At 33.9% G+C, this 270,031-nt stretch overlaps 13 protein-coding genes, 3 long non-coding RNA genes and 2 pseudogenes across 69 annotated transcripts; 7 read left to right on the top strand and 11 right to left on the bottom strand.

Annotated features, from left to right (window-relative positions):
• Positions 1 to 404: 404 nt before the first annotated feature.
• On the bottom strand, positions 405 to 10,096 carry LOC147382326 (uncharacterized). Of its 6 annotated transcripts, none has more exons than XR_015173745.1 (5): positions 8,327 to 10,096; positions 4,029 to 4,160; positions 3,637 to 3,881; positions 3,426 to 3,484; positions 405 to 3,323 (listed from the first exon to the last, which is right to left on the bottom strand). It is a non-coding gene; the product is annotated as an uncharacterized LOC147382326 (long non-coding RNA). The 6 variants fall into 6 exon arrangements; XR_015173741.1 differs by having other exon boundaries at positions 4,328 to 10,096; XR_015173742.1 differs by having other exon boundaries at positions 406 to 3,323; positions 4,029 to 8,390; positions 8,653 to 10,096.
• Positions 10,097 to 23,461: 13,365 nt separating this feature from the next.
• LOC147382327 (protein SEMI-ROLLED LEAF 2-like) lies at positions 23,462 to 54,735 on the top strand. The gene is made up of 19 exons (XM_086429414.1): positions 23,462 to 24,140; positions 26,620 to 26,694; positions 27,306 to 27,421; positions 33,199 to 33,313; positions 34,237 to 34,365; positions 34,815 to 34,862; positions 35,120 to 35,274; positions 35,392 to 35,588; positions 36,104 to 36,396; positions 37,416 to 37,565; positions 37,691 to 38,068; positions 38,782 to 38,931; positions 47,153 to 47,225; positions 49,609 to 49,736; positions 49,845 to 50,045; positions 51,639 to 51,779; positions 51,889 to 52,017; positions 52,960 to 53,166; positions 54,411 to 54,735. Exons 1-19 carry the CDS (start codon positions 24,006 to 24,008, stop codon positions 54,561 to 54,563), a joined length of 2,973 nt encoding a protein of 990 aa, XP_086285540.1. The 5' UTR covers positions 23,462 to 24,005; the 3' UTR covers positions 54,564 to 54,735.
• A 3,689-nt stretch (positions 54,736 to 58,424) lies between these two features.
• LOC147382328 (Polynucleotidyl transferase, ribonuclease H-like superfamily protein) lies at positions 58,425 to 74,074 on the top strand. The gene is made up of 8 exons (XM_086427438.1): positions 58,425 to 58,714; positions 62,967 to 63,101; positions 64,360 to 64,436; positions 68,597 to 68,678; positions 68,819 to 68,874; positions 70,240 to 70,326; positions 71,563 to 71,653; positions 73,665 to 74,074. Exons 1-8 carry the CDS (start codon positions 58,600 to 58,602, stop codon positions 73,781 to 73,783), a joined length of 762 nt encoding a protein of 253 aa, XP_086283564.1. The 5' UTR covers positions 58,425 to 58,599; the 3' UTR covers positions 73,784 to 74,074.
• A 4,610-nt stretch (positions 74,075 to 78,684) lies between these two features.
• On the top strand, positions 78,685 to 102,167 carry LOC147382329 (cell division cycle protein 48-related / CDC48-like protein). The gene is made up of 11 exons (XM_086427376.1): positions 78,685 to 78,843; positions 79,177 to 79,404; positions 88,147 to 88,251; positions 88,391 to 90,229; positions 90,493 to 90,681; positions 90,782 to 90,924; positions 93,543 to 93,788; positions 97,059 to 97,245; positions 98,859 to 98,924; positions 99,019 to 99,268; positions 101,364 to 102,167. The coding sequence occupies exons 2-11, from the start codon at positions 79,189 to 79,191 to the stop codon at positions 101,795 to 101,797; spliced, it is 3,675 nt and encodes a 1,224-aa protein (XP_086283502.1). The 5' UTR covers positions 78,685 to 78,843; positions 79,177 to 79,188; the 3' UTR covers positions 101,798 to 102,167.
• Positions 102,168 to 103,917: 1,750 nt separating this feature from the next.
• Positions 103,918 to 110,462, bottom strand: FTA (farnesyltransferase A). Its single transcript, XM_086427724.1, has 5 exons — positions 109,866 to 110,462; positions 108,547 to 108,656; positions 107,102 to 107,222; positions 105,414 to 105,509; positions 103,918 to 104,594 (listed from the first exon to the last, which is right to left on the bottom strand). Exons 1-5 carry the CDS (start codon positions 110,094 to 110,096, stop codon positions 104,163 to 104,165), a joined length of 990 nt encoding a protein of 329 aa, XP_086283850.1. The 5' UTR covers positions 110,097 to 110,462; the 3' UTR covers positions 103,918 to 104,162.
• A 165-nt stretch (positions 110,463 to 110,627) lies between these two features.
• Positions 110,628 to 117,063, top strand: LOC147382331 (uncharacterized). Its single transcript, XR_015173391.1, has 5 exons — positions 110,628 to 110,839; positions 112,293 to 112,344; positions 112,464 to 115,613; positions 115,838 to 116,203; positions 116,383 to 117,063. It is a non-coding gene; the product is annotated as an uncharacterized LOC147382331 (long non-coding RNA).
• Positions 117,064 to 128,400: 11,337 nt separating this feature from the next.
• Positions 128,401 to 130,883, bottom strand: LOC147382332 (uncharacterized). The gene is made up of 2 exons (XM_086426983.1): positions 128,786 to 130,883; positions 128,401 to 128,617 (listed from the first exon to the last, which is right to left on the bottom strand). The coding sequence occupies exons 1-2, from the start codon at positions 130,866 to 130,868 to the stop codon at positions 128,481 to 128,483; spliced, it is 2,220 nt and encodes a 739-aa protein (XP_086283109.1). The 5' UTR covers positions 130,869 to 130,883; the 3' UTR covers positions 128,401 to 128,480.
• Positions 130,884 to 137,411: 6,528 nt separating this feature from the next.
• LOC147382333 (dolichol-phosphate mannosyltransferase subunit 1-like) lies at positions 137,412 to 150,004 on the bottom strand. Of its 48 annotated transcripts, XR_015173348.1 has the most exons (18): positions 149,743 to 149,989; positions 148,392 to 148,443; positions 148,215 to 148,281; positions 147,970 to 148,021; positions 147,765 to 147,850; positions 143,469 to 143,560; positions 142,145 to 142,250; positions 141,710 to 141,809; positions 141,603 to 141,636; positions 141,443 to 141,519; positions 140,930 to 141,048; positions 139,140 to 139,347; positions 138,848 to 138,978; positions 138,616 to 138,706; positions 138,285 to 138,348; positions 137,996 to 138,172; positions 137,685 to 137,887; positions 137,412 to 137,608 (listed from the first exon to the last, which is right to left on the bottom strand). XR_015173348.1 is itself a non-coding variant. In XM_086427687.1 (10 exons), the coding sequence occupies exons 6-10, from the start codon at positions 142,992 to 142,994 to the stop codon at positions 140,030 to 140,032; spliced, it is 399 nt and encodes a 132-aa protein (XP_086283813.1). In that variant the 5' UTR covers positions 142,995 to 143,008; positions 143,469 to 143,560; positions 147,765 to 147,850; positions 147,970 to 148,021; positions 148,392 to 148,443; positions 149,743 to 150,004; the 3' UTR covers positions 139,355 to 140,029. The 48 variants fall into 48 exon arrangements, 6 of the variants coding, with proteins under 6 accessions (XP_086283813.1, XP_086283816.1, XP_086283817.1 ...); XR_015173370.1 differs by lacking the exons at positions 142,145 to 142,250; positions 148,215 to 148,281 and adding an exon at positions 142,915 to 143,008 and having other exon boundaries at positions 140,930 to 141,044; positions 149,743 to 150,000; XR_015173358.1 differs by lacking the exon at positions 148,215 to 148,281 and having other exon boundaries at positions 138,630 to 138,681; positions 149,743 to 149,999.
• Positions 150,005 to 164,910: 14,906 nt separating this feature from the next.
• On the top strand, positions 164,911 to 171,555 carry LOC147382334 (S-adenosyl-L-methionine-dependent methyltransferases superfamily protein). The gene is made up of 8 exons (XM_086427421.1): positions 164,911 to 165,192; positions 166,158 to 166,296; positions 166,439 to 166,501; positions 167,152 to 167,218; positions 167,314 to 167,414; positions 167,979 to 168,023; positions 168,343 to 168,819; positions 171,077 to 171,555. Exons 2-8 carry the CDS (start codon positions 166,165 to 166,167, stop codon positions 171,248 to 171,250), a joined length of 1,059 nt encoding a protein of 352 aa, XP_086283547.1. The 5' UTR covers positions 164,911 to 165,192; positions 166,158 to 166,164; the 3' UTR covers positions 171,251 to 171,555.
• A 1,808-nt stretch (positions 171,556 to 173,363) lies between these two features.
• Positions 173,364 to 181,461, bottom strand: LOC147382335 (gamma-secretase subunit APH1-like protein). 2 transcript variants are annotated; one of them, XM_086427422.1, is made up of 7 exons: positions 181,259 to 181,460; positions 180,177 to 180,332; positions 178,671 to 178,756; positions 176,899 to 177,024; positions 175,156 to 175,283; positions 173,783 to 173,925; positions 173,364 to 173,612 (listed from the first exon to the last, which is right to left on the bottom strand). In XM_086427422.1, the coding sequence occupies exons 1-6, from the start codon at positions 181,369 to 181,371 to the stop codon at positions 173,785 to 173,787; spliced, it is 750 nt and encodes a 249-aa protein (XP_086283548.1). In that variant the 5' UTR covers positions 181,372 to 181,460; the 3' UTR covers positions 173,364 to 173,612; positions 173,783 to 173,784. The 2 variants fall into 2 exon arrangements, with proteins under 2 accessions (XP_086283548.1, XP_086283550.1); XM_086427424.1 differs by lacking the exon at positions 176,899 to 177,024 and having other exon boundaries at positions 181,259 to 181,461.
• Positions 181,462 to 195,719: 14,258 nt separating this feature from the next.
• On the top strand, positions 195,720 to 199,683 carry LOC147382336 (pentatricopeptide repeat-containing protein At5g56310-like; annotated as a pseudogene).
• A 1,293-nt stretch (positions 199,684 to 200,976) lies between these two features.
• Positions 200,977 to 202,337, bottom strand: LOC147382337 (uncharacterized). Its single transcript, XM_086428842.1, has 2 exons — positions 201,248 to 202,337; positions 200,977 to 201,144 (listed from the first exon to the last, which is right to left on the bottom strand). Exon 1 carries the CDS (start codon positions 202,325 to 202,327, stop codon positions 201,260 to 201,262), a length of 1,068 nt encoding a protein of 355 aa, XP_086284968.1. The 5' UTR covers positions 202,328 to 202,337; the 3' UTR covers positions 200,977 to 201,144; positions 201,248 to 201,259.
• Positions 202,338 to 202,406: 69 nt separating this feature from the next.
• On the bottom strand, positions 202,407 to 203,416 carry LOC147382338 (uncharacterized). The gene is made up of 2 exons (XM_086428507.1): positions 202,582 to 203,416; positions 202,407 to 202,480 (listed from the first exon to the last, which is right to left on the bottom strand). Exons 1-2 carry the CDS (start codon positions 203,414 to 203,416, stop codon positions 202,407 to 202,409), a joined length of 909 nt encoding a protein of 302 aa, XP_086284633.1.
• Positions 203,417 to 222,798: 19,382 nt separating this feature from the next.
• Positions 222,799 to 224,221, bottom strand: LOC147382339 (uncharacterized). Its single transcript, XM_086428652.1, has 2 exons — positions 223,177 to 224,221; positions 222,799 to 223,074 (listed from the first exon to the last, which is right to left on the bottom strand). Exon 1 carries the CDS (start codon positions 224,212 to 224,214, stop codon positions 223,189 to 223,191), a length of 1,026 nt encoding a protein of 341 aa, XP_086284778.1. The 5' UTR covers positions 224,215 to 224,221; the 3' UTR covers positions 222,799 to 223,074; positions 223,177 to 223,188.
• A 171-nt stretch (positions 224,222 to 224,392) lies between these two features.
• On the bottom strand, positions 224,393 to 225,304 carry LOC147382340 (uncharacterized). The gene has a single exon (XM_086428509.1). The coding sequence runs from the start codon at positions 225,302 to 225,304 to the stop codon at positions 224,393 to 224,395; it is 912 nt and encodes a 303-aa protein (XP_086284635.1).
• Positions 225,305 to 244,351: 19,047 nt separating this feature from the next.
• Positions 244,352 to 245,485, top strand: LOC147382341 (pentatricopeptide repeat-containing protein At4g25270, chloroplastic-like; annotated as a pseudogene).
• Positions 245,486 to 248,134: 2,649 nt separating this feature from the next.
• On the bottom strand, positions 248,135 to 250,709 carry LOC147382342 (uncharacterized). Its single transcript, XM_086428514.1, has 2 exons — positions 248,544 to 250,709; positions 248,135 to 248,442 (listed from the first exon to the last, which is right to left on the bottom strand). The coding sequence occupies exon 1, from the start codon at positions 250,707 to 250,709 to the stop codon at positions 248,556 to 248,558; it is 2,154 nt and encodes a 717-aa protein (XP_086284640.1). The 3' UTR covers positions 248,135 to 248,442; positions 248,544 to 248,555.
• Positions 250,710 to 256,257: 5,548 nt separating this feature from the next.
• LOC147382343 (uncharacterized) lies at positions 256,258 to 257,715 on the bottom strand. The gene is made up of 2 exons (XR_015173689.1): positions 256,488 to 257,715; positions 256,258 to 256,388 (listed from the first exon to the last, which is right to left on the bottom strand). It is a non-coding gene; the product is annotated as an uncharacterized LOC147382343 (long non-coding RNA).
• Between the last annotated feature and the right edge of the window lie 12,316 nt (positions 257,716 to 270,031).

Below are 270,031 nucleotides of genomic sequence, written 5' to 3' on the forward strand. Positions count from 1 at the left end.
TTTCTCTACCAGCAAAAATATTCTAGAGATTTATTGAAGAAGTTCGGAATGCTCGAAAGCAAACCAATCTCAACACCAATGGAACCAAATGCTAAGCTGTGTGCACATGAAGGAAAAGACTTGAAAGATGCAACGATGTATCGACAACTGGTAGGTAGTCTTATCTACTTGACTTTGACTCGACCTGACATTTCTTATGCAGTTGGTGTGATGAGTCGGTACATGCAAAATCCAAAGAAGCCACATTTGGAAGCAGTCTGACGAATACTAAGATACGTGAAGGGTACAATTGACTATGGTCTTTTGTACAAGAAAGGCGAAGATTGCAAGCTAGTGGGCTACTGTGATGCTGACTATGCAGGAGATCACGACACTCGCCGATCAACTACTGGGTATATGTTCACTCTTGGATCGGGAGTGATTTCTTGGTGTAGCAAGAGACAACCGACTGTGTCTTTATCAACAACAGAAGCAGAATATCGAGCAGCAGCAACAGCAGCTCAAGAGAGTATGTGGCTGATACAGCTGATGAACGATCTACATCAATCAATAAATTATGTTGTTCCATTATACTGTGATAACCAGTCAGCAATCCGTTTGGCAGAGAATCCAATTTTTCATGCAAGAACTAAACATGTGGAAGTGCATTATCATTTTGTTAGAGAAAAGGTTCTTCAAGAAGATATAGAAATGAGACAAATCAAAACAGATGATCAAGTTGCAGACTTGCTCACAAAAGGATTGAGTACTGGCAAGTTTGAGAACTTTCGTCGTCAACTCAACATGGTGCAAAGAGTAAGAGCTGGTGTTGAGGGGGAGTGTTAAAATTCAACACCAGCCCAAATTGGGAAAAGCCCACATTTATTGTCCAAGCCCAATAGTTATTTATAGCCCAATTTCTAGAATCTTCCTAGAGAAATCTCTAGATGTCTTTAGATAAGAGAAAAATAGAAGATTCTAGAATTATAGATATTTTGGTAGAAAACTCTAGACTAATAGATATTTTTAGAAAGTTCTAGATGACAAAATTGTAACCACTAGATTAAGAATGTGTTGGCACAATCCTAACCATTAGTTAAGGAGGTGCCACTAGTATAAATAGGGGTGAGTCCTCTCATTTTGTAATCAAGTAGTAAGAAACAAGTTGTGAGTAAGAAGTCTTGAGAGGTTGTAAAAAGTGTGAGTGTTTGTAAAAGTGTGTTTTTCTTAATAGAGTGTTATTTTTTTTTTTCAAGTTGTGAGTGATATCTTTATTGAGGGTATAGTACAAGTAAATCGTTTACTTGTTTATATCCAACATTTGAGTATTTAGAGTCGAGTACTCTAGATTTTTCCTCAACATGGCCTTCCCTGAAAAAATAGAACCAGAAGGATTAATGATCAAACAGGACCAATTTTATAAATGTGATGGCTAGAAGGATTAGTAATTTCCATCGGTACATAGGATCAAACTCTACATGTCAATTTGGTAGCATACCTGATATACATTGGTCCAGTCTTGAACTATTGGTTTCAATTAAACCTTCTTGCTTTTTTTTCTCGTCTAGTTCAATTACGGCTTCATTGGGTGGAACATTATTCATCTTCTTGCATCTCATCATAAGATACCTCCAACAGATTCTCATCCGCAAGTGAAATTGCATTATTACTGTGTTGTCTATGTTGTTCGATTTTGAAAAAATCTCTACGTATAGACACGTTACATCCAACCAAAACTAACACTACAGTAAAATAGGGCTATAACGACGGTCTTGACCGTCGCTATAGGAACAAATACCGTCGCAAAACACATGTAGCGACAGCCAGGGAAGCCGTCGGTACTCGTCGTTAATAATCCATAGGACTGATAGCGACAGCCAATATTGGCCGTCGTTATAGGATATCGTTTTTAAAAAAAATAAATTACTCTTTAGCTACGCTTTTGGCTGTCGCTGTAAAGGTTTTTGAAGAAAAAAAATTTTTATTTTACACCAGTCCCCTCATGTATTGCAAAATATTGGAGATACCCCTATGTTTTGAAATTGATGACCATGACCCAATTACCAATATGAAAATACCAAAATGCTCCACTCTACTAGAGTTCATTATGTTACTATTATCCGATTATGATACAAAATGAGCTACTAATTTTACTTTTACATTACAAAAATTAATGGACATGGAGTAATTATAACTAATTAGTTGCCTTTGCTGAGGTCTTGATAGGATATGAAGCATCCATGGCTATATCACATATTCCCTCTTCATCGGTTATGCCGCACTGCATTCTTATGTAATCTTTCTCACCCTATTTTGGTCCCCATGAGTTCTTCACTATCCAATACATGGTCCCATCTAGAGTTGCTCCATAGCCCACGATCGCCACCCCATGATCTAGTTCTTTGCCTCAATCTCTCGTGAATACGCCTTGTGATCATAGTCAAGTCGATTCATACATATAAATTAAAGTCAAGGAATTTTATGTATTTAGAATATAAGAACTGCAAACTAACCTAAAAGTATATCTATATATATACTAATTGAGGGCCACTACCATTATTTGTTATCACCATCATATGTTGAATACTATGTCAAGATTGGATGAACAAGAGGAATACTCACCTCCGGATTGAAGGATGGTAGAATTCATCCTCCATACTTCAAGGGAGTTGGAAGAAACTTTCTCGATGTCCAAAATAAGTCAAATGAGAAACATTTGGTAGTCCTAGTGTTACTATATGTATAATGTTACACAGTAAGTTTCAAGAGTCTACCTTGGCATAAAACAAAATATTTAAACCCAAATTCAACTATGGATTATCAAGAATCTAATTTAAAGCTTGTCAGAGATAAAACTAAGTGCAATATTTACTTAAAGGTATCTAATTTCCACTTTGAAAACCCAACTTCATAAGAAAATTTAATGAGAAATTAAGCTCACAACTAAGAAAAAACAAAGGTTAGCATCTTCAGTTCCATGGAACAAAACAATCACCAAATTAATTGATTTTTCTCAAATTACACCAAACCCAACAACTACATTTCAACAACTTTTGCTAACACCAACCTAAATATGTGTTGGTCTTTAGTGATTTACACATGAATTGGGGTGGTGTTAGCAAAAGTTGTTGTTGTAATAGAATCTTTTTACTCAAATTCTTAAGCGAAATACCTCGAAGTAAAATTTGAAGTGAGAACCATCAGCGTCAATGGCAATAGATACGAGCTGATTAGCAACAGCTTTCGTCAAGGCATTCTTGTTGTTGGCAGGTACATTCTCATGTCCATCAATTGATACCGCACAAGAATTTATTGTCCAATATCCTCAAACTCTCCAATATAACCTAAAATGGGATACTATTGAACCTCAAAAGCTAATCGTATTAGATCCATAATTAATAAAGAAATGCAGCTCCATGATTTTCTAGTGATTGGCATATACTCACTTGGGTGGTTGTGATGAATCAAGCTGCATCGTGACAGGACCATCGTTAACCAAATTAACCTTCCATAATCACAAGAAGAAAAAGGCAGACTACCCTTCAATTTATAGCAATATTTATATGGATGATTCCAATTCTATGAAAGATTGTAATTAGTAGTGATATATCAAATAAACAAGCAACTCAAGAAGGAGCCCAAAGAAGATGGCAATACCTCGGCTAGATCTTCTACAAGGCATTGGAGCTGGCCTGTCTTTGGAGAGTTGGAATATCGAGTTTTGCCTGTTTCAGTTCCATGGCGTGGAGGCCATGGGAGATGGTGATGTGGGTGCCATTGCCTTTGAGGGGAAAGCAATTGGAGCATGAGATGGTGGTGTGATCATCCTCACTAAAAACCAGCCACTTGACCCATCTTCTTACAAGCCCAATGACCACGTGTGGCATCAACTTCCAAGACGTCTATGGATCCCAACCAAGCCATATGATTAGATCAGTAGTATTGTCTATGGATCCCAACAAGCCACATGACTAGGTGAGTTATATTTCAAGCAAATAGAGACAAAAAAAAGGTGGACATGAAAGTGTCCAAACCACTCTGATACATACCATATCCAAGCGTTCATCTTTGGGTTCAACTCTAGTTCTATCATTGTCACATTTTTGCGGATTTATCACCCCTTGTTCCCCGAGCTTCTTTATCGATTCCTAATATTCCATTTGGTATTGAAGTCTCTCATTCTACAGTAAAGTAAAATAGGAAGATAACAAAAAGTCAGACACTATCAAGAAAATTAAATTAAACACTACATGGAGCATGACAAGCATGAATATCTAACAAAATCCATGTCAACAACAAAATACACCAATATGAATGAGTAAGCAACATTATAATTAATTTAACCAACCTCCACTGTCTCTTCACAATTTCTTTCTGCCTCAGCAATACGATTTTGAGCTTCTATGTTTATTCTTTCAACCTCATCCTGGAAAGCTTTCTGCTGCCTTTTATGTTCTACAATGAGTTTGTCTAATTGTACGTCAAGCCGTCTTGACAAACTTTTGTAATCAAATTCTTCCTTTAGTTTCACTATATTCTCCACCTTCATAGCCTATTAGAAACAAAAATTTCAGTAACCTTGCGAAGATGAATGTCATCATTCATACATAAAAACTAATAGCTTTGTCCTTCTACCTACCTTTTATTGCTTTCTGCCATACTAAGATGGAAGCCTCTTACTCATCCACACCCAACCCTTTCCCACCACCAGCACCTTTCATATCTAAGAGTAAGCCTCTTATTCTTGGGGGTCCAATGCATGTTGTGTGCCAAAGTTCAGAGTGTTCTCATTGGTTGAGAAGCTATGGGTCAACTATGCTCCAATTGCCGTGTTGGTCAGGGGGCTCACTGTTTGATAATAGGAAGCATTCAATGTGTCGCCTTTAACTCCTTCGTATTCTCGTAATTGATCAAGCACATCCTCTCCACTCAACGGTTTTGGTGTATATTCCAACTCTTTTTTTCCATTAAACGAATTTTTATTTTTTCGGAATCTATGATCAAGTGGTAAAAATAAACGATGTCCCAAGTAACATTCTTTATTTCCTTTCTGCAATTTGACTAAACAAGTGTCTTTGTAGCAAAAGAGGCAAGCAAGTTTTCTTTTAGTACTCCATCCTGATAACTTCTCATATGCAGGAAAGTTGTTGATAGTCCATAAAACGGTTGTAAGCATCTTCAAATTTTATTTTCTTGAGTCATCGTATGTCTCAACTCCATCTGTCCACAATTCATTCAATTCGTCTATCAATGGTTGCAAATACACATCGATGTCATTCCCAGGAGCCTTAGGACCTAGAATGAGTAACAACAACATAAAAGAAGTTGGTTTCATACACATCCATGGAGGTAAGTTATACGGAATCAAAACAACGGGCCATGTGCTGTGAGGAGTACTCATGTAACTGAAAAGAGTAAAACCACCGCTTGCCAATCCAAGTCTAACATTCCAAGGTTCAAAACCAAATGACGGATACTCTTTGTCTAAAGTTTACCACGCCATAGAGTCAGCTGCATGCCTCAACACGCCATCTTTTATACAACTATCGGAATGTCATCTCATGTTCTCAGCTGTTTTGAAGACATAAACAACAGCTTAAGCTTCAATTTTAACGCAAAATGACGCAAAATCTTTGTAGCTATTTTCTTATCTTTTGTAGACGAAAGAGAAGGTTCCTCAGTTGATTGGCATTTAATTGATCTCCATTTAGACTCACCACACACTACGCATTCATTTGCATTCTCATGCTCCTTCCAATATAGCATGCAATCATTCGGGCACGAATGTATCCTCTTGTAATGTAAGCCAAGTTCCCGCAAGATTTTCTTCGATTCGTAATAATTCTTTGGCAACTTTTCACCAGTAGGAAATGCATCTTTTAACAATTCGAGTAACATATCAAATGATTTATTACTTCATCCATTAACACATTTCAAATGTAACAACTCTACAATGAAATATAGTTTCGAAAATTTAGTACAACCCGGATATAACTCAGTCTCAGTAGCTTTCAACATTTCATAAAACTTGTTTGCATCCTCATTTGGCTCATCTGGACTATCATCATTTGACTCATTAACATCTTTACAATCAGAGTTTGGGATTTCAAATGCATCTTGTAACATTCCTTACATATCATCACCCTCTTTTGACTCATCAATTATATATTCATCTTCGAATGTCTCACCATGACGTGTCCAATGTATATATCCCTTATCTATCCCATACCATAATAAATCATCATGCACGTTTTCTCTATTCTTTACCACCACGTTGAGACATTTGACATAAGGACATTGGATCGCATTATCGAACCTTGAATGAAAAAATGCAAGATCCAAAAACTTAATAACTCATGTTTTACACTCAGGGGTATCTCTAAGCAACTGAATCCAACTTTTATCTATCGGTATATCCACTTCACAGCAATATCACCTTTAAACCAAAAGCACATAGTCATATACAACTAAAACTAAGGAAACAACTAGTCAACTATTGACAAAATATTTTACTCAAATGAAACGATCCATCTATAGACCATATTTGACCTAATATTATCTATGAATTAACCCAATTTATCCAACCCAGCCCATTAAAGTGAAAAATAAACTAGGCAATCTTCCATGAACGATTATCAAATATGTATTATTAGTAATACATAACAAATCAACATACCCATTATTTAACAACTTATCAAATATGTATTATTAATAATATGAATTGCAATTAATATAATATGGTGTTATCTACAAAGCTCTTATCCCTTACTAATGAAAATAGATAGAAGAGTCTATAAAAGAATAAAAGTCAAAGAGATTAAAAAAAGAAGAAAGAATTATTGATAAGGGTTGACATTGGATAGGAAACAAAGCCACAAGAATGATGTTAAAATATAACATACAAAGTACCATAAACTATAAATGCAACAGTGGTATAACTAAATCCAGGCACACAATTAGACTCGCACAACCTATGGTTTCAATTAGATTATATATGTTATACTAGAACTATAGCCCAACATTGCAAAATAGTTTCCTTTGATACAAGGGAGACAATATTAATCCACCATTGCTTCTATTGCAAAAGTATAGATTCCCTTATCCTTTCCTAATTTTCTTCCCAGCTATTATCATTGGTAGTTATATACATAATTCTAAATTATTAGCTAGTAGAGTAGGAGAAATCCTACCTCTATTAATCTTGAAAAAACATGGAGCTTTTGTATAAGTGTGAAAAATATAGGAAAGTATTATCCTTTCCCATGAGGTGATGAAGAGTAAGGGTAGTTTTTTTTATAAGGATATTTTTGAAATTTAAGGGAGAAAAGAAGTTTGTGATTCCATTCCAAATCATGAGGATTCTTCACAGTCTCCTCCTTTGAGGAGATCAACTTTGAGATTTGGTTCTATGTTAGCAATAATGGATCAAACAAAGGTTACTCCAATTCCCTTATTGATCCAACCCGTCTTCTCCAATCAACATCAACCGATGCAGGTGGAGTAGTCAATGTTGGTTCATGTTGTGGATCATAGTCTCATGGTTTCATATCTTTATCTCAATACCGAGATCATTTTTAAGTCCAATTCGGATTTGTGAATCAGAAAGAAGAGAAAGATCTTACTACTGGAGAATAATAAGTTAAATCCTGATCTTGGCATCTTGCATCATTCACAAATGATACTAAGATGATTAGGGAGAGTCATCTCTATTTCCAACGAATTTTAATAACCATGTATCATGCATGCAAGTAAATTCTCAAATAGCTTATGCGTTCTACAAATAAAATATCGCAACTTGATAAACTTTAACGAATGATTCGCATATGAAATGAATGAAAGAAATAATAATTCACAAAAATCACAGCCTTGCAATGTTTATCATTCATCATTGGTTTATTACTTAGTCGGTCATAAATTTCCAATGGTCAAGTTATTGTAAGCGGATAGTTTAACAACCCGTCTTCTCCAATCAACCCATGGAATCTAATTATATTTGTTTTTGTTCCCATGCATTTTTCTATTACAACAACGGAAACTACAACAATAATTTTAACCAAAGCTCAAACAACTCAACATCAACCAATTTAATAATTCATCAAAAATAAATAAACCACAATTCAGTTAGGAATAAAAAAATTCAAAAGACTACGGAAGCCAAGGAGTACATATATAATCATAGCAAACTATTACATTACTTATTTAAATTTATTTTTCCTACAAAATTAGCACAAAAATCTTTTACAAAATGAAACTTACTTCAAACTTATTCCCTCCACCCATTACATACAAGCTTAGTTAATTTGAACTTAAAGCAAATAAAAAAATTAATACAGATCTGAGAGTAAACTTGATAATCTTAGTGAGTTCTCAGATTTGATAAGCAGAATCGGAGAGTGATGGTCTCCTGAAATCTGATTTTGTCCAATTGAATATTAGTTAGCTATAAAAATGAGAAATTAGGGTCTTGGTTTGAAATTGAACCAAAAATTGAATTAAAATCATAAAAATTGGGATTTTGGTTTGAAATCAAACCAAAATTTGAATCAATGCTATAGAAATTAGGATTAAACAGAAAAATCAACAAAATATGCAGGAAAACAAAATATGCAGAAAAATCTAGGGTTTAGGGATCGATTGAAGAGAAAAATTAACAAAATATGTATGGAAACATACCTAAATTTTCGAGGTCGAAATCAGATCGAATCTGTTTAGTTGAACCCTCACGCATTTGAGAGATCAAGAGAGAGAGAGATCAATAGAGAGGCAGAGAGAGATCGACAGAGATAGAGGCTTCATTTTTTTATTTGCAGACGAGAGAGAGTGAGTGAGGCTTCGTTTTCGACTGTCGATTCCTTCTCTACAAAGCAATCAACGGAGATGAGAGAGAGAGAGAGAGAATGACATTCGAGTTTCACACGAGAGAGAGTGACTGGTTTCGTTTGAGACGAGAGACAGCGAGGATGAAGGAATCGAAAACGAGAATTTCAAACAAAGTCAGACAAATTTTCAGCTAGAGTGAGTGAGTGAGTTAAGAGCTAGAGTTAGTGATTTGGATGAAATAAACATTATATAGCGACGGTCAAACTTTGACAGTCACTAAAAGTGGTTGTGATAGCTAATTTTTCTTGTAGTGTAAGTCTGGTTGCTCCTTTCCTTCCTTCTTAGTTGAGACTTCATTCATTCTCGCATCTTGTGAATTAGGAACTACAGTAAGACCATTTATCCTTTCAGAATATTCATTCCTAGAAGAAGAATGAAGTTCTTTGGACGGAGTGGAAAATTCACAGTATTCATCAGAAACACCGGATTGCCTTCAATGGTAAAGACATGATTCTTTGGCAACGAATGTACATTGAGCTCACTTGACCTATCTGCAATGCATGCAGAGGAAATTTTGATGTCCTTCACAGGGGTGAGAAGTGACACATTATCATTCGGTAAAACAAGATTCCATACACAAGTGGATACACAATCTTGGGATGGCGTAACATGCAGTTTTATAAGTCTGTTTGAACTCCTAGATTCTTCATAGCTGGTGATTGGGATCTAAAATTCCTTGGCATGAGCAAAAATTGTCGGAATATCATGTCGTAACACTGAACCCAGAAGACTTTGAGAACCACACATATGGTGATTTAAAGTACTAGCTAATGACGTCCGATCTCCCAAAGGAAATACCTCAACCTCGTTTGATTGTTTGAGAACTTTATTTTTGTAAGATGACCCAGTAAGTTCTTTGGTCATAGATAAAAAAAGATGACGTATCATTTGTTGGTCACAACCAATCCTTCAATCGCAAACTATTTGACTCTTCTGCAACTGATGCAAAATCAATCGCTTTTGAAGATTTTGGTAATTTATTGGAGGCCAAGAAAAACTTCACAATATCATGGAACACCAAATCTCCTTCACCACAGGAAATTTTATCCCACCTGGCACGCCAATTACAAAACCAAAGCTTATTCGAGTCCATTTTTTCAGCAGATGAAATTCTTTCTACTTTGATGGCCTCATTGTAGAATTGTTTTTTCCTCATAGCACTAGCCATTAGCACTAGCCATTAGAGACTTTCAACATCAAAATGGACTGGTAAGAATCACATATTACCGAATACACCGTCAACCTCAATATCTTAAAATAGAAGTAGCCAATATTATAGAGAGCTGCTATTGGCAACTCAACTTTTACTTCTTACGCCCAATTAAAGATTAAAACACACTTTTTAAACATTAGAAAGGTTTGGCTCAACACTCAAATTTAGACAATTTCAGTAGTTGTTTAGAATTATGGTTAGGCTCATAAAATCCTAAACCCAAAAATAGGAATCGAGAAAAAAAAATGAGAGTTTCTATTGGCACCCCAATTTTTACTTATTCTCAATCATTTACTTATTATTTTATTTTTAATTAGGGTGAAATAAGTAAAAGCTGGGGTGCCACTCGCAGCTCTCATAAATATAAAGGTTGACTGACATATAATTCTTGGAAATAACAACTTTAACGCATTCCATAGAGAGTCCAAGCAAAGATGACAAATTGGCAACGTCATAGGACCCTCTTATTTCATTTATTGAAGTGGCAGCACTTGAGAAAATGAGATTTTTCCCTCATGTCCAATCCACCAGCAACTACAAATTCAAGTAATACGCTTAGATTACAAACTTGATGCTTGGTTGAAATGGCTATAAATACTTAATATGCACAAATATTACTACTTCTACTGTGTTTTTGGAGCATAAAAAATGAATAACTAAATTTTAACTCAATTCCACTAGGCTTGGGAAAACCTCTGATAATAGTAACCTAAAAAAACCTAGAAGCATCCACATTCAGTTATGATCTTCAGCAACAATTCTTTAAAAATTTAAAAAAAATCCAAATTTTGTTTTGTTCAATTATCAAACAAGTGGGCTCTTGGAGCACTTTAATTCCCAAAAGCATTTAATTTTTATAGAGCATTCCACTACTTTATCTTGCTCTAGATTCTAGTCAGATCTTGATCAACTATTCATATTTTAGAAGCATAATGGCAATATTCTGGCATAGATTATGGAAATAGCTTCACACATGACACTTGTAAGGCTCAAAGAGCATATTTTAGAAGAAAAAGGTTAACCAAGGCAATTAGGGATGATCTTGATGAAAATTATTGTTATAGATGTCTAATTGATGATAACTAAGACATGAAAAAATAAAATAAAATCGCCACATCCGAATAGACGATTATAGGAGAAAATAAGAATTCGATAATGAAGAATTATTGAATCAAATTTGTTACGTAAGAGAATGAAAAACATGGTTATTGCTTTTCCTAATCGTTAAAAGAACATGAAATAAGATGAGGAAGGGATCAATGGTTCAAAATAGTTCATTATGGGTGACTAAAGATGAAATAATGAGCTTCAATTAGAAAACCAAGCCAAACCGATCTCGCTTGGCTCTTGATATTGAGATTCAAAAGGTTCAAAAGCACCACATCAATGCTAAAGTGGACGATTTGGCTTTCAAGAAAATTCATTAGCACAAAGGAGACACTAAGAGATTCATTGTTTGTAAACTATGATTGATGATTTTCACTTCAACATGGAGAGCACCACCATCTGAATAAATCATTGAGGTCATCAATTGTTTAAAGATTCCCCCAATTTTCTCTATATTTTGAGATTAAGTTATCAATTTTGTTCAATTTTACAGCAAAAAAATTCTCATCTTGGCATTTGTAACCATTTGCCTCCTTGCTTGAACATCAGGAATAAGATGAGAGTACATGATCTCAAAATATACTCCGCACTGCATATAGACACCAGAGCAAGAACATCACTTCAAATAATTGATCCTAATTTACATATCTATAAGACATTATCCAATAAACTATCATAATCAGGCGAATTCAAGAAGAAACCTCAATCGCAGCTTTGACCATCGGAAGCTTCAATCGAAAAGGTTACTTTTCGGAGAAATCTATTGCAATTATATCTACCAACACCAATACAAGTATACAAGTATAATCATTCAAAGGCTCACATTATCATTGATTTTTATTTGTTGAGAAATTTAATTTTCTTAAACATTTAAGCCAACATATTTTTTCAACCTCCGTACATTTCTATATAACACATATGATTTACAGAATATGAGTACAGATCATCAGTCGGACTAAACATGAGTCAAAACTAACCTCTCCAACTTAGTAAGATTTTAAGTCCTACTATGAGTCGTGAGCACATATTGTGGTATATCAAAAGAGATGATCTGGTCACGGATAGAGGAGACAATTTTAAGAACTTTGAAACTGTTTTTTTTTTTCAAGAATAGTTCTTTTTCATCATGGTATTTACTTTTAAATTTGTGAATTCATTAGCCATCCATTTTCAACACCTTGAATGATGTTAAAAAGCAATATTTCTTTTTATTTTGTTTTTTTAAACCTGAGACTATAGTGTTGGATTGATAATGTGGTGATTCATGTGACCCAACAACCCATAGTAAGATTTGTATTGCATTTTAATTAATTGATGTCTTATTTGGAGAAAAAAACACTTTCTTTACAAACTTAGAAAGACCCGAATCTTACTAGGTTTTAAAATGGATGGCTACCAAATTTAAAATTAAAACTAACTGGAAAAAAAAATTTAAGTATTTTTTTTATTTATAAATTTCATAGAATTTTGTCCTCTAATTAAATTCATGTAGGGTCACCGGGTCTTGTTTTGGATGCCAAAAGGTGAGTTCAATGACCCTTAGTGAGATTTAAAAACTTACTAAACTAGTAAGACTAGTCATACTCTATTCAGTTCCAACCTCTAGCTTTGATTAGAAATTTATTTTATTTTATTTTTACTACTTTTTCTTTTAGGATTTGACTATATTATTACTTTAATTGATCATGCGTTTCTTCATTTATAGATCCTTTGTTATTGGAAATATTTGTTGCTATGTAATTGCTAATTTATTGCAAGTGATTCATATTATTTTTATTATTATTATTATTAGTTACTTATTTAGAAAAAATAGAGAAAAGTGGAGTCATTTTCAAAAATCATGACGATGAAATATTTCTTATTTTTAATTAGAATATAAGTTCTTATTTTACAATTTTTATTTTGTGATGATTATTTTTGGATTACAATTTATTATTAAAATTGAATTTGAAATATTTACATCAATAGACTTGCATCTTAGTTAAACAAACAATATGCAGACTAAACTCAAATCAAATCAATGTTAGACAAATGCCATACAAACTAAACTTAGTAAGGGTTTTCATCATAGGATCAAGGAAAATCCTATTCAAGATATGTAAAATAATTTTTGTTGCGACCAAACAAATCCAGAGGGCCTGTTTGACTGCAATAAAATTTGTTTTACATATCTTGAATTAGATTTTCCTTGATCTTGTGGTGGAAACCCTTAGCCAAATTTAACTTCCATTCTGTTTGTCTAACATTTATCCAAAAATAGGATTAGTCTACAAGTTTTTTAATAGACTAATGAAAAATGACACCATGGCATGTGTTAAAACCATAGATCTTTACTCCTCGGGATACCAAATTGCATATATTTATGGGGATGTGTATATGTATGTCCCGCGACACAAAATCTATGATTCTAGCACATGCCACATCAAGAGAGTATTTTGAGTTTGCCACGTGGGGGAGTCAAATTATCATGACTTTTAAAAGAAATATACTCGTCTATGATAAAACAACGTACCAACAGAAAATGAAATTGAAGAGCTATGTACGATAAAGTTATGCATGCAAGGATGTGTATGATTATCTAAACCTTAACATGTACACTAAATGTAAACCGATCCCATACTTGCTACCTTGTATTGATTAGGGTTTAAAATAGGTCAGGTTCCTATCCGAACCATTTTGCTTTCATTAAATCCATATCAATATCCAGATCTAATCTAATCGAATTAATTAATTCAAGTCAGATAATATCAAACCATTTGACAAAATGGTGACTTTGAACTCAAGACCTCGCCTTTTTTAAGGGAGGTCTTGACCAATATACCCAACCATTGTTGATTGATGTAGTATAGCTTGAAAAATTAAAAAATACGACTTGCAAAGTAATATATCATTCGGATCTTGGTAGATAAAGGGATGGATCTGTATCCAACCCGGATCCAGTTTGGGTCAAGGGACATCAACTCATATCCAATCCATATTTTAATTTATATATACTTGTATAGATAGCTCATTTTTGCACTTGCCAAATTAATCAATTTGTCAATCCGATTGCAACAATTCCCAATGATAGATGAATATTATTAAAAAAAAATTGTTACTAGATTTATTTCCAAAGATCGGAGGAGATATTTTAGAAATCACACTATGCTAATAAAATATGACCCAAAAATATAAAAATCATTATTTTCAGACAAAAGAAGCTTTACGAGAAAAATCACTAAAAATTGATTGAATTACCAAAACATCCCTAACATCAAAACATCCATAAACCCTACATTACGCTTAGGAAAATCATTTCGAACACATAAAACAACAAACTAAAATCAAATAAATTATTTCGTCAATTTCCTCAAAATTACCAAAATGCCCCTCATAGAGTCCATGGCCATTTCACGCCAAAAACCCATAAGTGACACAAACCAATACTCTCATTAAATTTCTTATAAAAAATTAATTTCAAAATATTCTAAAATGTTGAAAATCAACATTTCAACGCAGAAACCCTCTTTGAGGATAAAACGATAATTTTTTAAATCCTAAAAAATAAAAAATAAAAATTAATAATTAAAATATTAATTAACATAAAGTGAAATCTTAATAAATCAAATTAAAATTTTTGAACAGATAAAATCAATTAATTAAGCCCACAGGCCAAATTTTAAATGGTGGTCCATTTACTTAAGTGGGGATCACATAATATTTAATAAAGAACCCTCCATCGAGAGTCCCACAAAATTAAAAATATAATTTAATAAAGAACCCTCCATTGGGAGGTTCTCCAAAAATTAAAAAATTATTATTCTACGTAAGTCAAAAAAATTTAAAATTTAAACAAAACTTATCTAAAATATTATCCTAATCAAAACAACTTAACAGATTAGTTAGAGATAGACCTTATCTCTAAAAAACCTAATCAAAACCCTTATATTATCACAAAGCTCTTTAAAAATGAGCCTCCACTACCTAATCTGTAGGTCTAGAAAAGATAAGCTAAAAACTCTCCCAAGACTTCCCAAAATCTTAAATTTAAAATCCTAAGTTCATACCTAATCTCTAAGCCTCAATTTTCGACGTAAAAACACCCAAAACTCTTTAAACATCTAGAAAAAGTCAAAAAAATATTCAGATATAGGAAAAGAAAACCTCATCTCGGAGATCGAAAGGAGATCTAGCGATAGAGACAAAAGCGAGAAGATTCATAAGAGAAACGTCCTTCGCCAAATTTTGATGGAATCTGTAGGCATCAAATTTTCAATGAGGCATTTACAAATTGTTATAAACAAATATCCCTAATTTTGTTAGTGGGCCTCAAATCAAAATTGAGTCCATTAAATGGGAATGTACCTCTTACAAGCCTGGGTTTTGGGTTTTCACAAATAAAGCCTATGATCCAACAAATCCAAGTGATCCATATTAAATATTGGGCCTTATACCCAAATAAATAAATTTGGCCCAATAATAATCCATAAAATTAGATTTGGACAAATTTAGCCTTTTAAATAAATCAGTTAAACCTTCTTAAGTTGAGGGTATAATTAGAAAGCTAAATTACCTTTAAGTCTATAAATACAAAAGCGTCTCTCATTGAGAGGGGATCTGGATCACTTTCTCTCAGAAGACAGAAGCTCTCCCTCTAGAGAAGAAGAAGCTCTCAAGCCCTCCTCTAGAGACAAAGCAAAAGTTCTGCAGAGATCTGGACTCCGACTAAAGAGAAGATCAAGCATAAAGCCCTTCTCCGGAAGTCAAGAAAACCTTTTCAACCGATAAAGCGCGAAGTCCGGAGAGAAGAAAATCTACAGAAGATCAAGCACAAAGCAAAGCCACCATCCAAAGCAATCTTCTCAGTCGATAAAGCGCGAAGCACGGAGAGAAGAAAAGCTACATACGTCATCACTATTTTTGTACTTGACTGTTAATTAGAGAAAACACTGAGATCTGTATCTACTTTTCATCAAAAATCAATAAAATCATTTGCGATTATATTTCACGAATCTCGAGGTAGATCTGTAGAAATTTACTGTCGACAAATTTCTGGCACGCCCGGTGGGACCATTTCAACCTCTCATCTTTCAATTAACTGCAAGGACATCAACTAAAGCATCAATGGCATCTCACAACGTCAACGCTATCGCATCTGCCACTACTGAGATCAAGGATGCATCGCCTTCAACTATGTTGAATATAAGTTAGGATATTTGGCTATATATATATATATATATATATATATATATATATATATATATATATATATATATATATATATATATATATATTGGTGTTTGTTTATTGATAATTGAAGTGTCGCAAGATGAAATCACGTGGCCAATATCTCTCAATTCAAGCATTCATCCGCTCACAAACAAGATCAATGATGCATCGCCTTCAACTATTTTGCCGTCAACTCATCCTTGAGGGGGCATTTGTAGGCATCAAAATTTCAAGGAGGCATTTACAAATTGTTATAAACAAATATCCCTAATTTTATTAGTGGGCCTCAAATCAAAATTGAGTCCATTAAATGGGAATGTGCCTCTTACAAGCCTGGGTTTTGGATTTTCACAAATAAAGCCCATGATCCAGCAAATCCAAGTGATCCATATTAAATATTGGGCCTTATACCCAAATAAATAAATTTGGCCCAATAATAATCCATAAAATCCATAAAATTGGATTTGGACAAATTTAGCCTTTTAAATAAATCAGTTAAACCTTCTTAAATTGAGGGTATAATTGGAAAGCTAAATTACCTTTAAGTCTATAAATACAAGAGCATCTCTCATTGAGAGGGGATCTGGATCACTTTCTTTTAGAAGATAGAAGCTCTCCCTCTAGAGAAAAAGAAGCTCTCAAGCCCTCCTCCAGAGACAAAGTAAAAGTTCTTCAGAGATCCGGACTCCGACTAAAGAGAAGATCAAGCATAAAGCCCTTCTCCGGAAGCCAAGAAAACATTCTCAACCGATAAAGCGCGAAGCCCGGAGAGAAGAAAATCTATAGAAGCCTCTACAGAAGATCAAGCACAAAGCAAAGCCAACATCAAAGCATCATTCTCAGCCGATAAAGCACGAAGTCCGGAGAGAAGAAAAGCTACATACATCGCCACTATTTTGTATTTGACTGTTAATCAGAGGAAACACTGAGATCTGTATCTACTTTTCATCAAAATCAATAAAATCATTTGCGATCTTATTTCACGAATCTCGAGGTAGATCCGTTGAAATTTATTGTCGACAGAATCAACCGTCACAATCACTCAGGTAAAAGAAGGTAATTTTTTATTTTATTTTTTATGCCGTTTTTTTGCAATGTAAATTATTTGGTAAAAGTAGAAATCGGTGTTCATCCGGCGGAATTGATGCTTAATACTTTTCAATCCCGTAATGTGATCCCCAAACCCATAGTTTTTCAAATAAAATCCATTTCATTTTAAGTCCTAGTATTGATTATGTTCAGGATTGAAGTGCATGTAAGTAAGACGATTTTATTGATTATGTTCAGGTTTAGAACTTCTACTGGGTTTTGTGTCTTTGGGTTCAAACTTAAGTTTCCTAGGTTTTTGGGTAGAGTTATAGGTCCAGATTTAGACGGGATGTGGACTTGATTTGGGTTATGAGTTATGGGTTATGGGTTTGAGGTTACGATCATTATAAGGTTTGGGTTTCAGATGAAGTTTAGGGTTTTGGTCTTAACATGGGCTACCATGCTTCCAATCTTTCTGGATTGACGTCATGTTAAGTGTCTTGAAAATGAGTTGTACACTTTTGAGGTGTCTACAATTTCGATCGATAGTTGGATATCACATTTTTACGATCAAAATTGCATGTTTGTGTGTGAGGTCTCTTTTTATAATTCGAATACACCAATTTGACCATTATAAGTAGATAAACAATTCGATTAGGAGTACATACTCGAAGATTTAAGCTCGTTTCTTCTAGTTGCCACTCCAGAAGATCGTCATATTCTTTAAAAGTGATTAGATGAAATCCCTTAATTATTACTTTTAGACCAATATATTTCTTTAGAGAATCAATAAATATTTCTACTACAAAGAACACTTATGATAAGAAACGCCCAATTTTTTTTTTCCTCTTATTACAATTAATACAAATCTTTTAAACATAATGATCATGGGCCATGACTCATTATTTCATTAAAAAACACATTGGCCCACATGATATCATAAAGTATGTTCAACCACGAGCAAGTCAAGGAGGTTTGGTCCATAATCAATAATTAGAGAACTTTTTCTTTATTTGTTTTGTAAATTTTTAAGTGTTACCACTTCCTATGACTGAGCAGCCCTTATCCGAAGTTTACTAAACTAATCTTAGCTCACATGAGAATTAGTTTTTTTTTATTATAAAACACTCAAATGTTGCTTTTAATGTTAGTAATCTTTCTTTATTTGAGATACATGTCCAAAACGGTATCCAATTAAGAGCTTGGGATGGGGCTAAAATCGATTTGGTTGATTTACCAAAACAGTCAGTCATACTTTTAAAATATTTATCAAAATGTTAAATTTGTAGTTCAACAACTATAGCATGGCTGACTCAGTAATTTCGACAAAATACATACCTATTTTTAAGTGATTTTCCCTTCCATGCTCTCTTAAAGATTCTATAAATTCCAAGTTAAATGAGTCATTTTATGATTTTTTGTAATAAAAAAAGAAAAATTCTATTGCCACTCCAACTTTTACATACCACACACCAATCCCTTTGAAATTAAACAATTGTTTACCCATGGAGTGGTATGTTATAAGCAAAGTTGGTACGGTAATAGCAGCTCTCTGACATACATCCCCATCATAGTATCATATATTATTTGTCTCGGGATATGCAAAATCATAAATCGTTTCTTGTGCATCTTGAGGCAAAAGATCTACGATTAATAAGTATCCAACATTACAAAGTTTGGCTCATATTATAATTTCAAACTATTTCAATAGTTGTTTACAATTATGATTAGACTCGTGTAAAATCTCAAACCTAAAAAATAAAAGTTCAACACAAAAAAAAGTAAATAAATAAAAAGAGATAATTTCTTTTGGCACCCTTCTTTTACTTATTCTCAAGCATTCATTTATTTTCTTTATTTTTAATTGAGGTATGATAAGTGAAAATTGGGTGCCAATAGCAGCTCTCAATCAAAATAATTGTATATCGTGTCGATCACCCTTGCATACTTATTAATCTATCTTTAATGCGAAAATAGTGAACTATAAATTCTTTCCTCGGGATATACAATGATACATCTTCATAAAATCTGTGTTGTTATGTATCCCGAGGAAAATAATCTATGATTATCCGTTTATGCCACGTCAGTAGAAATTGACCGAGTGAAGACATTTTATTCTTTCAAAAATGCATGGCTGTTTAGTCAAAAGAAAAAACAGCTGAAGAGTACTTTTGTCGTATTATATCTTTGGAAAAATTACTCAATAACCCCTATGGAAGAGAGGTCTTTCTAAATGCACCCTGAATTTGGGGCTACGTAATAAAATCTTTCATTCTTTATACCCCTACCTCACTGGTTAAGATGCTGCAGATGAGGAGGCAGAGAAAAAGAAGGAAAAGAGAGAGGGGGAGGATGAAGAGGAGGTGGAGGTGGAGGTGGAGGTGGATGGAGCACGGGATCGAGGAGAGAAATAGAGGGAGTACCTGGGCTGAGTGCTCAAGAGTTGTCAATTTTTATGCTTTTTTATGAATGTTGAAATCCTTTAAAAAATACAAATTGGAGAGTTCCAAACTCGTGTGAGTTATATTTTTCAAACATCGAAATTTTAACAATTAGCATTAGTTGCGAACTCTCATACAAACCTTCGATTTTTAAACACTCCCTAAGGTTTTTCATTCTTTTATTTTTTATTTTTTATTTTTAGATGAAAATCGATCAAGAATGATTCATTTGGGTTGAAATCATATAAACAAGTCATTATCTCGAGTTTTTAATTGATCTTTCCATGTATTTTAGTCGAAAAATTGAAAATGGGTCAGTTTTACAAGTGTCTAATTCAACAATAAATAAAAAGTGGTGAACTTGATAACATATAATGGTGAATTTAACAATTAGCATGTAAGTAAGACGACTTTTATTGATTATGTTCAGGTTTAGGACTTCTATTGGGTTTTGTGTCTTTGGGTTCAAACTTAAGTTTCTTAGGTTTTTGGGTAGAGTTATAGGTTCAGATTTAGACGGGATGTGGACTTGATTTGGGTTATGAGTTACGGGTTATGGGTTTGAGGTTACGATCATTATAAGGTTTGGGTTTTAGATGAAGTTTAGGGTTTTGGTCTTAACATGGGCTACCATGCTTCCAATCTTTCTGGATTGACGTCATGTCAAGTGTCTTGAAAATGAGTTGTACACTTTTGAGGTGTCTACAATTTCAATCGATAGTTGGATATCACATTTTTACGATCAAAATTGCATGTTTGTGTGTGAGGTCTCTTTTTATAATTCGAATACACCAATTTGACCATTATAAGTAGATAAACAATTTGATTAGGAGTACATACTCGAAGATTTAAGCTCGTTTCTTCTAGTTGCCACTCCAGAAGATCGTCATATTCTTTAAAAGTGATTAGATGAAATCCCTTAATTATTACTTTTAGACCAATATATTTCTTTAGAGAATCAATAAATATTTCTGCTACAAAGAACACTTATGATAAGAAATGCCCAATTTTTTTTTCCTCTTATTATAATTAATACAAATCTTTTAAACATAATGATCATGGGCCATGACTCCTTATTTCATAAAAAAACACATTGGGCCACATGATACCATAAAGTATGTTCAACCACGAGCAAGTCAAGGAGGTTTGGTCCATAATCAATAATTAGAGAACTTTTTCTTTATTTGTTTTGTAAATTTTTAAGTGTTACCACTTCCTATGACTGAGCAGCCCTTATCCTAAGTTTACTAAACTAATCTTAGCTCACATGAGAATTAGTTTTTTTATATTATAAAACACGCAAATGTTGCTTTTAATGTTAGTAATCTTTCTTTATTTGAGATACATGTCCAAAACGGTATCCAATTAAGAGCTTGGGATGGGCTAAAATTGATTTGGTTGATTTACCAAAACAGTCAGTCATACTTTTAAAATATTTATCAAAATGTTAAATTTGTAGTTCAACAACTATAGCATGGCTGACTCAGTAATTTCGACAAAATACATACCTATTTTTAAGTGATTTTCCCTCCCATGCTCTCTTAAAGATTCTATAAATTCCAAGTTAAATGAGTCATTTTATGATTTTTTGTAATTAAAAAAGAGAAATTCTATTGCCACTCCAACTTTTACATACCACACACCAATCCCTTTGAAATTAAACAATTGTTTACCCATGGAGTGGTATGTTATAAGCAAAGTTGGTGCGGTAATAGCAGCTCTCTGACATACATCCCCATCATAGTATCATATATCATTTGTCTCGGGATATGCAAAATCATAAATCGTTTCTTGTGCATCTTGAGGTAAATGATCTACGATTAATAAGTATCCAACATTACAAAGTTTGGCTCATATTATAATTTCAAACTATTTCAGTAGTTGTTTACAATTATGATTAGACTCGTGTAAAATCTCAAACCTAAAAAATAAAAGTTCAACACAAAAAAAAGTAAATAAATGAATAGAGATAATTTCTTCTGGCACCCTTCTTTTACTTATTCTCAAGTATTCATTTATTTTCTTTATTTTTAATTGAGGTATAATAAGTGAAAATTGGGTGCCAATAGCAGCTCTCAATCAAAATAATTGTATATCGTGTCATCACGCTTGCATACTTATTAATCTATCTTTCATGTGAAAATAGTAAACTATAAATTCTTTCCTCGGGATATACAATTGTACATTTTCATAAAATCTGTGAAGTTATGCATCCCGAGGAAAAGAATCTATGATTATGCTTCTATGCCACGTCAGTAGAAATTGACCGAGTAAAGACATTTTATTCTTTCAAAATGCATGGCTGTTTAGTCAAAAGAAAAAACAGCTGAAGAGTACTTTTGTCGTATTATATCTTTGGAAAAATTACTCAATAACCCCTATGGAAGACAGGTCTTTCTAAATGCACCCTGAATTTGGGGCTACGTAAAGAGAGAGAGAGAGAGAGAGAGAGAGAGGATGAAGAGGAGGTGGAGGTGGAGGTGGACGGAGTATGGGCTCGAGGAGAGAAATAGAGGGAGTATCTGGGCTGAGTGCTCAAGAGTTGCCAATTTTTATGCTTTTTGATGAATGTTGAAATCCTTTAAAAAATACAAGTCGGAGAGTTCCAAACTCGCGTGAGTTATATTTTTCAAACATCGAAATTTTAACAATTAGCATTAGTTGCGAACTCTCATACAAACCTTCGATTTTTAAACACTCCTTAAGGTTTTTCATTTTTTTATTTTTTATTTTTAGATGAAAATCGATCAAGAATGATTCATTTGGGTTGAAATCATATAAACAAGTCGTTATCTCGAGTTTTTAATTGATCTTTCTATGTATTTTAGTCGAAAAATTGAAAATAGGTCAATTTTACAAGTGTCTAATTCGACAATAAATAAAAAGTGGTGAACTTGACAACATTTCACATTCAACAGTAAAATTTGTGAATTCGATATTAAATAAAAAAACGTCTGAGTTCAACAACAAAAATTAAATAAGGAAAATGCCGGAATGACACAAAGGTGACAAAAATGATATGGGGGTACACACGTAATCGTAGATACTTTTTACTCGTATCTCGTAGAAAAACATCTATGGTAATTTGCACAACACCACATCATTTTGTCACATTTGCATCTTCGTTTGGGTCACCCAAGCATGACCCATAAAATAATAATGTTGAAGTGTGCCATATGAGGTTCTAGCTTGAAGTCACTCTAGCATGACTCCAAATAAAAAGTGGTGAACTCGACAGTAAATATAAAAGTGGTGAGTTCGCCAACAACGAGGGATCATTAAAAAATAAAAAATTTACTAAATGTCTTACAAAGCTATCGCACAAAACTTACTATTTAGAAATAAATTCCTTTGCTAGGGTCTTTTAAGTAATTTTATCTTTAGAAAAAAGTCACTCAGGGTTCATAAAGTAAATTTTGCTAAATCTTAAAAATAACTCCCTTAAATCCCGGGGACGAGAGCATTTTTAGCGTTAATTGAGTTTTCCCTTCCCCACCTCACAGAACCCAAGGGGAATTTATTTTCATTTATTAATATTTTATTTATTTTTTAAATACTTTAAAATTTTTAAATTTACTCCTTTTTTTTCTTGTATTAATGACCGTTAGAGAAAGACCACAAAAATAAGGAAAGAAAAAAAACGCCTGGGGGGAGATTTCTAGCCTCTACTCCCTCTCTGGCTCTACAAATTGAGGCAAATTTCTTCAAAAATTTCATGTTCGATTGAAGAAGTTCACGTTAATGATCGAGATTTCGATACAGCTTTACAATATCTGCAAAGCCCATCATTGAATTTAACTTTTTTGTTCTCTTAAGATTCGCATCTTGCGTTATTTCTCGAGCCGCTTTGTCTCCCTCTGTTTCTCACTCTTTGTCCTTTTTGGTTTGCAAGCTGTTCCAGATAGAGAAATTAAGACTTGGGTTTGATCCAAAAAAAATTTACTCTATTTTGGGTTGTTGGGTCGTTCTTTGATTCTGAGAATTTAGGTCCAATTTTTCAAAATTAGTCATGTTTTTGTCTATTTTTTAGCCATTAATAGAGAGAATTATGGCTCTTTTGGTGTTTCTATAAACATCAAAAAATCTCCTTTTTCTTGTGATTCCATTTTAAAATTCGATTTAGTTGAGGGGTTTGAATTTGTGTCGAAATGGGGGTGATGTCGAGGCGGGTAGTGCCCGTCTGCGGTAACCTCTGTTTCTTCTGTCCTTCTATGCGGGCAAGGTCGAGACAGCCCGTGAAACGGTATAAGAAGCTTCTCGCTGATATCTTCCCCCGATCTCAGGTAAATCTATTTGTTAATCTGCACTATTTTATTTGAAATTTTCATTTGATATAATGTTTCACTATTTATTTGAGTGATTTTAAACAATTGTTGCATTGCATTGCATTGCAATTGAATGTGTTAGTTCTTGAATTATTCTACTTTTTGTTTTGATGAATGTTGAACCTGTAGAATTTAGTGTTGATCAGTGAGATCAGTATAATTGAACTTTGGTTTTGGTATAATTATGAAAGGTAGACCGCTGGCATGTGAGTTGGTGGTAGACACCAATACAATGCGTTAGTATAATTGTGAAATTTATCTTTCTCGATTTTAGATATAAGATTGCGAGAAGCCTCTGGAATAAAAACCCATCGAACTACATAAGTATTTCTCCCTAATTCACCAATCCTAAATCCCTCAGTGAGCCCTGAGATGACACACTGTGGCACATAAGCCATTTTGAAGGTGAGGAACTTAATATGCTAACAACACAGTTTGGACTATAAAGGAGAATTCCATGTATATCATGATCAAAATATCGACAACAAAGGAAATCAGAGAGAAGGACCTCATATTCCCTTGCACGAAGCCAATAATCATCAAGACAATCATAGGTTCCCGTACATGTCTTTCTCCCCGTAGAGCTCTTGCAAAAATCTCCACTCCCTTACATGACCCCTCTTTACATAATCAGATAAAGAATAAAAGAAGGATCCCATCTCTTACATCATTATCCATATTTATAAAAGTCTCCCATGACCCCATTTCTCCATAGTTACAAGAAGGCTCTCTCACTCTTAAATAGTACAAAACGAACTCCCTTCTCCTTTAGACATTATAGGAGGACCCCACGATTTAAATAATATATTAAATGAATTTCAAGCTATATATAATGCACTCAAACTGCATGTCTACCCCATATTGATGGAATAATTCACTAGATTCCTATAGCACCATATTGCTAGGTAGAGGCCATCATGGCGCTAAGGTCAACCCCTTGGAAACTTATCATATATACACATTAACTCATTTTAAGAATTTAATGTATTGATGTATTTGGATAAGAAACTGCTGAAAACAAAATCCTTGAGAGCATTAAGAAAAAATGTCGTTGGTTTGTGTTTGGTACATGAGTATAGTAGCATGGTGTTCAAGATGGGTTTTTTTTCCCTCTAAAAATGAAGTGACCTTTTTTGCATTGGGTTTAGATTATAATATAAGCCCCTTTTTCATGTTGAGGGGTCAGGTGAGGTGCTCGGTTGACTAATGCCTTGAAGTGTAAGCCTTACATGCATGGAAATTTAAATTATATATATATATAGATATGGGTCCCATTCAGTAGCCAACATTAGGGAGCCAACACGTTTGTCCTATAGGGGTTGGAAGTTTCGGACTAGGCTGATTTTTTGAGGATGATCTATATGGTGAGGAGATCATCTTCACAAAAAAATCAACCCAATCTGAAACTTCTAAGCCTATCAAAAGTGATTTAGAATTGTGGACTGCCGATCTTTTACCGTTAATTTGCAAACCACTTTTGATGGGGTTAGAAGTTTCAGATTGGGCTGATTTTTTGTGATCTCCTCACAAAAATTAGCCCAATTCGAAACTTTTAACCCATATAGGACAAATTTCGGCTCCCTAATGTTGGCTTCTGAACGCTACCCTATACATATAACTAAGGTAATCACCACATATTTTCCTATCCACATAATAGAATTCCAATATTTAATCAACTAGATTAATAATAATACAAAATATTATTATTTAATATTTCAACAAGAAAGAAATATTTTATACTTGGATAATTAAACGTTTTTTCACTTTCTTTGCATACCACTAAATACAACAAAAATTAATTTATGAATTTAATCAGTTCAACAACTTTTTTACATGTATTTTTTATCCTCTATTCAAATTTCTTTCTAAATACTCTAATTATGTTGCATGCCTACAACAATAAAATGTAGAAGAAGAGGAGGACTATGGAAAATATGGTTAATATTTAGTTTAAAAATTGAAAATTTCATGTAAGGCATATGCCCTGGCCAAAAAGTGTATGTGCCAGTCACGCCTCACACTAAGGCGGACTTTTGGGCGTCTCTTGGTCAGTGACATAGCCTTGGCCGTTTTTTGTTTTTCTTCATAGTGCCTCAAGGTGGTTTTAATGAGCCTCACCCAAGGAGGTGACCCTCGAAGCATAAGTCTCACATGCCTTTTAAAAACATTGGATTATAAAACATAGGATGTTGGACTGATTCTTTTATTTACCAATTTATTTTAGACCGTGTAGAGGGAGAAGATTTGTTTTTGTTTCTAAGGTTTAGGAATGCGAAAACACTATAACTCTAAAAGAGACTGTAATATGGTTTTTAAGAACTTCCATTCCTTGACACTAACATCATTGAGGGCCTAGGGTGGTTTTCTTGTAGTATGCTTTTATTCAAAATCTCATAGAGGGTTTTTGTTTTCTTTGCTTGCCTTTGTGTTTTGGCAGGATGCTGAGCCAAACGATAGGAAAATTGGCAAGCTCTGTGAATATGCTTCAAAAAACCCCTTACGTATTCCAAAGGTAATGTCTAAGTTCTTTTCATTGAGAGGGCTTTCAGAATTTGGTGTGTCTTACCTTTTTATATATGAATTCTTTGCGTATGATACCTAATATACTCCAAAATGGATGTCATAGCATTATCCAGTACTTCCATTTTAAGCATATTGTTGTATTTGCACCGTATTACTTATGCACCTTTAATTATTTGTGTAATGACAAATGCTCATATGTCCCACATGAAGATGAATCAATGGAGAATCTTTGGTGAGGATGATCCCCTCACCATGTGATCCCCACTCTAAAGAAGGCCCTTTAGAAACTTCTAACCCTATCAAACATGATCATCAAATTAACAGTGAAATGGACGGTCCATAATCGTTCACCTAATAATCCACTTTTGTTAAGGATAGAAAAATTGGAACGGAAATCAGTCCTTGACTCAATCTCCATTTTCATGTCTCATTTTTGGACACAAATCTTGACCTACACACACACACACACACACACATATGTCAATCAATCAGAGAGGCAAGACTTACCGTGTGCTTGTTCTGCATATCTAGCTATCAACTGAGCTTTAAATGCCTATAATTTTCACTTTCATGTTGTTTTCCCCTGTTTCTCTTCTACAGATTACCGAGTCTCTAGAGCAGAAATGTTACAAGGATTTAAGGAATGAGCACTTTGGCTCCGTAAAAGCTGTGTTATGCATATATAGGAAATTGTTATCCTCATCTAAGGAGCAGATGTAAGTTTGATGTCCACTTTAACTTTGACTTGAATTTCTACCATAGGTTTAATTTTATTTTAATAAGTTGTTTGTCCATTCTAAGATACGTTTGGCTGCAAGGATAATCGCACATGATTTGCACATCCCAACCCTTTGTTCCTCTACGAGATAAACACTTTATTTTCATGTCCTTCACCTTACCCTCAATAAGGATACCCATTTCTCTCCAACCAAACACAATCTTAGATTGATGTTCCCATATTTATGTAGTTGAAAATCAAAATATCCATCTAAATCTTGTTTCGCTTTTCTGTTTCAAACATGAAATATTCATAAAGTAAAGATCCAAGATGCATGTCTCGCAGACCATGGTACAGTATATCAATGGTGTACTACATGAATATGAAAGTGAAGTAGGAGAGTATGACAAAAGCTCGGGAATTAAGAAATTAGAACTAAGATGAGCTTCTAAGGAAGCGTTTATGGGTCACTTTCTAGAGCTAAGGAGGGTTGGTTGAACTAGAGACATATAGGAATTAAGGGCTAATTGAATCATACCAGAAACATAAAAAGAAATAGAGAATGAAGAATTGGAGAGGTACAACCAACAGCCTTACCGGGCCATATAGAGTCTCACCTATGAAGGACCATAAATGGATGGAGTCTGACCACCCAAAACAGTTAGAAGTCACGCCCATACTAGCAGACAATCACATCAGCTCAAAAATAAACCTAATTCATTCAACTCCTTTGAAATTAAAGGAGTACATAGGTATTTATATAAGGATAGAGCGTAAGGACTTCTAGTTTTACGAGAACTGCTAAACTATAAAATTAACTAACTTCAAACGTTATAGAACCTTGACCCATTGACTTTCCTATTTCTAGTACGTGACTTTCCAAAGAGAATACTAATGAAACCGAATGCTATCTTTCTAGAACTAATCTATCAAAAAAAAAAAAAAATCTGTCTAGAACTAAAAATTGCAACTACTAACAATTAATCTAGAAACTTCTAGACCTAAATGTCACTTGCCAGAAACTTCTCAAAGGACCTAAAATGACTGAGAATATGAGCTGGAATCCATTTTTTTCAATTGGACATCTTCTAAGTTCTTCTAGACCTGAATGTGCTGCTTTGTGTCAAATCCTAATCTAGATTTTGTTCCCTATAGCTCATTTGTCAGCAATAGACTTGGACCCCATCCATGACTCCCATTTGGGAATCTTCTTCATGTACCCAAACAAACTTCTTTCTCATGTTGTTTTGTGGGAAAGCTGGGGTAGTATTAAGTTGGACCCTACAAGCTATATTAAAGAAGAAATTAATTACATTCAAGACCTTTACACCCTCTAGCATCATCTACAATGATCTTAAGAGGATGAGTGCAAAATATTATTTGAATCACTTGTATTTTTTTCTAACCGTCTAAGCTAGTGTAATACTACATATTGTTTTTACAATTACTTTTTGGATAAACTTGGTCTTTGAGGATGTTGTAGGTATCAGCATCATCAATGCAGCCCCCCACCCCCTGCCACAGCAACACCACATGAACTGTTAGGGCATTGGTACACTTTCCATATGACCTAATGAATGGATACCTTCAATATTATAGGTAGATGGGATTGGGTTTGCTGTATTTATGGTAATTAATCCCTGCTTGGCTTGTCATCTCGACTAGCTTTGCTCATATTTTAGTAAAAGCTTACTTATCAAAGAAAATATTGTATGAGTAAAGTCTTATATCAGTGAATCCTCAAAAATATTGAAGCATGAATAAGTAGACATTTTAATGTTGAGTTCTCAAAAACCCAAGCTTCACACGTAATTAAAATTGCCGCTACCAAAAGGCCTTTCTGGATTCAATAATGATCTTCCCTTTATCAAGAAAATGATTTTTTTTTTTTTTGGTAAGCAAAAAGGGTTATATAGTGTGGAGGTGGGGGGCGGGGGAGTTTACTTATAGTGTAGTGCAGTCAAGGCCAAAGCCAAACAACCTGACGCGCATAGGAGGGGCCTTGCTATTGGCGCACTACGGTCTTTCAGCCTACTGATATCTAGTTTAGTACTGTCAAGTTCGTCCCAAATCCGATGTTTGTTCAAATTATAAATGTGATTCTCCCAAAACCAGAATCATAAATCGGCTAGAATTAGAAATGGGGCCAGACCCATTACTGCAATTTTGAAGTCCATTTTTTGTGTTTTTTGTGCAAAAGTGATATTTTTGCACTTAGGTATACAATGTTTCATAAAAATAAGGTTTAGAAAAAGGAGATTGTGGGGACAAGGACAAGTGGGGAGGGTAGAGAAATTGAAAGGGTGGAACAAGGAAGAAGTAGGGAGGGTAGAATTGAGAAAGGGGGAGCTCCTCAAGGAAATTGATGTCCTAGATTCCAAGGAGGAAGTGGGGGAGCTAGAGATAGATGAAAGAGTGAAAAGAACTAATCTTAAGTTAGAATTCCAAAGAGTGGCTTTGATGGAGGAGATAAGTTGGCGACAAAAATCTAGGATCAAGTGGCTTAAAGAGCGTGATAATAACACTAAGTTTTTCATAAGATGACCAATTATCATAGAAAAAATAACCAAATTGCCAACTTGACGATCAATGGGATTATGGTGGAAGGGGAAGAGGGTATTAGAGAGGATGTAATGGGCTACTACAAAGAGCTTTATAGGGAAAGAGAGGATAAGAGACCTCGATTCGACAATCTTGACTTCAATACGTTAACTCATGAAGAAAGGGTGTGGTTGGAAAGGCATATTGGGGAGGATGAAGTGAGATTAGTATTGCATCCATGGATGGGAACAAAGCGCCGGGGCTAAATGGTTTTACAATGGAATTCTTCAAACATTGTTGGGAAATTATAGTCGAAGATTTCATGAAGGTGGTTTTAAGAGTTACAGGAAAAAGATTGCTTGGATTATGCCCTTAATAGTACCTTTGTGGCTTTGATTTCCAAAAGAATGGGGGCGGTTGACTTGAGTGATTTCATGCCTATTAGTTTAGTGGGATCGGTGTACAAGATAATATCCAAGGTGTTGGAAAACAGATTGAAAGAAGTTTTAAAGAAATTAATTGGTTTTGAACAAAGTGCATTCCTTAGGGGAAGACAAATCCTAGATGGTGTGTTAATGGCTAATAAATGTCTAGATTCCAGGATTGAAGATAAGAAGGTGGGGCTAATAGGAAAAATCGATATGCAAAAGGCATATGATCATGTGAGTTGGGATTTTTTGGAGTATATGTTGGGTAGGATGGGATTTGGTTCTAAGTGGATTGGGTGGGTTATGAAGTGTGTAACTTCGATTTCTTTTTCTATCTTAGTCAATGGTAGTCCGACATGGTATTTTAGGAGCTCCAGGGGATCGAGACAGGGTGATCCGTTATACCCATTTTTATTTTTTATAGTGACCGAGGCCTTGGGAAAACTGTTCAGGAGGGGGTTGAGATAGGGAGGTTATCCGATGTTAGAGTGAACATTGAGGGCCCATTGATTTCTCACTTGCAATTCGCGGATGACACCGTAGTGTTCTTAGATCCTTCTAGAGAACAAGTGAGAGCTCTTTGGGTTTTATTATGTTTCTTTAAAGCAATTTCATGTTTACATGTCAATCTACAGAAAAGCAAGTTGTTTGGGGTTGGTGAGGTGCCGAATCTTCTAGTTTTAGCAACTACTTTGGGGTGCAGTAGTGATACGCTCCCTTCTTCCTATTTAGGTTTACCTTTAGGGGCTCTGTATTGTAGTAAAAACATTTGGGAGGGAGTTATTGAGAAAATGGAAAAGAAATTGAGTACTTGGAAGGCAAAATATCTCTCCAAAGAGGGTAAAGTTACGTTGATTAAAAGTACTTTAACAAGTATTCCGATTTACTTCTTATTTCTGTTCTCGTTGCCTAAATCAATGGAAGCTAAGATTGAAAGACTCATGAAAAATGTTCTATGGAATGATAATAATGGTGTAGAAAGTATCATTTCATGAATTGGAAGATGGTTTGCACTCCAAAGAAGAATGGAGGCTTGGGGTTTAGAGGGCTAAGATTAACAAATAAAGCTCTTCTGGACAAGTGGCTTTGGAGATTCTGGGAAGAAAGAGACAACTTGTGGAGGAGGGTGGTTCAGGCTAAATATGGAGAGAAGAGGTTTGGTTGGTATAGTGATGAGGCTAGAGAAACTTACGGGTGTAGTGTGTGGAGAGGTATACTGAAAGGTGCTGATAAGTTTGATAGGGAGATTAAATTCAAAGTTGGGTTGGGAGACAAGGTTAGGTTTTGGTAGGATTTTTGGTGTGGAACTTCATCTCTATTTACTCAATTCCCATCCTTGTACGCTTGCTCTTTAAAAAAAATAACTCAGTAAGGCAGTGTTTGATTCGGGACAGGAACTCGGATTTTTGGGATCTGAGATTTAAAAGGAATTTCAATGATTTGGAATTGATGGAGATTAAATCTCTTCTAGATCTCCTTAATTCAATCCAATTCAGAGAGAACAAGCAGGACAACAGGGAATGTTTTAAGGCTAAGGATAAGAATAAGAAGTTCTCTATCAAGTTTTTCTATTATTGCTTGCTTCCGTCATGTGAGGTATCTTTCTCTCCATCTGTCATTTGGTCCGCTCTTGTTCTTTTTAAGGTGTCTTTCTTTTTATGGCTTGCCTCTTTGGGTAGAATCCTCACCTTGGATAATTTGATCTGTCGGGGGTGGATTACCCCAAATTTTTGCTATCTTTGTTCGAGGGACGGGGAGTCTATCAACCACATTTTTATTCATTGTTCTTTCTCCCGTGTTATTTGGATGTTCTTCTTATCTCGTTTCCAGGTGGATTGGGTTCTTCCTTTATCTTTTTTTGCACTTTTAGAGGGTTGGAGTTTCAATATCTTCTATTCAAGAAAGAGGCATCTTTGGGCTATCCTTCCTTTCGCCATTGCTTGGGGTCTCTAGAGAGAGCGCAACAACAGGGTGTTTCATAACAAGGAGAGCTCGTCTCACAAAGTGATTTTAGAGATTTTGGGGTTTCTTTTCTTTCAATCAAAGATGAGTAAAGACTTTGAGGGAGTGTGTTTCCAAGATTTTGTATTTAATTAGGAAACCGTTTGTGACTTGTAGCACCCTGCCGGGCGTGTATTTTTTCCTTTCTTTCTTTCTTTCCTTGTTGTTTTTTCTTGTCTTGTTGTTTGAGGGCTATCTCAGCCTCCTCTTCTCCTTTTCTTCATTAATAAAATTTATATTTATCAAAAAAAAAAAAAAAAAAGAAGGAGATTGTGATTCTGGTTTCCAAAATTCAGTTTATCCAGACAGGATTCTGGAATGTAGAAATCAATCTCCATGATCTGATTCTGACAATCCAAAATCAAATGGATCAGAATTTAACAATCCAAACTGAATGCCCCCTATTGTGTTCACTCTTACAACGTCAATATTCCACTCTTTAAGAACTTTCGACTTGCACATTCCTTCTAACTGGGGCTGTAATTGACCTTTATTGCAAATGCCCAAACCATTTCGATCGACTTTCCCTTAGTTTATCAGTTGCTAGGGCTAATCCTACATTTTCACAAATGCATTCATTTCTAGTCTAATTGACCTTCGTTGTTTCTTGATTGCTCAAATTCCAGCTCCATAATGCATACTTTGAGTTCATTTGAAATGAATGCTTTATAAATAACTTCGTGGTTATAACTTTAGTTTAGGATTGTTAAATTTTCTATCATTTCTGGTTAGATTTGATTTTTCAGAAATTGCACATATATTAATTTTGAAATAGAAATTTACTGAAGCCTTTCATTGCTTTCAGGCCGCTATTTGCTAGTAGTTTATTATGTGTTGTTCGAACTCTTCTAGAACAAACTCGGCAGGATGAGATGCGCATTCTTGGTTGCCATACTCTTGTCGACTTCATAAAAAGCCAGGTACATTCTAATGTTACAGGAGGATAATATGCGGTCTGAGTCTTATGAACCAGTTGTACATGAAGCTTATAAATGGCTTAGGCATGCTAGGGATTGTGATCAACCATCAATCTGATGTAGAAGGTCTCCTACTCCATTAATTAACCTCATAGATAATAATAGTGTGATCTACCAAAATTTTCTGGAGGTTAAAGAAAAAATTGCAAATCACTCAGAAGAACCAGCAGGTTTTTTCTTTTATTTTTTGATAGATTTAAGTGTGAATGCAGGGTTTGATCCCAGGTCTATGGAATTACCACACACAGACTTTACCAACTTCTTGTCCATTATGTTTAAATTTGACTGCTGCTATTGGCACCCCAACTTTTCCTTATTACACCCCAATCAAAAATAAAGAAAATAAGTGAATGGTTGAGAATAAGTAAAAGTTGGGGGGGCCAATAGAAGCTCTTGAATTTTTTTTGCCAAATTTCTATGTTTTGGATTTAGGATTTGATATGAGCCTAATCAGAATTGTAAACAACTACTGAAATTGTTTGAATGCGCGTTATAATGTGGAAATTATAATTTGAGCTAAACCTTTGTAATGTTTGAAGAGTGTGTTTTAATATTTACTTGGGGTGTGATAAATAATTTATGAAATTGGGGTGCCAATAGCAGCTCTCTTAAATTTTGACCTTGATGATGTTGTAGGGGGGTCTTTTGAGTATTGGGTTCTGCTTTAGCCCTAAGTGTGACATGTGTACTACTGTCAGCTGCAGACTGTAGTTTGAGAAACAAGTGTCAGTTCATGAATCATCCAATTTTGATATTAGGCTCTCAATTGTAATATAATTAAATGGCATGCAGAAGATAACACGTAATATTTCAAAATAAAACTATCCATTGTCTAAAACTGAGTTATGGGTATGGTATCAACATAGGTGGATAGCACATATATGTTCAATTTAGAAGGCCTTATACCGAAGCTCTGTCAACTGGCTCAAGAACTTGGAGAAGATGAAAGAGCTCTATGTTTACGTTCAGCTGGACTGCAAGCCCTGGCTTTCATGGTACAACTCTTTACTTTATTTACGCTTTTATCTTCTGTTATTTTTATCGATACCCATGCTTTTATGCAGATTATTACTCTTTGGAATAATAATTATTTTTATCTTTCTTTATTTTTCTGGGTCAAGTTTTTTTTACCCAATTTGTCTAATATAGTAACAGTATTTCCTGCCAGGTCATAGTGAACGGTATCGGAATTTTGGAAAATAGTTTGGAAAAATCTATTGTGCTAATCTAACATAGTAATATAAGTTATAACAATCTCTTTATTATGCCATAAACATTGATTATGGACTTTCAAAACAATTGCAAAAATGTTATTCATGGCGGAGGAAATAATTAGTAAAATTGTCACCCTTCGAAACCTCAAATAGGGGGTTGACCTAATCAATTGGATGAATCATGCATTTTCCCTTCTCATACACTGTATTATTTTTCATGTTGTGCCTAGGTATGGTTCATGGGCGAGTATTCCCACATTTCTATGGACTTCGACAATGTAAGTTGTCTTTTCTTCTTGTAACTCCCCTCTTTTACTGCTAGGCCAAAAAAAAAAAAAAAATGGACCCACCATGGGTTCTTCAACATCAGACATCATCAACATATTTTGCTCGGTCACGGTTGAAGGGATTTGATTATCCAGATGCTTCAACTGAGAATTCATATTGTGAAGCTCATTCAAATACTTATGTTAAAACTCAAATATTCTGGCAGGTTTGACGTTTGAAATATTTTATTTTATAATTCTGAATACAGATTATAGCAGTGACTTTAGAAAATTACACGGATCTCCAAACAAGTTCAGAAAATAGCGGCCAACATCCACAATATTCTCAGCCCCAGAGCCTGCAGGTTCAAGAAGTGTTCAAGACAGACCTCATAAACACCAATCCTGAAGCAGACCGTGCAATGTGAGAGTCTCATTTTACAATAAAATCTCTCTTGATATGTATTTATTCATTTCTGAGTAAATTATTTCTTCCACTTAACTCGCAAGTACCCTTTGATTCTTTTGTTTCTTTTAACAGGGATGTTTCCAGAAATCCCACATATTGGTCAAGGGGTTGCTTGCAAAATATGGCTCTACTAGCCAAGGAGGCAACTACAGTGCGGCGTGTGCTTGAACCTCTTTTTCGTAGTTTTGATGCCGGGAACCATTGGTCTCCTGAGAGAGGAATTGCTTCTTCTGTTTTATTGGATATGCAATCGCAGATGGAGAAGTCAGGTGACGATCGGTTTCAGATCTACTATTATTACCATGGGTATCACAACATGTGTAGGGCATAAAATGGGTCAGATTTTATTTGAAATCCGAGTGATCCAAATCAGAATTGAAATTTTAGCGGGTTTGGATCCTTGGAGTAGCCCCGAATAAAAAATGGGTCAAATATGAGTTGATGTCCCTTGATCCGAGTCGGATACGGATCCATCTGTATATCCGCCTAGATCTGAATGATATATTGCTTTGAAAATTATATTTTTATGTTTTTCATAATATCTTTTTTTTTACTACTTTAATATAACATGACTTCTTATTCTTATAAAATAAAAGAATTATAATAGTAAAATAGAATAATATAGCAATTAGAAAGGAAATATACCAAAAAATGTTTAACGGTACGAAATCATCTGACCTGAATCAAGTAATTTGGTCCCATTTTAAGCCCTACACATGTGGACCAATATATTCATCTAAGAACCCTGGGTTACATTAACTGACATTGGCTCCTCAACATGCAGGGCAGAATGCCCATCTGTTATTATCTCTCTTGGTCAAGCACTTGGATCACAAGAATATTGCCAAACAGCCTGGTATGAAGGTTGACATTGTTAACATTACCACACATCTAACACAACTAGCAAAGCTGCACGCCTCAGTTGCAATCATGGGAGCAATAAATGATCTGATGAAACATTTACGCAAGTGTATGCAATGTTCAGCTGAAGAATCCAGCCATGACGGTGATACAATTAAGTGGAACACTTCTCTTCATTCTGCATTAGAACAGTGCCTCACACAACTTGCAAAGAAGGTCTATAATTGCTTTCCACTCTCCTGTTTTCTTATTTTTTCTACTCTAGCGTCCAACAGGTGGCCCCCTCCATGATTTAAAATATCGGAATGTATTGGTTGATACGTGTCGGTATTGGCCAAGACCGATACGAAACATTGAATGTTTCGGGAATGTATTGGAATGTATCAGTTTGTATCGGCCAAAACCGTATCCATTTTTCATTAACTGAAACATTCAATCAATACAATATTTGAAACCATGGCCCCCTCTAACTAGATGGCTCAGATCATATTATAGGTGGACAATATGTATGGTCATATTTCCAAAGCACACCATTAAGGGTTGGAGCAAGGTGTTTGTGGTGTGATGGGTATTTCCATATTGCTACTCCTTGAAAAATGTCCTTTTGTCATATTGACCCAAAAATGCATTGTGGTATTGTGTATTGTCATAGTTGGGCCATGTATTTCCACAGCACAATATTAGGGGTTGGACTTGAACCCAAGACCTCAAAGTTGGCATTGCAATATGTCAACAAGCTATGACCATTAGAAAGATTTCCTTTGACCCTTTTTAAGTAAAATCTTATATATTCATCAAAAAAGATATTGTTGGCCCAAAAACTTAGGGGTTCTATATTATCTTTGTTACCTTACCTTTATAGTATGTTACTCTTATTTACAACTTTCTAACATATACATATTGCATTGTCAGATACAATAGATTGGGTTGGCTTTTTGTGTTGGAAGACATCTTAGGTTGGACTTTTTGGTTGGATGCTTTGTTACAGATGTATATTATGGGCCCAATGATTTTATATTGTTAGTGCTATAGGATAGGAAACCCCATCGTTCCCTGTGTTTTTCAATATTGGATAAAATCTTGAGAATGAAAGTAACTATTTTTTATTCAGATTTTAGGAAATACCTAACAGGATCAAGCTTATTATTATTATTATTATTATTTTATATTTTTAAATAAATTCCATTGTTCTGGTCTTTGAAATTACTGTATATAATAATGAGACTGAATTACAGGTTGGGGACGTGGGACCAATTCTAGATATGATGGCAGTGGTGCTGGAAAATATCCCAACTACTACCATTGTGGCTCGAACAACTATATCAGCTGTTTATCGCACCACACAGCTAATCTCATCAATCCCTAACATATCATATCACAATAAGGCATGTTCACCGAACTTTAAGTCATCAACTCTTCACATGATTAAATGTTTAAATAGATGCTAATATATGTTCAAGTCTTTTGAAATAATAACTAAGTTGGGAAGATCTTATTCCTATGTATTCAGGCCTTCCCCGAGGCTTTATTTCACCAGTTGATCCTAGCAATGGCCCACCCTGACCCTGAAACTCGAGTTGGGGCCCATCGTGTCTTCTTTGCTGTTCTTTTGCCATCACTTGATCGTCCTTTGTCAGCTCCGGGCAGAAAAGCTTCACGGGCTCTTTCAGACTTTTCTTCAGCTATTACCTCGCATAGGGTACGGAACGAAAGCTTCTCCATGCAGGGTGAGAACAAAAACAAACCAGATATCATGAACAGGGGAATGAGGGAAGAAGGAAGCCAAGATTTGGATTTGGGTGTAAAATGTTATAATGTGTTGCCAGCCCGCAGTCAACCTCACAGCTTCAAGCTTGCTCCGGTGCATCTAGTGATAGATGGAAAAGAAGTATGAACCTATGCCTTATCTTTGTTAGGTGCAACTTGTAATGGAATAGTTGAGGGTGATCAGTGTTAGCCATAGTTTCAAATAACAACAGAGAATGAGATGACTCTCCCGAGTCATCTCGGTATCGTCCATGAACGAGACGGATAGATGTGGCATCTAAACTATGTAGAATATCACGAGATAAACGTGATGACTCAGACGAGATTTTGAAATTTTCATCCAAGTCAACTGGGATTTTGTATATTTCTATTAAAATAATTATTTTTTTAGAATTTAAATGCATTTTATCAAAATAAAATATGATTTTATGTCTAAACATCTTCTAATCTACCTTATTTTATAATAAAAAATTACAATTATTTTCATATATATATATATATATATATATATAAATTATTGTAAAACGAGTTTATTGGTTTATCTCGTCCGAGACAACTCAGTCTCATTCATGAATGAGACAAGACATCAAGCCGAGTTTTGAAACCATGGTGTTAGCAAGCTCCTAAGAGGATACTTAGACTTTGTCCCTAGGCCCAGACCAGTTACGGTTCTCAGGATTTGTACCACACGAATCTTGGAGACATCCACAGTACCCTCCTAGGAAGGATACCATCATTTACCTTTGAGTTTCTCTTTGATTGTAATTTGGGACTACTTTATTTTGAATCAATTCAATCGTATTAACTGTTCTTTGCCATCTAAACATCCTTCAGGAGTCAACTTCACTTCAGTTGAGTAGTCACCAAGTGGATATTTTGCTTTCATCAATTATGGTTCAGGCAACATCCCCAGAAAACACTCCTGCAAATTTTGAGGCAATGGCCCACTCTTACAACCTTGCTTTATTATTTTCCCGATCCGAGGTGAGGTTCTCTCCTACAGTTGCTGTTACTATGTTGTGTCTACCTCTTTTCTTTTCATTGTATATGATTCTTTGTAAGCTGTAACGTATGGAGCATACTAAAATGGGAAGTTGAATTAACATTGTGTTTAATTACCCATGTGTCCAGCATACAAACTTCCAAAAACTGGATCACGTGGTCACTTCATATTATTTAGTAAAACAAATAGAATCTGATTATTTTAGGAAAAGTTATCTTTAATCTTTATCAGTATTATTTTCATTAGAAATGTTGCAGATTGTGTGAATATCATGTGATACATTGAACCCCATCCGCTAACACTAACAGGTAAAAAGAACAAGATTTATTGATGAAGGATGGATATCTTAAAATTTTGTGCTTTGAAAGTTGATTCTCTTGACTCTTTAGTTGACCTTCTTGAGTTATCTTAGAGTAATGTGGGTTATGACTTTGTGGATCTGTTTTTAAGTCAGCCACAAAGTATATCCTTAGGGTTTAGAGTTTTCACTTGTTGTGGGGGATTATTTGTGAGAAATTCAAGTACTATGAAACAATTAATCCTCTCTCAGGGTGATAAATATTCTGGTTCAAGGTCTTCCCATATTCATGGATGCTTTGGAGTAGGTCTGTAACTGATGTTGTGAGGTATGATCCCATCATGACTCGGGATAGCTTCCTTGATAGGGCAGAAAACTCTCAACTGGATGTAGTTTTAGATAAAGGGGTTCAGTCAGACACTTTACAGTGGTTGATAGGCAGTATTATGAACTTACTATTTAGGACTTTCTTAAGGTGCTCAAGAAGAGATGGCTCTGATTCTCTTTAAATCTTTTTTTTTTTTTTTTTCCTTTTTTTTGTAAGAAAAGAGCTGCATATGAAAGGGAGGATGAGTGCACTTCAGATCTAAAGTTGAAGGAAGGGTTGACAAGTATAATTCTCTTATCGACTCCCCATCCTTGTTGAATCAAATTAGAGAGGTTGATGTGTCTGGCATGCAGTTTGTTTTAGGGGGTGAGATGGAATTTCCAATTTGAAGATTCTCTAGAGTTACCTCTTTAGGGTTTATGGTTTAGTAACTTCCTCTGTCTATATTATGTAAAAATGTACTAGCTTGGTACGCTTCGGTTTAGGGTTTAGTAGCTTCCTCTGTCTATATTGTGCAAAAATGTACTAGCGTAGTACACTTGGGTTTTTACTGGTGTCTATGACCCAAAGAAAGCTGCTAAGAGCCCAATTTTGGAAGGAAATAGATGATATCCCACAGTGTATCAACAAATATTTCAATGCAATAAGTTTTCCTCATAAAGAAATGTGGTCATTGAGTCGAGAAGCATGTTATAGTTAAGTGGATACGCTCATTGTAATTTATTAATAGATATACTGCTAAGGGGTGGGTTGAACACTTAGTCTAATAATCAGGAAAACCCCATTTTATGTAAGTTGGATAGGCCTTGGTGTATTTCTCTTGGGAGGAACATTTCCTTCATCTATCTCAATCACTTATCATGAGGTAAGTCTCCGACCACACACCTGCAATCCTTGATTGTGGGGCTATATGCAACACCCCATCACTTGAGATTTGAGAACGTGGATTTTTCTTGCTCAGTTTACCGAGAAAGTTGGGGAATTGTAGAATGATTTTTAACTTTGAGGTATGTTCGATTTCATTTTTCCTGACAAGCTTAATTCCCTAAAAGAGAAAATAAAAGGTAGAATACGAAGAAATCTGACAGGATGGAGTTGAATAAATAAGTGGTGCTTAGTATTTTCTTTTTCTTTTTTGATAACTCAAAAGAGTCAAAGAGCAAATCCTTGGAATTATAAAAATAAGAGAGCGAAATCTTAAGGAAGAATTCCATAAGCTCCAAGTAAGAAGAGATTAGTTAGAGGAATAATGTAATGGTCAAATGAAGGGAATAACGATGAATTTTTTTTCCATTCTGTTGTTAATGGTTTCAAGAAAACAAACTTCATTTTGGACATTAAGGTGGTGGGGTCATAAAGGAAGGTGAGGAAGCCATCATGAAGGGGCAGTATTTTTTAGCAGTTCTATTTCTATGAACCTTTCTTAGATAGTTTGGACTTTGCTAGCATATCCTTAGATCAAGTCGGATGGCTAGAAAGACCACTCGAGGAGGAGGTTATTGGCACCATTAAAAGCTTGCATGAAAGTAAAGCATTGGGTTGGATGCTTCTTCTTTTCCTTTTTAAGGTGTTTTGGAGTACCATTGGTCCTTACTTTATGAAGGTTGTGCTTGAATTCCATTACAAATATTGCATAGCTTTCGTTCTTAACACACCTTTGTCATTCCCATCTCCAAGAGGCAACACAGAGAGAATATTTTGGGTTCTAGCTCAATTTATTTGGTCGTATATATGTGTGTGTGTGTGTATGGCTTAAATTTTGGTGTTAAGAACTCGTTGGGTATCAACTGAGCTTTTGTTAGAGGTAGACATATTTTGGATGGTGTTTTAATGAAAATTGAGTGTAATGAATATAGAATCCGATTAGGAAATTTAGGAGATTGCTCAGCTTACAAACTTGGCACAATGGAATCGTATGATCATGTTAATTGGAGGTTTTTTCGTAACTTATTAATTATAAAGGAAGATGGGCTTTGATAGGAAGTGGATAAAATGGGTTTAGAAGTGCAAATCTTATGCTCCATCTTCTAGAAATTCAAATCTTCTACTCCATTTTCCTTCAGAGTTAACGAGTCTCTTTTGGCTACTTTAGGAGTTCTTGAGGAGGATTGAGACAGGGGGTTACACTTGTTGGAAAAATGAGCATCGAAGCAAAGGAATTATAAAAGAAAGGAACACGGATGATCTCCGAGGAAAGTTGAAGTTGACATTGCCTTTAAACATCATTTGCGTCCTTTGGCTATAAATCACAATATGCAAATGGGTTGCTGGCAAACATTTTCCTTGGTTACAACTGAGCCCAGTCTTTTTATCCCCTTTTACTGCTTTTGTAGTAATAGAAAGAGATCTGAACACTAAGTTTGTATGCCCACTAAAGAAGTGAATAAGAATAATTTTCTACTTTGAAGATTTTGGAGAAATTTGATTTTTTAGTTTTTTGAAAACAGGGCCCGAATTCTGTTATATATAACTCAATGTGATTGTCCAAACAATTAACATTATTGTTTGCCTCAATAGTCACAATTTGGACGGTTTGGATTGCTTGGACGATGGTATAATGGTTTCCTTACAAGAGGGTCACGCACTTTCATTTGGATACTAACCTCCAAGAGTGAAACACACCAAGAGACACTTGTTTGACTCTGGTTAACCCTATTTGACCCATGATGAAACCCTCTGACTAGCCAATTCATGGTCAAACTCTTTGACCAACGATCATTTAATGATCAAGGTCACAACAATCAACCCAAGTAAGCACCCTTGACCATAGTCAAGCCTTGTAATCCATCAACTAACCTGATCGATCGTCCAAAGGTTAAGATCAGCGATCAATAATACATTTGGCAAATGGAGGGCTCTTCCTGGCTCATCTGATTATGCATACATGCAAAGTGCACCTCATAAGCACACTACACACGCGCACCTGAACGTGACAACTTCACCGCTGCACACACATCTAGGCCTTTCTGTTTGAATTGCAAAATAAGGATCTGAAATCATTTATAAGTTTGAGATGCTTTTTTTACTAGCCTATGTGGAACTAAACTTTTAGCTAGTAGTTGTCTCCACAAATTTTGAAAGACTTAGAAAGGATTACATTTTCTTTCAAATTTATATTTGTATTTTATAAAATCTTTTGAATTGAAACCAACTAAAGGATAATATTTTATAAAATAAACCACTTACATAATTATCCATAAATTACAATTGCCCTCAATGAAATACAAAATTATCTATTAAAAATTTCTAACATTCTTCACCTCTTGTTTGCTTGATATGGTCATCTTAGCCCTTGGCATAATGTTATTTAGAGTGTTTTGGAGGTGAGTTGGATGGTTTTGAATCTTATAAGGGTGGACTTTTCATATAATGTTTACAATTTGTAGATGGTGCATTGTTTTTTGTGGGTACATCCTCAATTGCATTTTTTGAGGGGTTTCCTTTGTTGTTCTGAGGTTGTCTTGGGTTTGAGCGTAGAGGTTGGTGAGGTCAACAATATGAATCTTTGTGAATGTACTAGCTTGTGGTAGAAGTTATTTTCCTACTTTTTTCTTGGGTTTTTCCCCTTATCGATCTAAGACTATTTGTGACTTTGTCATTGAAAGATTAGGGAATCAGCTAGCCTTATGGAAAACTCAATACCCAGCCATATGAGGGGAGATAATTTTCATTAGAAATTTTGTCTTTGATTTCTTTCATGTTTTGTGGCAAAGAAATTTGAGAAATTGATCAATGATTTTCTTTGGAACGATTGGGAAGATATGTATAAATACTATTTACTAGGTTGGAAAATCATTTTCTTCCCCATAGTAGGGAGGTCTGGACATGAAAAAAAAGTGTTTGATGAATAGTGCCCTTACGGAAAAATGGTGTTGGAGATTTGGTGTGAACCAATGACCCTCTAGAAGAAGATTGTATCAGCTAAATGTGGTAGTAGGAATTTTGAATGGGGCAGCGGCTATGTTATATCTTATGGGTGAAAGTGTATGGGGGGAGGCATTCAAAATAGTTTGCTGAAAGAATCCCCCTTTAATTTGGGAAAGGCAATAAGGTTTGTGACCTAGCGGAAGCGTGTGAATCAATAGATTCAATAGGTTGTGTTCAATTGAACACTCTAAATCAATTTGAATCAATAGATTCAATTGATAAACAAGCAATAGCTTGAAAGAAAAAAAAACATAAAACTAAAAAGTAATTAAAAGAGAAAGGATAATTAAATTGATTGATTGATCTATTATTAATTTTTGGATTTGGAGCTCCTTATATAGATAACTCCATCATAATAACTTATAATCCTACTAAAATACTAAAAATTAACATTCCTAACCTATCTATAACATAATACTAATTTTTTAATCCTATTAGAACTCAAATTGGAGACTTCTAAGCATTTCTAATTATAGTCTAAATAATAAAAACAAATTTAAAACAAATTAGAAACTAATAAGGAATTGTACTCCTAACATAACTATGAAATAGAAATCCTACTAGAAGTAGAAATTGAAATTGAAATAGAAATAGAAATCCTAATAAAACTCTAACTAGGATTGTAGATTTCCTACATCAGTTTGATCCTAGGTGGATTATTGAAAATTTTCTAAATGTAATTTTATCATTTAGCAAGAGTAATTTTGGATTTTGTAAAAGCATTTTTAAGTGGTTTCATTTATAGTAGTTACAAAATCAAAATTTTGGAGGAAAATGGAATTATTTTTGAGGTCTTTATATATGTGTGGAGACTCAACGTTTAGCTAAAAGTAAAAGTTTAGTTCCACATTGGCTAGGAAAGGACTCTTCTTAACTTAATAAATGATCTCTCTTATATCGAATTTGTTATTCTAAAAGAAAGACTTATGTGTGCTAGATGTACTCACCGTGTTTGTGCACATGCGCATGTGCATAATGAGCTTATGAGGTGTACATTGCAATTTTCTCGAACCCATCATCATGAGGAGCTCATTTCTATTTGTCAAATGTATCATCGATCTTGATCGTTGGATGATCGATTGGATTGGTTGATGGATTGGCGTGCTCAACCGTGGTTTAGAGTGTTAAATTTGGTTAACCGATGGATGATCTTTGGTCAAAGAGACTTGATCATGAAATGATTCAAAAGAGTCTGACTATTGGTCAAACAAGTGTCTATTGATATTGGGAAGGGATGGCCCCTTTTGGTTTCCAATTGGACATTGAGTCCATTTGAAAGGGTATGACCCTCTCACAGGGATCATTAGATGGTTATCTGACGTAGTGGAAGCGTGTGAATCAATAGATTCGAAAGAAATTGAGAGTTCTTGTTCAATGGAACACAAAAAATCAGTTTTGATCAATAGATTCAATTGATAAACAAGCAATAAGTTGAAGAAAATAAAGAAAAAATTCATGAAGTAACTAAGAAGAGAATTTAATTGATATGTTTGAACTCATTAAATTTTGTTTTTGAAGCTCCTTATATAGATAAACTTCATCATAACAATTTAGAAACATTCTAAAATATTAAAAAGTAACTAACCTATCGATAACATAATAGCAATTTTCTAAACCTATTATAACTCAATTTGGACACTTCTAATTATAACCTAAAGAATAAAAACAAATTTAGAACAAAATAGAAACCTAAAATCAAATTAGAGACTATACAAATTATAAACTAGACAAAATAGAAATTTCCTAAAGTTGAAATAGAAACTAACCAAACAACTTCTAAATAATTAAAAATTGGACTAAACTAAAGATATATGACTCAAATCAAATTGGGTTGGGTATGGACCCAACCTGATCAACCCAAACCAGGCTGGTCAAACTGAGTCAACTCGGTCAGATCTGGATGGGTTAATTCGGCCATGAAAATCTTCTCCTCTTAGCATTTTTTATGGTCCAATTTCTCTAGAAAATCAAGATTAATCTGTTCTACATCAGGTAGATGTCCTCCATCATCATCCAAGTGATCTAGATCTTGACTGTTGGGGCAACAATCATGGTGACTATTTGAACATACACCTTGAACTCTATAAAAACAGTTTTTTAACCACATTTCAACACACAAAAAATCAGATTTCTCTTCTATTTTCATACCAAAAAAATATATATATACACTCTAATTGTCTCCTTGATTGGGTTTACAAACTTAATGGTCAGGTATCTTTGTGTTAGTGCAAAAATAATTAGAGGTAATAGGGAGACTGGGCTTCATTGTATTCTGAGGATGTGATTGTTTGCAACCATTTTGCATTTCGAACAGGAGTAAATGACGTTTAAAGATAGTGCTGACTTCGACATGCCTCGGAGAACAATCATCTTTTCTTCTCTAATTCATTTGCTTTCATACACTTTTTTTCAACAACTTTATGCGTTACTTCCACCAATGGAAGCATTAATGTGATTGATTAAAGTCATCAATTGAGACCTAGTGAGACTAGAAAGATTCGACGGAATAAACTTCACTTGCTTGCAGGAGAATGTCGTGTTTTTTTTTCTTCTTCTAATGACACTAACTGTATCATACATTCTAGATTTGTCACCATTGGAACCAGATGAGCCACCTGTCGAACCCGAAGCACACTTGAAATGAAAAATGACGATTACATCTACAATTGACACCTTTTGAATGCACTAAAATAATCTGTATGCTCTATGTGAGAAATACCAGATCGAAGAATCTGGTAATTAAACCTTCTTAATTGAGAATTATATGGAATCTAAGATGAACAACAAGCCAATTCTCCCTCAAGTATATGAATTGCAGCTTATTGTTAATCAACTTAAATTTGCCGATAATAATCTTCAAGAGGGATTCCAAGTTAGCTCTATTATAGAAAAATTACCTTCTACTTGGCCAGTTCCAAGACGAACCTAAACAAGGCCAATAAGAAAGGCACTAGTTGCAATTATGGAAGATTTGGTCATTACGAAAGAGATTGCTGCCCTTGAAAACAACAACATCTCAAGTGAATGGAACAGAGGAATCATAGCCATGATCACTGAAGTCAATTTAGTGACGAAATATGAAGCTTGTTGACTTAATACCAATGAAATGATTTATATATACAACGATCAAAATGCATTTACATTTTGTGTACCTATGAATGAAGGATTAGTCTAACTTGGAACTTCACTCTAGCATCCAAGTGCCCACAGGTATTGGCAGAAAAAAACCAAAACAATAATTGTCCTGTTAGTAATGCTCACTGTTAGTCAGGCCTGAAATGGCTGATCGGCAACATGCCGGTACTCATTGACTCTAATGCACGAAGTTGGACACATAGTAAATGATTTCCAACTAGGGAATCTCCCAACCTTGAAAATCAGCCTGATTGGACATTGTCGCATTATCCATATTGGTCTTTATTTTTTTAAGACCTGAAATGGTATATTGATGAAGGGAATAGAGCATGTAAGTAATAAATGAGTTAGTCTATAGTCTATTCTTACTCCCTATTTGAGCTCCTGCTTTTGGGTCTACATGGATGTCATGTTGGTTAATAAATCTTACATGTTTGTGAATGACTTTGTATGAGTTGTGAATATTATTGAGTATTCATTTTGATTGCATAATGGACTATCTTGTTTGTTACAGAATTCCAGTCATGCTTTGGTTCAGTTTTTCCAGCTGGCATTCTCGCTCAGGAGCATCTCCATTGAAAAAGAAGGTAAGCCAAATTTCTTTTGTTCTCTTTTAGAAATTCTATGGCATGTTTAAAGTCTCAAACTAGAGATGAGTCTTGGTTTGGGTAGGAAACAATGATGAGACAAACTGAGATAATGCTGAGACAAATCCCCAATGTGTTGTTCAGGTTACTCCCGAGACTGATACCTCCAAGCTGAGATCCTAATGCGGATCTATACTTTGAGCTTTGATCTAAGATACCCATTGAATAGATGTTGGGGAAAGTAAACCAGGGGAACAATAGTATACACATTTGCACATATGGCAGGTGGACCAATCCTTGGAATTACCTCGTGGAAGATGTCCCAAGAACCTAACCTAATTTAATGATCCTAACCATCCAATTTCATCGTCATAATCATCCTCAAATCCCTATCCCAAAGATTTGGGGTTGGCTAAACTTGTCATTTTCCTCCATTCCACTATGTCTAGTACCATGTCTTTGGTCATGAAAATAATGAATACACTTTCACTATCTACATCCATGTTCTTTGGGTCTTCCTATCACTCATCTAGAACTTTCGGCTTGAATATTTCTTCCAACTGGGCTTGTAATCGACCTTGGTTGAACATGCCCAAATCATCCGAGTTTACTTTTTCTTAGTTTATCACTTATAGGAGCTACTCCTTTATTTTCTTGAATGTGTTCGGTTCTAATGTAATTGTTCCTAGTCTTTCCATTCATTCATCTAACATCTTCTCCTCTGCTACACTCAATTTATTAATATATGCTTCTTGACTGCCCAACATTCAGCTCCATAAAGCATAGTTGGTCTTATTGTTGTCTTTATATTTTTCTTTCAATGTGATTGGTATGAGTCTATCACATGGCACTCAAGTTAATCATTCGGCTCTGATTCTGTGTGCAGCATCTTCCTCTATCTATCCATCCTTATATATAGAGACCTGATTAAAGGATGTGATTGCTTTGGGGTATTTCTAGACCATCACATTCACGTGATATTTCTCCTCTTGAGTGTCAATACTAAATTAATACTGCAAATACTCTGTTTTGATTCTACTTATTCTAAATCCCTTGGACCACAACATCTCTCTCTATAATTCTAGTTGTGTTGACTCTCTATTCTTGTCAACTAATACTCCATCATCTGCAAATAACATACACAAAGGTTGTGCTCTTGAATATAAGTTATTACATGATTTATATGAACTCAAAGTTGATCCATGATGTAGATCAATTGTAACTGGGAACTCATTCATCTCCTCTTTATTTTCCCTCACTTCACAACCCCTGCATCTTCATTATGTCAATGTATCCATTCGGGACTCCCTTCTTTCCCAATACCCACCAAAATTAGCTTTTTAAGGTACTTTGTCTTATGCTTTCTCTAAGTCAATAAAAACCAGATGAATATTCTTTCTATTTTCTCTATGCTTCTCTATGACTATCATTTGTCTACGTATAGAAATTCCCTTGAGGGTTGATCTATTAGCATAAAACCAAATTTGTTCTCTGATATATTCGTTTTTTTTGTCTTAACCTACGTTCCAATCACTCTTTCCCATAATTTCAAAGTGTGTGTGGCTCATAAGTTTAATACATCAATAGTTGGTACAACTCTGAATGTCTCCTTTATAGTATATATAGGTACCATAATGTTTTTTCCTCCATTCATCCAACATCATTTTGTCTTTAAAATATAATTGAATAACTTAGCTAGGGATTAATCCAAAATTTTCCTCAAATTTCCATACCAACCATTCGATCAGCTGACTTTTTCTAGAATGTTTACACCCTTTTTTTTCTTGCCTGTCCAAAAGAATTAGGTATATTGGATGGTAATGATCGTCTACCTGGGTCCTTTATCTAGCCAAGCAGATCTGCAAGGTGGGCACAGCAGATGATGAGTTCTTCTTCCCCTTGAATCTGCACCGCCAGTATGCTATTTGTGGACCATATTATACCGAACTGAGTTCTTTTGTGTTGCTTTGAACAAATTATTTGTAGATAACATCTATTGGAGACCTCCTATAAATGATCGAAGGCTGACATTACGGCAATTTAGTCAAAATTAGGTTGATGTTTATTTCTGCATGGAATACCTAGAGTCTAGTTATTGTCAGCCCAAAAGATCTAAATTCTTGGGAAATTTATTTTCTTTTCCTCTCGTTTTATATCTTCTTTGACCTAAATATGGAAAGATGTTAAAACATCCTTTTCCCAACCGTTGCAATCCCACAGCTATGTTTTGCATCACTTATTCGATTTGCATTTACAAAGTAGGTTCATGCATCAGAGTTTCTTCTTTCTTTTTTCTTCTTTCTTTTTTCTTTTTTCTTTTTTCTTTTTTCATTTTTCCTTTCGTAAATTGTTTTTCTGATGGACATTTCTTTACAAATTGAAGGGTGTTTGCAACCATCTCGAAGAAGATCTCTCTTTACCTTGGCATCGTCCATGCTTATATTTTCTGCCAAGGCGGGTGATCTTCCACAACTAATTATGTATTTTAAAGCAACTCTCACAGATAAAACGGTTAATCTCTATACCTTGTCCTTGGAGATGATATCTATCAATCTTTTTCTTTTATTTACTTGTTTAGTTTCAAGTGTTAGATTTATGAAAGAGATATTCTTGTGACAGGTTGATCCTTTTCTTGAGCTGATTGACGATACCAGGCTGCAGGCAGTTTGTACCGCATCAAACAGTGTGATAACAATTTACGGATCACAAGAAGATGAAGTTGCTGCCCTAAAGTCTCTTTCAGCAATAGAAGTGGACGATCGACAATTGAAAGAAACTGTGATATCCCACTTTGTGACAAGATTTGGAAATTTATCAGAGGTAATTTTCCCTAATTTATCGGTGCATGTGTTCATTGATCCATATTTTCTTTTCTGGACTAGAGCCCAAAAATCTGATTGAAAAATATGGGCAGGCCAACAACAAGAAGAAAAATATTCTTCTTGTATGATTAATCAAGAAAAATATTTTTCTTGCATGTGTTCATAGTTTTTTTTTTTTTGACAGCCCATGTTAATATGGGCAACCCAAGAAGAAGAAGAAAAATATCCGTTGCCAGAAAATGGTCTAACACTTCTAACCAAGGTTTAAAATCTCTTCTTGAGGCAATGATTCGGTCGGGAGAAAAACCTAGACACTCTCGATGAAAACATTCAATATTTCAGGATCCATATTTCGTTATGGTCTCAGCCAAAACCAGAATGTCTTGGATGAAACATTCTGAAATAGTACGAAACTTGAAATCATTATTCTAACTACTGTTGAAAAATATGAGGTGGATTTTGTAAGATTAATCAAGACAAACTTAATTTAGTTAATAGAAATTACACGACAAGGGGTTCGATCAAGTTGTTCTAATTAACAAGAATATTAAATTGATGGATGTAGAACTCAATTGAAACTTAGGATTTTCGTAATTAATCGAATTTGAATATGAAATAAATTAGCCACATACTTTCTATTGGAGAATTGTAACACACACACACACACACAAAATTAAACAAATGATAATAATAATAGTGAAACTCAGCTTTCTTGCTAATAAGACACTAAGGCATGTGCTCAACACATTATCATTAAGGTGTTAATTGCCCCAACTTAGCCATAGCCCTTGATGCAATTAGGTGGTTGTGTACACCTGCTAAATACAACAGTAATGTCCCTTCAACGACGACAGGACCAACTGTTAGGAATGGAGCACTCGACCATGTAGAATACCCTCAAAACTAAAGAGAAGGAATACATTGAAAAGTTGAATACGGTTGGAATTTCTCTTTCAACTCTTTGAACCTCTTTGTCTTGCAAATTATGGAAGAAAAAAAATAATACAACTTGTCTTCCCTAGAGAATGGAGAAGACATTATACAAAAAATCTAAAGGCCAAGCATATTTTCTAATTAAAAAATAAATATGAAGAAAATAATAAATAACACTACACAAGATCAACGAGTTTGTATTCATGTGTATGAAGTCTCTATGAGATACTTTATCTATCTTTAAAACATATATGTATGTTCTCTAGGATGGTTCAAAATCTCTCAAAATGTTTTGGAATATTTCATTCAATACCGTTTCAATTTTCTCTGGACCAAAACATACCAACGAATGTTGGGCGCAGTGACAAAGGCATCCCTTCAAAAAGGGAGAGGTCTTGAGTTCAATCCCCCTCGTTGGCCACCCACAAGGATTTATTCCTGCTTACCTGGTATGTGTGGTTTGTGGGGTATTGCATGTACCCTATGGATTTGGGCAAGATATGGAGCTCTAAGAGGCCAGTTGCCTTGCCCCTGCTAATCGGGCCTACGGGTCCACAACCCCCGTCTTAAAAAAAGAAACACATTGCCTCGAAACAAGATTTAAACCTTAGTCTAGGTGAATAAGAATTATCTTAAACTCTTTGAAGTTATATTGCAGGATGAATTATCAGGCATAAAGAAACAGCTCCTACAAGGATTTTCACCTGATGATGCATATCCATTGGGAACTACATTGTTCATGGAGACACCACGGCCATGTTCTCCACTTGCACGAATGGTGTCTCAAGCTTTTGATGAGGTTAGAGTTGTGTTTTTAGTTCCATCTTCTCCCTCCCTCCCCCTCATTACACTATTAATGTAATATGGGTTGAAGAGTTTTGCTAACATGTTGAATGATTTTCTTTCAGATCATGCCTCCTGCTGCCTTGGCGGAAGATGAAGCATTCCCTGAAGTGAGTGAAAGTCAATCAGATCGTGGAACATCCCTATCAATGAACACTCTTGACATTCTTAGCGTTAACCAACTCTTAGAATCGGTATGTTTTTCATCTTCTTGTCTTCTTGTGGTAAGATCTCAAATAATTAGGGAGTTGGTATTGGCACCCCGACTTTTGCTTATACACCCCAATTTCTTAAATTATCTACCACACCTCAACTAAAGATTAAAACAAACTCTTCAATCGTTACAAAGGTTTGGCTCAAATTATAATCTCAACATTATAACACTCAGTTCAAACAATTTCATTAGTTGTTTACCATTATGATTAGGCTCATATAAAATCCTAAACCCAAGAAATAGAAATCAGTTTCTTCCAACTCTTGCTGAGTTTCTATTGGCACCCCAACTATTACTTATTCTCAACCATTCACTTATTTTCTTTATTTTTAATTGGGGTGTAATTAGTAAAAGTTGGTGAGCCAATAGAAGATCTCAGTAATTGTGAAGATGACTATAAGATCTTGGTGGCTAGAACATGGGGATGGTCAAATGAATTGCAGTGCTTCAATGAAGAGGTTGGACCCACCACTCAATAGGTCCCATCTAGGAAATCCCCAGTGTCATTCAAGATGGTCTATGGATGGTCTAATCATCTAATTGATCTTTGGCCTTAGAAGAACCTTCTAAATATGAACAATTAAATAATGGACCACTATCTTCTCCATGGGCCTTAGGTTATGCTTTTCCAATCTGAGGTTTTAATCTTGTGTTCTTGACCAACTTCAAGAAGTCAGTCCGGTGTTTTGGACATTATATTAACAATTCATGTTTAAGTGTCATTTAATCAGATTTGTATATTATCCACCGAGTTTTGAGTAGAGTGAATCTTTTTTCTTTTTTTCTTTTTTTAAATTATGTAGGGTGAATCTTACTGCTATGAGATAAGAATTCTTTGAATAGTTCAAACCTTGTGTGAATTTTTCCTTTTATAAGAAATGTATCCTCATTAGTGTCATATTTCTATAAATGTATTTGATAGGTTTTGGAAACGGCCCGACAAGTCGTGAGCTTCCCTGTAACTACTACACCCATACCTTACGACCAAATGAAGAGTCAATGTGAAGCCCTTGTATTGGGTAAACATCAGAAAATGTCGGTACTTCTAAGTTTCAAGAATCAAAAAGAAGCCATGGGGGTTGGCTTCTCCACAGAAAATGAAAAGAAAGTCCCTACTTTTCCGAACAAGGTGAGATTATCTAAAATCAATAGCTTCCCGATTGAATTGTCATCACTTGATGAGATATTTTGGGTTTAAGCCAAAAAAATTTTTAAAAGGGTCTTAAGACTAATATACCTAACTCAAGGAAAGGTTTATAAAAAAAGGCTAAGGTAGCCCAAACTTCACAGTTAGGTTTCGACGTCTACACAAAATAAATATAATGTGGCTTTGTGATTTTAAATTGAAACTAGACCAATAGGATGCTCAGAAATTCACATAAGTTGGAAATCTAGGGTAATTTTGAGGTTCGCCTCCCCGATCGGATAAAATTAGTGGTACCCCAGGTTTTCAAATTGAAGACATGCTCACCTTGACCTCATTCTTCCATGGGAGACTAACATAAAATGATCAAAATGCCCTTGTCTTCAACCGCTTGCCAAAAAATATTGTTCTTTCTCCAAGATCACTTGAACCTCTTCATCCTCTTGGGTAAAAAATTACCTTCATCTTCAACCTCAAGGTTTTGTCTCTTTCAACCTTCAAACATCAAGAACAAGATAGATTTTTCAAGGAGATCAAAGATGAATGGGTTTTTGGAAAGAAAAATCAAAGGTTTTTGGCAAGAGGTTGATGATGAGAGCATTTTGAGTCTCTAATGGGAGTCTGAAGTTAAGGGAGGTATGTCATTAGTTTTAGTATGTGGGGTCTCTATAATTTTCACTAAAATACCCTTTGATAGATCCATTTATGCATTTGAACTAATTTATTTATAATAGTATAACATAAAACAGTATTTTTGTCTTTTCAAATTCTCTTGGCAAATAAAATGCATGCGTAGGCAAAGGGCGCATGGTTTTGAGGAGTCTTTACTCTAACACCACATGCATACTATCCCTTCCTTGGTATTAGAGTGAGAAGCCGAATATGTCCTTCAAATGCTCAATTAAAATATTTTGCGTGTATCAATTATTTTGAGATCACAGAATGTGGAATGGAGGAACAAGATTCATTTAGCCGACCCAAAATCTTTGGGGAGGTGACAGGGTGGTCTGGACCCATAGGCCCGAAAACTTGCCTTTTAAAGCACCATATCTCACCCAAATCCCCCAGGTACATGCAATGAGGGGACTTGAGCTCAAGACCTAGATAAGTCAGGATAAATCCCTATAAGGTGGTCAACGAGGGGACTTGAACTCAAGACCTACCTCTCCATGTTTTGAGGGATGCTTGTTGTGCACCTTTTCATTGGTCACATTGTGCTTTTCTTTCAGAAAGTGGAGTTTTCAGAAGGTTATCTCAAACTGACAGAGGTTGAGCAAGTTCGAAGGCAGGGTCAACTCTCTTGCTCGAGCGAGTACGAACAGTTTTTCAGGTTACCTCCTTCAAGTCCTTATGACAAATTTTTGAAAGCCGCCGGATGCTGAAGATATCATTGATTGTGGTATATTTTTAGTATATATTTTTTTTCTTTTTTTTTTTTCTTGTTTTTTTGAGGGATTTGTGGGTGGGGGTGGGTGGAGCTTTTTCATTCTTATATTTGTAAAACCTGACCATAGCTTACACAAAATATCACATTATTTAGCAGGAAAGTTTTTATAAAAAAAAACATGATTTGCTGTGTTTATTAAGGGAATGTGAAACATTAGCTAATTAGAAATGTTTATTGAATGGACAATTTGATGAATTTACCTTTATACCCTTAAGCTTGAATGTCGATTAATAAGTAAGGGGGGCACACGTTGAAGAGCAATAAATACGCCTGAGAAATTGAATTTTGTACCGAAATTGCCCTTTAAAAAAATCTTCTTTTATCAAAATACACATAGATGCTTATTCCCAATGTGTATTTATTGCACAATAATGTGTGCCTTAGGGCACAAATTGACATGAATAGTAAGTAAATAACAAATGTAACTGTACAAGAAAAACTGTTTTGGTAATAGGAAATTGCAAAATTGGGTAGACAGCCATTTGTTGTAAATTTTATAAAAACATGGCACATTCAGTTGTTTTTAAGAAATATAACTGTTATTTTTTTGAAGGGGCATGCTATAAGCACCTACTTTTTTGCTTATCTCACCCGCGTTACTACTTTCATCTCCTTAAAAGGGGGTGAAAAGCAGTAATTTTAATTTTATTGTTTTCACCCACCATTTCCTACCAAATCTAATTCGGCAGCCGCCTCCTCCTTCTTCTTCTCCTTCTGATAAATGTGTTTTCACACCCCACCTTCTAGTTTAGATTAATTGATAAAGTTTATAAATGAGAATTTAGTAATACACCCTGTGAGAGATATTAGGTCTCAAAATACAATATTAGATTTATCCATGTCAATAGTCTTTGTTTTGTCGGCGAATTAATAGTGAAATTTTGATTTAATGATTAAAATTTAGTAAGTATTTTTAATATATATATGTATATATAAAATTGTTTTTTTGCTTAATCCCCTAAGATTTTTTATTTTTAATAGTCCAATTTGCTAAAAATGAATTAACTTACTTCTTGTGATACCTTCCATTAAATATGTTGTAATGAAAGTGAATGAAATATTAGAGTACCATTTAGAATAGATCACCAGAGTCGAAAGCTGAAAATTGTTGAGATCGTCGCAGGAGACTGATATAGAGACTTGGACCTTGAAGAGTGGCAAAAGGAAAACAATCAATTTTATGGAATACTAGAGATTGAAAGACTAAATGGGCATTTTGAAAGAAAGATTTTACCAATTGAATTGTTGAGCAATTGTCCAAAAAGTAAATGAGCATTTAGAAAGAAGTCCATTCCGTAGAGTTCATTGTGTAATTTTGAGTCGTGCTACTGGTGCCCACCATACACGCTCCCCACGCCCACTTAAGTTAAAAATAAATAAATAAATAATAATAATAAACAAAAAAAATACATTAATACCCTCGTCGAACTACTGTACACACCCGCCACCTTCTCCATCTATCTATCTATCAAATGAAAATCTCAACCATCTTTTCTATCCAGTCTCTCATTATTCTCCACCATCTACCTCTCTCTCAATTATCTTCTTCATATTCATCTCCTTTTGAGTTTTGTGAGAGGTTGAATCAACGGAGATTGGATTTTAGAAAAAAAAAATCAAAATCTTATTTATTCGTTTTTTCTTCCACTTTTTTTTACATTAAATAATCAAAGAAAAACCCACTATTAAAATCTTTAAAACAACAATTTCAAATCATACAACTTGAAGTTTTTTGAAATATATTTTTTTGGTAGGTTCAGATCGAACTGAATTTGTTTTAGCCGATTTGGTAAGTATCCTATCGAATGTTACAAAATCAATTCGGTTGGAACCTATCAAAGCAACTCATAGATTTTTTGATAGATATTATTCGGTATGTTCAGACCAAACTTCTTTTAGAAGATTTAGTAAGTACCTACCGAACGTAATTTTCTATTGAACATTAGAAATCCGATTCGGTAAGTACCGAATATTACAAAATAGATTCGGTAGACGCGATTGAAAGTGTTAAGTTTACATGAGAAATGTTTTGTTCAATAGGCGCCCATCAACTCGATTTCATAATGTTCAGTAAGATACTTATCGAATCAATCAAAACAAGTTCAATTTGAATCTACCAAACAAAATCTATTAAAAAACTTAGTTCTTCGATTTGAAATCGTCTTTTTAAGGTTTTAATAATTTCATTTTCTTTAATGATTAATTGTAAAAAAAAAATAAATAAAATAAGAATTTTGAAAGAAAAAAAAATCTTAAAACCTAATCTCCATTAATTCAATCCCTAATAAAATTCATAAGGAGATGAATTTGAAGAAAAAGAACAAGAAGATTGAGCGAGGGAGAGACAAAGAGCTAGATGATGGAAAAGAGTGAGAGAAAAACATGGTTCAGGTTTTGTGATCGATGGATGGAGAAGATGATGAGTGTACGAAGAAGGGTAAAAATGTAATTTTTCTTTTTTTCTTTTTGACTTTTAAATTTTTTGTGGAACACATAAATCAGTGTGAGTCAATCGATAGTGTGACCAGGTTGGATTTTTATTTGTGAATGTCATTTTTCTATGAAAATGATTGGAGACACTTTTTTAATTAAATAATTTAAAAAAAGTAATAAAGCATTATCTTCGAAGTTAAGTAAACCAAAGTGTGATTTAGAAATACCCCTTCTAAAAAACAAAATTTTAGACATACCCTCCATGTTCTGGTGAATATTGATATGCCCCTACCTTTTTAAACTGATGGCCTACTCCTTGACCTTAATCTTTTACCAAAAACTACTAAAATGACTTAAATGCCCACATCTTTACTTATAAGCCGAAGTCCTTATATTTTTCTCCCAAAAAATCGATTTTCTTCAAGCTTTACAACTTTTATGCAAATCAGTTCTAGCTTATTCAATTCATCTATAATATATCTTCAACTCATGTTGGTGAATCCTTAATTTTTGTATCTAGTTCACGATGTTTGAAGGTTGACGGAGATGAAATATTGAGGTCGACGATTGGGGCACAATTTTTTAGGGTTCTTTTAACATAATCTTGTTTGTTTTGATGAATAATTGAGATATCTGTCTTTGCAAAGCGATGATATCGTTCTTTGAGATATTTGTCTTTTCAAAGCGATGATATCATTCTTTTGCCATAATGGTATGGATGAGGACCAAGATGCCCTCTCTTCAACTTTCGATCAAAAACCCTTTTGATATTCTCTCAAAATTTCATCATCTCAAGCTTTAACCTTCGTGATCAATTATTTTTAATCTATTTACTGTCATTTTTGGTCCATCACGTGCGAGTGTGCAACCGTACTTGATTTCCCACTAGATAATTCTTTTCCTACCAAAATTTCATCTTTAATATCTCCAAAAGTCAAATAATATAATTAATTTTTGAAGGTTGGAGTAGATAGAATTTCAAGATTCAAAGATGAAAGTAAATTTTTTTGCCCAAGGGGCTAGAGATGGTTTGTCTTGGGAAAGAAAATCAATAATTTTTTTTTTGGACTCTGGTCAAAGATGAGGGCATTTAAATCAACTTTCATTAACCTGTCAGAGTAGGCCAAGGTCAAGGGACATACCCTCATTTGAAAACACGGGCAGCTCAAAGAATATTTACCAAACAATAGAGAAGAGGGCATTTTAAGTCATATCTCATTTGTCTCTCATAAAAGACCACGGTCAAGGATATGTCATAAGTTTGAAAATAGAGGTAGTATCTCAAATATTCACCAACCTAAAGGGGTATTTATAAATTACATTTCTTCGTCTTTTCTTTTCTTTTCTTTTTGTTTCTCGCTTGTCGACGACGTAAATTTCACACTCAAAAGTAGTACGGAGAGGTCAACACAATTAGCTACTGTTCTAAAACCCAAGTTCTTCGATTCCGAGTCCATACGATTAGATTCCTTGAAACCCTAATTTTCTTCGGAAATTAACTTTAATCTCTCTCTCTCTCTGAATTTCTCTGCATCAAAATGATGAAGAAGCTTATAAATACGTTCACCGTCCTGGATTTGGACGTCGCAGATGATAAACCACAAACAGACTCTGATTCTGCAGCAAAAGATGGAAATGTTTCTACTAAAAAAGGTTTTTTATTCCATCTTATATGATGTTCTTACACAAGTTTGATTTGTTGAATTATTGATTTAAGGGTTAAAAAGATTGAAAATATATTGTATAATTCTTTCTCTTTTGCATTTTTTCACATAGAAAATAATTTAGGGCTTGAAACAATTAGTATTTTAAGCTGGAAAATTGGAAATAATTCCTATTCGGTGTGTAATTTGTTTGTAAAAAATAATTAGATATTATGGCCGATGTGTTAATTTTATTTATCATTGGAATGTAATGGTTAAAATTTATGAGGTTTTGTTGAATAATTAATGGTTTTAATACAAAATAATATATAAATTAAAAAGTTGATTTTTTATGTTAATTTTAATTACTTTGTTTTTCAATGGATTTTTTTTTTTTTTTAAATCTTGTCATAAGTACTAAAAGTGATTTAATGTTGGTGGTGAAAGAATTTCGAGAAGAAGCATATTTCTATTATGTTTAAATAGAACATTCTTGGCTTTTACCCATATGAAACATGGAGTGGAGGATATTTACGATCTTAGATCAATTAGTCCTGTGGATGATGCTTCATATAAAATTGAATAGTCTCTAAGTACTTGCTGCATGAATTAAATAAGTCATATCGGTATCATTGCATGGAAATCTTAGATGGAAATAGTGATTGCTATCGAATGCATACTCATGAAGATTGATTAGGAAAAAATCTAAGATTATGTGATTTATGTCTTTCTAGATATACGGTCGGTACTTGGTAGAATAGGTGTTGGTAGCATTTGGAGCTTACATATGTCTCCTTGGCTTCCTTTTCTATCCTAGTGAATGAAGCTGGAGCAGGACAGTTCTTGTGGACTGAGATAGTTATCTATTTATTTTTCTCTTGATATTGTGGTGGAGGCTTTGGGGAGACTATTATCAAAGACAAAGACAATCAAGATAGGTGAAATCTAGGGATTTTTAGTAATGGAAAGGGACCTCATGGTGTTCTTGAGGGGAATTCTTTGTTGTTTTGAGGTTGTTTTTGGGCTTGCTATAAACATCTAAAAAAGTAAGGCTTTGTAGTGGTCAAGATTCCATTGAACATTTAGCAAATGTCATTGTGTGGGAAGTAGGTTCTTTCCCATCTAACTATGTAGGCCTTTTGCTAGGGTTAACTATAAGTTAAAGCCATGGAAGGCAAATACTTTGAAGTAAACAAAAGACAATATTACAATGTGGATAAGGACTTGCTCATGTAGTGAGATTATAGTGACTTTGGCTCCTTTCCAAGCGAAGCTGGTTTTAGTCATTTTAGCATCAAAATTGTGCCTTGGAGAAGTTTTAGCAAAAGGAGTGAGTGGTTCCTTTCTTTGTCCGGTCCTTGAGACATGTTTTTATATGCCAAGGTGCCAAACAGACCAAGAGACAGTTCTTGTCAACTGACTTTCCTTTTGTAGAGAAGCTTTTGGTAGGATTTGTAGCCTGATTTCCTAGTAGATCAGCAGCTCGAATTGCCTTTTCATCTGGCAATTGGTAAGTGCATCTGACATTTGACAACTCCCTTTTCCTACTTCATTAAGGCGTTCTGCGTCACCATCACATGCACCAAAAAGTTCTTATCTGTGCAGACACCCCTTGATATGTTGACACATTGATGTTCCCTAGCTAACGTGGCATGCATTCGCAAAGGCACCATCCACAATAGGCAATATGAGATCCACTACTAGAGAAAATTATCAGGAAATTGCTTCTTGGAAGGGTAGGTTTCTTTTGAAGGGAGTAAATTGGTTCTATCAAAAGCTTGTTGTTTGGAAAGATGTGTTGGGTTTGCATAATTTAAAACAAGAAGAGTTGGCCTGCCAATCTCAGGGATGGAGCGCATTGGGTTGTCCGATTTTGCTCCCTCCATCCTTGCGGCCTCAAGGTTTGGTGTGGGTGTCGTCCATTTGAGCTTTGGACCAAAACCGTAATAAAACCTATCATTCCATTATACAAATGGAGAATATTGTATCAAGCTCTCTATTGTCCAAGTTGGAAAGATTCTAGAGAAACAATCAACCCTCGCTTCAAATTTATATTTGTAGCAGTTGTTGTGGGGAGATTTTGTCTCTCATTTGGAGGGGTTCTATACTCCTGGCTTCTTATATATTTGAAGCCTAGAAATAAGGGTTTTATGTTGTAGATTGTTAAGGTGAATTAAAAAAAATGAAAGTAAATTTCATTGCTAGTAGCTCTAATGTAAAAGGATGTTGCTTTGTATTTATGTAATTATCTTGTGTGTTTGCTTCTCCATTTTGTATTTTGCTTTCTCTTGCTTCTACGCAACTCTAGATTAGAGAATGTTATATTTTTTTGTTTTGTTTTGGCTATTGTTGTAAAACTAGTAAAGTCACGTGTAGTATTGCTCTTCAAGTGTATTTCTAAAGGCTGAAGCAGACATTGGTGTCTTCGACTCTTATTACACTTATAATATGCTGACCTATCTAATAATTTATGTCGGTATTGATTCTTATGTGTAAATTATGCTTTACTTATGTCATCAAGAGGTTAGAGGTATGGGCTATGAAATAACTTGAAATAAGCTTAAGTATATTTGTTTCACTTGGAATGGAAATATTTCAATCAATGTGGAAATAAATACAATTTTCTTCAATAATTTTTTTTTTCATTTGTCACTTTTTTTTACAAGTTTCATAGAAATAATGCAAATGTTGTGGATATGATCAAAATAACGAGAAAATTTAAATTGTAGAAAAGGATAAAACATTCATGAAACAATACTCGAAAGTCATCAAACTACAATAAACAACCATATTGATTGTGAAAATGAAGATCAACATTGTTCTACTACGTGTTAGTGCTAGTATAGGAGAGCTCAACAACAAAAACAATATTTAAGCCAAAATGGAAACTATAATATCACATTAACTACACATACCTTCATGTTAAAACACTTGCTTAAATGAACCATTTAGTGCTACATTAACATGTTATTATTATTGTAAATATTCATGAATAAATTAACAATATATCCAATTAATGAGAGCATAAACGATTGAAACATGTGCTTTTGGGTATTTATCTCTCTCTCTCTCTCTCTCCTCTCTCTCTACACACACACACACTAGTAGGCACAAGCATCCTCTTTGGGGTAAAGGGGTAAAAGAGGAAAAATAATAAATTTAGAGGGTTATTATGGAAAAAGCGGGGAGGAGAGGAAAGACAATGAAGTGGGGTTGTGTGAACCCCACTAATTTATCTATTTTGTTATACCCCACAAAATTGTAGTAGAGTGGGGTCCACTGTTGTGTTTTATAATATATATACATATATGGGAACGGTTCGGCAGCCCTAAAGTTTGCCAAACATTGTGCCAAACATTTTTTGTAAATCACTTTTGATGGGGTTAGAAGTTTTGGAATATGCTGATTTTTTGCGAGGATGATCTCTACGGTGAAGAGATCATCCTCATCAAAAATCAGCTTATTTTGAAACTTCTAACCCTAGTTTACAAGTTGAAGAATCGTGGACCGTCCAATTTTTGTAAATCACTTTTGATGGGGTTAGAAGTTTTGGAATAGGCTGATTTTTGGTGAGGATGATCTCCTCATCATAGAGATCATCCTCACAAAAAATCAGCTCATTCCAAAGCTTCTAACCCATGTTTTGAAAAATGTTTGGCAAACTTTAGGGCTGCTGAACCGCCCCCTATATATATATAAAAGTTATTTCTATAGTAAGTTTTTTAATATTTTTTTTATATTAGAGTTATAAAATTTATCCATAATTATAAAGTTTCTTTTCTTTCAAAAACAACAGTTCGGTTGAATTTTAATGTTCATCAAAATATTTCCACTGATATCTTGCATTTTTATACCTGAAATTTGATTATTTCGGTCGAAATAGGAAATATCTCATGAAATGAATAGCGTTTCCACCTAACCAGGTAACATAGTTTGTAACTATGCAATCATCAACCCATCATTCAATGGGCAATAATGCCTCTTGGGAAAATGTCTGCAAAGGATGCCAAAGACAATATATATATATTTGATAAATATCGATATGAAAAGATAGATCTATCAAAAAAAAAAAAAAACACAGGGATGGTAAAAAAAAATCCTGTCATTGTCTCGGAGAAGTCATCCATCGCTTTTATTCCAAATTGTTTATGTAGGGTAATTTTCCTTGGACAATAATATTGTTAAATAGTAAGAATTTGTTAAAACAATTGGCCGAGATTGAAGGGTGATGTGTTGTTGATGAAGCTTTTTCATTGATGCAGATAAGGGTAAAAGAAAAGGTAAAGGGTCTGAAGGCACAAGAATCGTAGAAATTGACACACACGATCAGCAAAACCAGGCGACGACTTCAGATCAATATAAATTGCCACTTGTTTGGATCGACTTAGAAATGACTGGTAGCAATTTTTTCTTTTCCATATTTAATGCTGTTTGCAACAAACATTAGAGGCTAAGAGAGTTCAATGTGATTTCTTAATTTCCCTTTCGTATGAATATTTTTCCATCCTGCCATGTTGTATATGTTATGACTAATGAGGCATCTAATAATTAGACCATTATTCTTGAACTGTTTAAGTCTTGGTCAATGGAATGAAGCACTAAGATGTATAGAGAAGCAATTTCCTTCCGGGTATGTTTCCCACAGCTCAACCACATTGAAGGAATTCAGGTTTTCCTGGGGAGGCTATCTATTGGATGGTCATATTCTTCTCTTCCATCTATTCCTTCTGAGCCCCCTCTTTTTCATTGTGTGCTTCTACCATTTCAACCAATAAAATCAACCCCAACTTTGTTAAGGTCGATAATTGATTTTAAAATTTCCTGAAATCCAGTAGAATTGGTGATCGAATATGCCCAAGCACCCTCCCCCCCTTCCCCTCTTCTTGATATTTGTTCAAAATTTGAAGATCATACCTCGGTAGGTACTGTTTTTTGTTATGTTTTTTGGAAAAAAAAAAATAGTTGTTCCTATCGTACCCAGGTTTATGATCATCAGTTGAGGCCTATCCAGATCTGTTCACACCTATGTTACCTGATTCGTGGGTTCGCTCAGTTCGAACTTGGGTTCGGGGTTCATGGTTTGCCACTCGAGAATGAACCCGTAGACAGAGATGAGAGGCATTTGAAGGTTGAAGTGATGAGTAGGGTAAAAAAGAGGTTGAAGATGACAGATTTTGGAAAGAAAAAAATCAAGCTTTTTTTTTTAAATTATTTATTTATAAGTTGAAGATGGATATTTGATCATTTTTCATCTGTCTATTAAAAAAGACCAAGGTCAAACGGGCATGCTATCAGTTTAAAATTTTAGGGGGATATCTTAAATATTATCAAACTTGTGGAGGGGGAAATAAAAAAATAAGATAAAATTTACAGTTGCTTTGGTTCGCTACATTTCACGAACCAACAGTGAACCGTTCCGCAAACAGGTTCGGTTTGCAGATCGGGTCCTTTCCAACCAATTGGGTAACCTGGTTTACACAAATCCTAGGATTCTTATCTTGTTGGTGAATCTCCATATAGCCCCATTCTCGAGTCAAGTAGAAACTTTAGGTGTTTGGATGATTGTGATGTTTAGTGTAATATTGAGACTATTACTATTTTGGCTGCTGTTATAAATTTTTTGCCACAGATGTTTACTTTTGCTTTTTTATGTAGGTTTGAATATCGAAGTAGATCGAATATTGGAGATTGCTTGCATTGTTACAGATGGAAATATGACCAAATCAGTGGAGGTCACTTCATTCCATTCTTTACATAATTTTTATGTATCGTATTTTTATTTTTATTTCTCTTTTTTTGTTGTGACTGCAATTTCTTCGCAGATTTCCTATTATTCACTGGCTGTGTCAATGTTGTTTGATTTTGGTAATAAGCTATCTTTTCGAAGTTGAATATGTTTAGATGTTTCGCAAGAATGAGATGAATGCCGATTTTTGAAGTCATATGCTTTAGAACATCACATCCTTCTTTCTTATACTAAAGTCTGATTCTTTTTTTTTAAATAATTTGGAAGACTTGTTATTAGGAGAGAAAAAACTATAACAACTGCAATGAAGGCCACCCAAAACATTGAATAACTATTCAAGGGACTTGTTTAGCATATTCTAGCACAAACATTTTGTAGCATTTATGTGAGTTGTTAGCATATAATTGGCATGGACATGGCTTAGAATTCCATAACAAACTGTTGGTAAATCAAATTCATAACTGATGTAGGACAACATAGGTTTTATCGATTCTAGGCCTATTCTACTTTAGGAAGAATGGGGGAATGACTAATCAGGTGAAGTTCAAGAAGAAGAAAAATTAGAGGAAGGGTTTTATGCCCAAAAGGTTTTATTGGCTATTGTGAGAGGTTTCACTAGGTCAATTTGCAATATTTTAAAGGGTAGTTACGAAATTTTGCAATAGGGTGTTGTAATTAAGTTTGGAGGTGAAATAGGATTAAGTAAGAGGGTATATAATAGATTTGGAGAAAAGATTAATGGTATAGAGTATTTATGGTGAAAGAAACGATTAGATGGTTTCTTGATGAGGTTAAAAGGGTTCTTGATAGACTCTTGATCGTTTCTTGATGGGTTCAAAATGGAAAATAAATAAAAAAATGATTTAAAAAGAAAAACACTTTAGAATCACCCCAATGATTTCCATGCCATCACCTAGTTTAATGCCCCAACATTCAAGTCATAAACAGAAAATTATGTAAAAAAAATTATTCATTAACATCTCCCTAAAAAAACAATCTATTACATTGTTTAAATAAAAAAAAGACCAATTGCTAAAACTTGAAGGATTTCTAATTTTGCTCTACTTGTACTCCAAGTGACTTTCTTGAAATAGAAACTTTTCAAAAATGACAAATTTCTAATTAGACAAAAACTCTTCTGCTAAACTTAAAATACATAATCATAAACTTCTAAAACAAGTAGGACTCAAAATAACATAAAACAAATAAATAAAGACTCCTTTGTTCCTAAAACTCGTGAAAACCATAATAGGCTAAAAAACCTACTGAATAACAGCCCATGATTTTTTATGCCTCCATCAAAAACTTCATGAAGCTATGAAGGGATTAATGTGAAATCCGATACTCCAAATCTAGTGGGAATATTTTTTCATTAACCTACTCAATTTCTTTGATCAGTGATTAGGCAGTCACAGTTTCACACCCAAAGCAATGTCTATTAAACAAGTCTTTTTAATCATTTTCTTTGATATGCAAAAGGAAATTTCAAAGATCTTAAAGTTTGACCGGCTTACAATAATAACAAAGAGGATCATACATTCTCTCCACCAAACCTCTCTTCACAAATTGGAACCATAAACTATTGAGATCCATTGGAGAATTGGCATCCTATTGCTTCTTATGAGCAGGTTTCGAGCTTCATCTGAAGGAGCTTAATCAAGAATCTGAAGTACCTGTGCACCCAAACCTAATAATTTTCCAATTCCATTGAGAAACCAGTTCTACCTTCTAATAGCATCAATGTCATAGGTTCTTTGAAATCCAAGATGAAATCTTAAATTGAAACCAACCCCGCCGTATTGTGATAAACTAAAATCAATCAACTATCAATATCAAAGGATTTGCCATGGAAAACTCGTATTTTCTGGTGTTTGATAGCAAAATAAACTCAAAAAGGCAGGGAAAACGATTTGCCTTGAGCCTAAGATTTTCAGCTTCAAGCGGAAAACCTTTTCTCACCCCCCTTCCCCCAAAGAAAACGGTGTATAAAAATAAAAAACACATGGTTAATTAAAAAATACCCAAAAAAAGAAAGGAAACCTATTCTAATTGACCTAAAATACTTTTTTCCTTGGCATTTCATCTTCACCTGACTCCAACAAATCTGCTTTTTCTCTCTCAAGGTAGGTTCTTGATAAGCGTAGAATATATGTTTAGACTCACTGTTTTGAAGATATACGTTTGATTGATCTGGATTAGAAAGCTCTTTGTTGGACCTATTCCCATCTCAGTGTCCAATTAAAAAGGTCTAAGGTACATACTCGAAGGAAAGAAACCATTGTCAATCCATCTCTTGGTGGGTCCACACAACTCTTGGTAGGTCCAAACGAAGAAACTGCAAAACTCCTAAACGCTGGACCCACCAAGGTTCTCTAATATTCCCACATAGGTCCAAACAATTCTTGGTCTAAGTTACTGTTAACAAGGGGGCAATGTTCAAAATAGTAAGAGGATGACCACCAAAGAATATTTTAGATTCTGAGCTCCAATCTACGATCTCCTAATAAAAAGTGAGTGTGGCATGGTTCCTTATTAATTGAATTAACTTAATTCAGTAAAATAACAAACTAAAGACATTGCAAATTTCACAAGCAAAACAGTTCAAACATGAAATCACCAATAAAAAATAAGTCAAACATGAATAAGAACTCAATTTGGTATAACCAGCGTTTAGGATGTGCTTTTGAATCAATCATGATCAATGTACTCAAGTTTTTAGAATATGATACAACCAGTCAAGCTCACATTAGAGTATAAATTAATATAGAAAATGGGAGTAGAGAATACATGTCATTTACACATCCAAACACTAGTAGCATAGAAAGAAAAATGCTGAAGTGACCTCAGGCTGGAACCTCATATCGCACTTCTTGATGTGAAAGTGTATGGGAACCATAGATGCTTTTCATCGAGATACGAGTGAAAAGCATCTATGGTTCCTATCCACTTTCACGTCAAGATGCGTGATATGAGGTTCCAGCTTGAGGTCACTCCAACACGACTCGCATAGAAATTGTACCACGCAATTGCTTTAGATTTGAATAAAAGGTTTCATCCTTTAGGCATCAACCACTCAATCTTCATCAATACCCATCATTTGTTGATGTTGGAGGGCCACAAAGAAATCATTTTATGAAATACTCATGGTTGTGACAAAATACATGTAATATTGTAGCTTTAGGTACCAATGCTTCTGTGTTAAATGGATTTTTATCTCTTTTATAAAAGGAGATTCTTTCAAATTGTTCACAAATAATTTTTTATTTTTATATAGTTGCAATAAAAGTCAAATTAAAACAATATTTTTCTGTATTTTTTCGATGCCACTCAAACAACAAAAATAATTTTCTGCAAAATTGTCCATGATATGCTCAAATGGTGGAAAAGGATTTGCCTCAAAATTCATTTGCCAAGCAATATTTTCCTGCCAATCAAGCACGCCCTAAGTTTCATTTGATTTTTTCTCTCTCTCTTAAATAAGTATATCGATTTCTATAGGTTTTGATTGATCCTTTCGAACCCCAAAATGAAGTTTAAAGTCTAGTGGTGATTCTAGCAGAAGGATCAAGTCTTTTCTAGTTGAAGTGCCAACTTAGCTAAGTGGTCAGATGTGTGGAGTGTTGAACTCACGTCTTAAGTTCAAATCCCCTTGAACCCAACTTCATTTGCTAACCACCAACCCTATACCTATCCAAAAAAAAAAAGCAACTCTTTTCTAGTTTCTTAATGTAACTTGGGGGCAACTTATTGTATATTTCTTTTGGTCAACTTGGAAATGCAAATATTTTGATCAATGTGGAAATTCATACAATTTTCATGGAAATATTGGGCAGATGATGTAATCATGTAGGAGATCTATTGGTCCTATTACAATGGATCCATAGATGGTTGACCTTTTCCTTAATAGATTTGCAGATAACACGAAAATCTACAATAATTTTTTTCAAGAAATGAGATGCAATTAAGCTTTTATCTAGAGCAATAGACCAAAAGATGATCAACAATAATTTGAACTTAATTCACACATCTTAGTTTTACCCCTATCAATCGTAATTAATGTAAAATGGGGTAACAGAGCACTGTAGGATTACAATCAAGTGACCATCTTGTACACCCTTAAAAATTGAAGTATCTTTAACTTTTCAGGGTCCTGATTTGGTTATTCGTCAACCCAAGGAATGTTTAGATAATATGGGAGAGTGGTGTCAAAATCATCATGCAGCGAGTGGTAAGTTTCTCAAGTATGAACATTTGTTATGTTAATTGGACTTGTATCCTTCATTTTCATAGAGATTGCATGTAGCCACATTTTTCCTATAATATATTACTTTAACATTTGCAAATTTTAACCTTTTTGGTTTCATTTAGGGTTGACAAAAAAGGTCCTTCAAAGTACAATCAATGAAAAGGAAGCTGAAAAGCAGGTGTGTAAAACATAATTATGTGGCTCAACTTTTCGTGCATGTTAATACTTTTGGAATTGATTTTCCTCGGCATTCGTATCATTTAACTCCCATTTTTTACTTCATTGAACTACTATATGACAAAGTCTCTCACGAAGTGGTAACTTTCTCAAATAACATCCTCTTTTTTATGGCTGCATATGGTTGGCACAAAAATAACTTTCTCCATATGGCTCTCTTGATCTTGATCTTGATCTTGCTCTCTCCCTCCTTCCAGTTTGTGGGGGTGTAAAAAAAAGAACCCTGATTTTTTTTTCCTTCACCCTCAACCTGACTTGCTAAATAAATAAATGTGGATGGGTTCCAGGTCTGAGACAAGGAATTGACTAGATCCTTACCATAAATTCTAGAAATGAGGATTTGACCCTTAGATCTGACTCATTTTTGATGTGCTGTCTTCCAGTGACAATAAGGATGCTGATGTTGATGGGTATAGCATGACATGGGTTAGATCCATGTCAAGATCTAATTCCAACATTGCAGATGTTGACCAAAATTTAGATTTGTATCTGACTCGGATCTTTAACACTACCCTTTTTCAATATATTATCCCATATTACATTGCCCATATCCAATTCCCAAACTTATATACTGACTGAGACTTCTTAAATACCCTTTCTCTTTGGAGAACAGTTTTGTTTCTTCAATGAAATTTTTTTTTTTTTGGCACTAAAAGGTGAAAGTGGCACCCTTTTTATTGAAATTCAGGGTGACCCCTAATCATTCCCCTGAGAATGTCCACATCTTTGGAAGATATTGTTTATCTTGTTATAATGGTTTGAGACCCTTCCTAAGATGGCTCAATAGTAATTATTTACCAAATGACCTCTAATTACTTCTGTTGAAACTTTGAAACTAGATGATTATTATAATATCTTTTCATAGAAAATGTATTGATGCTGCAGCAAAATTTGTGTCATACCAAATCCGAGAAATGATAAAAATACCATTGAACATTTTTTTTCTTCTATACTTGCATCTTCAAAGACATTGGCAATTGTTTTGTGTTCTTAATCACTATTTGACACATGGTTATTAGTTTGAGGTAGTTCAGATTAAAGAGAACTTTGTTGATTGATGCTATTTTTGTATTCTCGGATTTCAAATTCTAATCTCTCTCATGTTCAGGGTTTTAGGGTATGATAGCATCTTTTTGTTGCATTCCTTCTTTCCGTTCGCATCATGGGTTCTTGGATGTCTTTATTCTACAGCAAATTCTCTGTTGAATACTTTTTTTGTTGCATTGTTCATTTCATTCCCTAAATCTTTGTTGCTTTGTTTCTTATTCTCCCATTGAATAATACAAAATTTTGTTTCAAGTTATAGGTTATTGAATTTGTCAAAAAGCATGTGGGCACATATACACCTATGCTTGCTGGAAATTCAATTTATGTGGACTTCCAATTTTTGAAGGTAAGTGTGGCATAATCATGTCTGTCTTCTTTTCCCCTTCTATTCAATGTTGAAGAAATAATAAATGTTCTCCATATTGTTTTAATGCAATTTATCATTTGTAGATTAGTTGTCTAATGTAAGCATGATTTCCTTAGGATTCCCCATTCAAAAAACAAAGATTAAGAAAAACAAGACAAAAGGAATATTCTTATCTTTGAAGAGCGTTCCACATGTACACCCAACTGAATAACTTTTGGTAGGTGAGGCAGCTCAAACCATGGTTTAAAGTTTCGTACCATTTCGGAATGTTTTGGCCAAGACATTCCATATCTGGCCGAGACTGGAACGAAACATTGAATATCTCAGGATTGCTTTGGTTGGTCTCAGTATGTCTCAGAATGTTCTGGTCTAGATTGACTCTGGTTTTCTCCCAACTGAAACATGCTTCGGGACGAGATTTTTTTGTTTTTTTGGAGAACTAAGAAAATTTATTGAAAAGAGAACAAGGAGTCCTCACAGAAAGAAAAATCAAGCATGGGCCAAAAGGCAACGAAAACATAAAGAAAGAAACAAACCCCCCCTAACACCTGAGAGGGCAATTACCCTCTATACACCAGATTCCACCTGAGCAAGAAATCTTCAAACAAGAACCCTCTGAACTCTTGAAATTGTTTGCACCAATAAAACAATAAGCCCACAATGCTAAAGATGATTGCCTGCAAAGATAGCTCCTTTTGCTCAAAAACTCGCCTGTTCCTTTCTTTCCATAAGCCCCAACAGTTGGCTTGGGGGATAGAATTCCACAAGATCCTCTTCCTTCCTACAAAATCAGAGGACCTCCAAGACTCAAACAACACCCTAACCAAGTGAGGGGCACACCAAGAGAAGTGGAACAAAGAAACACAATAAGACCACACATGAGATTTTAAATCATGGCTTAAACCACCTGATATCCATGGCAGCCCTTGAGACTATTAGCTTGCTTTGTCTGATTTGGTTCATCACTTGGATTTAAGCGAATTGGAAACCTACCTCTGAAATTTGATGAGCATGTTTAGTAAAGAAGGTAAATATAATATCTCAGCTATATCCTGTTATTACCCAAGCAAATTCCACTAGTTGCTTAGTAGCTACTCTGTTTTACTCTCATATTGACTAGGACGTGCTACAAGTATTTACTGCTGCTCTTGTTTCATACATTTCTTCATCATTTCAGTTGTAGTACTAACAGACCTCTACTTTTTCTTTCGACAGAAGTATATGCCTAATTTAGCAATTCTCTTCCCTCATGTACTTGTTGATGTTAGTAGCGTTAAAGCTCTGTGTGTGCGCTGGTACCCAAGAGGTAACAATTTTACTTCTTTTATTCGGTTTCAGTACCTGTTCTTTATCCCAAATCATATTATATCTTTTATCCACAAGTATTTGCTTTGGAATGTAATCTTCAATTTTTGAGCCGTGTATGGAACTTTTGGTCACTCAGAGAAACATGGTTCAATCAACATTGCATACACATGGTTGAAGAGTTACTGTTTTTTTATTTTTTTATTTGGTGATTTAGAACAACCCACCGCCCCCCGCCCCCCCAAAACCCACACCCACACCCGCCCACCCATCCACACACACGCACACACACTTTTTGGTGAATATTAGAGATACCTCCCTATGCTTTGAAACTGATGGCATGCTGCCTCCCTTGACCCCAGTCTTCATAATAGACTAATAAAAAGGACCTAAATGCCTTTGACTTCAACTTGTTGCCAAAAGTCCAGGATTTTTCTTCCTGAAACCAGTAAGCAATAATACCTAATTTTGCATTTGCATAAAAAGCAGTAATTTATCACTATCAATTTTCGGGATCTGAGATTATCAATAGTTAATATTTTGTTTAGAGATGTGGTCCACAGGAAAAAAGCTAAATCAGATGGGGTCTCAGATCCCCAAGTGATATATGCTGATAAATGGTTCATACGACTTCTTCTCATTGCCTTGTAGAAAGTTTTAACTGTGAATATACATTTTCAGTCCCAAACCTGGATGTCTTATCCAAATCAGGGAATTGGTTAGGATATAGGAAAGAGTTGTGAGGCAGATTTAGTGTCAAGTTCCTGGTCATTCGATCTTCTTTTGAAGCCAAAATTCCAAGACAAATCCTCACCATCCAAACTATGAAATCCTGGATTAAATTATCTTTCTTGTACGACAAACACGATGCACGGGGACATCTTCACTTCACCAAGTATCTCCTCAAAATTTTATCAAAATCCTGGATTCTGATTCTTCTTGCGAACTCCATGAACTTTCATGATGCCTTTTGACAAACCTTCCACAACCATACTTATCCACAATATTCGCTTCATAAAGGGATTGTTTCATCGCCAAATCTCCAAGTTTATTTTCCAAGGAGTGCCATAAGGAGTCTCAATACCATACTATCATTGTTTATTGAGCTCCATTTGGTGATGCAATGTTGTTAATATTTTACTCTACATATCACTCCATGAATCACATTAGTAGGTGCAAATTCTCATACTTGATGCTTATAAATATATATATATATATATATATATATATATATATATATATATATATATATATATCTCATACTTGATTAGCAGATGTCATTACTTTGCATTTCATGTGTAAAACTTTCTTGCCCTCCTTGAAATTATTATGTACCCATTGATTTTCAAGGTTTCATGTAATCAAACAGTATCACAAAATTCACAAAGAAATCCAAAAACCAGAAAAAAAAAAAAAAAACAATCGTCAAATAATTAATCAGGGGATTAAATAGATGAATTTTTTGTTTCCAAAATAAAAACCTTGATTTTTTCTCTAAAACACCCTCATCTTACAACCCCTAGGATAAAAATTTATTCTTCAACCTTCAAATCTCAGGAACATGGTATAGTTTTTAGGGAGATTGAAGATGATGGGTTTTAGGGTAGAAACTATAAAACATCGTTTGTATAGTCCCCGAATTTTTCCTGAAACTTTTATTGGATTTATTCAAATAAAACCAAGCTGATTTCCCCACAGATTAATTGCTGACTCAGAACTTGGTTACTATGCTCATCAATGCCTGCTATCCATCCCATCATATGGTCCTCGGAACCAGGTTCAGAATTCAGATGGTTTTAATCTTTCAATCTAAACATTTGGTTTATTTCTTCTGAAGCTTCTTGTCTTCATTGTGATAGTTGTGCTATTTCTGACCCTAATTATTGTTTTTTAAGAAATCAAGATTGAACTCAGTTTGTTCCATAAAACCCAAAGGTTATACTTCAACTAAGGGTCGTAACTTGTAAGACTAATTCATCCTTGTAATGTTTTCATCTTTTCTCTTCATGTAGATCACAAAAAAATGCCTTTAAAGGAACAGAAACATCGAGCCATGGATGACATCAAAGAAAGCATAAAGGAACTCAAATACTACAAGGAGAATATATTCAAAGGCAACTCTAAGAAGTGAGATGAACAAAACATTGAAAATCATGCATCTGAAGGTGGAGCTTCTTTTTTTCCGACACTCCAACCTACTTGGTGAAGATGGGTCTGACCCTTTCCTCTGTTAGTGTGAGGTGCACAATCTATCTTGGTTGATTCCATGTTTTGCTTTGTTTATTGCTGCACAACACTATTATGTTGATTTATTCTGAATTTGTTGTTTAGGTAGTAATGTCAGATGGTTTCTCCTATTAAAACATATTTATTGCACAATATAACACTATAATCTAATGATGTTTGGGTTTTGATTATCTTATCTGATTTTAGTTTTGGACTGAACATTTAAAAAGCCTGAATCCAAGATTCTTATGCATAAGAGCATTGGGCATATGAAAGCATGTTGCTACGCTTTCGATGGATCAGGTTCAGATTGGATTTGGGTCGGTCTGGAACCAATCCAATTAGTATTGGATTGTAACTGATCCGATACTTACTGGATCAGGTACTTATCAGATCAGATTGTTATCAGCACTGTTAGTTCACAAAATTCGTATTTTTATTTTTTGATTAAAAAAAAAAAAGTCAAAATAAGGGACCAGTCGATTAATCAATGAAAATTTTCATTTTCAAAAATAGAAGCCTTGATATTTTCCTACAAATCCATTGTCTTGGTTAAAATATGTAGCCTTCAACTTCAAGATTTTGTCTTCTTTAATCCTCAAATTGCAAGACTCAAGATAGGGGTTTTTAGGGAGATTGGAGATGTATTGGGATTTTGGGAAGGCACTCAAACATCATTTATATAGAGAGAGATTCTATTGCCACACCAACTTTTGCTAATGCCACCAAATTCATATGTAAATCACCAAAGAATCAGCCCACATCTTGGGGTGGCAATAGTAAAAGTAGGTGTGGCAATTGAAGTTTTCTTTATAGGTCCTTGGAATTTTCTTTATTTATTTATTTATTTTTTTTGAAAAAAAAAAAAACTTCCCCAGATTTATCTGAACCAAACCAAAATAATTTTTGAATCTGAACTCAGTTACTATATTTGGATCCAACTCTGAAAGGATGATAATGGGATCAGATCAAGTCAGATTCGTTAAATGAAATATAAATACGGATCACATTTCTAAACAAAATAGATAATATAATTATATATTTTCTCACATAACTTCGAATTGGGTTCCTATTGGAAATAAACTCTGAGCATTGTTAACCTAAAACCATAATGACAAGTTTTCAAATTGGGTTCTTATTGAGTTGGGTCTTATGGGTGAGCCCAAATCATTGAGGCAAAACTCAAGTTATCAGATCTGACAGGATCGGATTTTGGGTCTGGCCTGATCCATTGACAGGTTCATGGAAGAGAAGAAATGGGAGTAGAGAAGATGGTGACATGGATCCAAGGGACCAAGTAGTAGAGTCCTCTAATTGATCCACGTCATGAAGTGATGGGTCGCTTCCTAAAATTGGTCCAACTGGTTTGAACAACAACGATATGGAATCTCAAAATATTTTGAACTGTTTTAGTCGAGATTGCTCGATTTTTTTCTCATGTTTGAAAAAAGATTTTGAATATTCAGTACAAGCGATACCAATGGAAACCATTTAACCAATATCCTTTTGAATTTAGGATCCAAAATGCTAGGAGCTAAAACAATTCAAATTCAAATATAAAAAGTCCCAATTCTTGTTAGTTTGGTATCGGAAGCAAATCAAAATTATTAGGAGCCAAATGAAACAAAATAGGGAAAAAGAGTTTGAAGTTGAATTGAAAACATCTCACTTTCTTCTTTTTTTCTATTTCTCAAATTACAAATGTTTGGCGTAACATTGGCAATTCAAGGTCTCCATTGTTGTGTAAATGTCTTGTATTCTGTTGGCGGTATGTAGAGTTGAGTTGATAGCACCCCACCTGGTCAACGGGCAGGGATGAATGTTAGAAAAAGCGAAATTTTGTAATATATTCTTAAGGGTTTTTCTATTTTTTGATGATTTTTAAATTTTTAAAAGATAAAAACGTTTTAGCAGCTCTCGATTTTTAAAATAGAAAATAATGATTGTTAGACACACTATTGAACCATGTGAATCCTTGTATTTTGTGAGATATTTCTTCTTTACTATTTTATTTTTATTTTTTTTTTAACATCCATGTCATCGAAGTTTATTCTTCTATATGCTACTAGCATGTTTCGGTTACTAAACATTTTTTTTTATTTTTGCTAAGCAAAGAATATATTAAATAGAGGAAAATTACTTAATTTACAAACCGTAAAGAAGATGATCTCTCATGGATGATTTCTTAGTTTAAAGAGGAAGATCTCCCAAACTCTAAGAAAAACAAGATGAAGCTTTTAACTTCCACCCATGATTCACCAACACATACATAAGCCACAACATTTCCTTCTCATTGCAAATGTTTAAATTCTCCAATAATGTTAGAGAATAATTATGAATATGGCCAAACTATCGATCATGAGACCAAGGAATACTCACTCTTTTCATGGGTATCTTTCACAAAATCACTATCGCATTGGTGATTGGGTGGTCAGATTTTCTACCAAATAACTAATGAGATAGCGATTTTTGGAAGACACGTATGGACAACTAGAAACCAATTCCCTTTCTTTGAAAAAATTGAGAAGAAAATGAGAAGAGAACTTCTATAACCACACCAACTTTTTAATATTGCAATAATAATAATAAAAACTTTTTAATATTGCACATCCATAATTTATTCACACCAATTTGTATTTTGTTACACATACAAATAAAAACACTCACTCTCTACCTACCTTCTTTCTCTCTTCTCCTTCACATCGTCTCTCCCTTTGTGTCATCTTCTACCATTTACTCTTGACCTCCCATGATCTGTCTCCCCTCGACATTCCTATATTTTTTTACCCCTCTTTCTCTCCCAAACTCTCAAGGTATCTTTCACTTATATATATATATATATATATAGACGTTTAAATCATATTCTTAGCATGGTTTAAAGTTTCATCTCATTTCGTATGAAATATTTTGTAATTTTAGTTTGCTGAGATGAAATAATCTTTAAAACAGAAAAAATAAAACTTCAATCGTTTTCTTATGGTTTTTCTTGATTTACAAAACTACAAGAGAGATCCAACATAGTGTTATGTGCTTCTATGGGAGAAAAGTGAGTAGGGTAGTTTAGGATGCTTTTATTGTATGGGATCATAACCCTTTGTGAGTAGAAGGTTGAGAGTACGTGAGTGTGTTATGGGATAGTTCTTTGAATGAGTATGAGTGAATAGTTTAGAGTGGATAATTTAGAATGATTAGTTTAAGAGTGGAAAAATAGGTTAATGGGTAGTTTTATTTTCTCTTATATTTAAATCCATTTTGATCTTAATGAAAATATGTAGAGAAAATATATTTAATCTTTAATTGAATTAGAGATTCACCATCTCGATTTGGTGGCTTGAGAGGTCTGATCTCTCTCGAACGAGATCAATCTTAATCTTTTTCTTCTTTTTTATTATTTTTGTGATTGGATCTAAGTAGGCACACAACACAGAAAAAGAGAGAAAGAGAGAGAGAGGTACTTGACTGGATGCATTTTCAACATTGGAGGTTTCATCCCTCTTCTTCTTATTCTTCTTTCGATTTTTTGGGTTTTTTTTTTCATCTAAAAGCTTCTTGTATTCATCGAATATCATGTCCTTGACCTTGGTCTTCTCTAGAAGACTTGGTTATTTAAATAGTATCATCATATTTCGATAAATATTTGAGATACCCTTGTACTTCAAATTGATGATATACTCGTTGACAACAGTCTCATTTGAAAGATTAAAAAAAAACATTAATTCAATTCATTGAATGTTTCAAGAATATTTTGAGATTATTTCCGTATTGTTTTGATTTTTTGAAAAAACCAAAACATTGTATTGAAATGAGATTTTAAACCATGATTCTCAATAATCTCACATTGTAGTTCTCCAAAAACATGAAGAGGCAAAGGTCCAATCCCAATCCTTCATTCTCAACATCTCCAAATCCATCACGAGCCCCCTCCTCTCTTCTTATAATTCTCTTATATGGTCACCTTCTTCAAATCGTCAATATTAACTCCAATTAATATTTTGAGATATTGACACCGATGATTGGAGAATTATAAGGAATTGAAGGTAAACTATGATGGTAAAAGAGTAATTTAATTTATAAGATTTAGATAGATGGAGTTGGATTTGGGAATGAGTGAAAATTTAATATCTTTACTATTATAATAATAAGAGAAAATGGAGTAGGTGTGTTTGGACACCAAAATTCCCCGACCATTATGCCTAAGAATTAACATAAGTAATCATTTTGTTAAAAACCAATAAAATTACAATCTCATCCCTGTCATCACATTAGATTTTTAAAATTACAAAAATATCCTTTCTTTATATATTTTTTTAAAATTTTATTTTTTAAATATTTTAATTACAAAAAGAACCTTATAATACATGTGTCCTTGCACTTACTAGTCTGATTTTAGTTAAAAGAGAGGAGGAATTGAATCTCATGATGAAAATTTAGATAAAGTCATCCCCACATCATTAAATTCCTTTTAATTTTATTTAGTGAGCCATTAGAAAAAGTTGGTGTGCTAATAACAGTTCTCAATAAATAAATAAAAAAGGTTTTTCGTGCACAAATGGCACAAATTTATTTGTTATTGGATGTTTTTTTTTTATCTTAAAAATATCCTACTCTCCAACTAACGGCGGAGATGGAAAGAAATTCATTAACATTGCGAATCCCTAGAAATCAGTATTTCTCATCTATGCATTGGACACTATAAAAGCTCTATTTGTTTCATAAATGGAAAGAACTTTCTAATAACTCGTTATCCAAAAACCTTAGCCAAACACATCCCAAGACCTTCATTCACACGTACCTCGAGGCACGTGTGCCGTATGAAAGGGTCCATTCCTCCTCTTTCCTCAACAACAGAGAACAGTAAAATCAGTGAGGAGTCCCTTTGTTTACGCAGACACTCTGCTTCTCTCTCTCTTTCTTTCTCTCCGAGCTTCGAAGAACAGCACTTCTCATCTCTTATGGCGATTTAAGGTTAGTTTTCTTCTCTCCTCTGCGATTTCCCCCCTTTTTAGCTCCAAATTCCAATATCTCATGTATAAATCACTATTTTAAAATGTGAAATCGTTTAAAGTTATTGATTCTTCTTTTTGATCTGTTATTCTTTAGAATCGACAAAGTTTTCATGAATTTATGATTCTTTTAATGGTTTGATGTCATACAAATAACATCTCGCCATGTAATTGCTCTGTTGTTTTGAATTAATGAGCCAATTTAATTTTTTTTGGTTAATCTTGTAGAGATTTTGTTCATTGGTTTGATTAGGTTTTTTTTTTCTTCTTTTTTCTATGAATTATTGAGTTACAGTTTTAGATAGATATGAAACATTCTGGTGAAGGAGATGTGCCTGGGAAAAGGCCCATTCGTACTAGCGCTAGGCTCCGAAGACGGCCTAATGTATATAGTCGAACGTACTTGTATTTTACTCCAACGATTATTCGAAAGAAGAACAAGACCAAGAGGCGGACCGCTGCTTCTCAGATTGCCAAAATGTTGCAGCCTGGGAACCGGCCTGTGCGGACATCTAATACAAATGTATGTGCTTCTACTCTTAATTCGTTGTATGGGGGGGATAGATTCATGATTTTTTTGTTCCGTTCTTATTTTTACGATTATGTCAATTATTTAATTAATTCATAACAATGTGTTTGTGTGTTTGTATGATTTGCTCATTCTTTTTTGATCAGTAACGAAATTTATTGATAAAGTGGTCGAGATGACTAATTAAACAGTTACAGGGAGAAGGCTAAGGAAAATGAATACTACAAACCCAATCCCATCTAGCAACAAAATCATTGAAAAACACTCCCCTAAACTCATTAAACACTTTACACCTGAAAAAGATATACAAGAGCGTCGTCAAGATCACATCTGAGACATCCACACCCCTGTCTTCAAAACACATACTGTTCCTTTCTCTCCAAATGGTCCAACGAATTGCAAACAAAGCCAATCTCCAAAGCACTTTCTTGGCATCAAAGAAAGTACTACCCCACTCCTTCCAAGATTGGAGCAAAGACAAAACTGAAGCCGGGAAGCAACCTTCCATACCAAACCTATCAAGGAAATAACACCAAATTTTCCTTGAAAAAGTGCAATGAAGAAGCAAGTGGTCTATGGATTCCTCACTCCCTATGCACAACAAGCATACATGGGGCCCTTGTACCCCATGTCTCATCAACTGATCCATGGCCAGAGTCTTCCTCAAAGTGGCACACCAAATGAAGAAGGCCACCTTCAGAGGAATTTTCTGGCCCCCCATACCCCTTCTTTTGGAAAACTAGATTTTACACCAGCCAAATACTCATAGAAAGAACTTACTAAAAACGCCCCTGAATGGTTACCTCCCCAACACCACCCATCTCTCGTCTCGGTGAAACCCTCACACCCTACAAGCACTGTAATAGAAGTGCTACACCCTCCCAATCATTTATGTTCTTCCTGAATCTGAGATCCCAACCTATACCTCCTCCATCTTGGTTTAGAAAGGAAGACACGAGTAACCCCCTCTTCGTAGATAACAGAAATAGTTGAGGGAATCTCAACATAAGTGGCATTTCCCCACACCAAACATCTTCCCAAAAACAACCCCCCCACCCTTCCCACCCTACCACAAATCTGGTCCTCTTTTGGAATTTCGAGAGTACTTTAATTTGTTATTTAGTCTTTTCTCAATTGAATCACCTTTAGTTACTTATCAAAACAAAATATGAAAAAAACAGTCACCTTTAGTTTGTGATAATGGGTCAACTTTGTAGTAGTTTTTCTTTGTTAAGTACCGATGATTCTCGTCACATGTCAAATATAAAGAAAAAAAGGGATCAAATGTAGAGTACTATTACAATTGCTAAAACTCCTCCTCAAGTTGATGAATAGATATTGTCAATGACAATTTGAAACAATCATGTCGGCGATGCTCCTATTCAAAGGCCTATGGTTGGTCACATTGTTGGATATTTCATTAATTCATACCAATGTGTCTGTGTTGTTTACCCTTTATAAATCACCTTTAGTTTTTGATAACAGGTCAATGTTGTAGTAATATTTCTTTGTTAAGTAATAAAGACTCTTCTCACGTGTAAAATAAAGAACTAGGATCGAATTTAGAGTACTAATGCAATTTCTAACACTCCTCAAGTTGGTGGATAGATATTGTCCATGCCAACTTGAACAAATCATGTTGGCGATGCTCAGTCCTATTCAAAGGTGTATGGTAGATCACATTGTTAGGTATTTCACTAAATGATACTAATATGTGTCGTGTTGTTTACGCCATGGTTTAAAATCTCGTTTCATTTCGGTTTGTATTCACAAAAACATTTCAGTTTTTCAATATTTCAAGATGAAACCGCTAGGAATTAAAACAATCATAAAAAATTGCTTGTGTGGTTCCAAATTTCGATTTCTTTAGTGAATATGAGAGATCCAATCATCTAAGAGAGTGTGTCTTCGAGAGATGTAGGAGAGATAGAAAGAGAGACCTGTATTGTCAATGCTAAAATTCAAGCCTTCAGATCAGTTCTCAATTCCTCTCGAATCTTCTTCTTTTTTGGATACATATGTTTTTAAATTGATGCCATTCCTTTGACCACAATCTCCTCTCAAAGAATGAGAGATTTAGGGCAACCTCCATATTTTGGTAATATATGAGAAACCCATGTTTTTTTTTTTTTTTGATAAGTATAATTTTAATTGAAGAAGGAAGAATTACAAGAAACAAAAAGAGAAGGCCGAGATAGCCCCTCAGGGAAGAAAGCACAACGAACCGAATAAAAGCAATACATTAGGTGCTACAAAAGGAATTTCATCTAATAACAAAATCATCAAAAGTAATCCCCGAGAACTCCTTGTTCAATTTCGATCAAAGGTACAAGTTGCCCAAAATCTCCAAGAATGCGTCATGAGAGCTTCTCGTTTTACTTTTGAATACCCTGTTATTTCTTTTGTTCCATGACCCTCAAGCAATAGCCGAAGGGAGAATAGCCCAAAGGTGTTTTTTCTGAAGGAAAAGACGTTCTTAGCCCACCCTTCTAACAACAAGAAGCAATTAGGAGGACCGACCCATTTAATCCGAAAAAACCCAAGAAAGAGAGACCAAATGTCATGAGAAAAAGAGCAATGAATTAGTATATGAGCAACAAATTCCCCATCCCTCAAGCATAGGGAACAAAGATTAGGAGTGATCCAATTCCGGGCAATTAAGTTGTCCATCGTTAGAATCCTCCCTAAGGAAGCCAACCAAATGAAAAAAGATACTTTAGAAGGGACTAACTTTGACCAAATGATTGGTTTCGAGAAAGAACGGTCACTAAAAGGGATAAGCAACTCATGAAAAGATCGGACGGATTAAGTCCCCAAAACCTTGATGCTCTGGCCACATATTTTCGAATCTAAAGGGCGTAGGCCAGTTCCTCGATGTTCCGTCCATCAAAGAAATAAGAGCATGATCAGACGCAGGATTCTGCCATTTTTCCTAGATAATCCTTCCAAAATGCTCTTCCCAATCCAATGATACCAAAAAATGATCCAACCTGGATAGATTTGGGAACTTCTGGTTGTTGGATCATGTAAACCTTCCCCCACAAAGCGGAAGATCAATCAACCCATTCCGATCAACAAATTCCGAGAATCTTCGCATTCTTTGAGTGATTCTCGACCCCCCACTCTTGTCGAACGAAAATCGGATAACATTGAAATCACCCCCCAAAAGCCACGGTTTATTCCACCATGGCTTGATATCCTCTAATTCTTCCCAGAAATGAGTCTGCTCTCTCTCTAACGTCGGACCATAAATCCTTGAAAAGACCCAGGTAAAATCCTCTCTAACCAACCTGCATAAGATTGACACCGAAAAAGCCCCAATAGCTCATCTTCCACCACTACTGACTTCCTATTCCACATCACAATGATACCGCCCGAAGCCCCCCATGAGGGAAGGACACACCACCCAATTGACTGAATCCCCCAAATCTCTCGAATCATCCTCCCATCCACTTTATCCAGTTTAGATTCTTGCAAGACCACAATGTGAGGTTTCTGATGATGAAGAATGGTTTTGATTGTTGCTCTTTTTGTAGCCGCACTCAACCCCCTAACATTCCAAGAGAAGATTCTAACCGACATTTAGACCTACTAAGCGCCTCCCGGCTCTCTTCCCTTTCGTGGCTGTAAGCGGAAAATCCTCCACAGATCTTCTCAATGGAATAATTTCCTTCAATCTTTTGTTCCTCTCCTTGACCATTTTGTCGCAACCCAATAAATGTTTTCAAATCTTTAACCTGGAAAATTCGTACTAAAAACGATCCTTAGGCGACATCCCCACTCTCTTACAGTCTGGAGGGGCCCCTCCCGAAAGCAGCCACTGCCCTACCACCTTCTGCATGCAAAACTCCACACCCCTGTTGGTTTTCAGTGTCACATTAACGAATAATTGAGACATTTTACCTTCATTTTTGATTGACATACCCACTTTCAATCCAGATTCCAGCATATTCGCTAGGACCCGTTTTGTCAGCAATCTTAACTTAGTGTGATAATCTTTACTGCCAACCCCCAAATTATCTGGCGATATATACATTATAGATGTTCTATAGGGACTGTTATCTCCTTGCCGAAACTCGAACAAGTACCCTCCTTATCAGACTCCATTAAGTGCCCTTTTTCCAAACTCAGTCGACGATCTTACCTCATCTCCTGCTGAGAGACTATAGGTTTAATTCTCCTATCTGATAATATTCTGCTTAATGAACCCGCCATCCACTGCCACAACCCATGTGTGTCAAAGGGATCCTAATCCAAGGAGCCCACGAGTCTTCTGTGCTTGCCAAAAAATCCAAATTGAAAATCCCCTCTGTCCCGATTCCCAAACCCCACCTCCCAGCTATCGTTCTGCCCTCGAACTGGCCTACCACCTTGTCCATGCCATCCGAAGTGAAGCCTTGCGGAAAGAGAGACAGAATCTGGGTACACGACCCTCAAACCACCTTCTAACGAGGACTGTACAGGTAGCCCTCCAAACGATCATCCCCCACAGTAGAACCAGACCAGAGATCTCTCTGATCTTTCATTCCCAATGCTTCTACAACACATGAATTCTTCCCTGACTCATTCCCAAAATAACCTTGTTCCTTACCCACTGGACTTGAACTCTCTTCGACTTCAAACCCCTTCCAGACCTCAGCTTCAGTATCAATCTCTAAGGTACTATTGTTATACTGGACTTTCTCCAGCTCGTTCAAACCAGCAGAGGTCGACCGCAAGACCTCACACTCAGCGCTTCTGTTATTCGACCTTCGAATGAGTTTTTTATATCGGTTTAAAAGATCGTGGGCCTATAAAACTTTCAGCCCAGACACATTAACTAAGCTCACTGGATCCACTCCAGCATTAGCAAGCCTCCCCTTGGGCTTACTATCACTACTTGGGCCTGAATCCACGTCCATTGACCCTTACCCAACGGGCCACCGCCGCCCAACCCATCATCACACAAGTATTGGGTTTTACTACCGATAGGCCCTCCGTCTGCGTAATGGGCCTCGCTATCCAGCACGCCTTCACTCAGATAGTGGGCTTTCTTGCAAATGGACCACTCTATGCTGTATTGGGCCCCTGAACTTGTTGGTCCCAACTCTGTTACATTGTTCTTGCTGCGTTCCAAAGCCCCACTCAGACGAAGCCATTTCTTATACTCCAGGTTTCTTGTTGTTGTTGCCAACAACTGTATTATTCTAGACTGTGCCTGCGCTGAACGATCTGACTTAGGGCATTTAAAGCACCTGCATCTTAGTCCATTACAGGAAGGTAGCTTTTCCAACAAGGAAATCAGCAACTTCCGTCGCACACAAACCTCCCTTGGGTTTGATAAACACCAATCAGAAGTGTTAACGGCAGTTACCTTTGTTTGTCCCGTCATCACCTCTGATTGATATCCATCTTCCTCCACCTGCACTCCTATCTCGGCTGTTTTCTTCATTCTGCTAACTGCATCCTTCCCTAACTCCTTTGAGGAGATTTACCCCTCATCTTCTTCGTCTTCCACCTCAATCCCTAACATATATCTGAATCCCTTGACCCATAGATAAAGCCCTCGTGTCATCTTCCGTGGAAAATAACTACACTAATGATCTTCCCATAATCTTATTCTATCCCCCATGCTCACTCTATATCTAATCCCTTTATCAAATTTCTCCACCACCTTGAGAATCCCTTTCCATACACTACACCAACCTAGCCTCTTCTCCCCATACTTAGCCTAAATGACCCTCCTCCACAAGCTACCCCTCTCCTCGCCAAACCTCTAAAGCCACTTTCCCAAAAGTGCTCTATTAGCTAGCTTAAGACCTCTAATTCCCAACCCCCCATGTATTTTTAAAGTGATGACATACCTTGATTTATTTATCCTCTAAGAGGCTTATTTTTAATGTTTCGAATGTATCTAACATGTCTTAGAAATGATTCGGTATCGTTTTGGTTTTTGAGAACTAAAACTTGCTTACCGGATCAAGAAAAAAATACAACCAAAATCTTTTTTGTCAAAAAGTTTCAGAGCAAACAAAAGTGATTTTTGGTAAACCATGAAGGTACATCCATTCAAATGGTTGATGTGTCTAGTAACATCTTGGTGAATGACTCAACCATTTCTCTTTTTTGTGTCTACCTATTTTTTATTGTTTTCATGGTTCATTTGCATCAGGTAGCCAACTCTCTTGCTCATCTAAAGACCTTTCCAACCAAAAAGCTTGTCCCAAAAATAGTCAACGGAGTAACCCGTCATCCCATAGTGTGTACACTTTTGGGATCCATGGCCCCCAAATCACGACCTTCACTTCTTATATAAGCATCTCTCTACTACCGGATGATATACTAACGCATATTTGCCACCCTTATCCACACACCATGTGTAGTACCACCAAGAGTCACTCTTTGAAACCTCAAATAAACTTCATTTAGTGATGGAACTCTATGTCCTAATATCTGAGTTCTAGCAGGCTCATAGTCATAATTTAGCTTATCTAAACTCCTATTGTGCCTTCTTTGAGTTCTTATGTCAGTTGTCAAGGTTGATATATGTTTAACTCTCCCCACATTCCTCTTAACACATAGTAATATTCTCCTGGGCTCGTGTCCCCTTGCCAAAGAGAAAGATCTCCTGAAACAATATGTGAGAGATATATTCTTTTAAAATTTCATATCCCTCAAGGTCTCCCAAATTTCATTGGCAATGTTGAGGAACATGACATTGGACTAACCATAGTTTCCATGCTATTCCATAGCATTGTCATGGTTTATCCAATTTCCTGCACCCCATTTCTCACAATCACTTAGACCCTTATGTCTTTCGAATGTTAAATGCTTTAATTTTCCTTTTGCAGTAAGGAAAACTTTAGCTGACTTGGACCATTTTAGGTAATTTCTTCCATGCAGCTTCATGAAAGTCATTTTAACCCTAACAGTTCAGTTAGGTTCTCTATGCTACTATTAACATTCTTCTCATCCATGATTATATCCAAAAGAAAGAATGTAACTTTATCTTAACGAAAAACAACTTACATACATAGTCACAAGAACTCCATTTTTTTATTATAAAAAATCTTGTTTAAAACATGTTTTGTAACTCTAATGATTAAAGCAATAAGAAATTGTCTTTTAAAAACAACATTTTTATTTTTATTTTTCAAATAATTAATAAAAATCCATTTTTTTAGGCCTATGGCTATATAGCTTTATGGTTGTTTGTTATTTGGTTCATAAATGTTGTTTAATGTGGGGTTTGATGACAACTTTTTGATATTATGGTTTTTAAAATTTTTCAACAGTGTCTTATTCTGCTCAATATATACGCTGATGGTTAAACATTTTTTGGCATCATAAAATGTGTAATTAAGTGGGGAAACATGTTATCTTGCATAGATATTCAATAGTGTTTTTTTTTTTTGTTGCTAAAAAATATTTTAGAAACTTAGTATAATTTTTGTAATTTTTAATATATATTTGTTTACTTTTTATATTTATCATTTTTCCCTTTATGTTCCCATTTTTTTTTTTCGTTTTTTCCGAAGTTTTCCCCTGCCGTTTTAAATCTGTTTTCAGACTTGGTGACTATGCTTATAAAAATATGAGGGCTGTTTTAGTCATTTTTCAACAACTTAGGTTACCACACAATTACTTTTCGTCTGCCTTGATTGCCACAGGATCACCACATGAGGATGGGGGATTATATGATCACTAATAACATCAATTAAGTCTACACACTGAAATCAGGCAAAAAAAAAAAAAAAAACTCTCACCACGTTACTAATGTTTTTATACACATAAAGAGATTTCTACCATTTTATTCTCCAACAACCGAGGAACATAAAATCCCCTTTGATTTGGGGGAAAATGCACAAGAGAAACCCAAAAAGGTCAAGGTGAAGATAGCGAGACTGTTTTAGCGTTTAAAAACAAAAAAAAAAAAGAACCCTTAGAATTGAAAAAGTACTTTGATACTGTGTTTTCCTTTATTTTTCTTTTAAATAGTGTTGGATTTTTTGAGAAGATGAAAAAAAATAACAAAGTAATAGAAGATAAACAAAGACATCAGCCACAATCAACTTACCCATCATCCTTCACAACGAGATCCATCTAAATACTGTTGACAAACCGTTTACCCTAAAAGACCGATCTGATGGGGAAGGCACAACTATGAATATAAGTCACGGGTAGAACTGGGGCATGATACGTGAGCACGTGACACTTGGGAGCGGAGGCGGATAACACAGCACTCAACAAATACGTCGTCTACAAAGATAACCTTTTGCACTCCATAAGCAACTTACGTCCAGGACATAGAGACCTTAATGTTTAAAATAATATCTTGGTTTGCTTCCTCCTTTCAAGTTTTGATAATGTGAATACACTTATTCACTCTGTTATCTACTGCTCCCTAGACCTTGATCCCTTGAACACTCCAGCCTATTAGTGTATGGATGTATCATGTCCTTTTTACATGACTAAAAAGAAATTATTGTAATAAGGAAAGTGATATAGGGGATATCATTCTTTGTATGCAAAAAAAGACCTGAGTTCCATCTTTATAAATTTCAAATAGATGTGCTTAATGCTAAACTTGGTTACACAGAAACTCTTATTACCATTATACAGCATTACCAAATTTAGTTGGTTTAGACGCATGTTCTTACTTGGTTCTCTCGTTTTTTTTTTGGATAAAGATGATTTTCCTTTTTCACATGTTCCTTCTTTCAAGCTCCTCTTAATTTTCCATTCTTTTGTTTGCAGTCAGTTGGTACAGCCCTTCGCCGTTCTACCAGAAAGAGGAAGATTTCTAGAACGCTGGAAGGTTACAACACAGATAGTTCTTCCTCAGAGGATGATGACCTAATGGTGAAATTTTTATACATTCCCAAGCATTGAGTTTTTTTTTTGTGAAATTAATTATTAGCTTGATTTTAGGAGCTTGAATACTGGTAAACTAAAGTATGACATAATTTATAATTCAGACTGCTTTGTGACTTTGTTGCAGGGACCGAAGTTCCATTCTTCTAGAACCAAGATGGAAATTAGTGGTCGTCAAGGTGAGTTATCTATATCTCCAAGGCGGAAAAAGCTCCCCCAGAATAAATCTTTTCCTCGGCGTGAAGGACTACGACCTCGACGTTCAAAAGCAATGGGAAGAAAACAGTTATATCAACAATCTGATGATGAGCAAGGTACCTCTAACGAGCAGGTCGGCCAAGATGAAACAGAAAACGGGAACGATGTTGAGGGTGATGATGGCGATGGTGAAGGTGAAGGTGAAGGTGAGGAAGACGATGAGGTTGAGGGTGAGGACGAAGGTGGGGAGGAAGGAGAAGAAGATGGAGATGATGAAGTGGGTGAAGAAGAGCAGGACGGAAGGAGACGATATGATCTTCGGAATCGCTCAGAGGCTCGGAGGTTATCTCCAGAGAAAGAAGGGAAACAAAGGCAACGATCCCCTCGCAGAGTACTACATCAAGGAATGGGAACCAAAAGTGGAAGAGATGTAAGGAAGGGTGGTTCTCGAGTTCATAGACGTCACCGTTTAACAAGAGCTGAGGACTCTGATGACTCTCTTCTTGTAGATGAGCTAGATCAAGGACCCCCTATTCCTTGGGCACGAGGTGGAAGTCGAAGTGGCCCACCGTGGCTTTTGGGGGGATTAGACATGCATGGTACAACAGCTTGGGGACTCAACATTGCTGCTTCAGGTTGGGGTCATCAAAGTGATGCTTTTGCTTCTTTGACTTCTGGTGTTCAAACTGCTGGACCAAGTTCTAAGGGAGGGGCAGATATTCAACCTTTACAGATTGACGAAACCGTCAGTTTTGATGACATAGGTGGACTTTCCGAATACATTGATGCTTTGAAAGAAATGGTATTTTTCCCTTTACTTTATCCAGATTTTTTCGCAGAATACCACATCACTCCTCCCAGGGGGGTCTTGTTGTGTGGTCCCCCTGGCACTGGAAAGACACTTATTGCAAGAGCATTAGCTTGTGCTGCATCTAAGGCTGGTCAGAAGGTTAGCTTTTACATGCGTAAAGGTGCCGACGTGCTTAGTAAATGGGTTGGTGAGGCTGAAAGACAACTTAAACTACTTTTTGAAGAAGCTCAAAGGAATCAACCTTCCATTATCTTCTTTGATGAAATAGATGGTCTTGCTCCTGTTAGATCGAGCAAGCAAGAACAGATTCACAATTCTATTGTGTCAACTTTACTAGCTTTGATGGATGGTCTTGATTCTCGTGGACAAGTTGTTCTGATTGGAGCTACTAACAGGATTGACGCCATTGATGGGGCCTTGCGTCGTCCTGGTCGGTTTGATCGTGAATTCAATTTTCCTTTACCGGGTCTCGAGGCACGTGCCGAAATACTTGACATTCACACACGAAAATGGAAGAGAGCCCCTTCGAAGGAGCTAAAGATGGAACTTGCAGCTAGTTGTGTAGGGTACTGTGGAGCTGATTTAAAAGCCCTATGTACTGAAGCTGCCATTCGCGCTTTTCGTGAAAAGTACCCCCAAGTTTACACTAGCGATGACAAGTTTTTGATAGATGTCGATTCGGTAAAAGTTGAAAAATATCATTTCTTGGAAGCAATGTCAACAATTACTCCGGCTGCTCACAGAGGCTCAATTGTGCACTCGAGGCCATTGTCTGTGGTTGTTGCACCATTTTTACAAAGGCCTCTTCAGAAAGTCATGGCTCATATATCCGAAAATTTTCCTACTCTAGCAATATCTTCAGATGTGAACAAGTTTTCAATGTTTTCTTATGGTTCTGCAGTTCCTCTGGTGTACAGGCCCCGTCTTCTGATATGTGGTGATGAAAGTGTTGGCCTGGTAATTATCATGGAACTTTTTTATTAGGGTTTTGTTAACATGTGCTCAAAGGGCACACGTTAAGGTGTATTAAATACACCTTGGAAATTGAATTTCATACCAAAAATGCCCTCAAAAGATTTTATTTTACCAGAAATACCCTCAATAATGCACCTAAACGTGTACCCTTGGGGCACATGCTAACAAAACCCTTTTTAGTATTATAAATTTTTGGTCATAGTGGGAGCTGAATTCTAAATTTACTTACTGCTTTAGTGTAACAGGACCATGTAGGGCCCGCAGTTTTGCATGAACTGGAGAAATTTCCTGTCCATTGTGTAGGACTTCCATCTCTTCTTTCTGATCCTAGTGCAAAGATACCGGAGGAGGCATTGGTACATATATTTAGTGAAGCAAGGAGAACCACACCATCGATACTCTATTTACCTCAATTCCAGCTTTGGTGGGAGACTGTGAGTACAATATTAGATTTTAAATTTTTCTTTGCATTTCTTGCTATTCCTGATAGTAAGTTATATTGTGTTCTTAAATCTTCTATGATTGGAATTCTAGGCGCATGAGCAGCTTAAGGCGGTTCTTCTGACTCTATTGGAGGATTTGCCGTCTGACTTCCCCATATTATTACTTGGAACATCTACGGTTCCGTTGGCTGAACTAGACGAAGGGGCTTCTTCAGTATTTTCTCACCGTAACGTGTAAGTGTAACGAACTTTACTTTATTCATTCATTGCAAGCACCTTTTAACTATTTATAGATAGATCTAAACAGTTTTAACAGAGTGGGATTCACCCCTTGCCCTCATATTACCTTCTGAACTCTAGGTGGTGATCATATTTATATCACTCATGCATGTAGTCATTGATTTCTGAATGAAATAAACCACATCTCATTCCTTCATACCTCAGCAGCATAGCAATTTACATAAAATAAGGTGGGTATTGGGCCTAGACTACCCCTTTGACAAAAAGTCGAGGTCTTTGACTTGAAGAAAAAGACTCAAAAGACCTTTCTATTTAATTTCCTTATTCTTTTCTTTTCTTTTCCATCTCTCTCCCTTGTTTCCCACACACTATCCTCTATCATCTCTCCCCTTTGCTCCCCGTCTTCTATGCCTCTCCTCCCTCTCTTATACTATCATTTGTAAGTATTTTCAGCATGTCTACTTCAACCACTTGAGTCCATTTTTCACACAATCATGAATTCATTTTAGTGCTCCTCTTTTCCTTTTTACCACACATTCGAAAGCATGACCTCTCTCTCTCTCTCCCACACCCACACCCACCCACACACCCACACCCACACCCACACACCCACACCTACAACTTCATGGTAAAAGCTTAGCTAACTCAAACAAACAAAGGAAGTTTTGTATGCAATTTAGGAGAAATTCAAGAAAACCTGGATTGTATGGGGAAGACCTAATGTTTCAGTTCGAGTCAAATTCTAATTTTTCTTCGACTCAACACCAAAACACGAATTTTTCTCCAATAAGGGAGAGAGGAGAGAGGAAGAAAGTAAAAAAGAATGAGTATTTGGGCTCTTTTTGGGTCAAATGGCTTTAACTTTTTGTCAAGGGGGTTAACCTAATGTTTCATTTCGTGCCGTCCGAGCACCCGTTCTCGTCGAAAACTCAAAATTTTTTATGTTTTTTAAACGCCTGTATCTCATTGTCCGTTCATGTCGTGGATTCGTAGCATATACCCACTCGTCCGTATGGATGTTAGGTATGTCACCATGTTCCCGGATTTTATTAGGCTGACCGGGATCCTTTCCGAAAAACGTCATTTCCATGAAGGTATCGCTTTAACGAAGGACATCAATGCGTTCAAATGGTCATATCTCATCACCCGTTTGTTAGTTTTTATCGTAACTTATGCCCAATCATCTGTATCGAAAATACCTACGTTTCCCGAGAAGAAAGATTTTTGAGGCGGACTCATCTTCCTTGTCAAAAATGGTAAACAATGGGAAATTCCACCCGAGCATCCGTTATCTTCGAAAACTCGAAATTTTTTACGTTTTATTAAACGCCCGTATCTCATTGTCCGTTCATGTCGTGGATTCGTAGCATATACCCACTCATCTGTATGGATGTTAGCTACGTCACTATGTTCCCGAATTTTATCCAGTAGACCAGGATCCTTTTCGAAAAACGTGATTTCCGTGAAGGTATCCGTTTTCTGAGACAGGACATCGATGCTTTCAAATGGTCATATCTCATCACCCGTTTGTCGGTTTTTATCATAACCTATGCCCAATCGTCTGTATCGAAAATGCTTACGTTTCCCAAGGAGAAAATTTTCCGAGGCGAACTCATCTTCCTTGCCGAAAATGGCAAACAACGGGAAACTCTACCCGAGCACCTGTTCTCGTTAAAAACTCAAAAAATTTTACGTTTTTTTAAACACTCGTATCTCATTGTCTGTTCATGTCGTGGATTCGTAGCATATACCCACTCGTCCATACGGATGTTAGCTACGTCACCATGTTCCCGAATTTATCAGGCAGACCGGGATCCTTTCCGAAAAATGTAATTTCCGTGAAGGTATCCCTTTTTCGGGATAGGACATCGATTTGTTCAAATGGTTATACCTCATCACCCGTTTGTCGGTTTTTATCGTAACCTATGACCAATCGTCCGTATTGAAAATTCCTACGTTTCCCGAGGAGAAAGATTTCTGAGGCGGACTCATCTTCCTTGCCGAAAATTGCAAACAACCGGAAACTCTGCCCGAGAACGGGCTAAATCTAGTTTCTTGCCTTTTATAGCAGGTTAAGCCTAAACAACCCAATAAAACTCTTGCAATTGAACCAAGCTAGCATGGTGGATTTCTTGTTTTCTCTGTTTTGATCGAGATTTTAGTTGGAGCTATGGACCCCTTGATTGGGCCCTATCTACCTTTTTGGGCTTGTTGGGCTATGACCTGGTAAGTCCTAATGACGTTTCCTTTTTTGAGAAGTATAATTTTACTAAACTAAAAGCAAAAGAAGCAAGTAGGTAAAGGTGACCAACCGAGACAAATAAAAAGGAAAAAAAAATTACAAAAGCAGTCCATTCCAACTAAAATCCCATATAAAAACAAGTCATTGTAGTTCTTGAAATATTGAATTTTGGGCCATTGATATTCCAGTGCCTGCTTGATGAAAGTGAAAGTGGATGGATTCCTCTCACTAAGTTGTTCTTCATTATCCTTCGAATGTGAAATTTGTTATTTCCACCACAAATTCATGCTCTCTTTTCTGTTTATATGAGAAAACACATCTTCTTTTATACCTTGTAAGTAATAATTATTTGGCTGATTTTCTTTGACAGGTATCAAGTAGAGAAACCAACAAAAGAGGACAGATCTATGTTCTTTGAGAAGTTGGTTGAAGCTGTTTTCTCTATTCCATCTGAAGATGCTACAAGCAAATCCCAAGCCCCAAAATCCCTTCCTGAACTCCCCAAGGTACCAAAGGCCGCAAGTGGCCCTAAGGCTTCGGAGTTGAGAACCAAGGCAGAAGCTGAGCAGCATGCCCTTCGCCGACTGCGGATGTGTCTTCGTGATGTTTGCAATCGGTGAGACAGTCTTTCTTACATCTCAGTCCCTTCCCTCCACTAAGATTTGTCTGTCTTCTATATTCGGTTAATAATTTCATTTAGTAGTTTCTTCATCATGTGCAATCCACATCACTCACAGTGCGTAGTTGAGGAAAACTGGCCTAAAAAAATCATATCTATAGCTCACATTTGAAAGTCAACAAGTGGAGTCCGAGTAATGAATTCTCCAGATTTGCTTCATTTATTTTTGTTCTTGGTAGTGGAAAGATAGTCTTTCATTTTGAATATTGGAGTAGATGGGAAGCCCATGTTTATGTAGTATGGTGTGAAAATATGTTAGGGTTGAACTCCACTCAAAATATGAACAACCTATGAGATGACCTAGGTGAGAAACTATTTTGCTTTGTGACTTTGATGCAGACACTTCATTGATGTTCAAATTGGTATGATGTGTCACACCCAAACCCCTCACAAGCACATCCATATACCTTACTCATACTAATCGAAAGGCATGTGTAATGCGCACATGTTACATGTGTTGTCCATCACAGTGAGAAATGCCCCATCGACGAAACAGGTTCGTTAAAAATAGCCAGATGAGTTTGTGTCTCAAACATCTAATATCTATGTTGGATCTATCACAAGCTTAAGAATTATCTCTGATGCCCACGTCTTGTTCTAAACTCCAATCTTACGCAATTAAAAATATGAAGGTTTTGTTCTGATACCCAAAGTGATGTAGGACAATAGCTTTTGATACCAAGTAGATGTAGGACAACTAGGGTTTGATCAAGGAACTGAGAGCAATATTGATTTGAAGATATAGGTACTTGGAGTTTTACGGTTAACAAAGAATAGCAATTGATTTAGGACTATATGGGCTAATAAATAAAGTGAATTTTCTCCAAAAGACAGATGAATATAGCCTCGCAGGTCTTTAAGGTAGAAACAACACAGAAAAGAAATAAAAATAAAACTAACACTGGATGATTTTTTAGGCAAAGGCAGGTTGAGTTTAACAGTCCAAAGAGAACAAAATTGTAGACACAAAAATGGAAAACTGTAATTCCAGGCTGATTGGAGTCGCCCCCAACACAAAAGCAGCAGGAACTTGCAGCTAAAGCAACAAAATCATTATATATCATGAAATTCTGGAGATTACTTGCATGGGACAAGCCTATGTTCATGATCTTAACCAAATGAACTCGTAACACATCAAAAACCTTAATTCTACTAACTTACTAATAATGCAACTATTAAAAAGGACTCCTAACAACTCCTTGATTTGTTTACTCAATTAAAATAAAAATCTTGCTAACCAGATCTTTAACTCTAAAATTTACTAAAAATAGTAAGTTATTGTAAATATGAGAATTGATATAAATAGTAAAATGAGATTTGATATAAAAATAATAATGAATTATATAATCTAGGGGCTGTGTTGAACTGCTGCAATGCTCTAGAAACAAGATTTTGGAGGGGGAATAACATGTTGGGTAGAAGTTTCCTACCATTAGGGGTGCGTTGATAGTGCTTGGATTTTGTTTACTACAAAGTGAATCTTTAACAATTTTCCCCTTGATTCCACCTCCCTTTTCCAACATCTAATTCTTGGCCTAAAAGCTACTTATATTGTTTAATCTTTTCTTAATATTAGCAATATGATGGAAGAATTGAGTATTATTACCTCCTTCCTTCAACCATTCAACTCTAGACTTATGCTTCCAACAAATCTTCCAACCATAAAATGATATAAACCATATATAAATAATGATTGACAGTTACGTAGTCAATAAATTCAATGTTGGATTGAAAAGGTGTATTGGAATGTGCGCAACATTGAGTAGGACTCGTTGTCCGACAAAGTAATCTATTAGAAAATGGAGTGTGCTTGTTACATAGCTGCCTAGTAAAATGGCCATGACGTTGGTATGAAATTTATATGATTTGGCAAAATTTCTTCGAACTATAAATTAAGCAAGAAAGGTTTGCCTATAATATTTTTGGCAAAGTTTATTTTTCACCATTAAAACTTTAAAACAGATGACAAATGTTGAAAAAGGCATACTTAGTTCTCATTTTTCCACATTTGCTTGCTTTTGGGAGGTTGTCAATCGAAAAACAACCATTCTAGGGTTATTAAATGAAAAACAACTTTCACGGATTGAAACCAATACCAAGCACTCAAATTGTGTATTTTGAAGTTATTTTGAGGTACAATCATTTTTCTGTGATTTCATGTTTCTTTCATGCTTTTAAGCTATATTAGTATTACAAATGCGTAATACAAGAGATCTGCGTATCTATGATGCATCTTCACAATTTATTTATTATCTTTTGGAATTTAGGGTCATAGGTCAATTTGTATCTACGATGCATTTTCACAATTTATTATCTTGTGGCCTCTCTTTTGTTTTCTCTTGTTTTTTTATAAGCTTGTACTTTTGGGACTTCTTGTCCCCTTTCTAATAAAATTTTCACTTATCAAAAATTTATTTATTATCTTTTGGAATTTAGGGTCATAGGTGAATTTGGTTTTGAAAACTCAGCAATGTAATTAGATTTTATTTACTTACATGAGATTATCTTTCTAATCGGTATGTTGTGGGTGTTCTTATGGTGTACTCATTCTATCTTTCTAGTAATATTAGTGTGGCACCAAGCTTCTCTAACTTGGCAAGTCTTTAGAAAAACTTTCCATGTTGAATTAAATTCCCTCTGATTAATTCCGAATTTTAACCAAGTTTAAGAAAGTTGAAGTTAAGTATCTTGGTCCTAAAGCACCGGATCATACATCATTTACGATACTTTTTTGATTTCCTGAATTAAAGATCTACTGGTCATGATAGTTAAGAGGCTATTTAAGAACACTTTTCCATGAAAATTTGCCAATTCAGACACCACACCTCAAGAAACATCCTGTTTGGTTATTCCCAACAGTTTTGGGTTTGAAAGTTCTGTAATGTTGGGAAACCATAGATTCATGAAGGGGTTGACAAATCATTCTTGGGATCTGTGGAAAATGGGAAACCATGTCATACATAGAGAATGCTATGTGACGTATTTCTGGAAAAATATGACATCTTATAAAAACAAACATTGTGCATCCCCAGAAAATGGTTCTTTACACCATGAAATGGTTGTGCAGTCTTACCTTTCTGGAAAATCATCAACAACTGGTGCTGGACCTTTCACACTTTTTTTCTGAATAATGAAAAAGGAAAGAAAAGAATTACTTCAAAACGTTAAAGGTGATTTATTTACTTTATGTCTTTTCCTGTGGTGCAGAATTCTATATGATAAAAGATTCAGTGTGTTTCACTATCCTGTCAGTGATGAGGATGCACCAAATTATCGCTCTATTGTCCAAAACCCTATGGATGTGGCTACTCTGCTGCAACGTGTTGACTGTGGGCAGTATATTACATGTTCAGCATTCCTTCAAGATTTTGATCTCATTTTAGCCAACGCAAAGGTTTGAACATGCAATCATATGGTGATCAAGTGATGGTTTTTCACTTAAATTCTATATGTTTTCCCTGAGTAGTGGTGGTGGTGTTTTTTTTTTTTTTCCAATCATTTCGGACTAAGCTTTAAACTAGACTTTCGAGTAATGTTTTGTGTGCAGGGAATAACATCCTTTGGAGTTCCATATGTGTGTATATACAAAGATAATTTTATTAAAACCCTAGATGTTAAAAATAGGAAACCAACTAGTTGCAGATCACCCAATACCGATTGCACTCAATTACTTAAAAATTTACATTGCACCCCATTAGTAGGATTGCACTCCTGAAAAATAAAAGTTGCACTCCCTTCTTTGGAAGCTCAAATCAATCTAAAACTGGAGATTATTTTACAGAAAATTATGAGATGAATGGTAGCAATCGTAACAGAGACAATATACTAGGAACATTGAAATCTCTATGAAACATAAGAGAGTAAGGTAGCTTTAGATTAAACTCGGTACATTTAAAGGACAGAAGAGAGTAAGGAAAAAGATCCAAAAATCCCACCCAAGTTCTTGTCTACCATCTTTTGTCAAAGTCCACTACTCCACATGAGCGGAAAATTAGACAACTTTCTAGTTAAAAGCATCCCAAAAAGTTGGAAAATTAGATACTAGAACATTTATCAATTCAAGATTGGGATGTACAAGTGGTGACTGAATTCCCTCAAATGTTCACGCTTACTTCAATTCAAGATTGGGATGCACAAGTGGTGACTGAATTCCATCAAATAGTTCACGCTTACTTCATTTTATGATAGATAGTGCTTAACAAACCTTGGAGAAAAGGTGCAGTAGGGGGGTAGTATGTTAGGGTTTCTTCGTGAATAGAGAGAGCAGCCAAGGATGCAATAAGAGAATTAGGGTTATGCAGACAAGAGGAGAGACCCAGTTGCAACTGGTAAGTATTTTAAAAAGGTACAACTTGTGATCTGCAAGCAGCCAATTCCTAAAAATAAGGGACGACTAGTTGCACACTGCTCATAACTGGTTGCATACCAACCTTGAAAACACAAATTTTTTTTTTCAAATTGCATTTCATTATCGGTAATGTTAAGATTTAGGGTTATTCATCTTCTCGTGACTTCGTCTTCTCTAGTTGTGTAAATTGTAAACATGTTTGTTATACAACCAAGTATTTCTTACAAAAAATTATTGAACCAACAATAATTTATGTGCGCATGGTTGAAGAAGAACAAAAAACTAAGGAGTGTAATATCTTTATTTTAATTTTGAGTGCAATCATCCAAACGGAGTGTAAAGGGTAATTTTTAGTGATGAAGTGCAATTTGTAGTGGGTGGTGTGCAACTAGTTGGTCTAAAAAATGTCTTGAATAATTGCGTAATGTAAACTATAGGTCATATTACCACCTTGATCTTTTGGGTGTTGAATATATTTCGGGGATTATTAGCTTTCACAATAATTAGTAGTAACTCTTGAGATCTATGGTACTAACCCTGATATAATTTGTGGCAAGATCGGCATCAACTATTCTTTCTATTGTGCTAGTATTTTTTTTTCTTGTATGGTTTATTTTGCTTTGTAGTGTTTTGATGTTTGTTATTGTGCATATTTTCAGGCATATAATGGGGATGACTACAATGGATCTAGGATCGTTAGCAGAGCTTATGAACTTCGAGATGCAGTATGCAGTTTTATTAATTAGTCTTCGGTTGTCTTCCTGTACTTCTTGGCAGTATCATTTTGTAGTTATATTTGAGAAAATTATTTCCTTTCAGGTACACGGAATGTTATCGCAGATGGATCCAGCGTTGGTCACATTCTGTGACAAGATTGCAGCTCAAGGAGGGCCATTGAATTTGCCGGATGACATTGGGGGCTTTGTTTTGCCACCAACACCTGTTGTTCAAATGGCAACTGTCACTAGAACAAGTGCCCGACTCCGTCATGTTCAACCAGAAGTTAATCTTAGTCAAAGTTATGAAGCTTTGAGGCGGCCGAAGAAGAATATTGACACTGAACAAGCAGGTATTGCCTTTTCTGATGGATTCTGCTATCTTCTCTTATTCGAATCAAATAAATTAAAAAGATAGAGAGCTGATATTTGCACCCCCCAACTTTTACTTATTACACCCCAATTTATTAAATTAGTTGCGACACCTCAATTAAAGATTAAAACACACACTTCAAAAATTGCAGAGGTTTGGCTAAAATTTTAATTTCAACATTAGAAAACATTATAAGAATCGTTCAAACAATTTTAGTAATAGTTTACAATTATAATTAGGCTCATATAAAATTCTAAACCTGAAAAATAGAAATCTACCCCCAAAAAAATGAGAGAGATTCTATTGGCACCCCAACTTTTACTTATTCTCAACCATTCACTTTTGCTAGATTTCTATTTTTTGGGTTTAGGATTTTACACGGGCCTAGTCATAATTGTAAACAACTACTGAAATTGTTTGAACGAGTCTTATGATGTTGAGATAATAATTTGAGCCAAACCTTTGTAATGTTTGAATAGTGGTTGTAATCTTTAATTGGGGTGTTATAAATAATTTAAGAAATTGGGGTGTAATTAGTAAAAGTTGGGGTGCCAATAGCAGGTCTCAAAAGATAATGTGCAACTTAAAAGAAAAGTCTCAATGACTGTTTTTCCATTAGTCCTTACATTATATCACCTGCAGCTTTTCCCGATACCTCAAGTTATGTCTTCTGAAGTAGATGTTTTTCAGAAAATGTAAGAGTGAACTCTTTGTTGGAACGATATATACATTCATTGAGGTGCAGCAAACTGAATGGTGAACATTTTACTTGGATGAAAATTAGGAATTCTTCTCATGCATAAAGAACCAAAGGAAATTAGGTGTATAAAATGTAGTAACATTGATAGAATTGTACACAGCATGCCCACAATTTCCCCTCAAAGTTGGTTATGGGTGGCCTTCATTTCAGCTCACATGACTGATGAGACCTCTATTTCCAGTTGTTGTTGTTATATGACTATCGAAGCCTAGGTTTAATGTTTAATCTAATGAAACATATGGTGGTGACCTATGCAAAGTTTAATACAATTTCAATAGATGGAAATTACAAATTTTCACCAGCTGTATTGAAAAAAATAATAATAATAAATTTACTTCTCTTCAATTTAGGTTCATTTGTATCTTTTTTTTCCTGATAGGTTTAAGTGTGAAGGCAGGTTTTGATCCTAGATCTGTGGTATTACTGAACTTTACCACCTCCCAAGATAGCATTGGGTTGTCTCTCAGATATTTTTTTTTTTTTTTTTTTTTAAATAATTGTAAAGATAAATTAGAACAAAGGGAAAAGAGAACAGACCAGCAGGCCGAGACCGACCAAAGATAAAAAGAAAACAGCCAAAACTAAATCTGTCTTTGATTTGTGGGTTTGAATCGTGGTTCGCCACTCGAGTATAAATCCGGTTCGTAGGGTTAGACAGAGGTGAGGCCATTTGAAGGTTGAAGTGTAATAGGCTGAAAAAGAGATTGAAGATGGCAGATTTTGAGAAGGAAAGAAAATAAACTTTTTTTATTATTTCTTATAGGTTGAAGTGAGGGTATTTCGTCATTTATCAATCTATTAATAAAGACCAAGGTCAAAGGGACATGTTATCAATTTAAAATTTAGGGGTGTGTCTCAAATATTATCAATATGTGGAGGGGCATGTAAAACAATAAGGAAAAGGCAGATTGTTGGGTTCGCTGCATTTCACGAATCGAGAGCGAGCTGTACTGTGAACTGTTTGTGGTTCACTACCTTACCAACAAATTAGGTAATCCTGAACTAATCATCACTATTGTCATATCCTTATGTGTATTACCATCATCATACCTGTCCAAAAATGTCATCATCATCATCAACACCACTACAATACTACCATCACTATGACAAACCGTCAATGTTGAATTATGAGTTTTATTTTTCTTTCAAGAAAATAATTAGTATTTCTTACTTATTTCTGACCATGTGTGTGTGTGTGTGTGAGAGAGAGAGAGAGAGAGAGAGATGGTTGCATTACAATACATCAATCGTTATAATTTTTATTGGAAGGAATTTTACCTTGCTTCAGTTTTAATCAAAACATTTGAATTTACAGGTGCTAATTCAGGTTCAAATATAGAAGACAAGATGCAAGTAACTGAATCAGGATTGCTAAAAGCAGTGTCCACTCAACCAGTGCCGTATCAAGAACCCGAGACAGATGATGTGGTTGTGGAAATACCTGAAAATTCTCCTTCAAATGACGAGCAAATAGAAATTTCTGGAAATGCAATGGTTGATACTACAGGAATTATTACTCAAGAAGATACCGTAATGCCTGATGGAGAGATTTCCAGCCAAGTCGAGTCTCTTAAGCTGCATTTGGTGGAGCGCACCGAAGGGTATGGTGTACCGAAACTTGAAAGGCTTTACACTCGGGTGATGAAAGGTGTGTTTGAAGCCAAAGGAAAGTTGGTTGGAGGGGAAGATCACAAGGCTTCAGTTTTGAGATTTTTATCGAGTTTTGCAGAGGGTGACTGGAATTTCTGATCCAGCACCTTTGTTTTTCTTTTAATAATAATTTTAGTTAAAACTTGATCAGCTTATGTATATCCGGAATTCAATTTTCCATATGAGATTAGTTGAAAGAGAAATTAAATCGTTGGGTTTGAATTGTAAGTTTCATAAATTAGAGCCTTGTGTCCGTGGAAGTGATCGTGTATCGGTCATGTACATATTGGCGCCAATATGCACGTGTATGGGTCTAAGGAGTCCATCACTGGCACATCAGGGGCAGCTGATGTACACAGTGTCTCGGCAAGAAAGCGAAAGCAATACACAAGGAACCACCTCACAAAATCGGGATGTTCTTTTCTAAGCTTATCAAAAGAGTGATGTTACGTGCACTTCGTTTTTGTTCCATGCCCCTGATGCCCTTTTCTCTCTCCTGCCCATAGTAAAAAAAATAGAAAACCCAAATGTCCTGATTTGATCACCTTGTGACATTAAAAAACATGATCAGATGCAATGGAGTTATAGAGGACAAAATTATATGAATTTAAGAAAAAAAAGTTATTTTTCACCGTTGAATTTTATTTTTAAATTTGGGTTATCAGTGGCCGTCTATTTTTAACACCTTTGATCAAACTTGAAAAAAATATTTTCTAATTTATTTTTTTTAATATGAATATTTTCATGAAATTCAAAAGTCTGTGTTGTTGGATTGTCAATGTGATAATCAATGTGGGCCCAATGACCTTTTTACCATTTGAAATTTAAAAAAATAAATATGTGGGCAAGAGAACAAGAGAGAAATTCCCTTTATTGCTGATGTTATTGCATCACATGTCAAACGTTTGTTGGGCTGTGAGGCACCTGGGGCGTTGGCCACAAACGGCGTCCAGTTAGCACCTTTTGTTAAATCATAGTTTTAAATCAGGGTTTGACATTTTGACTTGAACATGGACGAGTCATGTCATCTCGGATGAGATAAATCATTTAACTCAGTTTACAATTATTTCTTATTAAAAGTATATGTACATATGAATAAGTATAAATTGTTTTATATATAAAAAAAGGGTAGATTATAAGTTCATTTTAAAATTAAAATAATTAAAGCTAAATTACACTTTGGACAGTAACATTTGATAATTGTACTTACCTCCCCTTTCACTGATAGGGTTAAAAATTTTTTATTTATTTTTAATAAGTTGATGGGGTTAAAATTTAGCTGTTATTTAGCTATTTTACCCTTTTGCTTTATGTTATTTTTTATTAGAAAAATCAAATTTTAAAACAATAATTAAAATGCCCCCACTTAGGCATCATTGAACTCATTTTTTCATGGGTAGATTATAAGCTCATTTTTAAATTAATAGGGTAAATTTCTAACCAAGTGGATCTTGAATTTGAAAGAAAGCATGCTCACTTATTTCAAGAAAATTATTATAATTTATCACTTATTTTTAATTGTTAAGTTGATGTTGTCAATTAGACGAAAGGGAGTAAGTGAACCCCTTAGATAAGGGAGGTAAGTAGAATTATCAAAACATTAGGAGGGTCAATGGAATTATGCCAAACTATAGGGGGTTAAAGTGTAATTTACCCTAATTAATATTTAGATCATAAAAATAATTATTTTAATAAAAAAAATATAATTACATACCATAAGGACATAATGCATGATATGATTTATGATTTATGACGGGTGGACAATGGCAATTGAACCCACATTATTGTTTCTTCTTATTTTGGGTTTTATAAACCTTTGCCGGCATAGGGGTTGTTCTATGGCATTTGAAAACTTTTATTCATATATTTCAAAGTTTGCTGGTTGGATTAGGAAAAATCTTGAAGAGGAAAAAAAAAAAAAAAAAAACCAAATTTCAGAAAATATTAGACAAAATCTTTATAATACACTATAAATAACAATTTATATTTTTTTAATAAGAAAATGTACCAATGTATAGTTGAATTATATAAGTTAAATATCATTTAAAACACACCACAGACAGTACCAATTAGTGCCAATAAGCACAGATAGGAGACTATTGGCCATATGCGGTTCAACTAATCAAACACCTATACCGATCCCTGCAGCCAACCAAGGTCTTATAAAGTCTTCTGCAATAGAGCTGCTTGAGGAAAAATAGGTGTTCGATGCGTATGGATAACCTAACACAATGAAATAGATGATAACGTCACCACCTTTACATATATTTCTTAGAAGCAAGAATATTTTCAAACCAAGAGAAACAAAAATTCTAACAAACATATAATAACAAATAGGTGGATCCTATGTTGGTCGATCATCATCACATAACCTTGATTCAGTCCTTGATCGGAATCCTCTCACTGACCAGCCAATTTAGAACCGAGAATCAAATACAGCTAAAGACCCAGTCATCTCAAATGACTAGTGTGTGAAAGATGGAAGATTACTCTTGCGCCACATCCAATAATTTGCCCTCATTGGATCGACATTTCCCAATATAGAACAAATAGTTGTTGCTAAGTTCAAGTCTGAGGGATCTGCATCTGAAGTTCTCAAAGCTTTGACAACGTTTCTTAACTCTTCGCTTGGTTGAAAACCATGGCATAGTAGTTTCAAAAGTAGGCTCAAAGCAAACACGTTACTCTTGATAATCAGAACCTTCAAACACACTGAGGAGACTTCGGGGTCATGCACTAATGATTGAGGATCATCCTTGTATAAACCTTGAAGGTATCTCCATGGGCTCTCATTCTCGGGGTTCTTTAAAATGGCTTCAACAGTGTATTTCACTTCAGATTCTCTCATGGCTTGAAGGCCCCCCAATAGCGGTGACCTTGTTACGACAAAATACCTCTGTTATAGAAAAGCAGCTAATCAATGCTCGGCAACCATATTTAGAAATGTGGAATTCTTTAATGACCCCATCTTATAAACAAGAAGACGTGAAAAAGTTTAAAAAAATGCAACAATGGAAGACATTCAGGGGTGGAGAACCATGATTTGTGGGTCCTGCTACCTGGGAAATCCATGCCAAAAAATGGATTCCATAGAATGATCATCACCATTTGGTCTACAGATTCTTTTCTTGACTGTTCATAATAGTTTGTCCTGACCATCGAAGAATGCACAAGAGAATATAGTCACAATCAGGGACTGATTTGCCCCTCCCTCTAGGTGCAATGCCAGGCTTACCACTTGTCATATGTAGAAGGTAGGGCTATCAATAGATTGGGTTCGGATTGGGTCGATTTGATACCAATCCGATCAGGATCAGATCCAAAACTGGTCCGACAAGTGTTGGTCCGGGCTCTTAATGGATCAGGTTTTATCTGGTCTCAATATTAATATCAAAACCCAATCCAACAACAATCGGGTTGGGCCCGGATCGGACCAAACCAGATTTGATGTACAAGATCTAAATAAACTTAATATATTTAAATAAATATGTAATAGAATTTTTATAATTCCTAACATTTTATCTGATCAGGACATGGTCAATCCAGATCAGATCCAATAAATATCAGATAGGATCCTCATCAGAATCTAAATCATTGATCCAGACCCAAAGTAATCGGACCAGAACGGATCAGTTTCGGGTCTGATCTGATCCATTAACAGACCTAGTAGAAAGTAAGAACATCCTACCCCACAGTTATCTGCATTTCTTCATACCTGATTCCAACCAGAATTGTTAAAAATGTCTTCTTCTAGGAGCTTTTGACAGTAATCAAGTTCTTCGTTCCATCCACCCAGCGCCTGAAGAACCCACTACACAGAGTATGCTTTCTTTCAAATTCAAGATCCACTTAAATGCAAATGGAACCAAGAGGTAAGATAAATATTATTTTATGTTGACTAGCATAAGAAATCGGAGAGCTATAAAAAAACTTTCATGTACTAAAATGGATAATGATGGGAGCAAGAGAACAAATGAAAAACTCATTTGATCTGGATATCAATCAAATCATAATATGACTTCATAAATAAACAAATCATTTTTAATAAACTAATCTAAGACATGTATGATGTATCAGTGTTTGACAGTCAAGGAAGAAGAGCTCCTCCCATCCACCTTCCTGATGCAAGTGTTGTCATCATTTATATATTTTAAGAAGGGAAATTTACAAACAAACAAACAAAAAAACTGGATTATGAAAATTAGCATACCCACAATTTTTATTTATTTATTTTTTGATAAGTGTAAAAACTATTAGTAAAGAGAAGGAAAAGAAAAGGAGATACAATAGGAGGCTAAGATAGCCCGAAGAGAAAGGAAAAGAAAATACAAAACAAACTAAAAAACCAAAACAAAAAAGTCAAAGAACACTAAGAATTGCACATAAAACCCCATCTAAAAACAAAATCATCAAAATAAGCCCCCAAAAAATCCTTGCTCAATTTCGACCAAAGGTAAAGCAGACCAAAAATCTCCAGATACACAGCATGAGACGTACTTTCCTTGCCCAGGAAGCACCGTATTGTTTCTCTCTCTCCAAAGACCCCAAACAATGGCCGAAGAAAGGATAGCCCAAAATGAACAAACAAATTAAGAAACAATATAGAAGGGGAAAAAAAGGACAACAAAACTAGAAACCACTAAGAATCGTAAGAACCCATCTAAAACATAAAATCCTCAAGGAAAGACCCCTAAATTCTTTGAACGCTTTAGACCAAAAGAAATTCACTTCTAAAATGTTTCCCATTCTTAGATTTTGCATTATCTGATTGACACAAATGACCCAGAAAGCAAGTTATTAATTTATTTTATTTTTTGAAAAAAAAAAAAAAGTCTTAAATTTGGCATCTGGGATCCAGTTTGATATTTCTTGGTGTATTAATCACAAACTTTAACGTTGATAACCAAGGAAGGGGAGAAATCAAAATTTCGTGGCATACATTACAAATTTTTAAATAAGTTGGTGCCCCAAATACCACTAAAGTCAAAATGTCACCACTTCCCAAAGAAACCTCAGAAATAAATTATATGCCTTTCATTGAAAAACCAAATACCCAAAATTTTGGGCAACAAATTAAGGCCTTTTCTTTTCTTAAAGACCCTGTCTTCCAGTAGGATATGGTCCAAAAAGAGAGGAATGTCAGACAATGACATTATTTTAAAAGTGCTGAGGGCTAGTAGTCAGAAACTATAATCCTTTTCTAGGTAGAACTCATTTTAAAGATCAAGATTTCCTTTTTCGCAGCAATTTATCTTTTAATAAATCAATTGACCATACATGTCAGGAGCAGATTATCTAATTTTTTATCCATATCTAAAATTGAAACATGAGTGATGAGTCTGCATTTCATTTGCAAGCATCAAGGGTATTAATGGGTTCAAAAAATGTAGTGCTGCAACTTACCTGCCTGTGGGACCAGGCATGATAGTTTTTAGCATCAAGGGAGAGTATCTTCTTGGTGAACTCAAGTTCCGAATTTGCAGATTCAGTTCCCAACTTCTCCGCAACCCAACGCCTATGATGCCTACATAATTCTATCATTAAAATAAAAAAAACATACATACATATAAAAAACACCAATACTTTCATATATAAAGCGCGGGAAATGTAAAGGTAGGAAGAAAGTCGAAAATGCCTTGGATAGAGATGGAAGATAAACAAAGACAAATGAAGAGATTGACTTCCCTTCCTTCCAAATGCCATTGAACCACATATAGAAGAAGATGTCCTTGCACTCTCCCACAGAAAGGAGAGGGTCAAAATATGTCAACCACATAAAACATAAATATCATCCTAGGCATAGTCAAATAAATTCCAAACTTAAGGCCTACCAGGGTTCTTATGGCCTACTACAGGTCAGCATGGGTCTTGTTTTCCCTAGTAAGCACCACACGGCTCCAAATGTCCTTAGATAGGATATAATGCAACAGAAGAATTTCCATTGATTCTCCACTAGTTTTACATATAGAACAAACATTTCCAATGATCCAATCTCTATAAATCAGATGATCCACAATTAGGAATACTATCCAATGTTGAAGTCCACACACACACAAGAGAGAGAAAAGGACCTTCGATCCCTAGATGAAAGGAGTGAGGGAAGGAATAAGTCGAAGAAGAATGAAAGGATCAATAAAAAAAACTCAATATAACATTTCATTCTAGACCCACAAACTATTATCATCATTCACGAGCATGTCTAGATTGAGACAAATAGAAATCCAACTATCAAATCAATCGCCCAATCATTCTAGTTCCTTTTCATCACCACAATCATTGGCACCATCATGACCACACTACATCAAAACCATTTTTGCCACAACCACAACCACCAAAACCATCACCAGAGTGGTCACCACTACCACCGTCACCATCTCCATGACTACCACTACTATGACCACCACTATTAACATTTTTGCCACCACCAAATCATCGCTACCACCATTTTAACCACCATCACCTCCATCAATATTACTATAACCATCGCCAAACCAAATATAATGTGGAATTTTTATAATATACAAAGATTGAATGGGTTCTGCTATTTGGGAAGAAAAAACTATTCTAAATTTTGTTTCTTTGTATTAGCTTTTTCATGTGAAACTAACAATGGATATTATTTCTCAAAGGAATTCCCTGAATGTTCCATTGACAACCAGAAAAATAGATAAAAAGATAGGAAAAAAATTTCCCGTGAAAAAAATTGTATCTGGGGAAATATTTTCTAGAATGCAAAGTTTCGGAGTAACAAAGGGATCCCAAGTCAAAGTTGTTAATTATCAAAACTAAAAAAAAAAAAAAAAAAAGGAAAAAAAAGAAGAAAAATATATACAATTAATGCCCCTTACCAAATTTGATAATTTTTGGAGTTACTTTTGGCAATCTTTTCAATGAAAACCAATTCATCGTGCAAGTCAGCTGCAAGGGTCTCAAGTATAAGACGTCTAAAATGCCACACCTACGCCCAAAAGAAAAGTTTGTATTAGACAATGACTAGGTAGACAGGAAAGTTATTCATAAACTAGCTTTATCAGAATAGAAGCTTTAAAAGACATGTCATTCTCTCTCTTTTCTTATATCGTGGGTATCCCCAACCTACGCCCAAAAGAACGTCACCGAGGACAGTATTAAACCAATGTTTGTTAAGATAATAAATACTTAAAATTATCACATTAATTAATTTTATTATAAAAAAAACTCAAAAACCCTATTGACATGGCCATTTTTTATTAACTCCACCAATTCTTCCAAACTATCAGACAAACCATATTGGATCTTGGATGAGTCAATGTAAATGACGATTCACATTGTATGTCCCACTAATTCAAGAATGATACCAAGGAAAATATTAAACCCATGTTTGTTATGATAATAAATACTTAAATAATAAAAAATTAATTATTTTTCTCAAAAAATACAAAAACCCAATTGACTCGGCCAAGTTTTATCAATTTCAATGATATTTTCAAAATATCCGATGACCCGGATTTCTTGTGGGGGTGCTTGCCGCCACATGAATTTTCAAAGTCTGTAGATTAATGAACTATTGCGACAGATATTAGCAGCGGATAAAAAAATAGTGGTCCCCACAAGAATTTTCAAAGTCTGTAGATTAATGAGCTATTACGACAGATATTAGCAGTGGATAAAAAAATCCGCCACCATTGCCCCCACAATTTTTTGTTTCTACTCTTAGTCGCCCCCACAATATTTTTTTCACTCTAAGTTGCCCTCACAAAAAAATTTCTACTATTAGTTGCCCCCACATGGGCAAAAATCCTAGCTCTGCCCCCATATTGGATCCAGGAAGACTCAATGTGAAGGACAATTCACATTGTATATCCCAGTCATTCCAAAACAATACCAAGGTCGGTATTAAACCCATGTTCGTTACGATAATAAATACTTAAATTATCATAAATTAGCTATCTTTATAAAAAAAAAATATACAGAAAAATCGATTGAATGGACAGAGTTCATCAACTCCACCGAAAATTTCAAATTTTCAGACCAGCCATATCAGATCCCGGACATACCGAACTACATGCAAACAACTCACTTGTTTCCGAGTTAACTCTACGATTTTTCAGATAAAGAAACTACATAGTAAAAGAAATTGAAATTTTCAGAAATTGGAGTCTTGAGAGAGAAAAGAACAATAAATTACAGTGTAGTTTCCAGGGTTCATGTCAATGGCTTCAGTGGTGAGATCTAACGTTCTTTGGGTCCTCTCATTAGAAAGATATACGGCTCTGAAGTAATCCATGATTTCTCTGAAATCTTCCTTGTAAGCTATGGGTACTACCGGGTTCGGACCGTCATCTTGTGGAACCGGTTTCACGTCAGACCATTCTTCTCTCTGGCTCAATGGGATCCACTCGTCTTCGTCAGATTCCATCTTAAATTCTCAATTTGATCTGATTTACAGTATTGGGATTAGGGATTTTTTAATGAAGTGTTAGGGTTTATGATGGAGTTCAATTGATAAACTTATCAGGTAGGATCAGAGCAAATCAAATTGTGTTTGATGAATTAGGTTTTTTTTATGGAATTTGATTGCGAAATGGTGTGATTTAGGGTTTTTGGTCAAGAGAAAGAAGCTCGAGATAGGGGGATTGGGGAAAGATCAAAGAAAGCGTCGCAAATGAGAGAATCCAATGTGTGAAAGATAGCAAGAAAGATGGTCTTGGATGGACCTCGAATTTTGTGGTCTGTAATCTCGAGGATAATTGGGGGTCTGGATCAGTTTTCCTCTTTTATACTGTGTTTGGATTGAGGGAAGGGAAGAGAAAATTTACGATTTTCTCTTCTTTTCTCCTGTTTGGATTGTTAAGTGAGGAGGGAAGAGAAGAAAAATGGAGGGAAGGGAAGGGAAAAATGGTAAAATTTTGTTCCCTCCAAAATCGGAGTAACGCGGAGGGAAGGGAACAGAACACATTTTCTATTTCAAAATTGTCCTCACTTTTTTGTGAAATTTTCAAAAGAAATAGATATTGACAGACCGTTTATTACTACGTACACCCCAATCAAGTTGCAGAAACCCTACCCATGCTTACGAAGGAGACGAAGGAACGAAGGCGGCGACTTCGAGTAGGAGACGAATTTGACTAAGAGACCACCTCGACTAGGAGACAACCTGAGGTATTCTCTCTCTCTTTATCTCTGTCATTCTTCTAATTTTTTTCAAAAACCAATAGTATTATTAGCAAATAGTATGATTTTTTTCTCTCCCCATTTTGATGGTCTGGGTTTGCTGCATTTGCTCTTGAAAATTTTGAAATTTAGTCATTTTATTTAGATTTGTGTGTTTCTGTACCAGTTGAGGTGATCTAGGATTTGGCTCTCATGTTTTCTTAGTTGGAAATCCTTTGCTTGCTCCAATAAAGAATTTTCTAATTTAGGAAGGATTATGTAGTAGGGAATTGGTTAGTTACAAGCTATCCTAAATTTTTAATTTAAGAAGGATTACTGGAAGTATTACAGAGGTCCTTGTACATTCAGATGGCCCTTAAGCTACTGTAGTGATTGCAAGAAATATGATTGATGCAGTGTGCAAGATTAGAGGATCTGAGTTCATTTGTAAAACAATGCAATTGGGTTCATTTGTAAAACAATGCAAGTGTTCTGTTATAAACTTAATCAAACTCATGGAAAGCTAAACTAATGTATAATAAGGATATACACACCAAAATAAAAAGGTTCAAACACAAAAAGGAAAAGGAAATTAAAGAGAGAAACTTCAATAATAATCTATCAACGTTTGGTTTCTTCATTGATCACTTGCATATAACCCTTTTTAAGTTTTAAAGCCTGAGTTACTTCTCACTTTAGAAACCTAAATTGGGGAGTTTCTTTGGAGAAGAAATGGAATGGATTGGAGTGCAATAATTAACAAAATAGAATGGTTATCCTCACCCTAGACTGTTTAATTCATTGTTTGGTATTATAAGAAAGTTGGTGGTAATATATGCTCTCAAAAGAATCCAAAGGCAAATGCTCATATAAGTACAAGAAAATTGGCAAATATACGAAAAATAGATGATCAAACACTCCTTCCAAGTCTTTTATATAAAGCAGCTATACAAAGACAATTTACTACAATGTAATATGAGCTGCTCTTGTCCCCTTCCGGGTGGGATCCCAACTCCTTTGTTTAGGGATTCTTATTTTTTTTGTAAACCTAGACTACTTATACTATATCTATATATGCATGAATGTAGACCTAGTAGTTTGATTAGTATAGTTGTTGAACCATACCACACAGTATTGTGAATCTCAAATTATTTAAGAGCCAACTTTTAATAGGAATGTGCCTCCTTCAATTGCATGAACATAGTGTGTTCCTTCTTGATGACTTGCATATGTAATCATAGAAACTGAAACAACGGCTCGAGAACCGTCAGGTATGCTAAATATCCAATGCTTCCTTCATGTGAAACATCTGAACTCTTTTTTTTTCTTCATTGTATTCTTCTGTCCCCGCAATTTTTAGGATTAATTTTTTTTGCTTCTGTTGCACGTGAAATAGATTTGTTCTCTTTATATTATTCTGTCCATCAATCATTTTTCTCTTTGGTCCTTCTGCAATATACAGATACCGAAGGTGACAATTTGAGACATGATTTACCTGAAAATTTTGAAAACAGGTGAGCAATATTGTGCGGCTCTTTCACAATTGTTGTTTTTGCTCATGCACCTTCAACATTTAATGAGAATTCCATACTCTACTATTAATTTGAGTGCTCATTTGCTTTCTTAAAAATAGGGAGGCCTTGTTAGCTGCAGTTCCAAGCTACAATGATCCATTTATCAAAGTTCCCAAAGTCTTGAACAAGAAATGATGTTGTTTACGTAACTTTTGCCGCTAGTGTGCCTCTTAATCAATGCTGTTTTTATCAAACTAGTTATTAGAACTTCATTATTGTGTCAAAGTTGTATCACCACTTACTTGATTGGATATTCTTAATTTAAGACACATGTGAGAAAGTTGGTGCATTTGAGGTTAGAAGAGAGTCAATGTGCATGCAAGGGAGCAAAAAGGGTTTTTTTTTTTTTTCAGAATGAAATTGAACTGGAGGAAGTTAATCTTTGTGCCAACTTACACATTAAACACAGTTCATTTATAAAAATAAATTGTTTGAACAATATTTATAATGTCTTGGTTTCCTTAATATTATCTATATCATGAAACTAAAAGGAAAAATTTATTGGATGGTAGTAACACCAACAAAGCTTAAGGTGCTGGGCTGTCAATAAGTGTCATGTTTAACATTGAGCTCATTAAAGATGATATTAAGATCGACGTGGTGGAAAGTTAGGAAAGATACATAGTATGTGGTGGAAAGATGATATTGTGTCTACTAACAGAAAGATTCCCATCAGAACAAGACCTATGCATCTCTATTGTTTGTGTTTTTGTCTAAAGAAGATTCCGATGGGGCACGAGACCAAATTATGTAGCTTTTTTCTATTTTAAATTGGACAGAAAATAATGTAGTGTTCTTTCTTCATTTAAATGTATATGTTTGGCAAGTACAAATCGATAACCCACAAATCTATACCTTTAATGCTTTGATTTATACGCTGAGATTGTTGTTGCTTTTGTTACAACCCAAAAATGATTTAGTCATTGTGTGTGTAGAGAGAAAGACAAGTCCCTTGTGAATTATTGACAACATCAATGGGGGTGTTTGATGAGGAGTTTTGAAGTAGTGCAGCGAAGAGCTAAAGGAGAATATGTATGAGATTTTTATTATAGATTTAAATAACAAAACAGCTTTTTGGCTTTATTTATATTGATTCGTGTGGTACCAATTAAAAAAAATCAGGCTGATGAACATGGTATTTTTAATGATTTTGAATAAATCCTTAGTCTCTAGACAAAGGGTTACGTAACAATAAAGGGTTTCGCAAAATTAGCCATTGAAACAGACAATGGAAAGATTAGACATGTGGCGTTCTAATATAGGGAGATTGAATTTTAATGACCTCATGAACAATAAGAGGAGTATCTTCATAATTGATACCATAGTTTAAATGTCAAGGGAGCACCAAAAGTAGACAGCCACTTGGTTGATATGATTATGGTTTAAAATATAGGAATGTAACGGTTGGTACATATTGGTATCATCTCAAAGTGATATGAAACATTGACCTCAAAGTACCGCATGTTTCAAGGTCATCAAGAAGGTAATTCTTTTGAAAACCCCGATCTGTTTTTCTTGAAAATCAAGAAAGTTTGATATTGGATATACTTTTCTAGATAGCTATATTTTTCTTCATTTGGATTCTCCATTAGAACAGCTGGAGTGTGTATTGTTCATGGATTTGGATTCATAAAGATGGGTCCAACATTCATTGGCATTGTGAAATTATTTGGCTAATTCAGGCTTAGACCCATAGCTAAGTTGGTTTGAGGGATTACAAACCAACTTTGAGGTTGTGGAGTTCACTCAGAACACAAGTCGGGATCTTTTCTATGCTTCGCCTTCTATGACAGATTTTCGAAGTTTCTGTCCTGTTTTTCATGTTCGGTATGAAGCATTTTGAGGTTTGGCCAAGCTGTCCTTTAGCCCATGTAAGAGAAAATCTAGTTTTTCTGTGTGTATACTAGTGTGTGATCATGTTTGGAATTTTTATTTTATTTTTGTTTGGACTTTTGGTAAGAAAGGTACATATTATTATTAAACAGAAGGACAAAGCTTACATTTTCGCATGAATCACATGGTATGACATTTTATTTTATGGCTATGTTCTAGTAAGCAATTTATCTGACATTTTTTGAATTTGCTCTTTTTCTGTTATTTTTAAATTGAAGTTTAGTTCGATCTTCCCTTTCAAATTGTTGGCCTTATGTTCCACTAAATACAGCAAATATAATGAAAGAAGCTGGACCTGTAAGCATGACTTTCACAATACCAATGTATAATGCTTCAAGGCTTCAGGTGAGATGCTCCCATGAGTTTACCATTTTTATGAATGTGCGTATACCTACATTTATGGTGACTGGAGATGGGAATACAACTTTATGAGTAAATGTCTTTATTTCATCGAAGATACAGTTTATCTCTTTTTGATTGGCCATTTGAAATTGGGGGTGGGCCATGTTATTGGGTGGCTGTTTGGTATTTGATGAGCTCCCCAAGTCATATTTTACTTGTTAAATATTTTGCTCTATTATGAAATTTGTGCAACCACTGAGTGGGATGGATACGTGTTAAATGATCCGGTGGTTTGAAGTGACCAATGTGGTGATCTGAATTCAGTTTGGGGGTCACTGTGTAGTAGATTTTATTGGTCCATGTCCAATACAATCATGAACAAAGGAATTGTAAGGTAAGAGGAGGAAGAGTAGAGGATATATGATAGTGTGAGGGAGTGAAGACCACAGCCATTCATTCATCCACAAAGTTATCCATAATCTCATCCTATCTTTTTTATTGCTTCAAACTCACTCCTGTTGCTGCTGTTCTCACATATCACCAATCAACAACATGGCTTCGGCTACTCTCTTTTTAGCCAATTCATCCCTTCAGGTCCATTTTTTTTTTTCAGTTATAATTATAATGTGTTGTTCTTAATTATTAGTTGCTCAGTTCTCTCTCTCTCTCTCTAAATATTTTTGTTTAGATTTCTATTTGTTAGGTATAAGATTTTGTATGAGCCTAATCCTAATTGTAAACAACTGTTGAAGTTGTTTGAATGTGTTGAAATGCTTTGTAATGTTGAGGTAATAACTTGAACCAAACTTTTGTTATGTTTGAACGGTGTGTTTTAATCTTTAACTAGGATTTAATAAGTAACAGTTGGGGTGCAAATAGCAGCTTCAATAAATAGAGGTTTGACACACGTGCAGGGGATCATCAACCTTCAGTGAATAATGGAGGTTTCCCGTGAGGCCTTTACTCAGGTTTAAGTAAGTTTCTCTTCTCTTTCTTTGGTTCTATTTCACAGAAGGGCCAAACAAAAGAATAGAAATGTCATGGTCTCTTATGAGAAAATAAAGAACAAAGCCAATCTCTCTTATATTCCCTCATCAACCTCTCATCCATTCTCCTGATGATGTAACACCCATTTTCACCATCCACATAATACACACACTTCTTGTATAAATGACTGCTATGCTATATCCATTGTCAGGTCAATGGGTCCATGATGTTTGTGAGGTCTTGATAATTGTACCCATATTCTTCTTCCAGAGCACTCAATCCAGTGGCAGGCAAGTATTTACAGTGCCTAACACCTCTCAAACAGTAACCTTTGACAAGAATCTGTTCTATTCAATATGGCAGACAAGTATTTACAGTGCCTAGCACCTCTCAAACAACTTTTATTTTGAGAAAAAAAGGCCGTAGTCTACTATATACTTCACTTTCTGGTTTATTCATGTTTCCTAAGTTAATGATTTCATGTGTTTTGGTGCTTTTGTAGGCTGAACCTAGTACAATTGCCGAAGCTTTGATAAGGGGTCTTCCTATAATCCTCAACAACTTCATCCCTAGCCAGGTTAGTGCTAGTGAATGTGTTGATTCTTACCATATCCTTCAATAAGTGAACTTCTACTTGATTCATCAAGTGTTTCCAAGTTTGAATTATGATCCCATTGTGCTATAAAGTTTGAATTTGGTTGCATTAGCCAGAGTAACAAATTTCAAAACAATCTAAATTTTATTGCGTCCTTGCAGGAAATTGGCAATATCCCTTATGTCGTAGACAATGGTGCGGGTGTCTTCTCTCGACGCCCAAAGGAAACAACAAGACTTGTTGCTGAATGGTTCAACTCCAAAACAGAAGAACTCAAGAAAATGTCCACAAACGCACTTAAACTATCACTAGAGGCCGTGTTCAACATTGTTAAGGACATCCATGATTTGGCAACATCGCGTATTCATTGATTACCTCATCTTTCTCGTGTCCAATCTAACTAAAAACATCTAGTACTACGGTTGTAATCATTATGGGTTTGACTAGTGTCATGTACAGCTATGCTTTAATATTGTTATTTGGATTTGTAGCATTAGATGTGACGAGTGAAATGGATTTGGAATCGTAAGTTTTACTTATTAAAAAAAATGCCTTGCATTGTTTGAGCATTATTGCTCAGTTAGGTAAATCTGATCTAGTTTTGTTAATCTTACTAATGTATTCTTCTCTCTCTATTAATAACTATTGTTAGGGACGGCATACAAAAGCTCTTCATAGCTATTGTATTCAAGGGCTTTTATGCTTTCTTAGTTCTGTTTTGTGAGTTGAGCTTGAAATGCTGCAAATGTGGGTTCTCTATACTCACTAATTTCATTAGCTTGTTAGAATAGTGAATGAACCATGAGAAATCATAATACTCTGTTAAGGCTGTAGAACTCCCACACCTGAATTGTATCTTTTACCTTGTTAAGCATTTCATATAGTAGGGGAAAAAGGAGAAAACCTTATGCATTAATAATGGCCGTTTAAGCAGAGTTCGAGGTTTATTTTAGTCAAATAAACTAGCCCATCATCAGATTTTCAGATTAAGGACCTTAATTGAATCCATCTCTAATATAAGGGATTTCTACGTGTTCCCTTAGGACACTTGTTAAAAAAATCCTTATATTAGAAAGATTCTATTGCCACACCAACTTTTGCTTAAGATGTTCTTAGTAAAAGTGGGTGTGGCAATAGAAACTCTCATTTATACGCATTCAAACGAAAGGTACCCCTCAAATTGATCTTGAACATTTGGTTGTTTATATTTTGTATCATTGTACAAGAAGAATTTTGTTTTTTAGATTATGAAGGGTATAATAGTCATTTGACAATAATAATTTCTCCTCTTTTCTTATGAATCCTAACCAAACAGGTGAAACTTGACTTTTTCTCTTCTCTTCTCTTTCAATCCAAACAGGGTGAAGAGAAACTTCCCTTCCCTTAATGAGTTTCTCTTCCCTCCCCTTCCCTCAATCCAAACACAGCCTTCATTCTGTCATACTGTTCTGTTCGTTCCTGTGAGACTAAAACATTTAGGCAGATTTATCAAAACATGCACAACTTTTTGTTTATTTACCAAAACGGTAGACTGTTCAAAATATTTTCGAAAACAGTAATTTTACCGTTTTTAGAATTAATTTTTTTTACCAAAATGGTAAAAACAGTAAAATGTATTTTTTTTATTATCGAAAATACCCTTTTTATTTTTTGACTGAAATTACGAAAATAAAATTGATTTCGGTAAAAAAAAATTGTAAATACATATGATTGTTGGATTACCGAAAGAGAGTGAATCTTTTTAATTGGATTTTCATTTTTTTAAGGTTAAAATTGTAAATACATATGTAAAACAAAAAAATGGTATTTTCGGTAAAAAAAATACATTTTACTGTTTTGGTAAAAAAAATTAATTTCAAAAATAGTAAAATTACCGTTTTTAGAAATATTTTGAACAATATACCATTTTGGTAAATAATTTCGAAAACTCTACCGTTTTGGTAAATTATTCAAATCTTGATGTTGCTAATCTAGAGAAACGGTTTTCTTTAGAGAAACGGGTTAGAGCCGTTTGCAATAAAAAACGGTTGAACACCGTTTTAAGATGTTGTTTCTATTTGCGCATTTTCTTGTAGTGAATCCTAAAGCAAAAGAATGTTAGAATAAAAAATAAAATAAAATTCAACAATCAAAGCAAATGCACTCATTAAGATTTGCATCTAAATTGAGGAGGGGGGGGGGGGGATGTTGAAAAAAAAAAGGTTGAAGAAATTTTTTCAACACATCTTTTTCTTAGGTTTTTCTCATTTACAACAATAAATATGGTAACTAGAACTGTATCTTAACCTTATGAGATACTCTTAAGTATGTTTTGATGCCGCACGCCCAACATGTTTAGTCATTAATTTTGTTATCATATTTATAGTACATTTCCAAAGTTTTCGAACTGATGACATACCCCTTGAGCTAGTCTTTTTCTGGAGAAACTATTTTAAAATGACCTAAATACCCTCATCTTTCAAGCTCTAACAAAACACTATGAATTTTCTCTCCAAAATCTGTCATCTTCAACCCAAGGGTAGAATTTTTTACCCTCGTCTTCAACCATAAGATTTTTGCACGTTCAACTTTCAATCCTCAAGAACAATTATGATTTTTGATAAAATAACAAATTATAAGATGCATTTTTTAGGTAAAAGAAACAAGGGTTTTTTACAAGGATTGAAATGATAAAATATAATTTACCACGGAGGCTAAAGAGCTTGAAGATGACCGAGTTTTCGAGAAAGAGGATAAAAGGTATATGAGTATTTATGAAAACGTGATCAACTTTTGATGAATTTACAGTTCCGGATCACTGTACATTTTAATTACCAACACATGAACAGTAATGGATTCGAAGTTTTTAAAGTGACTATTTCTCAAGTTTAATGTGATAATTTCACAGGCCTAGAGGGATTATCTCTTAGATTTCACTATTTTTAGCGAGATAGTCACTTTAAACCTGCAAATTTGTCACTTTAAAACCCTATAATTTGTTTCCGTTCACGTTTTTGTTAATTAAATTGAACAGTGAGCTGGAATCGTAAATTCATCAAATTCAACTAACAAAATGGTAATTCACCAAAATGTTTAAAAATTCATCATCATCTTTCAAGGTCTCCAGTTTGGGTTTAGTTTACTTGTGCCTCATAAATCTCTTCATGTGCTGAGGAAAAATACTAAACGATTATACTAAGTATGGATTTCGAAAAAGATGCTAACTTTGCCTAATTTAACATACAAGTAATAGGATTTTAATTCAAAAACTACACCCATAAAACTTCTATAACTATTAGGAAGGTTTAGAGGATCCCTACTTGAAACCTAGGTGAGCAACCTTGAAGAACACAGAAATCTTGAGTCAAAATCTAGAGCTTTTCTTTTTGGAGCCATCAAAAGTCCTAACTTTACATATTCCTTCGAAGCTAATGACGAGAAGGACAACTTCTTCTGCTATGACAAATCCTGTTGGGGTCTCTAGGTGTTCGAAAATTCGAGTGGAAGGTTATCAGAGACTAGGGTTTTTCTAAGGTTTTTTTAAAAGATAGAACATGTTAATAGTGGAGAAGTTCTATAAATTACTGTGGTTTTAATATTTTTAATGTTAAAAGGTTGTAATGGTCATTACCGAATTTATGTTTAAGAGCTTAATTATCTTGTGCTCTGATTTTCGCAAACTCACAATCTATTTTGATTAATTTTTCGTTGTGGGTCCAATGGTGTAATTTTTTTTTTTTTTAATCAAATTCCAATTCAAGAAATATTTTCCTATAAATTGACCAACAAATTTTCTCAAGATACGTGTTGAAAAATTAGGGTATTACAAGATACATAATAAAAAGAAAGAAGAGAAGAACCTAAGCTGAGCTAAAACAAAAGTTGTCCTTTAAAATGGTCTCTACTTAGTTAAAACTCATTCAAGTTTCTTAAAGATTGAGTCCATGGTTGGTTGTGGTAGAAAACAACAACAGATTGGTATTTCTATTCAATATCTTTCTAAAGGTTGAAAGAGATTGACACTTTTGAAGAAGATGAAGCACAAAAGGGCTAAATCCAAGATGAAAAGTTGTGGAACAATGGTCAACTGATTTCAATGGTTCAAAATTATGACCTCAAAACCTTCTATATTGAGTAAACAAAACAAAATAACATTTCTTTACGCATGAACATGCGTCAAGGTGGGAAACATTTATCATCTTCAAATCAAATATTTTTAAGAATACCTCGAAACCATTGCTGAATTTTCTTCTTCTTCAGGAAATCTAATAATTACTTGAATTGTTGGTCTTGATGGTGAGAATATATATATAGATATTCAAGAAAAAATAATAATTAATCTGATTTAGTTGGTCAATGTTTCTCAAATGAATTTCTTTTTTTTGGTAAGCAAGTGACAACTTTTTAATCTAGGTTGTGGACCAATGCTCATTTTCCCCCTTGCTTCGGTGTGGCCCATTGTGGGGCTTTGTAGAGCTTGAAACGGCCAACTATAAGCTCATGGCAGCCCAACAAATGACCCACGCTAATACGCAGTGTGATGGCCCAACAGGCGTTGCATCGCCCCTAAGAAAATCGAAGGTACATACTACCCCATGTTTGTTTGAAAAACAAAAAAGAAAAAAAAAATGTTGTTTAAGCAGATTGTGAACTCCATCATATCTACATACTACCCCTTGTCTTCTTGACCTTTTATCTCTAAATTACTCGCTAGCATTTCACACCTAGGTAATTCATTATTATGGACATGATAGCTTAAGATAAGCTAGACTTGCTATTGTTCAAATCAAATAAAATAATTAATGCTTTTTTTTTTTTTTTCATGTTCTAATTTTTATGTGTCTTATTTTAGTTGATTATTTGCTAAGGTGATCACAAACATGTCATCGTTGCAAGCAGTAACTCTAATTATTTGAGTAGAGTCTTGATCAGTGCAATTCATATCTATGAGATGACTTAGGATATACTCTATTTTTTGTTATGTAGGTCTGGATTATACTATAGATACAGAGTTTCTAATGACTTCTAGTCGAGCTCAAGACATGATTTTGTATCATATAGTATTCTTTCTTTTGATTGGTAAGATTAATTAGAGTCAACGAGAGAACTTATTTTATTAACAAATGTTACCGATTACAACATCTTATGAAAAAATTCAAATAAAAGCAGGCAGCAATGTTCATTTGAACCAAAGTTTTTTTTTTTTACTTGCTTTCTTCATCTTCCATTTGCATGGAGCCTGTGAATCCTCATCAATCTTTTGCCTTGCTTGCATATTGCCTCTTCAAAAGTCCTTCTGAGCCATCCATTTTCCATCCAAAAAATAGTATATCCGATTGCAACACCAATTACCACTCCACATCCATATCCTATCAACATAAATATTTTCCAATCAAATACAATTGAGTTCTTGAGTTCTTGGATCATTGTTGGTGGCGGCATCACATTGACACCTACGCATTTCCTCGACAATGGAAAATCACATAATCGTGGATTACCTTCATAAGAATCATTTGAAAATGTATTAAATTGTTTACCTTGTGGAATGCTTCCTTCAAGATGGTTTTGTTTAACGTTCAGCACGGCAAGGAAATTAAGAAGTAGTTGCTGAGGAATCTCCTCTGAAAGCTTATTTTGAGAGAGATCCAGTGACTCAAGATTTTTCAAGTTCCCCAGCGATGATGGAATGTGATCAATGAGGTCATTGCAAGACAAATTTAGTAGAATAAGAGATTTGAGATCTCCAATCACTTTTGGAATTTCACCTTCGAAGCGGTTGTTGGAGATATCTAGTGTCGCAAAGGTGGTCAAGATTTTCTCTAGCATCCTCTCTTGTCCTTTGTACGAGAGGGTCACTGAGATATGATAATAAGAATCATCTTCAATATACTCCAAATGCGATTTATTCCCTATCTCTAATCAAGATCATGTGATAAAAGGTGCCTTGAATATGTGTGATTCTTCCACATCATGAAATAAATTTGTGTCCTAGTGTTGTCTGTAAAAAATATTATTTTCAGATGTACCAAGACCAACAAATGATGATGGACATGTTGTAATGGTTCTTCTCAATGGGTAAAATACCTTGTCAGATTCTGAAACTATGATTTTGGTGTCTGCAGGATATTGGTTATCATTTACGAAAGAGGAGTTTCCACCATTTTTCAATTGAAATTTTCACAGCAGCAAATAAAATTTCATGTTTTTCTCATTTACAGCTAATTATAGTCATAGGTACGAATCATAAGAACTATATTACGTATTCCATTATTATCCTTACTATTATACAAAGATTATCAGCTAGATGTGTGTTGTTTAAAATACATTGGCGACCCATGAAGCCGACTTTTTAGTGTTCATCGAGTTTGACACTCCATATCCATATCCATGTTGACACTTGACACTGACATGAATACCTATGCCAATGCAACGTAGCTTGGGGGAAAAACTTGTTTACGGAGGAGTATATAGGGATAATATATAATTTGGTGTGGATCTACTGTTGTAGTTACTTTTTGTTTTTGGCTATTTAGCCCTCATTTTTGTTATTTTTAATCCCTCTCCTTTTATTCTTTCCCCCTTTAATTAAATATTTCCTTTTTTTATTGATAAAATAAACAATTTATGTTTCCTTTTTTCATGGATATTATATATCTATTTATAAAAATATATGTTATCGATGCAAGTACATTCCATAATTTTAAACCCATGGCAAACTTGTTTTAGTGAGATGCATACCATATCACTTTCAATGCGAACGCCTCCAAATTTCCTAAATCTTGCAATCACATCACGATTGATGATCTTAGACGTTTTGGGATCATCCATCGTTGCTGTTAGAAGAATGTCATTGAAATAGCATCTCGGGGAAACTGCTACTACCTGCAGCCCAAAGAAATTAATTAAACAACCAAATTATATCAAGTAAATATTTTGACAGAGTTAAGCTTCACTGTGAGGATATTATACTTACATAGTTCAGCACTAATCAACTAATTAGTGTGAAAATAGGGTACTAAAAAGATAATTTTTTTAACATTGAATTACCAATTTATTAAACCTTGTATTGTGTTATCATGTTACATGTAAGAAATCATATTACAAATTACAGATTACTGATTACGAGTTATGAACATCATATTCTCCAACTTAACATGCCTTCTTTTAGTTCTCTAGTTGTTTGTAAGGCCTTCAACCCTACTTCTGTTGGCCTCTCTGTGCCCTATTGCAGTAAACACGACAAATTAAAAATTGAAGACACTAAGATAAACTAGGATAAGCTTTGAAGGCTATCCCTATAAAATAATACTTCACTGGTAACCACATTATGCCCAACGATGATTGACTTGAGGATAGCCTCCTGGGTCATTAGCATCAATCCCAAGAAAATGTCCAATGCCATGGGGCAAGAAGATTGCAGCTAGTCTTTCATCCATCATATTGTCAGCCTCCCTGGGGGAAAAATCCATGCTATCACATACCTATACTTGAATTCTTCTGTCGAAACAAATATCGTGCATAGAATAAGATCAAATAAGATTACTTGAAAAATAATATCACTAAATATAAATGACCAGGCAACACCAAATGGTCTTAAACCCTCTTCAAATTCCTATGATTTAATAATTTATGAGTCTTATAATTGCAACAAGTCCAAAAAGGATAATAAAGATTAGAGGAGCTTTAAAATTATCCTTTAAATAGAAAGGAACTCAATTGCTAAGATGAGATCAAAATCCAGTTATTTATTTTAATCCACCAACCCATTTCCTTATACCTTTTCCAATAATAAAGACAGAGTTGCACATCAAGTTTTATACATAGGTGGGAGTCCAACCTATACTTCATTGAAACAATAAACCACTTGATCTATGGTTTAATGGATTGGTAAGATTTTCTAAGAACAATATTATAAGAAAAAGTTATCCTTTCAACTAACCAATAACCTACCCACCTAAGCAGGGTTGTAATTAAAAGGTTTTAATTAGAATGTTAGTTATACATTAAACAGGAAAAAATATTAAGAAAACGTAAAATTATAGGAATCTTTTCACCTTTAAAAACAAAACATAGTCACTCATCCCAGCTTGGTGGTATGATAGACCAACTTCCCACCTACATTCCAATGATTTAAAAAATAAAAAAAATACAATAAGAAGAACAAAGCTCTAGAGACGAAATGAAACAAAATTAATTACATATTGTTCTGTATCTAGTACTGATATCATATGATTTTTAAGGATACATAATAGCTTTTGTATGCCTTTCTAATGTTGAGCATTTGGTTCCTAGAATATTGTTTGTTGGAATGAGGTTTATATTCCATATCTTTTAATAATTGTTCCCTTTTGGTTTGTCTCTAGAGAGAAAGAATAGAGTTAAGGTCAAAGTTATTCTATAATTCTAATACATCATAGTTGAAGTAAAAAAAAAATTTGATAAGTAAAATCATTTTACTTGAAGTAATTCTGTAATTCTAATCTATCATAGTTGAAGTAAAATCATTTTCCTTTTCTTCATATTACTTGAAATATAAATTTATGGCACTTTTTTTTTTCTTGTCTCTATTCTTCTTGTGGTTTTATTCAAATGACCCACAAAGTTGTGAAAACTTTATAAATAAACATAGAAGTCTACAGGCAAAGGCATTACGAAAGAATCCAAGTTTCCATATCTGAATAAGTAAAACAAAAAATGAACAAACATAAGACTTCCACAAATGATACAATGTCTATCTTCTATGAACAGTGTGTTTTAACGTTATAGACACCCCAATTATTACCAAGAACACCCCACATCAAAACCAAATTTTTTTTCTTATATGGGAATTTTTTTTCGGAATGAGCTTATTTTTGGTGTGGATGATCTCTACACCGGGGAGATCATCCTCACCAAAAATCAGTCCAGTCCAAAACTTTCAACCCATATAAGACAAAACAAGATTGGGATGCCTTGATACCTTAGGATTTTTGCTGAAGTAAGGAATTATAGACTTTTTAAAATAAAAAAGAGATTTATCCATAAGAGGTTGACAATAAAGTTGAATAGATAAAAAAATAGTTTACCCTAAAGCTTGAAGAAAAATGGATTTTTGAGAGAAAACTCAAAAGAGTTTTTACCCATGCCAGTCATTTTTTTGTTAATCTTACAAATGAGACCATGGTCAAGGGGTATCTCAAATATTCACTATAGTATGTCAAAATCATTGTATCTTGAGGTGTCTATTACAACTTTTTTGGCCTATGTCTCTCTGGATACTCCATTTGCCCATTATATCAAGAATGGTAAAGTTCATAAAAACAACATATATCTTATTATAAAATTTAAACAATATTTTAGTTATCAAATGAAATAATGGAAATTATGTAATTTAGTTGAAAGTAAGGATTTTTTATTTTATTTATATTAATGCAATAAAGTAGCTCAAAAGACTTCAAAAGTATACAAAGTCAACATCTTCTACCATTCACAAAAAAGTCGTCATTTTCTACAAATGTCGTCGATGGTTAATGAGACAAGACTGGCGCTACCCACCAAGGATTAACTAAGATGGTAAGAATGACAGTGTTTTCTCCCCAAGTTGTACCTTCAAATCTTTATATGCCCCTTCACATAAAATGGCAACTCACTATTGTAACACTAACACGTGACAAGGTAGGATGGTTCGTGCCGCCCTCAAAGCAAAGCAAAGAAAGAGACAGGACTGGTGCTAGAAAATAATTATTATTATAATAATGAAATTAGATATGCTCGTTGAAATAAGGATTTATCTTTAATGCAATAAAGTATAGTTCTAGACACTCTAAAGACTAAAGAAAGCAAAGAAAGTGATCACCTATTATTAAGGTTGCTATTAAAGTAATGGGATGAGACCGGTGTTGGATAGCTAATAAGGCAATCACTTATTTTCTTCGATGCCTAATAAAGCTCTTCCCACTAAGATACCTTTTTTCATATCAGAATTATCAATGACTTATCCAGAGATAAATAATGACAATTGTATAATTTAATTAAAACTAAGGATTTTACAATAATGCAACAAGCTTACGGAGTTAAAGACCACAAAAGTTACAAAAAATCATATTCTTTTGGGAGGGTAAATTTTGGAATTGGGGATTGGGTTTTTGATCAAAGGTTTCTGACAACCCTCCAATTGTATTGGTATGGTCAGATTTCGTTTTCGTGAAAATAAATTTGTTCGACAGAACTTGAAAGTTGGAAAATTTTATAGAAACATGATTGATACGCGAGGAAAAATACTAAACGATTGTACTTAAGTATGGATTTTGAAAAAGATGCTAACTTTGCCTAATTTAACGTACAAGTAATAGGATTTTAATTATAAAACTACACCCATAAACTTCTATAACTATTAGGAAGGTTTAGAGGATCCCTACTTGAAACCTAGGCGAGCAACTTTGAAGAACATAGAAATCCTGAGCTTTTCTTTTCAGAGCCGTTAAAAGTCCTAACTTTACATATTCCTTCGAAGCTAACGACGAGACAGACAACTTCTTCTCCTATGATGAATCCTGTTGGGGTCTCTAGGTGTTCGAAAATTCGAGTGAAAGTTTATCGGAGGCTAGGGTTTTTCTAAGGTTTTTTTAGAAGATAGAACATGTTAATAGTGGAGAAGTTCTATAAATTATTGTGGTTTTAATATTTTTAATGTTAAAAGGTTGTAATGGTCATTACCGAATTTATGTTTAAGAGCTTAATTATCCTGTGCTCTGATTTTCGCAAACTCACAATCTATTTTGATTAATTTTTCGTTGCTGGTCCAATGGTGTAATTTTTTTTTTTTTTTAATCAAATTCCAATTCAAGAAATATTTTCCTATAAATTGACCAACAAATTTTCTCAAGATACGTGTTGAAAAATTAGGGTATTACAAGATACATAATAAAAAGAAAGAAGAGAAGAACCTAAGCCGAGCTCAAAGAAAAGTTATCCTTTAAAATGGTCTCTACTTAGTTAAAACTTATTCAAGTTTCTTAAAGGTAGAGTCTATGGTTAGTTGTGGCAGAAAACAACAACAGATTGGTATTTCTATTCAATATCTTTTTATAGGTTGAAAGAGATTGACACTTTTGAAGAAGATGAAGCACAAAAGGGCTAAACCCAAGATGAAAAGTTGTAGAACAATGGTCAACTAATTTCAATGGTTCAAAATTATGAGCTCAAAACCTTCTATATTGAGTAAACAAAGCAAAATAATATTTCTTTATGCATGAAAATGCGTCAAGGTGGGAAACATTTATCATCTTCAAATCAAATATTTTTAAGAATACCTCAAAACCATTGCTCAATTTTCTTCTTCTTCAGGAAATCTAATAATTACTTGAATTGTTAGTCTTGATGGTGAGAATATATAAAGATATTCAAGAAAAAATAATAATAAATCCGATTTAGTTGGTCAATATTTCTCAAATGAATTTTTTTTCGGGTAAGCAAGTGACAACTTTTTAATCCAGGTTGTAGAACCAATGCTCATTTTCCCCCCTTGCTTCTTTTGTGTGGCCCCGTGAGGGGCTTTGTAGAGCTCGAAACGGCCAACTATAAGCTCATGGCAGTCCAACAAATGACCCAAGCTAATGTGCAGTCTGATGGCCCAACAGGTGTTGCAGCCCCTAAGAAAATCCAAGGTACATACTACCCCATGTTTGTTTGAAAAAAAAAAATGTTGCTTAAGCAGATTGTGAATTCCATCATTTCTTACATACTACCCCTTGTCTTCTTCACCTTTTATCTCTAAATTACTCGCTAGCATTTCACACCTAAGCAATTCATTATTATGGACATGATAGCTTAAGATAAGCTAGACTTGTTATTGTTCAAATCAAACAAAATAATTAACGCTTTTTTTTTTTTCATGTTCTAATTTTTATGTGTCTTGTTTTAGTTGATTATTTGCTAAGGTGATCACAAACATTTCATCGTTGCAAGTAGTAACTCTAATTATTTGAGTAGAGTCTTGATCAGTGCAATTCATATCTATGAGATGACATAGGATATACTCTGTTTGTTGTTATGTAAGGCTGGATTATACTACAGATACAGAGTTTCTAATGACTTCTAGTCAAGCTCATGACATAATTTTCTTTCATATATTTTTCTTTTTTTTGATTGGTAAGATTAATTAGAGTCAAAAAGAGAACTTATTTTATTAACAAATGTTACCAATTATAACATCTTATGAAAAAAATTCAAATAAAAGCAGGCAGCAATGTTCATTTGAACAAAAGTGTTTTTTTACATGCTTTCTTCATCTTCCATTTGACTAGAGTCTGTGAATCCTCATCAATCTTTTGCCTTGCCTGCGTATTACCTCTTCAAAAGTCCTTGTGAGCCATCCATTTTCCATCCAAAAAATAGTATATCCGATTGCAACACCAATTACCACTCCACATCCATATCCTATCAACATAAATATTTTCCAATCAAATACACTTGAGTTCTTGAGTTCTTGGATCATTGTTGGTGGCGGCATCACATTGACACCTACGCATTTCCTCGACAATGGAAAATCACATAATCGTGGATTACCTTCATAAGAATCATTTGAAAATGTATTAAATTGTTTACCTTGTGGAATGCTTCCTTCAAGATGGTTTTGTTTTACGTTCAGCACAGCAAGGAAATTAAGAAGAAGTAGTTGCTGAGGAATCTCCCCTGAAAGCTTATTTTGAGATAGATCCAATGACTCAAGATTTTTCAAATTCCCTAGTGATGATGGAATGTGATCACTGAGGTCATTGCGAGACAAATTTAGTAGAATAAGAGATTTGAGATCTCCTATCACTTCTGGAATTTCATCTTCGAATTGGTTGTCAGAGAGATCCAAGGTGGCAAAGGTGGGCAAGATTTTGTTTAGTACCCTGTCTTGTCCTTTGTATGAGAGGGTCACTGAGATATGATAAAACTCATCATCATCTACAATATACTTCTGACCGGGCTCATTCCCTAGCACCATCATCATTGCTTTCCAGCTTTGAAAGTATTTTGCGGGCAAAGGACCTGTAAATCTATTGGAAGAAATATCTATGACATGCAACATTTGAAAACCGTAATCTGTTCGAGGATGTTCAATAGGACCATAGAATCTGTTGGATCTCAAAACAAGGACATGTAACAAAGGCAATACCTCAAGCCAAAAAGGAAATACATCTTGCAACAGATTATTTTCCAAATTTAGAACTTGTAGGCTTTTGCAATTAGCCAAACATCTTGGTAAATGTCCTTCCAAATGATTATGAGAGACTTCAAAGATTTCCATATTACTCAAATTACAAAATGATTTAGGAATTTTTCCAATTAAATCATTATGACTGAATTTCAAGAACAATAGATCTTTGCATCCACCAAGTTTGGCTGGTATCTGCCCACTTAGATTGTTTGCAGATAAATCTAAATAAGTTAGATGTGATAGGTTTCCAATCTCAACAGGTATCTTCCCTGATAATCTATTATTAAATAGGAACAAAAGAGTGAGATTATGGAAAGAGACCATGGAAATAGGCAAAGGACCATCGAGGTTGTTGAGTGACAGATCAAGTTCAATAAGGTTGGTGCAAAATCCAAGCTCATTGGGAATGCTGGAATGCAAGCTTGTATTCGAGAGAAATAGGGACTGAAGAACGCTAAGTTTACCTATGGAAGATGGTATGGGCCCACTAGTAAACGGGTTATTAGATAAATGAAGGTTTGTGAGGTTAGTTAGAAGGCCAATTTCGGGGGGTACCTTACCATTGAGCTTGTTCATTCCCAAGTAAAGGTCTTGAAGTTTGGTAAGATACTTGATTTCTGATGGAATCGGTCCTTCCAATGAATTATTAGTCAAGTTAAGGGATTGAAGTTTGGTAAGATACTTGATTTCTGATGGAATCGGTCCCTCCAATGAACTATCAGTCAAGTAAAGGGATTGAAGTTCGGTAAGATACTTGATTTCTGATGGAATCGGTCCCTCCAATGAACTATCAGTCAAGTAAAGGGAATGAAGTTCGGTAAGATACTTGATTTCTGATGGAATCGGTCCCTCCAATGAGTTATTACTCAAGTCAAGTTTTCGGAGGTTCTTAAGATTAGTAAAGAGTTGCACTGGAATACGGCCTGTTATAAGATTAGAAGACAAATCCAGATATAATAAGTTGGGGCAGTGAAAGATGAATGGGGGAACCTCATCTCCCAGTGAGTTAAGAGCGAGATCGAGTGTTGTCAATGATGCCATGCCCTTAAACTGATGAATCGGATCTGGATTCGTTAGATGGTTTCCACGAAGTTCGAGCCATTGTAACTTTTGTAAATTACTAAGCTCATGTGGGATCGCACCAGATAAGTAATTGTAACCAAGCCACAGAACTTTGAGATTGGGGAAGGCGGAAAAGTCGAATTCATCAAGTGTACCATTCAGACTCTGAAAAGAGAGGTCCATCCATTCGATGAACTCGAAGTAGTTGTCGCAACTGATTCCAGTCCAATTGCAGGGATTGGTGGCATCAGACCATGAATCCATAATAGATCCAGTCGAATTGAACAAACTTTTCTTCCATTTGAGCAAAGCTTGTGCTGATGATGATATTGTTGATGCAGAAGTAGTCTGTTGTTGTATTATAAGAAGAAAAGCAAAAGTGATCATCAGAAAGACAAATAAGAAAGTTTTGTTCTCCATATGTAATGTAATAGCCATGACTATCTGACTTGAATTGAATGACTCTCTCTCAAAAATCATATTATATTTATAATTATTATTACATGGAAGACAGAGAGAGAGAGAGAGAGAGAGAGAGCACAAAGTGTCTCTTACGTTTGACTAGGTATAGTACACGTTGTAACGTGTCTCTTACGTTTGACTAGAACACGTGTCTCATACTCGCGACTCCAAAAACTTACCTTGCTATGGGCTGTTTTCCAGCACCATACTCCTGTCCCCATCATTGTCAAGATTGGTACAGTTTATAAAAACAACATATATCTAATTAATTAATAGTATTGAATATTCTAAAAATAATAATTATTATTATTATGTAATATATTTGACAAATAAGGATTTTTTATAACGCAATAAAATAGAGCACTTGACACTCTACAAACTACAAAAGTCATCATCTTCTATCACGGACCTTATTCGAATAATGGAACGAGACTCGTGTTTGACGGGTAATAAGGACATTAATTTTTTTTCTTACTTCTATTATGGACCTTATTGGAATAATGGAACGAGACCTCTGTTTGACGGGTAATAAGAATATTAATTTTTTTTCTTACTTCTATCATGGACCCGTGTTTGACGGGTAATAAGGATATTAATTTTTTTTCTTACTTCTATCATAGACCTTATTGAAATAATGGAACGAGATCCCGTTTTTGATAGGTAATATTGATATTGCTTTTTTTCTTAATAAAGTTTTCTTTCTTCTATCATGGATCTTATTGGAGTAATGGAACAAGATCCATGTTTGACGGGTACAAAGGGTATTGCCTTTTTTTTTTTTTTTTTTCCTTAAAATCGTTGAGATCAATTATTAAAATTGTTGAGATTGATGATTTGATCTGTCGGTCTCCATGGGGAATTTCTTCCAATAGTTAGTCTCTAGATGATTGGCTCAATGCTAGCAATTGAGGAGTACCGACAATGGTCTCAAAATATGAGGAAAAACATTTATAAGAACCTAAAGAGCAAGCTATTGTTTTGAACTCTAAGAATTCAAAGGCACTTCAAGAAATTTTCCACATGACCCACAAAGTTGTGAAAACTTTATAAATAAACCTAGAAGTCTATAGACACAGAGACTGATATTTTTTTGGTGATGAGTTTCTACTTTAAAAGCATGACATAGGTAAATAAAAGGGCATTGGCAAAGTTGCCAGGCTTGCTAGACCCATAAAACCAAGTGATATAGACACCATTGAGATGTTTTGGAGCACAATTAATACGATTCTGTAATTTTTTGAGACTTATAAGAATCCAAGTTTCCATATTTGAATAAGTAAAACAAAAAATAAACAAACATAAGACTCCCATAAATAACACAATGTCTATTTTGTATAATTGTGCGGCGTATGCCATAATCACCCTATTTTCACATGTGAAAAAAGGGTAAATTTGACGCGACCGTTTTAAACTCTACATGAAAAAAATGTGACTTTAGTGACCTGGCCATCAAATTTACCCATTTTTTTATACGTAGTGATTGGGGAGTCCATTGCAACCTATTTGGCCATCATATCAAGAATGGTAAAGTTCATAAAAAAATCATATATCTAATTAAATATAATTTAATAATATTTTATTAATCAAATGAAATAATGGAAATTATGTAATTTAGATAGAAGTAAGGATTTTATTTTTATTTTTTGTTAATGCAATAAAGTAGTACAATTATCACTCTAAAGACTTTAAAAGTATAAAAAGTCATTATCTTCTATAAATGTCATTATTGGAGTAATGAGACAAGACCCATGTTGGTCAAGTCATATAATAATGACTTTTTGAAAAACTTTCCTTGCTATGGATTGTTTTGCACCATACTCCTGTCCCCATCATCCCAAGATTGGTAAGGTTTATAAAAGCAAGATATATCTAGTTAAAAAATATTTAATAATATTGAATATTCAAATAAAATAATGGTAATTATGTAATTTAATTGAAAAATAAGGATTTTTTATAACGCAATAAAGTAAAGCACTTGACACTCTACAGACTACAAAAGTCATCATCTTTTATCACGGACCTTATTGGAATAATGGAACGAGACCTGTGTTTGACGGGTAATAAGGATATTACTTTTTTTCTTAACAAAATTTTATTTCTTTTATCGTGGACCTTATTGGAATAATGGAACGAGACCCCGTGTTTGACGAGTAATATGGATATTACTTTTTTTCTTAATAAAGTTTTCTTTCTTCTATCATGTGTTGGGAAAAATACTACAAACAATATTCATGGATCTAAGATTTGATCTTGAACAAATAATAGAATAATCGAATCGAAAATACAATAATTGTAAAATACCTGGATTCGCTTGGACTAGAACAACATTACAACATGTCTCTACTCTCGCGACGCAAAAAACTTCCCTTGCTATAGGCTGTTTTCCAGCACCATACTCCTTTCCCCATCATTGTCAAGATTGGTACAGTTTATAAAAACCAAGATATATCTAATTAATTAATAGTATTGAATATTCAAAAAATAAATAAATAAATAAACAAAAAAAAATAATGGTAATTATGTAATATAGTTGAAAAATAAGGATTTTTCATAACGCAATAAAATAGAACACTTGACACTCTAAATATTACAAAAATCATCATCTATCACGGACCTTATTGGAATAATGGAAAGTGTTGACAAATAATAAGGATATTGTTTTTTTCTTAATAAAGTTTACTTTCTTCTATCATGGACCTTATTGGAGTAGTGGAATGAGACTCGTGTTTGACGGGTAATAAGGATATTGCATTTTTTCTTAATAAAATTTTGTTTCTAAAAGATTATTTAGATCAACATTGTTGAAGTCTTATCCCAAAAGTAAATAATGATAATTAATGAACAAGAGTATTTCTTAGTTCCTTTGAACATTAATATTGTTTTTCTTACAAACTAAATCTTATCTTTTAAAAATAAATAATGACAATTATACAATTTAATTAAAATTAATATATTTTACTTTAATGGAATAACGTAGAATCATGGTTTTTAAACTTGGTTTCTTGTCTTGTCTCGTTCAACTCCGATACCAAGTCATCTCGGATGAGTTTTCCGATACGTTTGAGACATCTCGTGAGACAAATAAAAAAATTGAAGGACAACTAATAAATGATATTTCTTATTTTCTACGTAGATTGATATAATTTTTCTTACTTAAAGATTTTTTTTAATGTCAAAATTATCAATACCTTATCATTAAAATAAATAATAACAGTTATGTTATATAACTAAAATTAAGGTTTTTATATTAATACAATAAAGATGAAATTGACCGTCCAAAGAATACAAAAAGTAAAAAAAGTCATCTTCATGTTTACGGTTGCTATTGAAGTATAGGGGTAACAATGGTAATTAAGTGAGGGTCTTAAATTTAGGAAAATTTACATAAAGGACCCTGACAAAGTGATTTCTTTCTAAATAATCACTAAGTTTTGTGAGGTAGTTTGATAGTCCATAACTACACCTTATTATTCTTTCAATCCCAAGACCATAACCCTTCCAAGTTTTGATGATTATTTGAGATACCGCTTCCGTGTTTTCAAATTAATGGACATACTTCTTTGATCAATGTATTTCCATAGAGGCTAGTAGAAAATTATCCAAAATGCTTTCATTTTTCATCTTTAGCAAAAAACTTTTGATTTCTTGTGCCACCGCCCTCCAAGCAAAAAAAAAAAAAAAAACTGTCATCTTAAAGTTCAAGGTTTACCCAGTAACTACGGATTTTTCTTCTTTTCTCCTCCAAATCTATCATTTGTAATCCCATGCTTATACCTAAGAAAGAGCTCAAAAAATGACAACTTTGTTGGAGAATAATCAATTGATTTTGCCTTTTTTAAGTCTTCCAAAGTAGACTAAGATCCAAGAGTACTATTTCTTAAATTTAGAAAGAAAGGGTATCTCAAATATTCACCATAATTGTGAGGCGTATGTCATAATCACCCTATCTTCACATGTGAAAAAGGGGTAAATTCGACGCGACCATTTTAAACTTTACATGTGACTTTGATGGACCTTGCTGTCAAATTTACCCATTTTTTTACACGTAGTGATTGGAGAGTCCATTGCAACCTATTTGGCCATCATATCAAGAATGATAAAGTTCATAAAAGCAACATATATCTAATCAAATATAATTAAATAATATTTTATTAATCAAATGAAATAATGGAAATTATGTAATTTAGTTAGAACTAAGGATTTTATTTTTATTTTTTGTTAATGCAATAAAGTAGTACAATTGTCACTCTAAAGACTTCAAAAGTATAAAAATTCATTATCTTCTATAAATGTCATTATTGGAGTAATGGGACAAGACCCATGTTGGCAAGTCATATAATAATATGACCCTTTGAAAAACTTTCCTTGCTATGGGCTGTTTTGCACCATACTCCTGTCCCCATCATCTCAAGATTGGTAAAGTTTATAAAAGCAAGATATATATATATATATAATAATAAAATATTTAATAGTATTGAACATTCAAATAAAATAATGGTAATTATGTAATTACTTGAAAAATAAGGATTTTTTTTAACGCATAAAATAGAGCACTTGACACTCTATAGACTACAAAAGTCATCGTCTTCTATCACGGACCTTATTGGAATAATGGAACGAGACCCGTGTTTGACGAGTAATAAGGATATTAATTTTTTTTCTTACTTCTATCATGAACCTTATTGGAATAATGGAATGAGACCCGTGTTTGACGGGTAATAAGGATATTAATTTTTTTCTTACTTTTATCATGGACTTTATTGGAATAATGGAACGAGATCCCATGTTTGACAGGTAATATTGATATTGCTTTTTTTCTTAATAAAGTTTTCTTTCTTCTATATGGATCTTATTGGAGTAATGGAATAAGATCCGTGTTTGACGGGTAAAAAGGATATTGTTTTTTTTTTTTTTTTCTTCTTAAAATCGTTGAGATCAATTATTAAAATTGTTGAGATTGATGATTTGATCTGCACGGGGAATTTCTTCTAATAGTTAGTCTCTAGATGATTGGCTTAACGCTAGCAATTGAGGAGTACTGGCAATGGTCTTGAAATATGAGGAAAAACATTTATAAGAATCTAAAGAGAAGCTATTGTTTTGAACTCTAAGAATTCAAAGGCACTTCAAGGAATTTTCCACATGACCCACAAAGTTGTGAAAACTTTATAAATAAACCTAGAAGTCTATAGACATAGAGACTGATATTTTTTTGGTGATGAGTTTCTACTTTAAAAGCTTGACACTGGTAAATAAAAGGGCATTGGCAAAGTTGCCAGGCTTGGTAGACCCATTAAACCAAGTGACGTAGACACCATTGAGTGTTTTGGTGCACAATAAATACAATTCTATAGTTTTTTGAGACTTGAAAGAATCCAAGTTTCCATATCTGGATAAGTAAAACAAAAAATGAACAAACATACACAATGTGCAAAAAGCCCAAATTTGACGGTCTTGGATCGTCAAATTTCATAAAATTCTACAGGCCAAGAGGTCGAATTGGCATTGAATTTTTTATTGTCAAATTTTTTTTGTCAATGGACCAAAACTGTCAAATTAATGGAGGATGAGAGAAATTCGATAGTTCTAAGCCATCAAATCTAGGAATATCAAGAAGACCGTCGAAATTCAATTTCGACGGTCCTAGACCGTCAAAATTCAATTTCTAAAATTCATGGGCCTTGGCCTGTTAATTTTCCAGTTTTCACATAGTGATAAGACTTCCATAAATGACAAAATGTCCATTTTCTATGTTTTAGGAACAATGTGTTTTAGCCAATGTCGGATTGATTCAACATATTTAGATATTCTAAACTTAATGAGTGTATCCTTTTTGAAATTCACATCTGTATCTTGAATATGATTGATTCAACATATTTAGAAATTCTAAACTCCAATTAGAATTCAACAATAAAGAGATTAATTGATTTAATATGATCAAAGGCTTTTTAAATGAGACTGACTTGCATTAGAAGCTAGAATCTTTGAAAAATGAAACATATCAACTCAAATTTGGACAATCTTGAGCAATTGGGAGTTAGAAGTTAACAAGCAAGCAACATGATTCAAGAAGCTATTTTGTCTTACCTAATCTTATCAAACAAATTAGAAACAATTCATTTAACAAAAAATAAATAAATAGAAACATTCATTAAGTTTCACACAATCAAGGTAAGCACTATAACAAATATGGCAATTAGGAACAGTTATAACAGTTCCTAAGCAAATACAAAACGGTTGATAAAACATCTCTAATCGAGGTGTCGCTAATGAATTTAAGTTAAAAACCGTTCCATATCTGCATTTATATAAATAAATAAATAAACCCTTAGACATCGATATAAAATGCGATGTCTATAAGATTGATGTCCTAAGTCTGAGACTTTAGACATTGGTTACAAACCGATATCTAAAGTGGTCATAAACCGATATGTAAACATTTAAAAAAAATTAATGTTTTTTGTTTTTTTTTCTATGCACCTATTACCTGCAGTCAAAATAGATCAAAATAGAAAACATTGAAGTTTTCTATCACATTAAAGATACACAAAAAGAGTTACAATGAATTATAATTTACAAAATTACCAAGTACTTCACCATCAAAATTACAAAATGTCGGCATAATATTATTACAAACAAACCGCAATTGTCCCTCATTTGGAGATCCACTACCAATAGGGCTGCCATTCCCAGCATTCCTATGTACAAAATCATCTAGAAAATTTAATATTATGAAACCTTGAGTAAAATCCAAATTATGAATCACACGTGTACCTGTTCGATGAGATATCTTCAAGCATAATAGAGAACTCGAGCTTGTTTTGTGAGAGAGGACCAATAGTAAATAAATTTTTTTCTTCATCATATGCAAAGTCCTTTCTAGCAAGTTCAGTATCATATGTTTCATGAACTCTGTCGATCACTCTTCCAATACTTTCCCCATTAATGGGTCAACCATCATCGTAAAACAAGAAAACCTACTCCAATGAAGATGAAAGAACAAAACTATCATTAGGTGAGGGAATTATCAACTTTAGCATCAAAACAATCCAGAATAGAAGACATTGAGAAAGATAGATACATACACTATAGTGGAAAAAAATTGCCATCTCCATTAGTAGTATTAACTCTAAAATGATTGGTTAGCAATGAAATTGCTTGTCCCTTACGCCCATAATCAGATCTACTCATTGGGAAACATTTGGGCTTGGAAACCTTGATCACTGGCTTAGGGATGTGGGCCGGTTCAACTAACAAGGGAACTACATTTGGTGGAAGGGAATTTGTTAAAATTTTGAAATTAACCATGAAAATTTACTTTCTTTTTTTTTCTAGATATTATTATGGAAGGGAATTTGTTAAAGAAAAGATAACCTCAATGATTTGATCCAACTCAATGTTCAAAACTTGATTGAACTGGGATTCACAGATGCCATCCCTAGACACACAACACATTATTAATTAACAAATAAGAAAGATAAATAGAATAGCTAAAGATAGAAAACTCTATTGCTGACATTAAAGATCAAACAAGTGATAAGAAAATATTATACTAAATACGAATCTCAAGAACAACTTTGACTTTATTGTCATTTCTTGTTCTCATCCTTTACAAGAGCACATTATGAACTTACTTTGAAATATTTCACAAATGCCAAACAGAAAAGTTTAAAAAATAAATAAATAAATAAACAAATAAAAGTACCAGAAAATGATAACCTGGTCAGGCTTCCTTTTCCCTCAACTAGTACAGAAGTTCACCAACAGCTCCCTGAAGTTGAAAAAACTCGTGCACCCTTACATCAATCCATATAATAAAACTAAATTGTAGAGCATGATAAAAAATAATAATTTGAAGATGAAATCAACTGATTTTAAAAAGCTTTTGTTGTTAAAATTTGAGAAAAATAAGAGAAACTTATAAGAATTGTGCCTACCGAACTATGCCTTCATCCTTTGTATCAAAAACTTTCTTAAATAAAGAATCTATCATCTCAACCTTTGGTGATTGTGTCCTCACCGATGCTCTATAACGAGAAATCAGTGGCCAATTCCTTGAGCTGACGACCTAAGAATTTTTTCACAAATTGAAAATAGTACCAAAATGTGATAATAGTCAGGCAAATTCCATGTCTATGGAAATATAAACCGAACCATGAAAAAATACACAAAATTTACGAGCAAACTCAATAACAATAAGTAGCAGATGAGCAAGCCAATGTTCATTACCGCAGCAATAGATGGAACGTCAGACTGGCCCGGCGAGCTATGAGATACATCCATTCCAACAATAATGGTCAGAATCTTGGAAATCAGAGGTACAGAAAAGGATTTTTCAATGGCCAACAAGGAATTCAGCGCATAGTTTGTGCACATCGAAGCGAGCAGAGAAGTTAACAATAGCCCAACATTCAATCTTTGCTGGCTCCACCAGTTTCTATGCAAGTGCATGAATTCATTGTCAGTACAAACAATAGGAGAAAGTCAATCACTAGTCAAGAGTTGATGCTCCAACAATTTATGTCATGCCAGTTGCAGATCATTACAAAAAGGAGTTGCTTGCAGCATTGTTACAAATCAAAAGTGAGTTGTAACTTCATCAGTGATTGATAAGTAATACCTTCACATAACTTCGACTAAGAAAGTGAGTTGAGGTAAAGGAGAATATGAAATATTCAAGGTACCTTGACTAAACATATAGACTGAGGTAAAGTAGTAAAGGATCTTTGTGCTGCTCTTCTAAGGTGATTTCTAGCTACCCTACCTCGACCAATTTCCCATTGGGTTTAATCTTCTCACAATTCTTGTTTTTTTTTTTTTTTTTTTTTAATTTTATACACTAATCTATCTCTCTAGATTCTTTATTTACAAACAAGTTAACCAGTATATCCACTGCCCTATTAGTCTCCCTACATACATGGACAAAAGAAATGAGCAAAAAACATGTGACAATTCCCTTATGTGGATGATAATTCCTTTCTATTGCCAAGGTACCTGAAATAGACCATTGATGCAATTTATCACCGTTCTGGAATCTGAGGCCACTTCGATTTTGGAGCAGCCTTGCCTTAAGGTCATGAGCAGGTCTTCCTTGATTGGCTAGAACTCATGGTAACAGACTAAGGTCTCACACAAGCAGCAATAATAACAAGCAAATACCTATTCCTATCACTGATTATAGTGCCAAATCCCCCCTCCTCTAGCAGCTCCCATTTGCATGGGTTCCTCTATTAAGGAATGCAATGTTGTAATCAGAATCTTCCACTTAGAAGCCTTTGGTTCAAAAAATTTAGGCATATATCATTAACAATATACCCGAGTGTAAGTTCCACTTGGTTATGTCTTCTCATAAACCATCTACATCATTCACACCATAAGTGATATACGAATGTACAAAAGTTAGCTTTCTTTATGCCATTAATCAGAGACTGCTCCCTTTAAATCTCTTAACAGTCCCACCTATTCTTGAGAAGAGGTATGTTAAAGAAATTGTTGTACCAAACATATAGATCATTATCTGTGTTTGCCAACATTGGTTTTGAATTAGTCGCCAAAGGACATACCATCTATATTCCAGGCATGGTTATTAAGTTTATTGTAATTCCCAACTAGCTAAAAACTGATTTGGCTACTTTTTAATCTGGGAATTGTAGAAAACTAACCACCTATGGTACTAATACTTAGCTTTCTTATCTAAATCTGGAAAATTCAATGATATTAAACGTCATAGAATAGGGGAACAACTAGCCAAAGCTTAGATGAGATTTCTTAAGCTTTTGTATGTCATTTCTGGAAATATTATTGTACCTACCAGCATTGGTAATATCTGTGAGGTTTTGGTGGGACAATTATTAGGTGGTCATCAAGCTAATGTTCTTACAAGAGAACATTAAAACAGGCACAACAGAAATTGTAAGCCAGACGTTGAGGAAATTGAAGCCTATAACATTAATGATTTTTTAAAATCAAACGAATCCTTAACAAAATAAATGTGGGGGGCCTTGGGCTGTTATGCTTGCCTGCATATCTGTAAGGTAAGAAACCTTTCTCCCACGGTGTTGTTCGTGGGAGAATAAGGGGATTTTAGACACAGCTTTACCATCTTCAGCTGATAGATTCTCCATATTCATGTACCTACCTAGCAGCAACAGCAAGCCAACAAGTCAAAGAACATGTCCAATAGGCAAGAGCCATAAACTAACATATTCTTCATACAGAAGCCTCAATACTTGTAGCTTAGTTATGCCTAAGCATTAATATTTGTAGCTTTTTGGATAACTTTTTCTCTTCTCATCAGCTCCTTGGGTAGTTTATGATATTGGATAATTAATATAATACTTTTCAGATCCATCATTTAGGCTGATCGATCTCTCTTCACAAAATTTAAAGCATCTCTGCACTACATCCTTTATCATACTTGACAAGTGTACCAGCATCAAGGTATCATAGGCTATATCTACTACTGTAAAGTTCATAGTATGCTACCAGAACAAAACCATGTAATGATCCTAAATCCTATCAAATACACTTACATGGTGGGATAGATTAGCATCCATGATAACAATAAAATTTCCAGATGCATGCTTCAGCCCATGAGAGTAAGCGGTGCCTAAAATAAATTTGGGATCGTATATTAGTCCCTAATTGTTTATGTTAAACAGAAAAAAAAAAAAAAACAGAGGATAGATATACCTAAACCGAGCTTCTTTGGTCTAGCTCTTAATAGCTACATTATTGAGAGCAAAACCATGGGTGGTCATCACAAAGCCTGAATAAACCAGCCCAAGTATAAGACTTACTATGTGATCTTCTCCATACAGTTGCTGCAACTGTTTTACAACTTCTTGAGTACCATCAGGACTCCCATCATCCACAACAATAATTTCAAAATCAATATCCCTAAACCAAGCACAGGAAGGGGTGTCTACTTCGGTTTCGGGTAGTTTTATGGACAGCAAATATTGTTTACACTAGTAAAAAAAAAATTGCATCTCTTTTAAACATGCATGCAGAACAAAAGTATGAGCTAAGGGAGAGATGCATTGAGAAAGAGCTGCTTACCTGCCAACAACTCTACATGAATACATCTGACTCATCAGACCATATTCTATAATCATTGTAAATACTACTAAGGTATACCTAAGAGTGATGTACATGGGAATGTTTACCGCACATACAAAAAGATGTGAACGACCAAATGTCTCGGTGCATAAAAAAAAGATGGATATACGTACTCTGCAAACAAATGTGTCTCTAAGCTGTTAACAACCTCTTACGGTGTGGTGCCCCAAGCTCAGAATCTAAGGTTCTTGTGTCTGATGCCCCCTCAATGTAGCTTACCTACCAAAACAAAGTGTGCATGATAAGAATCAAGTGATCCTCTGTCTATATGAGCATTAGCAGTAGTATCCAATCCAACTAAGCACATTAATGGTGGTAACGTGCCTCATAACATGATAGAACATAGAACAAGGACAAGTTGCCTTCAGTGTGAAACCTTGGGACCATATTAGTCGAGGAATGGCACAAACTCATTTTTAGATCGACACCATTCTTTCTAACCCTTCATATATCTTCCTTCAACCTCTTCAAGGACTTGTAATTATGCTTTCTATATTTTAAGTGCAAATAATGAAAATTATGATGGCCCATTCTCCACTTCAACCTCCCTTTCTCCCACTAAGCAAAATAGTCTCTAAATTCCCTATATTAGGCAATGCCAACCAACATAAATTTGTAATTCCCAGCACTCCCTCCTCTATCTCGACTTTGAAAATTCCAAAATAAAGCTAAAATAACAGGGAGGATGAAAGATTGGTAATCACAATAGCCTCAAAAGTTGTAGGTGATCAAAGTGAAAGACGAAATTAGTGATCTCAAACTTATATATTCCAAGAAAACAGCAGAATCAAGCCCAACATGATTAATGATCTCAAACTTATATATACAGAGAGCTTGAGGCATAGTTGAGATAAGTCTTGAAATTGAGATTGACGAATCTTACCACAAGATTACCATGAAATGAGCGTTTTGGGCATTTTTTGGAGTCAACAATTTACCATTTGAGGAAGTAAATTCTATCATTGAGAGATCATAGTCTTATAAAAGTGAAAGCAAACAATAAAGTAAAGACACTCGGTATGTTTATGAAGACTGATACCTATGTCTTCTAGAGACGCCATTATAGAATTCAGAAAGAAAACATTAAAACTGAGATAAGGGACAAAGTTGAGTCCTACTTCTGATTCAAATGGAATGAACCACTGCTTGAGTTTGGGAATTAAATTTGGTATCCAACTAATTTTCTTGGATTGAATATTGGTCAAAGTCCAACTTACCCATTTTTCATATAGTGATAAAAAAATAAAAACAAATAGTACTAAAACAAATAGATCATCATTTTGATTTCAAAAATAATTAAGCCATTGAGAAGTTAATCAGTGATATTAAAAGTGTGACTTGGTTTAAAAGTTCTATAAAATAGGACAGACAAGTGCTAGTGTTTTCTGCCCTTCAAGAAATAAATTATCAATGAGACTTAGATTAAACAAAAATTACCTCATAATTGGAAAAGAAACTGGGGTATAGACCAGCCCAGATGGGAGGGTGCTCAGATGTCATTATTAGGCCATGGGGGAGTTCACCACCCACTGTAGTTATTTCAATGACACAATAAGCGACCTTTTCCAATGTAACATCAACTAGCATGTGAAGGAAGAACTAAACCAAGTTAACATTCAATATACAAAAGTTACTTACTCAAAATCCACAACTTAAAAAATTGATTTTTTTTACACCTAAACTCAATATGCATTTATGACTCTTTTCAAGCATCTCAGGTGAAACTTCACCAGCAAAACATTGGGAGTATGATTGCATTCTAACTCAAAGTTAACATTCATTTGTTTTGTGATTAGATGTGATCTAACAAGTATGATTAGAAGCCAACTGCTCCATTAGTAAGGAGAATATCAACTTTATCAAATAACAATTTCAACATACATGATGATTTTTGGTGGACTGCTAGTCTTTTATATTCTAAAAATAAAAAATAATGTGAGATGTTGGATGGTTTTGATCATATAAGCAGGACGATCTAGCATAGAACTAGCTTTTGAATCAGGCTTAAGCATGTTCATAAGTAACCAAGAGCTGCTCTAAACTAAGGATGGTGGTCAACATCAAGTACCACAAAGGAAGTATTGTGCCTAAATTATTTCTACCATGTATAACCCACATGGACACACACACACACACACACACACACACACACACAAACAAACACAAACACATTCTGAAAGGAGAGGTGGCCTCAAAGCTTGGGGTGATATTCTGAACCAAGACTAGCATCTCCATGAGAAGTTGGTCCAAGGACAAAAAGTAAAAAAAAAACAAAAAACAAAAACGCATACCGAAGACAGCGGCTATTGCATTTCGTGAAGAAGGCAGCAAACCCATTTACAATGCTTTGAATAGCATGGAAAACTTGCAAACAACAAGTACAGTTAATTTGAGACTCAGAGAAAAATAACAAAGTGAATTCTTAATGATCATTGATGAGATATTCTTTGGATTGAAGACATATTTTTGAGATCAACAGGTTCACTACCTCTTTATTCAAAGACGAGTATCTTGAGCAGCATTGTTTCTTATTATACAGAGGTGACTATGAAATCAGATTTTTTTTTAAAATCCCAAATTACTTCATAAGCACAGAACAAACCATCAAAACATGATATTTTTAATTTTTTTCCTTCTTTTTTGTTCTTCCAATCGTCTTCCTGATCTATGCCTCTAATTACACATCTCACTTCAAATTAACAACCTTCCAATCGAAATCTTGGGTAATTTTTTTAGTGGTTCTTATTTCTCTGTAAGCAGGTGAAATTATCAAAAATCCATGAAAATAACTTTCAAATGGAATATCAAATCATTTAGAAAAATGGTTTTTAACAATTAAGAACACGAAATCGAATTGAAAGAAAGAGATTTTAAGGAATCAAAACTAGAGACAAAGACAAAACTTATTGGGTTTATTGGTAGAAGAAAAGGCCTGCAATTGCACCAATATAAATAGGTTTGCCTTCAAGAAAAGAACAAGAGTTGAAGAAATCTACAAACCTATCTTCGTCTTCATCAAGCTCCAACGATAAAAGACAACCTTGCACTTTAAAATCGAAGATGGGAGAAATCAGTTTAAAATCGAAGAATTGAAGATGACAGATTAATTAACAGTTGAACATTTAGGGAAATTGAAGATTAGAGATGATTTACGATCCAAGAAAAGCTCAAAACATCTGCAATGAAGATCGAGCTTCGTTAGGGTTTGAGAGATTGAGAATATTGTTAGGGTTTTAGAAATCGGAACCGAGATGAAGATGAAGCTTCGTTATAGATTTGATTTGCTAGCTAATTTGCAATCGATTTTTTAGAGAAACCCAATAGAAGTCGATTTACAAATGAATATGTGTGTTCCGTCTGTTCGTGCCTGTTGGAATGATTGACCTAAGAGGTTTCTCTCAAGATTTACGCTCTGTTTGGATTGAGATAAGGGAAGAAAAACTCATTAGAGAAGGGAAAGGAAGAGAAGAGAAGAATAATTTCTCTTCACCCTATTTGGATTGAAAGAAAAGAGAAGAGAAAGAGACAAGTTTCTCCTGTTTGGTTAGAATTCATAAGAGAAGAGAAGAGAAACTATTCTTTTCAAATGACTATTAGACCCTTCATAGTCTAAAGAACCAAATTCTACTTGTACAATGATACAAAATATAAATCATTAAACTCATCTGACCTTCTTTGTTCTAAGAAATGTCTTAAAAATTGGATCGGTTGGGTTAAATTGTTCGAATCCAAAAATGTAATATTAAGTAGATATTTTTTATTTCTTTCTAAAATAATGTAACTTCAACTTCAAAAACACGATCCAATGCCATAGGATATAATTTACAAGATTTTAATAAACTTAAAAAAAAAAAAATTCATCGTTGGATTTGGATTTGGATTTGAATTTAAGAATTTAGTGATCATCCATTTTCAAATCATGGATCAAGCCTAAAATAAAAATATTTTTTATTTTTATTTAAGTACGGTCTAACTCAAGTTAAACATGAATTTTAGAGAGTCGTAGTACTATTTTTCCAATGTGACCATCAATTTTCTTTATTAATTAAAATATTTCTAAGTGTGATTATTTTCCATTAGTTTATAAAAGAATACCTTATGCGAGGGTGTTAAGTTGTTCAATAAATAAGATGCCATGGTTTAAAATGAGTCGTGCTAGGGTGACACAAAGGGGAACACAAGAGTGACACAATGACGTGGTGGCTCGCACATAACCATAGATGTTTTTCCATGAGATACAAATAAAAAGCATCTACGGTTATGTACGCACCATCACATTATTTGTGTCACCCAGGTCCCTGTGTGTGTCACTCCATCATTAGTTACAATATTGTATCGATTGAATGTTTCCGTTAATGAAAAAACAGATTGGATACAAATTGATACATTCTACTACAAACCTAATACATTCTTGAAACATGCAATGTTTCGAGGTCAATGTTTCATATCACTTGGAGATGATACCAATACGTATCAACCGATACATTCTCATATTTTAAACCATAATTGTAACAACCAACCATGGTATCAATTATGAAGATACTCCTCTTATTGTTCATGAGGTCATTAAAATTCAATCTTCCTATATTAGAACGCCACGTGTCTAATCTTTCCATTGTCTGCTTCAATGACTAATTTTGCAAACCCCTTTATTGTTTTCAAACTAATTACGTAACCCTTTGACTAGAGACTACTGATTTATTCAAAATCATTAAAAATACCCTGTTCATCAGCCTGATTTTTTTTTAATTGGTACCACACCAATTAATATAAATAAACCCAAAAAGCTGTTATGTTATTTAAATCTATAATAAAAATCTCATACATATTCTCCTTTAGTTCTTCGCTACACTACTTGAAACTCCTCATCAAACACCCCCATTGATGTTGTCGATAATTCACAAGGGACTTGTCTTTCTCTCTACACACACAATGACTAAATCAATTTTTGATTGTAACCAAAGCAACAACAACAATCTCAGAGTATATAAATCAAAGCATTAAAGGTATTGATCTGTGGGTTATCAATTTGTACTTGCCAAACATATACATTCAAATGAAGAAAGAATATTACATGGTTTTCTGTCCAATTTAAAATAGAAAAAAGCTACATAATTTGGTCTCGTGCCCATCGGAATCTTCTTCAGACTAAAACACAAACAATAGAGATGCATAGGTCCTGTTCTGACGGGAATCTTTCTGTTAGTAGACACAATATCATCTTTCCACCACATACTATGTATCTTTCCTAACTTTCCACCATGTCGATCTTAATATCATCTTTACTGAGCTCAATTTGTTAAACATGACACTTATTGACAGCCCAGCACCTTAAGCTTTGTTGGTGTTACAACCATCCAATAAATTTTCCCTTTTAGTTTCATGATATAGATAATATTAAGGAAACCAAGACATTATAAATATTGTTCAAACAATTTATTTTTATAAATGGACTGTGTTTAATGTGTAAGTTGGCACAAAGATTGACATCCACCAGTCCAATTTCATTCTGAAAAATAAAAATAAAAATAAAAAATAACCATTTTTGTCCCTTGCATGCACATAGACTCTCTTCTAGCCTCAAATGCACCAACTTTCTCACATGTGTCTGAAATTAAGAATATCCAATCAAGTAAGTGGTGATACAAGTTTGACACAATAATTAAGTTCTAATAACAGGCTAGTTTGATAAAAACAGCGTTGATTAAGAGGCACACAAGTGGCAAAAGTTACCTAAACAACATCATTCCTTGTTCAAGACTTTGTGAACTTTGATAAATGGATCATCGCAGCTTGGAACTGCAGCTAACAAGGCCTCCCTATTTTTGAGAAAGCAAATGAGCACTCACATTAATATTAGAGTATGGAATTCTCATTAAATGTTGAAGGTGCATGAGCAAAAACAACAATTGTGAAAGAGTCGCACAATATTGCTCACCTGTTTTCAAAATTTTCTAGTAAATCATGTCGCAGATTGTCACCTTCGGTATCTGTATATTGGAGAAGGACCAAAGAGAAAAATGATTGATGGACAAAATAATATAAAGAGAACAAATCTATTTTATGTGCAACAGAAGCAAAAAAATTAATCCTAAAAATTGCATGGACAAAAGAATACAACGAAGAAAAAAAAAACAGAGTTTAGATGTTTCACATGAAGGAAGCATTGAATATTTAGCAAACCTGACGGTTCTCAAGCTATTGTTTCAGTTTCTATGATTACATATGCAAGTCATCAAGAAGGAACACACTATGTTCATGCAATTGAAGGAGGCACATTCTTATTAAAAGTTGGCCCTTAAATAATATGAGATTCACAGTTCACATGGATAATATACAACAGGGTTGCCAAACACCTACTCGAAGAGCGGGCTCAATACTCTCAAGATTGGCAGCTTGAAGTTGCCCAAACCTATCATGAACAAGCAAAATCCAAACCATTAGAACAATAATAATAGAACAAAAAAGTGAGAATTGAAACTAACAATCACAGTAACGACCGAAATAAAATTTAAATAGCTAGTATTGAAGAAAGAAATTTCCCATACCTATGTAACTCTATGATAGTGGGATAACCAAGGATTAGAAACCAAGATGATATCAACACATAATTTTAAATTTGATATACTAATCTCATAGTATATTGATATGGTCTTTTTAAAGCTTTATTGTTGCTAGGACTGCGTGGTATAGTTCAACAACTATACTAATCAAACTACTAGGTCTACATACATGCATATATAGATACAGTATGAGTAGTCTAGGTTTACAAAAAAAAATAAGAATAAGAATCCCTAAACAAAGGAGTTGGGATCCCACCCGGACGGGGACAAGAGCAGCTCATATTATAATGTAGTAAATTGTCTTTGTAGCTGCTTTAATAAAAGACTTGGAAGGAGTGTTTGATCATCTATTTTAGTATATTTGCCAATTTTCTTGTACTTATATGAGCATTTGCCTTTGGATTCTTTTGAGAGTATGTATTACCACCAACTTTCTTATAATACCAAACAATGAATTAAACAGTCTAGGGTGAGGATAACCATTCCATTTTGTTAATTATTGCACTCCATTCCATTCCATTTCTTCTCCAAAGAAACTCCCCAATTTAGGTTTCTAAAGTAAAAAGTAACTCAGGCTTTAAAACTTAAAAAGTGTTATATTCAAGTGATCAATGAAGAAACCAAACGTTGATAGATTATTATTGAAGTTTCTCTCTTTAATTTCCTTTTCCCTTTCGTGTTTGAACCTTTTTATTTTGGTGTGTATATCCTTATTATACATTAGTTTAGCTTTCCATGAGTTTGATTAGTTTATAACAGAAACACTTGCATTGTTTTACAAATGAACTCAGATCCTCTAATCCTGCACACTGCATCAATCACATTCCCTGCAATCACTACAGTAGCCTAAGGGCCATCTGAATGTACAAGGACATCTGTAATACTTCCAGTAATTCTTCTTAAATTAAATTAGAAAATTCTTTATTGGAGCAAGCAAAGGATTTCAAACTAAGAAAACATGAGAGCCAAATCCTAGATCACCTCAACTGGTACAGAAACACACAAATCTAAATAAAATGACTAAATTTCAAAACTTTCAAGAGCAAATGCAGCAAACCACACCATCAAAATGGGGAGAGAAAAAAAAATCATACTATTGGTTTTTTGAAAAAAATTAGAAGAATGACAGAGATAAAGAGAGAGAATACCTCAGGCCGTCTCCTAATCGAGGTCGTCTCCTAGTCGAAGTCGTCTGCTACTCGAGGTAGCCGCCTTCGTCCCTTCTCTCCTTCGTCTCCTTCGTAAGCATGTGTAGGGTCTGCAATTTGATTGGGTTTTATTACTTGGGTGTAAGTAATAACAGATGGCCTGCCAATATCAATTATTTTTGAAAATTTTAAAAAGATTGAGGACAAATTTGGAATGTAAAATTTGTTCTCTTCTCTTCCCTTCTCATCTCTCCACTTTTGAAGATAACAAATTTTTGGGTTTTTTCCCTTCTCTTCCCTCCATTTTTCTTCTCTTCTCTCCCCATTTAACAATCCAAACAGGATAAAAGGAAGAGAAAATTACATATTTTCTCTTTCTTTCCCTTCTCTTCTCTCAATCCAAACAGAGGGTTAGGCAATTTGCGGAGTCTGAACTCTGAAGAGTGAAGACATTTGGATCTAGAAGAGTCTTTAATTATCATGGTTTCAAAGCTCGTCTCGTTCATGGACGAGTCAACTCGTTAAACACTCAATAAGCCATTTAACTCATTTTACAATTATTTATTCATATATATATATATATATATAGGGTCCCTTTCAGCAACAAACATTTTGACAAACATTTTTCAAAACATGGGCTAGAGGTCTTGGAATGGGTTGATTTTTGGTGAGAATGATCTCTACGGTGAGGAGATCATCCTCACCAAAAATCAGCCCATTCCAAAACTTCTAGCCCCATATTTACAAGTTGAAAAATCGAGGACCGTCCATTTTTTATAAACCATTTTTGATAGGTTAGAAGTTTTGGAATGAGCTGATTTTTGGTGATGATGATCTCCTCACCGTAGAGATCATCCTCACCAAAAATCAGCCCATTCCAAAACCTCTAACCCATATTTTGAAAAATGTTTTGCCAAAATGTTTGTCAAAATGTTTGTTGCTGAACATTTCCCATATATATATATATATATATATATATATATATATATATATATATATATATGGGAGCGGTTCGGCAGCCCTAAAGTTTGCCAAGTTTGGTGCCAAACATTTTTTGTAAATCACTTTTGATGGGGTTAGAAATTTTGGAATAGGCTGATTTTTTGTGAGGATGATCTCTATGGTGAAGAGATCATCCTCACAAAAAAGCAGCTCATTTTGAACCTTCTAACCCTAGTTTACAAGTTGAAGAATCATGGACCGTCCAATTTTTGTAAATCACTTTTGATGGGGTTAAAAGTTTTGGAATATGCTAATTTTTGGTGAGGATGATCTCCTCATCATAGAGATCATCCTCACAAAAAATCAGCTCATTCAAAAGCTTCTAACCCATATTTTGAAAAATGTTTGGCACCAAACTTGGCAAACTTTAGGGCTGCTGAACCGTCCCCTATATATATATATATATGGGGACGGTTCAGCAGTCCTAAAGTTTGCCAAGTTTGGTGCCAAACATTTTTCAAAATATGGGTTAGACGCTTTGGAATGAGCTAATTTTTTGTGAGGATGATCTCTGTGATAAAGAGATCATCCTCACCAAAAATCAGCCTATTCCAAAACTTCTAACCCCATCAAAAGTGATTTACAAAAAATGTTTGGCACAAAACTTGGCAAACTTTAGGGTTGCCGAACCGCTCCATATATATATATATATATGTGGTTAATTATTAAAATCATATTTTATTTAGATAATATTTAAAATTTAAAAAAATTATTATTTTAATTAAAATATACAAAATCCTAATTGACTCGGATGAATTTTACTGATCAGACGAGATTTTCAAAATAGTGTTTGAGTCATTTTGTTTGTCTTGCAAGATTTTGCACACGATAGATGCCTTGTCTATCTGCTTCACTCATGGGTGATACCGAGATGACATCTCAGTATTGGATGAGATTTAAAACCATGGGTATTATTGAAAAGGGAATAGTAGAAGAAAGAAAATAATTATACAAGGTTGGAATGATATTTTTGAAAAAGAGTTGAAGAGGGAAAAACATTAAAGTTGGAAGTATTTTTGGAGAGTAATAGAAGAGAGAAGACAATATATTTTAAGTTGTCCTCGAGATTTGCTTTGGTATTAAATCTCAATTTGTCTTTATCTTTACAATTATAATGAGAGAAGGCGGAGTTAGGGGTGTCAATGGGTCGATTTCGGTCCAGTTCTATAGTTTTTTAGAATCGAAAACCATCATATTTTTTTAGTTTCGATTATTGTCCGTTTCGTTTTCGATTTTAAAATTAGAGCATGTTTGATTGCAGACAAACCATTTGCCTGGCAAATCATTTGCCCAACAAATGATGTAGAGGCAAATCCTTTTCTATTGTTTGAACATGCCATGAAAAATCATAAGAAAAATTAGATTAATTTTATTTGAAAAATTTTTGTAAGTATTATTTTATCATTTAACATATGAATTTTACATTTCAAAATACTAAAATAAAGTTAATCTTTATTTTTATATGATATGATATTAAATGATTTTTTAATTTAGGTTTGCCACCTAAATTAAAAAATATACTAAAAATAACATTAAAAAAGTCTAAAAATGAAATTATTTATTATTATTTTGATTAAAGTAAAAAAATAATAATAATTAAAAGATGAGTTGTGCTGGAGTAATATTGAAATTGACATCATTTGAGACATTGGTGTGCATAGGACCATAGATGTTACTCACTCGTATCTCGATGAAAAGAATCTATGGTTCTATATACACATCCACATTAGCAATTTCTCAAATGATGTCAATTTCAATGTTACTTCGACATTTTCCTTAATACCACCTTCTAGGTTATTTTGTTTATTTTTTTATTTTTTGTTAAATTAAAATGGTTTTTAAAGATTATATAATATATAGAATAAAAAAAAAGGATATTTTTTATTTTTTGAAAATTAACCTCCTTGATTATAAGGATTATAGAGTCGTGTGTTGCAATTTTATTGATTTTTATTATTATATCAAAACAATTATAATAAGCTTAAAAGCAAAAGTAGGGAGTATTTATGAGATCCAAATTTTGGTCTCACGTGACAAATCATTTTCCTAAGGGGAGGGGTGAGAAAAGATTTTTTGCTTGAAGTGACAAATCTTATGGGTGAGGCAAATCATTTTTCCTGCTTTATTAATTTATTTTGTTGTCAAACACGATAAAATAAAATTTTCTTTTGTAAATGATTTGCCACAATATTTTCCTTGCAATCAAACACATCCTACTGGAATTGAAATTGCCAAAATTGTGGGTACCCATTGGTTTCGATTCTTATTTAACTGATAAGACCAAAAAAACATATCGAGTAATAATAGTATTCTACTTTATTTATATATAATTGCTTTTATCATAAACTACCCAAAAAATAAATTGTCATTTACATGTCATAATTGCAAAAGAAAATTTAAAAAAAAAAAAAAATCATTTCAAGAATATAATACATCATCTATATAAGCATTAATAGCAAGCTTACAAATCGTTATAACAAATATGTAAGTTAATATTTTTTTTTTTTTTTCAAAAACTAAAATCCATCTTTATTACTATTGATGAACTCATAGGAAAGATACATATTTTAAATTTGAATACATAATTTATATGAAAACATGAAAAAAAAAAAATGTAATACTGATTAACATTATAAGGTATGAAAACTTTCATCCATTTATAATATGAAAAAGTTGGTAAAACAAATTGATTTTGCGTACTAATCAGTCTTGATTCCTATTCGATTCAATTCCTTTTGAACCCAACCCTAATCGGGTATTGAAGTGCTAACTTAGCTAAGTGGTAAGCCATGTGGAGTGTTGTTCCCACGTCCTGGGTTCAAATCCCCTTTAACCCAACTCATTTACTAATTACTTACCCTATGCTTATAAATAAATTAAAAAAACCCTCCAGAATTAAGGTTTTCAGTTTTGATTTTGGTTAAATGAGTACCAATGGACACCTCTAGGTGGAGTAGAAGTAGTTCGAAGCCAATTTTTGAATTCGACAAATGCCCCCACTTTTACACTTATAATTAATATAATCAATCATTTTGGGTCAAAAATCAAGAAATTGCAGCCCCCAACCCAAAAATCACGTGGGTTAATTTCCAAAATTACAATAATATCATTTCTATTATGCAATATTCAAAAACTTTTTAATCAATGTTTTAAAGTACAAATAAGTCCTTTTTGATACATATGTGTTTGCATGTCCCACCTTCTAGTAGGGGATAAAGAAAGTGGAATCCACCATTGCCTTTTATTATAAATTAGAGTTTGCCCGTACCTACAGCATGAACATCTTCTCTTAAGTTAAGGGGGTAAAAATGTAAAAAATAAAGTTGGGTTAAAGGGGTAAACGAGGATATATAAAAAAGTTATAGAGGACAAGTGTAAAGAAATAAAATGGATTTCACAAAATTATAGTTTGATGAGAGAGTTAAAAAGGTAAAAGTGAAAAAATAAAGTTGGACTGAGGAAATATAGTAAAGTTAAATGAGTAAAAGATGAAAAATAATAAAATAGATTAAAAGGGATAAAAAAGAAAATATAGTAAAATTAGAAGGAGTGAATAATAAAAGAAATAAAGTGGATCCTACAAAATATAACTTAATAGATTAAAAAAATGCTCTCACGACACTTTTCCTAAAAAATTTGAAAGGTCATGAATCTTGGGTTATTTATATATATAAATATATATGAAAATGTTTAGCACCCAACCATTTTCGTCTTACATGGGTTAGAAGTTTTGTAAATCACAAATGATTTACCAAAAATGGACGGTCCATGATTTTTCAACTTGTAAACATGGGGTTAGAAGTTTTGGAATGAGCTGATTTTTGGTGAGGATGATCTCCTCGCCATAGAGATCACCCTCACCAAAAATCAGCCCATTTCAAAACTTTTAACCCATGTAAGACAAAAATGGTTGGGCAATATATATATAGCGTTCGGAGGCCCTAAAGCAAGCCAAACATTGTGTCAAACATTTTTTCAACGTATGAGCTAAAAGTTTCAGAATGGGCTAATTTTTTGTGAGGATGATCTTTATGATGAGGAGATCACCCTCACCAAAAATCAGACCATTTCGAAACTTCTAAACCTATCAAAATTGGTTTACAAAAATCTAATGGCCTACGATTCTTCAACTTGTAAACTAGGCATAGAAGTTTTGGAATGAGCTGATTTTTGGTGAGAATGATCTCTTCACCATAGAGACTAGCCTCACCAAAAATCAACTCATTCCGAAATTTCGAACCCTACTTTACAAGTTGAAGAATTGTGGACAGTCCAAATTTTGTAAACCACTTTTGATGGGGTTAAAAGTTTCGGGATTGGTTGATTTTTGGTGAAGATGATTTCCTCATCATAGATATCATACTAAAAAAATTCAGCCCATTCCCAAACTTCTAACCCATATATTGAAAAAATGTTTGGCTCTCTTTAGGGCCTCTAAACGCCACCATGGATGTATGTAAGAACAGGTTGGTTTGGCTGAAGAGTTAACTGGCCCAACTGCCCTAATTCCTAGAGCTATGTAACTCTCAATCAAGAAGGGTAAATGAGCGTCAATCTAATCAATATCGAGAGCTCTAATGATCATGGCAATGAAGCAAACTAGGTAATCTTAAGAGGTCTGGCCTACTTCCCCCCCTAACTACTGTTTTTTAGCTTCCGTTTACTAGGTTCCTTTTACATCTCGATAAAGAGGAAAATAATCATATTGAAAATGTTCGAAAGGAACCAAAACCAAAAAATGTGATATCGACACCTAAAGGCAACTGAGGAACCATTATATATAGGGGGCGGTTCAGCAGCCCTAAAGTTTGCCAAACATTTTTCAAAACATGGGTTAGAAGCTTTTGAATGAGCTCATTTTTTGTGAGGATGATTTCTATGATGGGGAGATCATCCTCACTAAAAATCAGCCTATTCCAAAACTTTTAACCCCATCAAAATTGATTTACAAAAATTGGACGGTCCACGATTCTTCAACTTGTAAACTAGGATTAGAGGTTTCAAAATGAGCTGATTTTTGGTGAGGATAATCTCTTCACCGTATAGATAATCCTCACAAAAAATCATCCTATTTCAAAATTTCTAACCCCATAAAAAGTGATTTACAAAAAATGTTTGGCAAACTTTAAGGTTGTAGAACCGCTCCCTTATATATATATATATATATATATATATATATATATATATATATGAAGCATTTAGAAGCCCTAAAGAAAGCCAAACATTGTCTCAAACATTTTTCAAAACATGGGTTAGAGGTTTTGGAATGGGCTGATTTTTTGTGAGGATGATCTCTATGGTGAAGAGATCATCCTCACCAAAAATCAGCTCATTCCAAAACTTCTAACCCTAATTTAATAGTTGAAGAATTGTGGATCGTCCTATTTTTATAAACCATTTTTTATGGGGTTAGAAATTTTTGAATGAGCTGATTTTTGGTGAAGATGATCTCCTCATCATAGAGACCATCCTTATAAAAAATTAGCTCATTTTGAAACTTTTAACCCATACATTGAAAACCACTTTTAGTAGGGTTAGAAATTTTGGAATGGGTTGATTTTTGGTGAGGATGATCTCCTCATCATAGATATTATCCTCACAAAAAATCAGCCTATTCCAAAACTTCTAGCCCATACATTAAAAATTTGTTTGGCACAATGTTTGGCTTTCTTTTGTGAGAATAATCTTTATGATGAGGAGATCATCCTCACCATTTTGAAACTTTTAACCCAATCAAAAGTGGTTTACAAAAATTGGACGATCCACAATTCTTCAACTCGTAAACTAGGGTTAGAAGTTTTGGAATGAGTTGATTTTTGGTGAGGATGATCTTTTCACCATAAAGATAATTCTCATAAAAACTTAGCCCATTCCGAAACTTCTAACCCCTATTTTAAAAAATGTTTGACTTTCAGCTTTCTTTATATATATATATATATATATGGGAAATGTTCAACTACAAACATTTTGGCAAAACATTTTTCAAAACATGGGTTAGAGGTTTTGGAATGGGATAATTTTTGGTGAGGATGATCTCTACAGTGAGGATATCATCATCAAAAATCAGCCCATTCCAAAACTTCTAACCCCATCAAAAATGGTTTGCAAAAATTGAACGGTCAACGATTTTTCAACTTGTAAATTGGGGCTAGAAGTTTTGGAATGGGCTGATTTTTGGTGAGGATGATCTCCTCACCGTAGAGATCATCCTCACAAAAAATCAGCCCATTCCAAAACCTCTAACCCATGTTTTGAAAAGTGTTTTGCCAAAATGTTTGTTGCTGAACAAGACCCTATATATACCAAACATTTTGGCAAAACATTTTTCAAAACATGGGTTAGAAGTTTTGGAATTGGCTGATTTTTGGTGAGGATGATCTCTACGGTGAGGAGATCATCATCACCAAAAATCAGCCCATTCTAAAACTTCTAACCCCATTAAAAATGGTTTACAAAAAATGGACGGTTCACGATTTTTCAACTTGTAAACATGGGGCTAGAAGTTTTGGAATGGGCTGATTTTTGGTGAGGATGATCTCCTCACTGTAGAGATCATCCTCACCAAAAATCAGCTCATTACAAAGTTCTAACCCATGTAGGACAAAAATGTTTGGCTAAAATGTTGGCCAAAATGTTTGGTACTGAACGAGACCCTACATATATATGGGAAATGTTCAGCACCCTAAGCTTTACCCTACACTTTAACAAACGTGTTTTGTCCTACATGGGTTAGAAGTTTTGGAATGGGCTGATTTTTGGTGAGGATGATCTCTATGATTAGAAGATCATCCTCACCGAAAATCAGCAAATTCCGAAATTTTTACCCCTATGTTTACACGTTGAAAAATCGTGGACCGTCCATTTTTTGTAAACCATTTTTTATGGGGTTAGAAGTTTTGGAATGAACTAATTTTTGGTGAAGAGGATCTCCTCACCATAAAGATCATCCTCACTAAAAATCAGCCCATTCCAAAACTTTTAACACATGTAGGACAAAACACGTTTGTTAAAGTGTAGGGTAAAGCTTAGGGTGGGGAATGGGACCTATATATATATATATATATATATATATATATATATATATAAAAGGAGCTGGATTTCAAATTAGGAAGTGTAAAAGTGTAAATATGAGAGCTTCTATTTCCGCACCAAATGCCACCCCAAGATTTATGTTAATTCTTTGGTGATTCACATATGAATTGGGGTGGCGTTAGCAAAAGTTGGTGTGACAATATAATTTCTCTTAAAATGGTTATCCAACTATTCTATGCTATAGAATATGGACCATGTCCACTTTTAAGAATATTGTCTTTACAATAATCTTTTGAGGTATTACATGTTGAAATGCCTGACACACATTTTTAAAGCATCATTTAAAGTTTTCAAAAAACAAGCTCACGTAGAGCATCTCCAACAATGCTCTTTATACTAAAAAGTATATTCTGTTAAAATCTGACAAATGTTATTTTAACTGGTCCAAAATTTGTTGGGTGCTCCACCAAACTCTACAAATCTTTCATTTGTTGAAAATTGACTCAAATCTTAATAAGAGTCATGACCTCATATTTTAGAATCCAAAAACATGATTTGATGTCACATGCTTCTAGATAATAAAATTCTAATAACTTTTTAAAAAAAATTAATTTTCACCGTTGATTCATAATTTTAAGTTTTGGGAGTTTGGTACTCGACCTTTTCAACACTTTGGATCAAACTCAAAAATTAAAAAAAAACAAAAAAAAAAAATTAATTAATTTTTTGTTGTGAATATGAGTTTTTTTTATAAAATCTAAAAGGATGTTGTGATCAATTGTCAATGTGATAATCCATGTGGGCCCAATAACCCTAAGTTAGTAAAGAAGGTATTTTTTTATTATGTTTTTATATTCTATTTTTAATAATAACAAGCCAAAGCACCTCGCTACATGTAGTGGGTCTTTGTCTCAATTTCCGTGTTCGTTATTTTAAAATTTGACAATAAAGAGTCTATTTAACCATTTTTTTGGTTTGACTCTTTATAATAAAGAGGATGTCAGGTTTAAAGAACTTGTTAGAGTTGCTCTTACATGGCAAATCGTGCCTCACATTTTGATGAATTGGTATACCAATATACCTTATGTTTTATGTCATGCCCTTGACCTTAGTCTATTCTTGTAGACTAACGAAAATGATAGAAAACCTTAATTTCTCTTCTCAAAATTAGTCATCTTCATCCTCGACAATAATGAAGACCATGACAATGGTGACGACGAGGGCATTGAGGTCTTTTTCCATTAGCATATAAGAGAAAAGAAGGATGACATCAATTTGAAAACATCTAAAGGTATCTCAAATATTCAACCATATATGGGGTGGCGTGTCATTAGTTTGAAAATATAAGGAGGAGGTTGTTTCTTTAGAATTTTAGTCTTCTTAAATGCTTTTCAAACTGAAAAATGTGATATTTTTAATTTAAAAGGGTATTTTAAGTATTTCTTAAAAATGTCTACAAAGATCCTTGTAAGTACAATATTCTTAAAAAACGGTAATTATAAAAGCACCCCACGAATTAATAAGGGCAACTCACACTATAGCTGTATTATTTTATTTTATATGGGTTAAAAGTTTCGGAATGAGCTGATTTCTTATGAGAATGATCTCTATGATGAGGAGATCATCCTCAGCAAAAATAAGCATATTTTGACATTTGTAACCCTATCAAAACAAGTTTAAGAACCGTAAATCATCTATTTTTTTGTAAACCAGTTTTGTAGGGTGCTTTTATAATTACTCCTAAAACAATGATCTCAAACTCCATATTCTTTGAGATACTCAGAGCAAAAAAAATTCTGAAAAATAGAATCAATAAAATCATTTTCCCTCTCATTACCACCATAAATTGTCAATGGGTCCTCATCTTTTTTTCTCTTTTTTTTTTTTTTTTTGAAGATTACGGAGGAGCTAGGTAGACCCCCAACTAGAGAAAACGAAATTAGATCATTTCACACAGGCATGCCTATTGGCATCCGTATATAACACTAAGTCACTAGGGAGATCCAAGGGGTCCAAGCTCATGCTACCTAAGAAGGTCACATGAGAGGTTAAGAAGTTAGCAGATTGGCTGCTCTCCCTGAAGTAGAAGCTAAATTTGATCCTTTGGAAGTATGTTGCTATCTTCTTGATTGCTTTAATGAGCCTTTCTTCTTGCCAATGTACTTTGATCTTCTCGTTGATGCACTCAATTGCAACTTCGGAATTAGCTCTTACTTTCAATGAGTTTATGCTTAGGCTAGCTACCATAGACATTCCTTTCAAGATACCTTGGAGCTCATGGCATATGACAGACCTCCCTTGGGTGCATTCAGTGAAGCATCTTATGGCTTTCCCCCATGCAATCTCTAATGATGCCTCTATGTCCTCCAACATCCCCTTTAAAGGAGCTATCCGAATTCAGAACATGGAAGTCCTTTGAAGCTTTGTTCCATATGCATTTTAAAGGCATTTTCAGCTCGAACCTTGGGTTCAAGCTCCATGAGGCCATGAAGGCTTTGTTAGAGGCATTGTCCTCAGTGCTTGGGTCTATTCCTTGGATCCTAAGTTGCACATCTCAGACAATGATGCACTCAAGGAGGTTAGAAGGCAAGTAATTAGTCTCGAAAAGGCGCTTACATCTTCTAAGGAGACTCTGCCAAAGGTCATAGGAGAATTCACAACCAAGGAAGAGGTGAGCTTCATTTTCAGAAGAATTCCTACAAAAACATCAACTAGAGTGCTGAATTAGGCCCCTTGTCCCCTTCTCTTGGGTGAATCATTAAAATCCCGACGATTTGCATCTTCCTATTTTCCCCCTATTCTTTTTATCATCTCCCCCCCTTCCTATTCCATTATTGTTTTGATAATATACGAAAATAAATGTGTGTGGTGCTAAATAAAAGGAATGATTATTGAACACCAAGTATATTCCTATATTGGCATGTCGACATGTGATAAGTAAAAGTTGCCTAGGCATAAGAATCTTTTTTATATTAATTTGGGTGATCTAGACGTACCCCTTTACGTTTTCGTCAATATTGGAGATACCATTATGTTTTCAAACTGCTGACAAGCCCCCATCGAACTTGATTGTCTCTAATAGACTACTAAAAGTTTCTTTGAATTCCCTCCTCATCTTCAACTTCTAACAAAAAAACTTAAATTTTCTTTTCAAAGCCAGTCATCTTCAACCTTTTCGATAACATTTCATTTACTCTCATCTCCAATTGTAAGATACTAGTTAATGCAAACCTTCATACTACAAGGCAAGATAGGAAATTTGGTGAAGTAGAAAGCCATATAATCTTAGGTAAAAAAAGTCCGGACTTCTACCATATAATCTTGCGTTTAAAGAAAAAGGTGTCTAGATTGAATTTTGGTGAGGTTGAAAATGATGGATTAAAAATAAGGTTGAATAACTAGGAATAAATTTACCATCCAAGTTCCAGATAGAGATGTAAATCAATCTCGCGACTTGATCCTGATTTTCCAAGCCAATACTTGACCCCAACCCATGCCGACCTGAAGCCCAAAAGCCCAACTCACATTGGTCCTACCCTGGCTGCCCCCGTTTGTCTTCCCTTCTAAAATTCTTATCCACCCAATGCCAACACCTATTTCCAGGCCAATACCCTAACCTGACCCTAACCAAGTTTGTTAGCCCTACGCTCTGAAGCTCGTTTGTTCGGGCTAACCAAACTTGCGCTTAGATTCCGACACAAACCACCTTCAACCCATTTGCATTGAACTTAAAAATGATGGTTTTTTGAAAAAACGATATCAAGGGTTTTTTCTAGTTGCTGGTTGAAGATGGTATTTGGATCATTTAGCGTTAATCAATTATCACGCCTCGAACCTAGAGATCTGCGATCGAAAACCAGGGGTGAGGTGAACCTACACTCCAAAGGATCTCTCACGAGTAGATTCGTACTTCAACTTAATCAAACCGCTCCATTGATTAACTCATTTGCCTAGTTTCCACACATGGACAAACTAGCTTAGGCTACTCAAGATTTTGTATAAAATTCATTTTAAAATAAAATGGGTTAAAACAAATTTTGTATAAAAACTAATTTAAACATTTTTGAGAGAATATTTTCGAACGAGTGAACATTTCTGAGGGAAAATTAATTCCAAAAGTGGTGAACCTACACTCCAAAGAATCTCTCACGAGTAGATTCATACTTCAACTCAATCAAACCACTCCATTAATTAACTCATTCGCCTAACTTCAACACATGGACAAAACCTTAGGCTACTCAAGATTTTGTACAAAAGTCATTTTAAAATGAAATGGGTTAAAACAAATTTTGTATAAAAACTAATTTAAACCTTTCTAGTTTCAAAGGACTTCATCCTTAAGAATCCGATGCAAGAATTTTCACTCAAAGGAGCACAACATAAGAACCAAACATGGTGGTTGCAACTGATATTACAACAAAAGAAAAATTCTGCAAACCTCGATTCCTAGAATGTTGAACATGGTCAAAAACCTTGTAAAGAGGAATCAAAGGCTTGCCTTTTTTAGTTTTGACTAGAAATTGATTCCTCACCTAGGATAGGGTAAAATGGGTTTAAAGTCTGTCCAACACTCCAACTGTTGCACTTAACAAATTTTTTTGTTTTGATATTCTATGTTTGAAATAGCTTAAATAAATGTAAAAAAATTATATTCAAAGTAGATCAATTCCCATAAGAGTATATTTGGATCTAGTTTCAAAGAAAAATACAAAAAAGGCCAATGTTGTTTGAAAAGTTTAGGTGAAAATGAAGCTTAAACTTGAACTGTATAATATGTAATAACACAATTTTTTTGTAAAACATTCGACTTCAAAATTCTTTTAAAAATGCCAAACGACAATATTTTGACTTGGGGTTTTCGTGACATTTCATGAATAAGTGTATGATATCGCAGTAAAATATCTATATGAAAAAGAGACAAGAGACACCCTTTTTCCTCCAAAAGATCAGATCTGTAAAAAAAATTCTAGAATTCGCCACTAAAGCAATAATTGACACTTAGTCCACTAATATGGTCGCACTTAGCCCCCACATACTTATATAAGTCAATCAATCAACCAAACAAATAAAAATAAGAAGCTATCATTATTTTACATATGTTCAAGATCATATGGCTACATGTCAATTCATTTTTATTCCCAAACCTTTTACAACCTTAGCCATAAAATATATTAAAATTAAATAAGAAAATGTATTTGACCTCCAAAGATGATTCTAACACCCATGGTATCTCCAAGGGGTGCAACTTGGTCTGGTTCAAACCGAGAACCGAACCAAATTGATAGCTTTAGGGTGGTTTGGAACAAGTTGTGGTTCGGTTTCAGATTACAAAAATGGAGAACCAATCAATTTGGTTCGATTCTCAGATCAAGCTTGTATAGAACCGAATCAAACTAAGAACTGAACCCCTATGCAATAAATAAATATATAATAATAATAATAATAATAATTATTATTATTATAAATTATTTTAGGAGTTATGACATAGATTGGTCATCTTTTATGAATAAACTAATGATTTTTTATGGATAGATTTGTGATTTATTGTGAAAATATTGCTTATTTTATATTTGTTTTTTCAATTACTTTCAATTTATAGAATATTGGCAATCCGTAGAACTGAACAAAATCAAACCGACTTTAATTTGGTTTGGGTTGGTTTGGTTCTGGTTCTTATTTAGTGGAATCGACTTATGTCGGTTCGGTTCCAATTTGACTTCAAACTGAACCAAACCGAACCAAGTTACACCCATAACATCTCCTCATTAGATATGAAATTATTGACATAAAATATCAATGAACAATAAAACCCAATAGACAATGTAGTAAACTAAGCATCTTAATCCACTAATCCAATCAAATAGAATACAAATGTAAAACATGTTTTGACAGACAAAACTTATGGAATTATCATGTCATCGCAAATTAAAATATCATCATTTCACATATATTTTTTCTTTGCAATTTAATCATATAATTATTTAGCCATTATATCCCTGGTATGGCTAAACTGCATTATCCCATTCCGTGTATCTTTTTCGAAGGCTTTCGGGTTTTTCACCAAGGCCAATGCCCTACTTTAAATCCACTAACCCGTAAAGCCTAATAACATGATAAATCATAAAAATATAAAATTAAAAGTAGGGTATTTACATCAATTAGAGAAGAGTAAGGTCAAAGGAGGCATGCCATCTATTTGAAAAATGCATAGCTATCTCAAATATTCATTAAAATACATCAGGAGATGTATAAATTAGAATTTGCATGGGCCTATGGTATGATCATCCTCTTTGGGGTTAAAAGATAAAAGAGGGAAAGTCAATAAAGTTATAAGAGTATTTTTGGAAAAAGAGTATAAGAGTAAATGCAATAAAGTTGGAGGGATATTATTGAAAAAAAGGTACAAGATGAAATAAAATAGAGTTCAACATATATTTCTGAAAAGAGGACTAAAAAAAAAGAATAAAATTGAAATTATTTTTTAAGATGCATGCAAAATTGACAACATTGTAGAAAGGCAAACATTAGGGAAAACAAATATTATACTAGAGTTATTCGTGCCTACAACACAGACGTCTTCTTTGAGGGGTAAAAGAGGAAAAAAATAAAATTGGATGGAAATTATTAATTTGTTTTTTGAGATTAATAGGGTAAAAAACGAAAAATAGTAGTAGGTTAAAGAAGATTTATAATAAAATTAGAGAGAGTGAAGAGAAATGATAAAAAAAAGTGTGATGTAGATTGATGCGACATTTATCATACCACATGACTCTAAGCGACGTTAATCCCTCTGAATGTTGATTTTCTAACTAGAAAGTCTTCACTCGGTCAATATTCAAACATAGAATCATCGATCTTTTTCTTGTGATACACAATGTGTATCCCGAGGAAATTTTATGATTCCATGTCCATGCCACGTCGTCGGCTGAGTATTGATGGAGTGAAAATTAGAAAATCATTATTCTTATCACCCCACCTCAACAAAAGAAAAAAAAAAAGACAACTGTAGCAACCCAACTATGTCACACATTAAATAATGGTAGTAGCTTACCTAAAAACACGTGCATCCCACGTGCATTTTCCCAAAAAGAAGAAAAGGGGGCATTGTCGGAAACTAAAATAACCTTTCAAAAAGGTTGTAAGAACTAAGGTCTGAACGAGAAGCTTCCTCTCTCTCTCTCTCTCTTTGACTTGAAAGCATGAGTTGGTCTGAAAGTTTGATCTTTGGTCTCTCTCCGAGCTTTGACTTGGAAGCATTTGTTGGGATGAAAATTTGAACTTTGATCCTCCCCAATTCTAATTTGAAAGCTCTCTATTGGCGAATTGTGAAAGGGTCGTGTTGAAATCGACGAATTGCGATCGTTTCTGTGAGAACTAAGGTCGTGTTGAAATCGACGAGTTGCGATCGTTTCTGTGGTAGGTTTTTCACCTCATTTCTTCTCTTTTTCATTCTCATCTTTCACTGTTTTTAGTTTATTTTTATGGGTTTTTGTTAAAAGTTATGTTTGGTTTTTTCTTAATAAGACATGAAATGCTTTTTGTACCCTTAAATCTATATATTTTTTGTTTATTTTCAGTAATTTTTTTGGGGTTTTTTGTAGTGTTGGGTTCGACAAAAGAATGATATTGCGCCAAAGAGATCCAAACATTTCTCATTAATTTATTGTTGATTCCATTTATTCTTTTTCTTTTTCTCTTTAGGTGCTTTGAATCTGGGTTGGATGACCCATGTTGGTTTTATTTATATTTTATTAAAATTTTATTTTTCTGGGAATTTTATTTGGGACATATTGGGACCTGTTTCCCCTTTTAATTGACTTGTAGTAGTTTTCTTTTAAAAAAGAAAAAGAAAAAGAAAAAGCAGAAGGATCAATTGTAAGTTTTTCTTTTTTTCTGAGTATCTGATTGAAAGATATATATATATTGTTCTGTAATTGTTGGTGTGTATGTTGATGGGCTATTGCTAGTTCTTGTCTTTCCCTGTAAATCTATAGGTTTTTTTTTTCCCATTAAAAGGGGCTTTATTACTTGCTCTGTAAAATGGGTATTTTTTTTTTCTTATTTCGCATAAAAAAGGGCTTTATTTGCTTGTTCTGTAAAATGGGTATTTTTCTAATTAAATCATTTATGGGGTAAATTTGAATTATACCCGGAGAGATGATCTATTGCACTGTAAAGGTTGTTACTCTAATTCCTGAGGAATACTTCCTCTTTAGGAGGAGAGGGTCCACAGAATCCCAATGAAGTACTGGATCCTAAGGAGGACACCAACACAGCTGACATGTGATCTAGATGGTTGTCCTTTTGTGGGTTTTCATTTGTCTTACATATATTCTGAGTTTGAATTGGTGAACTTATCCAGATTAATCTCTCTTTTACAGATTTAAAATGCGTGCACCATCACTACTCGCTCGGTGGTTGCCTGGGCTGTTGCCTCACGACCGAGGAAGTCACAGCATCTCCACCGTTTCTGAAAAGGATTCGCATCTTGCTCCAGCCATTGAGATTCTCCCTTCAAAGGTATCTTTGACACACTACCAACACACTATTTTCTATTAAATTATGATGCAATGCTTCACAAAAAAACTGATTCATATTGTACGGTACAACTAATATATCGCATTAAATAATTTTTTTAAGAGTTTTGTTCTCTGTTGCACAGACTGCTAACCCATACAAGTATGCCGGGGAAAATGTGGATGTACAAAGTCTCAACATCTTCAAGGTATTTCAAATCATGCTCTCTTTTTTTCCCCCATTCTAGTCATAAAAATGAAATCCATTATAAGGCGTCTAGTTCTATATGGAAACACAATGTGGTTTGTGTGAAAAATGAAGCAACATAGAGAACAGACAATCGCACACAAAACACAAGGATTTACATGGTTTGATAGTGTGCCTACGTCCATAGATCAGATAAAAAATCCAATCATTATCTTCTTTTGAGTTTTACAACCCTAGAGGTCTCTAGCAAAAAAACAGGAGCAGAAAAACTGTCAAAATAGAAAACCCTTGAGAAAATATTATATAATTGCCCTTTCTGAAACCCTAAAAAATTTGGTCTCGTAGCTCAGTGTACCCCCAACAGAATACAAGACATTCACACTTCATTTTTCCCATTAACAGCTAGTGTTGGACTGTCCGAATGAAGTATCTGATTTGTGGTTTATTCACTTCTTGGGCCAGTAACAAATTTTTAAAACTCGGCTTAGAGCATAAAAGTCGCTCTTTCACTTTACAAGTTTGGCTTGACCCAGCTGATGTAAAAGACATGAATAAGTGCTCTTGGAGTATTCTATGAATTTATTTTATCTATTGATTTGTATCCATCTATTCATAAGCTTAATATGGAGATGTCTTTCGTCTATGTTGCAGGGAAGAGTTAGCGTGTCTGATATCATTGGATTCACAAGTTCAGAAATGATATCTTCAAAATCTGAAGGTATGTAAAGTGATCTCAAAATCTTAAAGTTGTTGGACTATTTTCGTCGTTCTGTTGAGTTTCAACCCTTGAAGTTTTATCTTCTGATTTTGTAGGGTCTTTAAAATCTTGGGAGAGTTCTATTGATCTTGTTAACGTCCTTAAGAATGAAATACGTGATGGGCAGCTGAGCTTTAGAGGGAAACAGGTTCTGGAGGTAATTCAACCTAAGAAAGTTATTAAAATTTTCGTGTTATGCTTTCTTTTTTATTTTGGGGACTCTATTTTATCACTCCTAATAGCATATTCAATTAGATTGCCTTTTTTTCAAAGGCTTCAACTACTAGTGACTTTGGAATTGTTAGATATCAACTTCAGACATTCATATTGTAGAATCAAGGTAAGGAGTTACCTGGATGAAGAACTTTTTTTTCATTCACTTACTATAATACGAGTGGAGCTGTCTTAGTAGCAGAAAGCTTCCTCCAAAGTGGGCTTTGCTTTTGAATTCAGTATTTCTTCTTGCATTCGTTCAATGGGTTTCATTCTATTCCTGGTTATTGTTTTCAAGTCCATGTATTTAGATCTTTATTAACATCACTTTTAATAAATTAATAGGTTTTTTTAATTAATATGAAGGCTAAATTAGTATATATTTTTCCATGTAGTTAAAGAGATCTGACACTTGGTTTCTTCCTTGAACATGTTGTTTTCATGTTTAATTCTAAAAAAACAAAAATAAAAAAAAGAGATTTAATCTTTCATTTACTATTTGTTACAGCTAGGTTGTGGCTATGGGCTCCCGGGGATTTTTGCTTGCCTAAAGGTATTTTCTGCCTCAATTTTTGGCATTGGTTTAGGAGTAGGAAATACACAATTATATATCTAACCAAAAAGTAATGGAAAGTGTTTTTTTTTTTCAAAAAAAATTCCCATTGCAAAGACCTTGGATTCAACCCCATAAAACAGTTGTGTCGCTAAAGTGAACTTGGAGGTTCAATCCCAGCTTACCCACACAAAAAGAAACAAAGGAATAACTAAGGAGAAGCAAATTTTTTTTTGAAGTGAATGTTGTTTTTAGAAACCAACGAACTTTTTTATTTTATTTTATAAATCTGATTCTTAGCTCAAAATCAATTATACAGGGAGCTTGTACAGTGCATTTTCAAGATCTGAATGCAGAAAGTGTTAGGTGCAAAACGGTACCAAATGTCCTTGCGAACCTCGAGGAGGCCCGGGATAGGCAAAGCAGACAACCTGAGAGCCCTCTGACACCATCAAGGCAAACACTGGCCCCTGAGGTCCATTTCTATGCGGGGGATTGGGAGGAACTTCACACAGTCTTGTCCGTGGTGAGGAAGGAGAATGGTTCTGAGATGACGACAGCTGGGATGCATTTGAGCTTCTCTGAGGAGGATTTCATGGATGGTTGTAGCAGTCAGGATGGCAGCATCATTGGTAATGAGTCATCGTCAAGACGATCTAGGAAACTCTCAGGAAGCCGAGCATGGGAAAGAGCTATTGAAATAGACCCGGGAGAAGGCGGGTATGATGTTATTTTGATGACTGAGATCCCATACTCAGTGACCTCCTTGAAGAAGCTGTATGCACTCATTAAAAAGGTTGGTTCATTAGTTTCTTTCTTTCTCCTTCATTCATGCTATGAGAAATAGTTGGCTTGAGAGACCCACGCCTTTGATCGCCTATGCGCCAAAGCCAAACATTGACCTGATCTAATAATACTAACCATTCCGTCTATTACATTCTTTTTGGATGATTGATGCATAGGGCAGACAATGGGTTGGGGGTGGGTTGGATGAAGCAAATATCCGAATCCTTATCCAACACTATATCCGGTTATTGTATCTGATTTTTTACCCACTTTTGCTAAGGATATTCATATCCGGCTATTTATCGAATTTTTTAAAGGATATCCGTATACGACCTTGTAACCAAATTTCAAGCAGATATCCTATATAACCTTAATTTTAGGTTATACATATATCTTATTGAGAATTTATTGTATTATACTTGGATGAACGGATATTTCGGGTTAGATGGAATGCTTATCCATTTCCGACTCTAAAAAAATTTGGATAAAATAATTACGGATAAATTTAAAGAGATTCTATTGCCACACCAACTTTGGCTAATATCTGCCCAATTCATTTGTAAATCACCAAAGAATTAGCACTCTTGGGGTGCCATTAGTAAAAGTTTTTGTGGCAATAGAAGCTCTCTAAATTTATCCAAATTCTTAGTAGGATAAAATTTCGGGTTGTGTAAGTTGGGTAAATGGATACTGTCTGACCCATTGCCAGTCCCACCGATGCAGAACATCCTGAAAAAGATATAGGCATCTGATGGTTAAGTTCATTGGATCTTGTTGGTTTTTGGAGCCAGTGATACACCGAATGGAATTTATGGACTAAAGGACATGAGTGTATATAATGCGTGTATGATTTTATATCTAGTTTCCTTTTATCAATTTACAGAATAAGTGGTTAATAGTTATACTCAACTTCTTCAGAATAGCGGTCTATCATATATGGCTTGGCATATGTTGTCTCATGGTAAGGGTTCATCCATGGATGGGCCAGCTCATGGATGTGTTGTACTCTACTGAACAAATTGATGGGACAATCCTAACCATCCAATAGATGAACTCTTTCAATGACTTGCACATTTTTATTGAATATTCAGAAGAAAAGTGATTGGATGGTTAGGATTCAGTGTGTGGCCCATCTGAGAAATTATCCTTCCATGGGGCAGTGGGGATGGTCTCAAGTGTGTGAAGCATGTGAGATCCTATCATCTATGGTGGGTTACGAGGGTTGTGCTCTTGCTTGGTTTTTCTTTTCCTGTGTTTGTAGGGAAGATCTCTTCAATGTATTGTGGATCATATGCCTAGGGTTAGGTTCAACAGTTAGGTTCAACAGTCAATGTTAGGAACCAAAATTTTTCCTATATGGGTTAAAAGTTTCGGATTGTGAGGATGATCTCTACGGTGAGGAGAAATCATCCTCACAAAAAATCAGCCCATTCTGAAATTTCTAATCCCATCAGAAGTGGTTTACAAATTAATGGTAAAAATCGACAGTCTACAATTCTTCAACTTGTAAATCACTTTTGATGGGGTTAGAAGTTTTAGAATGGGTTGATTTTTTGTGAGGATGATCTCCTCACCATAGAGATCATCCTCACAAGAGATCAGCCCAATCCGAAACTTTTAACCCTATATAAGACAAATTTTGGCTCCCACACGTTGGATGCCGAAAGAGACCTAGCCGTGTAGGGCTTGCACTTGCTACAGTTTTGAGGGGATAAACATCTCATCGAGCTACAATGTTTTTCATATTTTACCCCCCTTAATCTCAATTTTTTTTAATAATTCTTCTCCAACTTTATTTTTTTCTCGCTTTTGACCCCTTAACCCTAAAGGGGATGCCTGTGCCTGCGAACTATATATATGTAGTATTTTCCACCACATTCATTTTTCAATAATACCTTTACTTATTTTGTCTTTTAGTTAAAAAGATAAGGATATCTTAGGTTGCTACATAATAAATACATGTTACATAATCAATACTTGTTATTTACATAATAAATATTAAGGGTATTTTAGTTTTTGGATTTAAATGTTTTGTTTGTAGTAAATGCTTTGGCAATTAATGCATTTATTATATAAACAAAGATTTATTATGTGAAAGACTAATATGTTCTTATCTTTGTCACTAAAAGATAAAATGGACAAATATTATTGGAAAGTGAATGTCGTGGAAAATGCTAACGTCCCCTCGAGGTCTTGGACATTACCATTCCCATATATATTTATTCCTGTTGTTGATTTGCTAATTAGGTTATTTCTTGTCTTCTCAGTGCTTGCGGCCACCTTATGGAGTAGTGTATTTGGCTACTAAGAAGACTAATCACATTGGTTTCAATGGTGGAGCTCGGCACCTGCGAGGTCTTGTAGATGAGGAAGGGATTTTTGGTGCTCATGTGATCATGGAGACATCTGACAGAGAGACATGGAAATTCTTCCTCAAGTGAGAAAAAAAAAAATCAGAACAGGCAAATACAATCACCCCATTTCCGAGTTCTTTTCCCCATATTTGTGAAATACATATCTTTTTATTTATTTATTTAAATTTTTTTAGAGAAATTTCAATAATAGTAATAATAATAGTAAACATGGATTTGGAGAGGTTATTTGGTCAGTGAGCTTGCCATAATTTTGATGGCTACATGTGTAGAACTTATATTTTTTTTCTTTATATGATTTTATTTCATATTACAGTGTACATGTAAGGACAGTAAACTGGAGTTTGATTCTATATATATATTTTCTTCTGTAATGTCATTGTTCAGGGATTTTTGCACTTGAAGCATTTAGCCTTTGTGCGTGCGTGTGCATGTGCCCGCGTGCAAATGGACACGACTAATAGACGTGCATGTGCCCGTGGGAGTGTGGAGGTGGGCAAATTGTTTTACCTTTTGTCTTTCTCAAAACAAAATTTAGTGAAGCTGAGTTTCTTCAAACATAAAATCTAGAGCATAAATTTGCAATTTATCAAGCAATCAATGCTTTGAAACACCACGAATCAGCCTTCATTGTTCCCTCTTTTTCTGTTTCTTTTGGCTGCCCAATCTGATCATCATCATTATCCCAAATATTAATTTGATTTAATCACATTTCCATAGACATTTACCCCATTAATCCTTATTGTATATGTTCAAATTATCACAATTTACCTTATTTTATTGTTACCACTTTTCCTTATTTAACTCTCATTCTATAAAAGTGCTGTTTCTTGATTCTGTAACATTTTAGGTCTGGATGTATGGTTGCCTTGAAAATCAATGGAAAAAAAAATAAAATTTCCACACAAATCACATTCTCACTGGGAAAAAAAAATTATTTTTAGGAAAATATTCAAAATAAACTCCTGAAGTCAGATGGGAAAATCCTAATTATTACCTCATGATTGTCCTCACTCCAAAGCTAATAATCAAGCCACCTTTTGACATTTTCCTAGGTGCAACCAAATGCTGGGAAGTGATTTCTAATAAGATATATTTTCCTAGAATTTTTTTTTTAATTCAAGAAAATGTATTATCGGAAATCATATACACCCTGAATTCCAAAACCTAGCCACATGTCAGGAATGAATTTGTAAGATGACCCAGACAAAGGCAAACGTCTTCTGGGCAATTAGCTCTCAGATCATGAGGTATACTAAGGTAACTAGACCCAAATTGACCAAATAATGAGGAATATTATCACCGAATGGGTAGGTGTATTATTAGTGCCCTCAATCACTATATCTGAGCTTGTCAAACAGTTGAGATTAGAGTAGTCAATGGATTGGATCGGGTCAATCTGGGAACAAGATCCAGTAAGTATTGGATCCAACTCTTGTCAGACCATGGTTTCATCAAATCTCAATATTAGGATCCAATTTTGATCCAACAATAATTGAAATTGGATTTGATATACAAAAAACAAATATAATTAACTTCCTACATTTAAACAAACAACGAATATAATTAATATAATCACATTTTATTGGATCGGGGGCATGTTTGATCCAAAACCAATTCAACAAGATATGGTACCTAAGTCAACCAAATATTTAATCCAGGTCCAAGTTATTGGGTCGGAATGGATAGGATTTTAGGTCATTGACAGTTCTATGGTGAGTATTATATCCGGACTTTACGTTGAATAAAATTTGAAGTACAAAATTAACCCTACTATAGATTGGATTTGAACTAAATTTCATCTTTAATATATAAAATAAAATAAAATATATTTATCATTCTCTTTATAATTAACATGTGCAACATCAAGAGTTCTTTACTAATTGGTTCTATTTATTTATTTATTATGAATTTATTTGGATCTAATCATGCATACAAAAACCACCTTTGAAAATCGAACAATGATTTTCTGACTCCCCCCCCCCTCACGGAACGGTAGCTCATTTGCCTCGGGATACGCAGAACCATAAATTATTTTCTTGTGTATCCCGAAGCAAATGATCTACAGCTCTGTGATGGGGGCATCAGATTATCACAACTCTGGAAAATATGGTTTGACATTACTCCAATGCAAATGTAAAGTTGTGGGTCCAAAGTATGTAGAAGATGCAAACATGCAAAATGCAAGAAAGGAAAATCTAATCGAGGAGCAGTCTATAATAAAAAGTAGATACTGTGCACATATATATGGAATTACCAAAAGAAAAAAAAAAAAAAAAAAAACTATTATCTTCATGTAAGTCACAGTTCCTGCTTGAATCTTTGTTCTGTAAGGTTTAATACAATTGGACCGGAAAAATTACCTAGTGTTGGTTCTTTGAGTCTTAGTAAAAGGGGATCACCATTCTGATTACTGTTGTCAGAATCCACCCTAAATTTGAACAAGAACAGAGAAAAATTGATCAAAAGTAATTCTTCATGCAAGATAATCATTTCCATCTGATTTTGTAATTTTTCAGAGGTACCAACACTAATGCAATTGTGGATGACTGCAAAATAAAAGCTGGAAAAAGAAAGGCTAGTACTGAAGAATTTACTTACTGTTACAAGTCACTTGGTCTGCTTTGATTTTCTGTTAGTCTTCTCCACACCATATTTCCACAATGCAGGAGAGTCAAGATCACCATGAAATAAAGGATAGGGATTCCAACCACACAACCTCCAGATGCGAGATTAATCAGCGTCTGAGATGGAAGTTAACATCAATCAGAAGTCGGAACAGTAGAGGAAAGCTAAAGTTATAAACTGAAACCTTACATCAACATATTTGCAGGGAAAAAAATAATTATACCACTAAACTGGTAATGTAATATTAATAAGATGACGAATCATTTTATACTGTAGTACTTTTGTCACAGTTCTATTGGTTGGGTGTCACACCCGCACTAGTGCACTGTTGGCTGGACCCGTGTTTGATCTGGCACATCATGCACACGTGTGTGCAGCTGGGCTCGTGGTTGCAGGAGGAATAGCCAGGGGTGGTGAAGTTTGTCCCACATCGCCCAGGGAGCTATAGGTAGTTCAACTCTCTTACCTCGTAACAAAGAGTTTTAAAGGCGTGAGGAAAAACCCAAAGCGGACAATATTGTTAACTGGTCCAGCGTGGGGTGTTACATTAACAGTAGACAGATCAACCCCTTTCTAAAAGGATAGGGAGGGATGGACCATTGGATGTACCACTACATGCATAGTACACCACACATTTATCCAACAATAGCAACCCTTCCTTGGAGTTTGGAGGAAGTAGATGCATTCACACTTCAATGTTGCAGTTCAATGTTTAACTTGGTTGAAAGACGGCTTGAGTTAGGTCAATAAAAAAGATCATATCCTATTGGGCATTCTGTGATCATTAAATCCTCCAACCTTTCTATTTTCACAATAAAATATTATACTCACAAAATGAAAAAAATAAAATTCTTGGGAATTATAGAAATAAAACTGAGCTGCTTCAAGGATGGGATATGAGAGCTTGACTCAACACATGGCACCCATGCAGAACGGGCATATTAATGGTGAACCCAACCTTGCTATAACTGGGTCATGTATAGTACCATAGACGTAATCAAGAAAGCTTTTTTCCTTCTCCAATTCCTACTATACCACTATATCCTATGGAGTCAACAATAGATATCTATTTGAAAATTCAGGAAAGGTCAATCTCCATGTGTAATATAACTATTTCAAGTGAATTAAGACTGAAAGAGATATAAATCAAGACAGTCGTCAATGGATAGTTTTTGGTCGTTCTTTTCCCCTAATTAAAGGGTTCCTTTTGATCTCGGGTTTTATTAGTTATTATTATTTATTTAGTTAGTGCACCTTACGGATGCATGTAGGCAAAGATGAATTTTCATACTGCACTACAGATACGAAACATGGACTGAAATTATAATTGAAGAGTGGATAATTACCATCATTGCTGCAACCAAATGAATTACAGGAACAAATATTTGGTCTATTTTCTTCCCTTCCGCATAGCCGTTGAAAGCTATAACCATTGAGAAGGTATGAATTGTAACAAATCCAAGACAAATAATTGCTGCCAAGCAGAAGAAAAATCTGTCACCGAAAAAAGAAAGAAAAGAAGCAGCTGCACTAGAAGTCTAGAGCAATATTCCAACAATAATAATCAGAAGAAAACCACTTTCCTTAGTAAGATTTTAAGCCTTATTTATCAAAAATAAGAAAGATTTAAAGTCTTACAAAGAGTAGTTTTGCTCAAATGGATTACCACATTAGCAATCTAATACCAGAGCCCTCTAGATTTCATGGAAAAACTCAGAGGGCACGCTATTTACACTCACTTTTTTGCTCGCCACACCCACTCAAACATTAAATGTCAATAATATGCAAGTATGTAAATACCCTTTTGGATTTTATTATGTTTTACTGCATACATCCCTACCCAACACTCACCGAACAAACGCAACTTTTCCCTCCTAGTGATTCAAAGCATATCAAACCCTACCGAAACATCCATATAGAAAAATCCAATCAAAGTTCAATCGAATTCACATGACCAATCGATTTTTCTTCAGAGATCATCAAACGATTGTGTTTTGATCCATTTGTGGGGACAATATTCATTAAAATCTGATTTTTTTTTTAAAATACCATTACTTAATACAATTAAGCATTTTGATAGATAAAAGTGAGTTTTTATCCTTTATTTTCATCATCTTTTATTCTTGGAATTGTTTTTAATCATTTTGCAAAAGAAACCATGTTAAAAATCGATTTTATGTTTATCATTTGCATCAGTTTTATTTTTCTTCAAAATTTCCAGTACGTTCGGTAAGTCAGGACCAAACTCATCAGCCCTATTCCGGTAGGTACATACTGAATGCATTTTTCAAATGAAATCCCCATGTAAAGAACTGTTTGGTGTGTACCTACTATATGATAGCATATTTTTTAGTATGTTTCTACCGAATTTATCATTAGATCGGTAGTTACATACCAAACAATTCTTCACCAAGATCCCATGTGAAAAATGTTCGGTACGTTATTACCGAACCTTTTTGAAAATGTTCGGTATGTAATTACCGAAAATTATTGAAAGGCCTGGTAGGTTACTGCTTGTTTTCAAATAAATCGGTGGGTGAAACTAACAGAAATTTTTTTGTTGCATACACCCACAAGTACAGTGGGTTTAAGCAATAAGTGGGTGTAGCAAGCAAAAAAGTGGGTGTAGATAGCCCACGCTAAAACTCATATCCAAAAACAAAAAAAATAATCTTTTGGGCTTGATCCAAGGTTTTGAAAATTGATGGCTATTGAACTTCCACCTAACTCCCAAATTTAAAATTAAAATTCAACAGTGAAAAATAACTTTTATTGGAATTTTTTTTATTCAAAGAGCATAGAATTTTGTCCTCTACAATCCTAAAGCATCGGATCATGATTTTGGATGCCCCAAGTTGAGCCCAAGGACCCTTAGTAAGGCTAGTCAGACTCAATAATAATGGCTGTAAACAATTCACTAAAAGCATTGAAAATTAATTTTAGCAAACCCATTTCAAATTCTTACCCAAACAGATATTGAGAGAAGTTAGGCTTCAATAGATTCTGTTCTAGATATACTTTAATCAATCTCAGGGTTCATCAAATTTAGTGAAAACAAATGACGTGCTACTAAGAAAGGGATGACTAACCAGAAACAAGAAAAAATGGAATCCGTGAGCACCTATCGACATAAAATGTTGCTGGACCAAATGCAGGCGTTAAGAGGCTAAGACAGAAAAAGACAGCATGGGCCACACCATGGCCCATCCCACCAGCTGCATATCATTGAATTGACGTAAGCAAGCCAATCAGACTAATGAGGAAGCAAATTGAAACACAAGAGCATCATATTACTACCATGAAAATTCCAAAGTCACCATGTGAACGGGACACCTATACATTCAACCGCTTGACAAAATGCACGTGAAGAGAGGTTGGAAGGTAGGGTATCAACATTAAATGAGTCCCGACATATGGCTATCATGACTAAATATCAGCCCAACTGAATAATCATAATACCAAAGCATCCGAACTTTTGACATTTAGTCAGCTAATTGAGTCACATTTGGCCTCAATTAGTACGGGACCGATATGTTAAAAAAGAACCGGGGACCAATAAATTTGTATTCACTAATGAAAATCAGTGAAAGTGATTAAAAGATGGCCCAATAATATATGTAGGAAACATAGAATGAAATATCAAATACAATATAGTTCAGATACCAAAATTTTCTGAATGAAGGCCTTACTCATTGACCTTAATAAACTTGAGTATGAACTGTCAGGCATCTCTTTTGTGCAATGAGTACATAAACGTTAACTATTGCAAATCATTGTTAATGAAATTTTACTTCTTTCAATGGCAGCTAATGAATTTCAACCTCATTTTCTAACAGCAATTGAATTTTAATTAATACGAAAGAAAAAAAAGTACTTAAAAGGGTAAAATAAATAAAATGCACTTATAGGGAAAAATATCTACTGCTATCTCAGGCATTCTAGCAAGAGAATTTTAGCTAACAAGCCAGTTACTGTGTTAGCTTCCCTAAGCACATGTTTAAAACCATCATCCAACTTTTTTGTAGTTCTAAATAAACCTTTGGCTTTTCAAAGTTGAAGATCTTATGTTTCTTGAGATTGTTATTCAGGAAATTCAAAATTTGGATATTTGAACCACACACTTTTTATTTTGAGAATGTGGGAAAAGTTTAGAGTTGGATAAAATGCTAAACGGAAGTGGAAGATAAACTGCTTCTTTTCCAATAGATATAAAACATTTAGGGTTTGTTTAATAGCATGGAAAATCATTTTCCATGGAATTTGAAATTCATGGGAAAATGGTTAGGGTGGAAAAATCAAATTCTATTGTTTAAGCACATCTAGGACATCTAGGAAAATACCAGGGAAAATATATTAGAGGAGAGAGAGAGAAGAAGAAGAAGAAGAGATAAGATTTTTAATTTGGGGTGGATTCATTTTTCCCATGAGGATAGGTGGGAAAATGAAATCCACACTTTGCTTTTTTTTTTTTGTTTTTTTTCTGTTTAGTAAATCCACACTTTGTTAGATTTTTGGATAGGGTTGGAAATCCATTTTCTAAGGAATAAAACCAATCAAACACCTGGAAAAAGGGATTTCCCACCAATTTTCCACGTGCAATCAAACATACCCTTATAAAATATAGTATAGAAAGGAAAAAAAAAAAAAAGATTTTAACTATAGTTTTGGAGTCATCAAGAAGCTAAACGTTCAAGTAGTAAGCATCAAAAGCAAAAGGCACAACCAGTTGCTCAAATTCATTTAGCATCAGAGAAATCCATTGATAATAGTCAATTTAGTACACCAGGTTCTGTGTTTTACATTACCAGTAGAAGTTATTTTCACGATGGAAGAGAACCATAAAAACATCTTCAAAGCTTACCAAGGGCAATTTGCATCTTATCTGTCAGAAAAAGGCGGGGTTTCTGAACTCTATCGGCAAAATTGTCCAGGATATCTTCCAACCTCCTAAATAGAAGAAGTGTTAACAGGAAGCAAGTTATCAAATTGCAATATCAAACACATTTTCTAGCACATTACATAAAAAAGAAAGAATACTTTGGTGACATTGTTATCTGTCAACGATATACCTACATGACTGTCAAACACCGATCTCCTAACTCTATATACACATCTTGATAAACACAAGCAGTATGTTCTCGAAAAAACCAATTCTATAAGAAACTAAAGGGTGCTTTTCTCATGCCGTGAAGAATCACATCCTGAAAAAATGGAGACCCAGATAGCTTTGTGTAAGCCTATAAGATGAATTAGCTACACAAAACTAAAGGGTAACAAATAGGTATGGATTCAAGAGAGTGGGGGGGTACGATGGTTCCCAAAAAGTCTAGGACAGAGTGTAAGGAGGATTCCAAAGCAACTTGGGTGAAATACAGCTGTATTCTCAAGCATATTCTGCACAGATCGCATGCATGCTCAACAATTTGGACCATCGAAATGTTAGGCCAACATTAAAAGGGCCACAAAAAAAAAAAAAAAACAAATTAAAGAAAAGTAGGGAATGCTTCATGCAGAAAATTAACAGATTGGACAATGGTGATTGTCCTGTCCTGTAAGTGCAATGTATAGGCCAAGGTCCAGCAACATCTGGACATCAAAAATTGCCATGTAGTCATGGCTCAGATGGTATCTATTATACAAAACATCCTGTTTTATCTAGTTATCAGTAGGTTCAAAGTTTTGTCTTATTCCAGAATGTTTAGGCCTAAATATTCATGTTTTTGATATACAGGAATGAAACATAGCAATTTCAAAGGTATTGCAATGTTTTAGAATGTTTGCAAAACACTAAGATGTATTGGCACATATGGAAATTTGAATGTTTCATAGTATTTTGAACGTTTACCAACACATGTCAAATGCAATGTTTCATACTTAATCAATCACTGAAGCAAATTTCTAACTTAGAAAAAAATTATCAAACAAAAAAAAAAATTGTAACTTTGAAGATCCATCAATCAAAGGAAAAGGTTTTTTACAATATTATATGTATGCAATAAATGAAATGTTTTGAGGTGAGTGTGTTTGTTTAAGAACATTTCAAAGCATTTCCAGTAAGTATCCAGGCAATTTGATTTTTTGTGAATACCATACTGTCTTGTACAATAGGTCTTGTTCCATCAACTGACCAATACACTGAATGACACCAAGATTTTAAAACACAGGGATGAGTAAAACATCCCAAACCATGATTGAAACTCACCCCACTCATTCATTTTTCCATTTCTTTGATTGATTCTACCCCACTCAAATCGACGGATTTCATCTAAACATAGTAACATGCAAAGAACAAAAGATTCTCAAATAATAATAAAAAGTCCATAACCAAACATTCCTAATAAAATAATACAAAATCTTTATAACATACTTGTAAACCTTCCAGAAGAGAACACGGAGAGCTTCTTGAAAACCAACAGATGTGATTATAAGAATAGCATACGGCCACCAAGCCGTTGTTTTCAGGGGAAGAAAAGCCCTCCATACTCCAGACAGAACGATCAAACTTACAAGCCATAGCAGTGTACTGCATCCATTAATTACACCAAAACCCATATGTTTACCAACATAAGCACCGCATTTTTCTTTTCATTTGACAAGGAAAATAGTTCAAAAAATACAGTAATACCTTCCATTTTATCAAAATTGAAAGTTTATTTGTTTTAAAGGGCTTCCTTATTGCAACCATAAAGAAAATCTGATAGAAAATCCTAGAAATGTTTTAAAATATTACATCAAATAGCAGCAAAGCCAACTAGATTTACTACATTTCTCAGAAATAAGCTACATTGCAGTTAGAATCTAGAATTATCCATTAAATTCCGAAAAACAAAATCTAGAAAATATATGGATTATAACTAATTAAGTTAATTGTGAAAGATTTTGATCAAATTTAATCGAAAATTCACCCAAAATTTCTAACAATTATAAAGAAAAAACTGATAGAGAGAGCGAACCCGAACCCTAAAAATATTGCATAAGTAACAACAAAGCAAACCTGATTTACAACATTTCTCTTAAATAAGCTACATTGTAGTTATAACCTAATGCTACCTACTGAATCATCCATTAAATTTCGAAAAAAATCTAGAAAAGCATGGAGATTTGGACGAATTAGGTCAATCGAGCAAATTTTTTTTTATCATTGCACTGCCAGAATCCGTGTTGTATATTTGAAAAAGGTTGATTTTGAATTCAATAGAAAATTCACTCAAAATTTATTGCAAATAAAGAAGAAAAAAATCTTATAGAAAACCCTAGAAACGTCAGCCAACCTAATTTAATACATTTCTCAGAAATGAGCCAACCTAATTTGCTAAAACATCCATTAAATCTCAAAAAATGTAGAAAATACATGGATTTTGAAGAATTAGATTGATTGAGCAAGATTTTGATCAAATTAAATCGAAAATTCAGTAAAAATTTGGGAGGGGAATGGATAAGAACACGTACCTTGAGAGCACAGTGAGAATCAAGAAGGGTTTTTTGGAGATTACAGAGATGAAGAGAGAGAGGGAAGGACCTAAGGCTAGCAAGGCGTACCCTAACCCTGCGGCCGCAGTCATGCTGTCTGTGTGCTCGTCGCTCTTCGCTCACTCACCGTAAAGAGGAACACCAAACAATTTTCAATTTTGTAAGACTTTTCTTCTTCTCAACTCTCAAGATTCATGACTTAACTAACTCCTGTATCTCGTATCGTCCCAGTTGACTCGACAAGTTAAATCATTTAACTCGATTTTGAATTATCTTTAGAAGAATGATTTCCTATTTAGAAAGTCTTCACTCTGTTCCCTTGAGATACACAAATGCAAATCCCCATAAAAGATGAGCATTTGTGTATATAGAGGAAAATGATCTATGGTTCCGTGTCCGTAACATGTCAATCGAGTATTGGTCGAGTGAAGACTTTCTAGTTAGAATATCAACACTCATATCTTTACTATTACAATCGAGATAAATTAATGCCCCCTATGACCTACGCCCCCATCACAGAACTTTAGATCATTTGCTTTGGGATACACAAGAAAAAGATTTATGGTTCTATATATTCCGAGGCAAACAATCTACGGTTCTATGATGGGGGTGTGTATTAGAGAGGGGGGGGGGGTCAGAAAATCATTATACTTATCTTTACTATTAAAGTCGTGATAATTTGATGCCCTCCTTTGACATACGTCCCATCACAAAACCCTAGATAATTTGCTTTGGGATACACAAGAAAAAGATTTATGGTTTTGCGTATCTAGAGGCAAATGATCTATGATTTTGTGATGGGGCGTATATCAAAGTGGGGCATCAGAAAATCATTATTCTTATTATTATATTGAGATAATGAGCAGTAAATAAGAGTGCACATCAGATTAGGCCAAACTAGGAATCGACCTGAACCCCTGCATTTAGGGTTGGATTGGTTTGATTTTATAGACGGTCAGTTTGGTTTTGGATTGAAAATTTGAAGAACTAATTGATTTGGTTCGATTCACAATTCAGGGGTGTCTCAGAACCGAACCAAACCAAGAATTGAACCAATATTCATTATATTAAATATAATATATGTGTATTACATTTAATATGTAACACCTCTTTAATCATCATTCTCTTTTTTCTCAATAAAAGAAATGAGCTTACTTGATTGGCAAATTGAGAGTGTTGACAAATCATTTTTTGTACAAATTTAGAGTTTTTGACACATCAAATGCTGAAAAATTGTCATTTTCCACGAAATTTCAAAATTTTCCTAATTTTCCATGTTATCAAATATTCCCTTAATTTTCATTTTTATTTTGTATTGGGATGTACAAGACATTTGTTGATGGTCATATTTCTCTTTTGTGAGACATTTGTTTTTATTTTATTTTATGGTAGATTTTTATTTGAATATATTTTTGGAAGTGCAAGGTGTAACATGGCAAAATGATATTTGATATTTCATCTTGTATGAGTAACATTTCTTTTTCCCATTCACTATGAATCTGTGGGGGATTGTTAAAATTTTTATAGTTTTATCATATAATCTTTTTTTTTATGTTTTGTATGTTTTGTTGGGGACAATGTTTGAACTTAAGACCTCTTGAGTATTATTTGTAAAGTGTAGAGATTTTCTCAATTGTTGAAACATAACTTAAAAGTGATTTCCCTATTTTTTGTATAAGTTGAAAGTCAAATATTCTCTTAGTTTTCTTGTTTGTGAGAATTATAGAGACAACTCTTCTAAATTTTACTCTCACAGCGGATAAATACAAGAGTGGTGCTCACCTAATAAAGGATCTTACTCTCTCATTTGCTTGGATGCGGATGAGAAAGATAATGAGCCTCTCACTCACATGGGGGCCCAGGACATCATGATACTACAGTCCATTGTGTTTGGGGCCAACCTCACGTGGATACGTGTGAAAGACCCACTTTTGCTAAAATTTGATTGATCCATTTTACTATAAGATCCATTGCTTTATTTCATTTTATCTGTTGATTTAACTAATCGTTATTACTAATGTGTGTTGACCGTTTGGATCTTTCAACGTTTAGTAAGGGGTCATTTAAGGCCCAAACGTCTCTCTCTCTCTCTCTTTTTAATCCATTAATTCGTTAAGCTTTTTTGGACTGTTAGACTTTCCACTATATTAAAGAAGTGTGCCCTAGAGGTTAGTGCACATAAAATAACTTTCTAATATCTTACTTCTTCTCCTCTGTTCAAGTTACTTTAAATCTCTTGCTGTTCATATTAGACCAATCGAGTTAGTTGTAGACCTGCTACTTTCGAGTGCACGATTAATAGGATCATGACTGTTGAATCTTAGAAATCAACCGCCAAAGCCTTTTGCACTATAGATATCATCCTAAAAGGGCGCAAATTTGGTTTTAAGGATAATGGCTCTTCTGTGCCTCAATCACATCAAAATCGATAAGTTTTTTTCAATCTATACTTTCTACAATCTATTTTTTGGATTTAGAAAATTTATTTCAAAAACACAGAATATCTCCAACAATCTTAAAATCAAATTATCTTTATATTTTGCTTATTGAGACATGGATTTTAAACTTGAACACATGAAACCAAACCTACTAAAACTAGAACTATTTAACGAAAATTTTATCGAAGATGGAGCCAAAAAATGTTCTTCCTTGAATCCCTAAATGTTTTATTTGTTCTGAAGAAAAAAATTTGATAAAAATAGATCCCAACTTGCAAAATTGGAACAAAACTGACGGGATTTGTAAAAATTACACTTTATTTTGTCTTGTAAACACCCTGTATGACATTTACTGTATGTATGAGACATCTAGAGAATTGTGAGGAACTTTAGAGGAAAAATATGTGACTAAAAATGTAGGGGTTAAAAAATATGTAGTAAAAACATTTTTAGAGTTTGTAATTGTTGATGGAAAATTGATTATGGACCAAGTGAACGAATTTAATATTGTTCACGAATTAACCTATGAAGGCATTAAATTGCCTAAACAATTTGTAGTATCGTCATTTATTGAGAAAATTTCTCTTAAAAAGGTAAAGCAATTTTGATACTCTAATATTCAAAAAAAAAAAAAAAAAATCAAATTTTTAGTTTTAAAAATTAAATAGAAATTGATTCAAACTAGGATTCTACTCCATGAATTATTTTTAATTTAAAAACTAAAAAGAAATTAATGTCAGGAAAGACTCTATCCCACAATTTATTTATTTATTTTTTTCAATTTTAAAATAAATAAACATGATGTCCAAGTAGGATTCTATCCCACATTTTTCTTATATAAAAATATAAAAAGTACGTCACGTTTTTCTTATATAAAAATATAAAAAGTACGTCTGTATTATTATTATTATTATTATTTTTTAATTTTAAAAAACAAATAGAAGTTTACTCTATGTAGGATGCTATCCCATGTTTTTTTTTTTTTTTTCAAATTACAAAACAAATAAAATTAACAGCAAGTAGGACTATATCCCACAATTTTTTTTTCTGTTTAATTTAAAAAATAAATAGAAATTAAAGCCATGTAGGATACTATCCCACGTTTTTCTTATATTTAAAAAATAATTAAAAATACATTTTAAAAATATTTAGCCTCTACTTCTCCTAAAAAGCCAAAACATTTTTGGTATGCCAATATTTAAAATAAAGTATATATATTTTTTAATTTCAAAAAATAAATAGAAATTAGCTCCAAGGACTATTCTATTCCACCATTTTTTTTTTAATTGAATGAATAAGTAGAAATTAATTCCAGATTTCATATGTATATATTATAAAATCTTCAGCAATGTTTTTTTTTTCCTCCCTTCTATAAATCTAATGTTAGATGAAAAAAAAAATTTATTATTTCTTTCAACAATACCATAACTTATTTAGTTTTTTTTTTTTGTTGAATTTATAATTGTTTATAAATTCATATTTAGGAGATAATTATTAATAAAACTATTTTTAAACATGTTCAAAAATATTCTTTTATAGTATTTCACGTACATTCTATTAGTTTAATTTAATAATTCAATAATTATTTATTAAATAAAAATATAAGAAAAAACAATTTAAATTAAATTATTGACAAAAAAACATACTAATTAGTAAATATCAGAGAGACGTGTTATTGAGAGAGAGAGGTGTAAAGTTAGGACCTAGGAATAAAAATAATTATTTATTTATTTTTAAATTAAATAATTGATGGAGAAACTTACAAATTAATAAAAATAATATTTTATATTTAATTTAATAATTATATTTATTAAATAAGAACGTAAGAAAAATCAATTTAAATTAAGTAATTGACGGAAAAACTTACTAATTAATAAAAATAATGTTTATAGTTAATTTAATTATCAAATAGTAAAAAGGATATTTCTTATTTATTATATTTGTATTAAAAAAAACTATAAGGTGGCAAGTGCAAATGCACATGTATCTAATAGCTTATTTGTAATTTAAACTATATTAGTTAAAAGATGGTTTTGAAGATTACATAGTAAAAAGGATAATTATGTAATTTTGATAAAATGACCATTATTATATTAAATTTAAATATTAAGGTGTGAGCATTTTTGGAATCCAAACCACTTCTACACCTTCTTCTCTCATTATAATAGATTATAATAGTAAAGATATTAAAAATTGAATAAAGAAACAGACTCCAATCTTTTAGGGATAAGACTTCAGATATGATTTTAATATTAGAATTGATCCTTGTCCTCAAGGATTGAAGTTGGGGAATTGAGTCTTGAGAGCATCCATGATCCAAGATTATGCTAGAGGTGCATTTTGTAACCTTCATGTCAATGATCCAATGTGCCAAATCCCCAATTGTACTGTATTCTTTAATTTTCAAATTCATCTTTTCTCTCCTCTCTATATTGGATCGACTAAAGTTCTAGTAATTGATGGAGACCACTATATATGATTCAAAACCCTCTATTATGGGGTGCCAATTTACTTAAATTAATGGAAATCAAGGGCATAGATATCCCCTTTTAATAAGATTTTTATCTATCAAAGTTTTCTACTAAAACCTAAAGAATATTTTTAATTCTAATTACATTGGGATTTATCCTTAAATATTGACGATTTTAATATATATAGTCTTTGTGATAATAAAGTACTTAAAACGTATAGGTCAATTGGGCCACACGAAATTGGATTCTAACAGAGGATTGGCTAAGGTCGATCAGCTCTTGTTTATGTATTTTTTATAAATTGTTATTGCAGAGTTTTCTAGTCCTACTTGTTTTATTCATTATATGTGATTGGCCCATAACACAATTAACAACTTTTTTTTTTTTTTTTTTTCGATTGTAGTTTTGCTAAAGCAATATGAAATTATTTCTGTGTGAGGCTAAGGAGAGAAATAGGAAATATTTGCGTCATAGAAATTTTTAACGATAAAAAAGGGCTTAGAACTACTTGTGAGAATAATTTGTGGAATGATATTAAACATATTCCAAAAGAGAATGTTGATGATCAAATGTAGCTGTAGTTTTTTTGCTTTCAACTCCTATAAATTTTTTAAGGGAGTACTTTTATATTGTTGATCATTGCTGGAAGCTTTCAATCTATGATGGAACTTTATTTCTTAATTTACGAGTCATCCTCAGCAGTTGATGATAGGGAGTTTTGATAATAGTTTGGTCTTTTAATTTATACTCTATTTGTATCATAAATGTAGAATTTCAATAACAATACACGTCAAATGATTGTAAGGTCTTTGAAAATTTGTTACTTGGTTTTCATTGAGATATTAGTTTCACATTTTTTTTGGCAGTTTTAATAACAAGCTATTAGATTTATTTAGTGTGATCACATAAATCTATTTTCCATCTCAAAAACCAAGTAAATTGAAACATTGCTATTTTTGCTACTTTGTTGAGTCTCGGGACGAGGTCTGTTGTCTCTTAAATTCATTGTTACTTCCAAATTTTATTCCTCATTGTCTTTTGATTTGTGGAGGTCAATTGTATTTATCTCTGTATGCAATTTATCAGTAATTCTTTACATAAGAGATGATCTATAAGTCTTAGCTTCAAGATGTGCTTTATGCAAAAATGATGAAGAAACCTTCAAGTGTAGCTTCTCTAAGGAGCTGTGGGAAGTTTTTATTATTATTTTACTTGAGAGATCCACCTTCCTTATCAATTCATACTCTATTCGGCGACTCCTTGGTTGATTTTATTAGATCAACTTTTTGGTTATTTTTTATTGAGGCACAAACAATTTTGATGAATATAGTTCCGTGGTCTCAGCCCTTGAAGTGATGAATCGTTGTGGCAGGAATTTTATTATTGAATTTGAATCAAAGCTGATTGTGGAGGGTCTAAAGGGTAAGAACATTCCTTGGTCGCTTGATTCATAGTTTTGCTGTATTTGAAGAGCTCTCTTGGATATTGTTTGGGAAGTGAAACATATGCGTAGAGAAGGTAATGTGGTGTCTGATGCATTGGCGAATTACTGAGTGAAGTCCAAAACTTGTCTTTCTTTTCCAAATTTTGGATAACACTTTCTTCTAGCAAAGAATGCTTTTATGGGAAATCAGTTGCTTTGCCTTCTTTTTGACTTGTAAATTAAGGGCTTTCTCTTTGTAATTTTTATCAATTGAATATGAAGTGATTTATTGTTGATCGAGTGAGAATCCCCTTTCTTTCTTCATATTGTTTTGTTGCTAAGCACGCAAATAGTTATATTGATAATATACAATTTTAAAGTTACGAGGGGCATACCCCTAATAGAGTACAAAAGAAAATTTCGCAAAATACTTAAAGGAGGAATTAAACACTTCTAAAATTTCTTAACAAACAGAATAACCATTTAAATTCTTCAAACTTCAAGTCGATGAGATATCAAAATGCCTCTAATATTTTCTTGAAGCTCCCCTTGACTTCATGCTTATTGGAGGACCTAAATCAGAGTAAGACCTTCCCCTTCTTCTGATTCTCCTAATTAGAAAATAAATTATTCAAAACAATGGTTCTAAAGACAAAGTAAAAAAGAAATCATCTAACTAAGGCTAAAATATATATTTTTTATTTATAAAAAAAGTACTTACATTCCATGCTATTCAAACAAGCTCTTCAATTTCATCACTATCAATCGCTCGACTAGCAGTATATGCATCTACATCTACATTGCCTTCCACTTGTTCGGTACTCTGAGTGTCTATGATTGGAACTTGAGTATTTATCAAGCTAGTGATACCAGTTTCGTCAGGAGATGACCAATGAACTTTATTCTCCAACGGGTCAAGTTTGTAAAGGAATTTCAGCACAAGTCTTGCTCTTTCTTCACGTTCTTGAATGGGACTCTCAACAAGATGCTTGAATATAGCAAGTGGGAGTTAAGAGAGGAAAAGGTGCAACATGTCCACATAGTTGCTCCATGTGTTCGTATAGGTCGTCGATTGACGAGTATGTTTGCAGTTGCCTTTGTCTGATGATCATTTCACAGACGTTTTGTATTGTACTAACTGCAAAATAACCTTCTTCAAACTTAAAAAATGAAGTTTCATTGCATCTTTCTTTTAATTTTTCAGTAAGCCCAAGTGCACATTGTAAGTCCAATTGAGGTTGAGGTTGACACTGAGAACTCCCTTCAATAGATTCTTTAGACAAATGTGAATAAAATTTCTCTACTGGCAGTCTGATGAATTTTTTATGGAACCAATAACATTTATTGCTCCTATTCATCCACAATTTTTTGGCCACTACATGACCACTTTTTTCTTCACTTGTGGAAATCTTTTTCTGTTCAATGAAATAAATGATTTCAAAGGCTTCATCTAAAGTACGAATGAGAGAAGCACTAAGGGCATTTGTTAATGCAATTGTGGCTATTTGAATAAAGATTACAACTGACAGACAAGATACTTTATTAGTAAATGACTCTCCAGATTGAGGAGTTTTGGAAAGAAGTTGGATGAGGTTATCGATTGGGGGATTCCTTTTAATTTTCTCCATCCATCTGTTTATGTCTTCCGCACAGTTTCCCTGTATCCATTGCTTATCAGTTATGTCGCCACTATTTCTTTTTTCACCAAAGCAGATTTTGCTAATTTGCTTGGCACACATAAAAGGTATCTTGAGCATCCAATATAAGAGATAAGCCAGCGCAGACATAATCACTTGCAATACGAACAATAACAGAACAACATCACTCTCAATGGTTTGGAAGAGGATCAAGAAACCCATTCCACAGATTTTGAAGAATGAAATAATGCGCAGCTTTGACAAAGTTGATAAGAACCAGGTAGAAAAAATGTGGAACTTTGACAAAGTTGATAAAACTGTGAAAACATTTGTTTCAGTTTCCAAATCTCTGACTGCCATCAACCATCTAAATATGGAGACAATACTCCCTACTAGAACTGCGAACATCTGAGTCACAACCACTATCCACATTGACCATCTATAGTCGGAAACTCCAGAACGAAATTCCACCTTCTTAAGAACAATTGATAGGACTGCAGCTTGTGCTAGTGCTGAAAGTATAGAAAGCATGCACACAGTAAAACACATTGGAGAAAAAGTGAAGGAAAGTTCAAGGCTGTGTTGAGAACTAGAATGATAAAGCAACTGCAATTTATGTATCATCAACAGGTTTAGAAGTGGGAGTAGTATTCAGAGTTTAGAAAATCTGAAGCAAACCATAACAACATGAGCAACAGTAGCATGAATGACATGGTTATGACATGTTCTACAATGAACAAGATCACACCAGTGACCATTTGCATACAAACATTCACAACAACAGTAACTACGAAGATGCTCAAGGAAAGCATGTTTGAAAAGCGTTCAGAGTCACTCTGACTTCCAAGTGAAGGAACCAAAACACAGATAGAGACGCATATTAAGACAGTGCCACTAAGCTTGGACAGTTGGTCATGAGCAGAAGGCATTGGGGTGGTGGGATCTATTGGGAGTTTTGAAGCAGTTGCAAGAAGAGAGAGTGTAAGGGAGTTGACTGAGAATAATTTACATGGTGTCCATGGCTTCCTATGACATAATCCATGAAATACATCATATACCATAAACAGAACACATACAAAAGTACCTGCTGCTATGTATAGGCCAATTATTGGCATTGGGGAAAGAATACTTTTGATCATCCAACGTTACATTCAAACAACCTTGTTTCTCCATTTTTCCTTCTTTGGATTCACCAGATTAAGTTTTGCTATACTTCTTCTCCTCAAATATAATTCAGGGTTGGTAGTGAAGAGTATGGAAAGCTTTTATATAAGCATGGCACTTGGAGTCCTGGTGGGCTTTTGGGGTGTGTTTGGTGTTTTGGCATTCAAGAGGACTTGGAGATTCGCTCATTTTCGATTTATCAAGGATGTGAAGGACAAAGTCTGTACTCTATTTTAATAGCATAAAACTAATTTAGGTAGATTTCTAGAGACAAATTTTATGCTCTGCCTATATTAATTATAAATAAATAAAAAGATCTTATATAGTAAGATTATTTATTTGAAAATTTCAAAATAACTCCTTAAATTACTAATGTTTTTTTCAACTTGTTTCTAAAAGCGCACGTGCCAACTAGTTTACCAAACTACAAAATGATATTTGTAGGTGAAATTTTTTATGCATTTAATGGGGGTTGTAGTTTACCAAACTTGTTTCTCTCCTTTTTTTTTTTTTTTCGTGGTGGGGGTTGTGGTTAGCATAATAAGTCGTTCAAGTGGTTTAAATCACAAGGTCTTACCACTTAACTAAGTGGTCCTTCTCAAGATAAGTTTCTCGATGAGAAAAACAATTAGGGAAAATTACTTATTGAACTTTCTCTTTCTAATATTTCCTTGTCAAACTCTCATTACCGTTATTTATGCCTTCTCGCATAGTATTCAAAATTTCAAATTTTTTGCAGCAATGCAGTTTCAAACCTCTCTAAACCAAAATATTGAAATTTCATCTAAATTTCTTTGACGAAGTACCGAGTTTGGAGGGGTGGAATACTCGGAACTCATCTTCTCCCAAATGGATCAAATGTTTCACCCAGAGACATCTCTCTGGAATGCTATGATCAGAGGTTATGCTTTCAATGGTATTGTAAAATTCATAGTTTTATTTTCATATAATATCTCATTCATTTATTGTTGAGAATAAGTTTTGAACTCAAGACCTTTTGAGTGTTTTATTGTAAAAAGTAGTACTTTCCTTTTTTGGTGAAACATAAAAGAACTCTTTTCTTTTTTCTTTTTTGTTTTACTTTACTTTATTGGTTTTGAAAGTTGTAAAAACATCACTACTTTCTTTAGTCCCACATCGGGTAAATACAAGGAAAATTCTCAACTTATTTATGATCCCTCTCTCTTTAATGCTTGAGTGTGAGAGAGATAGAGACTGGGCCTCGCGCGCACATGGGGGCCCAAGGCACTGTGGGACTGCAGCCCATTGAGTTTGGGGCCAACCCGTCGAAAACCCCTTAGTGGGTGCGCGTGATAGGCCCGTTTTTGCTAAACTTTTATTTAATCTCAATCGTTGGTTTGTGTTTTTATCTCAACCGTTGATTTATTTTTACACCGTTATGAACTACAATTGTGAACAGTTGGGTCTGTTGTGAACCGATGGCTTGCTGTTTATAAAATTAGTTTTATAGAAAACGAAATACTTACTGATCTCTCTGCTATTTCCGAGTGCACGGTTAGCAGACAGTGACTGTTGAATCTTGGAAACCAAACGCCAGAACTGACTGCACTAAGGATTCAATCCTAAGGAGGCGAAATTGGTTTTAAGGACAGCGGCTTCTCCGTGCCTCAGTCACCGATAAGTTCTTCCAATTTCATCGAATTATTTACATTATAATATTACTTATTATTTATTGTTTCAATAAATCAGATTCACAATTATTTCCAACAATCTTAAAACCAATTTTATATCTATATCCTGTTTCTGTTTCTAACTTTAAAACATGGATTTTAGACCAGAACATGTGAAACCTGACTTGTTGAAACCAGAACCTTTTAATGGGAAATTTTATCGAAGATGGAGCCAAAAGATGCTCTTCTTCCTTGAAGCCCTTAATGTTTTGTTCGTACTCAAAATAGAAAAACCTACAGATACAGACCCTAATCTGCAAAATTGGATCAAAGCAGATGGAATTTATAAGAATTATATTTTATCTTGTCTTGTAAACACTTTGTATGATATTTATTGTGTGTATGGTACTTCTATAGAATTATGGGGGGCATTAGAGAAGAAATACCTAATAGAAAATGCAGGTGTCAAAAAATATGTAGTTAAAACATTCTTAGAATTTTTAATTGTCGATGGGAAGTCGATTATAGATCAAGTAAATGAATTTCAAAACATTATTCACGAGTTGACGTATGAAGGCATTAAATTGCCAGAACAGTTTGTGGTGTCATCTCTAATTGAGAAACTTCCCGAAAGTTGGAATGAATACAAGACTAATTTGAGGCAGAAAAAGAAAGATAAATCTCTTAAAGACCTCATTGTCCACATTAACATAGAAGAAACTAGTAGACTAAGAGAGAAAAATGGTAAGGTTAAACAATTTGTTACCAAAGCCAATCTCATAGAAGGAGATTCTCAGCCATATAGGTTTAAACCTAAGAAAGTGTTTAAAAAAGAGGGACCAAGGACTAAGAATAGTGTTGGCTTCAAGAAGTCAAAAGGTAGTTGCTTTGTGTGTGGTAAACCTGGTCATCATGCAGTTGAGTGCAGATTTAGGAAAACTAAAGAAAAATCAAAAGGGAATCATGTGAATCTAACTGAAATTAATAATGACACTATTATTGCAGTTCTCTCCGAAGTCAGTCTTGTGGAAAATCCTAAAGAGTGGGCAGTTGACACTGGTGCTACGAGGCATGTATGTGAAAACAAGGAGATGTTTACTTTCTACAATTCTGTGGGAGACGAAGTGGTCTATTTAGGAGACTCAAGAACATCTCAAGTTGCTGGAAAAGGCAAAGTGACCCTTAAGCTGACTTCTGGGAAGATGCTAGTACTCACAGATGTTCTTCATGTTCTTGCCATTAGAAGAAATCTTGTATCTGGGTCTCTTTTGAATAAAGCTGGGATTAAACTTGTATTTGAGTCGAATAAATTAGTATTAACTAAAAATGGGGTATTTCGAGGAAAAGGATATTGTAATGGGGGTTTGTTTGTACTTAATATTATGAATGAAAATGCATCGTCTTCTGCTTATCTTGTTGAGTCAATTTCTTTATGGCATGCTAGATTAGGTCACACTAGTTTAGAAAAATTAAAGAAATTGAAGAATTTAGGTATATTACCTAATCTAGAAATTAAAGAGTTAGATAAATGCGAGATTTGTGTAGAATCTAAATTTACACATAAGCCACACTATAACATTTCAAGAACATCTTCAGAACTTCTTAGTCTAATTCATACTGATCTTGGAGATTTTAGAAATCTTGAGTCTAGAGGAGGTAAAAGATATTACATTACTTTTATAGATGATTTTTCTAGATTCACAAGAGTATATCTTCTTAGAAATAAAAATGAAGTAGAAGATATGTTTCTAAAATATAAAAATGAAATAGAAAATCAATTAAATAGAAAAATTAAAAGATTAAGATCTGATAGAGGAGGAGAATATGATTCTAATCTCCTTAGTCAATTTTGTGAACAAAATGACATTATTCATGAAGTCACACCTCCATACTCACCTGAGTCAAATGGAATAGCAGAAAGGAAGAACAGATCTTTAAAAGAAATGTTAAATGCGTTACTTATAAACTCTGGAATGCCTAATAATATGTGGGGAGAGGCTATATTGATTGCATGTCACATTACTAATAGGATTTCCCATAGGAAATTAGGAAAAACTCCTTATGAGCTTTGGAAAGGTTATGCACCTAACTTAAATTACCTTAAAGTGTGGGGGTGTTTATGTAAGGTAGGACTCCTAGAAACCAAAAAGAGAAATATAGGACCTAAAACAATTGATTGTGCATTTTTAGGATATTCTGAATATAGTTCTTCATATAGATTCTTAACATTAAAATCTAATGAAGATGGTGTTGATAGCAATGTCATCATTGAAGCTAGAGATGCTGAATTTTTTGAGAAAATTTTTCCTATGAAGGTTAAAGATTCATTAAGTTCTAATGACAAACGAAAAATGGTGATAGAAAGAGAAACGCCAATTCTTGAATCCTTTTCTAAAGAAATAGACCTAGAAAGAGTAAAAGAATTAGAAAAGAAACCAATCTAGGAGATGATTTCTATACTTATTTAGTAGATGATGATCTGTTATCTTATCAAGAAGCCGTAACATCTCCTGATGCTATTTTTTGGAGAGAAGCCATTAATAATGAATTAGAGTCAATCATGTTAAATCATACTTGGGAATTAGTGGAGTTACCTAAAGGCACCAAACCTATTAGATGCAAATGGGTATTTAAAAAGAAATTAAGGTCAGATGGATCAATAGATAAATTTAAAACAAGATTGGTCGCCAAGGATTTAGACAAAAAGAAGGGATGGATTACTTTGATACATACTCTCCAGTTACTAGGATTGCAACTGTTAGAGTTTTAATAGCCTTAGCTTCTATTTAAAAATTAGTAGTTCACCAAATGGATGTCAAAACAACATTTTTAAATGGCGATTTAGAAGAAGAAATCTATATGGAACAACCTGAAGGGTGTATAGTTCATGGCCAAGAGAATATAAGTGTGTAGGTTAGTAAAGTCCTTATATGGACTAAAACAAGTACCTAAACAATGGCATGAGAAATTTGATTCTGTGCTTAAGTCTAGTGGATATATTTTTAATGATTGTGATAGGTGTGTGTATAGCAAATTTAGTGGCAAAATTGGTGTAATCATTTGTTTGTACGTAGATGATATGTTGATTTTGGGAACAAATCTAAAAATAGTAGAGGAAACTAAATCTTTCCTAAAATCCAAATTTGAGATGAAGGATTTAGGAGAAGTTGATATCATGTTAGGGATTAAAATAACTAAAAAAGATGAAGGATTTGTATTGTCTCAAAGCCATTATGTAGAGAAAGTATTAAAAAAGGTTGGACACTTTGAGATTGTACCTGTCTTGACTCCCTTAGATCCGAACATACAGTTAAGAAAGAATAGAGGTGATAGTGTGTCACAAAAAGAATATGCTAGGATCATAGGAAGTTTGATGTATTTAATGAACTGTACTCGTCCAGATATAGCTTTTGCTGTGGGGGTGCTTAGTAGGTTCACTAGTAATCCTAGTAGAGACCATTGGACAGCATTAGTGAGGGTTCTTAGATATTTGAGAGGAACCATAAACATGGGCTTACATTTTAGTGGAAGTCTAAATATGTTAGAAGGGTATAGTGATGCGAACTGGATATCAGAATCTGATGAATCCAAGTCCACTAGTGGTTATATTTTTATGCTAGGTGGAGGGGTTGTTTCTTGGAAATCATCTAAGTAGACATGTATAGCTAAATCTACAATGGAATCAGAGTTCATTGCATTAGAGTTAGCAGGAACTGAGGCTGAATGGCTAAGAAACCTATTAATAGGTATTCCTTTATGGGAGAAACCAATGCCATCAGTATTTATACACTGTGATAGTCAAACTGCTATAGCCAAGGCTAAAAACCATATATATAATGGTAAAAGTAGACACATTCGTCTTAGACATAATGTGGTTAGACAATTATTAATGAATGGAGTGATTGCTATTGACTTTGTAAGGTCAGAAAGCAATTTAGCAGATCTGTTAATAAAACCATTAACTAGAGGGTTAGTGAGTAAATCATTGAGGGGAATGGGACTAATGCCTATATAAATAATTAGTCTGTGATGGAAACCCAATCTATATGACTGGAGATCCCAAGAAGTAGATTCAATGGGTAACAACAAGTCACTGAACTAATTGATGAAGTACTAGTGAAAAAGAGTTGACAAACTTTTGATCCCTTTCCTATGATGTTAAGTAGTGCTTATCTATGACGAGTTAAGGATGAACAAAAGTTCTTAATATAATCCATAGCCTTATTGGGTGGTGTGTAATAGTCATAGAACACACTTGATGGATTTACCTATGTGAATGTAGAAGTGGGACCGCTTCTTATGAATAATATGGGCAATTATTCTAAAGCATTCATGAATTACCAAGATTCGACACATGGCCGAAAAGTGTCAAACCATAAGAACTCGATCGATCCTAGAAAGAAAGATACGTATGATATGATAGTTAAACTTACATTAAAAGGGAAAGGGTTAAGTAACTTAGTTACACCAGGTCCCTGTGAGTTCTGTCTATCTATACTAAGTATTGATTAAGTCCAAAAGACATCGATATTAGGTATCCGGTATTTCAATTTGTACGAGCAGCAATTCCTTCTCTTCTTACTATGAATTTGTGGGGGATTATTGTAAAATTCATAGTTTTATTTTCATATAATATCTCATTCATTTATTGTTGAGCATAAGTTTTGAACTCAAGACCTTTTGAGTGTTTTATTGTAAAAAGTAGTACTTTCCTTTTTTGGTGAAACATAAAAGAACTCTTTTCTTTTTCCTTTTTTGTTTTACTTTACTTTATTGGTTTTGAAAGTTGTAAAAACATCACTACTTTCTTTAGTCCCACATCGGGTAAATACAAGGAAAATTCTCAACTTATTTATGATCCCTCTCTCTTTAATGCTTGAGTGTGAGAGAGATCGAGTCTGGGCCTCGCGCGCACATGGGGGCCCAAGGCACTGTGGGACTACAGCCCATTGAGTTTGGGGCCAACCCGTCGAAAACCCCTTAGTGCGTGTGTGAGCATACGATGCTCGCCCAGGGGGGGTGCAAATTTCGGGATTTAAGCCTCATGTGGGTGCGCGTGATAGGCCCGTTTGTGTTTTTATCTCAACCGTTGATTTATTTTTACACCGTTATGAACTACAATTGTGAACAGTTGGGTCTGTTGTGAACCGATGGCTTGCTGTTTATAAAATTAGTTTTATAGAAAACGAAATACTTACTGATCTCTCTTCTTTTCCGATTTCTCAAATTTTATGTTCTCTCTGAATACAAATCTTGCTGCTTGTGAAAAGTTCGATCTAATCGAGTTCGCCGTAGATCTGCTATTTCCGAGTGCACGGTTAGCAGACAGTGACTGTTGAATCTTGGAAACCAAACGCCAGAACCGACTGCACTAAGGATTCAATCCTAAGGAGGCGAAATTGATTTTAAGGACAGCGGCTTCTCCGTGCCTCAGTCACCGATAAGTTCTTCCAATTTCATCGAATTATTTACATTATAATATTGCTTATTATTTATTGTTTCAATAAATCAGATTCACAATTATTTCCAACAAATGGCCCATATGAGAAAGGTATCTATATGTATGATAGAATGACCCAAAGAGGACTCAAATCCAATAATTACACATACCCCTATGTCTTGAACTTGATTGGAGAAATCGGAAACCATAGAGATGGGAGAAAGGGACATTGTCAGATTATTAAAGTGGGATTCGAATGGATCTCTTATGTTGCAGACTCGCTTCCAAATTTCTACATAAAGATAGATACTTTTTGTGAGAAATAGGAAATTAAGTGATGCCCAAAAGATTTTTGACGGTATGATTCTGAAACCCATAGAATTATGGAATCGAATGATATCTTTCTATGTATTTCTAGGCGAAGTTGAGAGAGCAAGAAGTTTGTTTGAAGTGATGCCTGAAAGAGATGTTGTTTCTTGGAATTCAATGGTTTCATGCTATGCTAGAGTTGGGGACGTGGAAAATGCGGGAGATTTGTTTGAGTGGATGCCAGAGAAGAACGTTGTGTCTTGGACTACTATGGTTGGAGCCTATGCTAGTTCAGGAGACTTTGAGACGACGAGAAGATTATTTTAAAAATGCCCAAAAGGAATTTGGTTTCTTGGAATTCTATGATTTCAAATTACACGCAACATGGGAAAGTGTAAATTTGGATGGGTTTACGTTTGTTTCTGCTCTGTTGGCTTCCGCCCATTCAGGTTCTCTAGAGTTTGGAAAATGGACACCTTTTTTTTTCTGATAAGAGATTGGTTTCAATTGGGAGTAATAGTAGGGACTGCTCTTATAGAAATGTATGCCAAATGTGGAGATGTCGACAGAGCCTTTAAAGTTTTCATCAAAATTGGTCAGAAAGACATCTTTTGTTGGAATGTAATGATCAAATCATTAGCAATATGAATCCTCTCGAAACAAATGTTGAATTTTGAGATGTAGAGACAAAAAAGAACATTTAGAGACAATTTCTTCATTTGTAATCGCAATTCTGATACATACCTTCTAATCATCGAAGTTGAACCTGAAAAAAAATGGTTGTAAAAAACATCCCGTGACCACTGCTTCTGCAGTAGGAGCATTGTTTTCCTTTATATTTTTCAAAGCTACTTAGAGGGATGTGGTGTTGGATTGTAGGATTTTCAATGTGTTTGCTTGATTGTTTTGGTTGATTTTGGGGATACTTTTGAGTTATTTTTGCTTGTTTGAAGTATTGAAAATATCCGATTTATTTGGTGAACATGAGATCCACTATATTCTGCCTTACTATTTGTTTATTACTTGGTTATTACTATTTGATTCCTACATATTGATTGAGTGTGGATGATTAGGCTTTCTAGTTCTTGTTCTGATTCATTTTAATAATTAGACCTAGTTTACAAGAATCACTTCAATTGGAAGTGTTGACTGTTTTCCCAAATCTTGAAATTGAACTTAAACTTTATGCTCAACAATATTTAAATTCAGCTGGACTGGCGTTGGGAAATATAATTTCTCATCCTATTATGTAATCTTTGTCATTTGCTATATGACAATGCTATCAAAATATTTGAAGTCGATGAATATCTTTGCATGTTGATCAGAATATATCTAACAATCTAATTTATTCACTTATAAGGTATTTCTAGTTTTTTTTTTCGTAGTTGTGCCACTTATCCATCTCAAACTTATCAATTGGACAGCAATAGCTCAATTGATATGTTTTTCCCCCTTTGCCGCTAAATTTGGGCTGCATTGAGAACAATTGTTAGTCATTTTGGCTAAAGACTTCCAAATCCACATACATTTTATAACTGCTGAATGTTTGTTGATGATAGCCTGATTTGGTCATTGTCATGACCACATTCCTTTTGGATTAGGCTTCTTGAATGGATCTTTATTTTGATTGATAAATTCATTTCCAAATGAAAACAAATGCTTGAAGATTCAGTCAGATTAAAAAGGATCTTATAGTATTAAATGGAGACTTCTTCAGAATTTAGGGACCGACAACTAAAATGATTTCATTTGGGTGGAAATGTATTCATGGTCGCTGCCCAGTGGACTCTTTACGGAAGAGATGGTCTATATAAGACTACCTTCAAGCTTTCTTATTTGGGCACCAACAGTTTTCCTGAATGTTGTACTGTGGTCTCAACTCTTGAATTAATCAATCTTTGTGGCATAAATTTAATTATTGAATTGGACTTAACGCTGATTGTGGAGGGTCTAAAGGGTAAGAACATTCCTTGGTGTCTTGATATGTAGTTTCGCTGTATTCAAAGTGCTCACTCGGATATTGTTTGGGAAGTGAAACGTATGCGAAGAGAGGGTAATGTGGTGTTTGATGAATTGGTGATTATGGAGGGAAGTCAGAAACGTCTCTTTCTTTGCCTTGCTTTGCCTTCTTTTGGACTTGTAAATTCAGGGTTTTCCCTTTTTATATAACTTTTATTATCAATTGAATATGAAGTGATTTATTATTGATCGAGTGAGTATCCCCTTTCTTACTTTATATATATATTTTTTTTGTTGCTAAGCAAGAAAATAGATATAATTTATAATATAAAATTACAGAAGAGAACTTTACACAGGACTAGAAGAAGTTGGTAGTCGTGACATGGGCGGAGACTGGGCTTGGGATCTTGGGCTTCGGAGAGACATTAATGAGATAGAACTTCAAGAAGTTGGTAGACTAGTCATTGGTGCCTCGAGTATCGTTCGACGTACGGGTCGCGAAGATGAGAGAGTTTGGACGGCCAGTAAGGATGAAAGATTCTCGGTTCGTTCATTCTACCAATCCTTGTGCAACAATGGGGATCCACACTTCTCCCACGTTGCTATTTGGGGCCCAAAAGTGCCAAGCAAAGTCGCCTTTTTCACTTGGACGGCAGTTTTAGGAAGGATCCAAATGATGGATTTTCTAATGCGGCGTGGATGGTGCGGGGCGAGTTGTTGTATGTTGTGTATGGAAGATGGAGAATCATCGGACCACCTCCTAATCCACTGCAAGTTCTCTCAAGCCATTTGGGCTCACTTTGTTAGGTTGTATGGGGTCTCAACATGCTTGCCGAAATCAGTCAAGGACGTTTTTATTGGTTGGTCGTCATTCGGTTACTCATTTAGCGGGTCAAAGAGGACATTGTGGAGTATTACACCCTTCGCAATTTGTTGGGGGATATGGCTGGAAAGCAAAAGGCGTATTTTCGAAGGGAAACGGAAAGAATATTCGGATACGATTATGTCTATCTTGGGTCTCATCTATTGTTGGTCCAAAGTTTACAAGGAGTTTAGGGGACTGTACTTTGAGGACTTTTTGTACAGATGGGATGGGATTTGTTGTTCTATGCATGTGTAGCTAGCTCTCTTTTGTAAGGTCTCACCAAGTTGATCAACTCGACTGACTTGGCTTTGTTTCATTAATACAATACTATTTATCAAAAAAAAAAAAAAAAAAAAGAAATTGATCATTTGTAGAATTTCCTAAACAAACAGAATAACCTTTTAAATTCTTCAAACTTCAAGGCGATGAGGTATCGGAATGCCTCTAATATTTTCTTGAAGTTGCTCTTGACTTCATGCTTATTGGAGAGTCCAAATCAGAGCAAGCCTTCCCCTTCTTTTGATTCTCCTAATTAGAAAAGGAATTATTCAAAATAATGGTTCTAAAGACAATAAAAAAAAGAAATCATCTAACTAATGATAGAGTATAAGTTTTAGAAAAAAGTACTTACATTCCATGCTTTTCAAACAAGCTCTTCAATTTCATCACTATCAATTGCTTGACGAGCAACATGTCGAGCAACATCTGCATCATCTAGATTGCCTCCCACTTGTTTGGTACTCTGAGTATCTATGACTGTAACTTGAGTATTTATCAAGCTCGTGATACCAGTTCTGTCAGGAAATGACCAATGGACTCCGTACTCCAATGGTTTCAGTTTGCAAAGGAATTTTAACACAAGTCTTGCTCTTTCCTCATGTTGTTTAACAGTGCTCTCAACAAGATGCTTAAATATGGAAACTGGGAGTTGAGAGAGGAAAAAGTGCAACATATCCACAAATAGTTGCTCCATGTGTTTGAGTAGTCTGTCCATTGATGAGTATGTTTCCACTCGCTCTTGTCCGATGATCAGTTCACAAACTTTTCGTATTTCACTAACTGCATAATAACCTTCTTCAATCTGTGCAAAGGAAGTTCCATGACATCTATCTTTTAATTGTTCAATAAACCCAAGTGCACAAGGTAAGTCTAATTGAGGTTGAGTTTGACACTCAAAACTCCCATCATTAGATTCCTTAGACAAATGCGAATAAAATTTCTCTGCCGATGGTTTAATGAATTTCCTATGGAACCAATGACAGGTATTGTTCTTATTTATCCACAGATTTTTAGCCACTACAAGGCTACGTTTTTCTTCACTCGTGGAAATCTCTTTCTTTTGAATGAAATAAATGATTTCAAAGGATTCCTCTAATGTACGGATTAGAGTAACACTAAGGGAACTTGGTAATACAACTGTGGCTATTCGGACAAAGATTACCATTGAAAGACAAGATACTTTATTGGTAAATGGCTCTTCAGATTTAGAAGTTTTGGAAAGAACTTGGATGAGATTATCAATTGGGGAACTCCTTTTATATTTCTCCATCCATCTATCAATGTCTTCCTCACAGGTTCTCTCTATCCAGTCCTTGATATGAGTATCGACTCTGCCTTCATCATTTCTTTTTTCACCAAAACCGATTTTGCTAATTTGCTCGGCACATATACAAGGTATCCTGAGCATCAAATATAAGAGTAAAGCCAGCATGGACAGAAAAACGTGCACTCCGAGCAATACCCTAAGAACATTCCTCTCAATGGTTTGAAAGAGGATCACAAAACCTATTCTAAAGATTTTGAAGAATGAAAGATTGCGATGCTTTGACAAAGTTGATGAGACCCAAGTAGTAAAACCGTCGAACTTTGACAAAGATGGTGAAAAATTTGTAAAAGCCATTTCACTATCAGTTTCATTCCCAACTCCACTGAGTACCAACAACCCTCTAAATATGGTGACTATACTCCCTACTAGAACAGTGAGAATCTGAGTCACAAGCACCATCCACATTGACCATTTATAGTCAGAAATTCCACACCGAAAGTCCACCTTCTTAAGAACAAATGATCGAAGTGCAGCCTGTAATAGAACTAGTGAAGAAAGTGTAGAAAGCATGCATATAGTTAAGCAGATTGGAGAATCAATGAGAACCAATTCACGGCTTTGTTTAGAACTAGATTTATAAAATGACTTCAATATATGTATCATACTCTTATCCTCTGAATTTTGAGGATCTCTTGTTTTAAGTTCATCAAGAGGGTTAGAAAAGCAGAAATAAGGGCTTCCAAAATCCAAAGCAGACCACAACACTGTGAGCAACAGTAGCATGAATGACATGATTATGACATGTTCTACTATGAACAAGAAGATCACACCAGTGACCATTTGCATACAAACATTCACAACAACAGTAACTACGAAGATGCTCAAGGAAAGCATGTTTGAAAGGCGTTCAGAGTCACTCTGACTTCCAAGTGAAGGAAACAAAACACACATGGAGACGCATATTAAGACAGTGCCACTAAGCTTGGACAGTTGGTCGTGAGCAGAAGGCATGGGGGTGGTGAGATCTATCGGGAGTTTTGAAGCAATTGCAAGAAGAGAAAGTGTAAGAGAGTTGAGTGAGAATAATTTACATGGTATCCATGGCCTCCTACGACAAAATCCATGAAATACATCATATACCATAAACAGAACAAATACAAAAGTACCTGCTGCTATGTATAGGCCAATTATTGGCATTGGGGAAGAATACTTTTGATCATCCAACGTTACATTCAAACAACCTTGTTTCTCCATTTTTCCTTGTTTGGATTGATCAAATCAAGTTGTGTAATTCTTCTTCTTCTCCTCGATCAGTTCAGATTTGATGGTGAAGAATAGGGATTAGGGTAAACAAACAAGAGTATAATAATCAAGTTGTTTTTTATTAATATTTTTTTTTTTTTGGAAATTTTAAACCATCTGATGCTGGCTGTAATTTAAAATGGAGAAGACCGAGACTCCGAAGAATTTTTAAACTCTTTAGTGGACTATTAAATAATCCCATTTCATCGCCCACCGGCCAACACTTTGGCTTTATTGCTAGCTATTCTCATATTTTTATTTTTAAAGGGAAAATGGCTATTAAGGCCATATTCATGTTTGTACGGACTTAGCGGGGTTTAAGTTAGGGGTGACAATGGGTACACATTTACTCAGAACTGAATCGGAATCGAAATCGAAAACCCCGATTCCGGTTCTCTTTTTATTGGAATCGATTAGAGTCGGGTCTAATATGGAACCGAACATATAGGAACTAGAACCATTAGGTTTTATCCGATGGGTACCCGTGGGAACCCGGAACTGATTTATTTTGTTATTTATTTTTACATTATACATGATTCAAGGTAATCCTATATTTTAAAATTAATATATATGATATAAAATTCTTCAAATTTCATATAAACTAAGTATTTGAATTTAAGAAGAGTCATTTCTTTTTAAATTTATTACTAATAAAGGAAATACATTTTCATGTTTGAAAATAAAAGTCATTAAGTCATCATTTTAATGGAACAAATTATTATTAAGTTGATACTTTACAAATAATATGTTATTTTTTAGAAGAAATTTTTTATTATAATGATTTTGAAATAATTTTTCTCATTCGATTATTGAGAACCGGAACCGACGGGTACCTGTGATTTTTGATGGTTCCGGTTCCGGTTCCACTTATTTTAAAACCAGAACTGGAACCGATAAAATATAAAGGTTATGATTCCAAATATCATAAGAATCGAACCGGAACCAACCCATTGACACCCCTAGTTCAAGTTAAGTATGTCCCCTTTGTTTGAAGAGCCTGATTTTGTCACTCGAAAATTTTCACTTGGTCCGTATGTAGCAAGGGCACGTAACCATAGATTGTTTTTTGGGGATACACAAGGAAAATGATCAACAGTTTTGTATCCTTTTGCCACATTAACCAAGTACAGTCCAAGTGAAAATTTTTTAGTCAAAAAATAATTAGTGTTTTTGAAACCTTATGTTTTGAAAGACTTTTCCTAATTAACTTTGGTCATACTTATTAACATAAAATATCCAAATATATTACTTTTAATTAATAGATCAAACATTAGCAAGCCGTATTTAATAATCTAAAATATCTAAATGTAGGGAAAATTACTTAAAGGACCTTCATGGAGGGACTTCTTTCTAAATTATCCCTAAATTTTCGATGGTAATTGAATAAGACATTTAGTAAATTTTTTCTTTCTAAATGGTCCTTAAAGACCATTTTCACCATTTTTGGCGTGTGAAATGTCCTTTGTTGTTGATGATATGAAGCCTTAGAAATCCCTCTAATAGGTCGATCTTATTCTTATTCCCTCAAGTTCCTCTTTCCAATCTTCTATACAATAAAATTGACATAAGAGGTGAGTTTTTAACATACTTTTTACTTATTTTCTATGAATATAATAGATCTAGGCCAAAACCTAAGTCAATTAATAAAGGGTTTACGATTTATCAATTTCTTTTGTTTGTCGCTTTGATGAAAAAATTGTATTGGAACCTAATTAAGAGAATATGCAATGAGTGTTTAATCGCTAGATCTGTGAATATGAGGCAAACGGGGGAAGCATGTCATTGGAGCCATTGGTATCTTCTAACTCTGATATGAGGCTACCATTGATTTGTTATGATTCTTAGATCAAGAAGAAGAGGAATTAAAAGAAAATGAGAGATTAAGAAGAATAGGAAGAGTTTTTGACAAAGCGGGGGGGAGGGGGATAAATTTATGATTACTGCTTATTATAAATAATAAAAACTGCCCTCCTTGTATAAACATCTCATTTTCGCACTCGCCTGATTAATCAACTCGTCAACCCGATTGTGACGGTTCCCAATGATAGATGAATATTCCAATGCTTTATTTTGTTACTAGATATGTTTTAGAAATTCGAATGAGGTATTTGAAGCAAGTAAAATTTTATAAACTATGTTACATTAGAAAAATATGACCCAAAAATGTAGAAACCATCATTCTTTAAACAAAAAGAAGTTTTACGAGAAAAATCATTAAAAAAATGATCAAATTACTAAAATACCCCTAACATCAAAACATCCATAGAGCTTACATTATGCTTAGGAAAACTCTTGCAAATACATAAAATATCAAATTAAAATCAAATAAACTGTTTTACCAATTGTTAACAAATTCAATAAAATTACGAAAATACCCATCATAAGGTTTACGACACTTCATGCCAAAAATCCATAAATGACACAAACTGATATTTCCATTGAATTCCTTACAAAAAATTGATTTCAAAACATCAAAAAATATAAAAACTGACCTCTCAACCCAAAAGTCCTTTTTGAGGTCAAAACGATAATTTTCCAAGCCTAAAAAATCAAAATTTTGAAATTAATAATTAAAACATTAATTAACGTAAAGTGAAATCTTAATAAATTAAATTAAATTAAATTTTTAAATAATTAAAATTAATTAATTAAGCTCACGGGCCAAATTTTAAGTGGGAACCCACTTGAATGAAAATATAATCAGGGGGTTTTCCAAAATAATTAAAAAATATTCTTTCATTGTACGTAAGAATAGAAACCCTAATTTAAAACTCTAATTCAAAACCCTAGTTAAACCTTAATTCACATTATCTAAAAGGAACCTAGTCAAATTAAATTTAAAAAGCTCCCAAATTTTTTTATAAATAGGAGCCTCCACAATCCAATCTTGCAGGTCAAGAGAAATCCTAGGAAAGAGAGGTCAGAAACACCCCCCAACCTTCCCAAAATCCAAAATCCAAAATCCGAAGCCCCAATTCTCTATCTAACATCCAAAACCTAGTTTTTGCTAAAAAAAATACCCAGAAACCCTCCAAAAAACATCCAAAAATTTCGAAAATACTTAAATATGCCTCATCTTGGAGATTTGAAGCGGATCCAGTGAAGAATAAAAAATCGAAAAACTCACACGAGGACGCTTTCTACTAGCTCTAAAGGAATTAATTGTTGCAATTAATCAGGTATTATTTTTATTTATTTATTTTTAGGTCTGTTTAGCAATGTAATTTTTTTTAAGGAAGAAGTAGAGACCGGCGATTGTCGGGCGGGATTGGTGCTTGAAAACGCCCTCGATCCACGGGGTACGCGGATTAGCTTTTGACCTTTGAGGTTTGGGAGTCGCCACCTAGTTATTACGGTCTAGGAACCGAACTTGGACTCTAAACGGATAAATCAACTAATCTACTATAAAAAATAATTGAGTTTATGGATCAAATTACGGGGTTGGAAGGTGTTAGGCACCAACCTCGCCCGGCAAACGCCGGTCTCTACTAATTCCCAAATAAACTACATTGCTAAAAGACCTAAGTAATAATAAAAAAATAAGAAATTTGTATACCTTTATGAAGACAACGGTCTTATTCCCTGAAATCTGATAGAGTAACTCCTTGTACAGTACTCCTCGCTTCGTTCTGTTTCTGGATTTGATTTCTGATCTCCAAGACAAGGTATCTCTTTCTTAGATCTGGATTCTTCGGATTTATTTATGGATTTCTAGGTGTTTTTCGAGCTAAAATTGAGGTATGGGTGTTAGGTAAGGAGTTAGAGCTTCAAAATTAGGGTTTGTGGGAGGCTAGGGAAGCTTCTTGACCTACTTCTCTTATGATTTATTCTTAGATACGAAATTAGGGTGTGGAGACTCCTATTTATAAATTTTTTTGGGTAGAGTTAGTGTTTTAATTATGTTTCCTTTAGGGTTTTAACTAGGATTTTGACTTTAGTCTTATGAGATTGACTTAGTCTTATTAGGATTTTAATTAGGGTTTTGACTTTAGTCTTATGAGATTGACTTGATTAGGGTTTTAATTAGGATTTTGACTTTAGTATTATGAGATTGACTTAATTAGTTTAGATTAGGGTTTTGACTTTTAGTCTCATTTGTTTGACTTTAAGATTTTGACTTTAGCCTTTTTTGATTGACTTTAATTTCTTGACTTTAGTCTTACTGGATTGACTTTAAGATTTTGGAGAAACCCCCTTTACTATATCTTTAATTCTTCGGACCCCCAAATGGAGGGGTCGTTAAAGAAATATCTTACGAACCCTTAACAATTTTGCCTGAAAGCCTGATTGATCGATTTTTTTAGTTCAAAATTTTAAATTAATTTCATTAATGTTTTACTCTAATTATTTAATATTTTATTTATTAATTTCAAAATTTTTAATTATGAATATTGTGAAATTATCGTTTTACCCCCGAAGAGGACTTTTCGCGTTTTAAGTCAGTTTTTGATGTTCTAAGATGTTTTAGAATCGATTTTTCGTAAGAAAATCAATGAAAATATTGGTTTGTATCATGTATAAAGTTTTTTGTGTGAAATAATCGTGAACTTTATAAGGGGCATTTTCGTAATTTTGTCAAATTCTGTGAAAATTAGCTAAATGATTTATTTGGTTTCGATTTATTATTTTATGTGTTTGAATGAGTTTTTCTAAGCGTAACGTAGGCTCTAGGGATCTTTTGATGTTAGGGGTATTTTGGTAATTTGATCATTTTTTAGTGATTTTTATCGTGAAACTTTTTTATATCTGTAAAATGATGATTTTTATGTTTCTAGAGTCGTATTTTCCTAGCGTAGCGTGGTTTCTAAGGCTTTGTCGGTTCGAGATACCTCATCCGGATTTCTAAAACATATCTGGTAACAAAATAAAGCATTTGAATAAACATCCATCATTAGGAACCGTTGCGATCGAGTTGACGAGTTGATTAATCAGGAGAATGCAAAAATGGGGTGTCTACACTTACAAAATAATTTTTAGAAATATTTGTTTAGTGTATTTTCTTGTTGAAAAAGTACTTTTGAAGAGTTTTGATAGATTTGGGGAAAAATCATTAAAGGGATGACTAATCTCTTCTAAGGTTTTTGGAAGTATTGAGAGAGTTTTTGACATCTCTTTTTAGGATTTTTTTTACCTACGAAATTAGGTGGTAGAGACTCCTTTTTAAAGATTTGTGTTGATAAGATTAGGTTTCTTAGGGATAAGATCTATATCTAACTAATCAGTTAAATTATTTAGATAAAATTTTAATTAGGTTTTAGTTTTCGACTTACGTAGAATGAAAATTTTTAAAATTTGGAGAACTCCCCAATAGGGGATTTTTTATTAAATTATTCTAAATTCTTTGGGACCTCCGATAAAAGGTTCTTTATTAAATATTAGGTAGGCCCCACCTGTATAAATGGGTCATGACTTAAAATTTGGTCCATAGGATTAATTAATTGAATTTATTTATTCAAAAAATTTAATTTGATTTATTGAGATTTCACTTTATGTTAATGAATATTTTAATTATTAATTATTAATTTTCGAATTTTAGGATTGAAAAATTACCGTTTTGCCCATAAAGAGGACTTTTGATTTTGGATGTGTTTTTTTAATATTTTTAAATATTTCAGAATCAATTTTTTGTAAGAAATTCAATGAGAGTATTGGTTTGTGTTACTTATGGGTTTTTGACTTGAAATGATCGTGGACCTTATGAGGGGTATTTTGATAATTTTATTAAATTTTGTGATAATTGGTGAAACAGTTTATTTGGTTTTAATTTATTATTTTTTGTGTTTGAAAGGATTTTCTTAAGTGTAACGTAGCCTTTAGGGATGTTATGGTGTCAGGGGTATCTTGGTAATTTGATCATTTTTTCATGATTTTTCTTACATAACTTTTTTGTTTGTCTCAAAATAATGGTTTCTATGTTTTTTGTCATATTTTCCTAACGTAGTGTGATTTATAAAGTTTATTTATATGAAATATCTCATTCGAGCTTGGAAAACACATTTAGTAACAAATAAAAAACTTTAAAATATTCATCCATCATCCGGAACCGTTACAATCGAGTTGACTAACTGGTTTAGACGAGTACAAAAATGAGGTGTCTACACTATCTTCAATATATTTTTTACCCTATTCATCACTTCAACCTTCAAATACCCTCATCTTAGTCTACTCTCACGAACTGGGTTCATTTTTGATTGATGAACCATGAACGACCTGAAGTCGAACTGAGCAAGGGTCTTTGAAAATGTGTTGCTTATTTTCAAAGAAATTTTTGTTTCACATTTTTCTTTTTGTTGAGTTTAACAACTAGCTATTAGATTTATTTATGGTGGTCACATAGATCCATTTTCCATCTCAAAAGCTGAGTAGATGGAAACATAGCTGCTTAGTTGAGTCTCGGGACGAGGTCTGTTGTCTCTTAGAGTCATTGTTTCTTCCAATTTTTATTCCTCATTGTCTTTCGATTTATCGAGGTCAACTGTATTTATCTTTATATGCAATTTTACAATAATTCTTTTGATCACTAATAAATTCTTTTCCAAATGAAAACAAATACTTGATGACGCAGTCAGAATAGAAGGATCTCATATTACTAAATGGAGAATTCTTTAGAATTCAGGGGTTCCCTACTAAAATGATTACATTTGGGTGTAAATGTATTCAATATTCATGGTGGCTGCGCAATGGACTCTTTATGGAAGAGATGGTCTATAAGTTTAGCTTCAAGATGTGCTTTATGCAAAAATGATGAAGAAATCTTCAATCACTTATTCTTCAAGTGTAGCTTCTCTAAGGAGCTGTGGAGGTTCTGTTTTTCAGAGTTCAGAGACCATTGGTTCCAATATTCACACACAACTTTTTATTTATTTATTGAGGCACAAACAGTTTTGTTGAATGTCAGGCCGTGGTCTCAGCTCTTGAATTGAGGAATCTCTGTGGAATGAATTTTATTATTGAATTGGGCTCAAAGCTGATTGTGGAGGGTCTAAAGGTTAAGAACATTCCTTGGTCTCTTGATTCATGGTTTTGCTGTATAATTTAAGAGCTCTCTTGGATATTATTTAGGAAGTGAAACATATGCAAAGAGAGGGTAATGCAGTGTCTGATGCATTGGTGAATTATTGAGTGAAGTCCAAAACTTTCATATGCAATACGAAGTGATTTGTTGTTGATTGAATGAGCATCCCTTTTCTTACTTTATTTTTCAATTTGTTTTTGTTGAAATAGATATATTTACTATATAAAATGTTAAAGCTATGAGGGGGCGTGCCCCTAATATATTACAGAAGAAAATTTTGCAAAATACTTGGGAAGAATTAAAAACTTCTAAAATTTCCTAACAAACAAAATAACCTTTTAAATTCTTCGATCATAAAGGAGATAAGGTATTAGAATGCCTCTAATATTTTCTTGAAGCTGTTCTTGACTTCACGCTTATTGGAGGGCCCAAATAAGACCTTCCCTTTCTTCTGATTTTCCTAATTAGAAAACAAATTGTTCAAAACAATGGTCCTAAAGACAATAAAAGGAAATCATCTAACTAATGCTAAAAAATAATTAAAAGAAAGTACTTACATTTCATGCTATTCAAACAAGCTCTTCAATTTCATCACTATCGATTGCTCGACAAGCAACATTTGCATCTACATTGCCTTGCACTTGTTCGGTACTCTGAGTATGTGTGGTAGGAACTTGAGGGGTTATCAAGCTAGTGATACCAGTTCCGTTAGGAAATGACCAATGAACTTTATACTCCAATGGTTCAAGTTTGCAAAGGAATTTCAAGACAAGTCTTGCTCTTTCCTCACATTGTTGAACGGTGCTCTCAACAAGATGCTTGAAGATGGTAAGAGGGAGTCGAGAGAGGAAAAAGTGCAACATGTCCACAAATAGTTGCTCCATGTGTTCGAATAGTTCGTCGATTGATGAGTATGTTTCCAGTTGCCTTTGTCTGATAATCATTTCACATACGTTTTTTATTTCAATATCTACACAAGAACCTTCGTCATACGTCAGAAGGGACGTTACAGGACATCCTTCTTTGAATTTTTCAATAAGCCCAAGTGCACAACATAAGTCCAGAGGTTGATACTGAAAACTCCCATCAATAGATTCCTTAGAAAAATGTGAATAAAATTTCTCTCCCAATGGTATGGAGAGTATCACAAAATTTTTATTTATTTTTTTATTATTACTTTGGCGGGCCACGTGTTATTATAGAAGGAAATATACATTATCAAGATACCACAAATAATTAAAAATACATTTTGAAAAATATTTAGCCTCTACTTCTCCCAAAAAGCCAAAACATTTTTGGTATGCCAATATTTCAAAATATTATTATTTTTTAATTTCAAAAAATAAATAGAAATTAGCTCCAAGGACTATTCTATTCCACCATTTTTTTTAATTGAATAAATAAATAGAAATTAATTCCAGATTTCATATTTATATTATTCCAGATTTTATATTATAAAATCTTCAGCAATGTTTTTTTCCCTACCTTCTATAAATCTAATGATAGACGAAAAAAAAATTGTTATTTCTTTCAACAATACCGTAATTATTTAATTTTTTTATTGAATTTATAATTGTTTATAAATTCATATTTAGGAGATAATTATTTATCTGGCCTTGTGGTCGAAGAAATTATAGGTATTGCAATTATATTGGTAATGTTTTGTATGATTTATGTATTTCACTCAAATAAATTTTTTATATTATAATTTAAGAGGGTATTAGTTTTTAAATATTATGATACCAAAATTATTAATAAAACTATTTTTTAACATCTTCAAAAATATTCTTTTATAGTATTTCACGTGCATTGTATTAGTTTAATTTAATAATTCAATAATTATTTATTAAATAAAAATAAAAGAAAAAACAATTTAAATTAAATTATTGACAAAAAAAACTTACTAATTTGTAAATATCATAGAGACGTGTTATTGAGAGAGACAGGTTTAGAAAGTTGGGACCTAGGAATAAAAGTAATTATTTATTTATTTTTAAATTAAATAATTGATGGAGAAACTTACAAATTAATAAAAATAATATTTTATATTTAATTTAATAATTATAATTATATTTATTAAATAAGAACGTAAGAAAAATCAATTTAAATTAAGTAATTGATGGAAAAACTTACTAATTAATAAAAATAATATTTATAGTTAATTTAATAATTAAATAGTAAAAAGGATATTTCTTATTTATTATATTTGTATTAAAAAAAACTATAAGGTGGCAAGTGCAAATGCACATGTATCTAAGGGCTTATTTGTAATTTAAAATATATTAGTTAAAAGATGGTTTTGAAGATTACATAGTAAAAAGGATAATTACGTAATTTTGAAAAGGATATTAGTTAAGGTAAGAGCATTTTTGGAATCCAAATTTTAGTGTTAACCACCCACTTGTACAACGCCTTCTCTCATTATAATAGTAGAGATATTAAAAATTGAATAAAGAAATGGACTCGAATCTTTTAGGGATAAGACTTCGGATATGATTTTAATATTAGAATCGGTCTTGCACTACAAACTCAACAAAGGAATCTCTGTGCTAACTCAGTAACAAAGCCTAATTCTCAAGGGATTATAGAATGATTCTCATTGCCTTTTGCATCCTTACAAGACTGATTTTAATAGGCTTGTTTAGCCAATCAGAGAACAAAACTAATAATAGACTTGGACACCTTAGCTGCTGCACGATTAGAGAATACATCAACCTTTAACTATCTTAGCTCTTAACCTATTAACAATATTAAATTGTAAGAAATGATCTTGTGAGATAGCATAAACTCAGCTATTAACAATATTAAATTCTCAGTAGGATCTAATGTTACTGTTTCACATTTCCAATTTGTGGACGATACACTAATTTTCTTAGATGACTCTATAGAGCAGACAAGGAGACTGAGTGGAATGTTATGTAGTTTCGAAGCGGTGTCAGGTATACTAATAAATATGAGGAGAAACAAGATTTTTCCGGTGGGCATGGTTAGATGTCTCACTCTTCTCGCGGCCTCGATGGGTTGGAAAGTGGGCAGTTTACCGTCCACTTATTTGGGATTGCCGCTAGGGGCCCAATATAGAAGGGTGGAGATCTGGGATCCGATAGTAGACAGAGTTGAGAGGAAACTAGCAGCATGGCAAGCTAATTATCTCTCCAAGGGGGGCAAATTGACGCTGATAAAAAGTGTCCTATCTAGTATCCCAGTCTACTTTCTTTCTTTACTCTCAATGCCCCTAAGTGTGGAACTAAGACTAGATAAGCTTTTTCGCAACTTTCTTTGGCATGATAGAGTTGGGAGTAGGAAACATCATCTAGTGAGTTGGAGACAGGTTTGCTCGAACAAGAAGTATGGTGGCCTTGGAATTAGAAAACTCGGGATAATGAATTTGGCATTGAAGGGAAAATGACTTTGGAAGTTTGTGACTGATGGTGATAGTCTGTGGAGACAAGTTGTAGATGGAAAGTATGGCGTTAAACGGACAGGGTGGGAAAGCGGGTCAGTTAGACATCCCCATGGTTGTGGGATGTGGAAAGGTGTCATGAAGATCATGCCAATGTTCAATCCGAGAATTAAATTCAAAGTGGGTCAAGGTAACCGGGTAAGATTTTGGGAAGATATTTGGTGCGGAAACTGATCACTTATGGAGGTATTTCCGAATTTGTATTCCTTATCCTCAAAAAAAGGGAGTCTAATCACATCAGTCCGATGATCCATAGAAGGAGAATGTGCATGGGACCTGGGGCTTCGGAGAGGTCTTGACAATTTGGAACTTGAAGATGTTGTTAGATTAGTAGATGGAGCTTCACGCTTAGAATTTCGTTCGGGAAGGGAAGATGAGAGAGTGTGGATGGCAAATAAGGATGGGAAGTTTTCGGTGCACTCATTTTATCACTCCCTATGCGATAATGGAGATATTTCCTTTCCTCATGTGTTGATTTGGGGTCCTAAAGTACTAAGTAAAGTTGCTTTCTTTACTTGGACGACGTCCTTAGGAAGAATTCAAACGGTGGATTTTCTGATGAGTCGTGGTTTGTGTGGGGCGAGTTGTTGTGTGCTATGTATGGACAATAGAGAATCTTCGGATCATCTTCTTCTTCATTATAAGTTTGCACATGGCATATGGACACACTTTTTGAACTTGTATGGAGTTATATCCTGTCTACCACAAACATTAAAAGAACTCTTCACTTGTTGGTCTTCAATTGGCTATTCGTTTGGTGGCACAAAGAGGCTGTTGTGGAGTATTACACCATTTGCAATCTGTTAGAGAGTGTGGCTTGAGAGAAATAGGCGTATAATCGAGGGGAAACAAAAAGATTGTAGAGATACAATTATATCCATTGTGGGTCTTATCTTTTTCTGGTCCAAAGTATTCAAAGAGTTTAGGGGAGTTTTCTTCGAAGATTTTATTTTTAATTGGGATGGGATTTGTTTTATTCCTTATGAGTAGTCCACCGATGTAAGGTCTTGCTAGGCCGGTCATCTCGACTGGCCTAGTTTTGTTTATGAATGAATTACTACTTATAAAAAAAAAATAAACTCAGTTACTGGTCTTCTTTGCTTCTGGCATGGGTCATTAAAAATATTTTTAATTCTAATTACATTGGGATTTATCCTTAATTATTGACTATTTTAATATATATAGTCTTCGTGAAAATAAAATACTTAAAATGTATAGGTCAATTGGGCCACACGAAATTGGATTCTAACAGAGGATTGGCTAAGGTCGATCACTTTATGTATTTTTTATAAATTGTTATTGCAGAGTTTTCTAGTTCTACTTGTTTTTCCCTTGGGTGAAAATCAGTGCTTCGAGAAATATTTTTGTTTGAAAATTGTTCTAAGTCCAAAAAATTTAGATGGTGTTAGAGTTCTTATGTTTTTTTAGTATTATGTTTTATTCATTGTACGTGATGGGCCTATAACTCAATGAACAACTTCTAGGTTTTTGGATTGTAGTTTTGCTAAAGAAATATGAAATTATTTATGTGAGAGGCTAAAGAGAGATTTTCTTGGAAGTTTTCCTTTCCTAAGTCTCAATTGGGCTTCCTTGCTATGACGGTCCCTTGGGTGATCTAGTGGGTCAATCTGGTTGTCTAGAAACAAAGTAATACTTGATAATGTGAAATCTTCTCTAAACAAGAAATTCTGAATATTTCTAATTGGATTCGAATTCGATTAGCATATATTCCAATGCTCCATCTCCCAAAGAACCAAGACGCTTGATAGGGCTTGGAGTCGACATTAGAGCAACTTGTCCCTAGCAAATATTGGCTATTAAATGGTGCAAACCCCTGAGAGGGTGGCTAAAACTAAACGTTGATGCTGCAAGCAAGCGGAACCTGGGTATGTCTTATATGCATTCTTTCAAAGAGTGCATAGAAACAACCTACGGTTGCTCAATCTAGCACTGAGGCTGAGTATCAAGCCTTTGCCTCTACTACAGCCGAACTTACATGGCTTTCTTTTATATTACGAGATATTGGGTTCTATCTTGATAAACCACCCACCTTATTTTGCGATAATATCTCGGCCCTTCATATGACCAGAACAAAACATATTGACATTGATTACTATTTCGTCAGAAAAAGAAGTCTCTTGGATCTCTTGTAACTTATTCTCTCTCTTGAAAATCAAGTTGTGGACATATTGACGAAGCCTCTTCCCTGAGGTTCTTTTGAAATGCTATGCATCAAATTGGGCCTCTGGCCTGCTCCTCAGCCCATTTTGAGGGGGAGTACAGAGAAATCCTCAATCAAAAGATGCCTCTCAAGCCAGAGAATCAGTAAACTTGGCCACCACCAATCATGGATAGCATCCGGCTGTAGAGATATCAACATGGAAAGTTCTATCATCTAAACCTACCGTTGAAGCACACAAAGGACAAATGGACAGCACCTCGGAGGAAGATTATGTACAACTTCTGTGTTAAAAAAATCTTTAGTGGGTGCATCTTAAGGGATATGTAGCGATGGAGAATTTCTAAATGCAGTCTACTAGTGCTTTTTGGTGAGTCTTCAAATAATATGGTGGAAACTCTGGAATTGCTAAATTTCCATGACTCAGATGTTATCATTGAGTTGGATTCCATGCTTTTCAAAAGAACGCTTAATGAGTAGCTCTATGTCTTGGAGGATCGATCCTTTGATTCATCGTATAAGAAAAGCTCTTTCAAGGTTTTAATTGGAAAATTCAGCATATTTGGAGGAGAATGCAATGTTGTTGATTATGCTCCCTCTTTCTCTGTTATCAATACATTCTTTGCTCATTTTGCCAAAGAAAATCGGAAAAATATTATAAGCGACAGAAGAAATTCTTGCATTGAAATAGTAGTTTACAAATCAAAGACACTGAATTATATCTTCAAATATTAGAGAACTTCATTTGTGAAAAGCCATGTGATTATTTAGCCAATTGAAAAAATGTCATCTCCATATAATTACTTCTTTTCATTTTTGAAGCTCTGGTTACTGATTAACTGAACATGATGTTTTTGTTGAAACTAGTGGAGCTCTAAATACAGCTCTTGGTTCCTTCAAAAAAAAAAAAAAGATATTAGTGTAATAGAAATTTTTAATGATAAAAAATGACTTAGAACTACTTGTGAGAATAATTTGTGGAATGATATTAAACATATTCGAAAAGAGAATGTTGATGATCAAATGTAGCTGCAGTTTTTTAGCTTTGAAGATCAAATGTGTTTGGACCTTTAGTTGAATGTTTATAGTGCTTTGGATCGAGTATACATTTTTTATTATTTAATATTAGAACAATATTAGTGTTTGTGTTATGCTAATTTGATTATCAAACTAATTTAGTTTTGAATATGTATGGTGCTCTAGATTGGCTGGGAGGTTTGCTTTTTTAATTGTTTTTTATTTGTATTGTGGATTACTATTCTTTTGGTCATAAAATACACGCTCACGAGGATATAGTGTGAAGTGATTCAAATGCGAAGTTCTTAGATTCACTGAGGGTTGAAGAGAATCTTGGTGTTGTTGACTACCTACTGATACGCTTGTTACTAAGAGGTTTGTGTTCCTGGAGTGCAATTTTGGAGATCGACATTTTGGAGTTCCACCGAGACCACACATTCTCATTAGTCCACCATTTGTATTAAAGGGCATCCCAAAATTATAAAAATACCCACGCTATTCATGTTGGGATGCTCTTCAATACATGTGAACCAATTAGAATCTGTTGTCTCAATGCCGTCTTCAAAATTCACTAGTGTTTTTGATCTATCCCATTCCTACCAAGGGATCTGTTTTAAGTTTCAAATTATTGATGATTCTGCACGTGTCGGTGATTGAGAACCTCTATCTTCCAAAAGCTCCGATAGAGACATCAGATGTTGCAAAGATTCCTCAAGGAGGTCCCAAAGTTGCCGAGATTGGTCCATAAAACGGTTCCCTCTCTCTCTCTCTCTCTGCATCTTCAATGGGTTCAACGATTTGGTCGTTATCATGATGTCATGACCACAGACCTTAGGGATGAGGCTTCTTGAATGGTTCTCTGTTCGGATTGTTAATTTGTGGTGATACCATCTATTGAAGTTCAGAGACATGTTTCCTTCAAGAGGCCAACTAAGGTCTGAAACAGATCTTACTTGTTCTGTTTAAACATGCTTATACAAACATCATATTCAGCTCCTATCAATTTTTTAAGGGAGTACTTTTACATTATTGATCATTGCTGGCAGCTTTCAATCTGTGATGGAACTTTATTTCTTAATTTACCAGTCATCCTCAGCAGTTGATGATAGGGAGTTTTGATAATAGTTTGGTCTTTTTAATTTATACACTATTGTATCATACATGTAGAATTTCAATAACAATACACGTCAAATGATTGTAGGGTCTTTGAAAATTTGTTACTTGGTTTTCATTGGGATATTAGTTTCACATTTTTTTTGGCGGGTTTAACAACAAGCTATTAGATTTATTTAGTTTGATCACATAGATCCATTTTCCATCTCAAAAACCAAGTAAATGGAAACATTGCTAGCTACTTTGTTGAGTCTCGGGAATAGGCCTGTTGTCTCTTAAATTCATTGTTTCTTCCAACTTTTAGTCCTCATTGTCTTTTGATTTGTGGAGGTCAATCGTATTTATCTCTATTTGGCTGGGGTCGGTAGTCTGTTGGTTTTTTTATATTCAGGCGCAAGCAATTTTGATGAACATAGTTCTGTGGCCTCAGCCCTTGAAGTGAAGAATCTTTGTGGCATGAATTTTATTATTGAATTGGACTCAAGGCTGATTGTGGAAGGTCTAAAGTGTAAGAACATTCCTTGGTCTCTTGATACATGGTTTTGCTGTATTTGAAGAGCTCTCTCGGATATTTTTGGGAAGTGAAACGAGGGTAATATGGTGTCAGATGCATTGGCAAATTACTGAGTGAAGTCCAAAAAATGTATTTCTTTTCCAAATTTTGGAGAACTCTTTCTTCTAGCGGAGTGCTTTTATGGGAAATCGATTGCTTTGCCTTCTTTTAGACTTGTAAATTTAGGGCTTTCTCTTTGTAATTTTTATCAATTGAATATGAAGTGATTTATTGTTGATAGTTATATTTATAATATACAATTTTAAAGTTACGAGAGGGGCATACCCCTAATAGAGTACAGAAGAAAATTTCGCAAAATACTTAAAGGAGGAATTAAACACTTCTAAAATTTCTTAACAAACAGAATAACCATTTAAATTCTTCCACTTCAAGGCGAAGCTGCTCTTGGCTTCATGCTTATTGGAGGCCTAAATCAGAGCAAGACCTTCCCCTTCTTCTGATTCTCCTAATTAGAAAATAAATTATTCAAAAAGGTGGTTCTAAAGACAAAGTAAAAAAAAATAAAAAAATCATCTAACCAAGGCTAAAATATAATTAAAAAAACAGTACTTACATTCCATGCTATTCAAACAAGCTCTTCAATTTCATCACCATTAATCGCTCGACTAGCAGCATATGCATCTACATCTACATTGCCTTCCACTTGTTCGGTACTCTGAGTGTCTATGATTGGAACTTGAGTATTTATCAAGCTAGTTATACCAATTTTGTCAGGAAATGACCAATGAACTTTATTCTCCAACGGTTCAAGTTTGTAAAGGAATTTCAGCACAAGTCTTGCTCTTTCTTCACGTTCTTGAATGGGACTCTCAACAAGATGCTTGAATATAGCAAGTGGGAGTTGAGAGAGGAAAAAGTGCAACATGTCCACAAATAGTTGCTCCATGTGTTCGTATAGGTCATCGATTGATGAGTATGTTTGCAGTTGCCTTTGTCTGATGATCATTTCACAGATGGATTCTATTATATCAACAGCAAAATAACCTTCTTCAAACTTAAAAATGAGAGTTTCATGGCATCTTTCTTTTAATTTTTCAATATGTGCAACAGCGTAAGTCCAATTGAGGTTGAGGTTGAGGTTGACAATGAGAACTCCCACCAATAGTTTGGTTAGACAAATGTGAATAAAATTTGTCTACTGACGGTTTAATGAATTTTTAATGGAACCAATGACATTTGTTGCTCCTATTCATCCACAGTTTTTTTGCCAATACATGACTACTTTTTTCTTCTCTCGTGGAAATCTCTTTCTTTTCAATGAAATAAATGATTTCAAAGGCTTCATCTAATGTACGAATTAGAGAAGCACTAAGGGCATTTGGTAACGCAATTGTGGCTATTCGAATAAAGAGTACAACTGAAAGACAAGATACTTTATTAGTAAATGACTCTCCAGATTGAGGAGTTTTGGAAAGAAGTTGGATGAGATTATCGATTGGGGGATTCCTTTTAATTTTCTCCATCCATCTGTTTATGTCTTCCTCACAGTTTCCCTGTATCCATTGCTTTTCAGTTATGTCGCCACTATTTCCTTTTTCACCATAGCAGATTTTGCTAATTTGCTTGGCACACATAAAAGGTATCTTGAGCATCCAATACAAGAGATAAGCCAGCACGGACATAATCACTTGCAATACAAACAATAACAGAACAACATCACTCTCAATGGTTTGGAAGAGGATCGAGAAACCCATTCCACAGATTTTGAAGAATGAAATAATGCGCAGCTTTGACAAAGTTGATAAAAACCAGGTAGAAAAAATGTGGAACTTTGACAAAGTTGATAAAACTGAAAACATTTGTTTCAGTTTCCAAATCTCTGACTGCCAACAACCATCTAAATATGGAGACAATACTCCCTACTAGAACAGTAAACATCTGAGTCACAACCACTATCTACATTGACCATTTATAGTTGGAAACTCCAGAACGAAATTCTACCTTCTTAAGAACAATTGATCGAACTGCAGCTTGTGATAGAAAGCATGCACACAGTAAAACACATTGGAGAAAAAGTTATGGAAAGTTCAAGGCTGTGTTGAGAACTAGAATGATGAAGCGACTGCAATTTATGTATCATACTCTCATTCTCTGAATTTTGAGGAACTTTTCTTGTAAGTTCATCAACAGGTTTAGAAGTGGGGGTAGTATTCAGAGAGTTTGGAAAATCTGCTATGAACAAGAAGATCACACCAGTGACCATTTGCATACAAACATTCACAACAGAAACTATGAAGATGCTCAAGGAAAGCATGTTTGAAAGGCGTTCAGAGTCACTCTGACTTCCTAGTGAAGGAAACAAAACACACATAGAGATGCATATTAAGACAGTGCCACTAAGCTTGGACAGTTGGTCATGAACAGAAGGCACTGGGGTGGTGAGATCTATTGGGAGTTTTGAAGCAATTACAAGAAGAGAGAGTGTAAGGGAGTTGAGTGAGAATAATTTACATGGTGTCCATGGCCAATTATTGGCCTTGGGGAAGAATACTTTTAATCATCCAACGTTACATTCAAACAACCTTGTTTCTCCATTTTTCCTTCTTTGGATTCACCAGATTAAGTTTTGCTATACTTCTTCTCCTCAAATATTATTCAGGGTTGGTAGTGAAGAGTATCGAAAGCTTTTGTATAAGCATGGCACTTGGAGTCCTGGTGGGCTTTTGGGGTGTGTTTGGTGTTTTGGCATTCAAGAGGACTTGGAGATTCGCTTATTTCGATTTATCAAGGATGTGAAGGAAAAAGTCTGTACTCTATTTTAATAGCATAAAACTAATTTAGGTAGATTTCTAGAGACAAATTTAATGTTCTGCCTAGATTAATTATAAATAAATAAAAAGATCTTATATAGTAGGATTATTTATTTATTTGAAAATTTTAAAATAATCCCTTAAATTACTTATTTTTTTCAACTTGTTTCTAAAAGAGCACGTGCCAACTAGTTTAGCAAACTACAAAATGATATTTGTAGGTGAAATTTTTTATGCATTTAATGGGGGTTGTAGTTTACCAAACTTGTTTCTCTCCTTTTTTTTTTTTTTTTCATTTTTTCTTTCTTGGTGGGGGTTGTGGTTAGCATAATAAGGCGTTCAAGAGGTTTTAAACCTAAGACCTTAGAACAAGGTTCACAAGGTCTTACCACTAACTAAATGGTCCTTCTCAAGATAAGTTTCTCGATGAGAAAAACAATTAGGGAAAATTACTTATTGAACCCTTCTCTTTCTAATATTTCCTTGTCAAACTCTCATTACCGTTATTTATGCCTTCTCTCATAGTATTCGAAATTTCAAATTTTTTTGCAGCAATGCAGTTTCAAACCTCTCTAAACCAAAATATTGAAATTTCATCTAAATTTCTTTGACGAAGTACCGAGTTTGGAGGGGTGGAATACTCGGAACTCATCTTCTCCCAAATGGATCAAATGTTTCACCCAGATCTGGAGACATCTCTCTGGAATGGTATGATCAGAGGTTATGCTTTCAATGGCCCATACGAGAAGGGCATCTATATGTACGATAGAATGACCCGAAGAGGACTCAAATCCACCAATTTCACATTCTCAGATTATTAAAGTGGGATTCGAATGGATCTCTTATGTTCCAGATTCGCTTCTAAATTTCTACATAAAGATAGATACTTTCTGTGATTGAATTAATCAATCTTTGAGGCATAAATTAAATTATTGAATTGGACTTAAAGCTGATTGTGGATGGTCTAAAGGGTAAGAACATTCCTTGGTGTCTTGATATGTAGTTTTGCTGTATTCAAAGTGCTCACTCGGATATTGTTTGGGAAGTGAAACGTATGCAAAGAGAGGGTAATGTGGTGTCTGATGAATTGGCGATTATGGATGGAAGTCAGAAACGTCTCTTTCTTTGCCTTCTTTTGGGCTTGTAAATTCAGGGTTTTCCTTTTTTATATAACTTTTATTATCAATTGAATATGAAGTGATTTATTATTTGATCGAGTGAGTATCCCCTTTCTTACTTTATATATTTTTTTTGTTGCTAAGCAAGAAAATAGATATAATTTATAATATAAAATTACAAAGAGAACTTTACACAGGACTAGAAGAAGAAATTGATCATTTCTAGAATTTCCTAAACAAACAGAATAACCTTTTTAATTCTTCAAACTTCAAGGCGATGAGGTATCGGAATGCCTCTAATATTTTCTTGAAGTTGCTCTTGACTTCATGCTTATTGGAGAGTCCAAATCAGAGCAAGACCTTCCCCTTCTTTTGATTCTCCTAATTAGAAAAGGAATTATTCAAAATAATGGTTCTAAAGACAATAAAAAAAGAAATCATCTAACTAATGATAGAATATAAGTCTTAGAAAAAAGTACTTACATTCCATGCTTTTCAAACAAGCTCTTCAATTTCATCACTATCAATCGCTTGATGAGCAACATGTCGAGCAGCATCTGCATCATCTACATTGCCTCCCACTTGTTCGGTACTCTGAGTATCTATGACTGGAACTTGAGTATTTATCAAGCTAGTGATACCAGTTGTGTCTGGAAATGACCAATGAACTTTATACTCCAATGGTTCCAGTTTGCAAAGGAATTTCAGCACAAGTCTTGCTCTTTCTTCACGTTCTTGAATGGGACTCTCAACAAGATGCCTGAATATGGAAAGTGGGAGTTGAGAGAGGAAAAAGTGCAACATGTCCACAAATAGTTGCTCCATGTGTTTGAATAGTGCGTCAATTGATGAGTATGTTTGCACTGGCCCTTGTCCGATGATCAGTTCACAGACATTTTGCATTTCACTAACTGCATAATAACCTTCTTCAAAATGATGAAAGGAAGTTCCATCACATCTTTCTTTTAATTGTTCAATAAACCCAAGTGCACAAGGTAAGTCCAGTTGAGGTTGAGGTTGACACACAAAACACCAATCATTAGATTCCCTAGGCAAATGTGAATAAAATTTCTCTACCGACGGTTTAACGAATTTCCTATGGAACCAATGACAGGTATTGTTCTTATTTATCCACAGATTTTTAGCCACTACAAGGCTAGTTTTTTCTACACTCGTGGAAATCTCTTTCTTTTGAATGAAATAAATGATTTCAAAGGCTTCCTCTAATGTACGGATTAGACTAGCACTAAGGGAACTTGGTAATGCAACTGTGGCTATTCGGACAAAGATTACCACTGAAAGACAAGATACTTTATTGGTAAATGGCTCTTCAGATTTAGAAGTTTTGGAAAGAACTTGGATGAGATTATCTATTGGGGAACTCTTTTTATATTTCTCCATCCATCTATCAATGTCTTCCTCACAGTTTCTCTCTATCCAGTCCTTGATATCCATATCGACTCTGCCTTCATCATTTCTTTTTTCATCAAAACAGAATTTGCTAATTTCCTTGGCACACATACAAGGTATCAAAGTGCACTATGAACAATACCATAAGAACATTCCTCTTAATGGTTTGAAAGAGGATCACAAAACCCATTCTAAAGATTTTGAAGAATGAAAGAGTGCGAAGCTTTGACAAAGTTGATGAAACCCAAGTAGAAAAACCGTCGAACTTTGACAAAGATGGTGAAAAATTTTAAAAAGCCGTTTCACTATCAGTTTCATTCTCAACTCCGCTGAGTACCAACAACCCTCTAAATATGGTGACTATACTCCCTACTAGAACAGTGAGAATCTGAGTCACAACCACCATCCACATTGACCATTTATAGTCAGAAATTCCACACCGAAAGTCCACCTTCTTAAGAACAAATGATCGAACTGCAGCCTGTAATAGAACTAGTGAAGAAAGTGTAGAAAGCATGCATATAGTTAAGCAGATTGGAGAATCAATGAGAACCAATTCATGGCTTTGTTTAGAACTAGATTTATAAAATGACTTCAATATATGTATCATACTCTTATTCTCAGAATTTTGAGGATCTCTTGTTTCAAGTTCATCAAGAGGGTTAGAAAAGTGGAAATAAGGGCTTCCAAAATCCAAAGCAGACCACAACACTGTGAGCAACAGTAGCATGAATGACATGATTATGACATGTTCTACTATGAACAAGAAGATCACACCAGTGACCATTTGCATAGAAACATTCACAACAACAGTTACTACGAAGATGCTCAAGGAAAGCATGTTTGAAAGGCGTTCAGAGTCACTCTGATTTCCAAGTGAAGGAAACAAAACACACATAGAGACGCATATTAAGACAGTGCCACTAAGCTTGGACAGTTGGTCATGAACAGAAGGCATTGGGGTGGTGAGATCTATTGGGAGTTTTGAAGCAATTGCAAGAAGAGAAAGTGTAAGAGAGTTGAGTGAGAACAATTTACATGGTATCCATGGCTTCCTACGACATAATCCATGAAATACATCATATACCATAAACAGAACAAATACAAAAGTACCTGCTGCTATGTATAGGCCAATTATTGGCATTGGGGAAGAATACTTTTGATCATCCAACGTTACATTCAAACAACCTTGTTTCTCCATTTTTCCTTGTTTGGATTGATCAAATCAAGTTGTGTAATTCTTCTTCTTCTCCTCGATCAGTTCAGATTTGATGGTGAAGAATAGGGATTAGGGTAAACAAACAAGAGTATAATAATCAAGTTGTTTTTTATTAATATTTTTTTTTTTTTGAAATTTTAAACCATCTGATGCCCGCTGTAATATAAAATGGAGAAGACCGAGACTCCGAAGAGTTTTTAAAATCTTTAGTGGACTATTAAATAATCCCATTTGATCGCACACCGGCCAACCCATTGGCTTTATTGCTAGCTATTCTCATATTTTTATTAAGGCCATATTCATGTTTGTACGGACTTAGCGGGGTTTAAGTTAGGGGTGTCAATGGGTACACATTTACTCGGAACTGAATCGGAACCAAAATCGAAAACTCCGTTTCTGGTTCTCTTTTTATTGGAACCAATTAGAGTCGGGTCTAATATGGAGCCGAACATATAGGAACTAGAATCATTAGGTTCTATCCGATGGGTACCCGCGGGAACCCGGAACTGATTTATTTTGTTATTTATTTTTACATTATACATGATTCAAGATAATCCTATATTTTAAAATTAATATATATGATATAAAATTCTTCAAATTTCATATAAACTAAGTATTTGAATTTAAGAAGAGTCATTTCTTTTTAAATTTATTACTTGTTAAGGAAATACATTTTAATATTTGAAAATAAAAGTCATTAAGTCATCATTTTAATGGAACAAATTATTATTACGTTGATACTTTACAAATAATATGTTATTTTGCAGAACAAATTTTTTATTATAATGATTTTGAAATAATTTTTCTCATTCGATTATTGAGAACCGGAACCGACAGGTACTTGTGATTTTTGATGATTCCGGTTCCGGTTCCACTTATTTTAAAATCAGAACTGGAACCGATAAAATATAAAGGTTATGATTCCAAATATCATAAGAATCGAACCAGAACCAACCCACTGACACCCCTAGTTCAAGTTAAGTATGTCCCCTTTGTTTGAAGAGCCTGATTTTGTCACTCGAAAATTTTCACTTGGTCCGTATGTAGCAAGGGCACGTAACCATAGATTGTTTTTTGGGGATACGCAAGGAAAATGATCAACAATTTTGTACTCTTTTGCCACATTAATCGAGTACAGTCCGAGTGAAAATTTTTGAGTCAAAAAATAATTAATGTTGTTTGAAACATTATGCTTTGAAAGACTTTTCCTAATTTTGAAACATTATGCTTTGAAAGACTTTTCCTAATTAACTTCGATCATACTTATTAACATAAAATATCCAAAATATTATTTTTAATTAATAGATCAAACATTAGCAAGTTGTATTCAATAACCTAAAATATCTAAATGTAGGGAAAATTACTTAAAGGACCTTCGCGGAGGGACTTCTTTCTAAATTATCCCTAAATTTTCGATGGTAATTGAATAAGACATTTAGTAAACTTTTTCTTTCTAAATGGTCCTTAAAGACCATTTTCACCATTTTTGGTGTGTGAAATGTATTTTGTTGTTGATGATATGAAGCCTTAGAAATCCCTCTAATAGATCGATCTTACTCTCATTCCTTCAAGTTCCTCTTTCCAATCTTCTATACAATAAAATTGACATAAGAAGTGAGTTTTTAGCATACTTTTTTACTTATTTTCTATGAATATAATAGATCTAGGCTAAAACCTAAGTCAATAAATGCAGGGTTTACGATTTATCAATTTATTTTGTTTGTCATTTTGATGAAAAAATTATATTGGAACCTAATTAAGAGAATATGCAATGAGTGTTAATCGCTAGATCTATGAATATGAGGCAAACGGAGGAAGCATGTCATTTGGGCCATTGGTATCTTCTAACTCTAATATGAGGCTACCATTGATTTGTTACGATTCTTAGATCAAGAAGAAGAGGAATTTAAAAGAGAATGAGAGATTAAGAAGAATAAGAAGAGTTTTTGACAAAGCAGGGGGAGGGGGATAAATTTATGATTACAGCTTATTATAAATAATAAAAACTGCCCCCCCTCTGTATAGACATCCCATTTTCGCACTGGCTTGATTAATTAACTCGTCAACCCGATTGTGACGGTTCCCAATGATGGATGAATATTCCAATGCTTTATTTTGTTACTAGATATGTTTTAGAAATTCGAATGAGGTATTTGAAACAAGTAAAATTTTAGAAACCATGTTACATTAGGAAAATATGACCCAAAAACATAGAAACCATCATTCTTTAGACAAAAAGAAATTTTATGAGAAAAATCACTAAAAAAAAGATCAAATTACTAAAATACCCCTAACATCAAAACATCCCTAGAGCTTACATTATGTTTAGGAAAACTCTTGCAAATACATAAAATATCAAATTAAAATCAAATAAACTGTTTTGCTAATTGTCACCAAATTCAACGAAATTATGAAAATACCCATCATAAGGTTCACGATACTTCATGCCGAAAATCCATAAATGACACAAACTGATACTTCCATTGAATTCCTTATAAAAAACTGATTTCAAAACATCCAAAAATATAAAAAACTGACCTCTCAACGCAAAAGTCCTCTTTGAGGCAAAAACGATAATTTTCCAACCCTAAAAATTCAAAGTTTTGAAATTAATAATTAAAACATTAATTAACATAAAGTGAAATCTTAATAAATTAAATTAAATTTTTAAATAATTAAAAGTAATTAATTAAGCTCACGGGCCAAATTTTAAGTGGGAGCCCACTTGAATAAAAATATAATCAGGGGGATTTTCCAAAATAATTAAAAAAATATTCTTTCATTGTACGTAAGAATGGAAATTCTAATTTAAAACTCTAATTCAAAACCCTAGTTAAACCTTAATTCACATTATCTAAAAGGAACGTAGTCAAATTAAAATTAAAAAGCTCCCAAAAAACTTTATAAATAGGAGTCTCCACAATTCAATCTTGCAGGTCAAGAGAAACCCTAGGAAAGAGAGGTCAGAAACACCCCCTAACCTTCCCAAAATCGAAAATCCGAAGCCCCAATTCTCTTCCTAACATCCAAACCCTAGTTTTTGCTAAAAAAAATACCCAGATGCCCTCCAAAAAAGATCCAAAAAATTTGAAAATACTTAGATGTGCCTCATCTTGGATATTTGAAGCGGATTTAGTGAAGAATAAAACATCGAAAAACTCACACGAGGACGTTCTCTGCTAGCTTTAAGGGAACCAATTGTTGCAATCATCCAAGTATTATTTTTACTTATTTATTTTTAGGTCTGTTTAGCAATGTAATTTTTTTGAGGAAAAATTAGAGACCGACGATTGCTGGGCAGAATTGGTGCTTGAAAACGCCCTCAATCTGCGGGGTACGCAGATTAGCTTTTGACCTTTGAGGTTTGGGAGTCGCCACCTAGTTATTACGGTCTAGGAACCAAATTTGGACTCTAAACGGATAAATCAACTAATCTACTATAAAAAATAACTGAGTTTATGGATCAAATTACGGAGTTGGAAGGTGTTAGGCACCAACCTCGCCTGGCAAACGCCGGTCTCTGTTAATTCCTAAATAAACTACATTGCTAAAAGACCTAAGTAATAATAAAAAAAATAAGAAATTTGTATACCTTTATGAAGACAACGATCTTGTTCCCTCAGATCTGATAGAGTAACTCCTTGTACAGTACTCCTCATTTCGTTCTGTTTTTGGATCTAATTTCTAATCTCCAAGGCAAGGTATCTCTTTCTTAGATAAGGATTCTTCGGATTTATTTATAGATTTCTAGGTGTTTTTGAAGGACTTCTAGGTGTTTTTCGAGCTAAAATTGATGTATGGGTGTCAGGTAAGGAGTTAGAGCTTCAAAATTAAGGTTTATGGGAGGTCAGGGAAGCTTCTTGACCTACTTCTCTTAGGATTTATTCTTGGATACGAAATTAGGGTGTGGAGGCTCATATTTATAAACTTTTTTGGGTAGAGTTAGTATTTAATTATGTTTCCTTTAGGGTTTTAATTAAGGTTTTGACTTTAGTCTTATTAGGGTTTTAATTAGGGGTTTGACTTTAGTTTTATGAGATTGACTTCATTAGTTTAGATTAGGGTTTTGACTTTTAGTTTCATTTGTTTGACTTTAAGATTTTGACTTTAGTCTTTTTTGATTGACTTTAATTTCTAGACTTTAGTCTTACTGGTTGACTTTAAGATTTTGGAGAAACCCCTTTTACTATATCTTTAATTCTTTGGGCCCCCAAATGAAGGTGTCTTTTAATAAATATTTGGGCAACCATCAACAGTTTTGCCTGAGAGCCTGATTAATCGAATTTTTTGGTTCAAAATTTTAAATTAATTTTATTAATGTTTCACTTTACATTATTTAATATTTTATTTATTAATTTCAAAATTTTAAAATTTTTTAATTGAAAAAGTACCGTTTTGCCCGTAAAGAGAACTTTTGCGTTTCAAGTCGATTTTTGATATTTTATGATGTTTTAGAATCAATTTTTCATAAGGAATTCAATGGGAATATTGGTTTATGTCATTTTTAAAATTTTTTGTGCGAAATGGTCATGAACTTTATGAGGGGAATTTTTATAATTTTTTCAAATTTTGTGAAAATTGGTGAAATGATTTATTTGATTTCGATTTGTTATTTTATGTATTTGAATGTGTTTTCCTAAGTCTAACGTAGGCTCTAGGGATGTTTTAAGATTAGGGGTATTTTAGTAATTTGATCATCTTTTTAGTGATTTTTATTATAAAGCTTCTTTTTGTCTGAAAAATAATGATTTCTAAGATTTTAGGGTTATATATTCCTAATGTAACGTGGTTTCTACAATTTTGTTAATTTGAGATTCCTTATCTAAATTTCTGAAGCATATCTAGCAACAAAATATAGTAATCAAATAATCATCTATCATTGGGAACCGTTGCAATCGGATTGACGAGTTGATTAATCAGGCGAATGCAAAAATGAGGTGTTTACAGTGCCTAACACCTTCCAAACCCGTAACGTGATCTCCAGACCCGTTCTTTTTTGTAGATCAGTATTTTTATCTATTTGGAGTTAATATTTCGATTCTTAGACCGTAATAACTAGGTGGCGACTCCCAAACCCAAAAAAGTGGATCCGCAACCTACGGATCAATGGTGCTTTCACCCCTATAAATAGAGGGTTAACTTGTCGATTCGGCTACAATAGCAATTCCTAATTTAACTCTAAAACCTAATTAAACTCATACTAAACTCCTAATTAATTTAAAATAGAACTCTCTTAAATAATACTAAATGGAATTAGAAAACTAATATAACTAGGATAGTAAATAAAGAATAATTAAAACGTAACATCTCCGCGGTAACAGCGTCAATTTACTCATTGTAATTTTATGGATATACTTATCTTGGTTTTTTATTGAGATAAATTTAATGAAAACTACTTATTTTGGCAAGTAGGGATTGTCCACAAGGAAGCGAGGTTTTCAAAATTAAAATGAAGATTCAACTTAAGAGTAAGAAAGTTATCGAACCAATTTTTTTTTTCGAAAGTATACAATTAAGGAATTAAATATTGAATTTAAAGACAAGAAAGTAAAAAAAAAAACAATATTCTAAGACATGAAAGTAAATAACAGAAATGAAAACAAGTAAAAATAGAAAGTTCTCTAGGGAATAGAATCCACCATGAAACGAATAGTAGTTAATTTAACATTTTAGTTTATATCCTTTTATTACTCAGGTTAAGATTTTAAGTTCATAATTCCGTAAGTTTGGAGTCCAAATCCAAGATTCCATTCCCTTCTCGAGTTGTAATTCTCAATGATTATTCATCATTTTGAGCATTAATCATAAAGGAACTTAACCCAAGCATGAAAAATCACGGTGTGTATGGAGAATAAGAAAAATTATTTAACTTAATTTTAAGCAATAAAAAAGTGGAATCTACTATTGAAGGAATTATCTACGGACATAATTTAAATACGAAGTTAACTGGATACTCGCTCACAATTTCCTCAATACCTTAGATGGGAGGTGTCTGGTCGGAGGTCATCGTGAGTAAAAATAAAATATTAAAAGAAGTAAAAGAGAGAAGAGATGGAGAAAGAACGAAGCTTGATCAATCGTTCAATCTTCATGATGACCTTCCTTGCTCTTACAACAAAATTAAACTAAAACTAAAAATGGAAAATAAGAAAAAGGGGGGAAGGAGATGATTTGACAAAATACAGGTTTTAAAGTGTTCTTGATGTGTTTTTTTGACTTAGAATTGAAGGTTATTTATAGGAGTAGAAGAGGTGAAATGGTGGGGGATAATAGGATATGTGGTGAATAATATTGAGGGTTAAGTGAGTTGAAGTGGCAAGGTGAATGGAATGATGATGGGAGTATTTAGGTAAGTTTTGATCAATAATCTCTTGAGAATTACGTAAGTCTTGGTCAATGGTCTTTTGGGTTTTGACTTGATCTCAATAGGACTTGGGTTTAAGGTTTCACGAGTTACAAGGACCCAAAGGCGTTTTATAATATTAATACAATAGCACAAAGACTTTAATTTGGGTAATACAAGCCTTGTTTACTCGATCTAATCCAACCATACTATGACTCAATTATCTTATATTTGGTCATATTTTCTGTAACGTCCAAGAATTTTAATCATGTATCTCGAGAAAATTCGTAGGCTAACAAATAGGAAATTTTTTTTGAATTTATAATTTTTTGAAACCGATTACACCATTAGATCTGCATCAAAACATTAATCAAAATAGACAATAAGATCGCAAAAATCGGAGTTCGGGACATACTTTTTAATTAAAATAAAATAAATCAAATAATGACTGTTACGTCCTTTTAACACTATAAATAATAGGACCCACGAAATTTTTAGAATTCTTCATCTATTTCTTACATTCTCTTCTTTTAAAAGAAAACCTTAGAGAAATCCTAGTCTCCATCCATCTTCAAGCTAGGTTTTCAACTAATTCGAACCTCTGTTGGACGTCGGCATAAAAGAGAAAAACGAATGGATTATCGCAACCTTCGAAGAGACATGACAAGTTATAAATTTCAATAACATATGACACGGAACCTTCAACCCAACTCAATCTCCCGTGTGCTTCGTAGACTTTTTTACCTTTGAATATGAGGTAGGGAACTTTTAGACCTTCCTAATATTCTTAGTTTTGATTTGCATCGTAGATTCAATTTATAAAAAAAAAAAAAAACTTAAAGTTATTTTCATTAAAATTAAGATAAAATATGTTTTTAAAATATCATGCTTTTAGATATATTATTTTTGAGTTTTCGATGGTAGACAACTTTTGGACTTTCCTAATAGTCTTTGTTTTGATTTCATCGTAAATTCAATTTAAAAAAAAAAAAGAAATCTAATGTTATTTACATTAAAGTTAGGAGAAAAAATGTTTTTAAAAGATCATACTTTTAGATGTATTATTTGGTACACTATGATGAATCTTTACCTCTTTTTTATTTTTTTTTTTATTTTTTGAGTTTTCGATGGTAGAAAGCTTCTAGATCTTTCGACTAGTCATAATTTTCAATGCATCATAGCTTTCAATTTTAAAACCTTGTATTTTTTATTTTAAATTAGGAAAATATTGATATCTTACAAAATAATTTTTAGAAATATTTGTTTAGTATATTTTCTTATTAAAAAGTATTTTTGAAGAGTTTTGATAGATTTGGGGAAAAATCATCGAAAGGATGACTAATCTCTTCTAGGATTTTTGGAAGTATTGAGAGAGTTTTTGACATCTCTTTTTAGAAATTTTTTGACCTACGAAATTAGGTGGTGGAGACTCCTTTTTAAAGAGCTGTGTTGATATGATTAGGTTTTTTAGGGATAAGATTTATATATAACTAATCAGTTAAATTATTTAGATAAGATTTTAATTAGGTTTTAGTTTTCGACTTACGTAGAATGAAATTTTTTAAAATTTGGAGAACTCTCCAATTGGGGATTTATTATTAAATTATTCTAAATTCTTTGGGACCCCCGGTAGAAGGTTTTTTATTAACTATTAGGTAGGTCTCACTTGTATAAATGAGCCACGACTTAAAATTTGGTCCATAAGGTTAATTAATTGAATTTATTTATTTAAAATATTTAATTTGATTTATTAAGATTTCACTTTATGTTAATTAATAATTTAATTATTAATTATTTATTTTTGAATTTTAGGATTGAAAAATTATCGTTTTGCCCCTAAAGAGGACTTTTGAGTTGGGATGTCTTTTTTTGATATTTTTGAATATTTCAGAATCAATTTTTTATAAGAAATTCAATGAGAGTATTGGTTTGTGTTACATATGGATTTTTTGCCTGAAATGATCGTGGACCCTATGAGGGGTATTTTAGTAATTTTATCAAATTTTGTGAAAATTGGTGAAACGATTTATTTGGCTTTACTTTATTATTTTATGTTTTTGATAGGGTATTCTTAAGCGTAATGTAACCTCTAGAGATGTTTTGGTGTCAGAGGTATCTTGGTAATTTGATCATTTTTTGATGATTTTCTTGTAAAACTTTTTTGTTTGTCTCAAAATAATGGTTTTTATGTTTTTGGTCATATTTTCCTAGCGTAGTGTGATCTCTAAAGTTTATTTGTATAAAATACTCATTTGAGCTTGGAAAACACATCTATTAACAAATAAAAAACTTTAAAATATTTATCCATCATACGGAACCGTTGCAATCGAGCTGACTAATTGGTTTAGACGAGTACAAAAATGAGGTGTCTACACTATCTTCAATATATTTGTTACCCTATTCATCACTTCAACCTTCAATTACCCTCATCTTAGTCTACTCTTACGAACTAGGTTCATTTTTGATTGATGAATCATGAACGACCTGAAGTCGAACTGAGCAAGGGTCTTTGAAAATGTGTTGCTTATTTTCAAAGAAATTTTTGTTTCACATTTTTCTTTTTGTTGAGTTTAACAACTAGCTATTAGATTTATTTATTGTGGTCACATAGATCCATTTTCCATCTCAAAAGCTGAGTAGATGGAAACATAGCTGCTTAGTTGAGTCTTAGGACGAGGTCTGTTGTCTCTTAGAGTCATTGTTTCTTCCAATTTTTACTCCTCATTGTCTTTCGATTTATCGAGGTCAACTGTATTTATCTTTATATGCAATTTTACAATAATTCTTTTGATCACTAATAAATTCTTTTCCAAATGAAAACAAATACTTGATGATGCAGTCAGAATAAAAGGATCTCATATTACTAAATGGAGAATTCTTTAGAATTCAGGGGTCCCCTACTAAAATGATTACATTTGGGTGTAAATGTATTCAGTATTCATGGTGGCTGCGCAATGGACTCTTTATGGAAGAGATGGTCTATAAGTTTAGCTTCAAGATGTGCTTTATGCAAAAATGATGAAGAAATCCTCTATCACTTATCTTTCAAGTGTAGCGTCTCTAAGGAGCTGTGGAGGTTCTATTTTACAGAGTTCAGAGACCATTGGTTCCAATATTCACACACAACTTTTTATTTATTTATTGAGGCACAAACAGTTTTGCTGAATGTCAGGCCGTGGTCTCAGCTCTTGAATTGAGGAATCTTTGTGGCATGAATTTTATTATTGAATTGGCCTCAAAGCTGAATGTGGAGGGTCTAAAGGTTAAGAACATTCCTTGGTCTCTTGATTCATGGTTTTGCTGTATAATTTAAGAGCTCTCTTGGATATTATTTAGGAAGTGAAACATATGCAAAGAGAGGGTAATGTGGAGTCTGATGCATTGGTGAATTATTGAGTGAAGTCCAAAACTTTCTTTCTCTTTCAAAGTTTGGAGAATTCCCTCTTCTAACGTACAAAGCTTTTACGAGGAAATCACTTTGATTTGGCTTCTTTTTTACTTGTAAATTAATGGCTTTCCCTTTGTATCTTTTCAATTCAATAGGAAGTGATTTGTTGTTGATTGAATGAGAATCCCTTTTCTTACTTTATTTTTCAATTTGTTTTTGTTGAAATATATATATTTACAATATAAAATGTTAAAGCTACGAGGGGGCGTGCCCCCAATATATTACAAAAGAAAATTTTGCAAAATACTTCGAGCATAAAGGAGATAAGGTATTAGAATGCCTCTAATATTTTTTTGAAGCTGTTCTTGACTTCACGCTTATTGGAGGGCCCAAATAAGACCTTCCCTTTCTTCTGATTTTCCTAATTAGAAAACAAATTGTTCAAAACAATGGTCCTAAAGACAATAAAAGGAAATCAGCTAACTAATGCTAAAAAATAATTAAAAGAAAGTACTTACATTTCATCCTTTTCAAACATTGCTCTTCAATTTGGTCGCTATCGATTGCTCGACAAGCAACATTTGCATCTACATTGTCTTCCACTTGTTCGGTACTTTGAGTATGTGTGGTAGGAACTTGAGAGGTCATCAAGCTAGTGATACCAGTTCCGTTAGGAAATGACCAATGAACTTTATACTCCAATGGTTCAAGTTTGCAAAGGAATTTCAAGACAAGTCTTGCTCTTTCCTCACATTGTTGAACAGTGCTCTCATCAAGATGCTTGAAGATGGTAAGAGGGAGTCGAGAGAGGAAAATGTGCAACATGTCCACAAATAGTTGCTCCATGTGTTCGAATAGTTCGTCGATTGATGAGTATGTTTCCAGTGGCCTTTGTCTGATTATCATTTCACATACGTTTTTTATTTCAATATCTACACAACAACCTTCTTCACTCAAATAATTTTTTAATATTATAATTTAAGAGTGTATTAGTTTTTAAATATTGTGATACCAAAATTATTAATAAAACTATTTTTTAACATCTTCAAAAATATTCTTTTATAGTATTTCACGTGCATTGTATTAGTTTAATTTAATAGTTCAATAATTATTTATTAAATAAAAATATAAGAAAAAACAATTTAAATTAAATTATTGACAAAAAAAACTTACTAATTAGTAAGTATCAGAGAGACTTGTTAGTGAGAGAGAGTTAGGACCTAGGAATAAAAGTAATTATTTATTTATTTTTAAAATTAAATAATTGATGGAGAAACTTACAAATTAATAAAAATAATATTTTATATTTAATTTAATAATTATAATTATATTTATTAAATAAGAACGTAAGAAAAATCAATTTAAATTAAGTAATTGATCGATAAACTTACTAATTAATAAAAATAATATTTATAGTTAATTTAATAATTAAATAGTAAAAATTATATTTCTTATTTATTATATTTGTATTAAAAAAAACTATAAGTTGGCAAGTGCAAATGCACATGTATCTAAGGGCTTATTTGTAATTTAAAATATATTAGTTAAAAGATGGTTTTGAAGATTACATAGTAAAAAGGATAATTACGTAATTTTGAAAAGGTGATTTTGATAAAAATGATCATTATTATATTAAGTTTAAATATTAAGGTGAGAGCATTTTTGGAATCCAAATTTTAGTGTTAACCACCCACTTGTACAACGCCTTCTCTCATTATAATAGTAGAGATATTAAAAATTGCATAAAGAAATGGACTCGAATCTTTTAGGGATAAGACTTCGGATATGATTTTAATATTAGAATCGGTCTTGCTCTACAAACTCAACAAAGGAATCTCTGTGCTAACTCAGTAACAAAGCCTAATTCTCAAGGGATTATAGAATGATTCTCATTGCCTTTTGCATCCTTACAAGACTGATTTTAATAGGTTTGTTTAGCCAATCAGAGAACAAAACTAACAATATTATATTGTAAAGAAATGATCTTGTGAGATAGTGGTCTTCTTTGCTTCTGGCATGGTCATGACAATGCCCACTCCTCGATGATCCAAGATTGTGCTAGACGTGCATTTTGTAACCTACATGTCAATGATCCAATGTGCCATCGTATTCTTTAATTTTGAAATTCATCTTCTCTCTCCTCTATATATTGGATTGACTAGAGTTCTAGTAATAGATGGAGACCACTATGATTCAGAACCCTCTATTAGGGGTGTCGATCTACTTAAATAAATGGAAATAAAGGACCTAGATATCCCTTTTTAATAAGATTCTTATCCATCAATGTTTCTTACTAAAACCTAAAAAATATTATTAATTCTAATTACATTGGGATTTATCCTTAATTATTGACTATTTTAATATATATTGGGCCACACGAAATTGGATTCTAACAGAGGATTGGCTAAGGTCGATCATTGAGCTCTTGTTTATGTATTTTTATAAATTGTTATTGCAGAGTTTTCTAGTTCTACTTGTTTTTCCCTTGGGTGAAAATCAGTGCTTCGAGAAATATTTTTGTTTGAAAATTGTTCTGAGTCCAAAAAATTTAGATGGTGTTAGAGTTCTTATGTTTTTAAGTATTATGTTTTATTCATTGTATGTGATGGGCACATAACTCAATTAACCACTTTTTGGTTTTTGGATTGTAGTTTTGCTAAAGAAATATGAAATTATTTATGTGAGAGGCTAAAGAGAGATTTTCTTGGAAGTTTTCCTTTCCTAAGTCTCAATTGGGCTTCCTTGCTATGACGGTCCCTTGGGTGATCTAGTGGGTCAATCTGGTTGTCAAGAAACAAAGCAATACTTGATAATGTGACATCTTCTCTAAACAAGAAATTCTGAATATTTCTAATTGGATTCGAATTCGATTAGCATAAATTCCAATGCTCCATCTCCCAAAGAACCAAGACACTTGATAGAGCTTGGAGTCGACATTAGAGCAACTTGTCCCTAGCAAATATTGGCTATTAAATGGTGCAAACCCCCGAGAAGGTGGCTAAAACTAAATGTTGATGCTGCAAGCAAGCGGAACCTTGGTATGTCTTATATGCATTCTTTCATGGAGTGCATAGAAACAACCTACGGTTGCTCAATCTAGCACCGAGGCTGAGTATCGAGCCTTTGCCTCTACTACAGCCGAACTTACATGGCTTTCTTTTATATTACGAGATATTGGGTTCTATCTTGATAAACCACCCACATTATTTTGCGATAATATCTCGGCCCTTCATATGACTAGAACAAAACATATTGACATTGATTACCATTTCGTCAGAAAAAGAAGTCTCTTGGATCTCTTGTTACTTATTTTCTCTCTTTTGAAAATCAAGTTGTGGACATATTGACGAAGCCTCTTCCCTGAGGTTCTTTTGAAATGCTATGCATCAAATTGGGCCTCTGGCCTGCTCCCCAGCCCATTTTGAGGGGGAGTACAGAGAAATCCTCAATCTAAAGATGCCCCTCAAGCCAGAGAATCAGTCAACATGGCCACCACCAATCATGGATGGCATCCGGCTGTAGAGATATCAACATGGAAAGTTCTATCATCCAAACCTACCGTTGAAGCACACAACGGACAATGGACAGCACCTTGGAGAAAGATTATGTACAACTTCTGTGTTAAAAAAATCTTTAGTGGGTGCATCTTAAGGGATATGTAGCGATGGAGAATTTCTAAATGCGGTCTACTAGTGCTTTTTGGTGAGTCTTCAAATAATATGGTGGAAACTCTGGAATTGCTAAATTTCCATGACTCAGATGTTATCATTGAGTTGGATTCCATGCTTTTAAAAAGAACGCTTAATGAGTAGCTCTATGTCTTGGAGGATCGATCCTTTGATTCATCGTATAAGAAAAGCTCTTTCAAGGTTTTAATGGGAAAATTCAGCATATTTGGAGGAGAATGCAATGTTGTTGATTATGCTTTAGCAAACCATTCTTTTCTCATTAGGGGGCTCCCTCTTTCTCTGTTACCACAACATTCTTTGCTCATTTTGCCAAAAAAAAAAAAAAAAAGGGAAAAAAAACTCAGTAGATTTATATTTATATTTTTATAGTATAACCGGAAAAATATTATAAGCAACAAAAGAAAAATCTTGCATTGAAATAGTAGTTTACAAATCAAAGACACTGAATTATATCTTCAAATATTAGAGCATTGTGAAAAGCCATGTGATTATTTAGCCAATTGAAAAAATGTCATCTCCATATAATTACTTCTTTTCATTTTTGAAGCTCTGGTTACTGATTATCTAAACATCACATGAATGTCGTATTTCTTTGACTTCTTTGGTACTTGCATGTGAAAGTATTTTAATTTATTGACAAGTTAATAATTATTACATTTTTTTGCATCCTTTATGGTCTAACTTTTTTTTGGATTCTTAACTGAACATGATGTTTTTGTTGAAACTAGTGGAGCTCTAAATACAGTTCCTGCTTCCTTTAAAAAAAAAAACAGATATTAGTGTAATAGAAATTTTTAACAATAAAAAAGGACTTAGAACTACTTGTGAGAATTATTTGTGGAATGATACTAAACATATTCCAAAAGAGAATGTGGAATGATACCTGCAGTTTTTTTGCTTTGAAGGTCGAATGTGCTTGGACCTTTAGTTGAATGTTTATAGTGCTGTGGATGGAGTATACATTTTTATTATTATTTAATATTAGAACAATATTAGTGTTTGTGTTATGTTAATTTGATTATCAAATTAATTTAGTAAATCTGTTTTAATGTTTTAGATTTGAATATGTATAGTGCTCTAGATTGGCTGGGAGGTTTGCCTTTTTAATTGTTTTTTATTTGTAATGTGGATTACTATTCTTTTGGTCATAAAATACACGCTCACGAGGATATAGTGTGAAGTGATTCAAATGTGGAGTTCTTAGATCCGCTGAGGGTTGAAGAGAATCTTGGTGTTGTTGACTATCTACTGATACGATTGTTACTAAGAGGTTTGTGTTCCTGGAGTGCAATTTTGGAGACTGTCATATTGGAGTTCCACCAAGACCACACATTCTCATTAGTCCACCATGTGTATTGAAGGCCATCCCAAAATTATAAAAATACCCACGCTATTCATGTTGGGATGACCATTAATACACGTGAACCAATTAGAATGTGTTGTCTCAATGCCGTCTTCAAAATTCACTAGTGTTTTTGATCTATCCCATTCCTACCAAGGGATCTGTTTTGAGTTTCAAATTATTGATGATTTTGCACGCGTCGGTGATTGAGAACCTCTGTCTTCCAAAAGCTCCTATAGAGACAACAGATGTTGCAAAGATTCCTCAAGGAGTACTTTTACATTGTTGATCATTGCTGGCAGCTTTCAATCTACGATGGAACTTTATTTCTTAATTTACGAGTCATCCTCAGCAGTTGATGATAGGGAGTTTTGATAATAGTTTGGTCTTTTTAATTTATATTCTATTTGAAAATTTGTTACTTGGTTTTTCATTGGGTTATTAGTTTCACATTTTTTTTAGTGGGTTTAACAAGAAGCTATTTGATTTATTTAGTGTGATCACATAGATCCATTTCCACCTCAAAAACCAAGTAAATGAAAGCCTTGCAACTTTGTTGAGTACCGGGACGAGGTCTGTTGTCTCTTAAATTCATTGTTTCTTCCAACTTTTATTCCTCATTGCTTTTGATTTGTGGAGGTCAATCGTACTTATCTCTGTATACAATTTATCCGTTATGCTTTACATAAGAGATGGTCTATAAGTCTTAGCTTCAAGATGTGCTTTATGCAAAAATGATGAAGAAACCTTCAAGTGTATCTTCTCTAAGGAGCTGTGGGAATTTTTTTTTTACTTCAGAGATCCACCTTCCTTATCAATTCATACTCTATTTGGCTGGGGCCGGTAGTCCGTTGGCTCCCAATATTCCCACAAAGTTAAGGCGACACCTTGGTTGATTTTATTAGGCAACTTTTTGGTGTTTTTTATATTCAGGCACAAGCAATTTTGATGAATATAGCTTCGTGGCCTCAGCCCTTGAAGTGATGCATCTTTGTGGCATGAATTTTATTATTGAATTGGACTCAAAGCTGATTGTGGAAGGTCTAAAGGGTAAGAACATTCCTTGGTCTCTTGCTACATGGTTTTGCTGTATTTGAAGAACTCTCTCGGATATTTTTGGGAAGTGAAACATATGCGTAGAGAGGGTAATATGGTGTCAGATGCATTGGCGAATTACAGAGTGAAGTCCAAAAAATGTCTTTCTTTTCCAAATTTTGGAGAACTCTTTCTTCTAGCGAAGAACGCTTTTATGGGAAATCAGTTGCTTTGCCTTCTTTTAGACTTGCAAATTAAGGGCTTTCTCTTTGTAATTTTTATCAATTGAATATGAAGTGATTTATTGTTGATCGAGTGAGAATCCCCTTTCTTTCTTCATATTTTTTTGTTGCTAAGTACACAAATAGTTATATTTATAATATACAATTTTAAAGTTACGAGGGGCATACACCTAAAGAGTATAGAAGAAAATTTCGCAAAATACTTAAAGGAGGAATTAAACACTTCTAAAATTCTTAACAAACAGAATAACCATTTAAATTCTTCAAACTTCAAGGCGATGAGGTATTAGAGTGCCTCTAATATTTTCTTGGAGCTCCCCTTGATTTCATGCTTATTGGTGGGCCTAAATCAGAGCAAGACCTTCCCCTTCTTCTGATTCTCCTAATTAGAAAATAAATTGTTCAAAACTATGGTTCTAAAGACAAAGTAAAAAAAAAAATCATTTAACTAAGGCTAAAATATAATTAAAAAAAAAAAAAAAAGTACTTACATTCCATGCTCATCAAACAAGCTCTTCAATTTCATCACCATCAATCGCTTGACTAGCAGCATATGCATCTACGTCTACATTGCTTTCCACTTGTTCGGTACTCTGAGTGTCTATGATTGGAACTTGAGTATTTATCAAGCTAGTGATACCAGTTTCGTCAGGAAATGACCAATGAACTTTATTCTCCAATGGTTTAAGTTTGTAAAGGAATTTCAGCACAAGTCTTGCTCTTTCTTCACGTTCTTGAATGGGACTCTCAACAAGATGCTTGAATATAGCAAGTGGGAGTTGAGAGAGGAAAAAGTGCAACATGTCCACAAATAGTTGCTCCATGTGTTCATATAGGTCATCGATTTATGAGTATGTCTGCAGTTGCCTTTGTTTGATGATCATTTCACAGATGGATTCTATTATATGAACTGCAAAATAAGCTTCTTCAAACTTAAAAATGAGAGTTTCATGGCATCTTTCTTTTAATTTTTCAATACGCCCAAGTGCACAGCGTAAGTCCAATTGAGGTTGAAGTTGACACTGAGAACTCCCACCAATAGTTTCTTTAGACAAATGTGAATAAAATTTGTCTACTGAAGGTTTAATGAATTTTTTATGGAACCAATGACATTTATTGCTCCTATTCATCCACAGTTTTTTTGCCAGTACATGACTACTTTTTTCTTCACTCGTGGAATTCTCTTTCTTTTCAATGAAATAAATGATTTCAAAGGCTTCATCTAATGTACGAATTAGAGAAGCACTAAGGGCATTTGGTAACGCAATTGTGGCTATTCGAATAAAGATTACAACTGAAAGACAAGATACTTTATTAGTAAATGACTCTCCAGATTGAGGAGTTTTGGAAAGAAGTTGGTTGAGATTATCGATTGGGGGATTCCTTTTAATTTTCTCCATCCATCTGTTTGTGTCTTCCTCACAGTTTCCCTGTATCCATTGCTTTTCAGTTATGTCGCCACTATTTCTTTTTTCACCAAAGCAGATTTTGCTAATTTGCTTGGCACACATAAAAGGTGTCTTGAGCATCCAATACAAGAGATAAGCCAGTGTGGACATAATCACTTGCAATACGAACAATAACAGAACAACATCACTCTCAATGGTTTGGAAGAGGATCAAGAAACCCATTCCACTGATTTTGAAGAATGAAATAATGCACAGCTTTTACAAAGTTGATAAAAACCAGGTAGAAAAAATGTGGAACTTTGACAAAGTTGATAAAACTGTGAAAACATTTGTTTCAGTTTCCAAATCTCTGACTGCCAACAACCATCAAAATATGGAGACAATACTCCCTACTACAACACTGACCATCTGAGTCACAACCACTATCCACATTGACCATTTATAGTGGAAACTCCAGAACGAAATTCCACCTTCTTAAGAACAATTGATCGAACTGCAGCTTGTGATAGAACTAGTGCCAAAAGAAAAGAAAGCATGCACACAGTAAAACACATTGGAGAAAAAGTGAAGGAAAGTTCAACGCTGTGTTGAGAACTAGAATGATAAAGCGACTGCAATTTATGTATCATACTCTTATTCTCTGAATTTTGAGGAACTTGTTTTGTAAGTTCATCAACAGGTTTAGAAGTGGGGGTAGTATTCAGAGAGTTTAGAAAATCTGAAGCAAACCATAACAACATGAGCAACAGTGGCATGAATGACATGGTTATGACATGTTCTACTATGAACAAGAAGATCACACCAGTGATCATTTGCATACAAACATTCACAACAACAGTAACTATGAAGATGCTCGAGGAAAGCATGTTTGAAAGGCGTTCAGAGTCACTCTGACTTCCTAGTGAAGGAAACAAAACACACATAGAGACGCATATTAAGACAGTGCCACTAAGCTTGGACAGTTGGTCATGAACAGAAGGCATTGGGGTGGTGAGATCTATTGGGAGTTTTGAAGCAATTGCAAGAAGAGAAAGTGTAAGAGAGTTGAGTGAGAATAATTTACATGGTATCCATGGTTTCCTACGACATAATCCATGAAATACATCATATACCATAAACAGAACACATACAAAAGTACCTGCTGCTATGTATAGGCCAATTATTGGCACTGGGGAAGTATATTTTTGATCATCCAACGTTACATTCAAACAAACTAGTATCTCCATTTTTCCGTCTTTGGATTCACCAGATTAAGTTTTGCTATACTACTTCTCCTCAAATATAATTCAGGGTTGGTAGTGAAGAGTATGAAAAGCTTTTGTATAAGCATGGCACTTGGCGTTCAAGAGGACTTGGAAATTCACTTATTTTCAATTTACCCAGGATGTGAAGGAAAAAGTCTACTCTATTTTAATAGCATAAAACTAATTTAGGTAGATTTCTAGAGACAAATTTTATGCTCTGCCTATATTAATTATAAATAAATAAAAAGATCTTATATAGTAAGATTATTTATTTGAAAATTTTAAAACAATCCCTTAAATTACTAATGTTTTTTTCAACTTGTTTCTAAAAGCGCACGTGCCAACTAGTTTACCAAACTACAAAATGATATTTGTAGGTGAAATTTTTTATGCATTTAATGGGGGTTGTAGTTTACCAAACTTGTTTCTCTCCTTTTTTTTTTTCGTGGTGGGGGTTGTGGTTAGCATAATAAGGCGTTCAAGTGGTTTAAATCACAAGGTCTTACCTCTTAACTAAATGGTCCTTCTCAAGATAAGTTTCTCGATGAGAAAAACAATTAGGGAAAATTACTTATTGAACCTTTCTCTTTCTAATATTTCCTTGTCGAACTCTCATTACCGTTATTTATGCCTTCTCTCATAGTATTCAAAATTTCAAATTTTTTGCAGCAATGCAGTTTCAAACCTCTCTAAACCAAAATATTGAAATTTCATCTAAATTTCTTTGACGAAGTACCGAGTTTGGAGGGGTGGAATACTCGGAACTCATCTTCTCCCAAATGGATCAAATGTTTCACCCAGAGACATCTCTCTGGAATGCTATGATCAGAGGTTATGCCTTCAATGGCCCATACGAGAAAGGTATCTATATGTATGATAGAATGACCCAAAGAGGACTCAAATCCAATAATTACACATACCCCTATGTCTTGAACTTGATTGGAGAAATCGGAAACCATAGAGATGGGAGAAAGGGACATTGTCAGATTATTAAAGTGGGATTCGAATGGATCTCTTATGTTGCAGACTCGCTTCCAAATTTCTACATAAAGATAGATACTTTTTGTGATTTTGTGAGAAATAGGAAATTAAGTGATGCCCGAAAGATTTTTGACGGTATGATTCTTAAACAGATAGAATTATGGAATCGAATGATATCTTTCTATGTGAATCTAGGCGAAGTTGAGAGAGCAAGAAGATTGTTTGAAGTGATGCCTGAAAGAGATGTTGTTTCTTGAAATTCAATGGTTTCATGCTATGCTAGAGTTGGGGACGTGGAAAATGCGGGAGATTTGTTTGAGTGGATGCCAGAGAAGAACGTTGTGTCTTGGACTACTATGGTTGGAGCCTATGCTAGTTCAGGAGACTTTGAGACGACGAGAAGATTATTTTTAAAAATGCCCAAAAGGAATTTGGTTTCTTGGAATTCTATGATTTCAAATAACACGCAAGATGGGAAAGTGTAAATTTGGATGGGTTTATGCTTTCAATGGCCCATACGAGAAAGGTATCTATATGTATGATAGAATGACCCAAAGAGGACTCAAATCCAATATTACACATGCCCCTATGTGTTACGTGCCTAACAGTTGTGGTGATTCTAGTCAGTTGGGAAGTTATAATTAGTGGGTTGTGGAGTAGAAGTTATGTAGTAGTGGGTTGCTTTGTTGCTGTAATGTGTAGTCAGTTAAGTGTAGTTAATGGTTGCTGTAATGTGTAGTCAGTTATGTGTAGTTAATGGGTTGTGGTGGAAGTTATGTAGTTAGTGGAATGCTGTAGTTAGTGGGGTACATTGTGGGTAGTTGTTAATAGCAAATGAGGGATTGAAGGGTGTATTTAATCTGCTATTATGAATGAAAACGGCAAGTGATTTTTCTCCAGATTAAATTCCATCTAAGGAGGCAGGTTACCCTCGAAGTAACCATCTTTACTTTCAAATTTGCTGAAATTAGCAAGACACATAACACCCCTATGTCTTGAACTTGTTTGGAGAAATCGGAAACCATAGAGATGGGAGAAAGGTACATTGTCAGATTGTTAAAGTGGGATTTGAATGGATCTCTTATGTTGCAGATTCGCTTCTAAATTTCTACATAAAGATAGATACTTTTTGTGATTTTGTGAGAATTAGGAAATTAAGTGATGCCCGAAAGATTTTTGACGGAATGATTCTTAAACCGATAGAATTATGGAATCGAATGATATCTTTCTATGTGAATCTAGGCGAAGTTGAGAGAGCAAGAAGATTGTTTGACGAGAAGATTTTTTGAAAAAATGCCCAAAAGGAATTTGGTTTCTTGGAATTCTATGATTTCAAATTACACGCAATATGGGAAAGTGTAAATTTGGATGGGTTTAAGTTTGTTTCTGTTCTGTTGGCTTCCACCCATTCAGGTTCTCTAGAGTTTGGAAAATGGATACATTTTTTTTCTGATAAGAGATTGGTTTCAATTGGGAGTAATATTAGGGACTGCTCTTAAAGAAATGTATGCCAAATGTGGAGATGTCGACAGAGCCTCTAAAGTTTTCATCAAAATTGATCAGAAAGACATCTTTTGTTGGAATGTAATGATCAAATCATTAGCAATATGAATCCTCTCGAAACAAATGTTGAATTTTGAGATGTAGAGACAAAAAAGAACATTTAGAGACAATTTCTTCATTTGTAATTGCAATTCTGACACGTACCTTCCAATCATCGAAGTTGAACCTGAAGAAAAAATGGTTGTAAAAAACATCCTGAGACCACTGCTTCTGCAGTAGGAGCATTGTTTTCCTTTATATTTTTCAAAGCTACTTAGTGGGATGTGGTGTTGGATTGTAGGATTTTCAATGTGTTTGATTGATTTTTTTGGTTGATTTTGGGTATACTTTCGAGTTATTTTTGCTTGTTTGAAGTATTGGAAATCTCTGATTTATTTTGTGAACATGAGATCCACTTTATTCTGCTTTACTATTTGTCTATTATTTGGTTATTAATATTTGATAACTGCATAGTGATTGAGTGTGGATGATTAGGCCTTCTAGTTCTTGTTCTGATTCATTTTAATAATTAGACCTAGTTTACATGAATCACTTCAATTGGAAAAATATGATTCTTACCGCCATATGTTTATTTCTAGCGTAGAAAATGGTCATTGGTTGTTTTTATTAATTGGGGAAATATAAGTTCTCATCCTATTATGTAATCTTTGTCATTTTCTATTGTATTATTTCTTGTATGGAAATTGTTCACTAGCTATTTCATCATCGTAACAATGCTATCGAAATATTTGGAGTCCCTGAATATCTTTGCATGTTGATCAGAATATCTCTAATAATCTACTTTATTCACTTGTAAGGCATTTCTAGTTATTTTTTTCGTAGTTGTGCTACTAAATTGATAGGTTTTTCCCCCTTTGCTGCTAAATTTGGGCTGAATTGGGAACAATTGTTAGTCATTTTGGCTAAAGACTTCCGAATCCACATACATTTTATAACTGCTGAATGTTTGTTGATAATAGCCTGATTTGGTCATTGTCATGACCACATTCCTTTTGGATGAGGCTTCTTGAATGGATCTTTATTTTGATTGATAAATTCATTTCCAAATGAAAACAAATGCTTGAAGATTCAGTTAGAATAAAAATGATCTCATAGTACTAAATGGAGACTTCTTCAGAATTTAGGGGCCGGCAACTAAAATGATTTCATTTGGGTGGAATGCATTCATGGTTGCTGCCCAGTGGACTCTTTACGGAAGAGATGGTCTATATAAGATTACCTTCAAGCTTTCTTATTTGGGCACCAACAGTTTCCTGAACGTTGTATTGTGGTCTCAGCTCTTGAATTAATCAATTTTTGTGGCATAAATTTAATTACTGAATTGGACTTAAAGCCGATTGTGGAGGGTCTAAAGGGTAAGAACATTCCTTGGTGTCTTGATATGTAGTTTTGCTGTATTCAAAGTGCTCACTTGGATATTGTTTGGGAAGTGAAACGTATGCAAAGAGAGGGTAATGTGGTGTCTGATGAATTGGCGATTATGGAGGGAAGTCAGAAACGTCTCTTTCTTTGCCTTCTTTTGGGCTTGTAAATTCAGGGTTTTCCTTTTTTATATAACTTTTATTATCAATTGAATATGAAGTGATTTATTATTGATCGAGTGAGTATCCCCTTTCTTACTTTATATATTGTTTTTGGTTGCTAAGCAAGAAAATAGATATAATTTATAATATAAAATTACAGAAGAGAACTTTACACAGGACTAGAAGAAGAAATTGATCATTTCTAGAATTTCCTAAACAAACAGAATAACCTTTTAAATTCTTCAAACTTCAAGGTGATGAGGTATCGGAATGCCTCTAATATTTTCTTGAAGTTGCTCTTGACTTCATGCTTATTGGAGAGTCCAAATCAGAGCAAGACCCTCCCCTTCTTTTGATTCTCCTAATTAGAAAAAAAATTATTCAAAATAATGGTTCTAAAGAAGATAAAAAAAGTAATCATTTAACTAATCATAGGATATAAGTTTAATCAAAAGTACTTACATTCCATGCTTTTCAACCTAGCTCTTCAATTTCATCACTATCAATCACTCGACGAGCAACATGTTGAATGACATCTGCATCTACATTGCCTCCCACTTGTTCGGTACTCTGAGTATCTATTACTGGAACTTGAGTATTTATCAAGCTCGTGATACCAGTTCCGTCAGGAAATGACCAATGGACTTTGTACTCCAATGGTTCCAGTTTGCAAAGGAATTTTAACACAAGTCTTGCTCTTTCCTCACGTTGCTTAACAGTGCTCTCAACAAGATGCTTGAATATGGAAACTGGGAGTTGAGAGAGGAAAAAGTGCAACATGTCCACAAATAGTTGCTCCATGTGTTTGAATAGTGCGTCGATTGATGAGTATGTTTGCACTGGCCCTTGTCCGATGATCAGTTCACACACTTTTTGTGTTTCACTAACTGCATGATTACCTTCTTCAAAAGGACGAAAGGAAGTTCCGTCACATCTTTCTTTTAATTGTTCAATAAACCCAAGTGCACAAGGTAAGTTCAGTTGAGATTGAGGTTTACACACAAAACACCAATCATTAGATTCCTTAGGCAAATGTGAATAAAATTTCTCTACTGACGGTTTAATGAATTTCCTATGGAACCAATGACAGGTATTGTTCTTATTTATCCACAGATTTTTAGCCACTACAAGGCTATGTTTTTCTTTATTCGTGGAAATCTGTTTCTTTTGAATGAAATAAATGATTTCAAAGGCTTCCTCTAATGTACGGATTAGACTAGCACTAAGGGAACTTGGTAATGCAACTGTGGCTATTCGGACAAAGATTACCACTGAAAGACAAGATACTTTATTGGTAAATGGCTCTTCAGATTTAGAAGTTTTGGAAAGAACTTGGATGAGATTATCAATTGGGGAACTCCTTTTATATTTCTCCATCCATCTATCAATGTCTTCCTCACAGTTTCTCTCTATCCAGTCCTTGATATCCATATCGACTCTGCCTTCATCATTTCTTTTTTCACCAAAACAGATTTTGTTAATTTGCTTGGCACACATACAAGGTATCCTGGGCATGAAATATAAGAGTAAAGCCAGTATGTACAGAAACCAGTGCACTATGACCAATACGATAAGAAAATTCCTCTCAATGGTTTGAAAGAGGATCACGAAACCTATTCTAAAGATTTTGAAGAATGAAATAGTGCGAAGCTTTGACAAATTTGATGAAACCCAAGTAGAAAAACCGTCGAACTTTGACAAAGATGGTGAACTATCTAAAACCCCCATTTCAGTATCAATTTCATTCCCAATTCTGTTGAGTAGCAACAACCCTCTAAATATGGTGACTATACTCCCTACTAGAACAGTGAGAATCTGAGTCACAACCACCATCCACATTGACCATTTATAGTCAGAAATTCCACACCGAAAGTCCACCTTCTTAAGAACCAATGATCGAACTGCAGCCTGTAATAGAACTAGTGAAGAAAGTGTAGAAAGCATGTATATACTTGAGCACATTGGAGAATCAATGAGAGCCAATTCATTGCTTTGTTTAGAACTAGATTTATAAAATGACTTCAATATATGTATCATACTCTTATTCTCAGAATTTGAAGGATCTCTTGTTGCAAGTTCATCAAGAGGGTTAGAAAAGTGGAAAAGAGGGCTTCCAAAATCCGAAGCAGACCACAACACTGCGAGCAACAGTAGCATGAATGACATGATTATGGCATGTTCTACTATGAACAAGAAGATCACACCAGTGACCATTTGCATACAAACATTCACAACAACAGTTACTACGAAGATGCTCAAGGAAAGCATGTTTGAAAGGCGTTCAGAGTCACTCTGACTTCCAAGTGAAGGAAAGAAAACACACATGGAGACACATATCAAGACAGTGCCACTAAGCTTGGACAGTTGGTCATGAACAGAAGGCATTGGGGTGGTGAGATCTGTTGGGAGTTTTGAAGCAATTGCAAGAAGAGAGAGTGTAAGGGAATTGAGTGAGAATAATTTACATGGTATCCATGGCTTCCTACGACATAATCCATGAAATACATCATATACCATAAACAGAACACATACAAAAGTACCTGCTGCTATGTATAGGCCAATTATTGGCATTGGGGAAGAATACTTTTGATCATCCAACGTTACATTCAAACAACCTTGTTTCTCCATTTTTCCTTCTTTGGATTCACCAAATTAAGTTTTGCTATACTTCTTCTACTCAAATATAATTCAGGGTTGGTAGTGAAGAGTATGGATTAGGGTAAAGAATCAATACTTACATTGCTGGGTAAGTAAAGTAGTTTGCTTTCCTTCTATCTTCTTTCTTCTTTTTCTTTTCTAGACCAAGAGCCAAATTGGAACATCATCAAAGAATCTGCCTCATGTGTATTGGAACATCTTTTTCTGTGTTATAACTGCCTAGTGATCCATTTTTATTGATAATTCTTGACCTTGAAATCCAAACATATCTACATCTTATACAACTGAAATCAATTGAAATCCATAATTCTTTTCCATTTGGATTCACCAGATTAAGTTATGCTATTCTTCTTCTCAAATATAATTCAGGGTTGGTAGTGAAGAGTATAATTCAGGGTTAGGGTAAAGAATTGATAATTACATTGTTGGATAAGGAATGAATGGATATGGTTTGTACACACTTCCACATCAGAAACGTGCAAAATGAGGTCAATCTTTGAGGTCAATAAAGCATTATTCATTAAATTTATTGAATGATTGGTCATTCACCTAAATTAGAGGTGTTATTGAATTAGTTTCTGTTTGATTCATAAAGGACATCAGAAGCATTAAATTTTATTGATTTTGGTTACTGTTCTTAGTTCTCAAATTAGTGGACATAATTTTACCGTTCTCGTCAAATTTTTTTTTAACAGCTCCGATTCTAGATTCATATCAGTTACTGGTTCTTAAATCAATTCCGCTCCAAAAAAATCCAACTCTAATTGAATCCAATAAAACGGATCCAAAATTGGTTCTAATTCTGTTCAGGCAAAATGGGGCATTCATTAACCATTTGAATTTGGCAAAGCACTGATACTTCACATCTTTAAGAAGGAAAGTAGTTTACTTTCTTTCTTTAAGCTCTCTTTTGCTTGGTAAGTTTCTCTATTCACTATATTTTTAATATTAACTACCCTAATTATTTATTAATATCTAAAGTTTTCCTTTTTCTTTTCCTTTTCAAGTGGCATTGCCTATATAAATATTAATTTCTATGCTATTTCATGGGCAAATTCCCAAAAAGGTAAGAGAAAAAATTGAAAAATTCCCAAAACAGTAGACCATTCATTTTATTTTAAAAAAAAATGATAAATTACGGTTTTCTTAATTAAAAGATTTTGGTTGAAGTGAGAAAATGTTTTCCTATTCTATAAAATACTTAAAAAAAAGTTTCATTTTCTAAAACATTAAGTTTTTTCCCCACTTTACTAAAAAAATGCAATTTCGAAAATGGTAATTTACTGTTTTCAAAATTAAAATGAATAGTCTACTGTTTTGGGGTTTTTTCAAATTTCAGTGCATGATTTGGTAAAACAGCCTTAATTAATATATTTTTTCCATCAATAATAAATATCACCTATTGTAAATAATAAAAAATAAAAAATAGAGATTAATTTTAGTTGTACCCTTAATTAATTTTTGTGGTAAATATTTTGATGGAACAAAGTCATGAAGATGCTTCATAGCCTTCTAGAGGTGATTAGAAGAAAGAGGACATTCAAGTCTCTTCATATATTATTGAAACTTAAGAAATCCAAGTGCCTAAACATAATTGTTATTTAAATTGTTGGTGGTTTAAATTGTTGTTGAATTTGTGTAAATGACATAATTGCGATCTCATAGCTTTCCTTGTTTCTGTCTCTTTTCCTGTTGGTGTTATGGATATTCTCTTTTCCTATTAAATTTCTGAAGCTCCATTATATTTTTTCCAATCGCTAAAGGATGCTACCTTTTGGCATTAAGGCGTATATGATAGCTTTATTTATTTTTGAGGTCTTTGTATAAGTGTGTATAAAACAGAACCTTATGTTATACAGACTAATAATGTGTGTGTGTATATATAGTTTGCTGCATATATAACCCTTTCTTACTTTATAACCTTGCTTGTTTGCACCATAAACCGTTGCAAATGCAAAATTTTGTTTTTTGCAAAGATTTACGTTTACTGAATATTATGTAATTTTATGATTGTGGTGCTTGGTTGTGTCAAATGCAAAATTTTGCATTTTCTTGGTTATCTTGCAAACGCAAAAAAAAAAAAAAAAAAAAAAAATGTAAATTAAAAAAAAATCCTTAAATTTTTTTTTTTAAATTAAATAATAATTGACATATGATTTTATTTCATTTTAAAATAAATTAAAAGATAAATTAAATTATTTCAACTAAGTCTCATACAACTCATAGAATTGTTCAAGATTCAATAAAATAAATTTGAAGAATTATTCAAAAACCAATAAGATAAGTTAAACTATATAAAAAAAATCTCCTACAACTCTCTAATTTCTTCACGTAAGGACTCCAATTCCTTCTTTTCATATTTTTCACTTTTCATGACAAACATTTCTATAGCATAGGGATCCTTCCTTATGATTCCGAAAGCTGCCTCTAAATAGTTTTCAATAAATCTTTATGATTCCAAAAACTGCCTCTAGATAGTCTTCACTAAATCCTTCTGTCTTCATAACTTCTTTATACAACTTCTTTAGAATAGAGAAAGAGTCAATGGTCTTCCTAAGCTCTTTCATATTTTCATTAATCCCCTGCATTATCTTCTTAACATCTTCAATAGTTTATGACTTTTTACCGTCTCGTTTCTTTTTCATAGAAGATGATGTTTTTTTACCATCATTTCCAATCGTCATACCAAAATCATCTTTAATATCTTCTAAGCCTTTACTTGGTTGTGTAGTACTATCTCTACCATCTTTTGAATCTAAATCTATACATTCTATACTTTCAGATGTATAACTTCCCGTGGCATGATCATTGCCAATAATCACTGATAATTTTTCAAAATTCCATCGTAGTCTTTTGTCTCAAAAGTGCTTTAACTTCTTATCTCTGTTCTAAAACAATATACAAAAATATCAATTTTATGTTATAAACTAACTTAGAAAAATATACCATATTAAAAAAATAATTATAGTGATATTCAAACAAAAATGTAATAAATACTTAATTGGATTTTGTAGAAGTTGATCCCATTGATCATCTGTAGTTAACACAATCTTCTTGACGTTGTCCCATTCAAATACACTCTTACCTTTTAGTTCTAAAAAGTTCCTATATTCTGTCTTCATAGTACATAGACAACTTTCAATATTTCTCTTTCTAATAGATTGTCGACATTTTTCATATATGATGGAAATGATAGGTGTCAAAATACTAGTATCCCAATGATTGTCACTTTTCTTTCCTTGCCTCACATCTTCAAGCAACATTTTAATCAAAATATTATCCATACTAGTATTCCATCTCAACTGACTTTTGAAGTTCACATCAAATTTATCTTCATTTCTTACAGAATCCATGTCTAATAAATATTATTATAAATAATTTCAACAATAACCATCAATAACAATTGCTAATGAAACAAACAATTACAACAATAGTCATCAATACTTTAAAATCAACAACAAATAATTAATATAAAAAGATAATTGAAATTAACTAATAAATTGATAGAAATTGTTAACATGTTCCAAAAAATATTAAAAAGATTGACACTTAAAATTCATTGATAACTTTTAAAATCATTAAACATTTGTTGAGCTGCATTATCTTTAAATTGAGTCCATCTTAGAATGTGTACTCTATGAGCAATCTAAGTACTAATAGGCGTATTGGTTCCAATTTCATTAATATTTTCAAAATCATTTTAAAGTTCTAGATCCAGTTCCAGATCACTTGGATCAAGTCCCCTAATATGATTATTCAATATAAAACACGCAATCACAATCTTCATTTGAGTTCTAAATGGGTAATGTGACTCCATCGATAGTATGAGTCACCATTTTTTTACAACCCAAATACTCGATCGATTGCATTTTGAAGTTTTGAATGTCGTTTGTTGAATATTTATTTTCCATTTTCTGGAGTGCGTCCTCTGTGCTCGTTGATATGATATTTTGTATTAGGGTAAGAAATCCAGGTTGGTTAGTATAACCAGCATCCACGAGCTAATATTTTCTTATATAAAATAATAACTCAGATTTTAATAGTTCATTTGTAAATATTATATGACTTAATCTTAAAAAAATATTCTAACCAACTTGAAGGGAATGTGAATGGTCTATTTCGCACAAGGACATCATCTAACACTTTTTTGGTTGTGTGCAGTCCTCCCCATCTAGCAAGGATGTATGTAAACTTTAAATCGAACGAACATGCTGCCAACACATTTTGTGTGGTCTCATCCTTTCTACCTTGAAATCTATCTTGTTCTTCTTCTGGTATAGTTGCTACAATATGTGTCCCATCTAATGCACTAATACAATCCTAAAATAACACAAAAAATGTGATTATTTACTCTTAAAAGACAATTTTTAGAAGTAAGTAATTTATGTGTTTACCTTAAAATATGGTATAAATCTAGTGTCAGAGCTAATTTCTTATGGGATACCACCTCTGTAGACAGCGACTGCATGATCTTCTACCAAACACTTATATAATCGAAGCACACAATTTAATGTCTCATTAAATATTAAATTGTCTGCTGATAGTTTCTCGGGATCGATAAAATCGCCTTTCTAACACTCTATGTAGTACTTTTTATTTCTTTATTATTTGGAATTCCTCTCTCTCTCTCTCTGCCATGTGTTCAACAAAATAACTGCTGAATGTTTGTTGATGATAGTCTGATTTGGTCATTGTCGTGACCGCATTTCTTTTGGATAAAGCTTCTTGAATGGATCTTTATTTTGATTGACAAATTCATTTCCAAATGAAAACAAACGCATGAAGATTCAGTCTGAATAAAAGGATCTCATAGTATTAAATGGAGACTTATTTGGAATTTAGGGGCCGACAACTAAAATGATTTCATTTGGGTGGAAATGTATTCATGGTCACTGCCCAGTGGACTCTTTATCGAAGAGATGGTCTGTATAAGCTTCCTTCAAGCTTTCTTATTTGGGCACCAATAGTTTTCCTGAATGTTGTACTGTGGTCTCAGCTCTAGAATTAATCAATCTTTGTGGCATAAATTCAATTATTGAATTGGACTTAAAGCTGATTGTGGAGGGTCTAAAGGGTAAGAACATTCCTTGGTGTCTTGATATGTAGTTTTCCTGTATTTGAAGAGCTCACTCGGATATTGTTTGGGAAGTGAAACGTATGAAAAGCGATGGTAATGTGATGTCTGATGAATTGGCGATTATGGAGGGTAGTCAGAAACGTCTCTTTCTTTTTCGAATTCTGGGGAAGAGCAGTCTTCTAGTGAAGAAAGCTTTTATTGAAGATCACCTTGCTTTGCCTTCTTTTGGACTTGTAAATTAAGGGGCATTCCCTTTTTAAGCTTTTATAATTATTATTTTTTTATTTTGTTGCTAAGCAAGAAAATAGATATAATTTATAATATAAAATTGTAAAACTAAATATAAGGGGCATACCCATGACAGATTACAGAACATAACTTTACACAAGACTAGTAGAAGAAATTGATCATTTCTAGAATTTCCTAAACAAACAGAATAACCTTTTAAATTCTTCAAACTTCAAGGCTATGAGATATAAGAATGCTTCTAATATTTTCTTGAAGTTGCTCTTGACTTCATGCTTATTGGAGGGTCCAAATCAGAGCAAGACCTTCCCCTTCTTTTGATTCTCCTAATTAGAAAAGAAATTATTCAAAATAATGGTTCTAAAGACAATAAAAAAGTAATCATTAAACTAATCATAGGATATAAGTTTAAAAAAGGTACTTACATTCCATGCTTTTCAAACGAGCTCCTCAATTTCATCACTATCAATCGCTCGACGAGCAACATGTTGAATGACATCTGCATCATCTACATTGCCTCCCACTTGTTCGGTACTCTTGAGTATCTATGACTGGAACTTGAGTATTTATCAAGCTAGTGATCCCAGTTCTGTCAGGAAATGACCAATGGACTTTGTATTCTAATGGTTCCAGTTTGCAAAGCAATTTTAACACAAGTCTTGCTCTTTCCTCACGTTGTTTAGCGGTGCTCTCAACAAGATGCTTGAATATGGAAAGTGAGAGTTGAGAGAGGAAAAAGTGCAACATGTCCACAAATAGTTGCTCCATGTGTTTGAATAGTCCAACAATTGATGAGTATGTTTGCTGTGGCCTTTGTCCGATGATCAATCCACAGACATTTTGTATTTCACTAACTGCATAATAACCTTCTTCATATGTAAAAAAGGAAGTTCCATCACATCTTTCTTTTATTTGTTCAATAATCCCAAGTGCACAACGTAAGTCCAATTGAGGTTGAGGTTGACACTCAAAACTCCCATCATTAGATTCCTTAGACAAATGTGAATAAAATTTCTTTACCGACGGTTTAATGAATTTCCTATGGAACCAATGACAGGTATTGTTCTTATTTATCCACAGATTTTTAGCCACTACAAGGCTTTTTTTTCCTTCACTCGTGGAAATCTCTTTCTTCTGAATGAAATAAATGATTTCAAAGGCTTCCTCTAATGCATGAGTTAGAGTAGCACTAAGGGAACTTGGTAATGCAACTGTAGCTATTCGGACAAAGATTACCACTGAAACACAAGATACTTTATTGGAAAATGGCTCTTCAGATTTAGTAGTTTTGGAAAGTACTTGGATGTGATTATCAATTGGGGAACTTCTTTTATATTTCTCCATCCATCTATCAATGTCTACCTCACAGTTTCTCTCTATCCATTCCGCGATATCCATAGGGGCTCTGCCTTCATCATTTCTTTTTTCACCAAAACAGATTTTGATAATTTTATTGGCACAGATAAAAGGTATCTTGAGCATCTGATAAAACAGATAAGCCAGTATAGTAATAATCACGTGCACTATGAACAATACCATAAGAACATTGCTCTCAATGGTTTGAAAGAGGATCATGAAACCTTTTCGAAAGATTTTGTAGAATGAAATAATGCGAAGCTTTGACAAAGTTGATAAAACCCAAGTAGAAAAACCGTCTAACTTTGACAATGATGGTGAAAAATTTTTAAAATCCATTTCACTATCAGTTTCATTCTCAACTCCGCTGAGTATCAACAACCCTCTAAATATGGTGACTATACTCCCTACTAGAACAGTGAGAATCTGAGTCACAAGCACCATCCACATTGACCATTTATAGTCAGAAATTCCACACAGAAAGTCCACCTTCTTAAGAACAAATGATCGAAGTGCAGCCTGTAATAGAACTAGTGAAGAAAGTGTAGAAAGTATGCATATGGTTAAGCACATTGGAGAATCAATGATGACCAATTCAGGGCTTTGTTTAGAACTAGATTTATAAAATGACTTCAATATATGTATCATACTCTTATTCTCTGAATTTTGAGGATCACTTTTTATAAGTTCATCAACAGGGTTAGAAGAGGAGGAAATAGACATACAATTGCCCAAATCCGAAGCAGACCACAACACTGTGAGCAACAGTAGCATGAGTGACAGGATTATGACATGTTCTACCATGAACAAGAAGATCACACCAGTGACCATTTGCATACAAACATTCACAACAACAGTAACTATGAAGATGCTCAAGGAAAGCATGTTTGAAAGGCGTTCAGAGTCACTCTGACTTCCAAGTGAAGGAAACAAAACACACATAGAGATGCACATTAAGATAGTGCCACTAAGCTTGGACAGTTGGTCATGAACAGAAGGCATTGGGGTGGTGAGATCTGTTGGGAGTTTTGAAGCAATTGCAAGAAGGGAGAGTGTAAGAGAATTGAGCGAATAATTTACATGGTATCCATGGCTTCCTACGATATAATCCATGAAATACATCACACACCATAAACAGAACACATACTAAAGTACCTGCCGCTATGTATAGGCCAATTATTGGCATTGGGGAAGAATACTTTTGATCATCCAACGTTACATTCAAACAACCTTGTTTCTCCATATTTCCTTCTTTGGATCAAATCAAGTTGTGTAATTCTTCTTCTTCTCCTCGGTCAGTTCAGATTTGATGGTGAAGAATAGGGATTAGGGTAAACAAACAAGAGTATAATAATCAAGTTGTTTTTTATTAATATTTTTATTTTTATTTTTTTGAAATTTTAAACCATCTGGTGCTGGCTGTAATTTAAAATGGAGAAGACCGAGACTCCGAAGAATTTTTAAAATCTTTAGTGGACTATTAAATAATCCCATTTGATCGCCCACCGGCTAACCCTTTGGCTTTATTGCTAGCTATTCTCATATTTTTATTTTTAAAGGGAAAATGGCTATTAAGGCCATATTCATGTTTGGACGGACTTAGCGGGGCTTAAGTTAGGGGTGTCAATGGGTACACATTTACTCGGAACTGAAATCGAAAATCCTGATTCCGATTCTCTTTTTATTGGAACCGATTAGAGTCAGGTCTAATATGAAACCGAACATATAGGAACTAGAACCATTAGGTTCTATCCGATGGGTACCCGCGGGAACCCGGAACTGATTTATTTTGTTATTTATTTTTACATTATACATGATTCAAGGTAATCCTATATTTTAAAATTAATACATATGATATAAAATTCTTCAAATTTCATATAAACTAAGTATTTGAATTTAAGAAGAGTCATTTCTTTTTAAATTTATTACTTATTAAGGAAATACATTTTAATATTTGAAAATAAAAGTCATTAAGTCATCATTTTAATGGAACAAATTATTATTAAGTTGATACTTTACAAATAATATGTTATTTTTTAGAACAAATTTTTTATTATAATGATTTTGAAATAATTTTTCTCATTCGATTATTGAGAACCGGAACCAACAGGTACCTGTGATTTTTGATGATTCCGGTTCCGGTTCCACTTATTTTAAAATCAGAACTGAAACCGATAAAATATAAAGGTTATGATTCCAAATATCATAAGAATCGAACCTGAACCAACCCATTGACACCCCTAGTTCAAGTTAAGTATGTCCCCCTTTGTTTGAAGAGCCTGATTTTGTCACTCGAAAATTTTCACTTGGTCCGTATGTAGCTAGGGCATGTAACCATAGATTGTTTTTTGGGGATACGCAACGAAAATGATCAACAATTTTGTACCCTTTTGCCACATTAATCGAGTACAGTCCGAGTGAAAATTTTTGAGTCAAAAAATAATTAATGTTGTTTGAAACATTATGCTTTGAAAGACTTTTCCTAATTAACTTCGGTCATACTTATTAACTGAAAGCGCCCTCGATCCGCGGGGTGCGCGGATCCGCTTTTGACCCTTGAGGTTTGGGAGTCGCCACCTAGTTATTAAGGTCTAGGAACCAAACTGACTCTAAAAAAGGTAAACTAATCTACGGAAGAGAAAAAGAGTCCGGGGATCACGTTACGGGGTTGGAAGGTGTTAGGCACCAACCCCGCCCGGCCAAAGCCGGTCTCTACTAACTTTCCAAGTAAATCACATTGCTAAAAACCTAGATAGAAATAAAAATAATAAAAAAAAACTGATACCTTTCCGATAGCAAGGATTTTGCTTCCTTAGATCTGACAAAAAGAGCTCCTTGTACTGTACTCCCTTGCTTCGTTCTGTCTCCGGATTTGACTTCGGATCTCCTAAATCAAGGTATCTCCTTATTTTTGAATCTGAACTCTTCAAGTTTGTTGCGGATTTGGGGGTGTTTTTGGAGGGATTTTAGGTGTTTTCTAGACTAAAATTGAAGGAGGGATGTTAGGTAAGGAGTTGGGGCTCCAAAACTAGAGTTTATGGGGGACTAGGGGAGCTTCTAGACCTACTTCTCTTAGGGTTTATTATTTGATACGAAAATAGGGTGTGAGCACCTCTATTTATAGATGTTTTTAGGGGTTGATTTGGATAGAGTTAGTGTTTAATTAGAGATCTTTTAATTAGAGTTGTGTTTTAGTTTGACTTGTTTTAGGTAGAATTGTGTTTTAATTATAATTGTTTTAGGTAGAATTGTGTTTTAATTCAAATTATTTTAGGTAGAATTGTTTTTAAGTTAGAACTCTATTAGATAGAGTTATTATTTAATTAGATATCTATTATGACTTTTGGTCTTATTTGATTGACTTTTAATGTTTTGACTTTAGTCTTAATTGATCGACTTTTAATATCTTGACTTTAGTCTTGCTTAATTGACTTTAATTTTGACTTCAGTCTTACTTGATCAACTTTAATACCTTGACCTTAGTCTTGCTTGATTTACTCTGATTTTTGGAGAACCCTCTTCCATTATTTCTTTAATTCTTTGGACTCCCAAATAGAGGGGTCCTTAAAGAAATATCCCACGAACCCTCAACAATTTTGCCTGAGAGTCCGATTGATCGATTTTTTAGGTTCAAAATTTTAAATTAATTTCATTAATGTTTAAATTTAATTATTTAATATTTTATTTATTAATTTCGAATTTTTTAATTATGAAAATTGTGAAATTACCGTTTTACCCCCGGGGAGGACTTTTCACGTTTCAAGTCGGTTTTTAATGTTCTAGGATGTTTTAGAATCGGTTTTTCGTAAGGAATTCAATGAGAATGTTGGTTTGTGTCATTTATGAAATTTTTTATGTGAAATGATAGTGAACTTTATGAGGGGCATTTTCGTAATTTTGTCAAATTCTGTTAAAATTGGTGAAATGATTTATTTGGTTTCGATTTGTTGTTTTATGTATTTGAGAGAGTTTTCCTAAGTGTAACGTAGGCTCTAAGGTTGTTTTGAGGTTAGGGGTATTTTGGTAATTTGGTCAATTTTTAGTGATTTTTATCGTGAAACTTCTTTTTGATTTGCAAGATGATAATTTCTATGTTTCTGGGGTCGTATTTTCCTAGCGTAGCGTGGTTTCTAAGGTTTTGTCAGTTCGAGATACCTCATCCGGATTTCTGAAACATATCTGGTAACAAAATAAAGCAATGAAATACACATCCATCATTGGGAATCATTGCAATCGGATTGACGAGTTGATTAATCAGGCGAGTGCAAAAATGGGATGTCTACATTAACATAAAATATCCAAAATATTATTTTTAATTAATAGATCAAACATTAGCAAGTTGTATTCAATAACCTAAAATATCTAAATGTAGGGAAAATTACTTAAAGGACCTTCGCGGAGGGACTTCTTTCTAAATTATTCCTAAATTTTTGATGGTAATTGAATAAGACATTTAGTAAACATTTTCTTTCTAAATGGTCCTTAAAGACCATTTTCACCATTTTTGGTGTGTGAAATGTCCTTTGTTATTGATGATATGAAGCCTTAGAAATCCCTCTAATAGATCGATCTTACTCTCATTCCCTCAAGTTCCTCTTTCCAATCTTCTATACAATAAAATTGACATAAGAGGTGAGTTTTTAGCATACTTTTTACTTATTTTCTATGAATATAATAGATCTAGGTGAAAACCTAAGTCAATAAATACAGGGTTTACGATTTATCAATTTATTTTGTTTGTCGTTTTGATGAAAAAATTGTATTGGAACCTAATTAAGAGAATATGCAATGAGTGTTAATCGCTAGATCTGTGAATATGAAGCAAACGGGGGAAGCATGTCATTTGGGCTATTGGTATCTTCTAACTCTGATATGAGGCTACCATTGATTTGTTACGATTCTTAGATCAAGAAGAAGAGGAATTAAAAGAGAATGAGAGATTAAGAAGAATAAGAAGAGTTTTTGACAAAGCAAGGGAAGGGGGATAAATTTATGATTACTGCTTATTATAAATAATAAAAACTGCCCCCCCTCTGTATAGACATCCCATTTTCGTACTTGCCTGATTAATCAACTCGTCAACTTGATTGTGACAGTTCCCAATGATGGATGAATATTCCAATGCTTTATTTTGTTACTAGATATGTTTTAGAAATTCGAATGAGGTATTTGAAGCAAGTAAAATTTTAAAAACCATGTTACATTAGGAAAATATGATACAAAAACGTAGAAACCATCATTCTTCAGACAAAAATAAGTTTTACGAGAAAAATCACTAAAAAAATGATCAAATTACTAAAATACCCCTAACATCAAAACATCCCTAGAACTTACGTTATGCTTAGGAAAACTCTTGCAAATACATAAAATATCAAATTAAAATCAAATAAACTATTTTGCGAATTGTTACCAAATTCAACAAAATTACGAAAATACCCATCATAGGGTTCACGACACTTCATGCTAAAAATCCATAAATGACACAAACTGATACTTCCATTGAATTCTTTATAAAAAAATTGATTTCAAAACATCCAGAAATATAAAAAACTGATCTCTCAACGCAAAAGTCCTCTTTGAGGCCAAAACGATAATTTTCCAACCCTAAAAATTCAAAATTTTGAATTTAATATTTAAAACATTAATTAACGTAAAGTGAAATCTTAATAAATTAAATTAAATTTTTAAATAATTAAAACTAATTAATTAAGCTCACGGGCCAAATTTTAAGTGGGAACCCACCTGAATGAAAATATAATCAGGGGGATTTTCCAAAATAATTAAAAAATATTCTTCATTGTACGTATGAATTGAAAACCCTAATTTAAAACTCTAATTCAAAACCCTAGTTAAACCTTAATTCACATTATCTAAAAGGAACGTAGTCAAATTAAAATTAAAAAGCTTCTAAAAAATTTTATAAATAGGAGCCTCTACGATCCAATCTTGCAGGTCAAGAGAAATCCTAGGAAAGAGAGGTCAGAAACACCCCCCAATCTTCCTAAAATTCAAAATCTGAAGTCCCAATTCTCTACCTAACATCCAAACCCTAGTTTTTGCTAAAAAAAAAAATACCCAGATGCCCTCCAAAAAATATCCAAAAATTTTGAAAATACTTATATATGCCTCATCTTGGAGATTTAAAGCGGATTCAGTGAAGAATAAAAAATCAAAAAACTCACACGAGGACGCTCTCTGCTAGCTCTAAGGGAACCAATTGTTGCAATCACCCAGGTATTATTTTTATTTATTTATTTTTAGGTCTGTTTAGCAATGTAATTTTTCTTTTAGGAAAAAGTAGAGACCGACGGTTGGCGGGCAGAATTGGTGCCTAAAAACGCCCTCGATCCGCGGGGTACGCGGATTAGCTTTTGACCTTTGAGGTTTGGGAGTCGCCACCTAGTTATTACGGTCTAGGAACCGAATTTGGACTCTAAACGGATAAATCAACTAATCTACTATAAAAAATAACTGAGTTTATGGATCAAATTACGAGGTTGGAAGGTGTTAGGCACCAACCTCGCCCGGCAAACGCCGGTCTCTGCTAATTCCTAAATAAACTACATTGCTAAAAGACCTAAGTAATAATAAAAAAAATAAGAAATTTGTATACCTTTATGAAGACAACGGTCTTGTTCCCTCAGATCTAATAGAATAGGTCCTTGTACAGTACTCCTCACTTCGTTATGTTTCTGGATCTGATTTCTGATCTCCAAGGTAAGGTATCTCTTTTTTAGATATGGATTCTTTGGATTTATTTATAAATTTCTAGGTATTTTTGAAGGGCTTCTAGGTGTTTTTGGAGCTAAAATTTAGGTATGGGTGTTAAGTAAGGAGTTAGGGCTTCAAAATTAGGGTTTATGGGATGCTAGGGAAGCTTCTTGACCTACTTCTCTTAAGATTTATTCTTGGATACGAAATTAGGGTGTGGAGGCTCCTATTTATAAATTTTTTTGGGTAGAGTTAGTGTTTAATTATGTTTCCTTTAGGGTTTTAATTAGGGTTTTGACTTTAGTCTTATGAGATTGACTTAATTAGTTTAGATTAGGGTTTTGACTTTTAGTCTCATTTGTTTGACTTTAAGATTTTGACTTTAGTCTTTTTTGATTGACTTTAATTTCTTGACTTTAGTTTTACTGGATTGACTTTAAGATTTTGGAGAAACCCCTTTTACTATATCTTTAATTCTTTGGGCCCCCAAATGAAGGTGTCTTTTAATAAATATTTGGGCAACCATCAACAATTTTGCTTGAAAGCCCGATTGATCGATTTTTTTGGTACAAAATTTTAAATTAGTTTTATTAATTTTCTACTTTACATTATTTAATATTTTATTTATTAATTTTAAAATTTTAAATTTTTTTAATTGAAAAAGTACCGTTTTACCCGTAAAGAGAACTTTTGCGTTTCAAGTTGATTTTTGATGTTCTAGAATGTTTTAGAATCGATTTTTCATAAGAAATTTAATGGAAATATTGGTTTATGTCATTTTTGAAATTTTTTGTGCGAAATGGTCGTGAACTTTATGAGGGGCATTTTTGTAATTTTTTTAAATTTTGTGAAAATTAGTGAAATGATTTATTTGGTTTCGATTTGTTATTTTATGTATTTGAATGGGTTTTCCTAAGTCTAACGTAGGCTCTAGAGATGTTTTAAGATTAGGGGTATTTTAGTAATTTGATCATCTTTTTAGTGATTTTTATCGTAAAGCTTCTTTTTGTCTGAAAAATAATGATTTCTAAGATTTTGGGGTTATATATTCCTAATGTAACGTGGTTTCTATAATTTTGTTAATTTGAGATTCCTCATCTAAATTTCTGAAACATATCTAACAACAAAATATACTAATGAAATAATCATCCATCATTGGGAACCATTGCGATCGGGTTGACGAGTTGATTAATCAGGCGAATGCAAAAATGGAGTGTTCACAGTGCCTAACACCTTCCAACCCCGTAACGTGATCTCTGGACCCGTTTTTTTTTTTGTAGATCAGTGTTTTTATCTATTTAGAGTTAATATTTCGATTCTTAGACCATAATAACTAGGTGGCGACTCCCAAACTCAAAAAAGTGGATCTGCAACCTACGGATCGATGGCGCTTTCACCCCTATATATAGAGGGTTAACTTGTTGATTCGGCTACAATAGCAATTCCTAATTTAACTCTAAAACCTAATTAAACTCATACTAAACTCCTAATTAATTTAAAATAGAAACTCTCTTAAATAATACTAAATGGAATTAGAAAACTAATATAACTAGGATAGTAAATAAAGAATAATTAAAACGTAACATCTCCGCGGTAACAGCGTCAATTTACTCATTGTAATTTTATGGATATAGTTATCTTGGTTTTTATTGAGATAAATTTAATGAAAACTACTTATTTTGGCAAGTAGGGATTGTCCACAAGGAGGCGAGGTTTTCAAAATTAAAATGAAGATTCAACTTAAGAGTAAGAAAGTTATCGAACCAATTTTTGTTTTGAAAGTATACAATTAAGGAATTAAATATTGAATTTAAAGACAAGAAAGTCAAAAAAAAAAAAACAATATTCTAAGACATGAAAGTAAATAACATAAATGAAAACAAGTAAAAACAGAAAGTAAAGTTGTCTAGGGAATAGAATCCACCATGAAACGAATATTAGTTAATTTAACATTTTAGTTTATATCCTTTTATTACTCAGGTTAAGATTTTAAGTTCATAATTCCATAAGTTTGGAGTCCAAATCCAAGATTCCATTCCCTTCTCGAGTTGTAATTCTCAATGATTATTCATCATTTTGAACATCAATCATAAAGGAACTTAACCCAAGCATGAAAAATCACGGTGTGTATGGAGAATAAGAAAAATTATTTAACTTAATTTTAAACAATAAAAAAGTGGAATCTACTATTGAAGGAATTATCTAAGGACATAATTTAAATACTAAGTTAACTGGATACTCGCTCACAATTTCCTCAATACCTTAGATGGGAGGTGCCTGGTCGGAGGTCATCGTGACTAAAAATAAAATATTAAAAGAAGTAAAAGAGAGAAGAGATGGAGAAAGAACGAAGCTTGATCAATCGTTCAATCTTCATGATGACCTTCCTTGCTCTTACTACAAAATTAAACTAAAACTAAAAATGGAAAATAAGAAAAAGGGGGGAAGGAGATGATTTGACAAAATACAGGTTTTAAAGTGTTCTTGATGTGTTTTTTTGACTTAGAATTGAAGGTTATTTATAGGATTAGAAGAGCTGAAATGGTGGGGGATAATAGGATATGTGGTGAATAATATTGAGGGTAAGTGAGTTGAAGTGGCAAGGTGAATGGAATGATGATGGGAGAAATTAGGTAAGTTTTGATCAATAATCTCTTGAGAATTACGTAAGTCTTGGTCAATGGTCTTTTGGGTTTTGACTTGATCTCAATAGGACTTGGGTTTAAGGCGTTTTATAATATTAATACAATAGCAAAAAGACTTTAACTTAGGTAATACAAGCCTTGTTTACTCGATCTAATCCAACCATACTATGACTCAATTATCTTATATTTAGTTATATTTTCTGTAACGTCCAAGACTTTTAATCATGTATCTCGTGAAAATTCGTATGCTAATAAATAGGAAAAAAATTTGAAGTTGGAATTTTTCGAAACCGATTACACCATTAGATCTGCATCAAAACATTAACCAAAATAGACAATAAGATTGCAAAAATCAGAGTTCGGGACATACTTTTTAATTAAAATAAAATAAATAAAATAATGACTGTTATGTCCTTTTAACACTATAAATATTATGACCCATGAAATTTCTAGAATTATTCATTTATTTCTCACATTCTCTTCTTTTAAAAGAATACCCTGGAGAAATCCTAGTCTCCATCCATCTTCAAGCTAAGTTTTCAACTAATTCAAGCCTTTGTTGGACGTCGGCATAAAAGAGAAAAACGAATGGATTATTGCAACCTTCGAAGAGACATGACATGTTATAAATTTCAATAACATATGACATGAAACCTTCAACCCAACTCAATCTCTCGTGTGTTTCGTAGAGTTTTTAACATTCGAATATGAGGTAGGGAACTTTTATACCTTCCTAATATTATTAGTTTTGATTTGCATCGTAGATTCAATTAAAAAAAAAAAAACTAATTTTATTTAATATCATGCTTTTAGATATATTATTTTTGAGTTTTCGATGGTAGACAACTTTTGCACTTTCCTAATAGTCTTTGTTTTGATTTGCATCGTAAATTCAATTAAAAAAAAAGAAATCTAATGTTATTTTCATTAAAGTTAGGAGAAAAAATGTTTTTAAAAGATCATACTTTTAGATGTATTATTTGGTACACTATGATGAATCTTTATCTCTTTTTTATTTTTTATTTTTATTTTTTGAGTTTTTGATGGTAGGAAGCGTCTAGATCTTTCGACTAGTCATAATTTTCAATGCATCATAGCTTTCAATTTTAAAACCTTGTATTTTTTATTTTAAATTAGGAAAATATTGATCTCTTACAAAATAATTTTTAGAAATATTTGTGTAGTGTATTTTCTTGTTAAAAAGTATTTTTGATAAGTTTTGATAGATTTGGGGAAAAATCATCGAAGGGATGACTAATCTCTTCTAGGATTTTTGGAAGTATTGAGAGAGTTTTTGACATCTCTTTTTAGAATTTTTTTTACCTACGAAATTAGGTGGTGGAGACTCCTTTTTAAAGAACTGTATTGATAAGATTATGTTTTTTAAGGATAAGATTTATATATAACTAATCAGTTAAATTATTTAGATAAGATTTTAATTAGGTTTTAGTTTTCGACTTACGTAGAATGAAATTTTTTAAAATTTGGAGAACTCTCCAATTGGGGATTTTTTATTAAATTATTCTAAATTCTTTGGGACCCCCGCTAGAAGGTTCTTTATTAAATATTAGGTAGGCCCCACCTGTATAAATGGGCTACGACTTAAAATTTGATCCATAGGGTTAATTATTTGAATTTATTTATTTAAAAAATTTAATTTGATTTATTAAGATTTCACTTTTTGTTAATTAATATTTTAATTATTAATTATTAATTTTTGAATTTTAGGATTGAAAAATTATCGTTTTGCCCCTAAAGAGGATTTTTGAGTTGGGATGTCTTTTTTTGATATTTTTGAATATTTCAGAATCAATTTTTTGTAAGAAATTCAATGAGAGTATTGATTTGTGTTACTTATGGGTTTTTGGCCTGAAATGATCGTGGACCCTATGAAGGGTATTTTGATAATTTTATCAAATTTTGTGAAAATTGGTGAAACAATTTATTTGGTTTTAGTTTATTATTTTATGTTTTTGATAGGATTTTCTTAAGCGTAATATAGCCTCTAGAGATGTTTTGGTGTCAGAGGTATCTTGGTAATTTGATCATTTTTTGATGATTTTTTCTTGCAAAACTTTTTTGTTTGTCTCAAAATAATGATTTCTATGTTTTTTGTCATATTTTCCTAGCGTAGTGTGATCTCTAAAGTTCATTTGTATAAAATATCTCATTCGGGTTTGGAAAACACATCTAGTAACAAATAAAAAACTTTAAAATATTTATCCATCATCCGGAACCGTTGCAATCGAGTTGACTAATTGGTGTAGACGAGTACAAAAATGAGGTGTCTACACTATTTTCAATATATTTTTTACCCTATTCATCACTTCAACCTTCAAATACCCTCATCTTAGTCTACTCTCACGAACTGGGTTCATTTTTGATTGATGAACCATGAACGACCTGAAGTCGAACTGAGCAAGTGTCTTTGAAAATGTGTTGCTTATTTTCAAAGAAATTTTTATTTCACATTTTTCTTTTTGTTGAGTTTAACAACTAGCTATTAGATTTATTTATGGTGGTCACATAGATCCATTTTCCATCTCAAAAGCTGAGTAGATGGAAACATAGCTGCTTAGTTGAGTCTTAGGACGAGGTCTGTTGTCTTTTAGAGTCATTGTTGCTTCCAATTTTTATTCCCCATTGTCTTTCGATTTATCGAGGTCAACTGTATTTATCTTTATATGCAATTTTACAATAATTCTTTTGATCACTAATAAATTCTTTTCCAAATGAAAACAAATACTTGATGATGCAGTCAGAATAAAAGGTTCTCATATTACCAAATGGAGAATTCTTTAGAATTCAGGGGTCCCCTACTAAAATGATTACATTTGGGTGTAAATGTATTCAATATTCATGGTGGCTGCGCAATGGACTCTTTATGGAAGAGATGGTCTATAAGTTTAGCTTCAAGATGTGCTTTATGCAAAAATGATGAAGAAATCTTCAATCACTTATTCTTCAAGTGTAGCTTCTCTAAGGAGCTGTGGAGGTTCTGTTTTACAGAGTTCAGAGACCATTGGTTCCAATATTCACACACAACTTTTTATTTATTTATTGAGGCACAAACAGTTTTGCTGAATGTCAGGCCGTGGTCTCAGCTCTTGAATTGAGGAATCTTTCTGGCATGAATTTTATTATTGAATTGGGCTCAAAGCTGATTGTGGAGGGTCTAAAGGTTAAGAACATTCCTTGGTCTCTTGATTCATGGTTTTGCTATATAATTTAAGAGCTCTCTTGGATATTATTTAGGA

Source organism: Akebia trifoliata, chromosome 16, assembly GCF_017979445.1.
Source record: "Akebia trifoliata isolate Shusen 1 chromosome 16, ASM1797944v1, whole genome shotgun sequence".
NCBI classification, from domain to species: Eukaryota; Viridiplantae; Streptophyta; class Magnoliopsida; order Ranunculales; family Lardizabalaceae; genus Akebia; species Akebia trifoliata.

Coding starts and splice junctions, on each gene's coding strand:
- LOC147382338 (XM_086428507.1), bottom strand. CDS start 203,416: ATGGAGAAACAAGGTTGTTTGAATGTAACGTTGGATGATCAAAAGTAT. Junction 202,481..202,581: donor TCTCACTGTTCTAGTAGGGA/GTATAGTCACCA, acceptor TCTTTGTCAAAG/TTCGACGGTTTTACTACTTG.
- LOC147382333 (XM_086427687.1), bottom strand. CDS start 142,994: ATGATAGAATTTACTTCCTCAAATGGTAAATTGTTGACTCCAAAAAAT. Junction 141,810..142,914: donor CATTTCATGGTAATCTTGTG/GTAAGATTCGTC, acceptor TGCTTGGTTTAG/GGATATTGATTTTGAAATTA. Junction 141,520..141,602: donor ACCAAAGAAGCTCGGTTTAG/GTATATCTATCC, acceptor AATTTATTTTAG/GCACCGCTTACTCTCATGGG.
- LOC147382328 (XM_086427438.1), top strand. CDS start 58,600: ATGATGAAGAAGCTTATAAATACGTTCACCGTCCTGGATTTGGACGTC. Junction 68,875..70,239: donor AAAAGGAAGCTGAAAAGCAG/GTGTGTAAAACA, acceptor TTCAAGTTATAG/GTTATTGAATTTGTCAAAAA. Junction 70,327..71,562: donor TGGACTTCCAATTTTTGAAG/GTAAGTGTGGCA, acceptor TTCTTTCGACAG/AAGTATATGCCTAATTTAGC.
- LOC147382339 (XM_086428652.1), bottom strand. CDS start 224,214: ATGTGTGCCAAGGAAATTAGCAAATTCTGTTTTGATGAAAAAAGAAAT.
- LOC147382340 (XM_086428509.1), bottom strand. CDS start 225,304: ATGGAGAAACAAGGTTGTTTGAATGTAACGTTGGATGATCAAAAGTAT.
- FTA (XM_086427724.1), bottom strand. CDS start 110,096: ATGGAATCTGACGAAGACGAGTGGATCCCATTGAGCCAGAGAGAAGAA. Junction 107,223..108,546: donor TCCAAAAATTATCAAATTTG/GTAAGGGGCATT, acceptor AGAATTATGTAG/GCATCATAGGCGTTGGGTTG. Junction 105,510..107,101: donor ATGCCTGGTCCCACAGGCAG/GTAAGTTGCAGC, acceptor TACTCTGTGTAG/TGGGTTCTTCAGGCGCTGGG.
- LOC147382335 (XM_086427422.1), bottom strand. CDS start 181,371: ATGACTGCGGCCGCAGGGTTAGGGTACGCCTTGCTAGCCTTAGGTCCT. Junction 178,757..180,176: donor CTCTTCTGGAAGGTTTACAA/GTATGTTATAAA, acceptor TCTTCTATTTAG/GAGGTTGGAAGATATCCTGG. Junction 173,926..175,155: donor ATTTGGTTGCAGCAATGATG/GTAATTATCCAC, acceptor CTTCCATCTCAG/ACGCTGATTAATCTCGCATC.
- LOC147382337 (XM_086428842.1), bottom strand. CDS start 202,327: ATGCTGGCTTTACTCTTATATTTGATGCTCAGGATACCTTGTATATGT.
- LOC147382329 (XM_086427376.1), top strand. CDS start 79,189: ATGAAACATTCTGGTGAAGGAGATGTGCCTGGGAAAAGGCCCATTCGT. Junction 88,252..88,390: donor CAGAGGATGATGACCTAATG/GTGAAATTTTTA, acceptor ACTTTGTTGCAG/GGACCGAAGTTCCATTCTTC. Junction 99,269..101,363: donor TATTGACACTGAACAAGCAG/GTATTGCCTTTT, acceptor TTGAATTTACAG/GTGCTAATTCAGGTTCAAAT.
- LOC147382342 (XM_086428514.1), bottom strand. CDS start 250,709: ATGGAGAAACAAGGTTGTTTGAATGTAACGTTGGATGATCAAAAGTAT.
- LOC147382332 (XM_086426983.1), bottom strand. CDS start 130,868: ATGGAGAACAAAACTTTCTTATTTGTCTTTCTGATGATCACTTTTGCT. Junction 128,618..128,785: donor TGAAGGAAGCATTCCACAAG/GTAAACAATTTA, acceptor TTATGTTGATAG/GATATGGATGTGGAGTGGTA.
- LOC147382334 (XM_086427421.1), top strand. CDS start 166,165: ATGCGTGCACCATCACTACTCGCTCGGTGGTTGCCTGGGCTGTTGCCT. Junction 166,502..167,151: donor AAAGTCTCAACATCTTCAAG/GTATTTCAAATC, acceptor TCTATGTTGCAG/GGAAGAGTTAGCGTGTCTGA. Junction 167,219..167,313: donor GATATCTTCAAAATCTGAAG/GTATGTAAAGTG, acceptor CTGATTTTGTAG/GGTCTTTAAAATCTTGGGAG.
- LOC147382327 (XM_086429414.1), top strand. CDS start 24,006: ATGGGGGTGATGTCGAGGCGGGTAGTGCCCGTCTGCGGTAACCTCTGT. Junction 35,275..35,391: donor CCTGAAGCAGACCGTGCAAT/GTGAGAGTCTCA, acceptor TTCTTTTAACAG/GGATGTTTCCAGAAATCCCA. Junction 37,566..37,690: donor ACATATCATATCACAATAAG/GCATGTTCACCG, acceptor CTATGTATTCAG/GCCTTCCCCGAGGCTTTATT.